The 207,469-nt window shown below is 38.6% G+C and overlaps 6 protein-coding genes across 11 annotated transcripts in view; 3 read left to right on the forward strand and 3 right to left on the reverse strand.

Annotated features, from left to right (window-relative positions):
• The first annotated feature begins 7,898 nt into the window (after nucleotides 1–7,898).
• cacnb3a (calcium channel, voltage-dependent, beta 3a) lies at nucleotides 7,899–47,190 on the forward strand. Of its 4 annotated transcripts, none has more exons than XM_084098988.1 (15): nucleotides 7,899–8,357; nucleotides 9,578–9,670; nucleotides 30,781–30,900; nucleotides 31,472–31,594; nucleotides 31,723–31,841; nucleotides 33,338–33,417; nucleotides 33,722–33,741; nucleotides 34,425–34,505; nucleotides 34,581–34,639; nucleotides 35,641–35,741; nucleotides 36,021–36,172; nucleotides 36,288–36,383; nucleotides 37,841–38,011; nucleotides 39,078–39,124; nucleotides 42,224–42,338. In XM_084098988.1, the coding sequence occupies exons 1-14, from the start codon at nucleotides 8,277–8,279 to the stop codon at nucleotides 39,105–39,107; spliced, it is 1,326 nt and encodes a 441-aa protein (XP_083955114.1). In that variant the 5' UTR covers nucleotides 7,899–8,276; the 3' UTR covers nucleotides 39,108–39,124; nucleotides 42,224–42,338. The 4 variants fall into 4 exon arrangements, with proteins under 4 accessions (XP_083955114.1, XP_083955115.1, XP_083955112.1 ...); XM_084098989.1 differs by having other exon boundaries at nucleotides 33,338–33,411; XM_084098986.1 differs by lacking the exon at nucleotides 39,078–39,124 and having other exon boundaries at nucleotides 42,224–47,190.
• Nucleotides 47,191–55,008: 7,818 nt separating this feature from the next.
• Nucleotides 55,009–64,104, reverse strand: ddx23 (DEAD (Asp-Glu-Ala-Asp) box polypeptide 23). The gene is made up of 17 exons (XM_084099579.1): nucleotides 64,025–64,104; nucleotides 63,401–63,582; nucleotides 63,206–63,319; nucleotides 60,583–60,670; nucleotides 60,429–60,494; nucleotides 60,209–60,347; nucleotides 59,893–60,026; nucleotides 58,366–58,478; nucleotides 58,034–58,177; nucleotides 57,487–57,712; nucleotides 57,193–57,338; nucleotides 56,919–57,096; nucleotides 56,513–56,755; nucleotides 56,243–56,394; nucleotides 56,032–56,140; nucleotides 55,765–55,939; nucleotides 55,009–55,633 (listed from the first exon to the last, which is right to left on the reverse strand). The coding sequence occupies exons 2-17, from the start codon at nucleotides 63,580–63,582 to the stop codon at nucleotides 55,410–55,412; spliced, it is 2,433 nt and encodes an 810-aa protein (XP_083955705.1). The 5' UTR covers nucleotides 64,025–64,104; the 3' UTR covers nucleotides 55,009–55,409.
• Nucleotides 64,105–65,713: 1,609 nt separating this feature from the next.
• On the forward strand, nucleotides 65,714–73,024 carry birc7 (baculoviral IAP repeat containing 7). Of its 2 annotated transcripts, XM_084099990.1 has the most exons (7): nucleotides 65,714–66,364; nucleotides 67,247–67,346; nucleotides 67,500–67,581; nucleotides 67,674–67,713; nucleotides 69,817–70,029; nucleotides 71,958–72,011; nucleotides 72,168–73,024. In XM_084099990.1, the coding sequence occupies exons 1-7, from the start codon at nucleotides 65,821–65,823 to the stop codon at nucleotides 72,368–72,370; spliced, it is 1,236 nt and encodes a 411-aa protein (XP_083956116.1). In that variant the 5' UTR covers nucleotides 65,714–65,820; the 3' UTR covers nucleotides 72,371–73,024. The 2 variants fall into 2 exon arrangements, with proteins under 2 accessions (XP_083956116.1, XP_083956117.1); XM_084099991.1 differs by lacking the exon at nucleotides 71,958–72,011 and having other exon boundaries at nucleotides 65,722–66,364.
• Nucleotides 73,025–73,733: 709 nt separating this feature from the next.
• Nucleotides 73,734–83,252, forward strand: gss (glutathione synthetase). The gene is made up of 13 exons (XM_084098151.1): nucleotides 73,734–73,898; nucleotides 74,652–74,790; nucleotides 75,287–75,432; nucleotides 76,327–76,402; nucleotides 78,163–78,302; nucleotides 78,454–78,570; nucleotides 78,686–78,766; nucleotides 78,990–79,067; nucleotides 80,970–81,039; nucleotides 81,131–81,325; nucleotides 81,869–81,950; nucleotides 82,032–82,221; nucleotides 82,886–83,252. The coding sequence occupies exons 2-13, from the start codon at nucleotides 74,662–74,664 to the stop codon at nucleotides 83,007–83,009; spliced, it is 1,428 nt and encodes a 475-aa protein (XP_083954277.1). The 5' UTR covers nucleotides 73,734–73,898; nucleotides 74,652–74,661; the 3' UTR covers nucleotides 83,010–83,252.
• Nucleotides 83,253–85,749: 2,497 nt separating this feature from the next.
• slc2a4rg (SLC2A4 regulator) lies at nucleotides 85,750–151,733 on the reverse strand. Of its 2 annotated transcripts, XM_084098152.1 has the most exons (9): nucleotides 151,353–151,733; nucleotides 149,488–149,702; nucleotides 111,617–111,717; nucleotides 101,270–101,499; nucleotides 94,451–94,551; nucleotides 91,831–92,086; nucleotides 90,261–90,368; nucleotides 87,991–88,112; nucleotides 85,750–87,903 (listed from the first exon to the last, which is right to left on the reverse strand). In XM_084098152.1, the coding sequence occupies exons 1-9, from the start codon at nucleotides 151,524–151,526 to the stop codon at nucleotides 87,792–87,794; spliced, it is 1,419 nt and encodes a 472-aa protein (XP_083954278.1). In that variant the 5' UTR covers nucleotides 151,527–151,733; the 3' UTR covers nucleotides 85,750–87,791. The 2 variants fall into 2 exon arrangements, with proteins under 2 accessions (XP_083954278.1, XP_083954279.1); XM_084098153.1 differs by lacking the exon at nucleotides 90,261–90,368.
• Nucleotides 151,734–158,190: 6,457 nt separating this feature from the next.
• The window catches only part of LOC311072852 (uncharacterized protein), a 59,786-nt gene continuing 10,507 nt past the window's right edge, over nucleotides 158,191–207,469 (reverse strand). The window contains exons 2-7 of the mRNA XM_084098155.1: nucleotides 179,200–179,364; nucleotides 173,449–173,503; nucleotides 173,260–173,347; nucleotides 171,663–172,189; nucleotides 164,512–164,631; nucleotides 158,191–158,935 (exon numbers count right to left, since the gene is read on the reverse strand). Coding sequence (XP_083954281.1) covers nucleotides 158,489–158,935; nucleotides 164,512–164,631; nucleotides 171,663–172,189; nucleotides 173,260–173,347; nucleotides 173,449–173,503; nucleotides 179,200–179,303 — 1,341 coding nt within the window. The 5' untranslated portion in view covers nucleotides 179,304–179,364 and the 3' untranslated portion in view covers nucleotides 158,191–158,488. The remainder of the gene's footprint in view (nucleotides 158,936–164,511; nucleotides 164,632–171,662; nucleotides 172,190–173,259; nucleotides 173,348–173,448; nucleotides 173,504–179,199; nucleotides 179,365–207,469) is intronic.

A 207,469-nucleotide genomic window follows, 5' to 3' on the forward strand; every position in this document is an offset into this window, starting at 1 on the left:
GAAATAACCTATATACCTGAATGGGAGAGGAGGAGGAGGAGAAGTGCTGTTGTTCCTAATATTCAGAACAACAGCATGTTTCATAAACAGTTCAATAAACAATAAGTTAATCTGGTGTAACTTATATTTAGGCACAATATGGCCAGTCCATTTCTGTTCTAACGATGAAAACAGTTCTACATGTGGTCAAAGCAGAATTAAGGTCACCATGAAATCAAAATGGCCAAAACACATATATTTTATTTAAACACAAAACAACATATATATTGCAGTGTTTATTATGTTTAAAGGATTTATCTGTGCACATCATTATTTTTATTTATTCTATTTATCTGCCCTCTTAAATCTTTAATCAAAGTAACTTCCCCTCCCTCCTGTCACTCAACCTGTCACTCACATGAGATCCACCAATAGAAAAATACAACTATTCAACCATCCAATCAATTCCCCATGGACAAAACCAAGTCCCACCCTACATTTTTTTCTTGTTTGAGAATTTCACAGCAGCACACAGTATTGTTTTGTTGCTGAGTGAATCTTGTGCTTTAATTTTTAACAAATCAGTTGAATGAATAAGTCAATGACCCATAAAGATAGTCACATGTCGCCACCTACTGGCGTAACAATGTAACGTGAAAATTCCCACCAATGAACAATGACTGCCAGTCTCTCTAGAATGGCAAACACAGACCAAACAATAAACAACAAAAAATTCCAAGAATGCCACTCAGCCAATAAAGTTTGAGGACTGGAACTAACTGTTGTATAATAATACTGAACACACTTGTAATAAGAAATGTTTTCTGTTTATATATCAAATAAAATCAAAACGATTTTGAACAAGATTGTTTATTATTTTTTGACGTTTATTATATTAAGTATATTATAATTACGTTTATTAGTTTTGTTAAGTTATTAGGGATAAAGGTTTGAAGAATTTGGTAGATTTTACACTGTTTTGAGTTGTTTTCCTGTCCATGGTGGGGTATGTTTTGGGATTATAATTTATAAAGGTGTTTGGATCACTGCTTCAGATCTGCTGTCATAAATGTCACCTCAGTCTTTAACACTTAAGAGGGTGTGAGTTTACGTCTGTGTGTTTGTGATGAAAAACCATTCCTCTGAAATTCGATGTAGTTACTTCTGTATCACACTCCTCCCACTGAGCCACATTCATGTTGTAATTATACATTTCCCTTCATAATACTTCCATGAAGACATTACTCGTTGACTCACAAATCTAGTTTGGCCATATAAAAGTAGCTAAAGATGCCAGAAGTCAATGCACATGAGCTAAATGTTTTGTTTTACAGTTATAGGTGATTGTAATATTAATAGATATAGTGAAGTCACAATAGGATTACCCATTACAGTTTTTCTTAATTGCTTTGGCACATTTTTTGAAACAGTCTTAACATTTTCTAAACCGTAATCTCAATTGTCACAACTGTTTGCTGGAAGATCAGAACTCTGCATGTCTGCAAAACATAGTAACTCACCCAAAACATTTAATTCATGCTTCAAAACCTAGTTATTGTGTCAGCAAATTGGCAAAAGCCACCAAAATAAAAAAGTGTTTATGTCATTGTGTGATCGAAATGTTTAGATGCTTTTTTTTTCAGCAAGGAAATATGTTATATACAAATTTCATATTTTTTCTACTTTTTTTGTTGACACGGACTGCTTTCTGCACTATACGGCGTAGCCGGTGGGACTGAGGACAGAGGTGGAGTCGACTGACCAAGGCGGAGCTGGAGGAACGAGGGAGCCCGGTAGAGCCATAAGGACTACAGCCACAGATGTAGCCAAGGGAGGGAGGAGCCAAGGTTGAGCTGACTGGTCCACAAACCAAAGCAAGCTCAGCGGCTGGAGGCGGAGCCAGGGGATTCCCTTGCCAAGGAGGAGCTGGAGATGGGAAGACCCGAGGCAGATCCACGCATTAGAGTGGAGTCAACAGAAGGTGAGCCGAGTGACTGAAGAGAGCCAGCGGAGGCAGGGACGAAGGACATCACGCAGGCTTGAGCTCCGTGTCTGCTGTGGGCTCTGGCATAGTCTCTGTGCAGGGCGGCTGGCTGGGCTCTGGGTCTGGAGTAGGGCTGGTGATGTCCTCCTCAGAAAGCCAGATGACGAACAGAGATCTGTTTTTCATCATCACCAACTCCACGAGCGCGCAAAGTTTCTCCGAGGACCATCCACAGACAGGCGTGCCTTGGACCACTTGCTGAGGCTGGTGCAGTAAAAAATGCAAAGCAAGCGTTCCGGGCACTCCAGATCTAGAAATACCCCTTTGTGGTCCTCGAGGTTTTGCTCCTTCTGCTCCAGGCGGACTGCCGGTATGTCCATAGTAAAAAATAAAAAATAACGGCACAAAAAATATTGGGTTCTGTGTTCTGTCAGGCTGTGCTGTTGTAATAACGAAGAAACAGAGAACAAAATAGATAGTCTTTTATTAATAATCTTCAAGAGGAAACAAGCAGGAGAACTGACTAACAACCACATTATGCACAGAACAATGAAAAGAGGAAACTAAGGGCTTAAATACACAGGGAGTATTCAATGTAACAGTGAACAGGTGTGGAACTTAAATCAGCAACCAAGGCAAATAACAATGACAGGAAAACACTGTCACTGAAACTTAACAAACTGAAGCATAATCCTGACAAAAAATAATATTGTATTTTTTTTGGAGAGGCTTTTGGACTGTGATGCTGCGTCTCAATTCGCCTACTTATACTACACCCTAAAAGTATGTACTCTTTTTGTGAATAAAAAGTAGATACTTTTGAGTGTGTCGCAAAAAGTAGACAAGCTTTGGGACTTACTATCACGTCATACAATTTGTGTCTTTAACGGTTGCCCTCCGCATTTAATTTAATTAAATTTCCTACCGTATCGGAGAGAAATGCAGAAGCACGTTGATCTGCAGTCGCGGGTCTTTCATGCGGAGACTCTCCTCATATTAATGCATAATGATGCATTTAAAAGTTAATGGCTCAAAGGATCTTTATAAAAGTCCACATTGTTATTGCAGATGGAATACAACACGGATAACATTAAATAAATATTTTTTTATCAGGTTGAACCTCTCACCTCCGGTTGCGCATATCCGCCATGTTTTGTAGTTTTTTAACATTTTTTACTCATGTTTGTATTTCCTCCTCCAAAGCGCAAAGGGTTGTGGGCAATATTAGCCTTTAGAGTGTGCACGGATCCACACTTCGAAAATCCACCGGAAATAGTAGACCATCCGGGGACCATCCTGGCATCCTCTTTTTAACATACTATGCTTTGGGACACACTTATTCTAATCTCACATACTGTTTAGGATGGATAGTATGGACATTGAGACGCAGGGTTAGGTTCTGATTAGGTAATGGACAAGTAAACCCCACTGGGTGCCGGTCAGAGCACAAATAATGAGGAGACAGGTAATCAGCTTAACACTGTGTATTGGAGACAGAGGGATAGGCCACAGATGTATATTCAAAGATGTACATAGTCTGAAAAATAATAAGTACAATAAAGATAATGAATAAACTAAATATATAAACAAAATTAGCATTCATTGTTACATATACAACAAAGGTATCCCCAATTCACATCAGTGACATTTCTATACATAAAACTATAGTTTATATAAACATAAATAATTTGCCATATAGTGCCCATATATGGATAGAATCATGGTGTAAATGAGCAGCATTTAATGGAACATAATGCAACTCTCCTTTAATATTATAACATAATACAGATTAACATCACATTATTAAGAACCCATAACATTGATCTGCAACTTGCAATCTGAAAAAGAATGAATAATAACACGTTACATAATATTACCGATCTGAATAGCACAAAACGATCGCTACAGGCCATGTCTGGGCATGCACGCATGTCACAGAGATTAAATACAGTAAAAGTCGGAACACTCTAATTCCAAATATAATGCAAATGGCTTACTTTGAGGTCAATGACTAACACCTTGATGTTACATCTGCAGCAATCACCATGAATAAACAGCTGGCGGGTCGAAAATATCACAATAACACAGATGATAGTGGCAGCTCAACTAATAAAAGCTCTGCTTGCTACTGGGATATTATTACGGCTATGGTTTTAAAATAAAAGTCCCTCTTGAAGGAGCCTTTAGTACATGCAGAACATCTTTGCTTCCATGAAAGGCGACTCAAATAATCAGGGTCGGGGGCATTAAGTCCATCCTTTGGTAAGGCTGGCAGGATGACCAGGTGAGCTACCAGTCTAGTATAAACTTGGCCCTTTATCTCCACATCAGCTGACCTGGTATGACCATCTGGACTTGGGTGGGTCTTGATGACTTGTCCCACAGGTCATAAGCTCCGAAGTAGTTGGGGGTCTACAATCATAACAAATGTTTTCTCCTTCAAGTCAGGTGGGGAGGCTTGCCATTTCTGCAGAGTTTTGAAGGCTAGGTAGAGAATCCCTTATGAACCTGGAATATAAGGTAGGTTTGCAGAGCCAAAGGCATGCAGAAGGTAGATTCGTCATTTTAGGGATTGTCGGCTGGGCCCTTTGCGTCAACATTTTGAACAGTCATGCTGAAACCCCCGGACAGCTTTGTGGCCTCATGGGATCCAGTAGTATCTCCTTATTTCAGCAAACAATCGTTCCGATCCAGAATGATGTGACTGGTGGTCATAATTGTGAATGATCATACGGGTAACTGGATGATTCGAATCCAGGACCAGAGGATGTAAAATGGAATCCTCGACACCTGCAACTCTCCTCAAACAACCTCCTACCCTGATCAGACCACTGAACCGATCCATTTCAGGGGCTAGGGTAACAAGTCGACTTCCAGGCCTGATGGACTTCCCAGTCCCTAACCGTTTATAATCCTCAGAGAAGGATTCCTGCTGCACCCATTTGAGAATTAGGACCTCAGCCTGGCAGTAATCCAGTTCCTGCCAGGTGTTGTAGTTCCAGCTATTGATGTTGACCGAAGAGGAAGGTAAGGTATTTATCCCATTGTAGGCAGATTTTTGCAATTCGACTCTGTCCTCCTTGGTCTCTGTCTTAGGGATTACTTGCCATTCTTTAGAATCCTAGAGGAGGAAAGAGGGTCCTTGGGACCATCCGTTTGGTACAACAAGGTATTGGAGAGGTTTATAGGAATACTTATCCATCAGCTCCTGCATCTCAGCAATTCGGTTTCCCATGAAGACTCAGTAGCGACTGGACTACAAATTCAACCACTGGAGGACAGTGGTAAAGTCTGACCACAGAAAAATAGCCTTAATTCGTAGGGTCAACTTTGCTTCAAGTAACTTAGTCAACTGTGTTGCTACTAGACTCCGCAGAGTTCCAGTCTGTGAATGGAGTGAGCTCATTTAGGAGTGAGATGGGACCCTGCTATAATGAAGGACAGGTAGGTCTGACCCGCTTGTTCGGTAGTCCGGAAGTATCCCCAGCTATATATGCCTGCTCAGAAGCATCCGAGAAGTTATTTACCTCATGAGTAACTCCATCCATCCCAACTTCAGGAGGGACATAAGACCGAGGAAGGGAGATACCAGGGAGGTATCGGAGTTACTCCTCCTACGCATTCCAGGACTGGAGGACCTCAGGTGGCAGGTTGGGGTCATCTTACCCTCTCTGCTTGTTCCACAGTTGCTTAATGATGACCTTCACTCGTATATAAGGTAGAAGCCATCCCAGAGGATTGTACTTGGTAGCTAGGACCTTACAGATGTTCCTCAAAGTGGGAATCTCATATATCACAGGGTGGTGTTTGTAGGACAAGGTGTCCATCTGCCAGTTCCAGCTCAGACCCGGCGTCGACTCTGGGACATCTGACTTCTCCTGCGTCAACCACAATTCCACACTCGCAGCTCAGGTGTTGATTGGTAGGTGACTCATAACATCAGGATCATTGCAGGCCCATTTACAAATTTCAAATCCAGCTCCAGAAAGGATATTCCTTAGTCGATAAATTAAGCTCCAAGCTGCATCAGCAGTAGGCTCTGCAGGCAGTTATCGACAAACCAAATCGCCTCATCCGTTAGGGACTGTTGCCGTACATGCTGCTGTAGAGCATAGGTAGCACAGCATGGACTGGATGTTCTGAAAATCTGAGGGGCCTCATCCATCTTCAGGTCCCGCCAAAGGAAATGGAGTAGAGGACGGTCCTCAGGTAGAAGACGGATCTGGTGCATCGCCTTGATATCCCCACTCACAGTCACAGGAAGTTCTCGGAAGCCCGAGGGTGGGGTCCCAAAATTGACTCAAAATGTTGCACTGAATGTTGATACCAACAATGGTTGGAAACAATATAAGAGGGAAAGAAGGATATGGAAGTAAAATAATGACAAATGTTTTTGAAACAAAAAAAGCTTGTTGAATTGCACTACTTGAAAAAATATGCATTGCATTAACCCTGCTTGCATTTTAATGCATTGTATTTTTGGGGCTTGCATTTTTATGGGCTGAAATTCAACATGGTTGTATATTTAAGATGTGAATATTTCAATTCACATTTCACACACGTTTTCATTATTAAAAATTCAATAATCCAAATTCACCTTTCAGATTTCACTTCCAAAATATTAATTCTGTTTAAAAATACAACCTATAACATTTGACAGGCAATTTTCAGTCGAATTCAGGCAAATTCGCTTCTACAAATTCAGTGGTTCAAATTTTCAGAAAATTGATAAAGACACAAAAGCTGTGTTTACATTTAAGTCTTCACAGTTAGTTTTGCACATGTAGCCTAAGCAGCTTTCTCCACTGTGAACGAAATTATAATGTTAATCCCTGATGCTGATGTACAGATAAAACGTTAAATCTGAGGTAGTAGACATGTTTCTCTCGGTTGTTTAGTTTTCTTAACTTTATATTGCGGCACTGTGCTGCAAAACTGGGGATTCCCTCAGTGTCATCCCTCAGTGTCATTCAATTCCCTTGCAGTCAGGACTCTTAATTGACTAATACAGTGATATAAAAGACCAAACTCGCACCTTATTGGGGATGTAGGTATACTAGATATAGGAACAGGCAAGCGGACTCAGAATATAAGGTTTAAGGTTTTGAGAAAGTGAGTGATGGTTTCAAGAAATGTGTTTTAGCAATTCAGAAAAACTGTAAACGTTTGGTTGGTTGAACTGTTGTGAACACATTGGAGAATTTTGTACACAATGTTTTGAATGAAAACTTACAAGCTGTTTAGGACATTTGCAGAGTGTTCAGATAACTGTGTTAATTGTTTTGAGATCTGAGTTTGGACAAATGTGTCAAATCGATTGAGAACATTTTTTAAATATTGCAGGGGAAACCATAAAACGTACACTTACCCTTATCTAAGTTATAGCCTATGCTCCAAAGTGCCAGCAGATGGCATTGTAGTTTACTTCTTCACAGAAGTAATCGTTAGTGTCAACTTTAGGCTATATTGTTGGCAGTATGGATGATATTTACATTTTTCGCTCTTCTGCAGCTTTCAAATCTCATTCTCAATGATGCAAGAGGGTTCGGGAATGACATGAGGGGTTGTGTCTACTACGGGATGCAGCTAATTTTTTTTTTTTTTTTTTTACCTTTTCATTAGAAAATTAGCATTAACAAAATCACGAACTTAAATGAAAGATCTTGAAATACTATTTACAAAGCCTATAGGGCTTAAAGAAACAAGTGTAATTTCTTTAAAACATGGCATTGTTTACTAGGCTACTTTAAAACATCGCTTTCATCATCTTTAAATTACCTGACAAGTTGTAATAAACCACTGCGTTGTACTTATTTGAGAAATCTCAGATATGCACAAGATTAGAATATTAAACAGTATTCCAATGCACCTGTTACGTTATTTTTTTTTTTTAAACTGTTTTATCTAATGAGTTTTGGGTGGGAAATTTGTATTGCTGGAAGGAAGGAAGCAATCGCAATGCATGTACTGTACAAGTGAGGCAAATATAGCATGCTCTGGGGAAAGAGTGGGAGAGGGAGGGAGAGAGAGAACGCAGCACACACACACACGGTAGCGCGCGAGACAGAGACACATCATTACAAAAGGCGCATGCACAAGAAAGACACATTGCATTTGTACACCTGTATTACTGCCTTAGCTTATGATATCCCGCGCGAGGGAATATATCTTAGGATCTCTGCGTATACAGCTCAAATAGAGGCGTCACTGTTCACACTCTCTCTTCCTCGGCAGGCATATGTATTTCGTATCGCCGTTTCTTCCAGTAAGCACCAATGCATGCATGCATCCGCCTCCCTGCGCTCTCAAATAGATGGTGCAAGTAAAGATGTCCAAATCTTCCGCAGACCCTCTGTCTGGTGTAGAAAGCGCTTCTCAGTCGCACTATTTCCAGGTAAGACTTTTGGGGGGGATTTGTGTTCTCGTAAATGGTTAATTTTTGGCTACTTGTTGTTGAGCTGTCGTGCATTGAAGCCTTCATATATCCGCAGAGCGCTACAGCTACACAATCTGCCCGTGTAATATAGCCTTTTATCGCGCTTTTAATCAGACACGCGCAGTTGTTTTTAATGAGCGGAGGCGAGATGTTGATAAGATGTTTGATGCTCCTCCACCATCCGCGAAACTCCTAATTCCTGTTTTTCCTCCGCCCTGAGATTTCACTCCGCAACCAAGGCCTCGTCCTTAAGGCCAGGCATAGTGTTTACAGTTCAAACACTTTTCTCTTTCAGTTTCTAGTGATACGTATAAACGGCATTAGAATGGATAACCCTAGTAGTCATGTCATGGGTCGGGTCTCACCTGTAGCCAACTTAAGTCCCATGGTCACCTGTCCTATCCCTGTTTCAAATACCAAGCTTGTAGTTGTATTTTTGAACATTATGGTTTCTAGGTCTAAGTTGGTTATTAGTCCAAAACAGTCATTATGGTATACCATCTTGAACCAGAAACAATACTGGTCATTCTGGTGTCAAGAGAATTTTGGGGAAATGGTGTCTGTTCAGTCAGCTAACCAGCTTGTATCAATTAATGACCATCTTAGACCATTTTCCAAACACAACTACCATCTTAACCTGGATTTTCCAATACAATTTCAAGGCAATTTCGCAACATTTTGGCGAATTGGTGGCTAATTTGTCTGGATTTGTACGACCTCATTTGTACATTTGTGTACAATCTGTTTACACCCTGTAACCTATGTTTAGGAGTAAACCTTCATGCTTACTTTTTTTTTCTTCTAAAAATCATATGTTTTCATTCAATGACAGTGTATGAATTCATATAAAATTGCCACCTCGTAGCTACGTTTCTTGTGTGATCGGGTTGAATTTACCATCAGAAATATTGTCTAATATATTTTAAAAGATAATGTATCTGTAGAGTTAATGTAGAGTAGTCTTGGAGGCAACTGACACTTTGACTTTTCAAAAAGTAATTTTTTTTAAGAGATCGTAAAACTAATCCATATGAATTGAGTGGTTTAGTAAAAAGATTTTTTGAAGAGTGAGACAAGATAAAACAGCACCTGTTTTATGAAGTGCAGACAAGGCATCTTGTGTCTGATGTTACTGTAACCGGGTGACTGTTTGTGTTGATGTGGTTGTCTCCATATAGCTACCACGAAAGTTGCCAAAGCGCAAGGGTCGTTTTAAACGCTCAGATGGCAGCACCTCGTCTGACACCACCTCCAGCTTCATCAAACGACAGGTAAGACTCTGCTTAATCAGTCAGAGCATCCATATTTCATACAGATGCCAGCGTATTGTTTCTGTCATTATGTATTCATGTGGGGCTGTTTGATTGGTCACTGTACTGGATGTGCATCACTGCTTCACTGCTTTACAGAGGTTGTGTAGTGTGACCAGGGGAAGTGACTTAATAGAGGCTGAAATTTTGATGAACGATGAACTTTTCGATGAACTTTACAAAATGTTTGTTTTTGCCTTCAAATAAATTAAAAACAAAATAAGAGCATGGAGGTTACAATTCGGTTCAGATATTGACTCTTGATGCATCAATACATTATCTCTACACTTTACCTTCTATTCATGTCCATGGAGTTTGACTTGTCTGACATTTTAATTGAACAATCAGTTGGCATTAGACATAAAGTTGTAAAGTTAAGGTGGAGATGATAAAGATGAAGATTCAAAAGGTTCCAAAACAAAGGTATTTAATATAAAACAAACTCAAGTTATCCACAGATGAAGAACAGGTATCGTGACAGCATGTAACACACATGTTAGACACGACAATACCGAACAACTGAAGTGAGCACAAAGAGGAACTTAAATACACAGTGATAATGAGACAATGACAAACAGCTATGATGATTAATGAGTGTTCATGGAAACTGATGACTGGCGGGAAACTAGGAACAAAGGAAACAGGAAACTAACGATTACAAACTAAAAGTCCATGAGATTAAAACTAAATGCACTGTTCAGCCTCGAGCCGTGATGGATAGATCGAATGGAAGAAGGGTGGAGGTTCAGGTAGTGGACGAGGGACCGGCGAGGCGCTGGAAAGCCATAGGCTGGCAGATGGGAGGGACCAGGGTGGAGCAGATGCCAGAAAGAGACATGTAGGAGCTGCTGGGAAGAACCATGGAGGAGTTGACGGTGGGAGGAACCATGAAGATGGTGGGAAGAGCCATGGAGGAGATGACGGTGGAAGGGCCCATGGATGGCTGATGTGATCCCAGAGCGACCCAGGAGACAGCCATGATGGAGGCGGCCCACAGCGGCAGTGATGGAGGGAGGTGCCAGGGTGGTCCTTTGAGCCAGAAAGACTGAGGTGACGCAGGGAGATGGTAAGGCCTAGGTGACGTCTGGATGGGCCGAGAGGTCTGGTGACATTGATGGACTGGGAGACCAAGGCAAAGTCCTGGCGATGAGTGGCCAAGGTGGAACCAAGGGGCCGAAGGACTGAGGCCTCCAGTGAAGCCTGAGGGATAGAGGAGCCCGACGGAGCCGTAGGGGTGGAGGGATGGAGCACAGCAGACAGCTCAGAAGACCGTGGCAATGATGGACCGTTGACTGACCAGGACGGAGCCAGTGGGACAAGGGAGCCCGGTGGAGCCAAAGGGACGACGGTCCCAAGTGGAGCCTATGGGGAAAGCAGCCAGGGTGGAGCTGATTGGTTGACGCGCCAAGGCGAAGCTCGGGACTCCTCATACCAGGGCAGCGCTGGGAAAAGAAGATCCGTTGACCCATAGGGCAAAGTTGATGTACCCAGCCAGCATCCAGCATGAGCACATATAAGAACTTAAAACACAGTGATAATTAATCGCTTAAACAGCTGTGATGATTAATGAGTGTCCATGGAAACTGATGACGGGCGGGAAACTAGGAACAAAGGAAACAGGAAACTAACGATAACAAACTAAATGTCCATGAGAGTAAAACTAAACACACTGTTCGTGACAGTGTATGCTGTATGCTGTATTTCATCTTTAGTAAAAGGTTATGAAAGGTTTTGCCAGGTCACATTATTTTAAAACTGTTAAATTTCCCTACTCAGTCAAAATATTACAAACTATTGCAATTTGCTTCAATAGATATTTAGAAAGAGTCTTTGTAATAATATCTGGTTACACTTTAAATTTTAAGGTGTCCTTGTTACAGTGTAATTATACATTTTAGTACTGAGGAATAATATAAATAATATAAAGTAATGTACTTACTATGGTTAGAAGGATTATGGTTTGTTTTAAGGTTAATTGCATGTAATGATGTATAATTTACTGTTATTACTACAGTAAGTACATGTAACAAGGACACTTGTATTTGAATTTCCGGATGTGTCCTTGAATTCCCTTTTGATTTATTCAGTTTGACATGTCTAAACAGCTTGTGTAATGTGTTATGTGTAAGAGCTGATTATAGCCATAGGTTTCATTTATGCTGTGATTCAAGACGTGGCCCCTAGATGGAGGCAGTTCCATTACTCTACTGCAACGTCTTCATGTATTATTTAAGAGGATCTTTTGAAAACACCAAAAGGAAAAATAGGTTATGACAAGCGCACTGAATTTCTCCATGGCACACTTCAACATCTATGTCAGCCTCGTTACATCAATTAATTTCCTCTGTAATGAGTGACCCAAATTCTTCGGTTTGTTCTTCTCACACCATATAAGCTCATTTGTCTTTATATTCAGCCTATCAAGAGTGACACCCTTAGATACCTACTCCAAATTCTTCTGTTCAGAAGTTTACAGACAAGGTTTAAATGGCATTAATGGGGACATTGACTATTCGGGTATCCATCTGCCATGCAGCAGAGAGTTTATGTGTGTGTGTGGAAAGAAGAGGTGGCATATTGAGCGGGTTGTTAATTTTCATGACCAGGAGGTCGTGGCAGTTTCAATTTTCTCTCAAAATATCAGTTCTTAAAATAGTAAAATAGTAAAATATTAATGGAGCTCATTTGGAGTGGAGCCATCTGGTGAATGTTAAATCCTCATGCTCTTTCTTTGTTCATAAAACTTGTGCCGTGATGCCGTACCTGAAAAAAGCATCTGTGACGTACATCATTGAATCCTTACGTACTTAAATCCTTAAATGAACCGTCTCTTATATGTGGACTCGTGGCAGCTTCCAGGGGTGTTAAAGACAGTGGTGAATGTGCTGCATTTGATAAATTGATGCTTTACTTAAAGGCATAGTTGACCCAAATATGAAAAATCTGTCATCATTTACTCTCCCTTAAGTTGTTCCAAACCAGTATGAATGTTATTTCTTCTGTCAAACATAAAAGAAGATATTTCGAAGAATGTCAGTAACCAAACAGTTGATGGACCCCATTGACTTCCACAGTATTTTTTTTTTACTATTTTTTACTATTTACTATTTTCATACTATGGAACTCAGTGCGGGGTCCATCAACTGTTTGGTTACCAACATTCTTCAAAATATCTTCTTTTGTGTTCCATAGAAGATTCATATATGTTTGAAACAAATCTTTTCTTTGACTCGGGTGGGGTTGTCTTGCTGGATTGTGACTCATCTCTGCAGGAGAAACAGTGGCATTTACCTGCTGCTGTTGAGAGGATCTATTTCAAGACCCAATCCCATCCCATCTGCTTTCTTATTGTATGGAAACGTACCCTACATGAACCGTCTCTTAAATGTGGACTTGTGGCAGCTTCTAGGGGTGTTCATTTTTGCATGGAAATTAATATTGATTAAAAGCGTATATAGCCTTAAAGATCTCCGGGTATAAGCCTTACAATATACAACAGTGACTCTCTCTCTCTCTCTCTGGTTTCCTTGCATTTGATCATTTCTGTGCATCGTATCATTCCTCCTCCTCTGCTCGCTTCATCCACTCTGAGAAATGTATAAGAGTCTTGATGCAGCAGACCTAAATATGAAGAATATTTACAAGATTCTAGCTACATCCTACTTCTAGCATTAGCTATGGTATTATGTATAATTTTGGACAAATATCATGATAGTAAAATTGTATTTTTTGGAAATATGATGATACTGTTTGTTTGTTTTTGCTGCAGTATATATCAAAGTACCATAGTATTACCATCTGATACCATTACTGTACCACTGTACCACCACAGTAGCTACTTTTCTGTGAAAGAGGACTCTTGATCTAAAGGCTTACATAACATGCACGTCCATGCATCCTTCAGCCCCTCCCACTCTAGAGCACTTCAGGACACTCTGGGAAGAGAAGGCATTGAGTGTGATGCTGTGTAGTGATTATCTTTCTGACACCTTGCTAAACAGACATTGCATAACAAACTCTCAACCACTCTCAGGTAACCCAGTTTGGACACAGAGTGGAAATCAGATTTTTTTTGTCTTGCAGGTAAATACAGATAATAGACACGTGCCGTTATATTTCTGCTGTTCCGTTTTAATGTGTGAATTCAAAATATGAACTAGGTGTAGATCATTATCTGATTGCTTGGAACAATATTAGCACACTTCTCCAATACTACCTTCACAATTTGAGAGTCCGCTCCAGCCCATGAGCCCAGCCCAGAGTCCTCTCCAGTCCCAGAGCCCAGCCCAGCCCAGAGTCCTCTCCAGCCCACGAGCCCAGCCCAGAGTCCTCTCCAGCCCCAGAGCCCAGCCCAGAGTCCGCTCCAGCCCCAGAGCCCAGCCCAGAGTCCGCTCCAGCCCCAGAGCCCAGCCCCAGAGCCCAGCCCAGAGTCCGCTCCAGCCCATGAGCCCAGCCCCAGAGCCCAGCCCAGAGTCCGCTCCAGCCCATGAGCCCAGCCCAGAGTCCTCTCCAGTCCCAGAGCCCAGCCCAGAGTCCGCTCCAGCCCATGAGCCCAGCCCAGAGTCCGCTCCAGCCCATGAGCCCAGCCCAGAGTCCTCTCCAGTCCCAGAGCCCAGCCCAGCCCAGAGTCCTCTTCAGCCCACGAGCCCAGCCCAGAGTCCTCTCCAGCCCCAGAGCCCAGCCCAGAGTCCGCTCCAGCCCCAGAGCCCAGCCCAGAGTCCGCTCCAGCCCCAGAGCCCAGCCCAGAGTCCGCTCCAGCCCCAGAGCCCAGCCCAGAGTCCGCTCCAGCCCCAGAGCCCAGCCCAGAGTCCGCTCCAGCCCCAGAGCCCAGCCCAGAGTCCACTCCAGCCCCAGAGCCCAGCCCAGAGTCCGCTCCAGCCCCAGAGCCCAGCCCAGAGTCCGCTCCAGCCCAGAGCCCTCTCCAGCCCCAGAGCCCAGCCCAGAGTCCGCTCCAGCCCCAGAGCCCAGCCCAGAGTCCGCTCCAGCCCAGAGTCCGCTCCAGCCCCAGAGCCCAGCCCAGAGTCCGCTCCAGCCCCAGAGCTCAACCCAGGGGGGTTCTGTCACAAGTGCACCGCTCCTCCCTCACTACTGCACTCCCTCCCTCATTCAGCCATAATCTGCATCTGCACCTGATCAGCACGCTCATCACCACAGTATTTAAACACACCTCAGCCTCAGTCATTGGTCTGGTCAACGCCTTGAACTACGGATTACTTACCTGACTACACACCTAAGCAATTTACCTCCTGCAATTCCTCCAAGTTCATATATTCCTTGTTCCCATGTCTGTTCTCCAGCTTGCGTCCCTCCAGCATTCCCTCTATTCCTGTAAGACAAAGACATTGTTAGATAACACATCAAAATAAGTATACTCCTTTAAAGCACGTCAAAAGATTATTAAAACAGTGATTTAAAATGCACTTGATGCATGACCATGGCTTGATTCAGAATAGATGGATCTATTGTGGAGTCTAGTAGACTGGACACATACACAAACACACATGAGAGAAGGTTGATGATGTGATGTCATTAGCATGAATGAGGGGGCGGGATCTGGGATGTCATGATCTGTGATGTCATGATGGCAGTGAAGGCCAGAGAAACAGATTGTGAGTCTGTACGTACAGCAGAGCAGCCTGTGTGTGTGAGCTGCTGATGGAAAGACATTAATATATATAGACAATATGTCTAACATCTAGTCAAGGTAAACTTTTCTTTTTTCATCAAATCAGGTGATCCGGTATTCCGTGTTTGAAGAACATACTCATCAATTACTGTCTGACTATTCACTATTAATTTAATAATGTGAAAGTGGATTTGATATGGATAATGTTGAGCAGTGTTCCTTGTTTAAGTGTGCTTGTTGTGATTTTAATTTCTGTGTGCTGGTATCTATGAAAGGAACATGCAATATTGTTTCCATATTAAAGACTTCATGTTTTGGAGTAGGATGTTTCTAGTTGTTTCCAGTTTGACTAGAACATTTTTCTCTTTTAGGATTCTTTATCCAAGGCAAAAGAGGGTCTAAAAGTAACATTTTGCCACATCTGCCAGTGGTGACTGAATTGAGAAAATTCACTTTTGTTGCCATAAATATTGCTTATCAGCCATAAAAGTGTATTTTGTATTCATTTTTCACATGTATATGACAATTATATTATTTTACTACAGAGGTGGACAAAGAACACAAATCAAGTAATTGAGTAAAAGTACAGATATCTATTAGGTTCCATTTTGATTACAAAGAACTGCAACTGACCTATAAGGCCTTAAATGGTTTAGCAGCTCCGGTGTATTTAACTGATCTTCTATTGTGCTACAATCCATCACACTCTTTAAGGTCGCAAAACTTTCATATTTTGGTTGTACCTAGGATATCTAAGTCCACTAAAGGAGGGAGAGCGTTTTCACACTTGGCTCCTAGCCAGCACTAGGCAACAAGGAAGATTATTCAGACATAACAAATGTTTTATTGTATTACCATAACTTGTCATATACTGATAGCTACCCTACTGATAATTTCTGATACTTCAAGTGTGCAAGTGAAAATAACAAAACATCCTATATAGTACCAAGAAATGAAGAAAAACTAAATGTGTGTTGATGTATAAATATACAATATAAAACAGACGTCACATAGGGCAAAATGTGTTAAGATTTTTAAAAGAACGCTATGCAAACATACAAGTTTTATATAATTTGATACTGCAATGGCTTCGGGGAAGATGCATGAGCATTAATTTGCATTGTTTTAATGTTATGTTTAGTTTTTACCTAAAACCTACCCCGTTCAGACAGTAATAGGCTGCACAAGTATGGACATGCCCACATTCAAGCATTTCATGCTTAAACAGCTCAACCTTTTAAGCAGATTTAGTTCACATACAACTGACAGTCATCATGACCTAAATATGATTTACATTTACAATAAATCCTAAAGTTCAGCATTAGTAACTAACTATTCGCACCATCAGTTGCTCCAAGTATCCCCGTTCTTGGCTTGTTTTGTGTCAGATTTGTGAATTCAGTGAATCGTAAACTGGAGACTCGCTCTGACAGATCATTATGAACCAGTGAGTTGTTGACTCAAAAACAGATGCAGTCGGATCGGTCCAATTCACAAATGAATCGTTCAGTGTGTTCGGACACCACTATCGTGTCTCTGAGCGGGTGACAGTTTCTTAAGTTCAAAATAAAGAGGAACGATGTCTTTTTATGAAATGTAGCAGAGTAAAAATTATGATACTATGCTTTTGAATCTAGAAAATAAAAGTACAAATAATTTGTTACTGTCCGCCACTGTTTGACTATTTGTTTTTGTCTTCTCTTGATGAAACAACACCTGTCACAAAGAACTGATGTAGTTTTATTTTTGCACAGTGTGTCTTTACTTGTTTGGAAGTTAAAGTAAAAGTATGACAATAACATAATATCATTTAAATATCATTTGAATCGTCTTCAATTGTGTAGCAATTTATTTAAAAAAGTTACCAGCTAACTAGCCAACACGTTTTATTTTCTTTCGTAAAATATCAGACAGACACAAAGACTTAGGCCTACAGCATCTCCTGAACACAAACACACACTCATTTAAATTCTTCCTCCTGCTCACTTTTGAGAGAAAATCCTGATGATGATGGCGTTTTTATACAATGTGAAGGAAAGCTCAGATATTATTGCAGGGTGTGTAGCACTGAGAGCAGTGGTGAAATCCATCGCATTAATAATGGATGGAAAATGGCCGCTCTGACAGTTCACAAACGGCCATAACATCATTAAGGATCACTTAGCAGGAGCACTTTTCCCGCTTGTACCACGCACAGGCCATAAACACAGGGATGGTAATGTGTAGATATGGGTGCTTCATTCCTGTGTCTGCCTTCTCCTCTCCTTAGTAAACAAAGAGTTTGTCCCATGTATTTTTCTATTGCCCTACATGTCTGCCGTCCCCAAGAACTCAATAGCCCTTTGTCAGCTTATGTTTTTGTTGCTGGCACATTCCATGAATACAATACACTTTGGTGTGCTATTACTTTTTTAAAGCATTAGAGGCATAAATTCCTTGTTGTTTTGTTGTGAGAAGAACTAGAGACATAAACTATTATCCAACACACAATTAACTTAGCATGAAAAAGTAGCTAGTCCCACCTCAAACTTTTCAACTGTATCCAATATTTTGGTTGGGAATAAAATTGATATTCATTGTAGTATATTTAATTAAGATTTCAATTCACATTTATTTGTATAGCGCTTTTCACAATCCATATTGTTTCAAAGCAGCTTTACAGAAAACGTACAGTTCTAAGATAATACAAATCATGCAGTTTGCTAACATCATGCATTCATTTAGGCAGAAACAAAGGGCACATTAAAGCAATTATTACAAGTTGTGATCATAATGCTTATAATATATAGAAAATTTGGCAGCTGTGTATGTTGATTCAGAGTTGGCGTCATTACATTTTTTATATATTTAACACACTGTCAACTTGGATAATTGAAAGATTTCATCTGCAAGTGATGAAATATATAACTAAGGATCATCAGCATCACAGTGAAAACTAATTCCATGTTTTCTAATAATATTGCCATATATACATATATAGGATTAGCACAATTGAGTGGACAACGTTTTCTAATATTTTAGACATAAATGGAAGATTTGAAATGGGTCTGTAATTTGACAATTCATTTGGACCTAGTTGTGGTTTCTTAATGAGAGGCTTAATAACTGCCAGCTCGAAGGGTCTTGGGACATGACCTAGAGACAGAGACGAGTTAATAATATTGAGAGGAGGCTCTTCTGCTACAGGTTACAACTCTTTCAGTAATTTAGTGGGTACTGGATCTAATAAACATGTTGTTTGTTTAGATGCAAATGATTTATTTAGCTCTTCCTGTCCTATAGTTGTAAAGCACTGCAATTGTTCTTGAGGGCTGATAGCTGAGGCTGAATCATAAAATGCTGTCAGAGGTTTACAGTTGTATTTCTGATGCTTTTGATTTTCTCAGTGAAGAAATGTATTATGTAAGTCATTACTACTAAACTGTGTTGGAATATTCAGTTAAGGTGACGTCTGTTTATTTGTTAATCTAGCCACTGTACTAAATAAAAACCTTGCATTGTTATTTTCTATGAGTTTGTGGAGATGCTCTGCCCTGGTGGCTTTTAGAGACTTTTTATAGCAGGTTATTTGTGAATCAATCTTTAGTGGTTTGGATAATTTTTCTACCTGGTCGATAACATGGAGCGATATGGCAAATATCAGCAGTATGCATGTAGTGATTAGTGACATCATCACTTTGTGGTCAGGAAGATCAGTTCCTTGCAATATAATAATATAACAATATTATTGTCACCATGATGTCATGTATTGTCTGCACCTGTTCTCGTTACTCCCTGATTAGTTTACCTTCTTCCACCTGTGCCTGTTTAGCTCCCTCCTCACTCTGTGTATTTATACTCCCCGCTCTGTTCATCCTTTGTCAGGTAATGAATGTGGACACGCTGTATTGTGTTACTCCAGTAAACTTTAATGTTATTTGGAACCTGCATCATTCGTCTTCCTCCCATGGCAAGTTTGTGACAATTATATTACCAAAAAATATTTTTAATCATTATTTTCAGTCAGCAAAATCATAATATTTATCCTTGTCCCACATGTTGCGTTTTACCGCATAATTTTCCTCCGTTACAAAATTGTAACATTCCAAACATTTTCAAATTCCACAGGGTCTTTAAAATTGTGACGCCCAATAGGTAAAACATGACTAAATAATTTTTCTTTAAAAAAAAAATCATATCACATGTCATATCCATAGCAGTGATGGATAAGTCACTTGAAACGGAAAGTTGTAATTGTATTTTCTTCCCTATTGTAACATATATCTGAGTTAAACGGATTTTTGAACAAGAACAAATGTAGGACGGGCCTTGATTTTCTCCATGCGGAATTGATTGGATGGTTGTGGTTTGCTATTGGTGGATCTCATGTGAGTGACAGTTTGTCCCGCCCTCACGCCAGTAAACGCGTCATCAGAGAAAAGAAGAGATGGTGCTGCAAGAGAGAGGGGGAGTTACTTTGATTTAATATTACGAGGCACTTGAATTAAAAATATATATATATATATTGTATGTATAAATAATTTACAATAAATACTGCAATATTCCATAAAAAAAATAGTCAATTTTGATTTCATAAAATTTAGGATTAGGAGTTTGTTCAAATCCTATTACTTTGCCTAATATATAGTATATGAAATTAAAAGTGATGCTGCCATAGCAAACATCAAAATCAGTATGTGATGGTTACAGCAAAGATCATTCGCTCTCACTCAGCCTGTTATGTTACATCTCTACTGCAGAGCTACCTACAGATGGTGTGTGTGTCTGTGTGTTTAGTCATAGTTTGGGGACAAATTTGTTCCCAGAAGTGAGCTAAATAAAACCATTCTTTGGGGACATCCAGGGATGTCCTCAATTGGAAAACACTGCAAAAATTATTTTCATAATCAGAATATTAGTCTTCTGTCTAGTCAAAAAAAAAAAAAAAAAAATTCTCAAAACAAGATGCATTTACTTGATTATATAATATTTTGGATACTTAAGGCCAGTTTACACCACGAACAGTAACTATAACATTTTAATAATCATTCTAATTCTATGAGAATAGGGAAGTCCACATCACAACTATAACGACACAGAGTAACGATATTTTTTTCAGATAATGACTGATGAAAACATTGACAGCCAATCAGAATCCACCCACATTTAAATAGCTTGAGCATTTAAAGCAGCAGTTGGCAAAACTACAGTACATGTGTCACGGTACACACACGGGTAAAGGTAAGTTCCAAGAGCAGTATTTATTGGGTAATCCGTACTCACAACTAGTCCAGGCAAGGGTCAAATATCCGGTAAGGCAATCCAAAACACAAGAAATAAACATGAACAGGGCAGACACAAACTTCGGAAGTGCTGTGACATAAAACAAGGACTCCATGACAAACACTGAAACAGACAGGGTATAAATAGACAGATACAAACAAGGTGATGGGGAACAGCTGAGTGCAATCACGAGTGATGGGAACAGACAAAGGATTATGGGAATTGCGGTTCCAGAGTGAATGGTGACAGGAAGGGAAAGAGACCTCTAGTGGACACCCGGGGAAACACAAACCAGACACTGTGACAACATGCTTGTAATAAACAGAGCGTTATGATCATAGGCAGAGCATGTGTAAGGCTGAACAAGGCTTAGCCTTCCCCTGGCCCCGGACTTGAGACTAGCATGGAATTTTCTCACTCAAACCACTGACTATCGGTGCTTCTGATTACTTTTTGAGGGAAAAGCCGCCCATAACGGCTGGTCTAGGATAAGTTTTCTCCATAAAAATAGCATATTGGTGAAAGGTCAAAGGTTTCTATTTACAGCATGTTTTTGCATTACTGAGCAGTGTAGCCAATCACAAATGTATCTGTTGATTTCTTGAACGCAATGGCCAATCCACTCACACTCTTTCTAGGCGACATTAAGAATTTGTTTTGCTGCATTAGTTAAGGAAAAGGTTATTTATTTTAAGAATTGGCTGCCATGCCAAATCACGCATAAAATGCATTGTGAACGTAGCTGCTTTAATAACAAATAATTTATTGGGAGCGATTTCATGACACAATGATTAGATTTAATGACATTCTATTTAAATATGTTTTTAAAGAGGATGCGCATCTCCTCAGCCTTACCCTAGAGTTGGTTCACCCCCTGCCTATGGTTATTGTGCATTGATTTGGATGCTAATTTCATCATTATAGTTATTGTTCTTGGTGTGAACAGGCCTTTAGCTATATCTTGAATATACCTTTAATGATTTCTGTATTTTTGTTTGTTTGTTTGCTTTAAAGGTGCTCTAGGTAACTTTTTAACCTTAACTGAACAGCTTTGGAGTCAGTGGAATGGTTATATTACTTATTTCGAGTTGAATGGTGGTGGTTTCGCACCCCCCTGGTGCCCGAGAGCGGAAAAAACTCACTTGCAACTTTGGGCCGGCGGGTCGGCGTCAGGTAGTATCGCGTGATATCAGGTCTCGCGATGTAACGAATTGCTTGACGGCACTGCACACGTACACGCCCCCATTCAAGCACCGGCTAGCTACAGTATAAGCAAAGGGCAACGATAGATTGAGTTATGGCTGAGGCTGTAAAAAAGATGCAGAAAGCTAGGAAATCTTTGTCGGAGGACCAATGAAAGAGGAAACGGGAGACTGACCGAGCAAGTCAGACTCGAGTAAATATCGGACCGGCTTTTTCAGAATGGGGAGAACTGAGAGAAACAGAAGCCTGCAAAACGGATGCTGATCCTGCTGTTGCACTTGTAAGTATCTTTGGAATAAACTGTGTTATCTGTGAATAAAATGAAAAAATTAATATTTAAATTTCAAGTAATTGCGACCTCAGAATGTTTGCTATTGTCTGTAAAGGTTTTTATTATGATCGCTGTCTGTTACGGGCTTACTAGTACGCTAGATACTATAACTTTGATGTTAGCATTGTCATTAGCAAACACGTTTGATTTCTGTAGTTGTTTGGCCGTTCCTCTGTCGGTTTTATTTGTGTAACTTACACTTTTATTTTATGTCACTAAGTCAACGCGTCTGATAATAGGCAATAAACATGTTGCACATATGATCGAGCTAGAAAAAACGTTCTGATGTTTTCTTAGACAAGCAAAGGTAAACCGTCATTCTACCAGATTAACTTATAGACCTTACTAATATAACTTTAGACAAATATTAGCCTCCGATATATATATATATATATATATATATATATATATATATATATATATATATATATATATATATATATATATATTTATGCTCATGCCCATTCTCCCAAAAACAAACAAACACCAAAGCAGTAGTTCGCCTCGTTCATATCGTTCGTTCCCGGTAAAAATAATAGTATGCATGACAACACAATAAAAAAAATAAATAAAAAAAATCGCCATCAGTTGGAAAGAAAATATTGCTTTACTTGCCTCGGTAGACCTAACTGGTTTTGAAATAGCCTGTTCCTCTGCTCAGCTGGGTTGCTCGTGGCGAGGGGTGGAGGGACAACAGTTTGTTTTTAGACAGAGTGTTTGAAAGCATTTACTACCAGACACTAGGGGGAGCTACGTAGAGAAAAAACACTCAGACTTGCCTGGTGTCCCTTTAAGCATAAAACCAACACCATCTAGTGAAGTGAGTTGTTTAAAATCATTTTAACATTGAATGTTTCAACCAAAGACATTTAGATGGAAAATATTACTCAGCTTAATTTGTATTTGAGAGACAGTACAGTTGTTGTTTGGGTTGAATGTGAGCATCTCAAGAGACGTCCTTTTTTCATGGGACTTTTGGTCACGTTGATCTCTGTATCTCTTCCCATACCTGTCTCTCTCTCTCTCTCTCTCTCTCTCTTTCCCTGTCTTCCTCTCCTCCCTCCCATGTGTACTGCTCGCTTTGTTTGAGGCTGTTATTTGGAGCTGACAGAATCAGGGCTGAGTTTCAAATATAGGAGGAAGCATCGCCATGGCCTCACCAACCAGAAGATCGTCTCCCACCAGCCCAGAATTTTCCATTCATTTTCTCCTCTAATTTTTATCGCCTTTATCATTCCACCTACGGGCGGCAATGTGGTTTTACACACAGCAGGAGGGATTTGCTTATCTTTACACTATTATGTCTTATCTAGGTCTTATTATTCCCTTTTATTTCCGCCTGCCTCACAACGAGGTGATATTGTTTGATAACCCAGAGCATATCTTGATGTTAAAATATGAATGTGTCCGATGGATAAATGATATCCGTGATGCAGTGAATCTATGGAGATTACACAGAGAGAGGGAGGAGAGAGAGGAGATTACACAGAGAGAGGGAGATGATCTATGTGCTGTAAGGGGAAAGGAGAAGCCGGGGGGTGGGGTGGGGGGATTGTGTGCTATATTTGGTGTTGCAGTGAAAGCGGGAGTGGGTGTGAACCAACTTCATCTGCCATCAGAGACTCACTAAGAAAGGGGGTGTGGGTAAACATCTGCACACAGCTGAGGAAAAAGAGGGTGTGGATGTGGGCTTTTGTAAGGAAGCAAATCAATTTATTTCCAAAACAATGATGTCACAATGGTAGCAGACGAGTATAAGGATGATGCAATAATGAGAAGTTATAAGATAGTGACTGAGAACAAAATGAAACACCAACTGCATTTACATTTATGCATTTGGCAGACGCTTTTATCCAAAGCACCTTACATTGCATTTCAAGGTACACATTTTTACATTCTTCTCAGTTCTCGCTTTCCCTGGGAATCGAACCCATGTCCTTCACGTTGCAAGCACCAATGCTCTACTGTTTGAGCTACAGGAAAGCATAACAACAACCCAGCAAGCAATAGCCGTCATGTCACCGTCTAGGTTAACTATAGACCCGATGGTCCGGCCATGAGTAACCCACTTCTAGACAAAATAAACTTGAATTTGGTTACATGTCGTTTTTGCCAAAATAATTTGCGAGATGTATGATATTCCATCATATTAGCAAAGTCAACAGAGATTACAAGGTTTCATTTCTTTGATATGTTCTATGCTATTTGTAGCCCACTTATAGTCAAAACTGATTCATTGTAGTTTTATGACCAGGCAGCGCATGAGATGGTTGATATCCCATCATGTTACCAATGTCATATCTACAAGATATCCTTGTCATTTCATGACATGGTCAATCTGTAGTCACGATTTAGCTATTAAACGGCTATTAGACGTCTTTTAAATGCAAAATTGCTTGCTGGGAGATAACAACGCTCTAGAAAACTCCTAACATCCTAGCAAAGTGTTTAAAACACTCAGAACACCCTAGCAACCACATCACCATCCACAACAACCTATCAGTGACATACATTTTCATGCACGAATGCGTAAAAATCTAGCTCAATTTTTGCAACTAAATGCACGCCTCTGATTAAAATGTACAACACAATACATCTTTTCTTTGTGTTGTTTTCTGTGAGCTAGCCAATATATCTTCATCAAATCAATATCCTTCAGCAAAAAGAGAACAGCACAGTAGTGCTCAATTATGTTTTTGTTATGAGGAAGATTAATTACTGATGTTGGATGAATGCTACACGGAGACATTGGCGATGACACAGCTCACTATAAAATAGCTGAATCTGCAAAAACAAGCCTTCTGTTCAGAGCTGGAGAGAGTTAAATATGCTAATGTCTGCACTTTCTCGCCTTTTTTCTTCTTCTGTGTGCTGTCGTGAATACGGTCGATAAGGGTGTGTGTGTGTGCTTTGCCTCATTCCTCGTCAATATGGCATTGTTAAAACAAAATGTTAGAACACTGGGTAGATGGCACTGATTTTCACTGGGATGCTTTATGGAGCACTACATTATTTGTCCACTCATAATTATATGTGCCTGCCATGTGTGTTAATATAATACATATATAATTGCCACATGTCCTATTCATCATGTTCATGTTTTTGTCTGCTTGACAGGACCATTCAAATTTGTGTATCTTGTATTAGAGCAGTTAAAATTTGTGCTTTGAGTAAAATTATCTCATACTGACCACTGGATGTTCAACATGGCACTTCATGGCAAAGAACTCTCTAAGGATTTGAGAATTAGAATTGTTGCTCTCCACAAAGTTGACCTAGGCTATAAGAAGACTGGTAACACCCTGAAACTGAGTTACAGTACAGGCCAGGGTCATACAGAGGTTTTCCAAGACGGGTTCCACTCGAAACAGGCTTTGCACGGGTCAATCAAAGAGTCCTTGTGCTGTGCGTCAGGTGCAGAAGCTGGTTTAAAGAAACAGACGTATGAGTGCTACCAGCATTGCTTTAGATGTTGCAGAAGCGGAAGGTCTGCTTGTCAGTGCTCAGATCATACACCGCACACTGCAACAAGTCGGTTTGCATAGCCGTCGTCCCAGAAGGAAGCCTCTTCTGAAGCTGGCTCACAAGAAAGCCCGCAAACAGTTTGCTGAAAGCAACCTGTCCAAGAGCATGAATTACTGGAACCATGTCCTGTGGTCTGATGAGATTAAGATAAACTTGTTTGGCTCAGATGGTGTCCAGCATGTGTGGCGATGCCCTGGTGAGGAGTACTAAGGAAACCGTGTCTTGCCTACAGTCGAGCATGGTGTTGGTAGCATCATGGCCTGGGGCTGCATGAGTGCTGCTGGTACTGTGGAGCTGCGCTTCATTCAGGGAAACATGGATTCCAACATGTACTGTGACATTCTGAAGCAGAACATGATGCCCTCCCTCCAGAAACTGGGCCGAACGGCATGATAACGACCCCAAACACACCGCCAAGATGACGACTGCCTTGCTGAGGAAGCTGAAGGTGATGGAGTGGCCAATATGTCTCCAGACCTGAACCCTATTGAGCACCTGTGGGGCGTCCTAAAGCGGAAGGTGGAGAAGCACCATGTGTCTAACAGCCAGCAGCTCCGTGATGTCATTATGGAGGAGTGTAAGAGGATCCCAGCAACAACCTGTGCAGCTCTGGTGAACTCCATGCCTAGGAGGATTAAGGCAATGCTAGATAACAATGGTGCTCACACAACATATTGACACTTTGGACACAGTTTTGACATGTTCACTTAGGGTGTACTCACTTTTGTTGCCAGCTATTTTGACAATAATGGCTGTATGTTGAGTTATTTTCAGAGGACAGTAAATATTTACTGCTATACAAGCAGCACATTGACTACTCTAAAATATATCCAAGTTTCATTTCTATAGTATTGTCCCTTGAGAAGATATACTAAAATGTTTGCTGAAATGTGAGGGGTGCAGCCTACTCACTTTTGTGAGATACTGTATGTACATATATAGATATATAGATATAGATATAGATATATAGATGTGTATATATATATATATAGATGTGTATATATATATATATATATATATATATATATATATATATGTATCAGTCTGGCTGATTAATTGAAATATTTGATCATTTCGAGATTATAAGCATTAACCAAGAACTGTGCCAGCTTGGCTGAAAAACAGAAGTGACCAATGGATAGTGCACATTTTCTATTTTCACATATTTATAGTCAATTTTGAGTAAACGGTTATTTGTGTAAAATGTCAAATAATGTAGTTAAATGTGTATTCAATTAAATTCATTGAGTTAAATATGTATGCATGTATTAATTTCAGTGAGTTTATGTAATTTCTATCATATTTGTTATCGTTACATTGTATTTTGTACAGTGGGCTCCAAAAGTCTGAAACCACTAATGTAAATATGTTTATGTTTTACATTTTTCCCTTTTTTTTTTTTTTTGGATTACAAATGATATATTGTCATTAATATAATGACCCAAAGAGCATCTTCAGTGCTTAAATGGAAGCAAGATCATCTGAGCCACATGGTCAATATACAAATTGACTTAGAAATGTTGCAGAATATAATTATACATTTTTAATTATACATCCCCAATTTCAGAAAAGTTGGGACAAGAATCTGTGATTTGTTAAGTCTCTTGAACCTTTATTTAACTGACAAAAGTACAAAAAAGATTTTCAATGTTTTCACTGACCAACTTAATTGTATTTTGTAAATATAAACTAATTTTGATTTTGATGGCTGCAACACACTCCAAAAAAGTTGGGATAGAGGCAAAATAAAAGTGAAAAGATTATACAATATCCAAGTGAAGTCCAAATTTTCCTTTTTTAAATCCTAAAATTGACTGTTAATTAAGATTAAATTACATTTTGAATCACAGATTAGTTTTCCAAACACCAAAATAAATGCATAAAATGTGATTTTGACAACGTTGAAACATCAAAGATGCTTTTTTTCAAATGATGGAATCGTGGTGGAAAGATTAAATGCTGATGCGAGTCTTCAGTTGTTGTTGTTGGTGGTGGTGATGATGATGTTGATACAGTGTTTGTTAAGCTTTCAGTCATTTCCCCCCCGAAGCATTCTGCTCACTGCAGATCGGCTAGCACTGAGGTGCTCATTTTCAACCCTCCCTCCATTTTTTCTTCTTCTAACAGCTTGTACCGCCCGCTTGCATTTCATTTGTCTCCTGAGTTCCACACACACACACACACACACACACATACACACACACACACACACACACACACTCTCTCTCTCTCTTGCTCTCTTTCTGTCTTTCGCCTTCCTCCATCCCTGCTGTGTGGTTCTGTGGGCAGTCATGACTGTTTTGGGCTCTGGATCTCGGTGTTGTTTTTGACTGCCGTTGAGCGTTATTGCTCTTCAGAGTGGGCCAGGAAGGGCCACCAACCACAAGACTTAGAGAGTCCTGGAGGGTCTCTTGAGCTCAGAGAGAATGAGATAGCGTTAAAAACACCTCAAACCATTGTCTTGAATAAGGTAGGTGGAATTTACATGATTAGGATTTTGCAATGGGATGATTATTATGATGGTTATTGGCATATTTGGGTGATTTTTGTTTTATTATAGTCGAATCATTACATGACTGCCTCGTGTTCGCCGCTCTAGTGCTGTAGTAATCTGTCACCTTAGAGGCCGTACAGATGAAATCTGAGAGGATCACTCTGCCACAGATCACAGTTGTATTTAATGCATTTATTGAATTTCCAACATTTGTAGTGTACAGGCTCCATTTTACCCCAGTGGAATCTGTTAGACGTGTTTCTTTGGATGGTTTAAAGCTGGATGTGCCCATTAGGACTGTACAGACCATTGGAGCAGCATTTGATGACTCACTGACCAAAAGCATTTCAGCTCTGGTGTTGCTCCAGTGGTTAATTGTACACTGTAAAAAAATTCTAAACTCCCAACTCAAATTTTTCTAGTGACTGGTCACATCTAAATTTTTCAATTGGCCCAAGTGAAATTCTGTAAATTATAAAATTACATGTACAGAATTTCACTTGGGCCATTTGAAAAATTTAGATGTGACCAGTCACTAGAAAATTTTGAGTTGGGGAGGTTAGAATGTTTTTTACAGTGTACACTGTAAAAGATGATTTGTTAAATTAACTTAATTAAAATGAGTTAGAGCAACACAATTGCTGAACATTTTGCTTCTACTTAAATTAATTGTGTCCAATCTACTTAGATATGAAAAACTGAAGTTTACTCAGGGCTCGACAATAAGGACTGCATTGTGCTGCATCGTCTGCATCTTCATGAAAGTTTGTCATTTGCATGTGTTTTTAAGCCTTGCCCATTTAAAAATTAATGCGCAAGAAGACGCTAGAAGAGAAGTCAATTCGATACTCGCTGTTTAAGAAGTTTTGTGAACTGACAAATTCACACAAAATTGTCAAAATGCCCGGATTGGCGAGTATCCACATAAACAGTCGGTTATGTCTTAAGTAAACATAAACAGTTAAGAAAAAAAAAACTGTGTAAGGGCTGGTTCACACAGAACGAGTTTTGCTTTTAAAAGCACGAGATGCAGGTCAGTGGAACGAAAAAAAGATGCTGCGATGCTGAAAAAGACACGAGACGGGAGCGCAACGGTTAAAGACGTCAGTCTAGCGCGTTTACATTGATAACCAATGGAAAAGTAGCGCAGTTGAATGGAAAAACAGTATATTGGATCCGTAGCCTAACATTCCTGCTGCTGCCTGTTCTTTAATGTTAATTAAAGTTAATCATGTGAAAAAAATCACTCACTGCTTTTTAACTGAATAGCTTTTGTAACTTTAATAAGGATTCATCTAAATTTAGTTTGTACAGTGAAGATTATGCAGTGTTATTTTACATTTGATAACTTTATTCAAATTCTGTAATTGAAAATTACTGTTAGACCAACCTGAACAACTTGAAAAGCACTGTTTATTTCATTTGTGTGAAAATTTTAGCAGGGCAAATAAAAATTTGAAATCTGAAACTGGGCAGAAGATATTTAGTTCCCAGCATGCTTTGCATAGGACTGGATGCGGGACAGTAAATGTTGAAATTGAATGTTATTTTATGTGTTTTGAGTAAATGGAAAGACCTGTTAGAGTTATGTATAACATTTAAGAGTTTTTGTTATGTTATAGATTTTTGTGGTTACCATTGTGCTGAAGAATAGAGCTTGTGCTTGCGCTGTGGATGGCTGCATGAATCAAGTTAATTTGCTTCACATAATGAGCATTAGCTGTGTTAGTGCAGTGACAAGTACAGTAGCTTCTTACTTGTTCATTGCAAACACCAACTATGCAAGCTACAGATTTAAAATGTACAGTAACAAATAAGTGTTCATATTACTTTTATAAGTAATTAGTTGTGTAATGTATTGACAATTGTTAGATAGACTTTACCTTATTTCTTTTAGTGAGTCATAGCTGTTAAAGCCGGCATGAAACAGAAGTTGCAAAAGTATTTTCTTCCCTATTGTGACATGTATCCATGTGGAAGGGGTTCTTGAACAAGAAAAAATGTAGGGTGGGACTTTTTGTCCACAGGGAATTGATTGGATTTTTTCCCACATGCACACTAAAATTCTAACAATCTTACAATTTGGCTACAGTATATAATGTTGTAAATCACACACTCTACAATATAGTATGTAATTAATAAATTGTTTTTTTTACAAAGGTTTATTTTAAAGGACTTTTGTTATTGTGCACGTATTAGGTGTTTTATTATGTGTTCTCGGAACTCTGTGGCTCTCATTCATATATACTGTATATATATATATATATACCACATAAATAATAGCACTTTTGACAAATATATGCTTCACACATAGAAAGTAAAACACATACTGTACATTTAACTTTGCATGTCATATATACTGTTCAACTTTCAATATAAAGGCCTATTGTTAATTGTTTCAAGACATTATATTGTAAAGTCTATTTGCACATTTCATGTGTCACTTCTTCGTCGTAAACTTCTGGCCATCAGCCTTACTGTATAGCTGTATGTTTTGTAGTGATCAATGACAGTGTTATGACTAGCTAAGCTATGTTTGCACTACAAGTTATGGGCTATTTATTGTACTTTTTCATTTCTCTATTACGCCAAACAACGTTCTTGGTTTCCCCTTATTCCCCGTCCTGCAGGGTTCAGCCGATTCGTACACGAGCAGACCTTCGGATTCCGACCTGTCAGCGGAGGAGGACCGCGAGGCGTATCGGCGTGAAGCCGAACGCCAGGCCCAGCTGCAGCTCGAGAGAGCCAAGGTTCTGCGCTTTTACTATTTCTTTGCACAAAGTTTCCATCTGCATGTAGCTTGTGACATGAATGTGTTGGGACAGGGCATATCTGTACAGATTGGTTCAAGTAACAACATTTTCTTAGCATTTAGATCAATATTGTACACTTTAAAAGGATCAATTAATTGTTTCTTGATATACACTTATTGCTACAGACAAATGTGTCTGCTGAGCTAAAATAAAATGCAAATGTGTATGCAAAAGGGACCTTTTACTTTATCTTACAACATTTTGTCCCAAATTGTACACAAAAATACAACCAATGGTTCACTTTCATGTAAAATTTCTATAAATTCATTAAAATGTTGCACTGTTCTATTCAATTACTGTGTATTTGACAACTAATCACCTGCTAAGCATTATATAATGTAATGTTACTTACTATTTTAATTACTATGCATTTATATTAGATAATTATTTATATATTTACTATGCAGTTATTGAGATAATCTAGCTTTTAATAGAGCAGCCACACACACACACACACACACACACACACACACTGCTATGTGATTATTAACATAGCTTTCTCTGGCAGTCCAAACCTGTAGCGTTCGCAGTGAAGACGAATGTGAATTATTGCGGGGCTCTAGATGAGGACTGTCCTGTTCAGGGTGCTGCCATAAACTTTGAAGCCAAAGACTTTCTGCACATTAAAGAGGTGAGATGCACGTACAATACATGCAGACGAACGTGTGGAAAGTTCTGCAGGCTATTGGCTAACAATGCCCATAACACCATAATGGCTCCTCGTAATAGTGCTGAGTGTGTGCTTTCCTTGTGTTGCAGAAGTACAATAATGACTGGTGGATCGGAAGGCTGGTGAAAGAGGGGGCAGACATCAGCTTCATACCCAGCCCCCTCCGACTGGAGGCCATGAGACTCAAACAGGAGCAAAAACAACAGAGGTCTCTTTCTCTCTCTGCCAAGATTGTGCACAACTGTGCTCTGTATATATTTCAGACGTTGGATTACATTTAGATGCATAGAAATAAAATGCATTTTATATGAAGGTAACACTTTACTATAAAGACCAATGAGTTAATGGGATAGTTCACCCCAAATAATTTACTCACCCTCAAGTTGTTCCAAACTTGTATGAGTTTCTTTGTTGAACACAAAATAAGATATTGTGAAGAATGTTGATAACCAAACAGTTGATGTCAATGTGGCCCCACTACTGTTATAAATATCTGATTGATTTACATTACAAACTATCATAATTTAATCCGACTTTTTTACGCATATAAAAATCAGCATCTGCACCAAATTGCACATTTTTGCTTATTTTGGGCCTCTGTGTGTTTTCTTCTTCTTGAGAATGAGCTCCATATTCTATACGAGGCATAAAAGACTGATAAGTTAAATGTAATTCTCAACAAAAACATTCCCTTACTGTATAAAAGTATGACTATGGCAATAATACTGAATTTAGTCTGAACCCTTATCCTCTCCTCCTGTACCTGTAACAAATCCTTCCCTCACAGGTCAGAATGACCCGAAGCCCTAAAATTACTTATACAATTATAAAAATGCTGCTGCTTTTTTTTGTCCAGAAAGCTTATTTCATTTCATTCTTATAATTCTTTTCTATTTTTTTATGCAAATTTTTTTTTAGATATTTTTTTTCTTTTATTTATCTCTAAATAACTAGATTTTATCAGTAATTTTAATATTTATATTGAATTGTATAACATTCTTCACATTCTTTCACTGAAATAATTATTATATAAATTCATAAATAATAATTCAACAAAATAACTCTCCATTACATGCAAACTTAAAAACTCAAAAAGTCTCACATTGGGTGTCTCTGCCAACCTCTTGTGGAAAAAAAGAATAAATAAAGAAAATAAAATATAAAAAAATTAAATAAAGAATAGCCTTATAGCTTTATATGGAGCAAATGAACTGTTCCCCTGGGTCCTAAAATCAGTTCTTCAGTTCTTTTCTTCAGTATGCCGTCAGGAATATATTTAGACATTATAAGATCATTTTTTGGTAGAGTTTTAGCATTTTTAGTTTTCATTTTGAGTATTTTTTTAGGTTTGTATTTATACTGAAGTGTCAGATTTTGTAATAATTCAAGTTAGTAAGGTGGACAGCAGTAATGTGGACAGTAAGAATTTATTACTATTTATATTACAACCACATAAAATCCTAAAATCCAGTCAAAAAAAAAAAAAAATGTGTGTGTACAAGTTAAAGTGCGACAAATCTCCCAAGGTCTTGAACCACTCTGATGTGAATTTTTCAAAATTAAAAGAAAATGAATGTCGGGTCAAAATGACCCGAGGAGAGGATGTAATGAAGCTGACAATTCTGGCAATGTCCAGATAGCTTACCAGCTCTGTGAAAGCATGTGGTATCATAGGCTGATGTTTTTTTCTTTCTTTCTCTGCAGGAAAAGTGGTAACTCCTCCTCAAGCCTAGGCGACATGGTATCAGGAGGTTGGAGATCCACGCCGCCATCTGCAGGTGAGAGTGAGTATGACGGCCTGGGCGCCATGCTGCTTTGCAGGGGATGTGTGTGACTGGGAATGCTGCCCCAAATGAGCAAAATATCAGTAGGGCTGGAGATCAGTGAGTTTATTCATCTTTCCTTGCTTTTGTTCTTATTCTTTCCTCCTCTTCTTAACGCATGACACATTCTGTCAGGTTAAGCTTCTACTGTCAAATACAGTAGGATAACAACTGTAAAAGTTCAGAGTATGGTAAAAAATATAAATCATTCTTATTCTACAATCTTCTGAATGCTGATTCTGATGTGTTCTCTCATTTCCAAAAGCCAAACAGAAGCTAAAGCAGGTAGGTGTGTTGATGTGGCTATGTGTTAGATATCTTATGATAAGCTCTCCTTGCGATTGGTCAGACAGGTTGTAACATATTTGAGGAAATGATTTAATGAGATACTTATAGGAAGCCCCCTTTTGGTATCGCTGCCAAAAAACACACACCAAATGGCCAAAAATACACTACACTACTCTTCAAAAATGCTGTTTTATGCTCACCAAAGCTGTATTTATTTGATCAAAAACACAGTAATATTGTGAAATATTATTACAAAAACCTGCTTCGTTAAAAAAAAGGAGAAGAATTAATCAATTTAATGTCTCCTTGTTTAATAAAAAATATTAATGTCTTAAAAAAAATAATCTTATACTGACCCCAAAATGTTGAATGGTAGTGTCTGCCGAAAAACAATTCTATTTAGTAAATGAACTAAATAGAATTAAGTAACACTTTATTTTACAGTGTCCTTGTTACACATTACATGTTGTTACTGTAGTAATAACCCTAAACCAAACCCCAATCCTAACCCTATAGTAAGTACATGCATAATGCATAATTACATTGTAACACAGAATTATTTATATGACAGTACTAGATATTGTAAACATCTAAGGATATTGCTTTAAATCCGGTTTGTTCTAGTTGTACTTGATGCTGTGGTTCTGTGTGACGGTGCCGTTCTTGTCTTTCTCATTTAGACTGAACTCATTCCTCCATATGATGTGGTGCCGTCCATGAGGCCTGTGGTTCTGGTTGGGCCTTCACTGAAGGGCTATGAGGTGAGCGCTAGACTTCATACAACCCTCTGAATTTGTTTTGAAATTTGTTGTCTCATGTGTCGTGTCTGTCGACAGGTGACAGATATGATGCAGAAAGCTCTGTTTGACTTTCTCAAACATCGCTTTGATGGACGGTGAGCTCTAAAAGACATCTTGGCACATTTCTCGATTGTATATGTATTAGATATACACTACCGGTAAAAACTTTGGAATAATTAAGATTTTAAATGTTTTATGTTTCTTTTAAAGAAGTCTCTTCTGCTCACCAAGGCTGCATTTATTTGATCGAAAATACAGTAAAAACAGTAACATAGTGAAAAATTATTACATTATATGTTTTAAAATGTATTTTATTCCTGTGATCAAAGCTGAATTTTCAGCATCATTACTCCAGTCTTCAATGTCACATGATCCTTCAGAAATCATTCTAATATGATGATTTGACAATTTTTTTTAATCAATTACTAGTGGTACTCAATTATTGATAATAGTTATTATTATTATCAATGTGGAAAACTGTTTTTGCTGCTTAATATTTTTGTGGAATATTTTTTTTCAGGATTCTTCAATGAATAGAAAGTTCAAAACAACAGCATTTATTTGAAATAGAAATGTTTTGTTACATAAATGTATTTTGATCAGTCTATGCTAAATAAAAAAAAAAAAAACAGACTTTTGAATGGTAGTGTATCACAGGTTTTACAAAAATATGAACTGTTTTCAATGTTGATAATAATAAGAAATGTTTCTTAAGGAATATTTCACAATATTACTGTTTTTACTGATCAAATAAATATAACTTTGACACTTCTTTCATAAACATTAAAAAAATCTTAATTCAGTGTATGTGTATGCATAATCGTCGTTTACTCACACTTATGTACTTACAATTAATGGTGACAGCGTCTGTCAAGCTCCAAAAAGGCCAAAAAATATTCATAAAAGTAGTCCATACAACTCATGTGATTATATTTCATGTCTTCTAAAGCCATACGCTTTGTACAGACCCAAATTTAAGTCATATAAAATAGAACTGGCACATCATAATCAATTACCATGGTGGAGACATGATTTTCAGTGACCTGCAATCTTTCTTTCACATCATTAAGTCACTAATGGATTGTTATGCTGACAGGATTTCTATAACCCGGGTAACCGCTGACCTTTCTTTAGCCAAGAGATCGGTTCTCAACAAGAGACCTATCATGGAGAGGTCTAACACACGGACCAGTTTGGGTGAGAACATCAGCTCACTAAAGACTTGCTATACTGTACACCCTTCAGAGCTCAACAATAAGATAACATCAGTTGCCTATTTTTTTTTTACCACAATTAGTTAACAGTATCTAGCTGGTTAACAAGGTCTTGTCAAAATTGGAGGAATAGGTATTAAAAATGTTCAAAAATAAAAACCAGCAGACAAAATCTATATTTTTGAACTTTTTGAGCATTTTCTCCTTCTGTTTTCTCGGGCTTCATGTTTTGTGGGTGCTGTTTGTCTGTTTGTGCACCCAGCGGAGGTACAGAGTGAGATCGAGAGAATATTTGAGTTGGCCAAAACCCTTCAACTGGTGATTCTGGATGCGGACACCATTAACCATCCAACACAGCTAGCTAAAACCTCGCTAGCTCCCATTATAGTCTATGTCAAGGTCACCTCTCCAAAGGTAAGTCTCTTGATCACGGGTGCACTAGTTCAAAGGATTGCTGAAAATATTCTCAAAAATATCAACAAAAAAATAGATTATTTATTTTTCTTTGATTCTTCCTCTCTTTTGGCAGGTCTTACAGCGGTTGATAAAGTCGAGGGGTAAATCACAGAGCAAACACCTCAATGTTCAGATGATGGCAGCAGATAAACTGGTTCAGTGTCCCCCTGTAAGTTCTTGAAGTTTAAACACACACACACACGTACCCATACACATTTACAGAGCTGTTCAGAATACTGTAGATTCAACATTAGTGTTGTCAAGATCCACTTCACAAATATAATTGGATAGTTTTATCTTTTAACAATATTTCCTTGAAAAGGTCTTAAAGAGCTAGACTGCCATATTGCAGTATGGGATGTGCCCTGGTACTTGATGTAAACTCATAAATGAGTAATGCATGTACAGCAGGGGTGTCCAATCCTGTGCTCCTTGAGGACCACTATCCGCTCTAGTCCTAATTAAACACAGCTGAACCAGCTTATCAAGGTCTACAAGATCACTTGAAACTTCCTGGCAGGTTTGATGGAGCTAAACTCTGCAGGAGTGGGATTGGACACCCCTGATGGACAGCAACGCACATGTCTAGAATATAAATCCAAAAGGGTACAGAAAAAATAATTTTCCAAAAATTATTATTATTTACTCTCCCTCATTTTGTTCCTAATACATATGACTTTCTCTCTTGTGTGGAACATGGGAAGATATTTTGAGAAACTGTACTAGTTGCTCCTTTCCATGCAATTGTAATGAATAGGGACTGGAGCCTTAAGGAAGACACTAAAACCCCATAAAAGTATGATCCACAAATCTTTTTACAATGATCTTTGTCATGAATTGGTTGATCTGGTTCACAAAACACAATTTTCAGTGGATAACAACATTTGCTGTATGTTTCTCACACAAAGCTATCGTTTGGTATACTTGAGGTATAGCATAATGCAGGACTTGTATGGTGCTTTTTGAAAGCTATTGCAATTGCATTGAAAAGAGAAACTAGTACTTTTTGGAAATACACAAGGGTGGGTAAATAATGACCGAATTATTATTTTTGGATTAACTATTCAAAATCTCTACCATCATTTAGCTGTTTTCCCTCTGTTTAAATAGACCTGATTATCAGTCAAACTCTGACAGCCCTAAACAAAGTGAAGTTAGATTTGTTTTCACTGAAACTCTCAATGGCTGATTTAGGATTGCAAGGATGAGAACTGCAGGTTTTGAGAGCATTTCATTTAGGGCACATCTGTCTGACTACACATTGTGTTAATTGGAAATGAAGGTAATTTTGTGTCTCACATTGTTAGTGAACTGGTGTAATTTTAAATGTTTGTTCTTCATTCTCACTTGATTGACTGCTTTTTTAAGGAAGCCCCATACGTTGCTTGGTTCTAAACTGAACTTATTTAGACTGGCCTTGCTACAGTTCTAGTGATGCAAACGCTTGCTTTTCCAAACCACATTCTGACAAAAGTCATGTTGCATGTTGTTCCATAGAGCCATTATCCTACCTGTCGCTCAACGTCATCTCCCATCACCTGTCCACCATCATAAGATATTTTATATAATATCTTCTAATTTCATCCCCCGCATGTCATCTTCTCCTCCACCCTGTCTCCCCATCAGGAGATGTTTGATGTCATTTTGGATGAGAACCAGTTGGAGGACGCCTGTGAGCACCTCGCTGAATATCTGGAGGTTTACTGGCGTGCCACTCATCTGCCAGGCACCGCCCCTCTTAACCCCCTATTGGAGCAAAATCTGATGACCCCACCCTCGGCAATCTCCAGTCTTCAGGTGAGGCGTCTTTGTGTGGCCGAAACATTTAAAGAGTTTTATATACAGTAGAAGAAATATGTGTTAGTTCTCAAGTGCCTTTGGCTCTCAAGATAATCAAAGCAGCTTTACAAGGAGGGATTGCGGAACAAGTGCAATGACATATCTAAGGAAACTTATTTCCCAGACAGCAACATCGTGTCGGCCCAGATCCGGTCCACGTCTGGTACGTGTGGATTCCAATCGATCCAGTCGATCTGGGCCGACACTTTGTTGCTGTCTGGGATGGCACATTAAATTGTGACATTCACAATATGAGCAAAGTCATCGTCATAAATATTCAATATATCCTTCTATATTTAAAAATGCAGATGACTACATTCTTGAAAAGTTTTGTGTTTTGCAGTCACACATGCACTGGCCTAGTTAGACCAGAGTCCACCAGACTTAGTACAGCGTGTGTCCTCATCGATCAGCCTGGAAAGTAGTCCAGAGGCTGTTCTAAACATAATCATTGAGAATATAAATGCCATATGTATCAGCTTCGAGAAATATATCTTATATTTGTGATGTGTGGATTAAGGTCTGCATCCACCTCATTCAATATCCCATGAAGTTAATTCAATTAAAATTATACAGCTGACCTCAAAAGTCAGGATGTTGCAGTTACACAGAAAATGGTTTTGGGTCACAGCTGATTTTCACTGGTGTATGGGACACAGTTTTAAAGGTAAAATGCTAAATAAAGGTTGGCACTAGAGTTTTGACTTTTCACTAGAGCCCCTGTATATTCAAACTAGTGACAGATCTGTTCTGCTTTAATCATTTCATGCAAGCAATAATTGGTCAGTCCTACTTTGCATTTGACAAAACGGATCTGTAATTAAAAAAACTGATTATAATTGTCCTTTTTGGCAACATAAGGTGGTCATAAAGTAAACGTTTGTCTGGTCTGTCTTTTCCTCCAATCCATATTTTCACTCTCTGTCCTTTAGTTGTCTTGGGTCCACAAATACTTGTAATACTGACATGTTGTAAGTCTCAATCTGTCTGTTTTGTGTCTCATTCATGCCTGACATCTTTGCAGTTCTCTGAAACACAGGAATTAATTGAATGAACGCTTACAAACCTGCGGTGAGTAGGTGAGACAGTCAATCTGCCTTCCCCACTCTGACTGTAAATCAAAACCCCACCCTGATACTCTTTACATCCTCCAATTCCTTCAAACCCTCCAAATGGAAATGGCCATCTGGTATCCCCATTGGAAAAACACTTAATTTGAAAAAAGAAAATCATATATGCAAATATATGATTGTGTTATGCTGTTGTTGGTGAGACATGTAGCCCATTTATAGTTTTTATGTTTCAGTTGGGTAAAAGGTGGTAATACAAAAGCTTTATGTTTAAAATTATGCTGGCCTTAAAATGCCTTTAATGTTCAAAAAAACTCCAAAAGCACATTCAAATGCCCATTAAATCCACATTTAAATGTTCTTCTTAATATGTAATCAGTACATCTTATGGTGTAGGCAACATTTCTAAAGGTGTAGGCAGGTTTTCTAAAGGTGTGTGCAGCATTTATAAACCTATAGCACATCTATCCCTTATTTTTAATGTAAGAGCGGTACTGGTATTTCTTACCTTATAATTTGAACGTATTGCGCTGTTTTTAGCGCAAATAGTTTTACAGCGTACTGCTCTTTGTTATTCTTCTAGTTATTTACCTATAGCGACTAATGAATCAGAAGTCTTGCACATTCTCAGAAAATAGCTTACTTCCCCGTTGCACAGTAAGGTGGATAATTAAAGAAGGCATTTTTAAAGCTATAAGCAGCTTTTCTGAAGATGTAGGCACTGGGTCTTAAGGTGTGTTTAAGGCAGTGTATTCTAATGTTAGCAGCTTTTCTAAAGGTGTAGGTAGTGTTTGTAAAGGTATAGACAACATTTGTAAAGGTGTGGGATGGGTAGCATTTGTGGCAAAATTACTTATAGTCAGTAGAATGTCTAAAGTGGACTATCAAAATAAAGTGGAACCACATTTGTAAAGCTACAGAGAATGTTTGTAAAGGTGTAAGCAGGATTTCTGAAGGTATAGGCAGTGTTTGTGAAGGTGTAGGCAGCATTTCTGAAGATGTAGGTAGTGGGTCCTAAGGTGTAGACATTTGTAAAGCTGTAAGTAGTGTATCCTAAGGTGAAGGTGTAGGCAGTGTTTGTAAAGATATAGACTGCGTTTGTAAGGGTGTAGGCGGCGTGTCTCTAGGTGTGGGCAACGTTCCTAAAGGTATAGACAGCTTTTTCTAAAAATGCAGACAGCATTTGTTAAGTTGAAGGCAATGTTTCTAAAAGTGTAGACAATGTGTAGACAGCATTTGTAAGGGTGTAGGTGGCACGCTTCAAGGTGTAGGCAAAGTTTCTAAAGGTGTAGGCAGCTTTTCTAAAGGTGTAGGCAGTGTTTTTAAGTTGTAGACCGCATTGGTAAGGGTGTAGACAGCATGTCTCAAGGTAGTCAACGTTTCTAAAGGTGTAGACAGCTTTTACTAAAACTGCAGACAGCATTTGTAAGGGTGTAGGTGGCATGCTTCAAGGTGTAGGCAGCTTTTCTAAAGGTGTAGGCAGTGTTTTTAAGTTGTAGACCGCATTGGTAAGGGTGTAGACAGCATGTCTCAAGGTAGTCAACGTTTCTAAAGGTGTAGACAGCTTTTTCTAAAACTGCAGACAGCATTTGTAAAGTTGAAGGCAATGTTTCTAAAAGTGTAGACAATGTTTTAAAGGTGTAGACCGCATTGGTAAGGGTGTAGACAGCATGTATCAAGGTAGTCAACATTTCTAAAGGTGTAGACAGTGTTTTAAAGGTGTAGGCAGCATTTGTAAGGGTGTAGGCAGCATGTCTCAAGGTGTAGTCAACGTTTCTAAAGGTGTAGACAGCATTTGTAAGGGTGTAAGCAGCATGTCTCAAGGTGTGGGAAATGTTTCTAAAGCTGTAGAAAACGTTTGTAAAAGTGTAGGCTGCATTTCTGAAGGTGTAGGCAGTGTTTTTAAGTTGAAGACAGCATTTATAAGAGGTGGGTGGCCATTTCAATGGATAGTCAATGCTTCTTAAGGTGTAGGCGGCATTTCTAAAGGTGTAGGCAGCATTTGTAAAAGTGTAGGCTGCATTTCTGAAGGTGTAGGCAGCATTTGTAAAAGTGTAGGCTGCATTTCTGTAGGTGTAGTCAACGCTTCTTAAGGTGTAGGCAGCATTTCTAAAGGTGTAGGCAGCATTTGTAAAGCTGTAGGCAGTATTTCTAAAGGTGTAGGCAGCATTTGTAAAGGTGTAGGCAGCATTCCTACGGGTTGGAGGTTAGAACTGAACTGGATTAATTACAGGGAAGTAGCCACATGCTTTCTGGCACTTTCTAGAGGTCCATTTTTCCCCTTAAACTTTTTCTGTCAAATGATGTAAACTCCCATATGGCAGTGCAAACTTTCCATTTGACAAGGCCTACTTTTTCTATGATTTCTATTGTGTTATGCACCTACCCCTCTACACTTTTGGCTTAATTTGCTTTTATCGGAGCGAGCTGCACACAGTCATCTCAGACTGTTCTGTTTTTGCACCTTGCTGATTGATATTAACACCGTAGGCCCTCCATAAGATGAGTTCACAAAGCAGATACAGATGCCTGTTTTCCTGCGTTATAAAGATACACACTGATTTTATGACTTTGTAAAACAGGCTGTATCTGAGCACACAGACTTGATGCTTTGTGAATGTGACAACCCTTCTAACTTCCCTTTGAATGCAACCTCCTTGTTTCTAAAACTAACCTGAATCTTTTTTGCTCCAGAGGAAAATGTGTAGCAATCTATAATGCACAGCAATTTGATCTCAGTAACCAAAGAGGCTTTGTTCAGACTCAAAACAATTCAGCCTGAACAGCAAAAACACATCTGACAATCCCGATCCAAACTGCATTCACAGATGATGACAGTTTGGACAGTTAGTCCTAAAGTCTGGATTTAAAAAGCAAGTCCAATTTGTGTGCAGTGTGAACAAAGCCATAGTAACCAGTCACTTTATGTCATCGGTGAGACTTCTCCCCACCTCACTGCACATTACATGTTTTAATATTTGTGTTTTTTGTATGTGTATACCAATCTCCTAAACAAGTCATTTTTCTTTGGAGTGAAACAGAAAGAGGAAACGTGACCTCAGTATGGTTTAGAGTGGTCATCTCTCTCTTTCTGTCCCAGAACCAGCAGTTGTCGCCCGCCGGGGGTGGAGGGGGAGTGGAGGAGGAGGAGCAGGGGGAGCAGGACAGCCTCATGCCCTCCGACGAGGCCAGTGACTCTCGCTCCCTCCGCCGAGGCGGCTCTAGCTCCCTGCACCCCCCGGAGGACGAGGAAGAAGAGGAGGAGGAGGAGGAAGAAGAAGAGGAAGATGATTACGAACCCCAACGCCACTCTAACCCGTACCGGGACGTGTACCCGCCCAACCGTAACCAACCCGGTGGCATCAACAGTACTAACGGACACGAGTCACGGGACCGACTCCTGCAGCAGCGAGACTCGCAGGACGGACACAACCAACGAAACAACCGCCAGCGCGTGAGAGCCTGGCCGAGGGACAACTACTGACCGTCCACCTGCAGGAGTCTGGAAGAGAGGGTTGGGTCGTGAATCGGGGTGATGGGGATTGGTGAGGAATTGGAAACGCACAATGTGTGTGTATGTGTGTTGGTGGATGAAGCTGCCCATGATTGGCGAAAATATCCTGTTTTCTAAGCTTATGTGGTCGTTATTGTTTGAGGCATTGCACTACATTTGCTTTTTAAAGACAGGGCAGCTTTTCTCCTTTAAGATCAAATGCATGTTCTGATTAAAACAATATTTGAGCTTCCTCTGGAAACCCTTACCCCACCCAAATCCAATATTACTTTATTATTTTGCGTATTATACACTCTCCCTTAACCCAATGAGCACAGAAAGCATTATGGGAAAAGGAAAAGCACTTTTATAGCATGGGATGTGAGTCACAATGAAAGATGTTGTAGCATTTTGTTGCATCTTACTTTAATGGCTTCTTTTTTTTTTGCTAGCGCGCTTGTAAATGTGAATATTACTCACTATTTTTTGGTTCATGCCCTCTATCATGGAGCCTGTATGCACTCGTCTTATCAATATCAGTTGTTTATTGGTACATTATTCAGGCAATTGACATTTCATGGTCACGGTCATAGATGTAGCACACATTGGCGCCTGTCACAAGCACCATGCAAATGTGGTATATGTAGGAAAGGGATTCAGGGTTACGCTCTGCTGTCGTAGAGTAAAAATATTATTGGGACTATAGTCTGGGTTTGCACATGAGGTGAAATTTAACTCCAGAGTGAAGAGAAGCAGTCGATCTTCCTGCATTTCCGTACTGCCGCATAAAGAAAGAACCTAATTAGGTCAGTGTCATCGGTTTCTTTTTCTGGGAAATGAGAAGGACTGAAAAACTGGATTTATTTTATTACCCAACAGTGCCCATACTCTGGCTTTTTTTTTGATAGAAGTACCATAGATGAAGCTCACCAGTTTTGGTGTCCGTTTTGGGATAGTCATGTTGTTCCTCTGCGATTTGACAGTTGAAAAGTTCAGGTCTAGTTCATACATTTTACCATTTGACACATTTGCAAGTCATCAATTGGTTGACCTTATCAGAGACAGTATAAGGAAAAGAACAAATGACTGATGAGAAATCATAACACTCAAAATGGCGTCTCCCATTTAAAAGGGCCAATCAAATGCATCCTGATCTGTTTTGTCTAGAATATGCATGTACATTAGCTAGACTAACATAATTTATAAAGCTAAAGAAGCTAAATTTAAATTTTTGTATCAGTGTTTTTAAGTGATTTTAACAATTGTTGAAAGGTTGGCAAAACGATATCCTAATTTAAGTAGATAAGAGTTGTACTAGCATTACCAAAATGGCTGCCGAGTGAACTGCCTCAGAAGGACTTTGTCTTTACCAAGAAGAACGCGGTCTTCCTCTGTCCTCTGTTTCTCGCCACTCTTTCCTCCTCGAGGCTCTGGGCATCTAAACGTCCATTTACCATGGCCAACTTAAAAACAGTGTCGCATCTTGCTTTGACGACACATTGACTGCTAGCTAGTTTAATTACCTGATTGGTGATTACATTAGCATATACCAACCAGGTTGTGTTACGACCAAATCCAAGAAAGTTTCTCCCTTTTCTCATTGTCATGACTCTAGACTCGGATGTTACCTGTAGCAGCTTAGGCTAAGGTTTATCCAGTGTAGGACAATTCAAACTGGCCTTAATACTTACCTGTATATCTATACCACTGCATGTCTCAAATACAACTATTTAGGACTATTTGCACATTAGGGTTGAAACAGGACTTTTAGAAAACTTTAAGTATATAAGAGTAGAAAAATCTACTCGTTTTTTTTGTTTAATTTAAAATCTGCAACAGAATATTAGTAACGCATCTAAGAATAGCTAGCGTGTATATATCGAATGAAATTTCACCAGATCCTGAGTATAATTCTTTAGAACGTTACTTCACTTTGTTTTTATGGATCTGTATTGTTTTTAACAAATGTTGCGATGTTTACAAAGTCAGGATTGCTCTCACTCAGAGATTGTTGACGTGAGACGCATTGAAATATATGTAACGTCAGTTGTTGTACGGTTATGTAAAGTCACATAAAGTTGCAGTACACTCTCATGTAGCGCTTTAGTTTTGTTTTGGGTCTTTTGCAAGAAAACTTACAATTAAAACATCTAAATTAATGTATTATACATTTTTTGTGATGGCCTCTAGATTTCGGTACATATCCAAACATCGCCATCCAGCAAGAGAAATCCTTATTTTTCTTTAGAACTAACCTCTCTGATTTAATGCATTGTTTATACGTATAGGATGCGTATTAAAGTATGATTTCACGTAGACTACACAGTTCTTTCCAAACATGCACAGAGACTTGAGTGAATGTATAGTTGCATGCCTTAACACCTCTTGTCCTCAGCACTAATGCATTGTCCTCCAGAGGGACGGTGCTAAATTGACTGTCCCTCAATTGATTGTGTCGCATTGATTGTACTGGATCCGTACACTCCCACAATGCACTTTTAGAAACATCCTCCCTCATATAAGATTGTAAAGACTTGTCTTATCGACCAAAATTGTCGGTAAATTGTACACTGAAATCCAAACAGCTTTCGACAATACACTGACACGGTGAATGCTAAGGCCTGAAATATACTCTACGCAAATGCGTGAAAGCAAGTATTTAAAGCAAAATGTGTCAAGCTAAATTCCCTTCAAACTGTTGTTGATGTGAAAGAGAAGACATTTTATGCTAATGCATGCTACAGTGCCCCTTGTGGCAATAGAATGTAATGCAAATTAAGTAGCTATAAGCGTTTGTGTTCACGTACTACAAGTATGTAGAGTATGTTTAAGGACTAAAAGAGTCTTTCCATGTCAGATTGAAGAAATCAATTACCTGTTAACAACCCACGTCACACGTTGATCTCAGGTCATTAGAAGTCACTGTATCTCTTGCCTTTCTAACATAAGATCAAACTGACGTAGATTGTATGTCAAAGTCCTGGACATTGTGTTTACAGCACCAATCTTGAAGCAAAGCCTGTTTAGAGGGTCATGGGAAATGTACATGTTCTGGGGTGTGGAAGTCAGGGTAAAATTCCACTTTAACAAATGCCTTGACCAATCCTCTCTTTTAGTGTACTGCATCTTTATTTGCTATCAACATGTCTCACTTTAATCTATTGTTCTATATTTAAAAAAACAAAGAAAATCAGAGCATGACTGAAAAAAAAATCTATGCAAGTGTTGCATGAGATCTGATCGTTTCTTTCTGATATACTTTAGTATTGCATTGACTCTTGTTGTAAGTATTATTCTATTTAGTAAGACAACTCACCCTCTTTTATACTGACCACAGACAAGGGGCTTCTGCCGCAAACTTCATTTTCTTTGAAAAGCTTCTTTTCAATCTCATGGGCTTCAATACCTCCACTGTTATTTTTGTATGTTAACGCTTCACCATAACACATATTTGGATTGATGTAATAAAGGAAAGTTCCAAGTTGAAGTTAAGCTGTACTGACAGAATCTGTGACATGTTGGTTATACCCTCAGTTTGTAAAAATTTGAAAAAAGTACATGTGCACACAGTAATAGACTTACAATGGAAGTCTAAGAGGTGAGGCATTACACCCGAATAAAGGATAAACAGTTTCAAAAGTAAATCCACAAGACTTAAACATTATACATAAACTTTATAAATAGACATTGCTTACTAACCTTGTCTATGTAAAGTTATATCCAATCTTTCAACTGTCATGGTCATGTTCAAAAAGTTGTTGTAAGAATTTATATGAGCACTTTCAATTTTAGCTTTTAAACCCTCCAGAATACCATATAGACTTCTATTGTAAGTCTGTTACTGTACATGAGATTTTATTTGAGAGACGAGTCCAACTTATTTTCTGTGCAGTGTCAACAGAACCTAATTTGTTTTTTACCCGTTATGGCAAGAACTTGCATTGTTTTGTAGTTAGATTGATATTAAGACTGAGGAAAAGACACGATGTGTATTATCCACAATGCACAATGTAAAAGAGCTTTGGTGGGACCTGTACTGTATAAGGTCTACTATTTTAGGTTTGCATGTCTTAATGTAAATGTACATGATACGTTGTTTTTTCCCCTTATCTGTTATGGCATTGCATTGTTTTCTAGCGGACCAATACAGCATCCATATAAAACGCTGATTTTTTTTTCTTTCTGAGGTATTAAGAAGCACAATATTTACTATGGGTATAATTTGAGTCATTTGTCTTCGATTCTGTATGCAATACAAACATGGAAAGAAAACGCCTTAGAACATTAACACTTCCTCTTCTGTGTAAGTAGAGAAAAAGATATTGCACTATTTTTTTCTTTTTTGATGTCTTTGTAATGCAATAAATGCACTAGGTAGAACAATAATTGCAGTGGACACATAACTGGTCCTCAGACGTGATGTAGGCACACACTCTCTTTCTCTCTCTCGCCCCTTCATCTTTCTGACAACATGACAAATAAATCCTGCCTGATGCTGTATATGCTTTCTATTTAAAGAAAATGCCACTAGTTATAATAAAAACAAAAACAAAAACATTTTATGTACTTTTAACACTCCAGTTGTGTCTCAAATTGTTTGATCATTGCTCACATTTCATTGCAAGTGTTTTTTGCATCACTGTTGTTTTTGTCTTACAAGCTGTTAACCATATTCAACCACATCTTAATACACATTCTTGGTCTTATTTAGTGCCCATTATTCATATCATAATCTTTTAAAATATGTAACTTAGCAGTCTTAATTGTAAATCCCTCCCCATCCAAATACCTTGATGAAAGAATGAAAGTGCATTCGGTAGTTCTTTAGCTAGCATTAACATTAGCATTGCTGTTCTTTGTGTGCTTTAAACGTACAGTATGGGATTTTTTCTCCACTAGGGGTCGCTAACCTATTTACAATAACAAAGGCGAAGTTTGATGACGCAACATTTGCTAAGAATTATGGATCTTGTCATCAACGTCAAGCCGACCGATCTAATAATGTTTATGGATGACTGAATACATCGATGCTTTTATCATGACTGTGATATGAAGCAGTTCGGGATTGCTAAGAGACAGCTATCAGCTCCAAACGCGACGCGAGTCCCGCGGATATGAAAGGAATATGGACATTTCATTCTACCGAACTACACGCAGAAGTACTACTCACAGGTCAGTTTATTAGACAAATTAAACTTGTGAGGTAACGCAGCGCTGTTTCACTTGGTCTAACATTACACTAGCACACTAAACTGCATTTGAATGTGTTGAAATGTATGTGTTAGTCTGTCTGTATGAGACTAGCAGTAAACTAGATCAACATTAGAATAACATACAGATCATATTCTGACATTTTATCATTGTTGAACTATATAACATTGATTAGTTTTATGTAAATGTGCTCACCTGTTTAATAAAGTACATGTAGAAGTGGTCGAAGTCTCGGACGTGGAGCTCTCGTTAATATACTGTCTATGGGAGCTCTCGGCATCTCGAAAACACCGCGCTGATATTGATTCTCGTTTTAGTTCTCCTTTTTTATCCAAAGTCTGCTTGCCATGGTCCATAATGTTTGAACGAAACAACAACAGCGTGCAGATAGACATTGCGAACTACAGTGGTCCATGTCTGTCGTCTTGGTTACTATCAGAGGGCTCTGGTTCATAACTCTGGTTACCATGGCAGCACGAGCGGAAACCAGGGACAACGCGGATATGACGCCATTGACTGCGACAAAACGGAAATAAAGAAACGTGCCGTGTCTTCGAATTAAATTAAAATTTCTCCTGGTTTGAAAGTTGTTGGAAACAGTTGGGATAATGTAAGTACACAACTAAAAAATATATATAACATAGATATAGTGATTTTTGCTATTTTTAAAGCAAAAAAGTTACATATTGTGCCTTTAAGTACTGATACCACAATGTTGTTAGACGCGGCACTAACATCATCATAGTTTTATGTAAATCGCACTGATACAAGTGAGTTTTAGAGAGCGGTTTACACATAATTAATTCACTTAACAATTTAACTTTAAATATACCAAGACAATCATATTACTACGAATTAGAGAAAGTGAAATGCGCAATAAGGCGGAATGAGTCCCGTCTGCCCTCGCAATCCTGGTTTCTCTAAGTGGTGGTCCATAGACCTGCGAACATAATTTGCTATAAATTATTAAATTGTGCTGTATTATAAAAATTGCATATTTACATATGGGGAAAATTTGCACCAATAAAACAAGCATATTGTGTTCATTACTCCCACCCACATTAACTTTAGGCTAGTAGAAGCATTACGACAATCTGTGATGAACCACTCACTTCACTTCACTTGGTTTTATTGAGAACGGCGACGGGAGACCAAAATGCACCTCGTGTCTTCGGGTGCTAGCAGACCTAGCGATGAAGCCCACCAAGTTAAAGTGCCATTTGATTACAAAGCACCCAGAATATAAGGGCAAAATAAAGGTTGATTTTTTCTTTCTTCAAAAGAGCAAGGAATACATCCACCAGAAAACATGGATAGTGAACCTGTCCACAGCTTCAGAGAAAGCAGAAGGCTTCTTTTATGGCGGCTTAATGGATTGCTAAAAGTAAGAAAACACACAATTCCACAAGAACTCGTACGTACAGCGGCCGTTGAAATGTGTTATGCTTGGCGCACAGGCAGTTAATAAACTGAAGTCTGTACCTCTGATAGCCTATGATTCAATAGCTGTCATCATCGTACAGACAGTCTACATATGTCGTACAGGGTGATTTATAATCTTATTATAGGATTGCCGAAATCGCACAGCATGCAGCAGGCATTAATGAGGGAATTCATTGCTGGTAAGATGAGCTTTTCATAAAACCTGACTGTCTATGCAGTAGAAACTGATTTTCCTCTTTAAGTCTGTGTTACGTGGCTGGAGAATACAGAGAAAAGGAAGCCTGAAGCTCTCTAGTCTGACGTCTCAAATAGTTTTGAGACCTGTACCCTCAGCCCCAGCTGACCCGACCACATTTTCTCCAATTAATCTGTTCCGGGACGACCCCAAAACCGCAGGCATCTGTAGCAGGAATAAGAGCACACACCAGCATTCAGTCAGCACCTGGGCCCATATCCCTAAAGAATTTTTGTGCAAAAAGTGGCTCCTAGCGGCCAAATTCTAAGAAAATTCTCAGAGTCATGACGTTTTCTTAGAATTTCCCCTAAAAGTGACACGAAAATCCCAGTTAATATAAAAGCTATTCCTCAAGATTCCTAGCGCTTAAAAGGGCTCCTAAGGCGAGATCTGCTAAGAGCAGGGAAGAGGACTTTTAGTGGCTTAGGAGTTCCCCTAAGCAGCTGCACAAAATGGCCAACAGAGCTTGCGATTCCTTTTTTTCTCCATTTTCTGTGTTTGTAGGATATTTGTTAACAAGCCTTCATAAATAGACCAGCCAGCAATCACAGACATTGATAAAAGCTGAGCCGTGTTACCCTCGTTAAGACCACACTGAGTTGTAACGTTGCAATTTCTACTTCATTAAAGGACAGCCCCTTGAGATAGGCCATCTTGTTTTCAATGGGGTCCATATGGGAGTGAAAGTACAAAATATGCCAGCTAGGATATTAATATGAGCAAATAAGACACGAATCATTATTTGAACAGGGTGTAATGAGCTTAAGTTTTCACATATTTTAGATTCTAATGTTAGGCTATAACCCCTACAGCTTACTATTCATTTTCCAGATATTTTCTTGAATGTGAAATATTATTTACAATTACAGTCTGCATAAGATTAGAGTGTATAATTATGTTTATTGATTTGAGGGTACATCCTTTGCTCATTATCACCAAAAGTTCATTTTCTTCAAACTTGTAGGATCAACCAATCACGGCTTTTGAAATGATGACTCATACCTAGCAACGGGGTCAACCACACCTCCTCACTAAGATAGGATTTTCCATCCATTCCTTGCTCAGAGTTCACTGAAAATGTTCTGGAATCACTTCTAAGCTAAAACTCCTGGCAAGGAATTTTTAGGTTAAGTTAGGAGCTCTCTGAGAGGATTCTCAGAATCTTTAGGGATACGGGCCCTGGCCTCCACTGGGACTCTTGACTTTCTTTCCTGCAAGGCATACCTGTTATGTTTTCTTGTGATACTTACCTGTCTCCAGTAATCTCCTAGTCTAGTGTTGTCCCTGTGTTCTCCTGCATCTCATCTGATCCTCTGTGTGTGCTTTCACGTTTCCTGGTCTATTATCATCATTGCAATCTGCCATTAAACTGTCTACTGTACATTTCTCATACTCGCCTGCTGACATTGTGTTGTGTTCAATAAATACCTACACTTGGGTTCACCATCATCTCTCTGAGTCTGGTAATACCTGACATTTCTGTTCAGTTGGACGAATCAACAGACATCACCAGTGTGGCTCGGTTCATTTTTTGGTTCACTATCCATGGGAATGGAAGATTTTCTGTTCTACAAGGAGATGCCTGGCAGGATAATGAGTGAGGAATATTTAGACTCCTGGATGCTTTCGTGACTGAAGCTAGGGAAAATGTGTGGCTGTTTGTATGGATGGTGTGGCGGCAAGAACAGGTCGAAATTTATTTCTTAAGTTATTGCACAGATAAAGGTTGTCAACCCAAAGATTATGGCTACACGCTGTAAAAAGCATGGAACCGGACCTTCACTCTGTTTCGAACACGGCTATCACTGCAGTTCATTTACTGAAGTCAAAAGCACTGCAGTCACATGTTTGGACAGCTTTGTAAGGAGATTGGCGCTGGGCATGACACACTGCGATACCACACAGAAGTGTGATGGCTCTCTCATGGAAAGATTTGCAGCGTGTGTTTGAGCTACGCAGTGAGATGTCAGAAAATATGAGAATGTCGTTTTTTCCTGACCCGGAGTGTGAAGACAAAATGTCATATCTTACTGATATATTCAACTTGCTCAACAGTCTAAACCTTTCTATCCAAGGAGGCTATCCATCTATCCTGGAAGTCAGCAACAAAACCACTGCCTTAATGAAAACAGAGCAATGTTCCCCCATCAGACTGAGATTATCCACACAAACAACCTGTCTGTGGCTATAGTGAGAGAGGTCGTTACCTCTCAGCTCACTGCACTGAGCAAGCACTTCAGATCATACTTCCCAGATGTGAGCACAAATGCCTGGGAATGTGTGCGGGATACTTTTGCCCCAGCTGCAACAAGTGGCCTTACTGATAAGGCAGAAGAGGAGCTCTTGGACTAATTCTGTAAAGGCCCGATTTCAGCAGGTGCCTCATGCAGTCTTTTGGCCCTCCTTCTTTGCATTAGTAACCTGAACTCACTGTCCAAGACCATGAGAATATTGCTCCCATTTCCTACCTTACCAATGTGAGTCATCATTCTCCATTATCATATGGCTGCAAGGAAGATTAAGGACATGGCTTGTTTGAATGTGGAGAATGATTGTAGAGTCTGCCTGTCATTAGGAATAAACTAAATGTGTTGTGAGGGAGAGGCTCACCCATTTCATTAGTTTAGGTGGGCTCATCAATTGAGTTATTGTGAAACGTGAGATACAAAAGTGATTTAGCCAAATGCAAATGAAAGAATTCTGAATAGGCTTAATAACCATGATGTGTTCTGTAAGTGTCATGATTTGTTGTTTGTTCTACTATTGTTATGAATAGAGAGCATTTTCAAAGTGTCACTTGCATTGGAAAGTCAGCAGTAGTCCAGAGCTGAGTTACACTGCCTTCCTGTGGTCAAATACCTACAGCTCTTATGTTCAACACCGTTCAGATTATTACAGAGAAAGTTTAAAAACTGAGAAAGCAGAGCAATGATGAGAATGTTATAACTCTCCCAGTTCCTGGGCCACAGCCCTGCAAAGTTTAGATTCAACCTAAATTAAACACACCTGATCCAGCTAATCAAGTCTTTCTGGCTTATTTCAAAAACTAGATATGTTGGAGCAGGATTGGAACTAAACTCCTCCAGGAGTTTGACACCGTCTTAATACATTAACAAATGTTAAAGGTACACTATGTAACTTTTTTTGTTAAAATTAACAAAAATTAAATGAGTCAAAACATCAATCCTTCTCCCAAAACGTGTTTTTGTCTTACTGTCATTCACTATGGTACGTATATTATAAGTGTTTATATTTTATAAGTTTGGGATGGTTTTTGTGCCTCCCTAATATATACCGCTGCCGGTGATTTCTCCCCCATGATCACATTGGAAGCTATCCTATCAGCAGGGCCTGTTTTTGTAAATAGTTGTTAACTGTAATTAGACGAGCTGTCAAGGTGCCTCACAGAACACCGCTGTTTTGTTAGCGGGTCTATTCACTGTCACAGTGATTTATTTGCTTGGGATATACGAAGAGAATTAACACGTCACAGCAGATTCTCTTCTATGGTTCTTCTTCCTAAGCGATCAGTGTGGTGAGCTTAGGTGATATCTCTATTATAGCAACCGCTAGTTCTGCAAGTGGCAAAGCAAAAGCAGAAACTTTCCGTCTCCGGCAAGGATCCTCATCCTGACTCGGGGTGAGACACACTCAAGCAGCACCGGATAACCCGAGTGCTGTCCTCACTGTTCTCTCTTCCCGTCTAAGGTGCTAGAGAGAAGAGTGCGAGTTGCGACCGCTAATAAGAGGCTTTTCTCTGCCTGTGGAGGAGATTAAACACCCCCTGTGTCATGCTTCCCCTTTTCAGAACCATAACAGAGGAAAGAGAGGAGGACGATGACAATGACAAAGCTATCGCTCGTCTATTGAAGGAGGAAGGAGAGGTGGGTGATGATGAGATCCTCCCGCCGAATCCCGCAAAGCGTCCCCCTCCCCAGCCCAGGCGGAGCTCGATCTACTCGAAATGTGCCAGAGGGCAGTGGCAAAACTCTCCATTGACTGGCCGTTGCAGCAGATGGGCCAGGGAACCAGAGCCAGAGAGATCTTTTTGACGACAAGAGACTGTTTCAAGTGCCCCAGGCATTAAACAGCTAATTGCAGCTATCCCGGTGTGTATTCCAGAAATTGAAAGTTTCAGGGATAAGCCCTTTTCCCACAGGGTTCGTGTAATAGGGTTAGGGATGTCAAATCCCCCTCCAGTTGAGCTGTCAGTGACACATAATCTCAACCCCTAACCCTAGGGCAGCCTTATCCTCTGCCTCAGCTTCACCGCCAGGATGCACTTGGCGCTTGGCAGCCTCGGTTTTTCAGAAGATCGATCATTCTTCTGCCCTGGCAGTGAGGGCTCTTAACGCCACCTCTCCTCACTGCTTATCAGGCGGAGCTTATGGAGGAGATGGGGAGGCAAATGGATGCTGTACCAAGCAGCATTTGGACACCAAACCCAGCGCTCTCGGAAGAGATCCTCTGCAGATCTGCATCTTGAAAGCTCAGATTGAGCCCAAAGCCCTTTTCGGGGCAACAGCAGTGTGATTTGAGGAAACAGGAGGGCGAGGCTTTCCAAACTTGCCTCCCTCACAAGTTCATTGCTGGGCTCCTCAACCAGCACACCCTGGTTTTGAAGTCCCCCAGAGGAGTGGTCAGTCAGCTAAGAGGAAAGCCTTCCTTCGCAGGGGCTGTGACTTGACAGGGGCTGGCAAACCCTCAGGAAGGGAAGAAACGGCAGGCAATTTAATCTGTCCTTCTGTTCAGGATGAAGGGATGGGTAACAGCACTGGCAGAGTATCTGTTGCTGTCCTCCCTCAAAGAGAGTGGTCAGTTTCTCCTTCTCCTGCCAAGAGAAGGCATTGGACATTGGAATTAATCAAAGATATCTTATGATCAGTTCAAGTGTGGAGTTGGCACCAGTTCCCCCAATGCCCCACAGAGAAATTCTCCCCCCTCCACCCACGGGGTTACATGGAGGGCAGAGGGCAGATTTCAAAAGGATATTTGTAGTGAAAATAAACTCATACCCTGTGTATCCAGGCAGTGGGCCAAGGGCACAGCAATGTGAAAAGAAGAGGTCTCCATTCAATTCTGGATTTGCGGAATCTCAAGACACCTCAAGAAGTAGTTTGAAAATGCTCATGCTCAATATCATTTAAATCCCAAAGATTGGTTTACGTCACATATGTCCCTTTTATTCAATTGGTATAGTGGGCATTTTCCTGGTTTCAGAAATAAAGAAAGAGTGGTTCTTAAGGTGATGCATGATCAGTGTACCTGGAACGAACATATTTGGAAAGAGGCTCGTATGGACTGAGGAAGGAGTTAAGATGGAAGATGTCGATAGGAAGTTGGTCTTCTAGTTTCATGTTGGCTTGTGAAATCTATTAAGAAAAGTAAAGTTACTTTTTTATGGCAGTGTAACTTAAGTAACTGGATGTTAGATTATCATTACTGATTTCAATTAATCTGTTATCAAGCCAGAAAAATATTTTCAAAAACTTCAAACGACACATTTTTCAGTCTTATGGACTTTATTATCAATCCATAGCAATTAATGAACAATTTTAATCATCCTCTGACTGAAATGGGGTATCTACAAATGCATTAATGAATCGATATTTTTACACAATTTAAAAATCACAAACACAATCACACGTAATGTGTAAAAAACAAAAGAGGTGTGCTGTTCAACAATTTTACGTTTTACCAACTGTCCATTTGATGGTGTCAAGGGATGACTTCTCTCTACTGCAGTTTTATTACGGAGTTCTACACTCACTGATTTATATGTCAGAAAACTGTGATTTATGATCCCATGTTTTACTGGGTGTCTCTTATGAAGAATCTGGTGAGAAGAAACAGCAGTCACAAGATGCACAAGAGAAAAACAACAACATATGTAAGTGGTCCAGCTCAGGCAAAGATGGTCTCCTCTCTCCTCTTCTTGGTGAGGATAGTGCCGGGCTTGTGCTGGGCTTCTGGGTGATTGGCCAGCTCGGGAGGGCAGGTGGACACAGGGCTTTCCAAGATGGCTTGTTTCAGGTCGTAGAACACAGTAGAGTCTTCTTTGGTCAGGAAGGTCATCGCCATACCACTCTTTCCAGCACGACCCGTTCGGCCAATACGATGGATATAGTCTGAGAAAAGCCAAGTTAAAGATTAATCAAAATGGAAACGAGAAACAGGAAGTCCCCTGATATAACCATCCAACAGTTCTAAAGGGGAAAAGGTTTAATGGATAAAGTGACAGAAATTATGTTGGACTCACCCTCAATGTTCTTGGCCATGTCGTAGTTGAGGACCATGGAGACGTCGTGGATGTCGATACCTCTGCCTGCCACATCTGTGGCCACCAGGATGTCCTTAGCTCCGGCCTTCAGGTTGGACAGGGCGAACTCTCTCTGTTCCTGACCTTTACCACCATGAAGTGTACAAGCATTGTACTGCAGAACAGAGGAAAAGAAAGGTCGAGAGTTACTGACTGAAAGTTATTTCTATAAAGAATTACAGACAATAATAAACACTGTGTACTCACTCCCATCTTCTCCAGAGACTTAGCCAGCACATCACAACCCTTCTTTTGGTTAACGAAGATGATGATGGGCGGCTCGAAGCCACTTCCCAAAACTTCCAGCAGCTTCTTCCTGTTTACCACACAAGAACATTTGGAAGAAAAGGTTTAGTACATTTCTGATGACAACTTCCACTTGAATATGAGGGGTTACAGTTAACGTGTGCGCTCTGACCTCTTTTCACCCTCGGACATGAGGATGACCTTCTGCTCCACTCTCTCGTGAGGTTTGCCTGCAGAGCCGATGTACACCACCGCAGGCCGTCGGAGGTAACTTCTGGCCAAACGCTCCACTGCAGGAGGCATAGTGGCCGTAAACATGACCGTCTGAAAAACACGAGAGAGGACGTGCAATAAAAAGAAATTAAAGGAGGGAAAAAAGGAAATCAAGAAAGCAATGGAAATTGTGACTTCATTTCATAATCCGTGACTCAGTATCTGTTACCTGTCTGTATTTGTGTTTGCCCTCCAAAAAGTTCTGCATCATTTTTTCGGGGTCCTCGGCATCATCTGTGTCAGGCTTCTGATTAGTCACAGGAATGTACTCCAGAATCTTCTGGACGTCGGGTTCAAAACCCATGTCAATCATTCTGTCGGCTTCATCCAGTACCACATACGTGCACCTGCTCAGGACGAGGTATCGGTTTTCCAACACGTCGATCAAACGACCAGGTGTGGCTATGACGATCTGAGAACGAGGAAGCAAAACACATCAGATCTACAACTACAATGCGGTTATCTATTGCGAATATAGACATAGACCAGTGTTATTTCAGTATCACTAAATATAGAGATACTATGAATCATTTGAATTAATAACAATTGGTTATTGGAAGGTATTTTACTCTCACCTCACAACCCATCCTGAGTTTGAACCCTTGATCCTCTCTGGATATTCCACCGATCACGGCTACTGTCCGGATTCCCAACGGTTTGCCGAATTTAATGGTCTCCTCCTCGATCTGCTGTGCCAGCTCACGAGTCGGGGCCAGAATTACGGCATACGGTCCCTGATCAGAGTCCTCAATCCTACCATGAAACACAGAGTTTCCCACATTTGATCCGATTCCTCAGAACATGTGTCGGCATATAAAAGTGTGACAGAGAAAAGAAAAGTGAGCTCACCTGTCAATCTTAGGTAGAGTAGTGATCCAGACCAACAAGGGAATGAGGAAGGCGGCAGTTTTACCGCTACCAGTCTCAGCCACACCAATGATGTCGCGGTTCTGTAGACCAATAGGAATGGCCTGCCTCTGGATAGGTGTAGGATCCTGATAAAGAATGAACATTTAAAGAAAACATTTTTAATATATACAAAACACACTTACACGGATGGATGGATGCCATATGTAACAAGCATTTTTAAACATTTGCAGAACAATAATAATTTGGAAACACAGCAAACAGAAACACACTGACCTTATAGCCACACTTTTCGATGACCTCCAGAATATGTGGCGGCAGTAAATACTCCTTCCAGTTGCGGATGGGGTTGGGGATCTTCCCTCCTTTGGTGGTGATGCTGTAGTCCTCTCTGAAAATTCTCCAGTCTCTGTCCGTCATCTCATCCAGCTTCTTCTGAGACCAGTGTCGGTCATCCCAGCGCTGCTTGGCCTCCTTCTTTCGCACCTTCTTCAGCCTCACTCTGTGAAATACATAAATGAATAGCATATCCATTAAAACTGTGAGCATTTGATTATGATAATTTCCATTTTCCACAACAGAAGCATTAGCTCTCCCTTGTGTCAGTTACAACCCTGTCATTGGGTGTTTTTTTTAATAAAATAACAGCAATTTTGTGAAATATTATTACAATTTAACATAACTGTTGTCTATTTTAATATATTTTCAAATGTAATTTACTCCTGTGATGTAAAAGCTGAATTTTCAGCATCATTACTCCAGTCTTCAGTGTCACATGATCCTTCAGATATCATTATAATATGAAGTAGTGTATGAATCTTACTCCTCTTGCTCCTTCTCTTCAAGGGTCCGTCTCTTCTCCATCAGGTCTCCGTAGAATCGAGACTGGTCCCTCTTCTGCTGCTTGAGGTCGATGCCGGCGATGAAGCCTCGGCCGTACAGCTGAACTTGATGCTTTTCTTTATAGCTAAACACATAAACAGTCAAACCTGTGTTATTGTGCTCCTCTCTCACATATATTACATAAATATGTAAAATGGGTGACCTGAGGCAGTCATAACCAAATGCAATGCAGTAAAATATATAAAATAATCTGGACTTTTATGTGAAAAGTTATTATGTGCAGATATTTGAAGTGTCTCACGGCATGCTCACATTGGATTGTAGTCGGTTGATGTGTCTTCAGACGCATCCCACTCAAAGACAAACTTCCTGTCATTCAGATGACGTGTACGCCGCCGTTTCTTCATCCCGCCAAGATAACGCTCCTAAAGAGAAAATAAGGACTGGTTCAACATTCATCAAAAAGAGACATTATCACCTAATGCACTTCAATGCACAGCAGGGACAGAGAAAATACTTGGAAAGATGATATTCTGATAGCATAAACTTCTCTAACCATTTGCAAATGAATTTCATAGATTTTTCTGAGGCCAACATTTGCTTTACTTATTCCCAAAGACATATTTAGTAACAGTTTACTCAAACTTAACTCTTTTTCTAATGGACACATTCTGCTAATTGCCAATTAAGGTGACTCTGTATCTGTTTATGTAATTGCCATAGTAAAAATCGTCTAATCTAGTATTTCCACATTTTTACCCATGTATAAAATATATTATATTTTAACTAGTATGTATAAATTAGGGCTGTCAAGCTTATCAAATTAATTACACGATATGGCTCATTACACATCAAATTTGGCTGAGTGATTACCCCCAAAAGATCATTTAAAATCATGATTGTGTTAAAAAAACATCAAATAGACATTGCAAAAAATAGCTTTAGAAAAAAAGAAATATTTGATTTGATTCAACGTTGAATTTATTACATAAAATTTTAGGCTTCAACAGCCATGAGAGCGAGTAAGTGACAGAATTTTCATTTTTGGGTGAACTACACCTTTAATGGGATTTTTATGAAGGAAAAAAAATTAATAATTAAATTATACTCTAAATAAGAAACTAAACCTACCAGTAGGTAGTGGTAAATGTCTAAACGAGTGAGCAATTCATTAATTCGATGTCTTCAAATGGCTGATTCATTCAGGACTGAAGTATATTGCTTTCTTTATGAATGGGACATTGAATCATTGGTTCACCCAATTGATTCGCTCAAAACGTTGCTCAAACGCACAACAGTTCTGCTCTGGCTTTGTAGGTAATATTTTCTTTGGCAAAATTAAGCAAAAGGAGAAAATTATAGTGTCTAAAATATAACCCAATATTAAGTTATTTATTTATTTATTGAACTGTTGTATAAAATCAGTATCACATTTGCACTCGTACAATTCGGGACAAAAACAGCACTTGTGATATTGCTTAACTATATCATGATATAAATATGAGACAAAAACTCAAACGGGCATTTTTGCCCTGATATCTTGAATTTTAGGGTCTTTCTAACTGCATTCAATAGACTCTATAGACTTATGCCCCGCTTCATGTTCCTCACCAATCAACTGTATGAAATGTAAGATAAAATAAGTATGTCTGGGGTGGGTGTGTAAAATGCATTCATTTTAACACGTTATTTTTCCCCATTTCTAATTAATTAGTTAAATCGTCAGCCCTAGTTGTGATCTAATTTGCTTTTAAGATTACTCTCAACCAAGAAAATGATCTAAAAGACCGGTTTGTTTTTCTCCAGCTGAATACGTGAGGACAGTGTAGAGCTCGTCACCTTAATGGCCTGCAGCTCTTTTCCTTTGTCTTTTTCTTCTCTAATCTTCTGTCGTCCATCATCCTCATCATTCCCATTGTTCTCTCTTTCCATCCGCTCCCTTCTTTCCCGCCGTTCACGCTCCTGAGGATCCTCTGCAAGTTAGATTAAGCAAGATGATGAAAATAAAAAAAACAAAAATGACAGTCAACATTGAGGAGCGCATTAGCATACAGATGGCCTTTAAAGCTAATAGACAGACTAAAAGCTACAAAACTCCAATATTAAAAGTATAAGCATGTTTCAACAGATGCTATTATTTTTTCTAGCCTCTCACCTAGCATCTTTCTGCCAATGTCCTGAAACACTCTTCTCTTCTTCCTCTCATCCTCCACCTGTCTGCGGCGTTCCTCTGTCTGCTGCTCTCTCCGTTTGATGGCTTCGGCTTCTCGCTCCGCTTTGGACAAGAACTTGGGCTGCAACAGGAGGATGCGTTTAGAAAAAAAAAAAAAAAAAAGGAGTGCACTAATTTGCATAAATATATAAAATCTCTTCACCTTAGCCTCTGCCTCTTCTTCAGCTTTCTTCTTTGCAAGCAGCTCTTCAAGAGAGAGAGGCTGCACCTGAAACCAGGCAGATTGCAGAAAAATCCAAGTCAGAAAAGTACACAATATGCAACTTTCAAACTTGAAATGTCTTCTAATAGGGCACCTTCTTTTTCTTCTTCTCATCTTCCTCATCTTCCTCTTTTTTCAAATCCCTCTTTATTTTCAAATCCTTGGATTTCGGAGAAGTGCTCCTGAGAGGAAAAAAAGCAAACACTTTATAACCAAGTAGTGAAATATTTACATTATTTATTTTAATATTTAAAATATCTAAACATTGTATGCATATACATACAGGGGTGGACAAAATAATGTGAACACCCATTATTATAGGGGTTGATACAATTTGTGTAGGCTACAATGAAAAAAACAAAAACATTGCGATTGTTTCATTCATCTTTTTGCTGTTTATATTCTCTAGTTTGTATTACAGTGCAGTATAAGTGGTTTTCAGCAGTGTTTAGTACAAGCTATGTGTGAAATGAACGACTTTTCAGACGTCCAAAAAGGGTTTAAAAAGAGCATCTGTAACCTTAAACTTTAAGGCCTGTTCACAACAAGAGCAATAACTATAAAGAGAACCATAGCGATAACTATACTAGCGTCCACAGCAGCGAACGATAACGCTTGTTAACTGAATGCTGCAGGCGTCTGCCACTTTAAATGCTCAAGCTCTTTAAAGCGGAATGGATTCTGATTGGCTGTCAATGTTTTTATCATTTATCAGCTGGAAAAAATTTGTTCTGAAAGTTATTCCAACTATATTATTTCTTTGTGCCGTTACTGTTATAGTTGTGAAGTGGACCCTGCTATTTATATTTAGAATGATGTTTAGAACTATATCATTATAGTTATCATAATCCTTGGTGTAAATGGACCTTAACCACCCAATTGTTAGGCTTATGACGGTGTAAACAAAGCAAGGCAAGACTTCATCAGCGAAGAAGAATAGAGGGCAAAAACCTAAGGTGAATAATAGACCTTCACGGTAAATCGATGCTAGGGGTGGGCGATATGGCAAAAATATCATATCACGATTTTTTCAGGAAAATCACGATTCACGATTTTTTAATCACGATTATTTTTAAGTTGGTTTTACTATTTTGCAAGTGACTGAGCATTACAGCCAAACTAATGTCCCTATTTTAAAAACAAAGCCTTAGGTAACAAAATATAAAATAAAACGAATGGCGTTTTTAAAACGAAACGAAAATTGTCATAATTTACTCTCTCAAGTTGTTTTAAACCCGAATAAGTTTCTTTCTTCCGTTGAAAATAAAAGTTATTTTGAAAATTGTGGGTAACCAAACAGTTGCTGGTGCCCAGGGTATAGTTTTTTCTCCTATGGAAGTCAATGGGGACCAGCAAATGTTTGGTTAGCCACATTCTTCAAAATATCTTCTTTTGTGTTCAGCACAAGAAAGAAATACAGGTTTGGAACAACATTAGAGTGAGTAAATAATGACAGAATTTAATTTTTTTGGTGAACTATCCCTTTAAGGACAAGCGGCAGCATGTTTACTATTAGGCTACTGTCTCTTTAAGACCGGCACGGGACATCTAATATACACGAATATAACACACGCACCAGATTTTCTCTCAAATGTTTGCTTTTACTTTAGACATAACCAACTCTGTTTATGTAAACCTTGTGTGTATTTGACAGTATTAGCGCAATGAGACTCTAAAGATAACTTTGTCCAGTAACCAGGCGCTGTTTGACAGGATATTTCTTCAAAAGCAGATCGGGGTATCGCACACCAATTATTTTAGTCGATAAAGTTTTAAATATGGACATTTTTCTTAAAATAATGCATCGTTTCGCTTCAGAAGGCCTTTATTAACCCCTCTGAGCCGTTTGGGACACTTTCATGATGGATATGATGCAATTGTATGGACTTCAAAAAATAGTGCCCATTCACTCCCATTATAAAGCTTGGAAGAGCCAGGACATTTTTCAATATAACTATACGTCTGAAAGAAGAAAGTCATATACACCTAGGATGAGGGTGGGTAAATCATGGGCTAATTTTCATTTTTGGGTGAACTATCCCTTTAAGACAGGGATGGGCAACTTCGGTCCTGGAGGGCCACTGTCCTACAGAGTTTAGCTTCAACCCTAATCAAACACACCTGAACAAGCTAATCAAGGTCCTCAGGATTACTAGAAAATTACAGGCAGGTGATTTTTTCAGGGTTGGAGCTAAACTCTGTAGGACAGTGGCCCTCCAGGACCGAAGTTGCCCATCCCTGCTTTAAGATCTCCATATCTCTGGGATTGAACCATAGAGGGCCTTTAAAATGAAGATACCAAAAGAAATGTTTGATATGAACCAGAATCTAAAAAGATAGTAAGATATCTTTAATACTTGTAGAGTTACAGGCATGCAAACTTGGGACAAAAAAAAAAATAAGAACCGCTTTTTCCCTTTTTTTTACCTGTCACTGTTAACAATGCAACAAAGATTGATAAAGTAAACACATTTTACTAATAGACATACCAATCTCTTTGCAAAAATAAAATAATGACGATGCCATCTTTCTAAAGTCATTTTTACCACTCTGTAATTTGGCTCCAAATCTCAGGTGAAAATTGTCATTTCGACATTAAAAATGACATTAAAATCTGCAGAATCTGCAACAACACTATTCAGTACATAACAAAAAGTTATCTCGACATCCTTACTGTTCAGCCCTGAAAAGGTTTGTGAGGCAAGCATGATTCAAACCTTGATTTCTTGGACCGGTCTTTGTCCCGTCTGTCCCTGTCTCTTTCTCTGTCTTTGCGGTTCCTGTCTCTGTCCTTCTCTCTGTCTCTTTCTTTGTCTTTTAGACGACGATCTCTAAAAACAGAGAAGAAGAGTTGGTGTTAGATTACAAATGCATGATCGTTCACATGAGAAGAACAGTATAGTCCCACACACCGGTCTGCAGATTTGGATCTGCTGCGGGAGCGCTTGCGTTCACGGGACCGGTGCCGTTTGCGTTCCCTGCCGGGAGATCCCTTACGATCCCGTTCCCTGGAGCGAGAACGACTGCGCTTACGGGACTCCCGCTCCTTCCCAATGCTCTCCAGGTCCTTCTTCTCAGAAGAGTCACCAGCCATCTGGAGAGAAGAGGAAAGCCAGGCCTTGTGATGAGCAGTGACGCATGTTTAAAAGACAAGTTTGATCGACGTCTACAGCGAAACTGATTGTCAATACAAGACTAATGGGCATATATCGCGCTTACATTTTGTATTATTTAGTCAATTTTAGTCACGTTTTAGTCATATTGCATTGTGCAGTCATTACAACGCATCTAAAATATGTAAGTATATAATTACACGTGCAATATATCTTGCGAAGACCAAACGCACAGGAGTTTTAATAGTATGGTCTAACTCTACACTGAAGGCGCAGGGTTGAGCACAGCAATGGCCTGCAACCTCCAATAAACAAAATCACTAGAAATCAGAGGAAAGACTATAACGGGTAAAATCAAGTTATTAACAACATGTTCAACTGTGCTGTTATTGAAAATAGAAAACATTGTATTCAATTACTTACTTTAAGGACCAAAATCAAGGCGCTTGCGAAGCCTGTGCGTTTCACTAAGCCGCCATTATTGGCGTCAACAGATGACGTACTTCCTGTGATGGATTATGGGAGATGTAGTCAAAAAGTGATTTCAAAAGCTTTGCTATAATAATAATAATAATAAAAATAATGTAAAGGAGGATCCGGATTTTGCATTATTTATTCATTTTGTTTAAAACAATAAAGCAGGCACATTGTTTTTATTTTATTTTTATTTTTTACATTTTAAATTACTAGTGCAAAATGCCCGTGCAAAATCAGTTTTTGTGTGTGTTTTTAGTGTTGATTTGGTGCCCGTGAAAGAGACTGTGAACGCATTGAATTCAGGGAGCATGCTATGTTACTACAAATGATGGCTGTGAATAAAATATAATATTCAGAAGTAAACAGTGTATATTATCAGAATCTTTATTTTTAAACCACAACCTTCTTGGGGCTTCTTTTACTGGTATTTTTAACGATATCTTTTGCATTTCTCATCCAAACAACGTCAAACTTGGCACTGGCACTGCGCCCGTAGCGTGACACCGTGTCCTAACTACACGCGCAGCCGCGACACGCGATAAAAGGTATCTTTTCCAGAGTTTTTGTCCTAACCAGGCGCGACGGCGACACGCGACGTTTCTAATTTAGAAACGGTTTCTATTTTTCTGCGACGTCGCGCTGGAACAACAAATACAAAGTGTGGCAATGATAATCTCAGGTAGCCTACTGTTTATGAGCTTTATTTAATGTTAAAAGCGTGAAATGTGACTTTGAATATCATTTAGTGCTCCAGCTTTGTAGCTGTAAAAGCAACAATGGATAATTCACCTCAGATCTTGAAATTAAACAAATGGAAACATGTTAAAACTGTGAACAAACAAGTGTATTATTTGACAAAGATTGTTTTAGTAACAGTCAGTAGCCTATGTATTTTTTAAATGGTGTATGTACATTGGGAGTAACGCGTTACAAAAATAATGTATTACAGTAACATTACTTTTTGTTGTAATGCAGTGACACCTGTCAAGTTTGAAATCCATCGGACTAACGGTTCGAGAGATATGCGAATAACAGCACACACACACACACACACACACACACAGACGTTCCTGTAATTTATAGATAGATGTAAGAAGGTAGGTAGTTTATAATTTCGTGCAAGTGAGATAAGGAAATGCATGTTCACATTTATTCTAAAACTACAATAACCATCATGTTTATACAGCGCACACAACACCTTCTCACTTTATTTCTCTCAACATGGGGACAGGTGAGCTGTCAGTCAATACATGTGAAAAAGTAACTAGCGTTACTTATTTGAAAAAGTAACTTAGATATTTTGTTGTAAATTGAAAAAGTAATGCGTTACTTTACCTGAATAGGTCTGATTAGGCTACATAACTCAAGTTAGGCTAGCCTAACTTACTTGTAATGAGTTACCCCCAACACTGGACATAAGCTACATTAAATAATAATAATAGTGTGCGGATAAATCATAATGAAAGCCACTATATATTTCATAAAAATGGTCAATTTAAATTTCATGGTGATTTTAAAATGTGTAACCCACTTGCTGGGTTGCCGGTTGGGTTGTTTTTAACTCATCAACAAAATGGGAAATGAAATTTAGAGAAAATCACCATGAAAGGCGTCTGTTGTATATTTTGCTATTCAGGGCTCGGCCACAGGGCAGATCATGTAAACAACTGCTTGCTTATTCTGGAAGTGTGTGTGCTATAGTACACGGCGCTCTGTGATAGGGAATAATAGGCTGTATCTGTATGGCCAGCGGAGAGGGAGCTGGAGCTCACTTGGACTGCCCGTTATGGAAGACGAGCAGCGGGATGATGAGGGGAGAAGGTGGACATGAAGGGGTTCGGCTCGGGATGCGCAGTGAGGAGGAAAGACTCCAGACTTTCACTAACTGGCCCAGAGATGCGCCCGTGAGCCCCGCTGAGCTGGCCCGGGCTGGCTTTCACTATCTGGGATACGGGGACACGGTGCAGTGCTTCTGCTGTGATGGGGTCCTGAGGCACTGGGTTCATGGAGACACTCCGTGGGGGGAGCACGCGAAGCACTTCCCCACGTGCGGCTTGATGATGGGCAGGGATGTGGGCAATGTTCCGCTGGGCTCGTCCGACTCTGTGGATGGGCAGCTGTTGAGTCAACTTCAGCGGCTGGCCGTGGACGAGCAGGTGCAGTACGACCAGGCGGTCTACCCGGGGATGGAGTCCGAGGACTCCAGGTTGTCCAGTTACCACAACTGGCCCACAGGAGCATCTGTGCAGCCCGAGGCGCTGGCGCGAGCTGGCTTCTTCTTTACAGGTCCGTCTCAGACTAAATTTGGGACCACTTTGGTCTTTGAGAAATGAAACTGTAATGAAATTTCACAGGAACATTATGAGTGCATGTATGTGGTTTCGATTCGAACCTTAACTTAGTTGCTTGCTTCTGTTTTCTGCCCTTTCAGTCACGCGCACGGCAGATCATGCGCGCTGTGAATGAAGGGAATGAACTAGAGAGCCCGCGAGCGCAGTGCAGTGAAGCGCGTGCCGCTCATTATTCTGAAAGCAATAGTGTTTCTGCCTATTCCTTATACAAATCATATGCATTCAAAATTGCAATATCATTGTTTGCTCTCATTAAAGAACAATACGATTAACTGTGTTAAAGGGAAAGTTCACCCAAAACTCTGTCATCATTTACTCACCCTCAAGTTGTTCCAAACCTGTATGAGGATCATGTTGAAAACAAAATAAAATATTTTGAAGAATGTTGGTAACTAGACATCTGACGGTAGCAAAAAAAGTAGAGGGGAGATACTATGGGGTCCATCAACTGTCTGGTTACCCATATTCTTCAAAATATCTTCTTTTGTGTTCAACATGATACTCATACAGGTTTGGAACAACTTGAGGGTGAGTAAATTATGACAGAGTTTCAATTTTTGGGTGAACTATCCCTTTAAAATAAAGTCAAGTGTATTAAAATAAAGCCAATATGTTCATATGTTTATATTACATTCTCTTCAAAATGCTAATTTTTTTTGACCACTTTAAATGTATTACTGATAAAGAACATTTAGTTGGAACTCAAAACTGAATAGAAATGGCAAATATGATTTTATGCAGTTTTATATATTTTACTCTCTTATATACAGTATAGTGTTTTTAAGAAGATGGTAATAAGTGATCGTCGTTTTCCTAGGTCATGGTGACAATGTGAAGTGTTTCTTCTGTGATGGTGGTCTGAGGAACTGGGAACCGGGTGATGACCCTTGGGAGGAACACGCCAAATGGTTTCCACGGTGAGTTCTAATTAAAACAGGAAGTTTGTATCCCACATTAAAATAAGTACTAAAGTACTAAAGAGTGAAATTACAAACACGAATGGATGATGTTTTATTGATTTTAGTGCATGAATGCTCATTATTAATTTGTTCTATCATGTGCTTCCAAAGATGTGAATATTTGCTTCAATCCAGAGGACGGGAATATGTGAGCAATATCCAGCAGTCTTACTTCAGCATGAATGAGAGAGTGGTAAGTAATAATGATGCATCTAACCATCAGTTTATGGTCAATTTGACAGCTGTGATTGCCATGGGCTTTAAATGTTTTATTTTGTTTTAAAGGGTGGATCTTTGTCATCAACTGCAGGAAACATTACATCAGGTGAGTCACGCCATCAATTCTTTTAAAGGTGTAACAGTGCAGGGGTTTTCAAATGTTTAGGACCCCTGAATATGATGATCCTGCTACGTATAATGGCAGTCACTGTGTTCAAAAACAAAATAGATATTAGACATACAATTTCAATTATTTTCAATATAATTGTTTTTTTTATAATTAAAAAAGCAGGCGAAAATGAAAAATGAAAATGAAAATGAGGGCTGTATATGTACACCCTAGGGGGCCGTTAACATGACAGTTTTCAACTAAAAACAGAAAAAAATGTATGTGTTTTGGCCGTTCATTTATACGACAACAGCGCTTTTGGGGCCTGAAAACATCAACTTTTGAAAGCGATTTTTCAATGTGTTGACTTAATTTCCACTGAAACAGGAAGACAGGGCGGGGCATATTGAACAGCCCCTCCCCTTTTTTAAAATAGCCAATAGCGTTTAGTTTATATCACAGCTCGGCCAGAGCCGTTGAGCTCTGTAAAGCCGCAGTTTCCTCCTAATCTCTAACCGTTTCTACTCCTAATCTCCTCCATATCATTCTAAAATAGCATTCTGTGCAGAATTTAAATGGGTCCGATACGTTTTCTGATCTGCACCGACTCGCACATATGTTCCGCTCTGTGCTCTTGTGTCTCTGGACCGGAGCGGCGGTCGTTTGCGTGGTTCACTAACATGAAACCAGACTACATTCACCCCAATGGAAAGCATATTTACACTGTCTGAATCGCTCCCTATCCCCTATATAGTGAACTATCTGTCATTCACCATGTAGAAAATGGTAAATGTGTGAACAAGTGACTGATTTCAGCAGCTATTTATAATGTAGGGGGCGGAGCTTCAGATTCTAGAGAGCATTTGATTGGACAGAAAATCTGATGAGAAGCAGAAGTGCAGAGTGATGTCATCAAAATCACTGACCCATATCAGCGGAAGATGCTTATATCTTCTAAATGCGAATTTGTCATTGTTTTGGAGCACATAGCTGATAGATAACAGTAGCCTAAGGCTAACATATTCTTATATTAAAATCCAAAAAACTTTAAATTTAGACTTTAAATCTTCCAAAGAGCCCATAGCTCCCCCTGCGGTCGCTTGGGTGTCCACAGGCCCCCGTTTGAAAACCCCCGATTTTAAGTATTGTCTGCAATTCTAATGTCCCGTCAAATGTTCTGTTGCTGTGCGTCGTGCTTGTGTTCTATGGATAAACACACTCTTATGTGTGTTTATTACACGGCTTTCTGGAATATTTGATTCTGATTGGTCATTCACAGCATTCAGCAGTCAGTTATTTCTGAATAATAACCATTGTCCATGACACAGTATAACAAACTGCTTGTCCTGGAAATCCATGTTTCCAACATAGCAGTTCATATGTTCTGTCTCTCTGCAGGGAAACAATAATTAAAATCAATATTTCCTGTATTTATTTTTGGAGCAAAGAGCCGTGTAATAAGCAGGATAATATCAGGTTGCGTTTTATGCTGCTATATAAATTTTATGTTATTCCTCAGGAGTTGTTGTTATTGTTCCAGCTCTCATAATTTACTTTTCACCCAGACAAATGATCTTCTCTTCTTCTCTGTCCTCAACTAACAATGATCAGTGTAACCCTAACTCTTTTCAAATTCTTTTGTGATTTTTGAAGCTTTAAATCACTGTAAGCTGCTGGCAAACAAACATACCTGAACTGATTCTTTGCATAAATCACAGAATAAATGACCTGCGGCAATATTTTGCTCTCATTCTTAGAAGAAAGGAGAAAAGACTGCATAATACTTTCATGTTTAATGGGTTATTTCAAATTTTTCTAGTGATAAAGTATGTTTACAAGCTGTTTAATTCATAAAATTGTATTAACCCAAAGGAATAAATGAAAACTAAATCCATAAAAAGATTCAATCTACGCATGACAGAACCCTTCAAGGTTTTGTATAGAACCAAGAGTGTGAATAATATCTTGAACACCCAAGCTCTGCTTATACTTCTACTTGCGAGGACCAAGAAAAGACCCTTTTTTGAACATTTTTATCGCATTAAGCAAACGACTACACCCTTAAAGACCCGTTTGGCATGTCTGTGTTCCTGCTGGCAGAGGTGTTGGGTGGGCAGAGCTCAGTGGCGGCGGCCATGTTGTCTCCTGTGGTGCAGGCGGTGCTGCAGATGGGCTTCCAGCGCTCTCTAGTGGAGAGTCTGGTACAGTCACGCTTCTTACTGACCGGCTCACACTACACCTCAGTGTCTGACCTGGTGACCGACGTCCTGCAGGCCGAGGAGGAGGAGAGGCAGACCGGGGAGCCCAGACCAGGTGTTTGCAAACTCACCCCTCATTCAAAACAGAACAAACCTATATTTCAGAACATTATGTTTTCATTATTTAAAGGCATTGTTCATCTGTAAATGAAAATTCAGTCATTATGTACTATTTACCCTGGTGTTGTTTTAATGCCACATGCCCTTCTTTCTTTTTTGGACCACAAAAGGAGGAATAAAAATGAAATTCAGCTTGCAGATGTTCATATAATGGCAGTGACCCTCACAGGGAACGTTCTCAGAGCGTTCTGGCAAGGTTCTCTCCAGTAACGTTAATAGAGCATTGAGATTGAGCATTTATACATCCTTCATGAAACACTTTTTTTCTGAAACGTCAGATGTTTGTCTAACATTTTTTAAACGTTACTAACTTCTTGTTTCTGACCATTCAGAGAACATTCAAAAGTAACATTCACATAATGTTTTCTCTAAAATCTGCATAACCAAGGGGAAAAAGTTTTTTAAACATAAAAAAAAATGCCGTTATGAACATTCAGAAAACATTAAGTCTGTCAAATCGATTAATTGCGATTAATCGCATCTAACATAAAAGTTAGTGTTTATATAATTTAAGTGTGTACATATATATGTTAATTGATTTGACAGCACTAAATACCATTCGTAACTTAAAGGAACATGCCGACTTTTTGGGACTTAAGCTTATTCACCGTATCCCCCAGAGTTAGATAAATCCATACATACCCTTTTCATCTCCGCGCGTGCCGTAACTCTGTCTGACGCACCCACCGCTAGCCTAGCTTAGCACAAAGACTGGAGGTAAACGGCTCCAGCTAGCATACTGCTCCCAATAAGTGACAAAATCACTCCGCCCAAGTAGCAGTGCTTCACCTTCTGAGATTATAGTTCCCAGTATGTATACGGTTAGAAGATGGTTGTGTCTCATGTGACCTTGTTATTTGTACACGCTGTGACTATACAAATCACAACATGTAAATAGGAAAGTGTTGGTGTTATTTTGTCACTTATTGGGAGCAGTGTGCTAGCTGGAGCCATTTACCTCCAGTCTTTGTGCTAAGCTAGGCTAGCGGTGGGTGCGTCAGACAGAGTTACGGCACGCACGTAGATGAGAAGGGTATGTATGGACTTGTCTAACTCTGGGGGATACGGTGAATAAGCTAAAGTCCCAAAAAGTCGGCGTGTTCCTTTAATGGGAACGTTAGCAAAACATTTTTAAAACATTTTTGTTAGCTGGGTACGCAAAGCTATCGTCAAAATCCTCAATGCGATTTGTGTCATTTTTTTCAAGTGTTCTGTGCACAAAATTAGCCTTTTAGGTTCCACTGTGCTAATTTTAATGTTTTTTCTATGTAAACAAGTACTAGATGGACATATTTGATTAAAGCATTGCTCCGCGCCTTTTTTCTTGCATGAACTGTGGCCATAAACAATGTCAAGATAAGATGCTTTTAAATAATGGCTTCTTTTCCATTCCGCCCGCACCTTGTGTTTGTATACGTATGGTTTGAAGTGACTTGAGAGTTAGTAAGTAATGACAGAATTAAAAATGTTATTGTGTGAACTAGTACGCAAGGTAGGTTTCTTCAAGAGTCTTGGAGACGTTGCCTTCTGGATTTAGTCTGTCTCAGTTTTTCTGTTTCTTCATGCAATCACAGACAGACAGATGATGATGAGATCAGATCATATCGGCTGTTGTCAGACAAAAATCTCACTGGATTATTAATGGCAAAAGCAATGTTTGGAAATGTAAACTGACATTTTCTACTGACACACTACAGTTAAAGATATAAATACCTGGCTTTTTTTTGGTGAAAATACTAACGTCCCTAAGACTTTTGCACATTACTGTATATTGATAGCCATGTGTTTCTGATTAAAAAAGAAATGTAATAAAATGATGTGTGCCGTTCGCTCCTCTAATGTATGGATGGTTTGTTCCCTCAGAGACTGTGGAGAGTCCGAGAACGTCAAGAACGCCGGTCTCAGTCAGGGAGAAAGGTCCATATTAACATGCTCTCATTGCACTTGTGTGTGTGTGTGTGTGTGTGTGTGTATCTTCTCTCTATCTAGCCTCTGGGATGGAACAGATCGCACAATCAATCATCTTAATTGACCCAGGTTGAGTTGAAATGTCAGTGTATTTGTGTTTTTCAGTGCGATCCGATCTGAGTCCCGAGGAACAGCTGAGACAGCTTCAGGAAGAGAGGACCTGTAAGGTGTGCATGGACAAACTCGTCTCCATGGTCTTCATCCCCTGTGGTCATCTGGTCGTCTGCACCGACTGCGCAGCCAGTCTGCGCCACTGCCCCATATGCAGAGCGGTCATTCGGGGAAGTGTGCGTGCGTTCATGTCCTGAAGCGCAAACACATACACAGCAACACACTCTGTTCCACTACTGTGTCATTAGCAAGAACCGTACTGCAGAGTTTTTAAAGAATATGTCATGCTGAAAAATACTATACAAATGGTGTAGTCAGCTTCCAAATCAGCACAAGTGTTCTTTAAAAAGACATATTGCTTGATATTCAGCTATATATTAAAGCTACAGGGCTCCAAAAGTTGCAATATGAAACATTAACATGAATTTCAGAATGTGTTATATTTAGTTTTTTTTTTCCCCCTTGATTGAATTACAACATCACTTCATCTGTTAGAACATCTGACCATCTGCACAAAAATTTACTTATTTGATTTGTGATCTAAAAAAAGAAAAAAAAAGAAAAAAAAAGTACAGGATCTTGATGATTTCATGTAATGGAAATCCTAAAACCTGATAATTTTCAGGTTTAAATTGGATTTTAAATCTTTTGGATCCCACTATACATCAAGTTCTGGACAACAGGTTGATTTTGTGTCATGACAAAGTAAACAGCTTCTTTTTTTTTTTAAATCTTAAAAACATATAAAATGGAATTTATAAGAGATCATATTGTATAATAATATTATTTTATTATCAGTGTATTAACAGATTGCACTTATATTTTCATGAATAAAAATGATTTGCATTGCACTTTGTCTAAGCTCTGCTTCTGTTATATATTACTCACTAGACTAGGGTGACCCTAGCAGTAGTTGTGAAGTACCAGTGGTTTAGAATAGATTTCAGCTCAACTTTAGTGATGAACAAACTGATCTCATCGAAACTCGTAGCACCGCACGCCCCCTGCTGGTCAAACTTCTGTAACTGCAACAAAACATTTTTTTTTCTTTTACAAACCACTTTCTTGAAAGTGTAAGCTATTAAATGCAATCTACAAACCATCAAATAGTATCTGTGTAATATATATTTGTACCGCGCTCCAAAACACTGAAAACAACCAATGAAGGCTTCATGAAGCAGTGTTTCAAAAGCATTTCTGGCGTTATTTACTGCTGTAAATCGATCTAACTGGTGGAGATTTCCGTGCGATTCATCGTTTCATTATCGACCTCGTGAATGGTTGCAGCCGCAGCCCTATAAATGCCAGAGATTGGGTTCTAAACTATAAAGCTAGGATGACCAGACTTCCCCGTTTTTTTTTTTTATCCTGTTTTTTTGGTTTCCCATTCCTTGTTTTACAGCACGTTCAAAAAGAAAGAACGACAACGTTTCTGTATGACGCTGAAACATAAAGTATGCAAGCTTCCGTTAAAAATCATTGAAGAAGAAGAAGTAGAAGCCTCGTGCTGCGCGCGCACGTGGACAGCGCCGTCATCAGCGTTCTGTTCACTGATTGGATACTGTTATTGTGTACGAGCCGAACAGGAACTCCACCACACAGTTAGCAGCACGACTGAAACACTTCACATGATTGCCAGTCTGACCTCAACCTGAGCCTAAATATTATACAGACCCACTGTAAACAAGGAGCTTCAGTGCCACGGGAGTGGCCCGCGAACATCAGGTAACGTTATGCCATAACTCAACGGAGACACGAGCTAGTGTTGACATGTAGTGTGTGTCTGTCTGTAAGAGTTAGTGCAGTTGTGCCGTGTCATGATGAGTACAGGTTTCTGATCATTGCATCACTGCAGCAGCGGGTTATGTTGAGTACAGTCTCATTCATTCATCTGCGAGTCTCTAAAGCCACTTCCCTTTTCTCACCAGTACAAAGTCCGAGGAATGGAAGTTTAATAATATACGATTCATTGACAAATAAAGGTTAAAACGGATGCAAAGCTTATTCTTGAGTAATTAACAATGTTTAAACAAGTTTCAGTTGTTAAATAACATTTCAAAGTGTTTAAATTCGTTTTTATGTCAGGCAGACAGTACAACCAAATAGTTGTATGTATATACTGTAGTTGTACCACCTGACATTTAAAAAGTGTATCAACCTAAGATACCCATACTTGAAATGAGCAGTTTTTACCAGTAAAAATGAATTCATACTAAATAGGTTTTATAGAATAAAGGGATTTATGTCATGAATTTATCAAATTATTTTAAAAGGAATTAATGCACTTGGACACACAAATATGCTCGTCATGTCATTGACCCATAAACAAAAAATGATATTATAATTTCATGATATAATCTTTCCAATAAAAGAAAAACATCTATCTGAAAGTTGGTATCTCCCTAAAAATACAGATTTCTTGTGAAAATCTGTGGCATGCATAAGTAATGACTGCAATGTGTTTCATTCTGATTGTAGATTCTCTGCTATGTCTGTCAAACTGGAGGATGTCCTGAAAGATGAAAACCTGATCAAAAATATAGAAGAGATCGCAAAAGACACAGCGCTTTTACATGGGGTGTTGATGCGGACCAAAGAAATGCCAAACTCTCCTGAAGTAAGTGCACGTCATTGTTTCATGTGCTTGAAAGAAATGTCATTTAGTCATTTACACATCATCCAAGCTGCAAAACCCCACAGAGGACAGTTTTGCATTGCAAATCGAGCTACAGTAAAGTAATGAAACTCATGCCACTATAAAGGCAGCGACAGTCTCTTTTCCCGTTCATGTAAGGTGGAACTGTAGACTTAACCCAGATCTAACCAAGACTCCTAGATAGCCAATTATTCCATAAATACAGGCAAAGTTGATTTCAAATGAGCATTAGCATTGAAACACAGACTGACACTCGTCACAGAGTTTGCAGTTGATTCACAGCCACGTCTGGAATTCTGTTTGTCCTACGGTGGTGTTTTGTTTCTGGATTATGGAGAGTTAGTTCTGCCCCGTTGAGTCGATGCCGAGCAGAGAGCCCTCGCTCAGAGAATCAGGAGTGACTGAAGGGCTCTGCTGGTGTCCATACATGCCCAAATAAATGTGTGTTTGTTGACAGGTGGTGAGTTATGCACCGATCACGCTGTTCCCCACACCGGTGCCCGCAGCACTCTTTCATCAGGCACTGGCAGTACAGACACATTTTAACCGGTTGGTGGACCGGGTGAGCCAAGATCCCACCTTTCTAGAAGAAACTCTGGCCAGGTATGATACAATTGCTCTATTGTTGGGATTTACTAAATTAATAAATAAATAAATTTGTGGGTTGATAAATCTAATAATTAATTAAATCATAAAAATGTAAAATCGCAACAAATAAATAAAAGAATATCAATATAAAACACTAAAAAAATAATAAATATTTAATTTTTACCTGCATTTCATGCATTACTGACATCAGAGATTTGTGAACATGTAAATGTGAGATTTTAAGTTAATAATTCAAGAAAATATTTTAGGCCAAAGAGTTGTTTTAAGGAAGCTTTGCCCTGTTTAATTGCTAATTGAGAATCCTTTTTCTTTGTACATGGTTAAACTTTACAATAAGGTTCATTAGTTAACATTAGTTCATATATTAGCTAACATGAACTAACCATAAGCAATACATTAGTTACTGTATGTGTTAATCTTTGTTAACTTTAGTTAAAGGATTAGTTTAATGACAAATGACAATTTTGTCAGTAATCACGCTGTTCACTGTCTGTTCATGTTAGTTCACAGTGCATTAACTAATGTTAACAAGATTTTAATAAAGTATTAGTAAATGTTGAAATTAACATTAACAAAGAATAATAAATGCTGTATAAGTGCAGTTCATTATTAGTTCATGCTAGCTAATATAGTTATACATTTTAATGGTGTTATTTAAAATTAATGTTGTATTTTCTCCTATCTTGTTCTCCTTATCCTATCACCTTATATCTTAATATGCAGAGACAATCACAATATTGCTCTGATTGTTTGTGAAATCATGAAACTGTAACACCGACTCTGCAAATGGCACGAGGACAATCTGTCCGTCCAAACAATGGCAGTTTTTTAAAAACCTGTTAATGTAATGTAATGTAATTTAATATTTATTTATTTATTCTTCAACAGCACTATCAAAGTTGACGATTTTACAGCCAGACTTTTCAGCATATACAAACAAGTTCAACAGGAACATCTACCCCAGGTATAATAATTTACCAGCAGTTTGTTGATTCATTTTTTTTTTAAAGGGGACATATCATGCCAAATGCACTTTTTTAGCCCTTAAATGCATTTTGTTGTATATTTGGAGTGTTTAGAAGTACAGAAAATATGAAATTATTCTCTTCAGGTGCTTCGTTGATATCTTTATATTCTGTTTTGGTCATATTTTTCAACCTGTTCCGATTTTTCTGTTATCTATGACGTTTTTTGAACTATTACGTCACAGTATTTGCAGCGGAACTGCCAAATAAGGACATTGACTTCCGGCCCAACACTTCTAGCAATCCGCCATTTTTATTTCTCGCTGCAATTTTGTAGTCCAAGCTAAAGGATGCAGAAGTTACGAGAGGGTAAGTTAAAATGTTCGGTTGATGAACTGCCGCGCTTGTTACAGGACGCATGTTTAACTGAAAGAACGAGCAGAGAGAGAGACCCGGTCGCGCGCGCGCTCACTCTCTCTCTTCAGAGCCAGGCGAAAGTGTAAACAAGACTTCACCGTCTCCAAACTAGACGCTGTCTTGCTCTCTCTCCCTCGCACATATTAATCAAAATAAATCGACACGGTGGTAAAAGGTCGGAAGATCAAAGTTTCATGTGTAAATACAGTAACACACCATTGCGATACATCCATATGAAGACGTTGTTCTGCAGGTTCGTCGTCTTCATTTTCATCTCGCTCCTGCTCCGACTCTGGCTCGAACATGTAAGGCTGGCTGGACAAGTCTTCCGTTGTTGACATTTTGTTAATAACGTGTGAATAAAACGTTTCTGTGCCGCTAGATAATCGTATCTCTGCTATCAAACTACAAAAATGGCCGAACGGGGTGGAGTTGAACCGAGTGTGGGCGGGGTATGAAGTGTCTCATGGTGCGTTCAAGTCCTCCTGGGAAGTTCGTACGTACGAGGTGGGAAGTCGTGCTTATAACGGCATGTGCGTTCAAGTCACTTTCGTCGGAGCAAAATGGCGGAGTAGGCTACTTTCTCTTAATTAATTACACAAAAATACAGTAAGGTTCTTAAACTCTTGTTCTAGAAAATAAAAAACAAAGAAATGTGTATCAGGTGTAGGCCTACTTTGTATTTTTATGTTTTTAATTAATTTATGAAGCCAATGCCAACACATCGTTACATGTTGCATTGTTATATTATAATACTATCATATTCTGTGTTGGCGATTAGCTAACTGAGCTGTTAATAGAAAAGCCTGACAATATCACAGCTAAATACCTTTATGTATTGTGTATTCCGCCATGTTAATCACTGACACGCCCCCAACTCGTAAAGATCGGAGCTTAGAGAAAATCCCGAGCTCCCCACTGGTATTTACGACATTGTGGTGGCGTTCAAGTGTGTTCAACTCGTAAATACGATCTATACGAGATGACTTGAACGCACCATCAATTGTATTTAAAGAGACCGCACCAAAACGAGTTGCTCTCAGATGCACATCAGAAAAGGGGCCTGTGGAGCTATAATAATGAGGAATTCAGACCCAACATTGCAGTTCCGCTTATATAGACTACAAATGTATGATTTATATGTAAAAAGGAACAATTTAAAAGCATGATATGTCTCCTTTAAACTACCATGTTACACATTAGAAACTTTTACTTCTCTGTTCATGTTCTATTATAGATGTTGTACAGCCGACTTCATATAAACGTAACATTAATAACCTAATTGCACATGTTCTTTAGATACATATATTTAAACTATACAGTGGCTCATGTGTTCCCCAAGTCAATAGTGCTGGGCCTGAATCGCTCTGATTACATGTTGGACCACAGACCAGGCGGCGGGACGTCTCTAAAGCAGATTGAAATCAACACTATTGCTGCTAGTTTTGGCGGTCTTGCTTCACGGACACCAGATGTCCATCGGTAAGTCTGAGCAAAGTGGTCAATTGACTCTCCGAACAGCTCTAATAAGTAACTCCGCTAGAGGAGATTGTGTACTAAAACGATGCACTGGTTTATAACTGAATGATGTTTGTCGTCAGTGCTGTGATCAACTGTTTCTCAATCCTGTAAGACACATTCTGAAGGTCGCAAACCTGCCAGAGGAGTGTGATCGTGTTCTGGACAACAACCCAGCAGCGGGTCTGGCGAGAGGTTTGGCCAAGGCCTGGCAGCTCTATGGATCTGAGAGGTGTGTTAAACACTGAGTTGGACAAACAGCTCGTGAGACTTTTCAATGCTGTCGAATGAAGTCTCTTCTGCTCACCAAGGCTGGATTTATTTACAGCTGATGTTGTTCCTTACAGGGCTGTGGTTATGTTTCTGGTCGAGGATGTTCAGAGGAATATTTATGACCATCGATACGTAGAGAATGAGCTGTGGAAAAGGTATGTAGTCAGATAGTTTGCTATAATCAGAATTCATTGTCGAGCTATTTTACATTAGTTACTATGTAACTACATTAGTAAGTACTGTCGTGAGCAACATGTACGTAATGTCTATACGTATTCCACTGCCTGTTATTAATAATACATGTTAATTAGTGGTGTTTGTGAAGCAAAGCATCTTTTATAGGGCCAAAAGTGATGATCTGTTGTGTTATATGTTCAGAAATATTCCGGTAATAAGAAGACGGTTTGAAGATGTTTGCAGAACCGGATCTCTGGATCAGAGCAAGAGGCTCTTTGTGTGAGTGATTGTGATTCAGTATCACACATTTCTCATCTGTCCAACACATTAATATTAGCATTGTAGAGCACTTGAGAGCAATGTTTAGTCAAAACTAGGGGTGTAACAATATACCGTCATAATATATCGCAATATAAAAATGCTATAAAAATATATATAATTATATATAAAAAATATATATTTTTATTTATATAAAAATATATAAAAAAACAAGTTTTCAGAGTTTTGGTGTCAGTGCTACATTATATAATGTTGAATATAATGTATAATAATGCAATGGGGGGATATTTGTGACTCCTGATAATGCCAAATGTCTTATGTTACCAGTAAAAAGTGGCCTACGTTATTTTAAATATATCTAGTGAGTGACAATGCAACCATATTCGTCTAAAATAATTCTGTATTTTCAATTTCAGAATCATGAATATTTTTAATCTGGTGTCAATATTGTCCTGTGCATTGGGTTATCATCACCAGTTCCAAGCCTATTCATTTACACCAACATGTTATACCAAATTTAGCATTTTTTGTTAAAGGGTCATGACACCCTAAACCAAAATTTCTGAGATTTTAACAGAGGTATGTGTGTTGAACACCGTTGAAGACAAAGTTAGCATCTGTTAGATTTAATAGTAGGGGGAAAATGGTTAAATTTTAGTTTTTTTCCGCTATTTTCGTCTTCCGGGTTTAAAATCTTCATCGTGTCCACGTCACTATAGTACTCTGATGACTCATCTGTGTCTCATAATTATTAATGAGACTGAGTTTTTTATCCAATGAGAAGACACTTTCTATTAATTATCCATGACACCACGTGGATCTTTCCAATGACAGACATGTCAAACTATGATATCGCCTATCGCGTACTAGATGAGAGAGGTAATGATGGGACGCGCGTTTGTTTTCGTGGTGCAAAAGTTCCAGTGCATCTTTCCTCGCGATGCTGCCCGGGATGGACTCTGACTGCGGGCGGCTGGTTGGCCATCAACCACGGACACTTCTAAACTATGTGTGTGTAGCAACCATTCAACGGGAGAATGGTGGACTTCGGCCTTGTACACCAATGCAGGTTTCGTCTTGCGAGTGATGCGGTCCCGAGGACTTTTCTATCACTTCAGAGGTGTGTGTGTGTGTGTGTCAAAAATGTAACCCTGACCGTTTTACTTGCCTTTTGTTAAATAATCACTCGTTATTAAAATTTAGATATTTCGATAATACCTCAAAATTGTATGGAACATATGCTTAATTTGTGCAAATTTCTATGTCACTGTCCATCTTTATTATGTGGGTTTAGGGGGCGCGTAGATGGCTATGTACGGAACTTTTTTTTTTTAAGCAAAATTTTTTTTATTTTCAAATATATGCATTTATAGTGTGTATATAAACAAATATATATTTTATAATGACATAATTATACATATACATGTGCATTTATATGTTTTAAATACAATTATAAGGTGTCAGTGTATTTCATTAGACTATAACTTTGCCAGCTATAAACAAATCTAACATTTCCTCACGTTTTACCACTGATTTTTAGTGACAGTCGATATGCATGGGCCACTGGCGATGACAGTCCCCCCTCTCCCCTGCCGTGCCATACCACACCCACTCCCCTCCTTTCTTCTCACAGCCACCACGCCCAATTAAGTTGCATTTTTCAAAAAGATTGTGAGCTAGACTTGAGCTGAAAGAGGGGGGTGTCGTGACCCTTTAACTTTTTATCATATGTCTTGGAGTATCGCAATAATATCGTATCGTGATATGTATCGAATCGTGACATGAGGGTATTGTTACACCCCTAGTCAAAACATTTACATGACTATTTTTTCCAACTTCAAGATTGAAATGTTGTCAACTCACAAACATGTCAATAAAGGTCTTATTTTTCAATTCCTGCAGAGATGGCCGTGAGATAGCCATTGTTTACTTCCGTAACGGATACATGCCCCAAAACTACACCTCAGAGCGGGTGAGGACATGGAAATGTATGGACATTCTCAGAAATGTATGTGGTGTGATCAGTTTTGAGTGTTGAGTGTGAATAAACCCGTATGTTTCAGAGCTGGGAGGCCCGTCTGATGATGGAGCGCTCTCTGTCGGTGAAGTGTCCCGACATCAGCACCCATCTCACTGGAACTAAGAAGGTGCAGCAGGAATTGGCCCGGCCGGGGGTTCTGGAGCGCTTCTTCCCTGACGAACCTGAAGCAGTTGCTCAGATTCGGGCCACTTTTGCTGGGCTGTACACCCTGGACATGGTAGAGGAGCAACACTGTAGACGTGGGGTGCTGAATCCTGCTTGAGAAGACAGACCCTATGATCACATCCAACTCTAATGAAGCACCTCAACCAAACTCTTATACAGGAGTCAATGAATCAACAAAACACTCAAAGTAGTGTCGTCAAAAAGTACTGAAATTTAAAAATGACGATACCAGCATTTCCCTCTAGCATTCTGAGCGCTGTTGAACAAATTCTTAAACACCTCTGATTGGCCATTGTTTTGACACGCTCAACATATATGTCTCATATCTCATGTGACACCACAATATAGAGATTTATGGAAAGATGCCACATCTGTATTTACACAGGAATCGCTATCATAAACCCGCGGTCAATGACATAAAAGTTTATTTTTATTATTATTTTATTATAATGATATGCTAACCTTGTTAGGAACTAAACTTTTAGAAAGTTTGAACGTCAGAAGCAGGATTGAGTCCCACTGTTGACTACTCAACGGTATTTTTAAATTTATTTTTATGAAACCGATTTTAATTGGTCGACCTGTCTTTCCATAGGGAGAAGACGGTGATAAAACGGTAGCAATGGCTTTGGCCAATCCTGATCAGTATGTGCTGAAACCTCAGAGGGAGGGAGGAGGTGGGTATTCACAAGTCATGTCCTGTGTACTCGCTCACATATATATCACAAACACTTGCTCAGAGCTTTCCTATGTCGCAGGCAACAACATTTACGGCAGTGAGATCTGTGAGGTGCTGGAGAACCTGAAGAACTCCACTGAGAGGACAGCCTACATCCTGATGGACAAGATCCAGCCCGTCCCGGTCCAGAACTACCTGCTCCGGCCCGGAGCTCCTCTGAGACCGAACTCCTGTCTGAGTGAACTGGGCGCGTTCGGAGCGTATGTCAGGTGGGATCAGTGCTTCAACAAAACACATACATCTTAAAAACACAGGGCCCTATCATACAATGCAGCGCCAGGCGCGACGCAAGTGTGTTTTGCTAGTTTCAGCCCGACGCAGTTATCATTTTCACATCCTGCGCCATGTTGTTTAAATAGCAAATGCATTTGTGCGCCCATGGGCGTGCTGGTCTGAAAACGAGGTGTGTTCTGGCGCATTGTTGGCGCGTTGTTATTTTGAGGCAACAGAAATAGACTGCGCCATTGACCAACTGAAACCTGGTCTAAAGTCAATGGCGCAATATTTTTTTTGTTATTTAAAGAGCACATTAGTAATATGCGCCTATAGGCGGGTGCACAACGCATGCTTTGTCCCATAGATGGTCTGCTTGCGCACTTTAACGGAGAAGATCCAATTCCTCGCCAGAGAAGCGTTCAGTTTTTCCGCTTGCAAATTCCGCCATTTAAATAGCGAATCCGCCATGGCGCAAGCGCAACTGGCTTTTAAAGGGAATGGGAGATGAGACTCTTGATTGGTTTATTCCACATTACGCCAAAAACACACCCATTACTCATTAAGAGAATTGGGACAACCCTTTTAGACCATGTGCTTAGACCGTTAAAATAGGGCCCAGTGTCACAGCAAATCACTGCATCTTTTTCACACACACAGGAAAGGCAAAGACATGGTGTTTAATGAATGTGTGGGCCACCTGCTGAGGACCAAGAGCTCTGAGCACGCTGATGGGGGCGTTGCTGCAGGAGTAGCAGTGCTGGACAACCCACTGCTGGTCTGAACTACAGCACCACACACTGGACCGGAGGAGAATCACATACCACTGACTTCCCATGAGTCCTTCTCTGTCTGGCATCTGTTTTATCTGAGATTAGTGTTGAATATTCCCTAAAGATGCCGTAGTGTCGATCAATGGGGAACCTTATGACTGAACCGCTGATTTTGTGTACATGTTTAATACCTCATTCAAGGATTAATTTGTTGGAGTGTGTGATTCAGTTGTTTTATAAAATATTTTTTTCAACGACATGTTTCTTTTTTCAGTTACATAAATTGGTAACTGATTTTATTAAACCACACTGGTAACTTTCCATTGTAACCAGCATTTATGGTCAAACAATCAGATAGTAGTTGATGATAATGATTATGAAAGTTAAAGCTAGTTAAAGCTGAATTGCAGCACAACTGTTTTCAACATTGATAATAAGAAGACATGTTTCTTGAGCAGAAAATCAGAATGTTAGAAGGATTTCTGAAGGATCATGTGACGCTAATCCGTGTATCATTCATTCAGTCGTTTTTTTGTATTTCATACTTAAAGTAGAAAAATTTGAAAATTTTCAATTTCGATTTCTACACATGGGCGGGAATGAAACGCCCCTACCTCAGAACGAAAAATCAAGCTGAATTCTTGTTTTTCTTTTAAATTAAAAACCGAAAAATGTACCCTTTTCTCATTTTTCTACTTTCAATATGAAATCTAAAAAACGACTGAACGAATGATACACGGATTGACGCTGAAGACTGGAGTAATGATGCCAAAAATTCAGATTTGATCACAGGAATAAATTGCATTTTAAAATATATTAACATAGAAAACTTATTATGAATCATAATATTTTCACAATATTACTGTTTTTACTGTACACTGTTTCATCAAATGAATGCAGTCTCAGTGAGCGTAAAGAAACGTACTTCAAAAACATTACCAACCAAACTTTTGAACCAAACATTATGTAATTTTAACGAAATGTTACAAAAATCATTGATTAAGATGTTCTAGAACCATTTACTGGAGATTATTTTTAGCATTCACAAATAAAGAAAAAAATCTAATTCCACTTAAACATCTTTCTGAAATCCATGTTTATTTCAATCTCCACATTACAGCCACAAGAAATCACACTCTCATCACCAACCAACCAACCAAACGAAGTCAACACCGGAAAAACCTCCATCCTCTCGTTCATTCACTCAACTGTCACTGTCAACTTCCGAAAAACAATAATGGTTCCAATAAAGCAAGATAGTACAAAGATGATACAAGACATGCATCAAATCTCATCCAATGAACAATGAAAAGTGAAAGGGCTTGACGCATTGACAAGTCCTCAACAGTTAAACAAGGCAGAAAGAGAATCGTATGATGTATGTTTATGTTAAAGCTGTATTGAATAGCGGGATTATTGTAAAGATGCTTTTTGAATTCTGAAATGTTTCGAAAGTTACAAAGAGAGTAAGTGGAGGTTTTTTTTTTTTTTTTTTTTACACATTTTCTTGGTTGTTTAGCTTAACATCCTGGCCAAAGAAGCAACAGGCATTCAGTGAAGTTAGAATAACGGGGAAAAGACAGATAAAGGTTCAGACGAACTAACATGAAGTCATCTATCGGAATGTGCAGGGCAGAAGGACGCAATGATCCACATAGCAACGTCCCTCCTCCTCACAATAATACATACACACGCCATGATCGCGTCTAAAACGCATCGATGCAAGCGTCAACTGAAAATTAAAACGAAAGAAAAAAACACTGAGTGGTTCAAACTACTTGATATGAAAGAAAATAAAAGACCGAAAGAAGTTTGTGTGAGATAAAACGAACTCAGATCATAGGCGTTTCATTTTGTAGATTTTTTACATTCATTCATGCTTCTTTCAATATACAATGATATTATATTCATTACTTTAAAACAAAAAAAAGTCATTTTCACTCTTATGATTTTACTATTATATTATCAAAGTCTTGGCAAAGAAGCCTTGAAATTTATAAATGTATTTAACGCGTCACTGTCTGACCGCCTGATTTTTGATGCCTAAAATCGTCCCATGACTCTTTTCCTATGAAGAAAAACAATGTTTAACATGAGAAAGGATTTTTCGTATAAATCGAGACAGTGACGTTCCCTAAAAACGAGGCTGAAGGCCTGCAGTCGCATGTCGCCGTCATGAACCGCGAGGCCGTAAAGTACCGCCACGTAAGCTTATAGCTGCGAGGTCAGCGGAAAGACCCCGTCCCTGACCCGATGAAGAGAAGCACGGCGGTTTCGCTTTTTTTAAAAACTTCAATTTCTGCGTATAAAAACGGTACATCAAAAATATACGTTTTGTGCAGTACAAGTTAGTGCAATTACATTTTTTCCCTCTTGTTCTTCTCATTGGCACTTAGTGAAGGTTACGATCATGAGAGGAACGCTCTTTCCTTTCTGACCACTAAAGAGAAGGCAAAGCTGCTCTAAGCTGTGATTGGACAATATACTTTGATTAATAAGATTCGGTCATTTGGCAATTAGGCGCTCGCCCAGTTGTTTCTTTGAACCTCTACATTTTGATTGCCAGTTTTGTTTGGTCTGATAAAAGCTCAAACGAGATTTAATCTTCAACCTGGAAGGCGGAAAATAATGTGTCAAATGATTAGGATTAGAGTTTCTTTTCAAAGGAATAATTCACCCCAAAATTGAATCAACTTTATCCTCCAAGGGATAATTCACTCAGAATGTGTCGTTCCAAAACATTTTTCAAAACACAAGAGAAGGTGAAATTTCAAAAAATGTATCTCTGGTGTTTTTGTCCATACAATGAAAGTCAATGGGGTCCAATGTGAGGTTTCACCAAAATCATACAGATTTGGAACAAGATGAGGGTCACTAAACGATGACCGAATGTTAATTTTGGGGTGAACTATCCCTTTAACGATACAGATCACATTCACATGTCCAATGACTATCAGTGTTTCATTTCACTGCAAAAAAAGGATTTTCTAACTCAGTATTTTTGTTTTCCAGTATGAATATCTAAACATTCTTAAAGTAATAGTTTAGGAAAATGAAAATTCTGTCATCATTTACTCGCCCTCAAGTTGTTCCAAACCTGTATGAGTTTCTTTCATCTGTTGAACACAAAAGAAGATATTTTGAAGAAAGTCGGTAACCAGACAGAGAGTTTTTTTTGCTACTATGGAAGTCAATGGCTGCCCGTCAACTGTTTGGTTACCGACATTCTTTAAAACATCTTCTTCTGTGTTCAACAGAACAAAGACACTCGCACAGGTTTGGAACAACTTGAGAGTGTGTAACTATCGCTTTAAATCAAGATTTATTTACTTGAGAAGCAATCGTCATGTTTTCTGAAAAAAAAAACACAATTGAGTTTATGCCTAAAACAAGAATATTGCTTTTCTGAAACATATTTTTCAGAAACTAAGACTTAACATCAGGTCATTTCCATTCTTAAGTAAGTGTATCTTGATTCAAGAGTTTTTAGATATTAGTAATGGAAAACAAGACGAAAATACAAAGCGAATCATTTTTGGCAGTGTAACAGCTCAGAGCTGCTTGGCTCATATTGAGAGGGTCTGTTTACATGAAGATGTCACATGATCACCTCCATATGAAAAGAAAGCACAGTGGAAGACATCTACATGTTAACAGAGCAAGCGTTTCCTTAAAGTGAATAATATCCGAATAAGCGATAATAAGCGAATAATTCCTTAGGAAGCACAATGTGGCCCGAAATTGCCACAAAGACTCCGCGATCGTGTGTTCGTGTGGAAAACACTTGATTTATGGATCACATTAGACTGGGATGTCCTGTTGGGATGACGGTTAAATCTGAAGTGTGGCTGGTTAAAGTGCCTGCCATTGAATTAATACTGTGGACTGACAGGAATAAACCTCATAGCTTATAAAGAGGCAGTTGATCTGTGAGGGACAGAATGGTTTCGGTGCGTAAGCGCAGAGAGAGGCCATTTTACATTCCTGCACTCGCGCTGCTCGCGCTGAAGTGCACAGAGGTCTCTCTCCGTAAGGCTCATTCTTGTTTAGAGGTATTACTTTAGCAATGTGTGTCGAAACAGTTCTTGACTATTAAGCGGAAACGCTCACCGTGTACGCGAACGCGCCGATCCCAATGCTAAACTGCACTCTGCTTTATCGAAATAGAAAACTAAATGATTTTCATGGCCGTTAAAAGTGCTTGAAGGCAAAATAAAGCGTTGAGTCCAGAAACAGTTCGATTTTGAAGCTTAGGCTAAATGACGTCCGTAAATGAATTTTGAGATTCTCGTGTAAGAGGGCTAACTGTTTAAAATACTCAATACCCAGTCAAAATAGCTTACAGAGTTTTAAACAGTTATGTATAAAGTCTGCCACACTTAAAATCATGGAAAATCGTTAGCCGTTTTCCACAAAAACATGAAAGTAAAATAAACTGCCTGAAAATTCTGCTTTGATTGTTTCATTTGTGGATTACTTGAGAAAAAGTAACTTGTTTTTGCCTTAATACGCAATGCAGCAAAAGCCAATAAGCTTTTTTTCCCCAAAGTATTTTCCTCTTTTTTGCTTTTTATCAGTTTTTTATTCTGAATAGCAGTCTCGTTGTTCCACTATGAAGCGGTAGGAAAAGAGCACCCCCTTGTGGCCTGGAGGAATGAGTGACATTTAAAAGGCCACACGCCTCAGACGGCTCATCAAGTCCCCCTGTGAGAGTGTGCAGGAGATATCGGTGCTCAGTCCGTGGAACAGGCGCAATAAAAGAGCACGTTTCAAAGCGGGCTAAGGGATAAAGCTCAGTCAGTGAAGCGCTGGCAGGCCTTCTTCCAACGGCACGCTGTGCACCACAGGTCCCTCTTCTCCATGCCGTACACCTTTCGGCACTTCTTGGCTTCGCCGCGTGGTTTCCTGGGGAAATAGTTCAAATAGTTTGGGTTAGTTGTGATGCAAGGCTCCAAAATCATCACGCAGGCATGAGCCCGGCGGACGGGTTACCTGGTTCCAGTGGTGGCTTTGGAAGCGGAGGTGTTGTTGGTGTGTGCTTTGCTGACAGTGGTGTGGTTAACAGGTTGTCTCTTCTCTCCGATGCTCACAGTGCGGATTTGAGTCATCGGGCCCTGCAAAGGCATTATATGTTAAAGGTGATCTGTCCTACACAAAAGCACAACCAAAAACACAAGAAGTGAAGACATGCTTAAATCACAGCTGACACTTCTACCATTCATAAGTTTGGGGTCGGTAAGATTTCTGAATGTTTTTGATACCATTTAAAAATAACTGTTTTATTCTAGCTTCATGCATTCTTTCTGTATCAACTGTTGAATGTGGGTAAGTTTAATAAAAAAGCAACATTTTGAGCAAAAACCTGAGAAAATCACATTTGTGTCAAAGACTACATTCAGATCGGATTCAGAATGAAGATTAAAACACAGATGGAGTAGATTGAGTCCATCAACACCCCTAATGCTTACTCAGTCCTATAGCTCGTCCTGGGTCCGAATTTCATTCAGTAACATTAGGCAGTTTAAAACTTATATGCAGTTTAATGTCTGATGATCGCATTATTTTACATGTGCGTAAGCAATACTTCTGTCTCTTGTTTCTGCTTCTTCACATGTGTTTTTGATCATGAGATTCTGTACTCTTTCAGGAGATGTGTAATAGCGCCCCCTACCGTATAACAGTGAAAACACGGATTGCCAGTCAATGCCGGGGAAAGAGTTAATATATTTTAAAATGTAATATATTCCTGTGAATTTTCAGCATCATTACTCCTGTCTTCAGTGTCAACTAATCTTCAGAAATCATTCTAATATGATGATTTTATACTCAAGAAACATTTAACTGACCTTAAAGGGATACTTCAGGATTTAGCATTAAGCTTTGTATTAGTAGAAAACCTGTAGTATTTTCGAATTACCGTGCTTTCCACCCTCATATCCCCCTGAGACGAGAGATTTATGTATTTTTTGTCTGGAAAATATCCTCCGATGACGCAAAAATCGTCATTTTGCCATAGAGGGTGGGATCTCACTCACAGAATGTACACATAGTGTCAGCCATCTTTTTTTGGAAGCTAAGCTAGCAGGCTCTTGTTCTGTGGAGAAAACTGAGTAGTAGGGGTTACCATCCTCTTTTTCCCGGACATGTCCGGCCGTCGAGATCGTCCAAAATGTCCGGGATTCGGCTTTTGCTTTCTGCAGTCGCCATTCGGAGCATCCGGACATTTTGGGCGATTTCGAAATCCCGGGCAGACTCATCACGGAGACTCACTAGTAGCCTAGTCTTGTTGTTTAACTGCACGCTCTTACCGGTAGGCGTGGCTTGGGTGTGGCCTCCTAGGGCAGCGAAGCAAGTGCATTCTGGGAGTTGTCTTTCATCCACATAGGCCAAAAATACATTTTCTGGCTTTTCTCAGTCTAGAAAGCTCCAAATTCAAAAATAATTTCACATTTCTTCTACATAAATGACCCATTTTAAATACACATTCATCTTTCCAGAGGTGAAGTATCCCTTTAAATTCACTGAAAGTCTTTGGGATGTGCTGGAGGAGACTTCACAGAGTGCTGGACTCTGGACTATTGTCAATCCAAGATCTTGACCTAAAATTGATGCACCTCTTGATGGAAATAAATGTTGTGATGTTATTTCCATCAAGAAGTGCATCCATTTTTGGTCAAGATCTTGTGTGAAAATGATTCTTCATGCCATTCTCCCAACCATTCTTTCACAGTTTGAGCCTGATGAATCTTGACATTGTCATCCTGAAATATGGCCATGATGTGTCTTCCTACATGGTTGTTTAAGGTATGAAAAGCTACACACTCCATCAATTAGGGTTAGAAGAAGTGCTGCCAAATATATAACATGCTATATAATAATCACAGCAATAATGATCCAGTCATAGACTCTTAAGCATTTGCTAATTTAAATCCAAACAGCGACTCTTTTTTTTGGCCAGGCAGTGTGAGATTTCTGCAGCTGTCAACCTCTAACAAGGGTTTGGAAGCTACTTTCTGCGTTTTGCAAAAGCATCTGAGACAGGAAACCAAAAGTCATGCAAGTGCAACTTCTGAAAGACCCCAAGAGACAGAGAAAGACAAGCTGGGAGTGACAAATGAGACTCAACCAAGCTTACAGGATCACTGCCCTTTCAACGTTTAGTGAGCTCAGTCTTTCACAAGATGATAAACGCTGTTGACTGAGTCTCTGAGAGAGAGACTGTGAGAAAACAAGAAAGAGAGAGAAAGAAAGAGCCATCTCACCGGTAGACCTTTATATATGACAGGGGGCGACTGCCAGGATACACTAATCCTATCCTCACTGTGAGGCGGTTCAGAGGGCATGCTGGGAATGCTGACAGGGGTTGTAGCCTGAAAAACAGTGTGTGTAAGAGGCGGTATTAGCAAAGCCAGCGGAAAGATGAAGAGAAAACACTGTTAAGTACAACCACAACCCAGCGATAGCCAAGAAGAGCTGCCTCAAAGACTCGATCATGACAAGCCGTTAGAAATGAGACGGTCTGGTACTCAACCTATCCAACCTGGTCCTGAAACCACAGCCTTTGCTGACCTCATCACACTGACCCATAAATACATCAACAAAATAGACTCCAGCAATTAAAGAGACATGTGTATGCAGAAGTCTGGCTTTGATATTGAACAGAGCCCTAAATATGGTGCGCGAGCAAAGGTCAAATATATAAATCTCTGACCATTTGAAAGATTTCAGAAAGGTCATTCATTCCGTTTGGACAGAATTTCTCAAGAAATTTCTGCAAAGTCCTGTAAAAATGTCTAAACATCCTTAAAACAGTGCACTTGCAAGAATATATATTGAATTAGGGTTTCTTACTGATTTGGCAAATGGTTTTTAAATAATAAACCCCACAAATTTCAAATGAGGTTTAGGTAAATGTTATATTTATCCAGCCTCCGCCCTCCCTCGCTCGTTTTTAAGACCGTTAAGATTATTTGCATTGATGTTTTTGCATTGATATTATTGCCGACAGTTAAGCAGAATTCCTCCCAAAATTCTCATAACTGTAATGCCATTGTATTTATACATCATGGTAGTATTAGTTTATGCTTTTGTATATTTATGGTAGCATGCTTATGCTTTAACAATTACTGTATTCCAGTATTTTTTTGTAATACAGAACAATTAATTTGTTACCATAGTGAGAATCTAATAAGAATAACAGAGAATAATGAAAATTACAGTTTATTTTTTTTAAAAGGGATAGTTCACTCAAAAATGAAAATTCTGTCATGATTTACTTACAATCACTTGAATCCATTCAACCACTTGATTCATATGGATTATTTTTTACGATGTCTTTTTGTCAAAGGTTTGGTATGAATGGACAGAAATATTAAATGAATTTGTGCTCCAAAGATGAACAGAGGGATTATGGGTTTGAAACATTATGGTGGGAATTTTTGGGTGAACTATCCCTAATGAGAATATAATTAAACTGCAATTAATTGTCATGAAAGTAATGCAAAATGAGGTTTCATATTCTTCAAACAAAATATAATATCGTATTTCTTTCTTTTGATTTTGGGATTATAGTCATAAAGCCAAAGCTTTGTTGACTCTGACCCTGATGGTGAGAGCTTAGAGTTGCATTAATAACTAAAACAGAGCCTTGCGTGGGGGATCTGAAAGAATATGATGTTCTCAAAGTAAATACAGATTGACAAAAGGAGAGTGTGCATAAGACTTCATCACTACACCTCAAACCCATAACATGACACACACACTCCAATGAGTGCAGATAGATGTGAGTGGGTGTTCAATAAGATGTCTAGATGAAGTGAAGAGCGATGTTACCTGGTAAGCGTGGTCAGTGCGGATGTGACACAGCGCCGACGGTGCTGATTGGCTGAGTGGGGTGTGGATCATGCGGGCGGGCTCAGATCGAGACGCATCACAAGTCAGGACTGGGAAGACGGGGGCCGGCCCGGACGTAGTAGGAGAGGTGGGCGTGAGGTTGGACAGCCCCTCCGAAAGAGTGTCCATGTTGACCTCGATTTCAGAGTAGTAGAAATCCTCCTCTCCGTCGCTGTAGTCAGAATCTCCATTTCGCCTGAAAACACACGACACTAAAACTTAGGACAGCCTCCTTAGAACTGCAGGCTCAGTGCTCTTGTGCACGCGTCACCAGGCAGCCAGCAGGGGGCAGCAGTGCCAGCATCATAACCGAGGCTTGATTTACATGGGATAGTCAGGTAGCAACAAGAGGCTATAAAAACACTCTTACTACTTCCATCAGAATGTGGTTCCCTCTCTACCTCCTGTTATGGTGCTCAGAAAGGGAAGAGCACCCTGACCAGCCTCATCCTTAGAGACTGACAGACAAACTGAGCCCTTCATAAGGACACAATCATCTCGGCCTCAAAAGCTTTAAAAGTTAACTTTACATTTACTAAAAAGAGAGCCAATATGTCCTATGTTGAAGACTTTTAACACTGTGTCATGTGCTTTTTTTTTAATGTTAAAAGAATTTAATGCGAGTTCGAATATCATTTTGCGTGCCCTTTATAGCTGTACTGAAAGAGACAATGGATAATTCTCCTCAGATCTTGAAAATAAAAGGAAACAAGAATGTTAAACAAACAAGTGAGTTCTATGACAAAGATTCTTTCAGTCACTCAGTATGTATTTTTAAAGGAATAATTGACCCAAAAATGACAAATCTGTCATCATTTACTCACCCTCATGTCGTTCCAAACCTGTAAGACTTTTGTTCATCTTCAGGACCCAAATGAAGATATTTTTGATGAAATTTGAGAGATTTCTGTCCCTCCATTGACAGCTACACAACTACTACTTTGACGCTTCAAATAGTTCATAAAGAGATCGTAAAACTAATCCATATGAATTGAGTTTAGTTTTCTGAAGACTCGATCGCTTTATATAATGAACAGATTGAATTTAGGCTTTTATTCACATATTTATCAACTCACACATCAGTTGTGGTAAACGGAAGCTCAAGCATGTTCGCTTGACGTGCGAGAACCAATGAGGTTCATTCTCGTGTTACGCAGCACGTTTGAGCTTCCTCAAGAACCAATGAGGTTCATTCTCGTGTTACGCAGCATGTTTGAGCTTCAGCGAGAACCAATGAGGTTCATTCTCTGTTACGCAGCACGTTTGAGCTTCCTCAAGAACCAATGAGGTTCATTCTCGTGTTACGCAGCACGTTTGAGCTTCTGTAAGAAACAATGAGGTTCATTCTCTGTTACGCAGCACGTTGGAGCTTCTGCAAGAACCAATGAGGATCATTCTCGTGTTACGCAGCACGTTTGAGCTTCCGTAAGAACCAATGAGGTTCATTCTCGTGTTACGCAGCACGTTGGAGCTTCTGCAAGAACCAATGAGGATCATTCTCGTGTTACGCAGCACGTTTGAGCTTCCGTAAGAACCAATGAGGTTCATTCTCGTGTTACGCAGCACGTTTGAGCTTCTGTAAGAAACAATGAGGTTCATTCTCTGTTACGCAGCACGTTTGAGCTTCAGCAAGAACATGTTTATATGTTATTAAAAGCCTAAATTAAATCTGTTCATCATTTAAAGCAATATTGTCTCTTCATAAAATTTGGACTAAACCGCTCAATTCATTAGTTCTGTCAGGACCACTATCGTCAAGTATGATTGACAATAAGCATACAGTTAGGACTGGCCGTATGGCAATAACCCCCCTTAGGGTAACAGAACAGAACCAACATGAATGTATTGCAGATATCAGTAATTCAAGATTTTAAAGTACAGCATAATTAAAGAATTTATTCTAATTCAAGGGGAATCAGAATGCCATTCTGAGTGACGAGAGGAGGAGCTGGGGATGGAGGAGGGTAATCAGCTCCTGAGAAACGCGATAGCTGCTGATAATACTGAAGGAGCTTATATATGTATACGGTGACAGGTGTCGTATTCCTATAGGTGGACGTGGATCAGCTGAGAGTCAGCTGATGCGAGCTTGACTAACGTGACCTTCCAGAACTGACGCTACGCTTAATTTTTACGATCTCTTTATGAACTTTTTGAAGCATCAATATGGTAGCTATGTAGCTGTCAATGGAGGGACAGAAAGCTCTCAGATTTCATCAGAAAGATCTCCATTTGTGTTCCGAAGATGAACGAAATTGTTATGGTTTGGAACGACATGAGGGTGAGTAATTAACGACAGAATTTTCATTTTTTTGTGAACTATTCCTTTTAACAATGTTAAATCGATGTAATATTTATGAATTCATTGTGAGTGCAGTGCGCTTGCATAAAGACTCAGCCCACATGCTCTTCTGATTGGCTGTGATTTTTGATTGAATTTGTCACGTCTTGTAGTCGAGTCACGTCTAGTTTGGGCAGACAAATTTCTTGTGTAAATGTTCAAACTGCAGAACAAACATGTTCATCTATTGTATGCGTGATCTGTCTGACTGACACTTACCCGAGGTGGACGGTGCGGATGTGGCGCTGGATCCCTGAGGAGGTGCTGAGGACTTTTTCACAGTTCTTCCACAGACACTTAAACATCACCTTCATGGAGTTCTGGAACAAACAAACATACGATTAACATTTTATAAAGGGCATGCCGGTGTTTCCGAAGTTGCTAAAGTTTTAGGGAAGTTTGAAAGGCAGCCAATCACAGATCCATATGCAAATTTCACAATGACATCATTGCAGTAATATTTAGAGTTTTGAGTATTCTATTTTATCAAGTCAATGGGAGATTTTCAAACTTGAATGTTATATTTCATAAAAAGCTCATTAAAGACCAAAATAGACAGCACACCTAAGGCTACAAAACAAAGTTTGAATGCCTGAGAAATGCCTAAGGAACATCAATACAGTTCTGCCTTAGAGCTATAAACCTACTTTAAAAAAATGAATAAAGAGAGAATAATAATTAGTAAGTGAATCTTTAAAAAGAGATCTGGTCTATTTGCAGTCAAGGCCGCTATCTGCAGTGATTCAGAGGTCTGATTGCATAAGCCTCATGAAATTCCCTTCAGCCCACTGCTGCCCCAAAGGCACGAAGGCTTCTCGCTGCAGTCAAACAACTATTACATATACAGCACTGCCAGGTGACGGCATGTGTGTGTCATGTGTGGGAGATTCACACCTCCTGTGCTGTTCTGTCACGTTCACCAGCGCTCCAAGTGTATTTTGTTTCTCCTCTCGCTCTGAATCTCATCTGTGTTTATCTAACATACTTGATTTCTGTGTTTCTGTAGGTGATTCAAAAACGATGAATCAGTCTCTCACACACTTTACTCTGATTTTTACTTCATATCCAATGTCCAAAGATAACACTCAACAAGTGCCAAAATGGAGTAAAACTACATGATTAAATCAAATTAAATTGTAATGTAATTAAATTACCTGTGATGGTAAATCTGAATTTTCAGCATCACTACTACAGTCTTCAGTCACATGATCAATTTTTGATATCATTCTTATTATTATCATCAATGTTGAAAACTGTGCAATATTTTAAGGGAAACTGTAATAAAAGTTTTTTTTTTAGGATTATTTGATGAATAAAGTTCAACAAAATATTTATTTGAAATAGATATATTTTGTAACATTCTGAAAGTCTCATACACTTCAATAAGTATAAAATACACTATATTCACTTATAAAAGTAAAATACATTTATTGATGAATATATAAAATTATAATCATTTTTTTTTTTTTCTTATTTTCTTTTTATTAAAAAAGTAAATTATGCCAAATATACTTTTAGATATTTATTATCATGTTAATTATTGTGCCTTTTAGCCCCAACAGCAGGGGTGCATTTTACCCCAAATACCATACTTTTACATATTCTTCCGTTAATGAAAAACTGTTCCTTTAATAACCTTGAACAACACTGAAAATCATTAACAAGACCTTTGTCTCAAAGCATGTTCAATAATTTTAGCGATTCTCAGTTGGTACTTAAATCTACAATATTTTAATAACATTAAATATTAGATAAAATTAGCACAGAATCAACTTTGCGCTGCTGCCCGTGATCAAAAGCGGATGTTTTGGAAACGGCAATTCTTTGTGCCATCTAGTGGTTCAGATGAAAAATAAAATCACAGGCGTGATTACCCAATTTTACCCCATTGCACCCTATCATATTCCCATAGTTCAGACAGAGAACGGTGTGAAAGAATGACACTCCAGAACAAACAGAGAGCCAAAATTATATTATCATTATATTTATAATTATCATAATTTCGTCTGATAAATCTCACCTGGAGCTTAATTTGTGAGAAAAATTATCACATTAACTCTGAAACATGTCTGGACCTGTTCACTGAGTCAATGAGTGGGTGTGTGTCTACTCACACACACACACACACACAAACATGCAAATGCTCTTGGCTATTCTCAAGGCTGATGATTTTAACCCTTTCACAGATCACAAAAGCCTATCAAACATTTCCCATCAAAACCTCGTCAGAGAGGATGTGACAATCATAAACCAAAAGCGACTGGGAAGTGTATGTTTCCATCTGTCTTTATGAATGAACAGCCAGTCTAAGTCCTCTTGAGTTACACTTCACCCAGCTGCTTAGCATTTGGCTTGGTTCGCTTCAAAGAACTTTGTTTTTTTTCTCGTCTCCTTCATTCACAGTGGTTTTTATTGGCTATAGCAGGACATATAGGCATGCAGGGAGGCCTCTGGTGAGCTGAAATAATAGAAGAGGTAGCCAGCGCTGTTGCCTAAGACAAGCACTAGCAGTACGGGACACATCCATCGTCTCTATACACACACACAGGAGAATAACACTCTAGCCAAAAATCAGCTGAAGCCATATTAAAGATTATGTAACGCACACCAGAGTGAAATAAACAACTCTACTATCTATTTTTTTAATTCTGTCTTCAACATTTCAACTAAATTTTAGTTGTGTACAGGATGGCTAATGGGGTTTCTAACATAATCTGAAAGGGCTTCTTCAATCCCCTAAGGATTCTTTTAAAATGACCAAAAAAAAACTACACTTAATTGAACTGAAAATCTTTTTTAGTAGGGTCTCTCAGTGTATTCTTATTTGCTCCTGTTGGGATCTTTTAAGAGATCGAAGTTATGACAGAATTTCCATTAGCAACGTAAGCCCGTCTAGATCGGCCCAATGGCGGCATCCGATAGAACGGGTGAAGGTCTCTGCGCATTACTGTCTTTCCTTTCATGCAACACAACAAGATTAAATGAAATAAATTTTCTCATATGTATAAGCTGACCAACATTACTTCTCTTATAATAGCTTTGGATTGGCCATGCTGTGGTTTCCCACGTACACTTATCTAAAGTAGCATTAAATTAAAACAGAGGTAAGACACACCCAAATTTAGAATGGGCAAGCAGCATTTTTACTGTTCTAAACGGAAATTCACTTTTTGTCTTTGCGAAACGCATACACTTGAATTAGTGCCAAATATTAGTTGTCACTAATCTGACGCAAAACTTGCGGAAACATACGAATCCGTTTAATCTACTTGGGAAAACAATTTCAGAGTCAGTCGGGATAAAATCAAATGTAACAATTTATTATGTCAGGTAAATGTATCATGCCAATTTCATAATCAATTCAAAGATAATAAATACAAAAGATACAAATCGCCCTAAGCCTCTTGTTGCATTTATTTATATAGACAGAAACTTCTGTCGCATGGAAACATTTGCTAACAATGGGAATTTGCATTCAGAGTTTACACCTTTTGGGGGCAGAATGACATTTGCCTGGAAGACCCACCCTCCTCAGTGTGCGAGTTACCTCTAAACTCTTAAGAACTTTATTACCTTTTGGTTTACTTCTTTGGGAATGAGACATTTGTACCAGTCGCACTGAGACATTTCAAATGATACCAAACATGTGTAATATTGTATGATAATTATCCACATTAAACCATATAGATTTTTGGGTGAATTTTGGTGATCTCAGCATGAGAGAGAAGGAGTGGGGGAAGAGGGAAAGAGATGCATTCTGAGGTGAGACTTGCGTCTCAAATGGTGATTCTAACTTCACAAGAGAGAGTTTTCTCAGAGAGTTGCCCTCTCTTCCAGTTTTTCCAGTTTTTCCAGTCTTACAGCAATACAGTGCACAAGGTTAGAATGGAAGTCCATAAGCTTTTCACAGCAGAATTGAATTATATTATGTGTTCTCAACAAAAAATTGTGTGTTATTTGTAAAAAGTAAAGTTGTGTGGGGTTGTAATCATCTGTTTATCTACTGTAGATAAACTTCAAGTTATATCTTACAAAGTTCCTTGGTTTACAAACTTTATATGGTCCTGACAGGAATTGAAAGACTGGATATTACTTTGCACAGATATGGTCAGCAAGCATTCCTATATTAACAATGATAGTGAAAGTCGAAGTCTTTTTGTAACAGTACGTTTTTAAACATTAATTCCAGTGCAGAGCCTTGCTCTATTAATTTCCATAGCAAGTGCCTTGCTGTAAATGTGATTTTTGTTTCTGCACTGTCGTTCAAAAGTGAATACTTTCAGCAAGGATGCTTTAAATGGATCAAAAGTGACAGCAAAGACATTTATAATTTTACAAAAGATTTTTATTTCAAATAAATGCTGTTCTTTTGAACTTTCTATCAAAGAATCCTGAAAAAAAAATGCATCACGGTTTCCACAAAAATATGCAGCAGCACAACTGTTTTCAACATTGATAATAATCAGAAATGTTTATTGAGCATCAAATCATCATATCAGACTGATTTCTGAAGGATCATGTGACACTGAAGGCTGGAGTAATGATGCTGAGAATTCAGATTTGACATCACAGGAATAAATTACATTTACTGTTTTTTTACTGTATTTTTTTATCATATACAGTGAGGAAAATAAGTATTTGAACACCCTGCTAATTTGCAAGTTCTCCCACTTAGAAATCATGGAGGGGTCTGAAATTGTCATCGTAGGTGCATGTCCACTGTGAGAGACATAATCAAAAAATCCAGAAATCACAATGTATGATTTTTTAACTATTTATTTGTATGATACAGCTGCAAATAAGTATTTGAACACCTGAGAAAATCAATGTTAATATTTGGTACAGTAGCCTTTGTTTGCAATTACAGAGGTCAAACGTTTCCAGTAGTTTTTCACCAGGTTTGCACACACTGCAGGAGGGATTTTGGCCCACTCCTCCACACAGATCTTCTCTAGATCAGTCAGGTTTCTGGGCTGTCGCTGAGAAACACGGAGTTTGAGCTCCCTCCAAAGATTCTCTATTGGGTTTAGGTCTGGAGACTGGCTAGTCCACGCCAGAACCTTGATATGCTTCTTACAGAGCCACTCCTTGGTTATCCTGGCTGTGTGCTTCGGGTCATTGTCATGTTGGAAGACCCAGCCTCGACCCATCTTCAATGCTCTAACTGAGGGAAGGAGGTTGTTCCCCAAAATCTCGCAATACATGGCCCCGGTCATCCTCTCCTTAATACAGTGCAGTCGCCCTGTCCCATGTGCAGAAAAACACCCCCAAAGCATGATGCTACCACCTCCATGCTTCACAGTAGGGATGGTGTTCTTGGGATGGTACTCATCATTCTTCTTCCTCCAAACACGTTTAGTGGAATTATGACCAAAAAGTTCTATTTTGGTCTCATCTGACCACATGACTTTCTCCCATGACTCCTCTGGATCATCCAAATGGTCATTGGCAAACTTAAGACGGGCCTTGACATGTGCTGGTTTAAGCAGGGGAACCTTCCGTGCCATGCATGATTTCAAACCATGACGTCTTAGTGTATTACCAACAGTAACCTTGGAAACGGTGGTCTCAGCTCTTTTCAGGTCATTGACCAGCTCCTCCCGTGTAGTTCTGGGCTGATTTCTCACCTTTCTTAGGATCATTGAGACCCCACGAGGTGAGATCTTGCATGGAGCCCCAGTCCGAGGGAGATTGACAGTCATGTTTAGCTTCTTCCATTTTCTAATGATTGCTCCAACAGTGGACATTTTTTCACCAAGCTGCTTGGCAATTTCCCCGTAGCCCTTTCCAGCCTTGTGGAGGTGTACAATTTTGTCTCTAGTGTCTTTGGACAGGCTCTTTGGTCTTGGCCATGTTAGTAGTTGGATTCTTACTGATTGTATGGGGTGGACAGGTGTCTTTATGCAGCTAACGACTTCAAACAGGTGCATCTAATTTAGGATAATAAATGGAGTGGAGGTGGACATTTTAAAGGCAGACTAACAGGTCTTTGAGGGTCAGAATTCTAGCTGATAGACAGGTGTTCAAATACTTATTTGCAGCTGTATCATACAAATAAATAGTTAAAAAATCATACATTGTGATTTCTGGATTTTTTTTTAAGATTATGTCTCTCACAGTGGACATGCACCTACGATGACAATTTCAGACCCCTCCATGATTTCCAAGTGGGAGAACTTGCAAAATAGCAGGGTGTTCAAATACTTATTTTCCTCACTGTACATGCAGCCTTGATGAGCATAAGAGACTTCTTTTATAAACATTAAAAACCTTAACAAATATTTTCTGTTCTAATGAACAGCCATAGATACTTACATTGAACTCAACTGGACCCAAAATATTACTTTTAAATGTCTGATATCACTTAAGGAAAGTTTTTCTGTCCTGTTTCTGCCCAATTCATTTCTCCGTCCAATATCTGGAATTGCACATATTGCATCAGAATTGAGAAATAGTCTGTATAAAAAAGAAAAAAAAGGAAAAAACCTCTGAGTAAACATGTTTCACTTTTCTCCTTTTGTTCAGAAAGAGGCTTGTAGGCATGACAGGATCCATGTGTACAAGATTGTGCACTCGGGAATTGTGTGAAAAACTTGTGTTAAGATGTGTGTAGCACTGTTAAAGGATAAGACCAGGTGGATCTGTAACGAATCTGTAACACACACACACACACACACACACACAGACACACATCCTCAGCCTCTACCAAAACAAGGTGAACAGGCAGAAAGGCTAATGGCTTCCTGACATTGAAACCACATTCACGTTCTGGAATGATTCCACTCTACAAAAAACTGAATAGAAGAGGGGACGAAAAGGGGGAGAATGAAAGAGAGAACGAAAACACTCCATCACGTAAGTGACAAGACTTGTTGTGCCAGAGCCAAGCTGATGTGTTTTAAGGAGCTCTTAAATTACTGAAGGTAAATCCACTGCCACCTTTGTCCACAAAAACTACACATCAGAACTCCACATTGTTACCAAGGCTTGATAAACCACACAAGTACACTCTGTTTTCTCATATGACCTGACCCCTACCTTTCGTTTCCGGGGGATGGGGTCCTCAAACAGGAAGTGTGTACTCTCTGAGTCCTCATTGTTGTCATCACTCTGGGAGGAAAGCAGGAAGCTCTTGCCGGCATCGTTGGAGAGGGGCGGGGACGGTGTGGAGGGCACCGATTGGTCACTGGCGTCCCAGCTCCAGTTCCCACTGGTGGAGCTGCTGTAGCTGGCAGACAGGCTCTCCTTCCAGCCCTTACTAGCCAGATCTACAACCCAAGACAGAACACAGCAATTTTAAAAGCAAGAAAAGAGCTTTGACAGTTTCACTGACCAGTTGGGCTATTAGAAGTCAGCAGTGAACACTAGGGGTGTGAATCGTCACTGGTCTCACGATTCAATTTGATTACAATTATCAGGTCAACGATTTGATTCGATATCACGATGCATCACGATGAGTTGCAATATTACTGCACATGGCTACACTTTCGTCAATGAATACAGTCATATATGAACCTTTTTATTTTATCTGCTCCAAGAATGTACAATTCCTGAATGTAGTCTAACAAAACTTAAGTCTTGAACACAGCAGACGACAGTAGCAATTAGAACTAATAAACACTACTAAAAACCCTACTCAAGTTACAATAACGGTCACGCGCACACACATTTGCACACACGCACACTTACTAACACACACACACGCACACACACTCGCAGACACACACGCGCTGTAAATGTTAAAATAGTGGGTGCACTTGCTTTTGTGTTCCGCCTCCCTCCGCCATTTTACGCTAGTGAAACCAGAAACGTTAGTAGGCTATAACGCCAATAATTGATTATGGTCTATTACTGCATCAATGCAGAATCGTCCACGTTAGCATCACGATGCATCATAGAAACGATTAATTTTCAACACCACTAGTAAACACATCCACAGATTCAACACAAAAAACAAAACACCAAAATAAAATAAACAAAACACCAAACAAACAAACTAATTAAAACTAATTAAAACTAAATTAAAAAATACATAAAAGAGGCATATTTAAACAAATAAACAATTAGAGCTTGAATGTTTCAAAGCACATTCTATTTCTATTTCACATATCTTACCAAAGCAAAATGGTATCTATCCAAACCTATACCGCAATTATTATTTGAAGGCTAGTCCAATTTCTGTTAAAGTGAGCATGACATATATGCCAAGATATCCATTCTCTCACAGAATCCAGGAAATTTGGCATTAGACCCAGTGTGAATAGTAAATACTATTTTTATTTTTATTTGTATTTTTATTTGTTTGTGAATATTTTATACTGTTTAGTCACTTTGAGTTGAGTTGAACATACAACAACGAAGAAGAAGAAGAAGAAGAAAGATAGCACACAGATAACACTGGATCAAGATAAAATAACAGAGTCACACTAAAGTCATTGTGTTATTTCATTAATGCGTGATAGAAATTGTTTCACACGTTGTTTTGTTGCCTGTGGCCGTTTTAGTCAAAGAAATGTTTTTTAAATTGCAACACATGACCTTGTTTACACTTATGAATGTGGAAATTTCCAGTAAATGTGTTTATATGCATGGCTGCCAACTTTTGAGTTTAGCTTGGAGTGAGATTTTCTTTTGGTGGGGTATGCAAAACAAATATTGCATCACAATAAGTGTAATTGTGATTGTCAAAACATTTGGTAACTAAATAGAATTTTATGAAGTTTAGTGACAACATGTTACAATGTTTACATTGTACAATGACTAGTAGGATACAGTTTTTATTATTGCTTGACAAAAATTTAAGATTTCAATTCCATTCTTGTGATTTGATTCCGATTTTGATTCAATATTGACTAATTTGGATACATGTTTATTTTAAATTTTATTTAAAAAAAATAATCTCACCTAATGCTGTAAACATAGAGGGCCCAATCTGCTGGTATTATTAAAGGTTAAAAATAACAAATTAAATTAAATATAATGCTGTTTTTGTTATAATAACAATTATTTAATGACATAAGTAAAAATATAATAAATATGTAATATGTGCTCAGCAAAATCTCCTCTCTAGCTATTTCTTCTATTCAATTAACATGCTATGGTCATTAAATGGCTTTCCTGAGGTAAATGTAACGTTATGTGACATAATTGTTCTCCTGCTGTTATATTGACCTCTTTCCATGGTTGAAAAACACTAATTGGTCGATATCATGTATACTTTCGGTAAGTTGTACTGCATCTTTAAATAAAAAAGTAACAGATGATCGGTTCACGTGCACTTGAACTGAGGCGCTCAGCGATCTGTCACGTCACATTTACAAGCGCCAAACGTATTTTTGTCTGAATTTCGTAATAAAATTGACGGAATCTAAGAGCTGAGAATTAGTTTAATATTAAAAGTACCCCTTTGCTCCGCAATTTTTCTGTGCGTGAGAAAATGGATGTGTGGCGTGAGAGTTGGCAGCCCTGTATATGAGACTCATTTGTTAAAATACAATAGTTTCAATGTACTAAAATAAAAAATAAAAAAAAAAGTGTTAAAAGTAAAATGTACTAAAGTGTAATAAGTAACACTTTACAATAAGGTTCAATTCATTAACATCAGTCAGTTTATTAGGTATCAACTAACTAACAATGATCTCCATTTTACGCAGCATTTATTAATATCCACACAAAAAAAAATCCTGGGTTATTTTTTTCAATCCAAACACTGTTTTTTAGGGGGTTATTTTTGTTTGGGTATATTTTGTGTTACCCAGTTCCTAGGTCAGACGTAACAACCCAGCGGTTGAGTTATTTATCGCAGGCTTTTTGCATCCTCTTCAAGAGAGAGTTGAAGCGCCATCCAATTGGTGCATTTCTTCTGTAGAATACAGGTTTTGTGTATATTTTATTTTATCTCTAAAATGGTTACTTGGTAATCATTTCATTTTATGCAAAGCAACATACAGGGACGTTAGCAGTTAGCAGATGAAGTTAGCAGTTCCCCCGCCAAACACGATTACAGCTCCGGCACGAGAACCAGCGTCGTTACAGTGGAAACGCTATAACAGAGACTGGTCGATTGCACTTGAATTACTTCTAAATGTTTCATTTTTACTTCTGATGTTTGTTTAAATGTAGGCAATATTGTATAGTCTACATATTAAAAACAGTATAAAATATGCTACACTGTAAAATATGATTTAGTTGTGTGGAATATTTTATAAATGTTTAGAGTATGTAAGTTAATCTTTACGCACTAATTCATGAATGAAGTAAAAAAAAAAAAAAAAGGTTGTTTTAAACTCGGTGAACGTGATTTCACCAAGTAGTTCTGATGTGGAACAACATCCCAATCAGATTTGAGGGATAGGTTTACAGTTAATGTCATAGGCGTACAACAAGGGTTAGGGGCTTATACACCATTCTTATTCACCTATCATTTCCCACTGATTTTAGGGATAAGTTATGGGTAGGGTTAGGTTAAGAGGTAGGGATAGGGTTAAGACTGTTTTTGGACAGGAATGTTGTCGCAGGATCGGCAATGTTGATCTTGGAACATGTATTACTTGGCAAAATCACAGTGACCTTTTAACCTAGTGTTTTATTTAAAAGTGTAGTTTAAAGTTATTTTATAATTATACTGGTTATGGTTAATTCATGTTTGTTCATAATACAATTATTAAAAATGTATTAGTAAATGTAGAAATTAAAGGTATAACTTTGTCAAATTAAAGGTGTAACTTTTTGATTGTTCAAAACTAAAACATAATTTAAATCTCCAACCTCCGGGGATGTGTGATAAAAACATAATGGCTGTAAACACAATTCTAAAAATATACCATACATACACAGTTGAGCTATGCAGAAGAATAAGACACATTGTCCAGCTGATTTTAAGCAATTACAACCCTGAACAAACTAACTTAAACAACTAAATCACTATGCTTAAAGACTTGTCACACAACCTTGAGCAACAGTTCAAGCTGTGCTGACCTTGAATGACTCCAAAAGGGCAAATCACCTCCATTTCATGACACTCTTAGGATAATGGTCTGGGTTCTTCCAGTAAGTGTGCACTTGCAGTTTAGCAAATGTTTTTCATTCAAAGTGGCTTACAGTGCACTAATTACAGGAACCGACTCTCTGGAGTAGCATGATTTAAGGGTTAAGTGTTAGGCTCAAGGGCACAAAAGTGACAGGAAAGAATTGTAATTTAAGTAGCCCTACAGAGTTTGACTCACTGACTCCAAGTCACTGTTTAACATCCCACTCAGGTCAGCAATGATGCCTTAGAAGAACCCTTCTTGGTTCCCCGAAGAACCTTTCAGTGAACAGTTCTTAACCACTTTTTTTCTTACTGCGAAGAACATTTTAATAAACTCAAGAACCTTTTTCCACTATAAAGAACCTTTCATGCACTTAAAAGGTTCCATTGATGTTAAAGTTTCTTCATGGAACAATCAATGCCAATGAAGAACCTTTATTTTTAAGCGTGTAGTTTCTGCTTCAGTCCTGTATGAAGATTGATGTACCATTGTTTGATTTTTTTTTTCGCCACACGAGTGTTTTGCTGTGGTGTAATCCATTTCACATAAACCTAAACTGTGGTTGGTCGCTTATAAGTCCGTCAGACAGTCTTGGCGAGAACAAGCTGCCTTGAGGAGGCCTTATGCCGTTAGTCATTAGGCTATATTAATCTATACTGAGCTACCGGCAGGCCATATTTATTTAGTCCTGGTGGGGAGGAAAATGACTCTTGTCTTTTATTTGTGCAGCCACCAGGATACATTATAATAAGTCTTTAATTTCCCAGATGGGCAATGTGTTTGCATTAAATATAAAAAAAATTACAATGCAAAATGAAAAACACACAAAATCCAATCCCAAGGCCAATGTCCTAGATTAAATAGTAATGGAGAGTAAGGAAAGCTGTGCCACTTTTTACTTAAATTGTCCTCTAGGCAAGAGTAATGAGATATAATAATATTTCAGGATATGTGCCTTCAACTGAAAGCTTCTATATCAAAGTGACAGAAATATTAGTTATACAAACATAAACACAAGGAAAACTATGTACTAATGTCCAGTGTCATTTTAACTGTTTCCCCGTCAGCATTGCAGTCGCCAGCCAAAGCCAGCATTTTGTTTTACATTTTCACAAAATTTGAATGGCCCCAAGAATATTTTGTTGTATGTATATCTAAACATAAAATATATCAAATTAAAGAATAGACCAACCCAGTTTTATTCTTATTCTTATTTATCTTAATGCTTTTTTTTTTTTCAACACTTGAATGTGGGTAAGTTCAATAAAAATAAAACATTTTGAGCAAAACATTCACATTCTGACTACATTCAGATCGGATCATTCAGAACAATGATAAAAAATACACATAGATGGAGTAGATCGAGCTTCCAAAGCTTCACAGTCCTATAGCTTGTCACATTATGTTCAGCCTAGTTTCATTATCATGGACTTTTAGTTTGTTTTTATGTTCATCATGTGTTCCTTTTGTTAAATTTTCCCGCACCTCATTATTAGTTAATACGCGTCAGTTGTGCTCTATTAATCATCCTCATTTGTGTTTGCTATATAAGTTGGTCCCTCACATTCCTTCTCTGTCCGATCACTGTTATGTGTAAGTGTGTGTTGCTCAATCTGTTTGCCTGTCTTCTGGATTATTATTAAAACATTGTATTGGAAATTATCATCTTCTTTGTCTGCCTTCCTGCAACCCACTGTGACAGATGATCGGACCGCCCAATATGGACGAACAGGCAAGTTTATCGTCCAGGTTCAGAACCATGATTTATTTTCTTTTGTCAAGAATTTTCTTTGTTTGGCCGTCACCAGCTCCCTGGACGACAAAACCCTGAAGACCTTGTTCTGGATCGGGGCAACCTTCCACCATCCTATCGACCTCCCAGACACCACAGGTCTGAACTGGAAGGAGACCGTCATCAGGTGTCTGGAGAGCGTCGCGCCCTGATCCAGAGCACTGCCCGTTTCACAACCGCAGAGAAGTCACGTGAGCCCCCGCAGACCTGACCAGGGGTGTGAGCCCGAGACACCAGCGGCCGAGGGAACTGAGACGGAGAACTGGCTGATAGACTTCGACAGGGACTTGTCAACTCCCACCCTATCCCACCCGCTATCTGAATTATCTGTTTTACTCAAAGAGAACTGGGAATTAATTTTTGCTTTATCCAGTGTGTGAACTGTGTCATGATTACCTTTGTTCTCTCAAGTCTTGTTTCATCGGCAGCACCACAGAGCTCAGCCAGTCCTCCAGTCCCATCGCTGCCGGATGCTTGCAGTCCTGCGCCGTCTCCGGGAGTCTATGCATTGACGTCGAGCCGCAGGTCGAGCAACCACCAGCAGCCCCTATCCTGGAGGATCCTTCGGCTCCGCCTCCGGCCTCGGATCCCTTCACTCCATCTCGTCCCACCAACCTGTCGGCTCTGTCTTGGCTCCTCCCACCTTCGGCTCCACCAGAGACCCTCGGTCTAGTGGCTCCTCCAGATTCCCCCGTCCCACCGGCTCCCCCTTGGTCAGTGGTCACACCACTTCCGCCACGGACTTGCGGGCCATCTGTTGCGCTTCGTCCGTTGAGCTTCGTCCCTCCACCCCTTTGGCTGTAGCAGGTTCCTCCTTCCCGTCGGCATCGCCTCTGTCCTGACTCACACCGGCTCCACCTCAGCCCTCGTGTACTCTGGCTCCAACTACGAAGCTCATCACCGCGACATCACCTGGGTCTCCTGCACCAGCCCTCGGTCTGCGCCTGCGGATCCACCGGCTCTGTCTCCGTCGGTCGTCCCCCAGTTCTCATCAGCCTCGTCACCATCTAGACTCCTCCCTCTCTCGAGTTCGTCTGTCGGCACTGAGGAGCTCTGAATCTGTGCTTGAGGACCATCTCCACCGTCACCGCCAGGGGATCATCGTCCTCCCATCACCAGCCCTGTCTTCTGGATTATCATTAAAACATTGTATTGGAAATTATCTTCTTCTTCGTCTGCCTTCCTGCAACCCACCGTGACATAGCTCTTCCTGGGTCGACACTTTTTTCGGTAACATTAGGCAGTTTTGATTTATATGCTGTTTAATGTTGATGATCGCGTTATTTTACACATGCATCTGCTTACATATGACATCGCTTGTTTCTGCTTCTTCACCAGTGTTTGAACTGGAGATTCTGTACTCTTTCAGAAGATGTGTAATAGCGCCCCCTACCGTATAACAGTGAACACACCCCCTACCGTATAACAGTGAAAACACGGAAAGCCGGAAAATTGCGTCAATGGTGGTGAAAAAGTTAGTCTTATTTTGCTGCACATTCTCATTTTCATAAAGGAAAAGGTTTAATCACTGAACCTCTACAGCGGCATATGAGGCACCCTTTCTAAGTATATGATCAAGTGACAAATATTACACTACCGATCAAAAGTTTGGGCTAAGTGAGAATTCATAACGTTTTTGAAAGAAGTCTCTTGCTGCATTTATTTGATGAAAAATACAGTAGTACCACGTAGCAGATCTAGGCAGGTGGTGCTGGGGAGGCGGAGGGCTGGAATACTAATTTGCATAGCATGCAGTGACAGTGTATTCGTTTGGATTGGTTATAAAGGGAATTGACAATACGTGAAATCGATTAGCTGAAAACATTATATTGAATGAACCAACAGAGTTTAATGGCTGAACAATTCATTAATTTCTTTCAAAAATATAAAATAGTCAGTCTTACTGATTCAAAACTTTTGAACGGACACCCCAATCTCCCCTATATTAACAATAAAGCATTAATAAATAAACTGTTCATCCACAATCCATCATTGATGTAGCCTAATGTTGGCCAACTGAAATAGTACAATATAAAACCAGAGAAGGTCAGCTAAGACCACATGATAGCTGATGATTTGAGTAACTCAATAACTGAAGCAACAAACGAGAGGGAAATCCTCCATGGAAAAAGTTCAGGGGATCCATTAAAACAGTCTGTTCCTTCCAAGACACAAATGTAAGGGACTGTGGAGTGACACAGCTTAAGAATACTCTCACTTTTCATTTTGTTCTAGAATCTCTGAAAAGGTCAGAACAAACGCAATACAAGAACGCTTTCACCACAGTCCAGTTAACATTAAAAATACTGCTCTTCAAAAAAGAACAATCTTTGGCTTCACTTCTTGAAGGAATAGTTCTGTTCAACAAATCAGTTGATCCAGTTCACAAAAATGATCCCTTTTTTAAGTTTGATTCACTGACTCCAAGTCAATGATTAAACTTGAGATTAAGCTTTTGAAGCTTGAAAGCATTAGTACCCAATTATTCTAACGGCATGGAAAAGAGCAACCGCTATATTACTCAAAACATCTTCTTTTGTGTCATATCGGTTTGGAACAACATGAGGGTGTCATTTTCATTCAAAGACAAAACAAGTTTTTGATTCAAAGTCTAATAAAACATAAATGCGAGAGCTCAAGCACTTCTATTGCTGCACAATGTCTTTTGTCTTTTCTTCTGAAAATCTGTCAGCATACTTTTGGTTTTGGAAGCCCTGAGCTAAAGGACGGACCAGTCACTGCACTTACAAACCCATTCAAAAGCAAGTCTGGGTTTCCTTTCATCATGCTAAAGGGGACATAAAATGGAAAACAGGCCTTTTCTTGCTCTTTTTAAATACGAGTCCGATGACCATGTAGACCTATGATTATATTAATGCAAAACTCATTTCAACACAGACTATTTTGTTAAACAAATCTGCCAAAACATCCCGTTTAGAAATCTTTGTGGCTATGGCGTTATTTTGTATTCCCATTTACAACAGCTATTCTAATGAACTAATGTGTGAACTACGCTGGTATGCTGAGATTAGCCAATCATAACAGAGGCCATTTACATCCAGAAATCTTAAAGGTACAGTAGGGAATTGTGCTCTTATAAACTATTGCTAACTCAAACTTTCTGGGGAAATGTTTTTAGATAAAAACTGAAAGAGTTGTCGGAAGCGGCAAGGGTGACTTTGAGGGTGACTTTGAAGTCTAGTTTCGTTTATAGCCTACCTTTAGCTTTCACTTTTGGTGACTGCATTTAGGCTTCAAAATTCATAAAAGTTGTGTTCATCTGTGATATCTATCTTGATTGCCAAAACGTGTAGTAGAAAAATCATAAACTTTTGTTGATCATAGAGCTTGTTTTTTGAGATTTTCAAAATTCAATGAAAAAAACCTATTGGGTTTTTATCAAGGGAACCAGTGTGATGCAAACTGCCGTTTGGCCTACAAAGTGACATCATACCTGCACCACTCTACTCACCAGCAACACTGGCTCAACCAATGTTGTGAGTTTGGGGCGGGACGATCAGTTTGAAATGCAATGGACTGGTTCCATTAGAAGACGGTGTTCGAAAACAACCATTATTTTTGCAATTCTCTTTAGTGGGACAGAAATCACACACTTCATTAAAGCCATTTTCTATATAAATCAAATAAAATTGGAGAAAGCAGGAGTTCTTTTGGGCACTTATGGAGGTTTATAAAACGGTTAGTTCCAATCCTTAATTCTGATTAGTCAATAGCTGTGCTTTGTTCACGATAAAACATGGCTATGACCTCTTCACCCAACTGTTCTATTTATCACTACACAACACCCCTAGCAACCACTCTTAGTAACTTAAACACATGTTTGAGCTCATTGATATTGTTCATTGAAGCTATAGTAGAGTATTGTAAGAGATCGAGTAAGTGAGTGTACCTGCATTTACACTAGATATAGCATTTTCCTTCAGGTCAGTCATAATCATAAAAAAAAAAAAATCTGTTTGAATGTCCGCTGCGATATCTTGTCCTTTTAACAGTTAAGGGGTTTTTCCTTGCCCATAGTCATCTGTCAGTTGCGTCTTCCTTCTCTGTGTTCACAAGTTTGATTCCTTTCAATGTAAAAGTCTTCTCTACTGACTGACTCACTCATAAAGACGGTCTTTGCCGCCATCTATTGGTGAAATAATGTATGTAACTTTTGTTGCTGTTTACGGTCAGGGACTATTTTTTCCAGCGGAAGGAAGGCTTTTAGTGATTTTACTTCATAAAAGTTGCATAGATACATGTTTTTCGGCTTTAATAGTTGTATTGTGTGGTAACCGTTTTATAAAAGCAATAAGGTACTCGAGACAAGTGCTGTATCGTGAATAAGTAACGGCTGAAGGGGTTGCAGGAACTCCGCTTCGCGTCGTGCCTAACAACGCCCTTCAGCCGTTACTTATTCACGATACAGCACAGCCTCTCGTACCTTATTGCTTACTTAGAGCTTGATTGACAAGCCGCCACTCAACCTGAACGTTCTGGGATCTATCAGTTAACAGGGAGGCGAGCACTAGCATGGTAGATGGGGTCAGAGCGGAGTTTAACCTGAGGCACTGGAGGAAGGGTTGAGCACCAACGGGCTGGTGGACAGTGTGGTCAGGACGGTGGCAGCCATCACTTCTTTATCAGCATGACCAGAAGGCCTCCTGTTAAAAGAGAGAGAGAAAAGAGGTTTAAAAGACCCGGATCAGCTGAAACCAATTACGTCAAGCAGACCCAGATGTTTAGCGCACTCTCACACCAACATAAAACATCACACATTTGTTAGGTGGGTTGCCCGGCCCGGCATCACTCTCTTTCTCTCTCTGCCTAAGCGGCGTTCTCTCTCTTCCCACAGTAAACACTTCTCTCGGCCGTATCGCAGCTCCCTACTGTGCTGAACTCATCACGGGTAATGGAAAATTCCAGCGCTGTAATAAACACTAACGCTCGGCCTCTGGTGTATGCCCACACAGCACAGCTCCATTATCAACTGTATTTATTCAGCGTGTGTGTGTGGGAGAGAGTTTACTCGTGTTTGTAAATCAACACCAGGATTTAGTGTGCAGTTGAATGAAATGCTCTGTTAACTGTTTAGTGTCTTGCTCGCAGGTGAGATTCAACTGTGAGCTGTGTATTTATATAGTACGCACATGATTGATGGCTGTTATATTGGATTGCAGTGAAAGGGAGAGGTAAAAAGGGAGGGAATGTGGGAGAACAGAGAGAGGAGAGGGAGTTAGCAGACACTACATTTAAATATTTATGCAAATTAACAAATGTTTAAATATGATTACTGTACATGATGAGACTGATGCCAATGCAAAAGTGGCATATTGGTTCAACAAACACAACTACACAACATGTGATACGATGTTAGAAATGTGTCTCTTAATCAGAGCATGTGAGCGGAGTGGAGCGGTGAGAATCAAAAAGTCCTGTAAAATTAAACGAATAAATGGGCCTAATAATATAAATAAAAATTATATAGACAAAAATATACATACATTTTTTAAAAGTAAATTAACTATAAGGCCAGAATTTTGATAAGTGAACTTTTGCGCAACGCGCACGATTAAAATTTAAATTGGCTTCCATACACAAATTGCTGTAAAATTAAACGAATAAATGGGCCTAATAATATAAATATTATTACGGACGACACAAATTCGGCTAAATAAAACGAACCATTAGGTCTACTTGAATGAAAAAACAAATTTGTTTGAATATTACGCTATATTTAATTTACACTTTGTTACAAGTTACCGTATTCAATTTGCTAACCTTTTGTTTTCTTCCCAGCGTGTTCGCGTAGCTCACGTTCATGTTTGAGAGAGATGTGTCTTTTGAGATTCCAAAATGAATCTTTGCTGACTGAAACGATGTCTCCACATTCGTTTTCTTGTACCACATTATCATTGTTAGTTAGTTAGTTATATTAATAGTACACCTGACCTGTATGACTTCTCATTTTCCTTTTTGAAGTAGCCTACTTTTTGAACTCCATTATTGAGCCGAGTTTTGACTGAAAATAGTCTACTGTTGATGACTGCAAGACAGATGGATCCTGGTTTAGGTTTGACTGAGCATGCTTCAGACTCATGGAGTGAGCTGAGCGAAATTGGAGCGAAATTGGAGCGGGAAATAAGGCGACGCTCCGTCCTTTTAAAAATGCCGCTCTGCGCTCTGTCCAAGATCCGCCCGCTCCCGCTCCACTCCGCTCACATGCTCTGCTCTTAATAATAATGTAACTTCTTGTACAAAGGGATCACTGCTGCCAGGCCATTAGATGGCGATGAAAAACTATAGACTGAAGATGTCTTCAGAGATTCACGTTTTTGTTGTTTACATGGAGACTTCCATAGTAGGAAAAAAATATACTATGGTAGTCAATGGGGACCGAGATCTGTTTGGTTACAAACATTCTTCCAAATATCTTCCTTTGTGTTCAGCAGAACAAAGAAACTCATACAGGTTTGGAACAACTTGAGGGTGAGTAAATGATGACAGAATTTTCATTTTTGGGTGAACTATCCCTTTAAGATTTTTAACAGCAAAAACACATTCTGTGTGAACCGTTCCTAGGTTGTCTAAAGCAGGGTTTCTCAACCGGTGGGTCGCGACCCACAAGTGGGTCGTTGATAATTCTATAGGGGGTCGCAAGACTTCAGTGTTCACTAGCACAGCCAATAAGTGGGCTTCATAATAGGCTCATTGCAATAGACTACGTGCAACAAAATAATCCGTTAGTAAACGTATTGGCGGCTCAATCGGACTAAAAAGCCTTAACACCTAATCATAAACGCGCACAGATTGAAACAAAAGGTGTGCATGTAAACATAGCCTGTCCTCCAACGAATCTGATTTTCAAATGTCGTACTTCATTATTGCCGTGGCTTCTAACGCTGTATTTCAACTATCCTATCAAAATAATTTATTAGCTTGACAAAATGCATCCGTTTTTTAAAAGAAAGAAAGCAGAAGATTCGGAAACTCCTTCAACTTCAAAGGCAGCAAAATGTAAACGCAAGTACAACCCGGACTATATTAAATATGGATTTACTTCGTCGGATGAAAAACCACAGTGTCGAGTGTGGTGAGGTCTTGGCAAATGAGTCCATGAAGCCATCCAAACTTGAACGTCACCTACAGACTAAACATCCAACATGTGTGGGTAAACCTGTGGATTACTTTGTACGAAAGCGAGACCTACTTAAAAGACAGCAAAGTAGTATTGTGTCGCTCACAATCGCTTCAAAAAGCACCCTGAAGGCAAGTTATCTGGCAGCTGGCCATATCGCCCGTGCTAAGAAATCGTTTAATATTGGTGAAGAGCTAGTTATCCCATGTGCAGTTGACATGTGCCGCGAGGTACTAGGGGAAAGTGCTGCTAGCAAAATAAAAGAAATCCCACTCTCCAACGACACTGTCTCCAGACGGATTATAGACATGAGCGATGATATTGAAACGCAACTTTTGGATCGAGTGCGAGCAAGCCCCTTGTTTGCCATTCAAATCGACGAATCAACAGATATTTCAAAGATGGCATTATTGCTTGCATTTGTACGCTACAACTGGGAAGGTGCAACACATGAGGATCTACTGATGTGTAATGAGCTCTCGACACGGACGACAGCAGATGAGTGTTTCAATTGCCTTGATGGTTATTTCACAAAGAATGGCCTGGTTTGGAATAATTGCGTAGGCATTTGCACGGATGGCGTGGCCGCACTGACTGGCAAACATAGTGGTGTTGTGAGAAAAATTATGGACAGAGCACCTGAGGCGACGTGGGTTCACTGCTTTTTACACCGTGAAAGCCTTGCAGCCAAAGAAATGTCAGTGCCCTTAAATGAGGTGATGGACAATGCTGTCAAAACTATTAATTTAGTGAAGAACAGTGCTCTCAGTTCCCACTTGTTTTCAATTTTGTGCGACCAGCTGGAATCAGACCACCGCCAGTTGTTATATCATAGTGAAATTAGGTGGCTCTCGCGAGGAAAAGCTCTTAATCGTCTTTTCGAAATGCGCAAGCAGGTGCACACATTTCTGGAGGAGAAACGGTCTCCCCTGGCAAAGCATTATACGGGGCCTGAATTTCTCGGGAAACTGGCATACATGTCCGATATCTTTGACCAGTTAAACCAGCTAAACCTTTCCTTTCAGGGGAGAAACAACAGTGTTTTCTTGATGGCTGACAAAATTGAAGCATTCAAACGGAAGTTGGTATTGTGGGAGAAGAGAGTGCAGGAGAACATTTTTGACATGTTTCCTAACCTCACTGATGTTCTGCAGGAATTCCCTCACATCAGCACCGACATACAGAGAATTGTCCGGGAACACCTGACCAGATTAACATTCTCTCAGATTTAAAATTCTCTGATTATTTTCCCAAAGACCGAAGAGTTGGGAATGCGTGGATTCACAATCCTTTTTCAGTAGACCCAAGTGATGTGGATGTTGTACTCCCCATTAATTTGCAAACACAGTTAGTGGAACTTGCATCTGACGGCAGCCTGCAGCTTGCTTTTCGCAAAACAGACCTGAGCTCATTCTGGATTCAAACCAGACACGAATATCCTGAACTTGCAGAACGTGCAACGAAGTTTCTCTTGCCATTTAGCACTACCTATCTTTGCGAGTCAGGATTTTCAACAGTGACTGCAACGAAAACAAAAAGCAGGAATAGGCTGACAACAGCTAGTTTGTGTGCGACACTACGAGTCGCAATTTCCCAAATTCCACCGCGTCTGGATATGATTATTTCAATGTGTCTCAAGTGTCACATTGACGTGAGTTTAAAAAAAAATCTGTTTGCCTCATAGTCTGTCTATTGAAAATATTTCTGTGTTTTTGTGAAATCAATTATAATAAACATATAGGCCTACGGAGTAGTAGCCTATAGATCTAAGAGGCATTTCGTTATTGAATTATTTGGGTCGTATGACTGGCATACAAAAAAAAAGTGGGTCGCAGTAGGCAAAAGGTTGAGAAACCCTGGTCTAAAGCGCAAGCTTACTGAATTATGCACCCGTTATAATAAAAAATACGGTTAATTTTTGGTAATTGAAATAAAGCTAAAAAATATAAATATTAGCTGAAAAAAGAAAATTAGAAATGTTGCCTCGGCAATTAACTGAAATAAATACAATTAAGTTGAAGTACCTAAATTAATAAAACTAAAACTAAAATATATCAAAGCAAAATAGAAGTATTAAAAAAAACTAAAATTAATACAATAGTTCATAGCACAATTACTAACATTTAAACTAAAAACTGAAAATATAAAAATAAAAGCTAATTCAAAATATATACTATATTAGTATATAAATAATACTCGTATAAAACTGTATGGAACCAATAATGTGAATGTCCATATCTGACTGAAGATTATCAGTAAATAATGATTTAAATTTGGGTCAAATATTATTATTTATTTATTAATTCAATTCGTTTTAATTAATTCGTTCATTCTTTTGTTTCTATTATTGACAGATGACAGTAGACTAGCCAAATAAATGAAACACAAAGCCCTTTTAACAAGTAGGCCAATCAATAATTATTTATTTGTTAAATTATCTGCAATAAAAATCCGTGCTGCAGGACTATCCATTTATTTAGCCTATATTCAGTTTAATTTTCTATTGATTATATAGGACTATATACTTTATTTATTAAAATTAAACTGCATGTTTCCATTGATTGTGAAGCTAGACATTGAAAATTGCAGATCAAGCGCATGGGGCTAAATGTTTTTTCTTGTTATGAATTGTATCCTATTTTCCGTTATTACAGTTGACTACGCAAAGTGATATGGAACTGTAATGCGGTCGAGACCTGCCTGGAACTACTTTAGCTGTGCGTTTCCCTGAAAATAATGCACACCTTAGAACGTTCGTCAACCAATCAGATTCAAGCATTCAACGGCCCTGTAGTATAAATATATATATATATATATATATATATATATATATATATATATATATATATATATATATATATATATGTATATATCACACAGAAAAAACAACAGCATGAGAGAGACTTTTTTTTGGGTGACCTACTCCTTAAAAGTCAATTACCTATTTCAACATTTGTAATTATGTAATCTTTTTTGAGAAAAAGAGATTTGAGGGTTATAGAGCTGCTCTGGTAATGAGATTCTTCCCTCCGTCTGATCTGCTCCACCCTGAACACAGCAGCACTGATCTAAGAACAGAAACCGACACAATGCTAAGCTGTGTCTCTGTGTTATATAATCAAAAAAATCCCACTCACACTCCCTCGTATTCCCTCATATTCCGGGCTTTTACCCCTCCTACCCCCCCCCCGGCAGCCTAACCAGAGCAAACTGGTTTGGAGTCGCTCTGAAAGCCAAGCCCAGATACTTGGCAGGGCTGTCAAACTTTTTTTCCTTTATCTGGGTCAACTTCCAAAAATCTTTCTATCGCTGCAAAAAAGAAGAAGAAGAAGAAAACAAACAAAAAAAAGAAAAAAAAAGCAAGCAGTGGATTAGAAGCAGACAGAATAAGGAACATAAATAAAATATGAAGGTTTTGCCTCGTTTTTAGAGAGAAGAGAGAGAAATGGCAGAGACAGATTTATGCAGAAAGAAAACCGCAGTTTTGGAAAAGAGGAAAGGAGAAACTGCTTCTAGAGGCGAAGAAATGACACACATTATAGATGAGGGCAGTATGCTGGTTTTATTACTCTGTGTGTGTGTGTGTGTGTCTGTGTGTGTTGCTTTCAAATATAATTTGCTACATATATGTTCTTACGTAACACCAAAATTCAGCCTCGGAGACATAAGCCACATCCAGTGAGTGTTTTGATCTAGACTGTCAGAAACAGAACTGCAAACACACCTACATATTCACACTGAACAAATGCATCACACACACATTTAATTAGCTATCTAAATTAAGACTAGATAGACTGTGTTTTTATGGAATTCATTATAATTACTACATTGCATATTTGCATTATGCATACAATACAATACATAGTGTATTGCACTCCATAACATTATTTACTCTATTTATGAATAGTTTCTGCAAATGAGAATGTCTCTAGACTAATTGCAGTAATTTGTAATGTTTAATTGAACTAATTACATACATTTACCAATATATCTACACAGGGATTATGCTTTTATTGTTGCTGAAGAAAAACTTCAGAAATCATTCTAATATGTTGATTTGCTGCTCTTATTATTATCATCAATATTTTTGTGAAAACCATGATACATTCAGGATTCATTAATGAATGGAAAGTTCAAAAAGCATTAATTTGAGATAAAAATATATGCATCATTGCTGAATAAAATTTGTAACATATTTTATATGCTGGATATAATTTAGCCAACTTCTAGTGACTATTTAGTCAATTTAGCACCAAAAAGTGAATGATTTGGTAAAGAGAGCGAGCGGGAGGATATCACAGACTCAAGCAGATTTCAGCAACAACACGGTTTTCTCTGAACGTTTCCCTCCCACTCTGTTTCTCTCACACTCACACACTGCCTGCTTTCCTGCCTTCCCGCTTCTCCACGCTTTTCCCGAAAAAGCTCTTTATCACATTCAGCTGCATGATTCATACTTTACCATATTCACACACACACACACACACACACACACACACACACACACACACACACACACACACACACACACACACACACACACACACACACACACACACACACACACACACACACAGAGGGACTTAGTAAATCTGTGAATGTGTATGTGTGTCTGTGTGATAAATCGGACTTACTGGAACCTAGATCGCAGAGCTCCAGTCAAATGTAAGTGTGTGTGTGTGTTACTGTTATCAATGAAGCCACATGCTCTAATCACTCTACTCAACACATCTGCAGGCCTGTGTAACACTGTGTCTAGATTTTAAGAGAGCAGAACCACACAATACTAGACAACTCTCTTTACACATGAAGCGGTCTACACTTGATTATAATGGGATTGATCTAGTTTGCTCGCATCACGGTGGTCATTAGCAAAGCGGACACTGTAAATGTGTGTGTCCACAACATCGACCCAAGGACATCTAAACGAACCGAAAAGAGGAAGTGATGTCACAAGATTTGAGCCTAAAAAGACAGGATGCTGAAGCATATCTTTTTTCCTCGTCTCAGTCGTGATGTTGCCATCACAGTTTGGTACAGGCGTTTGAACCACAGCAGATCTTCGTGTGTGTGTGTGTGTGACGGACGATTTCCTGACGCTGTTTTGACTCCTTTACACGTTTTATGAGCTCTTCACGAGTTCTCAGCTGGTAAAAATACCATCATATGTACACACATACACCGAGCACATTGAGCCCAGCTCACGGCATTGTTTAGGATGTTCCGTAAGTTCCGTAAATGTATCATTTTCTTTTTTGGTCCGGATCAAAAGAACCAAGAGAACCGAACTACAAGTGTGAGCAAGGAGCTTACCGTAAACGACTCCGATTGAGATTCATGATTGCCGTGTTCTGACCTCAGTGCTCATACCAGTATTTTACTGGTAATGTTTTTTTACCGGTACCTTCTCATATTGGAAATTGCCAGAACTGCTTTACTGGTATTTTTGAGACGGTCTCGTTCACACATGATCTCTCAACGGTAATTTACCAGCACAGACTGTTTGTGTGAAAGGGGCTAGTAATTCAATCACTGGGCCAACTGTAAAAACTGGCCTGTCCCTGTGAATTTAGCAACAGCTTGGTCGCAGGGCCTGTTTGTATTCCCCTCTGAAACAAATACACATCTATGGTCACATTACTCCAATCTAAATCCCACAACCCTGAGGAAATGAATAATAAGCATCTCTGCTTGTGTTTTTCTCCTGGTTAGCTCTAGGTTATATTAGCTGTGAAAAGCAGCTGTGGTTTGTGTTGTGTTACAGCTATGTGCCATTGTTACAAAGCTGTGATGTGGTGGCTTGATGAAAACAGATTTTTTTTAGCGGACTCTGGTGAGAGGCGGTCTGTCAACACAACTGAAGTTTTCTGATCGGTAAGTAAAACTACCTCAAAGAAGCCATTTAAGTTGTACAGAACACTTTCTATGGGTCTGGTTTGCCTGTTTTGAAGCTTAACAGCACCAGTCTTTATCCACTTTCATTTGTGAAGAAAAGAGCAACCAGGATATTCTTCCAAAATTCACCTTTGTTCTATGCTCTATGGAAGAAAGTAAGAACATGAGAGTAAATGATGAGAGAATTTTACAAACCATAAATAACCAAATATTTCTATAAGACGGGAATTATGCAAAATACAACAGTGAACATCAAAATGGCTATAACGGCTGGATTGACTCTTAGAAGAAAAGGTTATACAGAACCTCAAAGGGTTCTTTCAGGCGCTTCATATATAAAACCTTTTAGGGGTTCCCATCATGGAATTATTTTATATAAAAAAATTCCGAAATTTTATTTAAAAAAAAACAAAACAAAAAAAAACATGTTTTATCACTAGAAAAACATCACACATAAAAGTATTATGCAGTCGTTTTAGACATCTTTTTCTTATATAGAACTTTTTTTGGCATAAAGGGTTCTTTAAAATTGAATCTAAAATTCTAGGGTTTTATATTGAACCCCATCGAGCGTTTAGATAAATCAGACAAGTTGATATTTTATGTTCTATTTTTCCATATAAAAAACTTGCCAAAGTAAGTAGTGCTGTCATTTCTGCCAGATATAAATGCATAGTCAATACTCAATAGTCAGACTTATCATTGACTCTTAGGCCCAATCCCAATTCTATTTTATACCCCTTCGCCTACCCCTTACCCTTGCCCCTTGAAACAGAGTGTCAAGGCGTAGGGGTGAAAATATTCCCCTATGAAATGGACCACCACTACTACACCGTTACATGTCATTATACATCGTCGCTAGCGCCTACGTCACAGGAGATGCGCCAATGTTTATCACAAACTTCCAAGATGCCGTCGTCAGCTGTAGTCTTGCGTGAGTTACAGCTATTTTTTGCATTTTTCTTTTTAAGTTTGCAGAAAACAACGGAGATGACGATATCTTCGACGCCTAATGCTGCGTTCACACCAAACGCGAATAGAGCGTCTGGCGCGAGTGATTTCAATGCGTTTACGCACGTCTGGAGGTCTTGCTGCGCGAGGCGTTTAGCGCGACGCTGTGGACGCGAATTCCCCTCATTCGCGCGTCCACTTCGCTTCAAACTTTTGCTTTTTACACGCGTCATATTGTTAACGAACTTTAACGATTTTTTTGCAACCGTTTCATTGAAGAACATGACCGTAAATATGAACACAAGATTGAATGTGACATAAAGAAAATGATTATTGGCAGTCATGTTGCCTCTGTAGCCAGTGTATGCAGGTAGATTTCTCATACCCCTTCGTTTGAAGTGTGGTCCCGAAAAATCTTCGTTTCAAGGGCTATCTGGCCCTTGCCCTTGCCCTTACCCCTACCCCTCCAACCAAAAGAGAATTGAGACAGCCCTACCCCTTCACGGGAACGCGCAAAACGTAGGGGTAGGGCCAAGGGGTAGGGCCAAGGGGTAGGGGCAAGGGGTGAATTGGGATTGAGCCTTACTCTCTGTGTTTTGGATGAAGCTCACTCAGAGGCCCTCAGTGGAAACGGGAAAGTTTGTGTGTTTATACAGATCATTTTGAGTGTACATGTATAGAGAGAAAATTTCATTAGTGTATTTTTGTGTTATGTCTTAATATGTCAGTAAATGTGTAAAGTTTTGTATGTGTGTGTGTGTGTGTGTGTGTGTGTGTATGTGTGCATGGAGCAGGCAGTGAGAAGCACAGCTATAACTCCCACGCCTCCACAAGCTTCAGTCTCTGCGCTGCTGGCCTGCTCTGTGTGTGTGTGTGTGTGTGTGTGTGTGTTTTCTCCTCCCCTCTAACCAGGGCCTGGCTGCACATGTTCACTGATAGAAGCTGAAATAAACAGAACCGGCCCTGCCTGATAGCACTCCAGAGAGCAGCTCCATTACTGACAAACAGCTGCTATTGGCTGGAGTAAAGCCAGCACCTCACTGAGAGAGAGAGAGAGAGAGAGAGAGAGAGAGAGAGAGAGAGAGAGAGAGAGAGAGAGAGAGAGAGAGAGAGAGAGAGAGAGAGAGAGAGAGAGAGAGACTAGATCTCTAGAAAGACCTACAATAGATCTCATCATTTTCAGTTACATTACAAAAAAAGAGCCATACTTATCCTAAAAAAGCAGCAATAAATAGAAGTTAACATCATTCTTATATATATATATATATATATATATATATATATATATATATATATATATATATATGATTTCTTTTTTCCCCCTTTTTTTTAACATCAATATTTTGTGGGTATATGTGAGACACTTTTATATGGAGCAACAGACTCTGGCTGTTTAGTCAGTGTGTGAATGAACCGCTGTTTCTTAAGCCTGCGCTGCTGCAGGAAAGAAGAGCAAAACAATTAAAAGGAATATGAGAAATATGAAGTGAATGATTCTTCTGTGTTTGTGGTCAGATAGTAAACAGATAATATTTATCTGTGAGGAGGACTGTCATACTTTCTCTGAGCGTCTGTTTACAGGACCGTGTGGATGTGGGTCACTTCACTATTTATAACCAACCCATGAGTGTGTGTGTGTGTGTGTAAACAAGGTAAGCACTGTCACCCCGCATGACAGAGGCAGACAAACACACACACACATACAGCTGATCCTTATCCTCAAATTGCTTGAGAAAGTTTAGACTCTGGAGGTTTATTTGAAACACAAACTATGGGGAACTTTTTTCTCTGTGACTGAAAATATAATACACACTACTGTCCAAAAAGTTTGGGGTTGGTAAGATTTTGTAATGTTTTTTAAAAAAAAAAAAAAGTCTCTTATCCTCACCAAGCCTGCATTTATTTGATAAGAAAAATACGGTAAAACCAGTATTATAGTGGAAAATTGTTACAAATTAAAATAACTGTTTTCTATGTGAATATATTAAAATGTATTTTATTCCTGTGATCAAAGCTGAATGTTCAGCATCATTACTCCAATCTTCAGTGTCACATGATCCTCCAAAAATCATTCTGATATGATGATTTGATTCTCAAGAAACATTTCTGATTGTTATCAGTGTTGAAAACAGTTGTGCTGCTTCATATTTTTGTGGAAACTGTGAAACTTTTTTTTTTCAGGATTCCTTAATGAATAGAAAGTCCAAAAGAACAGCATTTATTTGAAATAGAAACGTTATGAATTTCACTTTTTATCAATTTAATGCATTCTTGCAGATTTTTTTTTATTTATTTCTTTAAAAAAAAAAAAAAACACTTACTGACCCCCAACTTTTGAATGGCAGTGTAAATGGACTTTTGGAGACCCTACTGTAGATCACTCTACTTTCATTGCGCTGCCTCATGCATTCGTTTGGTTTTGTCTCTGTTTCGTTGAGTGTGTTCTCAGGAAGCAGATCTGTCATGCCAATTGGCAGATATCCAGACAGAGAAAAGCTATCTGGCCTGCAGAAAAGTGCACAATAAGCACTGAACATTGTGAGCGGTATGCTAAAGTTAGCAGCGCGCACACACACGTATCATTCTTCCTGTGGTTTGTTGGATGACATTCAGCCCCTTTTGTGACACAGACTTGCAATTTTCTTCACAATGTTGTCCTGACTGTTGATTCAGGACCCTTATTTGACAAAATTTTGATAAATTAACTTGTCCCTCAGTTTGTAAACACAAACTAAACATGCATTTGCACATTACCTTGAAAGGCCTAGCAGAAAAGTAGGCTGTGGGATTTAAAGGCACAATGAAACGGAAGTAGCGACAGATCTTTTCCTCCGTATTGTGATGCACATCCGAGTGAATCAACTTTCAGTTCAGGGACTTTGTTCTTTGCATTGGATGTAGGGGTGGGCGATTTACCGGTAGAAATCTGTCAACCGGTAGAGATTTTGGACTCACGGTCACAAAAGCATATTATTTGAATGTGTTTTTAAGCGTTGCAGTTTAAAAACAAGTGATTTTAAATCGTTCACGTGCAGTTAGCAGCGAAAGACTAATCCTTCTGCTATGCGTAGCTGAGAGACGCACACATGATGCCGCAGCTCATACAGCGCGTGAGGACTGAGTTGTTTTAGCGCCTTATTAGGCTTGAATGGTCAAATACACACTTGTACGATGTTTCAAAATGCCCGTCTTTGCGAGCATCCTTGTAAACACAGTCGTTTATGTCTTAAATGAACGTAAAGAGTTGAGAAAGTAGGCGCGTGTGTATCAGTAGGCTATATTAGATCAGTGCATTCAGTCTTAAAGTGACAGCAGCCTAATAAACCTCCTGCTGTTTGTGTCATTTCATTTAAATCAAACAATCGCATTGCTCTTGACTGAATCGCTTCTGTAACTTTAATAAGTATAAATGTATGCTTAATTTACACAGTGAAGACTACGCAATGTTTTTGTACATTTGATTACTTTTCAGGTAGGTCTATTTCATTTGTATCTTTGTTCCATTTTTGTCCTATTGCTTGTAATTAGTTTCTTTGTTCATATTTTACTAATTTATCTATGAACTTTTACTTGTCTTCAGTGAGCTTGACAGTGTTTTTTTTTTTTTTTTTTTTTTTTTTTTACTTATGTTAGTTGGGTTAGTATTAGTTTTTTTGTGATAATGAAATGGGTGATGAGATTTATGAAATTTCAATGGTATCAAAAATTGATATAAAAATTTTATTTAAAGAAAAAAAAAACAAACAAAAAAACTACATCTTTATCGGTCATGTCGCCCACCCCTAATTGGTTGTTGACTGGATGGCGGCAGATCTGAATGCAAGACTGCAGTTGACTGTAAAAAAGGGGAGAGTCATGCTGACAAAATGACTGGATAAGTCTGGCATACATCACCAGAGAGAAGTTCCTGTTAAGACATTTGGTTACACCTTATTTCGATATTTAGACATTCTACTAACTATAAGTAACTTTGCAACTACACATGTCAGATAACTCTCATTAGAGTATTAGTAGACAGTTAGATTAGTGTTAATAGAATAAGTTGACATGTGCAAAGTTACTTAGAAAGTCCTTGTTGCGTAAACCCGGGAAGGCCTTTGAATATAGTGTGTGGGAAGCATGTTTGTCTCTTGCTCTAAAGTCCACCGCGGACGACCTTGGCAGAGTTAGAGAGCGAACAACATTCCTCCCTCTAGCTGGCCAGTGTTTTCTTTTATTCATTTCTAATTCACGTTAACATCTGAACCGTTTGCAGTTCCACGTGAGCAGTGAGTGTTTCATACATGATCCCTCTCTGACATGTGTTTTCATTTGTCTCCCTCCCCCTGTGAACCTTCATTCCCACTCAACCCCTCATTTTCACTCAATCCCTCACTTTCGCCCGAGAGCGACACCTCCCCCCATCCCCCCTCGCTCAACGCTGATGGACGGATAGTCACGGATGACATCCAGCAGTGTGTTGTGATCCATTACAGCCCTGATATACTCACGGCAAAGTTTTTTAGTTCTTCGCTTAGGAGTAAAAAGTTCGATATACACGTGAGCAGCGATATATACTGTCAGCGAACATCCCATCGCCGCCCACACGGAATATCTCGTAGGGCCAGCACTTGTACTGGGACGGTTAATGAATATGCAAATATGTCAAATATGTTTAAAGGCAAACAAATATGTGGCCAAGCAGCCTGTCATGCCACTCCGTGATCAATGCATTGTCTTATGTTGTGTTTGGGCTGGTTCGAGACCACCTACTTTAAATATGTGATCTACTATGGTTTACTAATGTTTCGCAAAGTTACAAACAAAAAAACGTGGCGAGAAAGCATCATATACACTGTATAAAATGACATGATCAATAAGTCATGACAACATATGTCTTTACATTACTTCAACTCATCAAAATAAGTTAAGCATTTACATTTTAAACGATATATTTTAGGTTATACGAGATTCAACTCATTTTTTAAGTCAGTGTAATGTAATTTAAGTTGAAATGACTTACACCGTCAAGTTGATTGCACTTAATTTAAGGCTGCAAGTTTTTTTATAGTGTATGTATACTGTATTCATACAAATACTTGGTATAGTTTGGTCTCTAACTGAAACAAATATGCTTGTTGTATTCTGCTAGTTGGGACCGTTCAACGATACTTGACACAAGTTATGTACATTGATTTTACAGATCACATTTTCATGTAAAGCAGTTCTTTTTTCACGCTATGAAAATAAGCACTTCTAATATGTCAGCAAATTTAAAAGCACTTGTTAAGTGATGTTAATATTCCCTATATTCACTGTAAAGCCAAGCTTCTACGCTTTAAAACAACACCTGTTTTGTGTTGGTTAAGCAAGTGGTTGTTAAGTAGCATCTCCCGCTTCAGATTTAAGAGGTTCAGGTTAATGATTAATCAGTTAATTGATCGTTAACTTTAACAACGATTATGGTAATTTACGTAAATTGACATCCCTAATTGCTATGATTCATTTTTCTTCTTCCAGTTGAAGAACTCTTTTTTTTTTCTTATTCTTTTTTCATTTCTGTCTTTCAGCTCCTCCACATGTTGTTGGCTCCTGCGTGATGTATATCAGCAACAAAGCACGCTGCTATCTCTCCTTTCCATCTATTTTTCCTATCTCTTTTTCTCTCTGTGCAGTTCTCTAATTATAGACGTCCCACCCCCTCCCAGCACACCCAGTTTGTCTCCGCCTGTTTTCCACCACACTGTTATGTAATACCCTGCTCCACACACACACACACACACACAGTGTCCATGTTTACCAGAGGATAAGGCTACAGTTCAGCAATAGAATGATAGATGACTACACTTTAATAGCACACAACATTATGATTTATAAAAGCCCTTCTTACGCAAGTTACAGTGTGTCTGACAAACTGCACTGCCTTTAAACCAAAGCACAGAGCCAAACTCCCTCTTTCTCTCTTTCTCGAAACACACTCACACATGCACTTATGTAAGATACTTCATAATAATGTAATACTATATCATAATAAAAACTGCTGCATATTTCACTGTCATTTTCCCAAACAAAACAGGGAAAAAGGTCATATTGTGAAATATTATTACAATTTAAAAGAGCAGTTTTCTATTTTAAAATGTAATTTATTCCTATGATGCAAAGCTGAATTTTCAGCATCATTACTCCAGTCTTCAGTGTCACATGATCCTTCAGAAATCAGTCTAAAAAGCTGATTTGATGCTCAATGAACATTTCTTATTATTATCAATGTTGAAAACAAGCTGTGCGGCTTCATATTTTTAGGATTCTTTGATAAATAGAATGTTCAAAAGAATTAATCTTTTATAACATTATAAATATCCCAACTGTTACTTTTAATCAATTTAATGCATTCTTGCTGAATAAAAGTTTTTTTTTTTTTTTTTTTTTTAAATCTTACTGACCCTAAACCTTGTCGAGCCCTGTCAAGGGATCAGAATAAAGTGAGAATTAGATAATTGAGGCGTAAAGAGATGTGAGCAACCTAGCAACACCCTTAGCAACAGGCTAAAACTACTAAAAACTCCTTTTTGACTGCACACTTGAGAAGCCTCTGAACTGCATCAAAATAATGGTAAAACATTCACAGAGCATAACAAAAAAACATTTAAAAAAATATATTAATCAGCAGGCTGATGAGGTCAGAGAGACGCACTTTGCTATTTGAGTGTTGAAGCAAACCAAACAAAATGGAGGCTATCATGTTGTGTAAACAAAGTTTGAGAGGAGTCCGCTGAGGACTGAATAAATGAGTGTTTGGCTGGACATGATACATAGAAACGTTTTTCATTAGAATCTGAATATCAAAGGAACAGTCCTACACAGTACAGGGCAAAAACAAGTTACAAGTAAAGTAATGTGTTACAAGTAACATGCATTACGTAATCAGATTTTTTTAATGTTACAAGTAAAGTAATGTATTACAAGTAACATGCATTACATAATCAAATCAAATCAAAAAAGTCTCATTTAATACCTCCGAGAGGAGACACGCTTCCTCTGACATACCTTACCTGGCAACTCAGAAGATGTCCAGAGCAACATTAATGCTGTAAAGGTCCTGAGGGCTTAATCTCTCTCTCTCTCTCACACACACACACACACACACACTTAGCAGTAAGGCTGTGAAAGTGCAGTGTAGTACGTGTAGTTCATCTGACTGAAGCAGTATGCAGTACACAACAATTCACATTCTCATGAACTTAAACACAGTTTCTGTGATGTTGTTGTTATTTTACTGCAATAACTCCCAGCTGCGGCTTTAGCAACATTTCTGACGGCCTTTGAGACAACTGTGTAATAAGCCATCTCATTTCCATCTGAGGGCGAGGGGAAACCCCACATCGGCTGGTGTTTGAGTGTTTGAACTTATTTCACTACTTGTGAGGGCCAAATAACGTGATTAAATAGTTACTGCACATGTAAATATGGCACATTTATGGTTGGGTTAGATTACAGTTCGGTTAGATTTAGGGCTGTCACTTACTATTATTTTGGTAATCAGTCGATTATTTTGACGATTAATCGAGTAATTTGACTTTTTGTGCTAATAAAAATAGACATAAGTGAACAAAAACCAGTAAAATGACTTCAAATACATATGCATAATAACAATGAGGCAATAATAAATGGTTCAGATAAAGTATCAAAAGCACGTAATAGTATGATTTTATTGAACAACTGTTAAAATACATAATGTAATATACATAATATAAACATAATCAACTTGTGTACATTACGTATTATAACAGATGCCTGCAGAGGGAGCAAACGGCCTGGTGATTGTTACACTTTAGTTTACAGCATGATCAAATCCTTGTTTAATATTGGCCAAACAACATTTAATTCAAATGTCCACTTAATCTTTAATATTTGGCCAATTATTTACAATGGAAATGCTACAGCCGCTGTAATTTCTTGAACAAGAACATGTGGACATCAAAACATGCAAACTCAGAGTGAGGGTTTAAACTTTTATTTTGATATCGCGATGAAATGTTTGCATATTTAGAAACATATTGATGTATTCTCCTGCGTTAGTGTAGGTTTATAAATGATAGCACTATGCTATGCTATATTATTATCTTGCGGCTAGGGTTTGTGTTTCTAGGGTGTGGTGAGTGATTGTGAGCGTTGCCAAGTTGTTCTAATTTGCTGTTAGAATGTTGTTTGGGTGTTATGGGAAAATGTGAGTGTTTGTAATAGTTGAACAAAAGTGTTACTGTTGTGTAGTTGCTATGGTGTTTCAAATGGTTGTTAGTTTGCTTCTAGGGTGTTGTTGAAGGTGGTGAATGTTGCTATGCCATTGTTAAGGTGTTCGAAGTAGTTGTTAGCATGTTTCTAGGGCATGTTTGACGGCTGTAAGTGTTGCTGCTATGCAGTTACTAAGTGGTCGTAAGCATGCCTATAATGTGGTGTGATCGGTTTTCACTGTTGCTATGCAGTTGCTAAGGTGTAAGGGGTTGTTATCATGTGGTTAGGATGCTGGAAGTCAAAAGGGCTCAAGCTCCCATTTTTGCACGTTTTTATCATTTGCCAGACAAAAATAGAATGTCTGATTGCTTACAAAAAGTAAGAGCATACCACTCTTTTGTATTCTGGTCCTTAGGTAATGAACTATATCAACCATATTAAACATGTGTCTAGTTGGTTCTCATCTCCGCTAGTGGAACATGCGCATCAAAATCAGTCATGGCTGACTTTAAAAATGGAAAAATACACGGAAGTCGGATGGATGGACCCAAAATACATCTCCATAATAAGGAACACTGGGGTTCTGTGTTACGGTTTTAGTATTTGACCACAATATAATTTCCATCTATCCATATGGGAAAATTGTGAACCTGTCTAATCCTGCTTTTATTTGGGGCCCCGATCAGCGTCCCTAGCCGACACAGCTCAAGTGTATAAACACAGTACAGGAATAAATAGTGATGAAAATATCTGAGACGAAACAGCTGAACTAATCAAACAAACATGCCTTAAGCAAACCTCACCCACCACTTCCCGCAGAGAGAGAGAGAGAGAGAGAGAGAGAGAGAGAGAGAGAGAGAGAGAGAGAGAGAGAGAGAGAGAGAGAGAGTCAGACCCAACCAGGGTGCTTTCTGTCCGTTACAGAGCAGTTTATTCTTTTATTCTTTGTGTAAAATTACAATGTCTGAGTCAGTAGCAAAAAATGATATAAATAAGAGTGGCTGCAACAAAATCACACTCTATTTGGAGGAAGCCAATGTTGCCTTCATGAAGATAAATATTAGGAATATAAGATTGGACTATATAAAGACCAAAACATTTAAGAAGCACTGATTATTAAAATCCTTTACATTAGCCCCAGTAAACATGAGTAATGAATGAGATATAAATCACTGCTCATCCCCTCCTACTCTCCAATATTACTCATCATGCATGTATGCATGCTATTACTGAGTGTGGTATGACTGCATTGGCCATATGTATTTTGGGGAAATTTTGTTTGATTAATTAACCAAGTTTGCTATGATCAGTTTTCAGTGGATGTTATGATAATTTAATATTATAAGATCTTTTTGGTGTCATTTTTTGCTGCATAACCAATGTGCTCACTGTAAATTATTGTTGTTGAAAAGCATGAACAGCTTTTGCGTGAACTGTTTCTTAAGTGAATTTACAGCCATGTGTGAATCAAATGGCAAAAAAGAAAAACCTCGATCTGTACATATATTTAAAAATGACACAAAAAAACCCAAGGGGCTTTAAAACAAACTTCAGACTTCGACACCAGGCCCTACCATGTACTTCCAGTGCAGTGGGACATTTTAATTTCATTTTATTATCTCAAGCTAAATGTAATATGCAAGTTTTTTCCCCCCATTTCTTTCACTTCCCTTTCCTCGCTATATATACCTTCCTTTCTTGGGCTACACAATTATGCTGAACTCTGCACACAATAAATACAGCTCTGAACTAAACATGAGCTCCAAAAACATCAACATGAAGGGCTTTTGTCTACACACAAAACACACAGCTCAGCTCCTCTGGCTATTGCTCATTTGGTTTCAGTTCACTGCAGGGAATTATTGAATTATTATTACACCAATAAGAATCAGTGTGGGTTTTTGTGGATTATACACTCAGATTTTATTCATTACTTTTACTCAAGACAAGATGAGCAAGAGAAGAGGAACAATAGCTGGTTTTACTCAGTGAAGAAAAGCACATAATACTTCTTAGAGCTGTTCATGACAGCAGTCATATGAAGCTGAATGGCATTGTATGAATGGATTTCATATAATTAACAGGATACTCAAACATTTAAGTGTTGTGTTCATGAAAGTTAAGCATAATGCCAGTAGGGCTCTTTGGCTCAATTCACACAGCTGGAACGATAAACTTCTCTTTCATCATGCTGATTTCAGACTGATCCAGATTTAGGTCTGTGCTCAGTTTGGGGAAGTGAAGAGGAAATCAAATCTGTGGAAAACTTGATGACAGAAACACACAAGACATTTGAGTCTTGAGTGATTAATATCATGATATGGTTGGGCTTCTAGAGGGAAAAATCACCTGTTTTTTTTATTATTATTATTATGGTCATTACATTCCAGATTCGGGAGGGACTTTTTCCCAATGAAAAGTTACAGTATATGTAATGTACAACAAAATATTGAACAAAAATCCCCATGTTCACAATGAAAAGTCCCAAAAGCAAACATTTCCCAAATGGATTTCCCAACAATATTACAGCATTATTAACACCACAAATTCATTAGTAATGCAGTACACTGGGAAACACCTTCCTGAAACTAGTGCAGAACTGAAAATCAGTTCTCACAATACCAATTTATCAGACTATAACAACAGGAGTGTACATTTCTCAGTAACAATTAAAAACAACAAGCAAAAACAAATCTGCTAATGAACATACTTTAAAAAGTTTAGTATTATTATAAATATTAACAAATTAAATTTACAAATTTGCATGTCTTCAATTATTTATATAATTATATAACAAGAAAGAGCAAAAAATTAAACATATATACTTAAATGACTAGAATAGTCTTCATTTTTAGTATATGATACATTATTATTGTTACGTATTCCCTGGCTTTGTGTTTCTTGTGTTTTGTTAAGTGGACTTTTAGTTTGCATTTTTACCCTGTGTCTGTTCCTGTTTCCTGTCCTGTGTGCCATTTTTGTAGTCCTTTGTAGTTTTTCTAGTTGATTAGTTCTGTGATCATTCCCAGGTGTGTCTTTACCCCTCTAATATTTAAACCCCAGTGTTTCTTGTGTTCTTTGCCGGGCCTTCTCCTACACGTATGTACGTTTGGTGCTGCTCATTCTGTTCTCTGGTTTGGTTTGGTTGTATTTTTTATTTATTTATATTAAACTCTTTGCATTTGGATCCAGCTCTCCTTTGTTTTTGAGTTCACCCAGCTTTAAAATTATGTATTAAAGCTAACTAAAAGTTATCCACTCAAGAGCAGTGAATAGTTTCCTCTTTTTTGCTACAAATTAATTGTTGTTACACTCAGGCACACATTCAGTTTTTTTAAATATTTGAAAATACTGATTTCTGAAACTGAAACAGTAAAGCTCTGCTCTGCTGCAATTTTTATTGTACAAAGTGCTATATAAATAAAATTGACCGTCTGATTACATTCACTTATGACATAACTGGCTGTGTTTACATTAATATCCTGCCAAGACAAGCATTTTGACCAAGAAGTGCTTTTGACCGTTCATGCGCACAGCCACTTTACCGCTCTTCACATGCAAGCAAACACTCATGGGAGCTCAAAAGCAGCGGCTTTACACTGCAAAAACTATTTCTCGAAGATTATTGGAGTACATTTTACAAGCAAATACAGTACTATTTCTACTTTAAATGTTCACATTTAATCCAATGTGTTTCTTGCCGTTTCTTCGTAATTATTTGTGAAATTCACTAGCAATTTCTACGTGAAAATTGCTTCAAATCCTACACAAAAATGTTTTCAGTGTACCAAAGCAAGTCGATACTCTATGGAAGCTTGTTTCCTCCACAGAATAAAAAATAAAAAAGGTAATTGTGACTTTTTATCTCACAATTCTGATTTTTATTTCAGAATTTGCAATTGTGTGTTTGTTTGCAAAAGTCAGAATTGCGTGATATAAGGTCGCAATTGTGTATTATAAAGTCAGAATAGTGAGATATAAATTCGAAATTGTGAGAAATAAACTTGCAATTCTGACTCGCATGTTTATATCTCACAATTCTGACCTTGTAACACAATTGGGAGCTATAAAGTCAGAACTGCATGATATAAAGTTGCAATTGCGTGTATTATCTGAGAAAAAAAGTCAGAATTGCAAGTTTATTTCTTGCAATTGTGAGTTTATATTTCGCAATTGCAAGTTTATATCTCGCAATTCTGACATTATAACACGCAATTGCAACTTGATATTACGCAATTCTGACTTTACATCTTGCAATTCTGAGAAATAAAGATGTAGACTCGCAATTGTGAGATAAAAAGTCGCAATTATCTTTTAAAATGTTTTATTCTGTGACAGAAATAAGCTTCCATAATACTTTGTACAAGAGGGATTGTAAAAATCTATTGATTTAGTACCAAAGTACCAGTCCTTCTGACATCCTAGGATGCCCAGTGTCCTCCTGCAGAGGAAGATGGTTGTGTTTGGCCCATACACTGATCTTCTAGAGTTGTGTCAATGATTATTGCTCACTGACTACATGTAAATTCTGATTGCCCTCTCACCCATTGCAATCCCATAATACTGTGGCAAATCAGATTATGTTGGTAAGCAAGTAATCACAGTGAGTAGCCAAGCCCTGCTGAATCAACAGATTAAAATTGCTAAAACGCAAAAATTGATCAAATTTGCAGCATAGACGTGTTTCTTCAATCTTTGCACTGTGTAACTTCACAATATCACACAGACGTGAAGTTGTAGTTGAGACACTAATCCATGACATATTGAGTTTTGTGATGTGGTTACAAGATCAAATAAAAGCGGAATAGATGTTGAAAAAAATGAAGTGTCCAATGCACAAGTGAGTTTGTCGGTTTTAGTAAACAATAGAAAGTTCATTCATAGTTTGGTCAACCTACACAGTAGACCTTGACCCTCAATCAAAAGCCCTGGCGTGCAAGTCACGGTGCAGTGTGGTCTAGCTTTGCTCCAGGGTTTTTTTGGACCCTGTGATTCAGGCAAAGCGACCGCAACTCTGCTTCTCTGAATCCACCACTCTGGGTGTGGCCGTAAATACCGCTAACGTTTTCTAGGAACTCAGCAAAGAGCAAGAGTGTGTATTTAAGCGTGTTTGTGTGCATGATGTAGTTTGCTGGGATCACAAGACAGCAGCCTAATGTTTAAAGCAAATGCGCACAGGCAGGAGATAAAGCAAACAGTGGAAGTGGAAACCAGCAAAACCACCCTGGCTTGTTCCAGACTCGACAATGGGCCACCGTCTTAAAGGTGAGGGGGTCAGTGCTGAGTTAGCACAACAATGTATATTCAATGCTAGCAGAACCAACATGAAGGAATATTCCAAGTTCAGTATAAGCTAAACTAATGTTGATTACCACAAAAAATTATTTTTATACTTGTCCAACCTTTTTCTTAAAAAAATAAAATAAAATAAAAATCTGGGGTTGAGGTACTTACAATGGAAATGATTGGAACAATATTAAAATTAAACAGCTTTACATATCAAATAGTAGGCCTGTAAGCAATAGTGTTTATAAAATAACATGTTAATTGAAAGGGACTAATTGAAATAATTTATTGTGGTAATTATGCTACAGATGTAGTCAACTGACCCGAAAGATTCCTTTAGGGAAAAACAAAGCAGAACAGCCATTGGAAGAAAGTTCATGTCAACAATTACTCAAGATAAAAGATTTAAAACTCAATCCTAGATTGACTTAATTAATGAATCATGCCAAAACCATTTTGGAGTAGATCTGAAATCAAAAGAGAATTGTGTGACACATTAATCAATGCTATATTGTCCTGTCATATGAACCAAGTCTGTTTGTTTCCCTTCTTTATATCAGTGAAGATTGCTTTTAAGAGCAGAAATTGTTTCCCAAGGATCACATTGATATGTGTGCGAGTGTGTGGGTTTGAGTGAATGTGAGCAGCGAAGCGGCCTTGATCCTGGAACGGGGCTCTCATATTGTACGGATTTAGAGCTGGATCTGGTGCCATGACCCGGAGCAAAGAGTAGCGGCCACTGGGTCACTGCAGCAAAGACAGAGTTGAGGATAAAGTATGAAAATACTGAGATCTTTTCAATTTTCTACAATATTTGTCAAAGACTAAACGTATCAAAGAGCACATGATTTCATGCGCATCATGGAGAAGCTAAGTGAAACTGGCCAGGCTCTTTATGCAGAGGTTTTGGAGAGGTTGCTGGAAGCATGACGGATTCATCTGGAAAAGGGGGAACTGACAGAAAAAGGGACAGATCCAGCTGTTCTTAGAAGTCAGAGTAGGCTGGCGTTTATTCCCAAGAAGAAGTTGGGAATTCTTCTAACTATAATATGTGACTGCGAAAGATTATGTAAGATGTGGGTGTGTGAATGGTAAAGAAGAGAGAGGGCCTCAACGGTGCTTTCCTCCAGTTCCTGAGTTTCTATTGAACTCAAAAGGCCAAGAATCATCAAGGAATGACAACTTACAGCTGGTCAGAGCGCAGTAAAATCAGTAAAGTTGCATATAATAGACTATATAATAAAACATATTCTGTGCACATAAGAAACACTCATCAACAACTTCCATAAAGTGATGATCAGCGTGCCCGGGAGCAAAATATACGCACAAGCTGTTGGATATAGATGAAGACAGAATTTCTTCACTCTGTGCGGCACACCACAATCTGCAAAGGAGCTATAATGACGAGCAAAATATGAGCAAAATAACAAATGAAAACTATAATCAAGAAAGTAAACAGCATAGCTTAGGGCAATCGAGGCAGTGCAGCCAGTAAAAACATTTGATTAACTGGCTCTTCGTCTTCCCTACAGACAAACAACGAGTCCACAACCGGCATTCCTCGACAGGAGTTTAGGTCTGGTAGAAAAAACAAACTTGTTTTCAGTTCTGTTGTTTTTTTATTGCAAGCTCTCTTTCCATGTGCACTGGACAAACCACGCTGATGTTTAGGCTCAGACCAGGAGTCTGGTGCTGAATTTATGTCTGCCAGAAATTTCACAACTGTGGCTACAGCCTCATTTTGGACCATAAAAGATTCCTGCGTTTGGTAAAATCAGCACCAGAAAATACTGCTTTTAAATGTGGGCAGCATTAAGCATGTAAATATAAATTTTTATATAAAAACAAGACAGTGACCCAGAGTAACAGAATAATAGGGATTTTAGCAAGTGATTGCAGCTTAGCTTCAGAATTAATAAAGCTCAACTTCTTTTTTTGGTGTGTGTGTCCTGGTAAACCTGTTATGGGGACAAAATGTCCCCACGAAGACGGCAATATCCGAAATCCTTGTCCTTGTGGGGACATATTTTGGTCCCCATGAGAAAAACAGCTTATAAATCATACTAAAAATTTGAAAACGCATAAAGTTGTCTGTGATGGGTAGGTTTAGGGGTAGGGTTAGAATATACAGTTTGTACAGTATAAAAATCATTGTGTCTATGGAAAGTCCCCACAAAACATGAAACTTTTCCATATAGTTTTATATTGAGGGTAAAAAAATAAAAATAAAAGTTTTTCTGAAGGATAAGTGTTACTTGGGTTTGACCATCAGGAGCTCCTTATAGATGCTAATTGCATTGCTAACTGTAAAATTATTTTATTCAAATTAAGCTGCTATAGAAGAATAGCTTCAATATGCTATAAGTATTTTGGTTATTGATACTGATAAGCCGATAATCATTTTCATTGGACGGACAATAAACAATATTTCAAAACACAAAAAACCCCTCTAAAATACATAATTTTAAATGCTACAAATGAATTTATGCATCACATTTACATCATGAAAGATTTATATTCATTTTGAGATTACATTTAAGTGTTATTAAATTATTAGTGTATTGAAACATTAACTTTAAGTGAGTGTTAGATGATGGCAAAGATGATATTGTTATTCAAATTTCAAAAAAAAATTTTGTGGTAAAGCTCAGATGCAAGACCTCTTGGAATATGTTCGGTATGACTGACATAACTTGCTACGGTCATGAAATCAGAGACCCTTCCCTATAAAATCATGACGAAATCTGATCACATGTGGTCACTAGAGAGGCATTCATTGGTGTAAACAGCAGTCTGCATTGACTGACCATTTATGATGTTTATCGTGTTAAAGTCAATGTGAAATGCTTTTCGAAACTCATTTTACTTCCGTCATGTAACATATTTCCAAGTGAATCAGTATATAAAACAAAAAAAGAATGGTTTTTTTTTTTCCTGATTATATTGTGATAAGAAGACCGAATGCCTAGATTTGTGTATTATGTTGCTTGGTTAACATTATCCAACCACCCCAGTGCACTCTTAGAAGAAAAGGTTCTATATAGAACATCAAAGGGTTCTGTCAGACGCTTCATATAGAACCTTTTAGAGGTTTCCATAATGGGATCATTTAATGGATTTAGTTTTAATGAATTAATGTTGTTTTAATTCTTTTTTATTATTATTATTAAATTGTATGAATTGTAAACATACTTTATCACTAGATAAAATTGAATTAATCCGTGTTCCATTTTTACCATAATGCTGTTTAAAGAGTAGACAAATTATGATTTTCATAGATAAACCTACCCTTACAATAACTGTTCTGTTAATAACCCTCTGTTGATCCGACTGTCTGCGGGCGGGATGCAAAAATGCGGAATAATCTATAGTTTTCAAAGCCCTGGATGCGGTGGACATTTGCTGACAAATAAAACCTTTAAGGCGTTCTTTAAAACTGAATCAAGAACCCCTATGGTTTTTCTATAGAAAAACCTCTGAAACATTTTTTCTAACAGTGTGGCCTGAATGATGTCAGAAGTGAAGGAAAGTCATTTGAAAGGAAGAGAAAGTTATTACAATTTTAATAAAGATTACAAAGACAAAAAAAAATCGGAGTAACATGCAATCAAAGAATCAACGTGGATTAAGAAAGTAAATAAGGTTGAATTCATTGACTTTAAACCCAGGTGTACAAGAGGCCTACATATGGTATTTTCTCAGTACAAAAAAAGAAAAAGAAAGAACTAAAAATACGATGAGTCCTCAATCTTCTGTTTGTCTTTGCCACAAGCAGAACAAAGCAGCCAATTATACTGCAGAAATCTGAAGCGCGTCCCTTCAAGTACCAGCTGAAAGTTTTGGTTCCTCTCTTCAGTTTCATAGACTCATCCTCTGCTACGCAACATGAGCCATGATGAGCACACGTTATCTGTTGTGGCTTCTGATAATATCAACATGAGTCATAATAGAAGGTAATTACAGCAAACGTATCAAATTTAGGCACAGGGCATCTTTCGTTCTGATAAGCTTTGTGCACTTTTTAAACTTTGTGGACAAGCCGAGGGAACGCTGTTGCTGAGTTATAGATGGGTGAAGGAATGCCTGGCTCCTGCTCATCTCTTGGTTTCATTCAGATTTATAGCTCACTGGCTGACCAGGACGTGAGGTACGTGCTGGTCGACACGAACGTGAGTCATACTTGTGTCTTTTATACGAGGTGACCTTTGACCCCCAAAGATTCTGAGAGTGGAGGTCATGACCCATTGGTGTCAGCGTGACAAAGTCAGTCAGCAGGAATTGTAGAAGCTGTAGCCCCAGACCTCTTCAGAAAACACACTGCTATAGTCGATTTAACGTGGGAATGGACTACTTGCACAACTACTTCCACGTTATAGTTAGTACATATCGGGAGTTTCCGGTTAGAGTGTTCAGCGCACCTACATACAAGAAAATGCAGATTATCACGATGTTTTATGGCTGCCAATTGATTAAAACAATGAATAATGATCTCTGTATTAATTATCTTGAGCCTGCTGAAACTGTGCATTCTGAATAATAAATAGCTAAATGTATTTATCCACTAAGCTGCAGCAGTCCTATATGCGCGTCTTCTCATTAACAGTTTTTTTTTCTCTTTCTGACATTTCATACCTGTTGGGTTTACATTTTTATATGAAATTGACTATTAAAAGGATTGCTTGTGTGCGCTGGTGTTTAATCCAGTCTTTTAAAATAGTTGAATGAATGAATGCTCGTGAGGTGCCTGTAAAGATGTTAAATAGGCTAGGCTATTCAATCATTATAAAACGGTTAGTTCCAATCCTTGATTCTGATTGGTCAATAGCTGTGCTTTATTCACGATAAAACACGGCTATGACCGCTTCACCCAACTGTTCTCACTACACAACACCCCTAGCAACCACTCTTAGTAACTTAAACACATGTTTGAGCTCATTGATATTGTTCATTGAAGCTATAGTAGAGTATTGTAAGAGATCGAGTAAGTGAGTGTACCTGCATTTACAGTAGATATAGCATTTTCCTTCAGGTCAGTCATAATCATAAAAAAAAAAATCTGTTTGAATGTCCGCTGCGATATCTTGTCCTTTTAACAGTTAAGGGGTTTTTCCGTGCCCATAGTCATCTGTCAGTTGCGTCTTCCTTCTCTGTGTTCACAAGTTTGATTCCTTTCAATGTAAAAGTCTTCTCTACTGACTGACTCACTCATAAAGACGGTCTTTGCCGCCATCTATTGGCGAAATAATGTATGTAACTTTTGTTGCTGTTTATGGTCAGGGACTATTTTTTCCAGCGGAAGGAAGGCTTTTAGTGATTTTACTTCATAAAAGTTGCATAGATACATGTTTTTCGGCTTTAATAGTTGTATTGTGTGGTAACCGTTTTATAAAAGCAATAAGGTACTCGAGACAAGTGCTGTATCGTGAATAAGTAACGGCTGAAGGGGTTGCAGGAACTCCGCTTCGCGTCGTGCCAAACAACGCCCTTCAGCCGTTACTTATTCACGATACAGCACAGCCTCTTACGGAGCCCCTAAAGGGACGTGGTGGTGGAAAAATTTTTAGGATGGGAGAATTTTTTTTTTTCAAATCTTTTGCGTTCCCCCGAGAAACTTTGCGTTCCCACGCAAAACTTTTGCGTTCCCTCGCAAAGATATTTGCGTTCCCACGCAAAACCTGTTTTGAGCTCGGACAGACACTTCCTGTTTAATGTCCCGCTGGCAGTGTTTCAGAGCTCCGTACGTTAATGGAGCGTTTCATAGTGTTTGAACTTGGACTCAGATATAAAGATGCGGTCAGTGTTTAACTCAAGGAGTTCAGTGAAGCTGGCAATATTCACATAGGCTATTCGAACGTCCCTATTCTTGAGCTAAACGTTGTTAAAGCACAAACGACACCTATTTACAACCACAGTAACCTAGACAACGAGTACAACCCAATTCTCATCAAAACAAGCTTTTATAATAATAGCTAAATGGATCTCTATGAGCAGGCGGCTGAGAGACAAGCTCAAAGGGACCAATGCAAAGTGCAATATAACCGAAAAACGACTACACCTCAACTCATAGTCAAAAATAGTCATTGACTTCAATGTTACAAACTGTATTCTTTACACAAATTATATTGGTACTGTACGCAGCGTTTGCATTATATTTGCTTACTGAATTTGATGGCATCACTGTATAACAGTGAAGTTATTTATAATATATTTTCTAAAAAGGGTGAAGTTATTGATTTTATTTCATAATAAATAATTATAAAAAAAAGTATGCTTTTAAAAAAAAATCAAATTATGTAGTATAACCAGCAGGAGAGCAGTGATGTGTGAACTGAATTTGGTGACAGTACAGTGTGATCACAGTGAAGCTATTGAATATGTTTAATAATATAAAATGTGCAGACGGGTTGTGGAATTTGCACTTTACAGACGGCCCCTTATTTGGACTTGTCTCTCATTCGTCTGGTTAGAGACAAATTAATATTATAAAGCTCGTTTTGATGAGAATTGGGTTGTAGCTCGTTGTCTAGGTTACTGTGGTTTTAAATAGGTGTCGTTTGTGCTTTAACAACGTTTAGCTCAAGAATAGGGACGTTCGAATAGCCTATGTGAATATTGCGAACTTCACTGAACTCCTTGAGTTAAGCACTGACCGCATTTCTTTATATTTGAGTCCAAGTTCAAACACTATGAAACGCTCCATTAACGTACAGAGCTCTGAAACACTGCCAGCGGGACATTAAACAGGAAGTGTCTGTCCGAGCTCAAAACAGGTTTTGCGTGGGAACGCAAATATCTTTGCGAGGGAATGCAAAAGATTTGAAAAAAAAATTCTCCCAACCTAACATTTTTTCCACCACCACGTCCCTTTAGGGGCTCCGTAGCCTCTCGTACCTTATTGCTTACATAACATACACAGCGTTGAGGAGAATGACAGTCAACTACTTTGAAAATTATTGCATTTTGGGCATAAACATGTAAATAGTGAAAAGATGGACATTGAAAAATGACACAGAATGGTTAAAATATTTAATCCAAATACATAAATGTTCGTGGTTCGCTCTGATGTTATTCATCTGTTCTCACACACTTCAGCGTCGCGGTCACTGGTTTAGACGAACATTGACACCCTGTGGTGAAATAATGACGTATTTTTAACAGCCGCTGCTTTCTCAGATCGGCTTGGGTTGGATTAAAGCTTCATGTTCTGATAAGTTTGGAAAATTCTGCACTCAGTAAACATCAGAATACCTTCTCCTGTTAATACAAATTGCCAAATTTTTAAATCTTATTGTGGACACTCATTTTAGATGGCGTTTATTCAACTCATTGACCACAGTACATTGAAAGTACATAACCGGAAATGCGTCACGAAGCTCAGTGCAAGTGGTCCATTTAGTGTGAAAAAGAACATAATTATCATAATTCACACATCAAAAAAACACATCTCTCAACTGCACGTTTTACAGTTTACAGTCTCTCCAAATCTCTGTCAGAGTAGTCATCAAATATCATCATATCAAATATCTGAAGATCTGATGCGAGATAGTCTTTTCTTCCCTGTTGTGACAAATATCTGAGTGAAACGGCTTCTTGAACAGGAAAAAAAGTAAGGGCGGGACTTGTTTTGTCTGTGGAGAATTGATTGAATGGTTGTGGTTTGCTATTGGTGGATCTCATGTGAGTGACAGGTTGCCCCGCCCTCACGCCAGTAAACACGTCATCAGAGAAGAGACTTTAAATACACGTCAAACGTCACAAGGTCTTTCAAAGCAAGTGCACAATGCTGAGGCCATTTTTAGGTTGATTAACATTAATACAAGCTGGATGTTTATGCATCTTGTCCACTAGAATGAGCTCCAGATTCAGAGGGGCTTATGAGAAAGTTCCGCTGTACGTTTACGTTTACGTAAAATATGAGGATATTTTGGGATTGAAAACCACATTTACTTATAGGTGTGAGTCTTGAAATGTCTCGTTCACACAGAAACTTAGAGTAGCGTCTCGAATACTGTCTGTATGAATGCGCAACGGGAGCCAAGCCTGTATTCTCTTACCAGTAACCAACCATAACAACAGTGCCCAAAGTAATGTCAAAGATGGAGACATCCATAAAACTGAAAAATCACTTCTGACACGACAAGAGTCCAATCGAGCCATTAGTTTATCTGTCAAATCTGTTCATTTACTGGCAGCAGCTTTTATATCTGGGTGGAGAGTGGAGCATTTGAGTTAGTCCCTTAGTCATTACTCTCTTATTTGATAAAAAAATAAAATAATAATAATTATTGTGAAATATTACTGTATTGCATTATGTCATTCTAATATGTTGATTTGGTGTTAAAGGAAAAATTCTTATTATTATCAATGTAGAAAACAGTTGTGCTGCTTAATATTTTAGTGGAAACCGTAAAACTTATTTTTTTAATCAGGATCCTTTGATCAGTAAAAACAAGTATTAATTAGAAGTATTAATTTCTTTAATTCTATTAATTAAAGTATTCATTTCAATTCTAAGTCAGAGAATTGAATTGAGAATTGAAGTCAGTGCGAGATATAAACTCGCAATTACGAGATATAACGTCAGAATTGCAAGACAAAAAGTCACAATTATCTTTTAAATTGTTTTATTCTGTGGCGGAAACAAGCTTCCATATCTTCTTGATCCAGTTTTGTATAAAAATTAAAGTCCAATCCAATAAGTAGTCAAGGAAAAACATCACCTGACGTCACTTCCGAATTAAATCGCATTGCATTATGGGATATAGTACTGTGCTGCACACTAAACACATTTTGGCATTCTTTCTATTTTAGTAAACATCCCTCACCATTTTTTTCAACAACTGAAAAAGTAAAAAATATATTAACGTCCCGTCTTCTACATTACAGGTTAAGGACAATATTGACAAGCTTACAGTTATCCATACTTTAAAAATCCAACAGAAAAAGCATAACAAACTATTTTTTAACAAACTATAACTGATACAGGACAGATAGTTTGAGAAGAACTGTGAACTTCTTCTGTTATAAAGGAATTGTGCAATTACGGATGTACAGGAAGTTCATTGTTCTCTCTGAATGCCGTCCAAGATCGAGATGACCACATGACTGGACTTGTTTACATGAAACCTCAGTTTGCTGACTTCGCCTTTTAATACATTTATTTCTATGGGTTGCACAAGTAAATACAAGACATTGAAAATTAAAAAAGCAAGGGTTTCAATCAGCTGGACTTTCTACCTTCCACCTTGGCTTTTGTCTCTCAGTTTACTGAATGCTGATAAGAGATGAATAGATTCAAGCGTGGACTTGCTGCCAGTGTGACCTATCAACCACAGTGTAAACCAGACTTTTTACTGATTTCTCAGACAAGCCTGGACATGTCAATGAAAGACTAATGCGTGTAGAGGTACTCATGAAGTGTATGGTCACCCGTCCTTATCTCATGAACACACATACAAACATGCAAGCACAAGCACACTAAATTATTTAAGTATTTGCTCAGTGCACTACATCTGTGTGAGTCCCAGATTTGAACTGTGAGAGTCATCAGGCATAGTCAAGTTTATCCTGCACAATTCAAACGCAAACTTGGCTGCATGGCTGAGAAACTTGCATTAGAAACATGAACAATGTCTAATTTTCCAAGTACTAGTCCAGATATAAAACACATTTGCAAAACGTGTTGCAGTTCCTTCACTCTAGAAACACCTCGGCATGAGCATACTGAATACAGCATACAACTGGGTGTAACTAATATAGAGATTTATTTCAATGGTCAAAAGAAAATCTGTTATTATCATACATCCTCATACATACAATAAAACAGGCTGATTTCAAAAACAATTTTGATGAGATTTTGATGAAAATGCGCTACTGTTTTGTGTAAATTTAAAAGCAAAAGGCCATTAGAGTCATTATTACTATTATTATTAATGAATGATATTGGTAAATAAGTGGCACTTTCTACCTCTTTTTGACTAATTGCAGACAATGAATTGAACATGTTAATATGCATAGAATAATAATTAAAATGTGTACAGTTATGTACCTACCGTAATTTCTTCTCCCTAAAGTTTTGGACTATAAAACCTACTTGCCAAGCACATATAAACACACATAAAAGACGGCAAAGTGACAGATGTATAGCAGGGAAAGAAAGCCGAAGGTGAATAAAAGAGTTATGGACGGCTCATAAAATGCGACAGGTGAAGCTTGTGTTGGGTTTATCTGACAAACATCAGCTTTTCTCACTGTAAAACTGCCGTGAAGGGATAAGCCATTTGCCTGTATATCTGAGAGTTTTGCATAAATGTACAAACCCTTAGGGAGTGTGAGCTCCAGGTATTAAAATTAATCTAGGTCACATTGACATAAAGCGACAGTGGGACAATAAATCCATTTAAACTAATTCTAGAAAATATGAAAATGCAAATTAAAGGTAATGTGAATTGTTTTTGTGTGTTAAATACTTTCTTCTGTCCCAGTTTAATATGCTCTGTGTGTAAGTATCCTGACCAGCCCAACACAGCAGCAGTTCAACCAATGACGTGAGTTTGGGGTGGGGCTAAACTGTTTAGGTAACCAATGGCAGGCAGGGGGAGTCTTCAGGAAACCTGTTCAAAAGCGAGTCGGTAAATCATAAATTCAGTGAGCATTATAAAAGCCTCTTTGTAAATAAACTCACAGTAATTTGCCTGAACTTGCCATATCAGCACATTTAGATAAACACAGACAAAAACATTGTCAATTCACATTCTGAAAAGCATCCCACGCAATCACATTGACTCAAAGCTAACTATTTATTCCTGCTGATGATGGTTTGCGCATATACAAAACATATTATATATCTCTTAAAACACCATTTGGCCCCAACCTTCTGGTAGGTATGTCCTTGAACGGGATGGTTCACCCAAAGATCCTTCTTCTGAACCCAAAATTAATTTTGAATCATTTGCTAGATGAAAAATAAGTCTTTGATGTCCCCAAAATGTGTATGTGAAGTTTTAGCTCAAAATACCCCACAGATATATATCATGTTAAAGTTGTAACTTTTTGAGGGTAAGCAAAAACGCAAGTTTTTTGTGTCTGTTCCTTTAAATGCAAATGAGCTGCTGCTCCCGGCACAGGGGGCGGAGCTTCAACAGTTCGTGTCCTTTTACCTCACACAGACATGCACTGAAAATTTCAAAGTCAGAAAGATGGAGAGCCTCAAGAAGAAGTGACAACATGTAGACAACACTTCTGAATGGTTAGTTGATGAATTTATGTAGCTTATGTGTAGTTATCTTCTAGTCATTGATTAGCATATTCTGTCATGATAATCTATAAATCGTGTTCCGGGGGCGGGGTTATGTAAATCTTAGGGTTAGTGATGTCACTAACCCGGGAGGAATGTTGTGTAGTCCCTACCAGCCGTTTGTTGTAGTCCTTAAAAAGCAATTTCTTTAAAAGAAAAAATCTCCCTTTGCTTTGAACTTTGAGCGTCGTAACTTTTCAGATGTGGTTTATGCTCAAACAGCAACATTACACACTAACTAAAGTTAGAAAAGTGAAATCATATTCAACCACCCCTTTAACACTTTTCTTTTTCACTCACATGAGGATGAGTAAATGATGACAATGTTTTATTTTTGGTTAAACTTACTATTCACATTATGATCTAAGAAAGAAAAAAATTATGAGAATGAACGAATGAGAGTTCGAAAGACAACAAACGGAAAAGAAAACAACAAATAAACAGTGGGAAAGAACGAAACAAAGACAGGATTTGAAGAGACATTCCTTATAAACACGCCAAAAATGAAGGTTGCATAAACACTGACTGAGCGCTGACCAAGCGGCCCGTCTGTCTCCTCCACACCAACCAGTGCCATCGCATTACATTCAGCCTCTGGTATGCTGAGCTGAGGGTCATGGTCGTGGTAAAAAAAAAAAAAAAAGCCATCCAAAAATGAACATTTGAAAATGAACATCACCCTCAAGATGTTTTTCCTACCATGGAAGTCAATGGCTACCATTAACTGTCTGTTTTCCAACATTCTTCAAAATATCTTCTTTTGTGTTCAACAGAAGAAAGAAACTCATACAGGTTTGGAACAATTTGAGGGAGAGTAAATGATGATAAAATTCTCATTTATGGGTGAACTATCCCTTTAATCCAGTTCACCATAAAGGCTTGTAAACAACTGAACGCAAGCAAGCGGAATGACAGTTTAACCAGTGAACAGATTAAAACGTCGGATTAAGAAACACTTCATTAGGAGAAAATAATTTTACTTTTAAACAGACTGGGCCAATAAATGTAAAAACAATCTTGTTTCCCTTAGGCCTAGTTTGCTTGATGTCAAACACAGCTTAACTTGCTCTATTGCATCTGAATAACAACTATAACAAAATACAAAACCATTGGACACACCCACTCATTTTGTAAATAGTGCGTTAGTGTCCGCCCACTTTTTCAGCAGCGTTAGTAATTTTCTATAAAAAATTTCCTATAGAGATATTAAAAAAGCATTATAAGTGATGAACTAAAGTACCAACCAGCTACGAGGCGAATCACAGTATTACACATTTTTTATGTGCTTTTTAATGTTTTAACCACAAATTATTGGTAAGTAAATTAGCAAAATTTAAGCAAATGCACTACTTAAAGTCCCCAAGTTGCAACCAACTTTACTTCAGTGTTGTGACGTATTTCCAAGTGAAAGGGAATATTGAATAGAGGGCCACAAGACTAGTAATGTGTGCTAACAAAGAAAATAGGGTAAATTTCGATTTCATGACGACTTTGAAAAGCCATTGCTGTCTCAGAAAACTATCAAGACGGAAAGAAGTTTTTGGCTAAATATGGGAAGTTTGATTCAGAGTGGTTTAGCAGAGTTGTGTGTGGACTGTGGAGTGATGAATCAATGAAACACGAGTTTCATGGTGATGCTCCAGAGCAGTGTCTTTGAAAATCTGCTGAAAAATATAATAATAAATGCATCTCCACCACAATGAGGCATGAAGGAAGAGACTGTGCCGTTGTGTGAGGAACCTTTTTAGCTGCTGGCATTGGTGAGCTCCTTCACTGTGAAAAGTCATTTAATGCTCTGGAGTACAAGAGAATATTGCAGAATGATTTGCTTCCCACAATTGAAAAGCTGTTATCTAAAGAGGAATGATCAGATGTGATTTTTCAGCAAGATAATGCTCCTGCCCAAACTGCAAAGACAACCCAGAAGCATCTTGAGAACAAGTCCATCAGGCTCATGTTTTGGCCTGGTCAGAATCCAGATTTGAACCCTATAGTGAATATTTGGTCTCACATTAAACTCAAATGAACTGGGAGACTTTTCAACTACTCATGAACTGTTTGAAGCCATTAACATTGAGTGGACCAACACTGACTCTTCTTCCTGTAAAAAGCTGTCTGCAAGTTGGAAAGGCTTTTCCATGCCAATTTTCCAAGTTACTTTATCTACAGTATTTGTCCAATTCTTGCTCATTCTCCTTGCATGGGAGTCTGCGTTCTCCGCAAGCTATTTTGACGCTATCCATCATTTTTGGAATAATCGAAAAGACATCAAAAACATAAATAGAATTTTGAGAAGAAGGAAGTGACCAGAAAATGAGGTGAGGTGCATTCTGGGAAGGAGTTCACAGTTCACATTTCTTCACTATCTGGTCCAACTCATCTATTAATAATATATTAATTAATTAATATATAATTGATACTTTTTTTTTGAATAATATTAATTATTTTAGTTTCATAAAAACATTCATACATATGCACAATTATGCATCTATAAATGTATTTAAGAACATTTAAGTTTGTTTGTTTATAGTTTAACGCCATGCCAGCTACCCCAGCTATATTCATGGTGAGAAAGTTAAAATAGGTTTTTAAATTTAGATCTTAGGTAAAAATTCTAAAACTAGATCTGGTCTTACATAATTAAAAAATATTTTCATAAGAGTCAAATGAAAAATAAAGAACTGAGAGTTCAATCTATCACAGTCCATCAAAATACACTTCGGTGATAATGCATTCTGGAACGAGAGGCATAAAGGAGGATCTTTAAGAACATTTAAGTAAAAACGTTTGACTACACTGTAAAAAACTATTATGATTTTAACATTAAAAGACTGTTTAAACAATTGGTACACAGAAAGTTTCCTTACTATATACAGTAAATAACTGTGATAGATCTAATGGTACATTTAATGTAATTTTATTGTAAAATTTGTTAAATTTACAGTTTTTGGAAGTGAAAACGAACAAGCCATTGTATAATTTACAGTGAAAAAAAAACGTAAATTTACATTCCGACAATTCCCTGCGTGACACTTCACAATTGATGTATTTTTGTTGAAAAAACTATGTTTCGTCATAGTTTTCTTAGTTTTTTTCTAATCAGTTATGTACATTAGGCTTTTGTGTTACATTTAATGTTGTTAAATTAATGTTTATTGTATTTTTATAATTTCATGTGTGTTACCATGATGGTGTTTAATGTTTGTGTGAATGACACTGTGCAGCTTCTATATACATAAAATGTTAACTTTCTTATGGAAGAACTGCTTTGATTGATCATGTGACTCTCATTACTGCTGTGGTTGTTAGTTGTCAGTGTATTACAATGGTACAAAACAGATATTAATACTTCAATAGGTCGGTAAATCAACATTATATCAGATAATGAAATACGGTTTATTACTGTAAATTTTAAGTTAAGTCTGTAAAACCTAAAATGTTGCTCCCGTATTTTTTACGGTAAATTTCTAGAGACCACAGCTGCCTTTTTTTTTTTTACCGTAAATTTCACAGAATTTTTTTTACAGTGTAGTAGTGTATTTGCATACAAAACACATTGAATTTCATACTATATATATATATACATTAATATAACTACATCAACCAAACTGTGTCAATCAGCACAGTGCTCTCTGTAGTGATGGGATCAGAACTGACCTTTCATGTGGGACGGGGATGATGGAGGACGTGTGCGGCGGGTGTGGTGTTTCGGGAGATGGAGGGAGACATCCTGGCCCTCTCACTGGGCTCAGAGCCTCAATGTGAGTTTGGTCTTGTAGCCTGATGCCACTCAGGATCAGGTGATGAGCAGGACAGCCGTATTTAAGGACCCCACCTGAGCTCTGTTCGTCCTCTTCTCTGCCACATGCAAACTGAGAAGAAGAAGAAGATGAAAAGAGAGATATACTTCTGCTTTACCAAATAGCATATGGGTCCAAAGAGACTGAGACAGGAATTCAATTCGGTTTTAGTCACATAATATTATATTTTTTCCTTATATTTCTTTAGGATGGTTGTTTAAGTTGTTAAAAACTTGAAGACAAGATAGCCTGACAAGAATAGTTTTCTCTCTGTGCTAATCGCTTGAAACAGAAAGTTGGAACGGGAAATGTTGAAGGGATTGTCCCTTTTTTTAAATGGCAAAAGTTAATCATGATTTGCTATTGCTATTGTCAGTAACAGGTGGTAAAAGAGACATTCTCTTTCCAGGAGAAATATCTATTCCAAAAGTTGGACAGGCCAAGATGAGTCATCAATAATTTTGGTCCTTGGAAAAAGGAAAAAATTTTTTACTTCCAACATGACTCAAAAGCATTTAAATTAATATGTTACTATTATTGAAATCTAAATAATCTAGCTCTGATCTAAATTAATATGCTTAAAAACCATAAAATCAATATGTAAACTAAAATCAAGTTTATTGATATTGATAAACATACAGATCTTGAAACCTTTGGAATCACAAAAGCTTATTAATACTACCAGTTTGTGTTCATTAAAAAAAAAAAAAAAAAAAAAATGAATATTGCCTTCGAATATTGTGTTGGACAACGGGAAGTCGAGTCAAAGAGGTCGAGAACCACAGATCTATGCTAAAAGTTTATTTATTCTCAAAGCTGAAAAACATTGACCAAAAGCAACAAAACTTCCATACTGAATATGCTTTATCTAAAATCTAGGGCCAAGATTAAATCTGGATTTATGAAGCATCCTGTCAGCTAATAGTGTGACAAAACACTGCAGTCGTGAATTTGTTGCATTACAGGCAGAGTTGCATTGCCTACACAGCTCATATCGGTCAAGTGCACGTTCATCAGAGCAGAAACATTATATGACGCGTCATCATAGAAAGGGGGCGTGTCTCGAACTCCTACACTTCACTGAACAGAGCGAAATTAAACGCCGTTCTAAAGCGAACGCTCAAACGTTCGAAGGAACTAAACGACGCATATGGTTACTTCATACAATAGGCTAATCCATAAGCAATGCATAAACCATGACTACAATAAAGTAACTTTCTTTTCCTTTTGTTGCATACAATGTAAGTTGCACATAAAAACACTTCTTTTTTCGATCAGTAAATATCCTAGAAAGTCACCATGCGACGTTGAGAGGAAAAACCAAACGGTGTTCCTGTAAAAACAAACCCTTCCACCGGCTTCAGATCGCGTAAGATACACTATGGGGGAGGGGTGAATCAGTTAAATGTACCAACCCAACCCCCTGTTTTTTTTTTTTTCGTTTAAACTTTGAACATGCAAGTTAAGTCGCCATCTTAAACCGTGCAAAAACAGTTAACGCCTCGCGATTTTAACGCCGACGACAGTATAACTGCAACGATAAAATTAAATTGCATTTACTTCACAAGCAATTTTTCCATGCAAACTTGAGTTTAAAGCGAAAAGCAGCGCTGCCATCGTAAAACTCCATCATAATTGCCGACAGTCGTTTCGACTTGTTTATAAATGCAACAAACTGTCAAATAAGTGAATGTATGCAAAACTTGAGTAGGCACCACTTACTTTCTTATGAATGTAGTGCATCTCTCTCGCTGAGGTATAGTAATGTCCATTTGGAGAGATTTCCTTGCCAAAATTCCTGAAAGCACCTTCATGCAGCGCTTTCCCGGTGACAGGCTCGCGCGTGCTCGTGCTGTCGCTGGCTCGAGGCTGCTCGAGAAGCCGTTTGGTAGTCATTTTCAACCTGGATCAAATGTGACTTCACAAGATCACCAGCTTTCTGTAGACTTTAGTGCTGAGCGGGATAAGATGCATTTAACAGAACTGTGTGGACTACGACTCCCTGTCGAGAGTGTATTTCACTACGGACCCTAAAGCAGCCGGTAAAAGTGGATAAAAATGATTGTTTTGCTTTTCTCTCTCGCCGAGCCCGACGCCACGCCCACTCTATCCTGCGCGTGCAGCCAGGCGAGATTCGCTCGGCCACTCCCCTCATTGATTCTGATTGGCTCTCGACATACATAAACATTCTATTTAGGCACGCGGCCATTGCAAACCTGCAGCTGATTGGTCGTTCGGGAAACGTCGGAGTGAATCTTTTCGAGGGTTTAGGGGGTGTGTCTCGATGGTTTTGCCGGCCGGTGCAGACAGAGAGGAAGAGGAAAAAAAGCCCCGGTAAAAATTGACGCACTTTTAAAACGAATTGTTTCTCAGTTTGAATGTCTATTTGCGGCGATAAAAAATATGAAAATATTCACTCTTCTAACGCAAAACAATACAAACATGACTGGGAAATACTTTTAAAGCTATCTTCTCTGCTAAAAAACATAGACACACACACACCTCAAACCAGTCTAAACTGGTTTGCTGGTTTTAGTTGGCCTATCAGGCTGTGTTTAGAGGGGTTTTGCGCACTTTTCAGCCGGTTCAGACTGGGAGACCATCTTAAACCAGCTAATACAAGCCAACCAGTCTAGCATTTTTTCAGCATTGTCTTCAAAACCACCACCCCATGTGCAGTTCTCACTCGAAATGTTGATGTGTCTTATGTGATGGTGCACATTTTGTGAACCTTTGTTAAGTCTATAAATTTCTGTATTTGTGCAATATTTAACAAGCATTTTCAATTACTGGTGTACACCTTGTGTCAAAACAATGGCACTGACTTATTTTAAGATATGTCACTGCAAGCTGCTTTCAGTTAAAGGGATAGTTCATCCAAAAATTAAAATTTTGTCATCATTACTCACCCTCAATGTTCCCGTAAGACTTTTGTTCATCTTCGGAACACAAATTAAAATCTTTTTGATTAAATCAGAGAGTTTTCTGTCCCTCCATTGACAGCTACACAACTACCACTTTGATGCTTCAAGCAGGTTTAAAAGTAAAATAAAGTGTTTCTTTTTTTCTTTTCTCACTTTATTTAGATTTTCTCCTAATGAAAGTGTTTCTTAATCGGTCTTAATCTGTTCACTGGTTAAACTGCTTTCTTGAGTTCAGTTGCTTACAACTTTTCTCGTGCGTCAAGCAGGTTCATTTGAGCTTCTGTTTATGTTCGCTGATCAATGTTTAAATGTGAATAAAAGCCTAATCTGTTCATCATATAAAGCGATCGAGTCTCTTCAGAAAATTTGGACTAAACCGCTCAATTCATATGGAATGGATTAGTTTTACGATCTCTTTATGAGTTTTTTGAAGTGTCAAAGTCTCAGTTAAGTAGCTGCCAACGGAGGGACTGAAATTACTCAGATTTCATCAAAAAGATCTTCATTTGAGTTCCGAAGATGAACAAAAGTCTTGCGGGTTTGTGACAGAATTTTCATTTTAGGGAGAACTATCACTTTAAAACAGCTCAAACATGCATTTTAGTCTGGGACTAGCCTTAAACGCTGTCTGTGAAACCCGGGGAATATGTTCTCCCATCTTATAAACCCATCAACAAAAGCCTTTTCAAAAGCTCATAAACACACATGCTATAATACAGTAGAATAGTCGGCACACAACCAGTCATAAGGTGCAACTTTATTAAAAAAGTAAAAACAAATATTTATATGAATGATTTTTTTATAGAAAACATTACAATCTTTTGCACAGAATATTACTAAACAGATATTTTTTTATACACCATACTCTGTGTTACACTTTGGGTGGACCACACATCAACTCAGTTAAGCCAAGGACATATGCTGGGGAAGCAGTGTTACTATGTACACACTTCACAACATACAACCTAAACAGCAGAAGTAGAAACCTTTCATTGCTTTTTAAAACATCAACACCAGAGCTTTTCTTTTCATAATATAGTTATGTTGCATTGCTGTATGCTCTATATACATGCGATTTGGTCTGTTTCGGTATGGTAGAATGTCCATTTTTGTTGAACCATAAATGGTCGGGTGAACGAGAAGCATCACGTCGACGTATATGTCATCTGTTTAACGCAAGCAGATGGGTTTTTAATAGATATTTTATTTACACACTTGCCAATAAATATCATACTTCAGGCCTGTCATTTCTCTGCCCCTTTAAAGAACAAACATGATTGAAAAAACAGTAAACCCTTGTGCAACCTGTACAAATCACACCCTCGTTTTCGACAAAAACAATGGACGATCGCTTCTCGCACTCTCTCAGAACATCGACATCAAAAGCACCGATCCGCCCCACTATACAAAGCCAGCCCTGTGCTAGAAGGACAGATTCAGAAGTGGGAGGAACCGCCAAGCCAAAGATAAAGTGGAGCACACTTCCTCCCTCAAAATGGCAAGTCTCAAGGACACACGTTAATAACAGCAGGGAGGGCCTACATTGGCCGTGAGACCAGATCCCCACTGTTTTGGACGAGTCCTGGACCAGATATATGTGCTCCCTGAGACGATCCATAACATCTCAGCAGCCTGTTGTGTCTCCTCTTCCCGTTTGGTGACCGGTATTCCATATTTTTGTGAGTTTTTTGGCACTGTCTTATAGTGTGAGGCACGGGTATGAATTATACATTATGTTTGATGCACCAGAGAGGATAAAGAAAGAAAAAAAAACGAGAGCTTTTGTTTTCAGAAGCATGCATTGCAAGCAAGGAAATAGTTGCAGCCTACTTGAACAGAACAGTGGAACACGTGAATGGCAGTGATAGTAGCTTTTTGAACATGTTGCTACAAGTGGAGTCAACCAATACAATTTTATAAGAAAATAGAGTGCCATAAAAATCTTTCATCTGAGTATATATTAAAACGGACATGACAAACCCAACGTTTCTCACCAGAGGTTGCGTGTGCGTGTTGCATGAATGAGGACAGCATCTTGGTTATTTATCCTTAATGAACTCTTATCTATCCATCCCTGAGCTGATAATTTGGCCTTCTCGAATCCCAAAATCCCTTTCCTCTGGGCCTTTCCTGTAGCCCTCCAACAGACTTTAATGATCTGTGTATGCAGTGTAGTAAAATCACCAACCATGCATTCGAGTTGTTTTATTTCATGCTGATGGGCCTCGGAAGTCTTCGGGGACCATCTCAAATGGTCTCCCCTTGCAGAGGTTGCTCCATTGTGCTATTATTTTCCCCGATCCTAATCCAAGCTCCCATAATGCATGTGGGAAAGGCATTGTTTACAATAGGATCAAGTCGCACAGACAGCCCAGAATATGAGACGTCCTTCCAAAAGACATTTACTAGCAACCATAAGCCTTGTGCTGTGTTTTCCTTGGACACTGTCTCCATGAAATGCTGCTGGCGGATAAGCCAGTCGGAGGCCCAGCGAGCCGGGGAGCGGTGCTGGCTCACACTGACCTGAGAGCGGTGGATAGAGAGCGGCCCCGGCCAAGCTAGAAGCCTTTATTGCCCTCTGTCACACCGCAATGTTCCAGCACACTGACGCTACAAGCCTCATAAACTCCGATGTTAACAATGGCCATTGAAAATGACATGTTAACTAGCTAGGCTGAGGCATCCCGAGAAAATCTTGTTTTGCTTTTTTTTTTCTACTTTCCATTCTGTTAATACTGCAAAAAGAAGAAAAAAAAAATCAAATCTTGCGAGAAACGAGTGGCATATCACTAAAACTACCTGACATCCAAATATTGAGCAGAAGTGGCATGCTATAGACAAAATAACAAAAAAACAAAAGAAATTGAAGAGCTAATGCACTTGCACAGTCATAAAGTGAACTTTAAGAAGGCCCACACGGAATCTGCACCCGCAAAACTCCACGGAAAGCTCTGCAAAAGTATTTGTATATCAAGTATTTTGGAGTTTTTTAAATTATATATACTGTATACACTAACATTCAAAAGTTTGGGGTCAGTAAAGAAATTAATACAGTTAATGATAGTATAGACATTTATAATGTTACAAAAGATTTCTATTTTAAATAAATGCTGTTCTTTTAAATTTTCCGTTAATCAAAGAACCATTTTAAAAAAACGTATTTCCACAAAAATTAATGGCTGCTGAAAAGTCAGCACTGTTATCTTAGAAAACATTACATTATAAAATATATTAAAATAGAAAAGAGTTATTTTAAAGTGTTATAATACTTAACAGTATTACTGTTTTTACTGTAATTTTGATCAAATAATGCTTGCTGAGCTTAAGAGACTTCTTTGAAAACCATTAAAAAAACGTACAGAACCCAAACTTTTGAACGCTGGTGTATTTAAAAAAAAATATATACATGTATTTTACTGTAAAGTAATAATAGTTGTATGTAATGCATTCAGTTAACCAGGTAGCTTTGTTAAACTCATTTTAGACACAACTGTGCAGATTCTTCTCCAAGATCAGTGCAAAAATATCTGCAGATTCCGCCTGAGCCTGAATGTAAGTTACGTGCGTATTGAAAAATGACCACACATACTGTATGTACACCACCTAAACTGTCACTTCGCATACATAATGTTTAAGGTGGGAAAAAAAGAGAAGTTAACTCGGTATTCTGTTTCAGTTAAACTAACACTGTGGTGGCCGGCAGTCTCAAGCTGAGAGAACCAGTCAGGTGTGTTTTCAGAGCGAAGGGGGGTTAAGCTGACGTCTCGTGATCCCTGTGTTAATCTGCAGGTAGAGCTCACACGGCAGTGCGACAGTGTGTACATCCTGATTTGATTTAATCACATCCAAACTCTCCTGTGCTACACTAAGTCATACAGTCATATTGATTTTAACCCTGCAGTAAACTACCATTACACTGCAAAAAAATAGTTTTGTTAGTACAAAACAAGATACATTTTCTTGAGAAGCAAAATTACTTAAGATATTATGGGCCAGATTTACTAAACATCGGTGTTTCCCGAAAGCATCGCTAGCCAACTATGGTCGCAAGTTCTGTCGTTATCAGCTTTGTTCAACTAGTCGTTTTTCCCTCAATGTGTTTCCCGAAACCATAGATCAAAACGAACATTCGCAAATAGCACTGCAAAGTTCTCGTCAACAATGGAACAAGAAAAAGTTTCTTGTTAGCATGATGTGCACTTAATAAATCATCTTAAGCAAAATAAGCAAGCTGACATTCAGTACAATCTATACCTTTTCTTTCGTTTGTCATAAAGCAGAATAACTGGGGAAATTTCAATTAGTCCTCAGATGCCATGTCTGTAATTTATAGCAAAAAAAAACAAAAATAGCATTAATTCGATCTCAAACGGATTCATTAAAAGAAGTTATTACTCCACCACCTGCGTGACATCATTAACCAACGTGGTTACCATAGTACATTGCAACAATACGGTTTAAAACATTTGGACAAATTTGCAACAATACGGTTTCGGGAAACAGTAGTGACTAGCTAGTTGATTTCTTCAAAGATGCAATGTACTATGGTAGTTAAGCAGCGAGTTATGTCGTTGAATGGGAAACACACCTAACAACAAATTTAAGATGGGAGTGGAAATTTCTGCAGATGATCTACAGACAATGTGCAAACTAAAGAACACAGACGAAGCAGCTCATTTCCATTATGACCAGCGCAATCTACCCGTTACATCCACAAGCTGGAGTGCTCCTGATTACCACCAGAGGACATTCCCTAGTCCTTTGCCATTCCATCATGAACTACATTTCCCATAAACCTTTGCCTGGACTCATTATGTTCTGATTACTGCCACCTGTGCCCCATTACCCTTGTTAACTCTGCCTCTATAAGCCCTGTTTATTCAGTCACTCGTTGCGAATTCTAGTATGTCTCACACTGCTTTTTTGGGGTGCTCTCTTTTGTGCGCTGTGTTATGGTTGTGATATGGTTGTGATTCTCATACCTGTTCTTGGATTTTCCTGTTTGCCTGTGTTCCTTATGCCCAAGAGGAGAAAAATGTTTCCTCCTTTTACCACGCCCCTCCTACAGCAACTATCGCAAAATGGGTTAAGACATGCTTTTTTGGACGTTAATAAATGGCGCAAATACCAGAGAGATGACTAGCGCAATTCTGAGTAAACCACAGTACATTGTTCATTCAAAAACTCTCCTCTCGTAAATTTTGCATCTGAAAGGGAAAGCTTCAAAAAAGGTTAGCCGCAAAAATAACTGTCCATGCTTTTTCATAGCTAATGTCTTTAATAAATCCTGACAAAAGAGGGTTTAGGCTTGCGCAAGTTGTATCTATATCTAACCTTAAAAAAATCACTAAACTAAGTGTGATTATACTTAGAACAAGAAAAAAATATCTGCCAATGGGGTAAGAGAGTGAACGAGTTTATTTAAGAGAAATAAACTTAATTCAAATGAAAAACTAGTTTTATTATTCTTACCCCATTGGCAGACATTTGTTGTTTCAAGCATAAAGTCACTTAATTTTGATGTTTTTCTTTTCAGAAAACAAGACTTTATGTCATTTTACTTCTCAAATAAATGTTTCATGATTTAAGAATGTTTAGGTATTTTACTGAAAAACAAGAGAAAAATATTTTTTTTTGCAGTGTAGAGACTGCTGTAGCGTGGCGGAAAAACCGGTTTAGATCCCTGGATTTGGTGAGCATGCTAAAAACCGCCCGTCTGTAGGCCTGGTTCAGCCAATTCAGTGTTGTTTTTGTCTGCGTGAGTGTTGCTCTCCAATAAATATACATTGGTCATCTGGTTATGTACTGTAGGTTGGCGTGTGTTTGGCAGCTCTAAGCTGTGTGTATCGTTTCATTTGTCAGAACAAGAGGGCTGCAGTTTGTTCTTTCCCCCTCTGTCGGTGTTTCATTTGACGGTTTAAGTCAGGCTGTTTTTTATAGCCCCGTAACGTACATTTCCATGCCGTCGTTAAAGGTAAAGATAGTGGTGGTGCTCGCTGCGTTTGCTCCCTGCTTCACATCGCCGATTGTCTCGTAAAAGTTCTCGCAGGTCATGGCTCTGCCCGGACCCTGGGCGGGCTTCTTTTTGGGCTTCAGCGTGTTGCTGGCCAGCTTCTCCCTTTTCCGGTGGGAATCGATGGTGGCGTAAGCCGGGTCCGAATCCAGCGCCGGGCCCCGGGGCCATGTCTTCTCGCCTACAGGTTCGTAGCAGGGCTCCTCTTGGGGGCCGGTCCTCCCCCACACCTCTTCCCCTGTAGCTCCGGCAGCCCTGTCTTCTTCCTGGGGCGCAGCAGAGGCCATCGGCCTGCTCTCTTCCTGGCTCTGACCCTGCTGGTGTCTCCTCTTCAGGGTCTTACAAACGGTAGAGTACATGTCAGAGATCTGAGGACAGAGAGAGAGAGAACCGCAGAATGAGAAACACTCAAGAGTGTGCAAAAGATCAGCTGTGCCAAAGTGGATTTCGTAACAACAACAGTCCTGTGGAGCAGATTCTCAAGTTACAGTTAGAGTGCTGAAGGGCTTACCAAAAAACATGAAACACGCCGATTTTAGAGTGCAGAACAAATTTGCAACAACCCTTACAACCCTTAGTGCTCAATTCCGATTTATTGCTCAGATCCGATTTTTTTCATATAGCTGTTCACATTGTTGTTTTAAATGTGGCCAATATCAGATTCCAGTGTGAACAGATCATAGGGCCCTATTTTAACGATCTGAAATGCAAGTATCAAGCGCGAAACACAAGTAACTTTGTGGGCGGGCGCTATTGCTATTATACCGGCGGGATAAATGACTCTTGCGCCCGACGCAAATTAAAATGGGTAGGTCTGAAGTAGCTTCATTACTCATAGGTGTGGTTTGGGCGTATCGTGAAATAAACCAATCAGAGCGACATCTCACATTCCCTTTAAGAGCAGGCGCGCTTGTTCCATGGCGGATTCCTATTATAACGGCAGATTTGCCAGGCGGACGCCAGGAGCGGTTCACAGCCGAGGAGACCAACGTTCTCGACAGGGCCGTAAAAGACAGAGAAGTGACATTGTATGGGAATGGGAGAAACACACCCAAATTAGCTTCGGTTAAACAGGCATATAAAAATTTGGGTAAATGTGTAAGCTAGATTTATGCCTATTTTTTCACATCTTCGTGGACACAACAATGATTTCCCTCGTGTGTTAATATTTTTCCTTGTAATAATGTATGGTTTTCTAAACCTGCAAAATAGCACCAGGGAACGTTTGCGCCGGAACACGCCTCCTCTTTTCACTGAACCGCCCCCGGGAGCGCAAATGCATTTCCTAATTTACCGACGTGCGTCTGTGGAGGGAAAAGTCTGCTGTGCGCGGGTGCAAAATAGGAATGATACATGCGTCGGTGTACAAAGTCAATTGCGCTGGGTGCAAGATAGGGCCCATAGACTGTAAAAAAAATATAGACGTAGAGTCTGTGATGTCACCCATAGGTTTCTGAAGAGTATTTTTGAAGCCCAAAGTGGGCGGAGCCGGCCGTCGCCATCTTGGCAGCGCGTCACTCCCAGATAACTGAAAATGGGCAAAGAGGCGGGATTAGCTGAGGTGACGTGACGCTAACAGACAGCAGACAAACGACTAGTAGTGACATCAGCGGTAATCCACCTGTCACTCAAGTGGCCATGCCCTTAATTATGTAGAACTTTAAGGCTTAATATTATTTACACGGATGAGTTATAAAAAAAATTCACCCCCTCACAGTTGTCATGAAGGGCAAAATTAGCTATATAGACCAAAAACACTTTTTGCACCAGGCTGTGAACATATTTTTCTGCTGTACAGTTGGGCATATTAACATGGGGGTCAATGGGATTGACTCTCTTTTGGAGCCTGTCTCTAGCGGCCAGTCGATGAATTGCAGTTTAAGTCACTTCCATGTTGGATTCAAGAGAGACAGGAAGGTTGCCACTTGGAACAAATCATGGTCCTGAACTGACCCGCATGCGCAAAAGAACGATAAAAAGACGTCACACAGCATGCTGTCATATGGAAATAAACACGGAGGACATTAAAGTAAATAATTACACGTTTATTTATAGTGTGATCTGCCACTGAAGCCAGCAGATTTAGACGTCGGGTATGTAAAATCTTTGAAGTGACTCCCATTAGACGAATGTTGATCTAGAGTGACTTCCGATGACTGTTCAGATTGCGGTCGCATTGCAAAATCTGACCTGTATCGGATCTAGTACCACATATGGAAGTGGGAGAAATCGGAATGGAAAAGATCAGATTCCATGTGGATTGAGCTGTTCACACTGTCATGAGGAAAACAGATCTGAGTCGGATTTGGGCCACATGTAGCCTTAGAATATTAACAGCACATGCACCTCTCCTCAACAGGTCCACGATTTGAGGTCTCATTCATGAGCGTTGCACAAATCCTGCAGGACAAGTCCCACGTCAAAGTTTAATTCTCAGATTTAGGGGTTTGTTCAAAGTTTGATCAATAGTAACAGTGACAATTGCTTAGCAAAGTAAAAGACAACAGGACAGATAAGAGTTAACACAACCTCTAATATGCCTGAAGATGTAGTATATGTACATAAACGCCCACAGCGGTGAGTGTTTGACGGAGGCATGCGTGGTAACAGGACTCTGCTTGCACACAGCAGAAATATGACCCACTTTGGCCCGTGATCGACAGAGCCAGTGTAAACGCTCTTATCTGGCTGCAGAGAGCAGAAGTGTTACCTAACCTGCAGATAAGCCTGTTAAACTTTCACCACAGCAGCCCACTGAAACGGCATTAACACTGCTAACCAGACAGGAGGTAAATGGGTGGGAAGATGTCCATGTGGTCCGTTACAAGTGTGTGTGTGTGTGCATGCACGCGCTCTGGTAACCTCACATGCCCTCTCTCTGCTAGATGGCATTTAGCACTCCCAGCTCAATGGCATGTATAAAATCCCAGTCAAGAGCTCAACTCACATTTTGACCTTTATGACATTCGTGTGTAAAGACTGAGGAGATGTTATGGCATGAATAGAGCTGTGCATGCAAACTGTGTTTGTCATGTTAACACCTCTAACGACACTGCAGCGTTCAGTATTTTAGCCTGTACTGGATAATCTGCAGGCCGTGGCATGAGGCATTGCATGCGTCTGAACTCAGGCATGACCGAACCAGCCGATTTCAAGAAAACCGCTGAGTTCGATGTTGTTCGAGACTCCCAGGTGTGAGTGTGTGTGTGTGTGTACGCCACGCTGATCTCTTCTCCTTCGTGTCGAGCATTGTTTACCGTGCTGTGCAGCGCTTTGCAGAGCGAGAGGAAATCACAATGACGGGGGTTTCAAAACTCTCTGCAGCTGTTGAGAAAGCCTTGAGAGGTTTTTATCCTTCCTCTTGCTCGCTCACTCTCTTTCTTTCCCCTTCATATTGCTTCATTCCCTTGCATTTTCACCCCCCCGTTCCCCTCCCCCTCCCCCTCCCCAAACACACACTTTTTTCTCTTCTTACAAATGCAGTCTTCTGAAGCAGCTCTGTTGTATGTCTTGTTGTATGTGTGCATACACACGTTCTCACTGGTGTGTTTGCACTTGACACAAAAGCACAGTGGCGCTACAGTTCGGAGATTTCGAATTAAGTAAGCACAGGAGTAATATCAACATAATACTTTGAATATGTTTTTCTATTTAAAACTGATCTTTTAAGTCAAAGACAATGTAAAAAATGATATGATCAATAAGTTGTGACAACATGTTTTTACATTTCTTTAACTCATCAAAATAAGTTGAATCGTTTAAAAGTCAGTTCAATGTAATTTAAGTTGAAATTACTTAAACATCCAAGTTGATATATAATATAATATAATAATTATACATGCAGTTTTTACAACCCGCAACTGGTTTGCCTGTGTTTCTTTTATTATTTTCCTTGGTTGTTAATTCGTTTATGCACCTATTTCTGTTTAGTTGATTACTCTCCCTTGTATTTAAGCCCTCAGTTTCCTTTGTTTCATTGTCCAGTATTGCTTATGTTAAGCGTGGTTATCTCCTGAGCTTATTCCTGAAGTCTCTAATGTTCACCAAAGCTGCATTTATGTTAATCAAAAATACAGTAAAACAGAGTAATACTGTGAACTAGTATTACAATTTACAATAAATGTTTTCTATTTGAATATATTTTAAAATGTATTTTATTCCTGTGACGACAAAGCTTAAGTCTCAGCATAATTACTCCAGTCTTCGGTGTCACATGATCCTTTGATTCTTTGATAAATAGAAAGTTGAAAAGAACAGCATCTTTTTGAAACAGAAATCTTTTGTACCATCATAAATGTCTTTACTGTCACTTTTAATCAAATGAATGGGCCCTTGCTGAATAAAAGTACTAATTTCCTTGTTTTGTTTTTAAAAAAGGAAAAAGAGAGTAATCTTTTAAACAGTGTTGTACAGTATGTCATTTTTGATCTAAAATCATGATGTTCAGAAAGGTCCACAGATGTTATTTGTTCAGTAAATGTGTTAAGAGGGCCGCGTCACGCCCACACACTCACACACCCACCTCGTGACATGAATCTGGGCGTGTCTGGGCAAGAGAAGGAATGAGCAGAGAAGAGCGTGGAGAAGTGTTTTCAGCTCAACGGTTACAACAGTCAACACTTCTATCTGAGCCAAAGGAGTTACAAAAAATAGCAAAAAACTTTGAGATACACTATTGTTCAAAAGTTAGGGGTTGGTAATATTTTTAAAAAAAAGTCTCTTCTCACCAAGGCTGCATTTATTTGATAAAAATAAAATAAAAAATACAGTAAAAACACTAATATTCTGAAATATTATTATAATTCAAAAGAACTGTTTTCTATTTGAATATCTATTAAAATGTAATTTATTCCTGTGATCAAAGCTGAATTTTCAGCATCATTACTCCAGTCTTCAGTGTCACATGATCCTTCAGAAATCATTCTAATATGATGATCTGATGATCCACAAACATTATTATCAATGATAAAAACAGTTTAATATTTTTGTGGAAACTGGGACATTTATTCAGGCTTCTTTGATGAATAGAATTTTTTTTAAAGCATTTATTTGAAGTAGAAATATTTTGTAACATTATAAATGTTTTTGAATAAAAGTATTCCCAGACAGCAACATCCGGGCCAGATCCGGGCCACATCTGGTACATGTGGATTCCACACGTACCAGAAGTGGGCCGAATCTGGACCGACACGATGTTGCTGTCTGGGTTCATAATAATCATAAAATCATACTGACACCAAACTTTTCAACAGTAATGTATATTTTACAAAAAGTCTAATTTATCAGTCTAAAACTATTATATTACACAGTTTAGCTTTTCTAGTAAATCTTGTTGATATTCAGGAGGTTTCGATATTTCCGCTGGAAAACAAGACAAAACTGATGAAGATTATTTTATTTTTATAATGGTCCTTGTAAGTTCCTAATAGGATCTAGTATTCTTCCCTAACCCTAACCCTTTGCTGTAAACACTGAATCCAGCTTGTAAGTTTTGATTGGCCACAGGAAACCGATTAAACACAGGCTGACCCAGAGTGCTCATATTCCTTCCCTCACACCAACCCTGAACTGACAGTCCTCAACAAGCGCCATCTACAGACCTTTGACCTGACAGTTAGTCATGCCATTCCTAGCCAGCGATAGAGAGAGAGAGAGAGAGAGAGAGAGAGGAGAGGGGGAGGGAGAGTATAAGGCTCAAACTTTCTCTCTCTCCTCTCTAGCCACAATTTATCAGATTGCAACCATCATTCCACTCACTTCCTGTGCCAGAAAACGCTCTTTATTGACGGACAAAGGTCAGACCAAAGAGGTCCGAAATGTATGCGAATGAGTCCTGGATTTTAGGGGTCAAATGTCAAAGTCTGCAACCTGATCCCTTCATGCAAACTTAGACTCAAATGTCCTGACCCCGTCTGCGGTGCTGGAATAGCGAGGGAGACGTTACCTCCACGGCGGTGGGATGGCTGTGTCCGTTCTCCAGCTGAGGAACCCCTGGCACGATGATCTCATCCTCTTCTGGTGGTTTCCAAATGTACTGCTCCCCGTTGCCCATGAAGACCGCCTCCTGTTGGACACACGAGGAACACACAGGGTGGTCAGATCCCCTCGAGGGGCTGATAACACACTGAATTTTGTCATCTGAACGGTGGCCAGTCCATTTTTCCGTTTGTGTCCCACAGAAGGAAGGAAGAAAGAAAGTGAAAAGCCATGAACTGTTCTTTTAATTTCATACATATTGGTGTTTGTTTCTACAATGGAAGTGCACTGTGAGTTAATGATTACAGGAGCAGATATGTACGACGCATAAAGAGTCAATGATTAAAGAGGGGAAAAAACACACCTCCTGTATGAATGATTAATACCAGCAACAGATGAATGGCTACAGTGTTTGCCGTTATTTATTTCCCTGGCTGAAGCCACTACCTGCTCTCTGTGGTTCCTCCCTGATGCCTTTAACAAAAAAAAACACATGGCGGGACGGGCAGCCAGCCAAAAAATCTTACATAATCATCAGGCCCACTGCACTGGAGTGACACATTTGCTGCACAACTACATTGCATGATCACTTTTACACACACTTCAATAATATTTACTCTAGATGCAGACTCGGAAGTAATGCAGGTCAAACACACACACACACAGTACATATTATTTAACTTTGCTTGAACATTAAGTAAGCCTATTGTATGTTAGATTTAGAAAGACAGGTATGCACCAAATACTGTACAATACCATGCATGTGTAAACAAGCCGTCAATCAACAAACTCGTGACAAAGAAAAATTTAATCTCCATTTGTGGCAAACAAATGGCACTCACAAACACACACACACACACACACTGACCACACTCATACACACACACACTCACCACAATCATACACCCCCCCCACACACACACACCCACACACACACACACCACACACCCCACACACACACAGACACAAATAAAGACAAGTAGAGCAGTGCTGAGTTAACAGGAAGACAGGATCATTATCCGATCATTGTCTGAGTGTTTTCCATTTTAAAGGAACCATCTTTACACATGCTGTTCTGCGCTCTGCAAATCGTATCTGTCCTTGAAAGCCACACACAACATAAACAGGTATCAGCTGACAGACCAACACAAATATGGGTGAAACACAAACAGAAGCACAGAGTATTAGCTAAAACCACCGACATTGCATCACTTCTATGTATTTTTTTTTTTTATCTTTAAAGTATCTTTAATTTTATGTCAACTTGCTTTATACTTTTAAATGAGTTAGATTATGGGCAACATTTTAACACTTGCTAATGTTAATTTCTTTAACCTGTTTTAATCTAAAACATTTAAAATCTAAAATTCTGAAAAATGTACCCTATAAAAGTCATCATTCATTCAAATCAGTCATGAAGATTTTAGCTAATGCTTCAGTTTGGTGAATGTAGGACATTTTTATATGAAACAGCAGTATCTAGTGGTCAAAACATATAACTGCACTAGTAGGCTCTGCATTCAAGTACTTGCCACTTACATCTGTGCAAATGGCAGACAATTATAACAAAAAACACTTTTTTCCATGTCTATTGCCTGGAAATAGAATGCATGGCCTTGGCGTTGCTTAAATGCTCTACTAGTTGAGCTACAGGAACATCAACATTAGAAAGACTTACATTTATGAAGAAAATGAGAGTAGGCTACCTTAAAGATGCTAGGGTGTTCTAAGTTGTTAGCATGGCATTGCTATGCAATTGCAAAGTTGTTCTGGGGGGGTTTGCTAGGTTATTGCCACGCATTTGATAATTTGTTCTGGGAAGTATGTAGTGCTTTATTATGTGGTTGCTGGGGTGTTTTGGGTGGTTGATAGGTTGTTGCTAACTTAAGCAGCTGCTAAGTTGTTGCAAGGTTTTAGTGCACTACTAGGTGGTTGGCTGGTTGATAGGACATTGCCATGCAGTTGTGCTACTATGTGGTTGCTGGGTTGTTCTGGGGTGTGTTTCCCAAAGACAACAATGGTCACAAGTTCTGTCGTTAAAAATAGAGTTCAGTGGAACTTGCGACCATAATTGATTAACAATTCTTTTGGGAAACACAGCCCAGGATTGTTTCTAGGGCATTGCTAAGCAGTTACTAAGTTGTTCTGAGGTTATAGTAAGTTATTTGGTTGCAGGAGTTTTCTGGGTGGTTGCTAGGGGGTTGCTATAAGGTTGTTATGTTGTTCTGAGAGGGTTTTTGGTGCATTTCTATGGTTGCTGAGTTGATCTAGTTGCTTGCTAGGGTGTTCTTGTATTTTTGGGGGGACTAAATATAGATCCTACTTCAGAGTAGGGTCTAAACCAGCACAATAGGAACTACCAGTGACATAAGTGTACGCTGATTGGCCGAACGCTTGCGAAACGATGGCAGCTGCCATTTTTAAAAAGCTGTGTAAACACACAGTTTATAGCCTATACTCCACGAACATGTAAAACAGAGATAGATGGCCCGACGCCGAAGTCTAGGCACTTCTCAACCTTTACGCTAAGCAGGAAATCCAACGTGACTTTGAAGGGACCAATAAAAACATGATTATATATTTCTACACAGCTAGCGACATTGGGCATCAATCAAGTCAAGTCAAGTCAAGTCAAGTTTATTTATATAGCGCTTTTCACAATACAGCTTCACAGTATTAAATTAAAATAATACATCAATGCTTGTTTCTAGTGGAAAACGTCCACGTTTGGTAATGCTGATCAATAGTATTGTTGATTGATTGATTAATTAAATTAAATATCCCCAAATATCCCCAACTGAGCAAGCCAGAGGCAACAGTGGCAAGGAACCGAAAAACTCCATCAGGTGACCTAATGGAGAAAAAAAAAAAAACCTTGGGAGAACCCAGGCTCAGTCGGGGGCCAGTTCTCCTCTGGCGTTTATGAACTAGAGGTCGGATTTAACTGTAAGATTAAAAGTATTATATGAATGCCTGGCTGAAGAGATGCGTCTTTAATCTAGTTTTAAACTGGGAGAGCGAGTCTGAGCAACGAACAGTAACAGGAAGACTATTCCAGAGTTTTGGAGCTAAATGTGAAAATGCTCTCCCTCCTTTGGTGGATCTGGATATCCTAGGTATGACCAAAAGCCTCGAATTTAGTGATCTTAAAGAGCGCGATGGATTATAGGGTGATAGAAGATCCGTTAAATAGACTGGAGCTAAGCCATTTGGCGCTTTATAAGTCAGTAGCAATACCTTGTAATTAATACGGAACTTTATAGGTAACCAATGTAGTGATGATAAAATCTGTGTTATATGATCATATTTTCTTGATCTAGTAAGAACTCTAGCGGCGGCATTTTGGACCAACTGTAGCTTGTTTAATGAGGACGCAGGACAATCGGCCAACAAAGCATTACAGTAATCTAGTCTCGAGGTCATGAATGCATGAACTAATTTTTCTGCATCAGAAACTGATAGCATGTTACGTAGCTTAGCAATGTTTCTAAGGTGGAAAAAGGCTGTTCTTGTAACATGAAATATGATTTTCAAAAGACAGGTTGCAGTCTAGTATAACACCCAGGTCTTTTACTGTAGAGGATAAAGTAACAGGACATCCTACTATGTTAAAGTTGTAGTGTGAGAGGTTTTGTGGGCGGTTTTTTGAACCGATGATTAGTACCTCTGTCTTGTCTGGATTTAATAAAAGAAAATTGCGCGTCATCCAATCTTTTATATCTTTAACAGACTCTGTCAATTTGGATAATTTAGCGTTTTCATCTGGCCGTGATGAAATATAGATTTGAGTGTCATCAGCATAACAATGGAAACTAATTCCATGTTTCCTTATAATATTTCCAAGTGGCAGCATATATATTGAGAATAACAGAGGGCCTAACACAGATCCCTGCGGCACTCCATAGTTTACTGGAGTTATGATCGATTTTTCTCCATTTAAATAGACAAAATGGTAGCGGTCAGATAAGTATGATCTGAACCAACTTAATGCTTGTCCTTGAACACCAGTATAATTTTGTAGTCGATCTAAGAGTATTGTGTGATCTATAGTATCGAACGCAGCACTAAGATCAAGTAAAACTAGTATTGAGATACAGCCTTGGTCAGATGCTAAAAGTAAATCTTTTGTAATTTTAACGAGCGCAGTTTCAGTGCTATGATGCGGTCTGAATCCAGACTGAAACTTTTCATAGATGTCATTTTCTTGCAAGAAAGAGCCCAGTTGAGCGGACACCACTTTTTCTTGTATTTTAGACATAAAAGGAAGATTTGAAATGGGTCTATAATTTGCTAGATTATGCGGGTCTAATTGTGGTTTCTTAATGAGAGGTTTTATAACTGCCAGTTTAAATGTTCCTGGAACATGACCTAAAGATAAAGATGAGTTAATAATATTGAGGAGAGGCTCTTCCACTATAGGTAACACTTCTTTCAGTAGTTTAGTTGGTATAGGATCTAATAAACATGTTGTTGTTTTAGATGAAGTGATAAGTTTATTTAACTCTTTTTGTTCTATAGTTGTAAAGCACTGTAATTGTTCTTGCGTCGTGATAATTGAGGCTGAATTATAAGGCGCGATTGAGGATTGAACGTTTACAATTGTGGTTCTGATGTTTTCTATTTTCTCAGTGAAGAACTTCATGAAATCATTACTACTAAACTGTAACGGAATATTTTGTTCAGGTGACGTCTGTTTATTTGTTAGTCTAGCCACGGTGGTAAATAAAAATCTAGGATTGTTTTGGTTGTTTTCTATTAGTTTGCGGAGGTACTCAGCCCTGGCCGCTTTTAGGGCCTTTTTATAACGTGACATACTGTCTTTCCATGCGATTCTAAAGACATCTAAATTAGTTTGTTTCCATTTACGCTCTAAATTACGGGTTTCTCTCTTTAGAACATGCGTAGTATTGTTGTACCATGGTGCTTTACTTTTCTCTCTGACCTTTTTTAATCTAATGGGTGCAACAATATCCAATTTTCCAGAGAGAATGGTGCTCATAGTGCTAGTTAATTCCTCTAGTTCATCTGTTTGTTTGGGTTCACTGAGCAGCTGAGACAGATCAGATAAGCAATTTGAAAAATTATCTATGGTGGATGGAAGGATTGTTCTGCCTGATCGATAACGCGGCGCAGCATTATATATTACAGGAGTACGTAATATGCAAGTTACCATGTAATGGTCAGTGACATCATCACTTTGTGGAATGATATCTATATCGGTTGGATCGGTTCCATGTGATATAATTAAATCGAGTGTATGATTAAAGCGATGGGTTGGTCCGGTAACGTTTTGCTTGACTACGTGTATGTTAAAATCTCCAACAATTAATGCTTTATCGACATTGACTAATAGGTCTGAGAGAAAATCTGCAAACTCTTTTAGGAAATCAGCGTAAGGCCCAGGCGGTCTATATACGGTAGCCAAGGCTAGAGATAATAGGGAAGTTTTTCTAACATCTAAGAGCGTAACATTTAGTACAAGTACTTCAAACGAAATAAACTTATAACCCGTTTTCTGAGTAACATTGAGAATATCTCTATAGATTGTTGCAACACCGCCGCCACGACCAATCAGACGGGGCTCATGCTTATAGGAGTATCCTGCTGGGGTAGACTCATTTAGACCGAAATAATCATTTGGTTTAAGCCAGGTTTCAGTAAGGCAAAGTACATCGAAGCTATTATCTGTGACTATTTCATTTACAATAACTGCCTTAGGTGTGAGTGATCTAATGTTTAGAAGACCTAGCTTTAGAAATTGTTTTTGTTTACTAATAGCAACATTTTCTGTTTTAATAACAATTAGATTTTTCCTAGATCCTGCAGTAAATTTATTATTTGATCTCATTAAACGAGGAATAGACACAGTTTCTATGCAATGTTCTACACTAGTATTTATATCAGTTAAATTGGTGCAGCAGAGACTATGATTTGGACTTTTGGTTACTAGTCAAAAGGTATTTAACATTTTGGAGATGTTATCCGACAGAAGATCCGCTCCGAATTTGCTTAGGTGTAAGCCATCAGCACGGAAAAGCCTAGGACGCTCCCAAAACAGATTCCAATTATTTACAAAGAGCAGTTTCTGCTCATTGCACCATGACATTAACCATTCATTTAGCGCAAATAATCTACTACTTTTCTTGTCCTAGTTGGTACGTGGGAAGCGGTCCTGACACTATGATCGTTGTTTCAGGCGATGTGCTGCGTACCGTATCGATCAGATTCCTGAAGTCTTTCTTCAGAACCTCCGTCTGGCGCAGCCTGATGTCGTTCACTCCCGCGTGCAGGACCACAGTACCGACGCGCTTGTCACCGTTCAGAATCTCGGGAACGCGAGCAGCGATTTCAGAAACACGAGCAGCAGGAAAGCAGTGACTGTGCACCTTACTTTTACCTAACGTAGCGTGTACGTGCCGAACGATGGAATTGCCGATGATCACAGCATTGAGAAGCACCTCAGTGAGGAAAAGTAGAAAATGTTCGTTGTAAGTGAGTTTAAAGGGAAAAATCAAGAATTATAAATCAAATCGATGGAGCTCCAAAGACAACAACGCGTTCAGACGCGACGCATGCGCGAAATGTAAGTATCATAGACGGTGAAAAACTACTCGCCAGAAAATTCTTTGTTAGTTAACACCGTCTACTCTTGCTGTCTCACCGTCTAATCACACGGCAAACGATACAATACTTTTTCGTATACTATTTACTTTATTTGTTTAACCGTTCTATCCAATAATGTATTAGATAGGACTGTTAAACAGGCCGTAAAGTAATGAAGATGGAGAATGGGAGCGCTGTGTGCTCAGGCTCTGGCTAAGTCGTTCTCAGCGCAGTCAAAATAAAAGTCATGGCTTACGTCACTTCAAAGTTCCAACTGGCGGTGCAAATGCAACCAGGAAAATGGTCGTAGGGGATCATTTAGTTCTCTAGGGACACCCCTGGTGGCTAGTACCTATAATTGAGTTCCTATAGGCTAACCACCCGGTGCGAAAGCCCTTCCATACATGGACCAAGTCCCCCCTTCAAGGTTTCTGTGGGATTTTGCTGCCCATTTTTGGTTATGAACATGTTTTTGACTATAACTGTTTTGGATGTGTGGCTGATCTGTGTCATCACCTTTGGGAAATTGGGTAGGTGAAATGGTTCCACGGTTTTCCTAGGCAAGGTGCTGCTGGAGGACTCGCTGCTGGACACGCTCTGGTGCTCCCTTTCTCCATCCTCCACCACCTCCTCCCTCCTGCCGCGCTCCAGCTTCTTCACCTTCCGTATAGAGGCATATTCTGCTGTCACCGCCTCTTGACTCACGCCTCCTCTGCTTCCACCTTGGCCATTCCCACTGGACGTCGGGCTGTGGGCTCGACGCTGAGTGGGCGTGTTGGTTGACGGCGGGGCAAGGGCAGCAGGCGGAGGAGCTTTATCAGCCCCTTTGATTCCAACGCTCTCATACAGGCCGTCATCTGGTGGGTGGGACGTGGGAGAGGCGCGGCGGGAAACTTCGGAGTAGGTGTGCTCACGTTCCTCGCTGTCAGGTTTGTTGGGAACACGAGGCAGTTGGCGGGCCGGGCTGGGTCGGAGGTCAGAATTGGAGCGGCGGGTATGCAGGAGCAGGAGGTCCATGCTGGCCGGCCGGCTCTTAGGGGCGCCTGTCAATCCGAATAACACGGATTAAGACGAGAGAGATGGGAAAGATTAATCAGAGGATTAAGACTAAAGACAGTCTGGAGTCAGATATCAGATAAAATAATGAATACGCACATATTACAAAGGGTCATTAAAAATGTCACATTTGACATTACTACAGGGACACACAAGAGGGCAGACCATTACTATTTGATTATCTCGTATTTTCAACACACTCACAAATTGACATATCTTTAAACCTGCATACATACAGTACAATGAGTTAAAAGCCAACATGAAACTTCATTGGCAACTCAGTTTAAAATAAAAATGTGAATTTTTGTCTTCTAAAGCAGAAGGACCTGAAGGACCCCCAACACTGCACGTTTTCTTTGTCTCCCTAATCAAACACACCTGATTCAACTCATCAGCTCATTAGAAGAAACTCTAGGACCTGAAATGGGTGTGTCAGAAAGAGGAGACTTTAAGAATTTAAAAGTCTCTTTCTGTAGCTCGTTGGCTACAAATGCAACCGGAACCAATCAGCTTGTGCCTTTTAGTTAAGTTAAGGACCCATCAGCCTGCACCATCTAGAGTTTCATGACAGAACTTGGTATATATTCTTTTCTTGGGTGGGGTTAAGTTGGAATAATGTGGACTGATGAATCTAGCATTCTGCAACCAGGAGCACGCATTACCTAAGTAAATAGTATCAGTCTTGATTTCATGTTGAATTTTACATAATTGTGACTTTGTTATTCTTCCTATTTTGTGTATCTGTGTACACTAAATGGAGCTGAGGATCCATTGGTCTGGATGTAAAAGATCAGAAGCTGATGTATATAAGGCTTTGAGACGTGTGTGTTCTCTGCCTATAGCTAGACAACTGTCTTTCTCAGCCTTGCAGATCACACGTTTGTGGCAGTGGGAAGTGGGAACGTGAACTAGTAAACATCTTAGCATGACAAGCCTCTGGAGACGTCAGCCTTTGCACGCACTTGCGTCGGCCCGTTCATATATGTGTGTGTGTGTGTGTAGTAAATGAGTATGTGTGTACATAAAGAGCAGTTAATTCTCTCTCTGTCTCTCTCACCGTTGGCGTTGCAGGGCAGCCTGTGCATGTCATGCAGGCGGGTGTCAGATTTACTCATTGAGTTCAGCTTGGACTGGCGCAGCGCAGCCTGTGATACAAAACATTATCAAGTATACGTATGTACATCCATGTCCATAATTACACTGTGTGAATGTGTGTGTGTGTTCATTTATACTTATTTGCACTCACTGTTTCCAATTTCTGACCCCCTCCGTTGGCTTGGCCATGTTTGCTCTTGCTTTTTCTGCAGACAAAATGAGACACACTCTTTGTGAGGACAACATAAGATACAACATACATGCAGAGAAAGTTTTTAATGATTGGAACATCCTATGAGTATATCTCAATACTAGCTCTGTTCCCAAATCGAGTGAGATGCCAACCTAGTTAGTATTTTAAGGACACAAGCTTTGCGGCACCAGGCGCGACACAAGTGTGTTTGCTAGATTCAGCCCGACGCAGTTATCATTTTCACGTCCTGCGCCACGTTGTTTAAATAGCAAATGCATTTGTGCCCATTTGTGCGCCCATGGACATGCTGGTCTGAAAACGAGGTGTGTTCAGGCGCATTGTTGGCATGTTGTTATTTTACACCATTGATCAACGAAAACCTGGTCTAAAGTCAATGGCGCAATATATATATATATATTTATTTAAAGAGCGCGTTAATAATATGCGCCTATAGGCGGGTGCACAACGCGCGTACACTTTGTCCCATAGATGGTCTGCTTGCGTGCTTTAACCTCGCTTTAACGGAGCAGATCCAATTCCTCGCTAGAGAAGCGGTCAGTTTTTCCGCTTGCAAATTCTGCCATGGCGCGAGTGCAACTGGCTTTTAAAGGGAATGGGAGATGAGACTCTGATTGGTTTATTGCACGTTACGCCCAAAACAACCCTTTTAGACCATGTGCCGGTGGCGCCGACCATTTTTCCCATCGTTGAACTAGCAAAAGTGGATTCGGACACACCCTAAGTGCACTTGCGCCGTGCGCTTTAGACCATGCATTCAGATCGTTAAAATAGGGCCCATCATGTTGCCCTCTTAAGATACCTCATTTTGTAACACATCCAAGATGGAGGGCAAATCAAGAGCAAAAATTTCATTCACCAATGGAAAGTATAAATTAATTTAACTCAATATCTGTGTGTGCCTTTTAATGTTTTTGCTGTGTGACGTGAAATTGTAGAGCACAACAGTAGCCGCATTTCCATTACCCTTCAAATTGCGCAAATTGAAATTGCGAATTGAAAATACGTTCAATGGATTTCGCAAAAACTCCCATTTATCGCAAAAAAGTTTTTACGCTCGCATGAGGTGGTTTTTCAGGCAATTCGAAAAAGAAATATTTCGCAAAACTGCAATGGAAACAGTTTTTGCGCATTTACAGGTCACCTGACGTAGATGACGCGGTGTGTTTGGGCAGAATACGAGACCGAGTTCTTTATTAAATTCATATAAGACAAAAGAATTACAGGAATAATGGATTCTAAACCTCAAATAAATGCCACAATCAAGACCTCGAAGTAGAAATGAGGGAGAAACACCCAGAAACACCTCATATGAGCCGCTCACAAGCATAATAAGGGTCGTTCCTTACCATTAATGCTTGGAAAACACATCTCCTTCGATTAATAATAATGGCCAGTGCATTGGCTGAGATATAATACATAAACCTACCAACGTCCGTTGCCATGGTTTTTGGGATGATTTTACTTATCACGAGAGGAAAAAATGAAGTTTTAGTCGCATAAGATCGGTCAATGGAAACGCCATCATTTCGCAATAGTTTTTTGTCGACATTTAAAAAAAATCGCAAAAGTTTTGCGCAAATCTGTAATGGAAACGCGCCTTGCGATCATCAACTTTTTCCAGGCTTAGTTCCAGTGTTTTTTCCATTCATCTTTACTATAAACATTTTTTTAAAACTTTAATAGTTGAATAATAGAAAATAATGAAACATTCAGAAATAACGTTTTCATAACTTAATGGAAAGGTTAGCAAAAATTCTTAAAACATATTTTTGTTAGCCAGGCAAGCGTTGTTGGTCTGGAAAGTGATGTACATGGAGATTGTTTGCATTGGTCGGCGTCTGTCGTCAAGTCAAGTGTGCATTGGCCTCTAGAAAGCTGCTTCTTTAGTAGACTATAGACATGCAGCTCGCTGGCTTTTGTAACAGAGCTATTCTGCACTCTTGAATATGCCAGGAAGTAAAATTCCACTACAGCGAGTGTTTGTAATGGCTCTCTGTGGGGTTGGCAGGGCTGGGATGATGTAATCATGAGGGACTAGACGTGATGCAGGTGTGGTGGAGGAAGAGAGAGCGAGAGGATGGATAGGTAACCCTGACGATCCCTCCTCCCTTGCTTTTCTTTTCCTCTCATTCCCTACACACACCAGGTGTGACATCAATTATAGCTTCTCTCACTCCACCAATCCAACAGCCTGCGAAATACACACTTTTTTTTTCACACACCTTTTGGTTCTTCTCACTCTTACCCCATTTTTAACATCCACTGCTACGCACATCTCTCACACTTACGCAAATCTGTGAAACAGAGGATTTTCTCTCCTCTCTCTGTTTTACACCCTTAAACTATGGAAATAAGAAGGCGTTTATGGATGAATAGATAAGACATTCAAAAAGTAAAATAGCGTAATGCATATGCCTCATAGAACTAAGAAGTCACAGCCGTAATGACAGTGTTTGCTGTTTGTTTGTAGTTGCGAGGGCTGTATCGCTCCATTCCCCGGTGAAGGTCAGAACTCAGGAGGCCGGAGGGACACGTTTGCACCTCGGTTTTAGTGACCCTGTGTCTACACACACATGACTTGCAGAATGTACATACTGCAAAGCTGCACGCAGCAAAATAACAGCTGCACTCTGCGTATGCAATCATGAATACAGCATCAGCATAGCCATGTTTTAAAGGAATATTCCAGGTTCAGTTCAAGTTAAGCTCAGTTTAAAGGCACAATGTTGATTTTCACAAAATTAATTTTGATTCAACAAAAAAATCAAAAAAAAAAAAAAAAATCAAAGCACCTACAATCAGTGTTGGGGAAAGTTCCTTGTAAAAGTAATGTGTTACAATATTGTGTTACTTCCTAAAAAAGTAACTAAAGTATATTTGTATTAACATATTTTATTATTCCATGTTGAATACATAATGATATAATGACATAATTACCATATAAAAGTGTCTTAAAAGTAGTCCATATGTCTGGTGCAGTCAAGTCTTCAGAAGAAGTGTTGTTTTAGTATCTTTTATATATACTATTATAGTATTTATTAATATATTGAATTAGCTTTTATTTTATATTTTCAGTTTTCACTTTCATTTTAGTTTTAGTAAATTTGTTTATGTGCTTTTCATTTTATTAGTTTTTTTCTTTCTTTCTGTTTTGAACCTCCCACATTATATGAACTGAATTACAACCTTTAATTCATTTTTATTTTAGTTTTAGGTTTAGTAATTTTAGTACTAATTTCATTAAGTTTCCAGGGCAGCATGTTTATTCTTCTTTTAAGTTTTTTTTTATGTTAATCTAATATTTATATTTTATTTTAATTTAGATTTATTTACCAAAATTTATTTGTAATAGTTTTAGCTAACAATAAAAACACTGTTCTGAGGTCATATGATGTGAACAAAGGTCATTTTTACATATTTTTTTGCTAAATTTAAGTAATTACTTGCAAAAAATAAATAAATCTTCCCCTCCATTTCCAACCTGGCATTGGATAAAAACATGCAAGAATGAATGGCGTTTGGCGTCTTTGACATCAAACCTGGCGAGATTATATTTAAGAGCTGCAGAATGTAGTGTATGAGTAGTATATTTTATGGTACTTTATATTTTATGGCCACTATATGCTTTCATTGTATAGAAAAGAGCAGCTTGAACATTATTCAAAATATCTCCTTTTGTGTTCCACAGAAGAAAGTCATATAGTTTGGAACAACATGAGGGTGAGTAAATGAGGAAAAGATTTTTAGGTGAACTATCCCTTTAACCCCTCAATGGAAATGAGATGGAACATTTCAATTCTGAGAAAGGGGTTTTACTCAATCATAATTTGTGTATCTCAGAACAATGAGCTCAGTGTGTGTTTTCCGTTACGCATCTGTTGACTTTGCTGCAATGCCAGCACACATTTTCAGCCGTATTTAGTGTACCTCTATTTTTACCGTTGGAATGACACTAAAACAAACACACTTGGCTTCTGTACAGTTAGCTTGTATTCCCATGCTCTAACAATTCAGAGCAAGTTGTTTTGCAGTAAAGCACAAACATGACTTTGTGGTGAAAATGCAACAAAAGAGTCTAGTCCCTATTCTTCTTTTCTGTGAAACGTTACGCAAAACAGAAATAGAACAATGCCTGAGAGTGTGTGAATCTGATTTGTTTGAGGGTTTCGTTCCTTGTAATATCCCGAAGCAAAAGTCTTTGTCACAAACGAGCATCCGACGCAGAGCTTAACTTCTCAGCGAAACGGCTCCTACAGAGGGCACGCAATCTGCTGAAGGAGTGATATTAGCATTCATCAAGTCGCTCCACAGCGGGAAATGAGAGATAGAGACAGTAAGAGAGATAGAACTAAAGAAAAAGAGGAGGATGTGCCCTGACACAAGAGTGGGGGAGAGTTTTTAAGAAGCCGACGCATTCTTTTGACATATGAGTGGGGCGCGTCTGTGCAGAAACACTTTCATGTGCAAACGAACAAACAGCTCAGGAAAGAAGCATTATGGATGGGAATCATAAGGATCCTGGTTTGGTTTCTGATTGCTCTTAATTCCAGTTCCTTAACGATTCTTCAATTAATGATTCTTCAGTACTTTTGAGGAAGAACATGTGGAAATAAGAAATTCAGTTCTTATTGCTCCTACTCAGCAGTTGCCAGTGCCACACGATGAGATATTTCAGATTGTAACAGAAAGATATAACAAATCCGATTTAAAGTCTTGCATAAGGTGCATTTAAGCATAATCGAAGAATGAACTGGTGTGATGTAATTTCGAATGAAATCAGGCCAAAGTTTGTTTTGGAAGTTCGAAACAACCTGCTAAAGCAAACTTTCTGGAAAAGTTGTCCAGCTGGTAAACATCTTTGAACTCCCATTGGTCCGTGGCGATGACGTACTAGGTAGGTGTGACTCTGAGGCTCCGCCTTCTTTGAAGTGGAAAGATGTAATTTACAAGTGGAAAGATGTAAACATCAGTAAACATGAAATGTGTCAGTAAATCAAATCAGTGACTTCACATTGTTTCTCTTCGTAAGATGAAAATAATATGTTATTTAAACTGATTAAATTATATACAGAAAGTGATCAAAGAATGCTCCCTTTACAATCGCTGGAGCTGTCAATCAAATAGCGCGAGTTTATCAGTGACTGAGTTCTGTACTCTCGCCAAAACTCGTGTTTTAATCAACGAATCTCTTATTTACATTGCACTGTTAGTTATGATGAAATAATTCGTTAGTGTGCAGAAATCAAGTTGCAAAGATGAGATCACTGCATTCACATGCCACAATCTAAATATAATGCCATAGATATAAATATAATGCTATAATCAACACTTTTCACGATTAGTTAACCTTGAGAGCTGTAATAGTTAAAACGTGCTAAAAGTTTTCGAGAGAGTTCCACATTTCATATGCGAAGATGTCAGCCAATCACAGCAGTGGGCATTTACACTGAAGTCTCACAGCAGACACGCCCCTTCAAACAGAGCGTTCAAACCAGAGGGATAAAATCAGGGTAGGAAAAATGCCTTTTATTTATAAATTCATACTAACATTATAAGTGCACCCCAGGAGACATTATAAAACAATGCAGTTCATGATCCCTTTACAATATGGAATATGATGAACAACTGGTTCTCCACCCTAGAATTATAGGTAAGAGGTGTTTGCAGTCTGTGTGTGTATTCACTCACCTCTGACACCCCACACACACCAAGACGATAAGGATGGTGACCACGAAGGCAGAGGCCGCTGCGATGGCCCCCAGTATCAGCACCTTGGGGAGATCTGAAAACATTCCACTGAGCTGCAGACACACACATACACACAGGTCCTGCCGTACGGCTCGTCCAGGGCACCTGCAGACAGAAAGAGATAACAGAAAAAAGACTTTTAAACAGGGTCAAGGCATGTCAAGATGTTTAATATCAATATTTTTCCAACAACAAGTTTACTAGGTCAAAACACAAAATATTATGCACTGCAGCATCACCTCTTTTCTCACAGTGTCTGAAACAGTTTGTTCAATGTCCCCTCCTTTCTGAGAGCTTACTCTGCTCTGATTGATCAGATGACCCAGTCTGTTGTGATTGGTCTACTCTGCTCTAATTGGTCAGATGGCCCTGTCTGTTGTGATTGGTCTACTCTGCTCTGATTGGTCAGATGGCCCTGTCTGTTGTGATTGGTCTACTCTGCTCTGATTGGTCAGATGGCCCAGTCTGTTGTGATTGGTATACTTTGCTCTGATTGGTCAGATGGCCCAGTCTGTTGGATTGGTCTACTCTGCTCTGATTGGTCAGATGGCCCAGTCTGTTGTGATTGATCTACTCTGCTCTGATTGGTCAGATGGCCCAGTCTGTTGTGATTGGTCTACTCTGCTCTGATTGGTCAGATGGCCCAGTCTGTTGTGATTGGTCTACTCTGCTCTGATTGGTCAGATGGCCCAGTCTGTTGTGATTGGTCTACTCTGCTCTGATTGGTCAGATGGCCCAGTCTGTTGTGATTGGTCTACTCTGCTCTGATTGGTCAGATGGCCCAGTCTGTTGTGATTGGTCTACTCTGCTCTGATTGGTCAGATGGCCCTGCCTGTTGTGATTGGTCTACTCTGCTCTGATTGGTCAGATGGCCCAGTCTGTTGTGATTGGTCTACTCTGCTCTGATTGGTCAGATGGCCCAGTCTGTTGTGATTGGTCTACTCTGCTCTGATTGGTCAGATGGCCCTGCCTGTTGTGATTGGTCTACTCTGCTCTGATTGGTCAGATGGCCCAGTCTGTTGTGATTGGTCTACTCTGCTCTGATTGGTCAGATGGCCCAGTCTGTTGTGATTGGTCTACTCTGCTCTGATTGGTCAGATGGCCCAGTCTATTGTGTCACAAACAGCCATATTACACAGTACATGAAAGGTAATATCCAAAGACGCATAATAGATGCACTTTAAAATGAAAATTCACATTAAATAAACATTAGTCTAAATATTAGTAAACAACAAGTAAACATTTAACATATAAACAGGGTAATTGTGTGAAAGTGCTGTTTTTGTAGCTTTGGAAGTTTTGGTTTGGAGCAAGCATTAATTATTCAGTTGTTTTAGCTTTTTTAGCTTTGCATGCATTTATTTATTTTACCCCATGCAGCTCACATGCTCCTACTATGACCAATATACTCTACCTAAAGCAAGAAGAAAACTAAAAAACTTTACTTTTTTTTTTTTTTTTTTACATTCAGCAACTTTTTGACTTAAATTAAAGTTTTTTATAAAAATAGCCTATCTCTGCCAGTTGCTTTTAACGCTGGCTAAATGTGTCTCGAATCACTTGCACTCCTTCATATTGCTTGGATACATCAGTGACAGACATGGCTGCCGTTTAATCTGTCTCTGTGTACAGTAATGCCGGGGATTAAATATGAAGTTTAATATTAGTTGTTGAGGCATACAGGCAAAGCTAAGCTAACCATTGCAAAGCTTTAACGTCTCAGTCATCATGAAGATAAAGTCACTGTGTAATATATGATGCTCTCGTCCAGCTTCCTGTGATGATTTAATGCAACATGAGTAAAGAGAGTTCACTTACTATGTAAATACTATGTTTTTTGAATGTGTAGTAGCTACTATGGTATGGTATCCTTTGAAGTACCATGTAAATACCATGTTACATGAACATTCAGTTATATGGTTTATAAGTAATGTGATATTATACTTTGTCCTAATCAGATGCAATGCAACAAGCTTATATAGCAACAAGCAGTTTGACAACTGCTGGGTTATGTGACAAAATCACAGAGAATCATAATAGGCTATATATACCGTTCAAAAGTTTGGGGCTAGTTTAAAGAAATTAACACTTTTATTCAGCAAGGACACGTTAAATTGATTAAAAGTGAAAGTAAAGACATTTATAATGTTACAAAAGGTTTCTATTTCAAATAAATGCTGTTCTTTTGAGCTTTTTATTCATCAACAAATCCTATAGTAAACATTACGGTTGGGTTTTCACAAAAAAAATATTAAGCAGCACAACTGTTTTCAACATTGGTAATAATAATAAATGTTTCTTGAGCATCAAATCATCATATCAGAATGTTTTCTGAAGGATCATGTGACACTGAAGACTGGAGTAATGATGCTGAAAATTCAGCTTTGATCACAGGAATAAATTACATTTTAAAATAAAATCTTACCAACCCCAAACTTTTGAACAGTAGTGTATATACTGTATGTATCATATTAAAATGTCTTTTTTGAGATTTCAAAGTGCCAGTGGGCAGGTCTATCCAGCATGACAATTTAGTCTCACTATTTTTCTATAAAACAGCACCTGGTCCTGACATTAGTCATCATGTCATAAAAAATGCCAGCCTGGCATATGAAGAAATCCATCATTGTGTCTATGTTGTTGAGCACATGCATCATGCACTAAAGAGAGCGGTGATGATGTTTGGAGTGAAGCTAGCTGGACTCATTCCTCTCCTTTACACATGGGATCAAATATCAATTTTTCAAGATGGCCTGAGCTTTCCCCTCTGAACACACACACAAAACAACACGCATGCAGCCAGAGTAGAAATGTGGCCAAAGCTTAGGATTAGACTGAGAAAGAGAGAGCGGGATGTGACAAAAGACCGACTAAGGAAAGCAGGTCATGGAAATCCGAAAGCATTCACCATTTCTATGATGGTGGGTGTGAATTGCGTGCATGTGTGTGCCTGGTTTATAAAACAAGCCTCGGTGTGAGATAAACGCTGTTCTCAAAGATATTATTGCATCCTTCTACCATCCCAAAAATTCATCCCTCCCTCCCTCCCTCTTCCGTCTGATGCTGCTGTCAGCACATTTCCTAAATATTCCGTCGGATCCAGAGAGAGCGGCTGAGAAGCCTGCAACATCTGCAGCCAAACGACGAAAGGAAAGAAAGCGGGGGGAGTACTGAAATAAATGGAGGTGTAGAAACCCGACAGATAGAATTAGGCTTCGGACGAGTCTTTAAACAGGGCAAGTATTTAGAGGAGTGTGTTGTTTAGTGCTTCCCCATGGGAAGGTTTCTCCAGCAACAATTCATACATCGCTGTTGTTCCCATCTCTCACCATGGCAGCGCTGATGAACGCACAAACGCAACATATACATGCGCACACACACACACAAACTTTAATCTAAGTGTGTGTAGCAGTGCATTTTTCTGCACAGAGGAAATGGCAAGTGAGCAATGTGTCGCAGAGCAATGTGCATTTTCTTTGAATTACCACAGAAAAAAAGCTTTCTTTATGCTTCAACCTGCACTTTCAGCAGCTTAAATGCGTCATTTAAAGAAATACAACCACAAACAAAAAAAAGGTTTGACTTATGAAGAATGACTCTATTTAGATGGAAATCAACTACGATATTTCTCAATGACAAAAGTCTCATTATAGCAAATGTGCATTGCCATGTACATAGTTTCTGCCACCCAGGCTCGTTGGAAAAGCAAGCCTGTGGCGATATTTCAGCAAAATGATATTACGTTGCTTCGTGCACATTTCACAACACTTTCAAATTGAAATGTCCAGTGAGTGGCGCTAAAAGCATGTTCAGTTTTATCCGAAAGAGATGAACGTGAAGTTGTTGTGCGTATTGTATTTGGTGAGTGGCACTAAAAGGTTCATGCAAAAGCAAATGTGAGATAAAAACACATTTTCTGAAGCAACCATGCCATTAGCTTGAATCTGCAAGTCTTTGAGCTCTTTTATCGTGTCGCACACGATCGCTCTCCAACGCAAGTACGGTTCTGTACCAGATGAGCTACTGAGCAAGTTTACTATGACAGAAAAGTCTCACATATTGAGCTGGTTATGTGATGCAAATGTCAAAATGTATAAGTATACAAATCAAGCACTATGGTAAAAGTGTTCGGAGGTCAAAACACGTATTGTGGAAGGAATGACGCAAAAATAATCAATAATTTGTGAAAAGGAATAAAAGTTTTACTGCCTCTAGTGTTTATTTTTAGCTGGAGACTGCAGTGAATTGTATGTACTGGTATGTTTTGGGAGTTTTGCAAAAATGTAGTTGCCTAGTCCTTGAATGCAATCTAAATCCCATCATACAAATATGCACACTCACTTATTGTAATCAAATTTTGCAGCAGACGAGCTGTTCCCTCCCTGCCCAGACCTGTCCTCCCATCATCCTCTAATGGCCCGTGGAACGACCCAAAGCTTCTTTCAACTCTCGCCGCAGGATTACAGGCCTGCCACAATTTCCTTAATTGTGTGGCCAGGAATTCACAAGCTGAATGTGATGAGTTTGCCCCAACCCAAGTCTAATCGCACAACACTGTAAACATTCACATTAACAGTTGTGTGCATATTTTTGGGACAATGCTAGAGAAATAAACAGGACTGATGCTCTATTCTTTTTAATTTGCATAACCTCTATTAAAGGGGTCCTATTATGCTTTTCTACTTTTTCAACTTTAGTTAGCGTGTAATGTTGCTGTTTAAGCATAAAAAAGATCTGCAAGTTTACAAAGCTCAAAGTCCACTCCAATGGGAGATATTTTATTGAACCGAATCCACTTTCATGATTTTTCCAGATCTTATGAAGTCACAATGTTACTCATTTAAATAATCCCCGAATACCGAATACACAAAAAAAGGGGATGAGGCCTGGCTGAGCTGCATTAGAGAAGACAGTGCTGTCGCTATGTCAAGGAGACGATGTTTTTTCCATAACGTTTCCAAAACTCATTTGTTTGACCTTCAGGTGGACAAACTTAGACAAACACTGTTGACCCCAACGTTTATCTGTGTGCTGCACATTTTATGGAGAAAAGCTTGTTTCTGTTGCTTTTGTAAGCTCTTGCTTTTGTAAGACGATTCACCGCTCATTAGGAAAATTAACCATGGTTTAGTGATCGATTACTGTTTGTATTACCATAGTTTTCTGAAAAATATCATGATTAAATGGTGGATAACATCGTATCTATAATGTATAAGAAAATTACAAAAAACACACCACTCTGAAACGTCCTGTGAAATCTGTTCTGGATGATCCTCTTCTTCGTTAACATTGTCAGGGTCTGAACCGGGCTCGAATCGGTTTGAAATTGACGCCATCCTTAATATTTACATTTGAGCAGAACTCACAGTTATGGAGGGGCGGGACATTTCCCAAACACGCAATCACGACACACTAACCCATCTAACCAATCACAGCACATTTCGTATTTCGGAAGGAGTGGCTTCATCGAAACAGGAACTAACAACGCGTTCGAGACAGACCGGGGAAAGAGTTGCTTTAATAATGTAAAATATGTGAGAAATAATGCGTTTTTTTTAACAATCAAGCATGAAAACATATATATGGGAGATATTTTATTGAACAGAATCCACTTTCCAAGAACTACAACAAACGAACTACCAAGAACTACAACAAACGGCTCATTTGGACTACAACACGATTTTCCCAAACACGCCAAAGGCACCCCAAAAACAAAACTAAGACTTCGTAAAAGGGCATAATAGGACCCCTCCCCTTTAAAGTCAGCATAAGGAAGAGAAATGCAAAAGTAGTGTTGCGATTTCACAATTACACTTTGGATCACAGATGATACTATATTGAACCTGTTGTTATGTGTGTGATACTGAAATCAACATGTTACTATTTTTATAACAGCATATGTGTGATTCAGTACAGTTGCAATTGTGTAAAAATGTATATATATATATATATATATATATATATATATATATATATATATATATATACATACATACATACATACATACATATATACATATATATATATATATATATATATATATAATAACCATGACAATAGATGAATGACATGCAAACAGGAACAAAGGCAGAGGTCAACAAAGAGAAATATAATTATAAGAGTCCATGAAAATGAAACTAAACTGAACATAATGGTGACAATTATCACACAGAGCATGGTTGTTATGGTAAACTTACAACAAAAACTAATAAAAACATTTTTGTTAATTGAAATGAAGCTAAAAATAAAATAAAAATAATAGATATTAATAATAGAAAAAAATTAGAAATGTTGCCTTGGTATCTAACTAAAATAAATCGAAGCTCTAAAATGACTAACTTAAAATAAATAAAAACTAAAAGTGAAATAAAAACAAATACATAAGTAGTAATATTTAAAAAGAGCAAAGAGTAATTAATATATAAACTAAAAGTAATAAACTTAAAAATTAATATTAATAAAACTATAATAGTATATAAATAATACTAAAATAACACTGATTAGCGTAGACTTCTTGTGTTTATTATCGTGGTGTCATTAACCAATCAGCGCTGCTATGAAATTATTTTCCTGTGGCTCTATAGTAATTAGGTGGTTGGCTCAAAAACATGTCAACAAATGGCAACAGAGCAGGTTACATCCATAGAGGCGATCCCGCACCAGCCGAACAACTGTCAATGCTAACGGTTAGCTTTCTTCAGAGATTATATGTTACCTATATAGACAGTAAAGACTCTTTTGAGGCTCTGAAACAGAGCTGTAGTGTGTGACAGTAAATGTTCCACGTTCCTACTTCAGAGCAGCTGTTGGAATCACGGACACCGCGTCACATGCACTCAACAAATCGCTAGTCATGCTAATATGACAGCTAAACTCCATCAAAACAGGCCCACATGAGAATGAGGGAGTTCAGCCTCCTGCTGCTCTCCATACTTTCCTCATCCCTCTCCCCATCTTTCGGCTCACCATGCGGATAAATCTCATTACGAGAGCGGAAAACCCCTCAATTCATATCCTCAGAGAGACTGCAGAACAAGTCCCCGACTGACCCCGACATTTCAGAACTGGGTGAGTCGTTGCTGTTGGGTATTTCTCAGACAGGAGAGCCATTTAACACCTTCCCTACACCGTGGCCTGTGGGTTTACACTGTGGAGGACCATCTGGACACTGTGGTTGACGGTCGGACGGGATTGACCAGTGCAGTGTGACGATTTTGTACACCAAGACCACATGTGTGTTTACACTTGCTGTATCAACAGATTTCAGCAAGCTGGCAGCAGTTATAGGTCATGGTTTCTCCTGCCAGCAAGCTTCACTATCACTACTTAGCGATGGAGATTTAAACAAACCCCATACTATGCATTAAAGAGGATGTTCAACTCTCTTTGTGTGTAATGTTGCTGTTTGAGTGTGAAAAAAGGTCTGCAAAGTTACAAAGTCACTGCAAATGGAGTTATTCTCTATATCAGTAACACTGTTTCTGAAATCCCTGAAACGCCTACAATGCTTTCTTCCGGGAATGAACAAGTGACAATATTTCTCTTTTAAATGATTTATGCCCTAGACATACGCAAAAAAGGGGTGAGGCCTGGTTGAGTTGAGTTAGCATTGTGTTGAAACTCACTGTTATGATAAGAAACGGCTAACCAATCACAACACACTGGTCCTGCTGACCAATCAGAGCACAGTGCGCTTTTCAGAAGGAGGGGCTTCATTGAGACAGAGGCCACGTCCGAAATCGCATACTCTATTAAAGAGTAACTCTCGCCAAAATGCAACCTAGGGTCTTTTTGTTAATCTACCCGAGATCGACTATTTTTGACTGACAAAATTACCCTTTAAGAAGGTACTTATTTTGAATAAGTAATTATGACCGCTAAAAAATGATGTTCTGTAGACCTAATGCGCCAGAGAAACAAGTGTGCAGCCAACTTTAGCATTCTGTGTTTGAACTTCTGTTTTTGCAGTAGCTCTGTCTATTTCTATGGCATCACTGTCGAAGAGTATTAGTGGGTGAAGTGGATTTACTTAATGTAGAGTTAAAGCTGCAGTCCGTAACTTTTGGCGCTGTAGCGGTTAATATAATATATTTTAAAATGTAATTTATTCCTGTGATCAAAGCTGAATTTTCAAAAAACTGAAGAAAAGTATCATGATTTCCACAAAAATATGAAGCAGCACAACCATTTTCAACATTGTTAATAATAATAAATGTTTCTTGAGCATCAAATCATCATATTAGAATGATTTCTGAATATGGTGAGAAATGATGCTAAAAGTTCAGCTTTGATCACAGAAATCAGGGGTCGGGGTCCTGATCACACAATCAAAATGTATTCTGCGACAACCGGCTGGATGTACAATATGCCTTACTTAACAAAGAATTTTTCAAAATTCATATTTAAAAAATGAATGGGGAAAAAACCCTACATTGCACAAGCGTTTTGGAAAATGGATCTGTATCTTGGCAAACTGCTGTATTACAGGAACATCCCAAACACTAGCGAACACCCATGGCGGTACGTTTTTTGGCATTAAGAACTTCTTTAATACTGTAAAACGACCTTTGTTGAGGTCTTCAGCTCTTTGAAGTTTACAGTCACTGCAGGCTTTATCAGCAAACACTCGAGGGCTTCTCATAACAGACTAAACGCCTCACGTACACCGTAAAAACACCCAAATGGGATTTTTACGATGCTGACTGAATTTGTCTCCACATGTCCTAATGTACGTCTGCTCAAAGCAGATTAAAATTATTTCAGTGCTTAACTTCCCATAAAGCATCTTAACTCTAAACTAGTCAGACGTGCTGCTTCACCGAGGCTTCGGAACACTTCTCCATAAGGCTATTTCAGGCTGTGGGAAAGTCAAAAGCCTGGAAATGTTGCTTCTCTCTCCATCACAGGCATTGTTTGAAGCACGTTGAGCGTGAGAGTGACAAATCCCTTCCCTATGCTTCAGTGTCAGTGCTGAGTAAGCTTGTGAGGGGTGGCAATCGCTTTGATCCGAGACTAATCTCTGATTGTCCGTCCCAGCACTCCTGTTTGGGATCCTGACCACTCGGCATCATTACATCTCTGAGTAACAGCCACGGGGAGTGGGCTTTTCTACTTTACAACACACTAATATGAGAAGAAAAAACAGTGTATTGCCATCTGTAGTTTACATTCCATCCATCAGCGTTCTGTGTGTCAAGTGTGTATTATAGTAGAAGAAAAACAATATCAGTTGGAGATGTGGTGCGGCGGTTGACGTGATGAGCTGTGGTGCTCATACGACTGACAAAGGTTCAAGTCCCATCCTATTTGCCACTCTCACTTGCAATCATTATCTGTTCACTCTTTATATCTCTAATCAAAAGCGAAAATCAATTAAACTAAATTATCAATTTTAAAATTGACCATAAACAACATTTTAAGCTTAAAATTTTAAATTAAATTTTTTTAAATTAAAATGTAGGCTACATATAACGATTATGTTATATTTGTGTTTTCTTTCTGTGTTTAGTTCCTGTTCTTGTTCCCGTTGTTAATTAGTTGCTACGGTTACTCATTGATCAGTTCATTATGTTCACCTGTTCCTAATCTAGATTCCTTTGTTTGGATAAAATAAATGTATCAATAAATAATAAATTTAATTTAAAAAAATAATAAAAAAAACACTTTTATAATTATCTCTAATAAAAGTAGAAAAGAAAATGTACTTAAATGTTTTATTTTAAAATGAAAAGCAAAAAATACATTCTAAACGTGTCTTGCAAGTTAAAAACTAAATGTATGAATATGTTTGAAAATTAAATAAAAAGGAAAAAAATACTTTTAAAAGTATCTCTAATAAAAGTAGAAAAGAAAATTCTTTTAATTTTTTATTTTAAAATGAAAAGCAAAAATACATTTTAAACAGAAAATTAACTGAAAAGGAAAAAATAAGTATTATGTTCACATTTAAAAGTATCTTTGTCTACTAAAGGGTAAGTTAATTAAAAAAAAAAAGATCTTAAAATAAAAGCAAAAATAAATGACATTTTAAACAAACAATATAATATTAAGCTTAAAATCTTAAAATAAGAATTGTAAAGTTAAAATGTTCAGAAAACTTTTTTTATTTTAAAATGAAAAGCAAAAATACATTTTAAACTTAACACTGTAAAATTATAAAGCTGAAAATAAATTCATTTGAAGTTAAAAGTTTAAATTAATTAAATTTTAAATAAAAAAATACAGGTAAACTTAATATTTTTTAATTAAACACAAAATAAATTAATTTTAAGTAAAATGACAACATTTAAATGTAGAAATTAAATTTTAAAATGAAAAAAGGTAAATTAAATAGAACAAAATAAATTTTAAAAACTTAAAAAGAAACAAGAAAATTACATTTAAAATAAATAAATAGTACATTGATGATATGCATATGTTAAACTTATTCAGATGTGACCACAATACAATCAGTTGACGGACAAATAGAATATTTTACACAAGTACAGCACACAGTTTCTTTAACACAAAACGATGCATCCCATCCCCTTACCCTGTTGATGAGCAATATTTTCACACTTCTGAAGGCAGGTTTCTATTTCTGCTCAAACACTGCACATTTAATAATTCATTGCCTGTCCTCTGTGCACACAACAAGAGAGACCCAGCTCTCAGAAAATGGGTAAGAGAAGCCGGAAGCACATCAGATTTTGGACTACATCATCCATCATGCTCCGATCTCTTCAAGGCTCACTGCTTGCTTCCGGTTTGGGGAGTTACGGGATTGGGATTCCCACATTAATATTTACTGGATTAATAAGCACATTAATCCAGAACGCAGTGTTTTAAACACCTGTACCAAATAGCGCAAAGGGTTTGATAACACAAAAAGCTGTATAAGATGTGGAAAATAAGAGCCATATCTGACCTAGTTCACTGGCAGGCTTCAGATCGCACACATCAAAGAGCAAGTTCTGATCTAACTGTCTGGCTGGATGCCATTTCCAGGAGTCAGGGTGCACAGGTTTTTATCAGTCCACCGGGAAATAAAGCTCTGTTTACAAGGTGGCAGAGGCTGCTACATTTAGCGCTTAATAAAAAGAAGGAGTCGCTGAATTTGGCAACGTTTGCAAGGTTCATGCCATCAAATGTCTGCACAATATTCGAGGGCTAACTAGTTTTCTTTGAGACGCTTAACAGCCAATAAATGAGGCAAGCACATTTTTAAACTACCATTCTGGGGTCAGTAAGAGGTCTTTAATGTTTCTGAAAGAAGCCTCTTATAATCAAGCCTGCTTTTATTTGATCAAAAATACAGTAAAAACAGAGTAATATTGTGAAATATTATTACAATTTAAATAACTGTTTTTTATTGTTATATATTTTAAAATGTAATTTATTCCTGTGATCAAAGTTGAATTTTCAGCATCATTACTCCAGTCTTCAGCACTGTAAAAAATGACATGACCAATAAGTTATGAGAACGTATGGTTTTACATTGCAAGTTAATAATTATAGTTAGTAATAACTTTTTTTCACAAGTTAATCAAGATTGAACTTTTTTTAAGTCAGTTTAATGTTATTTAAGTTGAAATGACTCAAACATCCAAGTTGATTGTACTAAAAAAAAATAGTAAGTGTCACACGATCCTTCAGAAATCATTCTAATATGCTGATTTGCTGCTCAATAAACATTTCTGATTATAATCAATGTTGAAAAGTTGCTTCATACTTTCATATTTTTCAGGATTCTTTGATAAACAGATTTATAACAGCATTTATTTGAAACAGAAATTTTTGTAACGTTATAAATGTCTTGTCTTGAAATCAATTTAATGCATCCTTACTGAATCAAATTATTACTTTGTTCTAATATTTAGCAAATACTTTTCCAAAGAGAAAAGCCCTTGTATCCAAAGAGACTTAAGAGATAGATGTCCTAGAAAAACCTATGATTGGGTTGCATTTCTCAAGGGAATAGGGGTGATAAAACTGTCGTGATCATTTTCCTGCTATTGGTCCTTCTCGAGGTTAGACACGCAACCTAGATCTTGTGTTTCCCCATCCTCACCTGATCTACATAGCCATTCATCCTATATTTCACTGAGTTTTTTGCTCCAAGGTACAACCTGGCAGTCTAAAGCTCGGGAATGCTGTCAAAATGAGGATTTTGAAGAATTGCACCAGTCGCTCTTTTCCATGTAATTACAAAGAACGGGTACTGAAGCTTTCACGTCTCAAAGAGGATTCAAAATCACCATAAAAGGTGTCAAAAATGGTCCGTACCATTACTTTTACAATGTCCTAAGAACTTAAGTGTGAAAGATTTGGTGTAAAATTTCCAATGGAGACATTTGTGTTTCAAAGAATGAATTAAAGAAAAAAGAAAAACATAAGGAAGAGTAAATGACGACAGAACTTTAAGTTGTATGTGAAGTAATCCTTTAACCTGAGACACATGTTAGATGCTCATCCAGAACCTGCTGGTCTCACTGGTGTGCTTGAGACTTGACAACATTTTTCACAGCCTGACAACACCTCTGGGGTTTCAGAAACTCATATTGCTTTATAAACGTTGGTGGTCACACTCACACACACAAACTGCATCCCCCTTCAAAAAAAGAGACAAAGAGACACATCTCACAATCCAATCCATCAGCCGGCTCAGTGTCCGCTCTTCACACGCTGATTCTGCGTCCCATATTTCCCTGAGGACAGCTCAGACGTCGGAAAGCAATTTGAGTGCTAAAACAGTCATACATGCAGGCGGCAATAACCAATCCCTTGCTACTAACCCTCTTTTACTCATTTTCATCTCGTTTCGCACTGGGCGCCACATCTCTTGACCAGCACACGCTCATGGACTCCAGCATCAGGAGCCCAGCGGGACGACAGGCTGACACGCGTGTCTTCTGGTCTGGGACTTTGACAGGGTCACCACCTCAGAGGCTGACCGCATTTTCCTCTACCCTCAGCTTTGAGATATGACAGACGAGAAGATCACTTCTGAGGAACAAGAACTTGGTGATGGGAAACGATTCATTCGCTTCTCGAAGAGTAGATTAAAAATCCTGCTATTTCAACTACACTTTATTAGAAATAATGAATCTTTATCTTGTAGTCAATAATGGATGTTTAATAAAAAAACTCATTTAAATATATATATATACACACACACACACAAATAAATTACTTTTTAATTTTTTCATAAAAACTACATGTAAATATTTGTGTGTATATATACATAATAGTAATAATAAATATGCATATATAAACAAAAAAATGTAAAATTCTATACGTATATATATAAATATTACATAAAATTATAATATATATATATATATATACTATATTGTATACTATAAAATGTATATATATATATATATATATATATACACAAAAATAATTAATATAATATATTTAATTGAATTAATATATATATATATATATATATATATAGCCTATATATACAAATATATATGTACAAATATATATATATTTGTAATTTTGTATATACATATACAATTATTTTTGTCAGTTTTAATATACATATACTGTATATATATATATATATATATATATATATATATAGTTAAAAAATTGCAAATATATAGACTCTCTCTCTCTCTCTCTCTCTCTCTCTCTATATATATAGTATATGTATATTAAAACTTAAAAAAATGTTTTGTATACAAATATATTTATTTTTGTAAGTTTTAATATACATATACTGTATATTGTGTGTATATTATATATATATATATATATTAATGTTTTATACATATACAAATATTGTATAATATATATAAAAAAAAATAAAATAAAAAATATATATATATATATATATATATATATATATATACTATACATATAAACAATATATTCATTATTTTTGTAATTTTTAATCATTTTTATAAAAAATAAATGTAAATATTTGCATATATATAAGTTTAAAACAGCATTTTAAAAAGTTTCTGAAACAGTTTGCTGTACTTCGTTTTAAATCGTATCGTTTCGTTAGCCTATAGATTGAAAAAAAAAAGCTTTTGAATCACATATAAAAAAACAAATAAAATTCCATTTCACACCATTTGTTTGACTAATCTGGGGTTAGTCGGACAGGCGTCTGACCTGTTTTGTGATTTTGAGTAGTTAATAAAAAAAATCTTAATTTAGACAAACGGCATTTCATTATTCCATCAAATGGCAGGTTAATCATTAATTAACCTGCATCATCGGGTGTGTGTGTGTGTGTGTGCAGACGCAGCCCCACAGTGCACAAATCCTCTCTTGCTTTTGTGGTTTAATTTTGGATGACTCACCCACTTTCCACCTTCTTCTGCAAAGGTGCAGGCAACCTCCACCCTGCCTCCACATCAGCGCACGAACCCACGCCCACACACACCACTGCAACCGGGACACATCGTGATCAAACACATAAAACACACCAAGGGCCTTTCAGCGCTCCACGGCGCGTTTTCCAGCAGGAGAACAAAGCAGAGTGACGGTTGATTGTCTATGGCAGTATAAAGTGCAACTGTCTTTTCCATCCACGATCAGATCTGTGAACCTGATGCTGAACAAACTCCTCTGAATCTTCATGACATTTCACAATGAAAGCACCGTTACGTAATTCTCACATGAATAATATATAACAGCCGTGTGAGACGCTTGAAGTGTACAGTATGCAGCAAAAAGACAAAGGGAGCTTCTTTAATAATCCCCCACTAAAAATCCATCAAACCTCAACCCTCAAAGAGATTGAGATTTTTTAGAATAAGCCTTGTCCTAGAAAAAGCATATTCCGGATGAGTTTCAACCTCATGTTTATGCATATGTCTCGAAGTTTCTTTGAGTGAAAGGGTGATTTAGACAAAAGATTTTTTTTAAAAAGCACATTTATTAATTGATCAATTCATATAAGAGCTACGGGGTTCACATTTCTGGTTTAAAACCCCTAAACCTATGTACTTGCCCCATAGACTTCAACTGTAAGTGCAATACTTTATAAAGACTTCTTATTTGTCTTGAAGGAATATTCCAGGTTCAATACAATTTATTTCAGTTTAGCTGTAAAGTTGCTCTTTTTTATTTTTTACATATTCTGGTTACAGACGAAACAAGCTAAGAACCGTTTATGAATTTATTTATTGCTTTTAATGGATTAGAAAATCATAACTTCATGTTGGTTATTCCAACAGCATGAAAAACAAGACGGTTATTCAAACTGGGAATAAATTACATAAAGAAAGTCCATGACTTCAGTCTAATCTGAAGCTGTCTACATGGCAAAATTAATCTCTCACTTACATCTTGTCTGCACTTTCTTGATGATGATGAGAGAATTTGCGAATGCGGATTGAGAATTGAGTGAGTCAGTGAGTGCACGCACATACATTTGGTGATCTCCGTGGTGACGAACCAAAACGCCTCTGATTGGACATTGCATTCACAAGCTCAACAGAAACGTGTGTGATTTGTTATAATGCTCAACGCTGCAAAACACGCATTAACGTATTAAGCAAATCTACTGTAAATGTAATGCTGCAAATTTACAATTTTCAATAATTTCACATTTCACTTTAATCGTGATAGTCGTAATAGATCTAGCTTAATCGTGCAAGGGCATTTTTTGCAATTGATATTTATATGCATTTTATGCAAGTAGTCTGCTATAAGTATTTCAATGATTACAATAACGTTTATTTTATATAGCGCCTTTCTACAATCTCAAGATCGCTTAATTTAATATTAAAACATATAATCATGATTTACAAGATATCAGAATTTCATCTTATTTTTTCTCCATGTAAATATCAGCAACTGATGTATCAAATATGATACAAAACCTAAAACATATGCAATAATAATATATATATATATATATATATATATATATATATATATATATATATATATATATATAAAATATATATATATATATATATATAAAATATATATATATATATATATATAAAATATATATTGTATATATTAAGATGTATAACCCACAATATTCCTTTAAGATCTTTTTTCACTGTAATGTGGGATTTCAAAACATATATTATTCAATCTCATAGCATTTTGGAACATGTAGAATACAGAATTTCTGGAGCTGTATCTCTGTTTCTCTAATGTTCCTCTATTTGTCACTGTACATAAACCGCTCTCCATCTATTTGTCTTTTTCACAGCTGTGTGAGGTGTTCACATGCGGTTATGGACTATGGGGGGGCAGCGGTGGAGTGAACCGGTGCAATCGCAGGTTAATGGTGCACTCATTGATTTTATGCTGCTTGAAAGCCATGGCAGGTTTACGCCTGACAGAGTTATGAAAAATGCAGTCCCAGCTGAATTTGACCAACCGCTCATCTGTCCATCTATCTTTCCTTAACCTCTCTTCTCACTCTGAGGCAAACGCACTAAACCGTTACATGGCATTTCGTCTTATTCACTAATCATCCGCAATTCAGCAAAAGTAGCTGCTAAATGCAATGGAATTTACATATGGAAATTAAGCCATTGCTATTTGTTCAGTGCAAACACACCTCCTTTTCAATGTTAATGAGGTACATCACAGATTAAAAGTCAGGACTATTTCAATAAAAGTTTAATTTGACATAGCATTTCCCTTACAAGTTAGCCTGGGAAAACCCTGACGAACTTCCGGCAAATTCGAGATTTGCTCTGCAAGTCCGTCTGGCCAAGAGCCCATTCAAGAACATTTCCAATTTTCCCAAATCGAGGCACCAATCACAAATGTTGAGGCGGGCTTTACACGATGACGATCGCTCTGATTGGTTTTAGGTCTGTCCAATTGCGCCCAGAGGCATTTGAGCGACGTCCGTTGGTTACGCCCCTTTGGAAATGGGCTGTGAATGAACTAAACAACAAATGAACAACTGAGAAGGGTCTGGTGTCAACCAGGCTACTTACAAGTGATGTAAACCAAAGACTTTAGTGCAATACACAATATGGTGGAATAAGTCCCGCCTTCTAAATAAAAGAGCCAATCGCCAATTGGTAAAATCATCGTGTCACTGCAGCTGCCGTTAGAAGCTCCGCTAGCTATAGAGAAACTCAGCGTTCTGAGACGTGCGCTAAGGACTGCACATGCGCATTGGCCGTTCCAGCCTGAAAAATTCAGTTTTTTTGTCATGATTTGAGCATTTAGAACTGAAATTTATGAGACAGTTGTCAGATTTCAAAGGTGATTTCAAAAATGAAATTTACTCGTGAGTGTGGTGAACAGTTTTGGAGAATTTGATGTTTCCCTATTCGAAGAGATAGCAGCTGTACTTGCATGACTGAAATGACTGCACCAGATGCGTTTCAAAGATGGCCGCCAACTGAAATGACTTGCCTTAAAGGGATAGTTCACCCGAAAATTAAAATTCAGTCATTAATTACTCGATCTGATGTTGTTCCAAACCTGTAAGACTTTCATTCATCTTCGGAACACAAATGAAGATCTTTGTGATGAAATCTGAGAGATTTCCGTCCTTCCATTGACAGTCTACGCAACTACCACTTTCAAGCCCCAGAAAGGTAGTAAAGACATCATTAAAGTAATCCATGTGACTCCAGTGGTTTAACCTCAATTTTATGAAGCGACACAAGTGCTTTTTTTGCGCAAAAAAACATAATTTACCACTTTATTTACAAAATATTAATCTCCAAAGCACGTTCAGAACAACATCTGCTCTCAAATCAACATAACACGCATGTGACGTAGTGCTCTCGTGAATTAAAATTTTGTAAATAAGTGGTAATTTTATTTTTTGCTCAAACAAAGCACTCACATTGCTTTAATGGATTACTTTAATGATGTCTTCACTACCTTTCTGGTGATTAAAAGCGGTAGTTGTGTAACTGTCAATGGAGGGACAGAAAGCTCTCAGATTTCATTAAAAAGATCTTCTTTTGTGTTCTGAAGATGATCAAAAGTCTTACAGGTTTGGAATCACATGAGGGTGAGTAATTAATGACAGAATTTTCATTTTTGGATGAACTATCCCTTTAAAGGGACTTTGTGTAAACTCACTAATTGGACAGACAGAAATTGCTGTATAGCTCAAAAAATGATGAAGGTCGAGCCACATTCTAAGTCATGAAACTAATAATGAAAACTGACATTCATTGACCTTGCTCACCACTAATCAGGTTGATAATAATGCGTTTAGTTTATTTTTGATATGGCAGGCAAGCATAACGGCATGAATAATTCATAATCTGGTTTTTGCAGCTAATTGGGTTACTAACAATCATTAGAGTCCTCTGTAGTTCTCAGAACACTCTACCTATTGATCAGAGGAATCGATACGGCACAAATCTATTCATCACGTTCAATAAAACACAACCACACTGGGAATGAACGCTTTAGTGACCTTTCCATTCATCGGCAAAGGAAGACAGAAGGAAAAACGGGTTCAAAGAACAGAAGAAGTGAGAGAAGTGAATCAGACACAGAGAGAGAGAGAGAGAGAGTGCGAGAAAGAGAGAGCTAAAACGCCTCTCATTCCACAACTCATCAGTTCCACTAGGGACCGCGGGATGCTTTCATGTGGAGGTGCATGCATAAATAAACTAAATTAATTTAACAAAGAAAACTCCAGAAATAGAGCCCTCTCATCCTCCAATGACTTTAGTAAAAGCCTCACCTGCTATACTAGGGAATGAAAGAGCTTCTTTGATAGTCTAATACCCCGCAGCTATATTAGGCTTATTCTACAAATAGGGTGTAAAACATGACTCAAAACTGACAAAAAAAGAGGATACTTAAAAAATGTGCTTGACCACTATGAAATGACACAAGAGGTCAAGCTAAATATTTTATGAGCTGTTTCATTTTCTATTCATTTCTAAAATTTGGGACTTGGAATACAATTAGAATTTTTTTTTATAACGGTAGGAAACCATGCACATGAAATGTGTGCCAGAGCTAAATAATATTACACATTTTTGGTACATAAACAATTCGAATTTTAGTAAGGAATAGAAAGTCCTTGTTCTTAGTCTCCCGAGCGTTTCTTTAAGTTTATTGTTAATAAAGTCTGCTGCACTGAAATCCCGTTTCCTCATTGCTGCAACCAGAAACCTAACAGTAATGGAGAGTTCATATGAATCAATCAGCTTTATTGGATCTGACAGCGGCTACATCACAAACCATGAATAAATGATTTCATAATGCCCTGTCTGTAAATTAAGGTTTTATATGGACACTTATTCATGTCCAATAATGAGTGGCTGTTGATACTTTTATCTATGCAACAACGTTAGCCAATCATAAAAGTGGGCGTTTACTGACAAGCCTTAAAACCACTTCAGTAATCATTATAAATTTACTGGTAGAAGATTTTTTGGGTATAATGTCACAGTTCACTTTTATTTTGCTATCCTCACTTATATAAATGAACTATAGTGTCCTGCACCCACTAGTAAATAAATATCAACAATTATATCTGGTGTCTGAATAATTTTTGTTTTGACTGTACACAGGGGCGGATTGGCAATCGGGAATACCGGGAACAATCCCGAACGGCCGGTCCATTTCAGGCCGAACCGGCCGGTGGGCAAAACATTTTTTTCAAATGATTAGCTACCGTACCGGCCTGGCCGGCCGCTCAGCGGCAGGGGAACGCTGTGTGTCTGTGGGTGTGTTTCAGACCGGGCCAGACCAATACTTCCAATCTTGAGGGGGGATATGAGCGGCCCCTCCCAACTTGGACTGATCCTCGTTTTTCCTGACATCCGATTGGCTCAAAGGCGCGGGCGCCGATCAAAGGAGTTTACTTTTGGTTAGGTTTGGGTTTGTGTGAATACAACAGAGAGACAGACGGTAAGAATGGCGAAAAGAAGGAAAGAAGAGAAAGAAATGGGTGGGGCCGAAAAAATACGAATGGAAAAAGAAAAAAATACTGTCATTGGATTAATATTAGGCTATAACTATTATTATGTAGTAGGTGTAATGTAAATAGACACTGTAACTAAAAGAGGTTTGAATTTTTCTTTAATTTTCACACTGAATATGGTTTGGAGCTTTTAATTTTGAACTTTCAAAGTGCACCAGATTGATGAATTTAACATTAAAATGCACAAAATTTTCTCACGGGGGGGCATGCCCCCGAACCCCCCTAGAAGGACCAAGGTCCACCCATCACAGTTTTACCAAAAATCCTGTAAGAAACACTTGTATTGCTATGCCAATGCAGATTACAGCTTGTTTTAGTATTCAACACTGTGAAGTATAGTTGGACCGTATTAATAAATATCAAATTTTTACTTATTTCATCTGTTAACTCTCACTCGTTCCTATACTCACTCATTACATGGCATTAGTGGTTTTAATGAATAGGAGTTGGTATGCATATAATTAAGGGCGTGCAAAGAAGGGTGGTGTTTATGATCATATAGTGGGCCGCTCTGGGCCAAAATGCCCGGGCCGATTTTTTGTCCCAGTCCAGCCCTGACTGTACATATATATTTATGTATATACTGTGCAAAAAGTGAACCTCTACCGAAAAAAATAATAATAATAATAATAAAAAAAAAAATAAAAAAAAATAAATAAATATATATATATATATATATATTATTGTTATTGCTAACTAAAACTAAAACTTTTTAAAAAAAAAATAAGTAAACAATGAAATAAAGCCACATTTTTTTTTTAAATAGATTAAAAACTTAAACTTAAAAAGTATAAATGAAAAATTTAAATGTGGCCTTGCCAGCAAACTAAAATAAATAAGTTGAAGTAAAATTACTAAAATTATAACTTAAATCAAAATAAATTAAAGCTATAGCAATATAAAGATTGGGACAGACCAAAATCACCATTTTAAAGCAATACAGACATTTAACACATTATACAGTTTTTCTGAATTGCTAAAACACTAAACCCCATTCTCTGAACCAAATTCTCAATAGCCTAAACCAATTTGTCGAATAAATCCCTTTTTCTGTAAATCATTAAACAAGTTCAGGTAGTTAAAACACTGTTTGCAAATCTCATGCACTCTCTTTTTCAAAACTCTGAACACATTTTCACTCACTAAAACACAATCTCTCACTGACCTTGATTCTGCAGTTGCACAAATCTTCTGAGTGACTATAACATGCTTTTCATTTTGAGTTTTGTACTGTAACCTTTTTGGCTTTTGCACTTTTGCAAGTGGTGAATATACAGACCTTTGATTGGCCTACTATACAATATCCATTATAACACAACACTTGCAGTGCATACAGTATACCATTTATTCACCATACTACTGTACGTTATCATTACTATACTTTTTTACATAATTGGAAAATTAGTTTACTTTGTTACAATATACTTTTTGTCCTGTAACTGCATGCTTTGGATTCAGTGTTCTTCATTTTTTGATGTAGTGTCTAACACATGATCTGTAGTGTTTATAATATTGACTTGCCGTGTGTATGATCTGAAAGCATTGTTTGATTTTGTGCACAGATAAAATGGTTTTGAGGCAACTGTTTGATTTTGCCAGAAGAGTCTTTGAGAATTTTCTCTGAATGTGGTTTGACAATGTATTTTTGTGTTTAAGGTTTTGAGAAAGTTTCAAGAAATGTGTTTTAGCAATTCAGAAAAACTGTATTTACAACTACAGTTTACGTGTACTACAGTGTTAGACTGTATTACCCTACCATATTTAATAGTTATTACAACAACAACAAAAAACATATATAGGATTTAATGCTTTAGTTTAAAGTAACAGGACACCAGTTTTCATGAAAAGTGTCCTCAGCATCACACACTAGCAGAGCGCCTAACATGGACCCTCCAGTCTGCACATTCTGCAAGTGCATAAAAATAGGCACGTTTCAAAGAACATGCTCCTATTACCACTCAAAATCTTGAGCAAAAGATAGCAATGCAAAGCTAACAGCGCAACACAGCTGAGCAGCATTTTAACATATGTGCTTGCGTCTTGCAGGCACTTGCTAAAAATAGAATTGCACTGGTGTCTGCCGTTGCTTCACATAACACACTGGTAAAAGGGGACAGTGCAGCAAGGGTGTGTGTGTGTGTGTGCGTGAGCGCGTTCCTGCATGCTCTTCATTTGTAAGACCACAGCTTCTTTGAACTACCACAACTGATTTCCTACCTCACACAGTCTCACTCTTTCACCTCCTGGCAAACTGCAGACTGTTGCGACTCGCAACAACGTGTAGGTGTTGTTTTGATAAGGATGCAGTTGCCGTTTGCCAGGGCAACGGCGCAGAGATTATGTGATTGTAAATAAACTATAAATAAACAATGCAATGTCTTGATCTCAGTCTCCATGGTTCCATTCAACTGCATTTAACAGTCTGTTCATAGTCTGTTTTCATACTTCCTGTTGTTTTTGCACACATTGGTGAGCGGAACATCTCAGTAATAGTAATACAGCGGGTAAATAAAAGGGGTCGCCATGATGTCTGCCTTCCCTGCAGACTGTTGGGTCTTCAGAAACTGATATATGTGTTGGGATCATCCAAGTAGGATGTGCATGTCTTTTTGCGCGATGTAAGGCCTGTAACATTCTCTACACAATGTGGATGCAAACGCTCATTGAATATATGTTAATGTCATTGCATAACAAAATATGTTAGACCACAATTTATAACGCAGATATACTCAACTAACAGGGAATGTTTCTCAGAACTTTGGCTAATGTTCTGGCAAGGTTCTCAACAAATGTTCATTCAAAGTTATCTGGTCTTTAATAATGTTCTCAAAATGTTAGCACCAAAACATTATTTATGCAGTGTTTTTTTTCATCTAACACTTTATAAATGTGGCTACTTCAGAGCATTTAGAGAACATTCAAAAGTAACAATTCCATTACATTTGCAAAATGATCAAATGGAATGTTACATTAACGTTCCAATAACCAAGAAAAAACTGTTTTTGAAACATTTAAAAAGATGGTCGTTTTCAACATTCAGAGAAAATTCACAAATAATGTTTTCATAACTTAATGGGAACAGTGGCTAAGAAAGTCTTGCTGTGCAAGTTAGTTATGGAACATTCAAGTCATGTCAGAAAGACTGTATTTACCAGTTGAACAACACATAAACGTCACCGTCACTTCAAAGTCGTAGTTATTATGAGTAGGAAACTCAGTAGGAAATTTTCTTTGGGGGCATGTCAGTGAAAAAAACAGCATCTGTATTGATGGTATATTTGTTCAAATTAATGAAATTATTGTTTTACAATACATCTACACTGTAAAAAATATATGATCAATAAGTTATGACAACATATGTTTTTACATTGCTTTAAATCATCAAAATAAGTTAAGCATTTTTCAACTTTTTTTATGAGTTATACAAGATTCAACAAATTAAAGTCAGTTTAATGTAATTTAAGTTGAAATGACTCAAACATCCAAATTGATCGTACTTAAAAATTTAGAGTCACTATGATAAGCCTATGATGTTTATATTTTAGACCTGTCGGGATGGTTTTCACAGAAAAAATGCATACATACATCACTCACTCCTTAGCCTGGAAATCCAGACCTAAATCTAAAAGATTAATGGTCTGGCGTCGACTAATGAAAATCGGCCAGCTCGAGGGGCGGCACCAAGCATGCATTTGAAAATCTCACTGCATGCAATTGGATAACACTACGACCAATCACAATAAACCCCATACGCTTAGCTACCAGCGGAGCTAACTGGTAGATTAGACTCTTACCGTATCCGGTCGGCAAAACAGCAAAAACGTCCTTCTTGCAAAGGAACGATTCGAGCGCCGTCTTCTGTTCCTGTTTTAGATAAAAAGCCAAGTCTAACTCTTTCATCGTAGCGGCCAAAGCTGTTTCAGACAACTGGTGTTCATCCATAGCCATCTTGCAATGTTTACTAATGACTTTGACGTCACAGCACTGTCGTCTTCTGTTTAGCTCGCCTCTGGCCCGCCTATATCAGATAACCCGATGTGATTGGTGCAGCTCAGATAGAGGGGCATATTTAATGAGCTTCATTACTCGACACCAGAGTAACTCGCTGAGCAAATTCAACTTGTGCTCTCGCGAGAACTCTGGATTACCAGGGTAACTCACTCCTGTGTGTATCTCGTTATATCCGTATATAGAGAAAAGTTGCTCCGGCTACTTTGACGCATATATGGTGTGAGAGTGTCACAGGTTAGTTATTTGTCACAACGAGTGAGAAAGGTTGACATGGATCAGCTAAATCTCCAAACTTCAGGGAATCATCCGTTTAAACAAACGCTGAACAGAGGAAAGTCTGCTGGCAAAAAGAGACCACAACAGAGCTCGTAATAAACCCAGAATCAACATTGGCTTGGCTTTTTGGAGATGGCGAGAACTGAGGGATTTGAAAAGTAAAGCGACGCGAGATGCGTTGAGTGTGTATTACTCAACAGGTGAGTAAGGTATATTATTGAACAGATGTATTGCCATATGTAGCTCTCTAACAGAGTTCATTGTACATTATCTATACTCATCCGCACTGTCATGCAGAGCTGAAGCATAACGTTCTTCTGCAAAAGAGGGCAAACCCTCTTTTGGCATTAAAAAACTACTGTCAGGATTTACTAAAGACGCTGCAAAGACTACACAAATTAGTGCTGAAAAGGCATGGGCAGGGTTATTTTTGCAGCTGACCTTATTGGATATGTATTTATAGGAGTTTCCCTTTCAGACACAAAATTTATGGGAGGAGAGTATTGAAATGAATCATGCATGGTGATTTACTAAGGTTTGCGCTCGTCAATTTACTGGTATTTGCGCCATTATTTAACGCCCCCCAAAATAGCATGTCTTAAACCAGACGCTAATTTGCGCTGCTCTTGGTAGGTCATTATGGAAATGATCCGGCTGAATCTTGTGTTCTTTAATTTGCGTGTCGTCAGTAGATCACGCACAGAACTTTCCACTCCCATCGGCGCTTTTGTGGGATTATGCTCTCACGCTAATTTGCCTTGTTTAGTAAATCTGGACCCTAAATGTCAATGTGCCCCCTAGCGCCCCCTAGAGTGCTGAGATTTGTTGCCACCACAGCAACACAAAAACATGCTTTCGCAATATATCTGCCAAACATTTTCATCTGCATACTTGTGTGAAGTAACATTTTGTACTTGATATCCAGTATAATTCTCAGCTCTGAAGCAAAATCAGTTGAGAACAAGATTTTGGCCTAGTCAACCATGTTCCACGGGGTGTGACGGTTAGTATATAACCGTGAGACCGACAGTTATAGTTGAACACCGTCATTAGAACTCTATAACCGCCAAAACCATGTTATTAAAATATTTTTTACAAACATTTTTTATCATAGAGAATGTTTAAATACTAATTAAAAACAATTGTTAACAGTCTGTGTTATTAATGGTCTACGTCGTTTCCAACTGTATTTGATTCTTTGCCAAGTACCCCTTGACCGACCGCCAAACATTTGAGATAGAAATAAAAGCTATGATAGTGATGTGCCATCATTATAAGATTTATTAAACAAATGAAAAACATTTGCAATAGTAAACATTAGCAATGAACATTTGCAATCGGAAGACATGTTTTTTACCACTTAATGAAGTTTTTTTTGTAAATCGTCAGACATGATTTTTACCACTTCATTAAGTTTTGCTTTGTAGAAAGCCTTTCTTTAAAGCGAATTTCGTTTTGTATAAATTGTATCTTAATTTTAATAAATGTTTCATCAACCAATTGCATGTATTTAATAAATAAAAAGGAGACAATATAATAACCGTCCGTGACATGGAGGCTCCGATGCACCGCGTTCACTTGCAATTGCATTGCATTGTGAACTAGCGCATCTCATCGTAAATGAATGAAACTCAGCGTAGGTCTATGCCTCATACATTAGCATTAAATATCTTTGCTGCATCCTTTCTTGAACAGACAAGGGCTTTCTTACGGCTCGCATCAGCAGAGCCTTGCATCGTCCATAGACCGCAAAACAATCAGCGGATGGCGGGCGGGTGCGGCTTTGAAATCTGGTCAAAAAACGTAGGTGCGGATGATGAGTTTTCTGATGCGGTTGCGGATGAACTAATACCCCATCCGCGTATCTCTATTGATAACAACATTGAACACTACACAAATATTAATTTTATTCAAACTAAGTTGCCCCCCCCCCACCCACCCACCCCCCACGACGGTTATGTTATGAACCGTCACATTTGACTCACGTCATAACCGTCATCACCAATTCTAAAACCGGCACACCCCTATCCACAACCACCAAAATCTCTTCATCTCTTTCAGTTTTTACCTCTCTTTCAGATCTGTGGCTGAATTCTTGGCGGATGCTCTGCAGCTCACATACATTCTGCACTTTTCCTGTTGTGAACTACTGTAGTGAGCTACACCGACTACAAACCAGGACTCAGCATGGGCCTAAAGAGGACATGGAAAGCTGATCTCAGACCATCCTCAGAAAAATAGGTCAATACACATTAGCCGCGACCACATACAAAAGTTCCTTCACTTGGACTGGAGAAAACCATCTGTACGTGTCCAGTCTCTCTCTACACAGCTCCACCGTTTCCTCTTCTAGTTAAAGGCGACATATTATGCCCCTTTTCACAAGATGTAATATAAATCTATGGTGTCTCCAGAATGTGTCTATGAAATTTCAGCTCAAAATACCCCACAAACAATTTGTTATAGCATGTTAAAATGGACACTTTTTTGGGTGTGAGCATAACGCGCCTTTTTGTGTGTGTCTCTTTATCGGCTGCGCAGACGGAACGACAGAACAGTTTGCATGCTTTGCTCCAACTTTTGCTATTGCGTTAGAACTGGTTACACTGTTGTCGCTTGAAAACCAAATGGCAGCGCCAAGGGTGGAAACGTGCAGATTAAGGGGCGGTAATATTATAATAAGACCCCCTTCCTACGTCAGAAGGGGAGATAAATCTGATTGGCTTATTTTTTGACATGCTTGCAGTGAAAGGCTTGCCAAAATAAACTTATTGGGTTGTCACTTTTCACGTTTTCTGGGTTGGTAGATGCACCAGGGACCCGATTATAGCACTTAAACACGGAAAAAGTCAGATTTTCATGATAGGCTATGTCCCCTTTAATATTCATATTACGGAGAACCACAACAACACACATACTTCAGTAGTAGGAACTCTTAATGCTAATCGCAAACCGGTGGCTGCGTTGACCTCTTCCATGAAATGTTACTAAACTAAATCCATGTCGCGGTTACATCACATCAATGTCAAATTCACGCCATTCTATTGACACAAATGCTTTATCCCTTTATTGACAGGTTTTTGCTACCCTTTGGAGATTATGGGGTTGGCATTTTAAGCACTTTAATGGCAGCGAACAGTCAAAGTGATTAGGCAACAAGGGTGATAAGGAGTGAAAATAGATAAAGGCTATTATGCCCTTCGCCCTGAGGAAATGAATCAATATTGTGTAGTGTTATGGATGAAGCCTGTTAGTCTAATGCGTATCACAACAGGCCCCGAAATACTCCTAAGTGCTTAAATGCCTATTGAGTTTGGTGCAGCCCACTCCTATTTCCTGACCATATGATAGCCAGTGATGAGAAATAGAGAGAGAGAGGGGGTTCCTGTCTGCCTGGATGAGAGGAATAGCAACATGAATCTCACTTTCTGTCATCCACGGTGGAAAGAGAGAAATGAGAGGGCTGTTCCTCAGGTCATCGACTCTCAGACAGAAGATGATGTCTGATGTGAACCAAGCGCATGCAGGTCGTTCTCCTGTTCAGGTGTGAATAACAACACGGTGGCACTCTTAAAAGTAAAGGTTCAGAAAGGGTTTTGCAGCCTGACACCACAGGAGAAGTTTTTCAAAAAGTTTCAGAAAGAAAACCATCTGTACTGGTGCTCTAAAAACCCAGAAACCAATAGACTCTTATGAAAAATGGATACTGAATGGCAGCAAATAAGGGTTCTTTGGCTTGCGGAAGCCTTTTTTTGGTGCTGATTAGAAACCTGCTTTTTAGGTTTTATGAAAACAAGAGTAAATTGTCATCATTCAACACATTTACTTCCAGGTCTACATTCATGAAGACAAGCGGTTTTTCTTTTTATAAAAAATAAATAGCATAATGAGTTATTCCCAATAAGACCAGAAGCATGCATGAAGAAGGTAATTATGGTCAATTTTGATTTAATGTTGAGCATAAACCCAAACACAAAGAACTATTTCGGCATAAAAAGGCTTTAATATGGTTCTAAATTATTAATACCATAACT

The sequence above is a fragment of the Abramis brama genome, assembly GCF_963993115.1.
Source record: "Abramis brama genome assembly, chromosome: 22".
Taxonomy (NCBI): Eukaryota; Metazoa; Chordata; class Actinopteri; order Cypriniformes; family Leuciscidae; genus Abramis; species Abramis brama.

Bases quoted from the DNA above. Each gene is read 5' to 3' on its own strand.
- cacnb3a (XM_084098986.1), top strand. From the start codon at position 8,277: ATGGTGCAAGTAAAGATGTCCAAATCTTCCGCAGACCCTCTGTCTGGT. The intron at 31,842-33,337 runs GTCTCTTTCTCT...CTTTCTCTGCAG, and splicing joins CAGGAGCAAAAACAACAGAG to GAAAAGTGGTAACTCCTCCT. The intron at 33,742-34,424 runs GTAGGTGTGTTG...TTTCTCATTTAG, and splicing joins CCAAACAGAAGCTAAAGCAG to ACTGAACTCATTCCTCCATA.
- ddx23 (XM_084099579.1), bottom strand. From the start codon at position 63,582: ATGGCTGGTGACTCTTCTGAGAAGAAGGACCTGGAGAGCATTGGGAAG. The intron at 60,348-60,428 runs GTGAAGAGATTT...CTCCTGTTGCAG, and splicing joins AAGAAGAGGCAGAGGCTAAG to CCCAAGTTCTTGTCCAAAGC. The intron at 58,479-59,892 runs GTGACGAGCTCT...TTTTCTCTTTAG, and splicing joins AAGAGCTGCAGGCCATTAAG to GAGCGTTATCTTGGCGGGAT.
- birc7 (XM_084099990.1), top strand. From the start codon at position 65,821: ATGGCCAGCGGAGAGGGAGCTGGAGCTCACTTGGACTGCCCGTTATGG. The intron at 67,347-67,499 runs GTGAGTTCTAAT...GTGCTTCCAAAG, and splicing joins CACGCCAAATGGTTTCCACG to ATGTGAATATTTGCTTCAAT. The intron at 67,582-67,673 runs GTAAGTAATAAT...TTTGTTTTAAAG, and splicing joins TCAGCATGAATGAGAGAGTG to GGTGGATCTTTGTCATCAAC.
- gss (XM_084098151.1), top strand. From the start codon at position 74,662: ATGTCTGTCAAACTGGAGGATGTCCTGAAAGATGAAAACCTGATCAAA. The intron at 74,791-75,286 runs GTAAGTGCACGT...GTTTGTTGACAG, and splicing joins AAATGCCAAACTCTCCTGAA to GTGGTGAGTTATGCACCGAT. The intron at 81,951-82,031 runs GTGGGTATTCAC...CCTATGTCGCAG, and splicing joins ACCTCAGAGGGAGGGAGGAG to GCAACAACATTTACGGCAGT.
- slc2a4rg (XM_084098152.1), bottom strand. From the start codon at position 151,526: ATGACTACCAAACGGCTTCTCGAGCAGCCTCGAGCCAGCGACAGCACG. The intron at 101,500-111,616 runs GTTAAACTCCGC...CTTGGGTTGTAG, and splicing joins CCCTTCCTCCAGTGCCTCAG to ATCTGGCTAGTAAGGGCTGG. The intron at 94,552-101,269 runs GTAGGGGTCAGG...TGTTTGTTCCAG, and splicing joins CCATCCCCCGGAAACGAAAG to AACTCCATGAAGGTGATGTT.